Source organism: Cygnus atratus, chromosome 15 (genome assembly GCF_013377495.2).
Source record: "Cygnus atratus isolate AKBS03 ecotype Queensland, Australia chromosome 15, CAtr_DNAZoo_HiC_assembly, whole genome shotgun sequence".
NCBI classification, from domain to species: domain Eukaryota; kingdom Metazoa; phylum Chordata; class Aves; order Anseriformes; family Anatidae; genus Cygnus; species Cygnus atratus.
The window spans coordinates 4,032,848-4,290,423 of NC_066376.1; the positions used below are offsets into that span (position 1 = coordinate 4,032,848).

General features: G+C 50.5%; 8 protein-coding genes across 13 annotated transcripts; 4 read left to right on the forward strand and 4 right to left on the reverse strand.

Moving 5' to 3' along the window:
* Positions 1 to 14,636: 14,636 nt before the first annotated feature.
* On the forward strand, positions 14,637 to 52,518 carry TNRC18 (trinucleotide repeat containing 18). Its single transcript, XM_035548890.2, has 27 exons — positions 14,637 to 14,754; positions 15,177 to 16,985; positions 19,724 to 19,826; positions 19,973 to 20,178; positions 20,390 to 20,536; positions 21,068 to 21,252; positions 22,170 to 22,593; positions 23,100 to 24,047; positions 24,664 to 24,839; positions 25,554 to 25,690; positions 26,134 to 26,262; positions 28,089 to 28,263; positions 29,300 to 29,663; positions 32,264 to 32,539; positions 39,682 to 39,921; positions 41,544 to 41,986; positions 42,559 to 42,717; positions 43,572 to 43,713; positions 44,149 to 44,266; positions 44,551 to 44,626; positions 44,945 to 45,053; positions 45,982 to 46,098; positions 46,377 to 46,541; positions 47,103 to 48,397; positions 48,806 to 49,042; positions 49,481 to 49,555; positions 50,130 to 52,518. The coding sequence occupies exons 2-27, from the start codon at positions 15,623 to 15,625 to the stop codon at positions 50,334 to 50,336; spliced, it is 8,016 nt and encodes a 2,671-aa protein (XP_035404783.1). The 5' UTR covers positions 14,637 to 14,754; positions 15,177 to 15,622; the 3' UTR covers positions 50,337 to 52,518.
* Positions 52,519 to 54,308: 1,790 nt separating this feature from the next.
* SLC29A4 (solute carrier family 29 member 4) lies at positions 54,309 to 57,721 on the reverse strand. The gene is given in 11 exon segments (XM_050713896.1): positions 54,309 to 54,451; positions 54,532 to 54,772; positions 55,044 to 55,231; positions 55,447 to 55,579; positions 55,676 to 55,705; positions 55,707 to 55,933; positions 56,349 to 56,423; positions 56,531 to 56,659; positions 56,741 to 56,854; positions 56,946 to 57,077; positions 57,562 to 57,721. Coding segments are annotated over 11 exon segments (1,572 nt in total).
* A 15,056-nt stretch (positions 57,722 to 72,777) lies between these two features.
* On the reverse strand, positions 72,778 to 96,095 carry WIPI2 (WD repeat domain, phosphoinositide interacting 2). 2 transcript variants are annotated; one of them, XM_035548930.2, is made up of 12 exons: positions 95,786 to 96,095; positions 86,581 to 86,663; positions 82,203 to 82,372; positions 80,840 to 80,936; positions 80,119 to 80,216; positions 79,574 to 79,666; positions 78,721 to 78,791; positions 77,712 to 77,819; positions 76,762 to 76,926; positions 75,682 to 75,789; positions 74,321 to 74,451; positions 72,778 to 73,490 (listed from the first exon to the last, which is right to left on the reverse strand). In XM_035548930.2, the coding sequence occupies exons 1-12, from the start codon at positions 95,857 to 95,859 to the stop codon at positions 73,378 to 73,380; spliced, it is 1,311 nt and encodes a 436-aa protein (XP_035404823.1). In that variant the 5' UTR covers positions 95,860 to 96,095; the 3' UTR covers positions 72,778 to 73,377. The 2 variants fall into 2 exon arrangements, with proteins under 2 accessions (XP_035404823.1, XP_035404824.1); XM_035548931.2 differs by having other exon boundaries at positions 74,354 to 74,451; positions 95,786 to 96,094.
* Positions 96,096 to 99,528: 3,433 nt separating this feature from the next.
* Positions 99,529 to 111,438, forward strand: MMD2 (monocyte to macrophage differentiation associated 2). Of its 2 annotated transcripts, none has more exons than XM_035548893.1 (7): positions 99,529 to 99,575; positions 108,885 to 108,966; positions 109,403 to 109,563; positions 109,963 to 110,037; positions 110,264 to 110,381; positions 110,786 to 110,911; positions 111,235 to 111,438. In XM_035548893.1, exons 1-7 carry the CDS (start codon positions 99,529 to 99,531, stop codon positions 111,436 to 111,438), a joined length of 813 nt encoding a protein of 270 aa, XP_035404786.1. The 2 variants fall into 2 exon arrangements, with proteins under 2 accessions (XP_035404786.1, XP_035404787.1); XM_035548894.1 differs by having other exon boundaries at positions 110,264 to 110,365; positions 110,842 to 110,911.
* A 10,109-nt stretch (positions 111,439 to 121,547) lies between these two features.
* On the forward strand, positions 121,548 to 135,761 carry RADIL (Rap associating with DIL domain). Its single transcript, XM_035548877.1, has 14 exons — positions 121,548 to 122,094; positions 126,748 to 127,055; positions 128,089 to 128,754; positions 128,925 to 128,962; positions 129,711 to 129,871; positions 130,427 to 130,539; positions 131,093 to 131,330; positions 132,038 to 132,210; positions 132,295 to 132,445; positions 132,783 to 132,973; positions 133,553 to 133,931; positions 134,224 to 134,363; positions 134,980 to 135,119; positions 135,648 to 135,761. Exons 1-14 carry the CDS (start codon positions 121,563 to 121,565, stop codon positions 135,751 to 135,753), a joined length of 3,336 nt encoding a protein of 1,111 aa, XP_035404770.1. The 5' UTR covers positions 121,548 to 121,562; the 3' UTR covers positions 135,754 to 135,761.
* Positions 135,762 to 137,975: 2,214 nt separating this feature from the next.
* Positions 137,976 to 147,506, reverse strand: AP5Z1 (adaptor related protein complex 5 subunit zeta 1). 2 transcript variants are annotated; one of them, XM_035548879.2, is made up of 17 exons: positions 147,412 to 147,506; positions 147,170 to 147,307; positions 146,619 to 146,805; positions 144,958 to 145,102; positions 144,064 to 144,176; positions 143,725 to 143,893; positions 143,141 to 143,281; positions 142,738 to 142,775; positions 142,490 to 142,652; positions 142,000 to 142,178; positions 141,343 to 141,485; positions 140,419 to 140,562; positions 140,154 to 140,265; positions 139,667 to 139,764; positions 139,331 to 139,463; positions 138,938 to 139,152; positions 137,976 to 138,638 (listed from the first exon to the last, which is right to left on the reverse strand). In XM_035548879.2, the coding sequence occupies exons 1-17, from the start codon at positions 147,450 to 147,452 to the stop codon at positions 138,368 to 138,370; spliced, it is 2,430 nt and encodes an 809-aa protein (XP_035404772.1). In that variant the 5' UTR covers positions 147,453 to 147,506; the 3' UTR covers positions 137,976 to 138,367. The 2 variants fall into 2 exon arrangements, with proteins under 2 accessions (XP_035404772.1, XP_035404771.1); XM_035548878.2 differs by having other exon boundaries at positions 142,000 to 142,238; positions 147,412 to 147,499.
* Positions 147,507 to 149,274: 1,768 nt separating this feature from the next.
* Positions 149,275 to 204,919, reverse strand: FOXK1 (forkhead box K1). Of its 3 annotated transcripts, XM_050713870.1 has the most exons (10): positions 187,833 to 187,951; positions 187,521 to 187,678; positions 179,495 to 179,692; positions 169,086 to 169,242; positions 167,721 to 167,867; positions 165,776 to 165,969; positions 164,446 to 164,612; positions 163,454 to 163,735; positions 161,486 to 161,710; positions 149,275 to 159,212 (listed from the first exon to the last, which is right to left on the reverse strand). In XM_050713870.1, exons 2-10 carry the CDS (start codon positions 187,583 to 187,585, stop codon positions 158,980 to 158,982), a joined length of 1,668 nt encoding a protein of 555 aa, XP_050569827.1. In that variant the 5' UTR covers positions 187,586 to 187,678; positions 187,833 to 187,951; the 3' UTR covers positions 149,275 to 158,979. The 3 variants fall into 3 exon arrangements, with proteins under 3 accessions (XP_050569827.1, XP_035404748.1, XP_035404747.1); XM_035548855.2 differs by lacking the exons at positions 187,521 to 187,678; positions 187,833 to 187,951 and adding an exon at positions 204,437 to 204,919; XM_035548854.2 differs by lacking the exons at positions 187,521 to 187,678; positions 187,833 to 187,951 and adding an exon at positions 204,437 to 204,915 and having other exon boundaries at positions 161,486 to 161,713.
* A 24,477-nt stretch (positions 204,920 to 229,396) lies between these two features.
* On the forward strand, positions 229,397 to 241,254 carry LOC118249123 (cytochrome P450 3A9-like). Its single transcript, XM_035548799.1, has 13 exons — positions 229,397 to 229,525; positions 232,062 to 232,155; positions 232,585 to 232,637; positions 233,718 to 233,817; positions 234,341 to 234,454; positions 234,723 to 234,811; positions 235,840 to 235,988; positions 237,007 to 237,134; positions 237,845 to 237,929; positions 238,287 to 238,447; positions 238,878 to 239,104; positions 239,932 to 240,094; positions 240,635 to 241,254. Exons 1-13 carry the CDS (start codon positions 229,455 to 229,457, stop codon positions 240,731 to 240,733), a joined length of 1,533 nt encoding a protein of 510 aa, XP_035404692.1. The 5' UTR covers positions 229,397 to 229,454; the 3' UTR covers positions 240,734 to 241,254.
* Positions 241,255 to 257,576: the final 16,322 nt, after the last annotated feature.

Consider the following 257,576-nt stretch of genomic DNA (forward strand, 5'->3'; position numbering starts at 1 on the left):
ACTGGTGGAAGGCGGGGGCGATGATGGATGGCCGAGATTTCGGGCCCCCCCGCTCGGTGCACGGCCCCCCCCCGCTGCTCTCGGGCTGGCCATGGAGAGCCACCGCCTGGCCGCCGCCGGCCGCCTGCCCCCCGCCGCCGGCCCCATGGCCGCGGGGCTCCCCGCAGCCCTCCAGCCCGGCAAGTCCTCGCCTCGGGCATCAGCATCCACTCCCACCCCGGTAAGGCTCCGCGGGAACCCCCCCACCCCCATTCCCCTGCCTTCTTTTTTTCTTTGCCCACCCTTACAGCCGGCCCCGCCAACCCCCTCGGTTGTGGGGTTCGGGTTCCCCCCCCCACCCCCCAAAGGTTTGCCCGCCATTGCTTTGGGTTTAGTTTAGTTTTTTTTTTTTTTCCCCCAAAATTGGCCTGCGCGGTATGGATTTTTTCTTTTTTTTTTTTTTTTCCCGAAGGTTTCCTGCCTGGTTTGGATTTTAGAATTTTTCCCCCCCCCCCCCCAATTTTTCCCTATGCTTTGGGTTTTAGGGCTTTTTTTCCCCTAGGACTTGCTGCCGCGGTATGGGCTTTGGGTTTTTATCGCTAAGGTTTGTTGCATGCTTTGGGCTTCCCCCCCCACCCCCCCCCCCCAAGGATTTGCTGTGCGGTATGGGCTTCGGGCTTTTTCCCAAAGATTTACTGCACACTTTGGGTTTTAGTTTTATTTTTCTCCCAAGGATTTGTTGCGTGCCCTGGGCTTTTTTTCCCAAGGATTTGCTGCGTGGTTTGGGTTTGGGCTTTTCTTTCAAGGGTTTGCTGCGCGGTATGGGTTTTGGATCCTTTTTCCAAGGGTTTGCTGCGTGCTTTGGATTTTAGGTTTCTTTTTTTTCCCGAGGAATTGCTGCGCGGTATGGGTTTTGCGTTCCTTTTTCCCAAGGATTTGTTGCGTGATTTGGGTTTTAATTTTATTTTTCCAAGGGTTTACTGCGCGGTATGGGTTTGGATCCTTTTTTCCAAGGTTTGCTACATGGTTTGGGTTTTGGGTTCTTTTTTTCAAAGGATTTACTGTGCCGTATGGGCTTCGGATTTTTTTCCAAGGATTTGCTGCGCGGTTTGGGTTTCGTTTTCTTTTTTCCAAAGGTTTGCTGTGCCGTTTGGGTTTTGGGATTTTTTTTCCCAAGGGTTTGTTGCGTGGTTTGGATTTTTTTTTGGTTGTTTTTCTCGCGGCTTCGCTCTGCTTCGCCTGGTATGGATTGGGGGGGAAAAAAAAAAAGTACCCCGCCAAAAAAAAAAAAAGGCAAAATAATAATAGGGAATAGGGGGAGAAATTGCTCCTGGTTGCTTGAGCGCAGCCATCGCAGAATTTTCGTGCTCCGCGGAAAATCCCCGCCGCTCGGCACGGCCGCAGCCCGCCTCGGTCCCCCAGGAGAGGGGAATAAATGGAGCTTGGGGAAGGCTGGGAGGAAGGCACCTTGTCTTGGGTCTGGGAAGGGGCTCGGCTGCCTCGTGGTGGGACAAAAAGCCACCCTGGGATGGGAAAAAGAGGCAAAAACTGGAAGATTTTTGGGATTTCACTGGTGCGATTCCATGCCGGAGCGCGTTCGCCTGAGCCGCCGTAGTTCGTGCCAGCTCCGCGGCAGCTCTGCTGGGAGTGGGTGGCTTCTGTGTTTTCTTTCCCTTGGTAATTATTGTTTTTTAAACTTGCAGACAAAATTTCTATGCTTAGGCCATTCCTTCCCCATTTTATTTTATTTTTTTTCTCGGCGCGTTCCAACCTCGGGCAACCAACCACCCTCTCCGTCATCCCTTTTGAAAAAAAAACAAAGCTCAGTTGTTTTTAAGAAATACGCACTTTATTATTTTTTTTTTTTTCCTTGCTCAGCTTTTTATTTATTTGGTTCCACGGCTGGTTTTTTGGAGGGGTTTTCTTTTCATTCCCTTTCCGAGCGGCCGGCAGGGCCGGGGAGGAGCACGGCGTTCGGCCAGCCGCGGGCTCTTGGGGCCGTGGCCCCATTCCCTCACCGGCAGGACGCGGGAGATTTCTGCCTGGTTAATTTTCCTCGCTGGCTGATTTTTTTTTTTCTTTCTTTTCTCTCTCTTTTTTTTTTTTTCCTCCCTCCTTTCTTTCCCCTGGGTGTGGAGAGGTGACTCGGAGTTTACTTTAGGCGTTGGGAGGGTGACAGGTTTTGCAATAATAAACCTGCTTTTCTCCCAGCCGCCCGGAATGAATGACTTTGAAATTTGCAAACCTGATTGCCAACATCTGCAGAGAAGGAAGCAGCCCGAATCGAGAGAAAAGATTTATTAGTTTTAGACTAGGTGGCAGTGCCAATTTCCCAGGTGCGAAGAGAAGAGGTGTAAAACCAAAGAACTATGAAGCCAAGCACATGGGCAAACACCTTTTCCTTCTTCCCTTTTGTCTTTATTTTTTTTTACACCCCTTTTTTTTTTGTCTTCCATTTTTTCCTTTTTCCTCCCCCACCCCCTGCTTAAAGCAGAACACAATCTCTGCAGAAAAAAAATTCATCTGGACAATCTCAAGCCAAGCCCTAGTGCTTTTTTTTTTTTTTTTTAACTTTTAATTGGGTGGCTCTTTTTCTCTCTGCGTGTTTTTTTTTTTTTTTTTTTTCTTCTCCTCCAAAGTTTCCTTTTCAGGCGCTTCCCTGCAGCCTTACCGCCCCGGCAGGGAGGCAGGAGGCGAGTCCCAGCCTCACCCGCACCCGCCTTGGGACCGGCCCCGCGGGCGATGCTCCCTGGTCCGCTCACCCCGCAGCCCCTCGCCGGGGGAATGCGTCTGGTGATCCCCAATTCTTTTTTTTTTTAATTCATTGCTGTATTTTTTAAATTTTTAAAAATTTCCTTCCCTGGCTCTAAAGCCTTTCAAAAATCCCCCTCCCTCTGCTGTATGCGCTCCCTGGGGTGAATGCTTAATATTGAGTTCGACTTGGGCTCGGCGATTTGTGATCGGGGTAAATTGTTTGAAAAAGACGTGCGTGGTCGGTCCCCAGTGAAACTCCCGTTGTACCGTGACAGTTGGTAGGCAGGGATTTTTTTATTATTTTTTTTTATGGCTTTAACAATATCGTTTGAAACAATGATTGCTTCCTGCTATGGAGAGGCCTTTTGTAGGGTTGTGTTTGCAGCGTTGACGGCGGTGTGTTTTTTTTTAATTTATTTTTTTATCATTGCCTTTTTTTTTGGCGGCGTTTTTTCGGAGGGGTGGAAAGCAGCGGCTTGTGCAAGGGGTTAAGAAAAGTGGGCAGGAGGCGAAGCCTTTAAATAGAGCCAGCTCAAACCAACCTCTGCATACCACCGAGCTGAAGAAAGAGGCTGTTGAATCCGTCCCAGCGTCCTCCCAAAATAAATACTCCCTGGTAAAAATAGCACGATTGGCCATATTTGAGGATCCAGCTACCACCGGCACCGGCGTCTTTATTTTCCTCAGTGCAGGCCGGGCTCTGCCCTGGAGCCGAAGGCACGGCCGAGCCTCCTGGCCCCTTTCTCTGGGGATTTTCTGCGGGTCCTCGCCCTCGAGGCCACGTTTTGGAGGCTGGGAGCCCGTTGTTGGGAGCACCCCGGGGCTGCCCCGGGTTTGGGGGTGTGCGGTGGTGGAGCCGGGCAGCTCGGGGATCCTTCCCCGGGGAGGAAGGTGGCGGCTGGCGGTGGCATTTCAGCCCCGACCGCGGCCGGGAGGACGGAGGTTGTGTGGAAAGGAAGGCCGCGGTCGATGGAGGCAGGCGGCGGAGTCCATTAAGGCAGGAGCTCGCTCTTTGGAGCCCCTGGGGTGGGAAATAGGAGGGGTTTCTGCCTCGGTTCCTTCCCCACGCCACCTTCCTTGGGTACAAGTGAAGCGAGCATCCTGGTCTCGGCCTGATCCGGCACCGGCGTGCTGTTCTTGGCAGCTTTGGGGTTTGGGGGCGGTGGAGGCTCGCGAGGGGCTGTGGCCGTCCCGGCAGTCAGACACTGAGAGTTTAATAATAATAATAATCTGTTTTTCGCCACATACTGAGGTATCCTTTTCTTGGGTGGGTGTCTGGGGTGTGTGTGGGGGCCACCCCCCAGTCTGCCTTTGGCTCACACAGCCTCTTCCCCTAAATTGTGCTTCAGAAACACTTCCCAGAGCCCAGAAAAAGGGACGAGCGGAGCCGAATTTGCCTTAAATCCAGCTCGAGAGCAGCCCCTAAAAGCAAAGCAGCTGGGCAGAGGGGAGCGGTCAGTGTTAGCTTGTTTCCCTGCCTCCCCATCAGCATGTGCACTGAAACACAGGGATTATCGGGGGCCAGAAACCACCCCCCTGCTCCTCGGGTTTAGCTCAGGGAGAAGTTTTCCAGCACAGCAGCGTAGGGGGGGAAATATCCAGCGCCCAGGGTCACTTTGCTGTGCCAGCAAAATCCCCCTGCAGGCACCCTGCTCGCGGCGGCGCGGGGCTTCTGCAGAAACGTGCGGTCTCAGCAGGATCTCGGGGCGTGCAGCAGCACGGACCTCTTCTTTTTTTCTTTTTTGTGTTTTTTCTTTTTTTTTTTTTTTTTTTGGGAGCGGGGGATACTGCGAGGGAAATAGCGCCGTGCGTAATGGCCCTTGAAATGGCCGTGCCCCCTCCCTGCCCGCCCAGGGGGTGGTGCGTGGGGGGCTCGGGGGGGGGGGGGGGGGCATGGCCCTGTAATGCTGCCAGGCGTGAGGATTGGATGGGGAGGTGTCTGTGTGTCCTGTCCCCCCCCCCCAGTCACATAGGGCCCCGGTGAAATCAGATGCTCGCATGTACATCATCCATCAGGGCAGTGAGAGTGGGTGCGTGGGGCTAGGGGTGTTGAGCTGTCCCTTTATACCCCCTGTCCATGGGGACAGAGGAGATGCTCAGCCATTAAATGATGCCCCTGCTGCTCCCCTGGGCTTTCTTGCATGGGGGGGGGGGAATTCAGTGTTTTTGGGGGTGTCCCACAGCATGCCATGAGGGCAGGGGTGACTTTGTGCTGTGGGGAGCGCGTCCTGGTGCCGGCAGCCCCCTTATCCTGGTGGCTGGGTGGGCTTTGGGGTGGCACCTCTGTCCCTAGACCCCGTCAAGTTCCCATCCCCAGTGCCCCAAGCAGGGATGTGCTTGGTGCTGGTGGGCAGCGGTGGTGGAGAAGAGAGAGGAGGGTGTGCAGGGCTTTCTGACCCCTTCCTGGGCTGAATGGCAGCGCTAGTAGAGATGTGCTCCATCCGCAGGGCTCGCTGCATCCCCAGCACCGTTGCTACTTGGCAGGGCTGCCCCAAAGCCGCTGGCCCCAACTGGTGTGCTGGAGAAAACCTGACCCAGAGAGGATGCCGGTGTTGGAAATCCTATCCTGGGGCACGGGGGGAAGGTGCCCGGTGCTGCCTGCGCTGGGAGCAGCTCCGGCGCTTTCCCAGCAGCTGTTGGAGGAGGGGGAATTGCCGGGAATTGATCTCACTGCAGACAGGGTTAGCAGAGCAGGGCTTTCGTAAGGGCAATTTCACATCTCCTTCCTCGGATAACCCAGGCTGAAGCTGAAATTAGTGTCTAATTATATAGTAAATAACCCCAACCCTGCCGTTTCGCCATCTTTTGGCGAGTAGGGAACCGAGCGCTGTTTCAGGGCATTAACCTGGCGGGAGCCTGGTAGGTGAGCGCGCTGTGGCTGGGTACTGGTGGATGGAGCATGGGGTCAGCGAGCGGCAGCAGGGCCCCATGCACCCCAAAACCCGTCGGGTTGAAGCTCAGGGTGGGCACTGGTGCAGGGACATGGGGCCAGCCCGGTGGGTGTGAGCGCGGAGCTCGGTATCGCGATCCGGCATCACCCTCTGATGGTGCCGGAGACAAGAGCCCGCTTTGTTCTGCCCAAACCGATGGCACAGCAGGCACTAAACCGACCCAAAAACGTGGGTGGAGTGAGGTGGGGGGGCTGGGTTTGTGTTTGGGTGCTTTCACCCTTGAAAAAGGGCTCGCCACAAGCAGTGGGATGGTGCAGCTGGGTGCCTGCGGGCCCGGGCAGCCCGCGGTCTGTCTCCGCTTTTTGCTCGCTCCGCTTATCTCTTTCTTCCCCCCAGCCTTTAGAAGCCGAGGGGATGGCTGCCGGCATCCTCCTCTCCGTGTGCTGTAGCTGACGGCGCTGGGAAGCGAAAGGTTTAGAGCTGGGTGTCTGCTGCCTGCATCGGGGGCGATGGGCAGAAAGGAGGAGAGGCAAGGGAGGGCTCGGCAGTGCCGGCTTGGTGCAGCAGAGGCTGGTGGCGGTTTAAATCCGTGAAGACTTGAAATATCAGCAAAAGATGGAAGTGACCTTGGGAATAAACGGCGTTGCCAGCACAGCAGTGGCCAAAGAGCCATTTTGTGGGAGCTGGATGCAGGCAGGCTGAGCGTGGCGGGGTGGGAGCTGCGAGGAGCAACGCGGTATGGTCGGGAGAGATAACGTGCTTTTGTGGGGGAATAACGGGGGGAGATTTGAAGGCTCCCCGGCCCTTCTCTTGAGATCTGTATCCCCGGCAACTTCTGAAAAGGTGGCTCTTGCTCCTGCCACCATCCATCTTCCCCTGCCATGTTACCGAGAGCAGAGATCTGCTCTTGTGTTTCGCGGTTAGATATATTGCCTGCGCCTTCCTTTCTGCCCCCGCTCCGTTCCAGAGCGCCATTCATTTTCAGTACAGTTCCCTGTGGCTTGAATACGCTCTTAATACATTTGGTTTAATTGCTTTTAATAAAATAATTTAAAGGGCTGCCGTGCTTGGGAGGAAGGGGTTCGGAGGGATTCAGCTCTCGCCCGTGCTGCTTGCGGTCCGCAGGCAGCGGCGTTGGCCGCGTGCGAATGGAGCAGCGCCCGCCTTACCCCGCGTAGTCCCCGCGGCTCCCGTGGCCTCCTGCCCCTTCTGCGCCCCGATTCCCAGGGCGAGGAGGATGATTTTTTGCAGGGAAGGCTCCGGCCAGGCTCCTTCCTGGGGCTCCCAGCCGTGGCGAACCCCCCGAGCACTTTTCCCCCCCTCGTTGCGCTCGGCCGGGCGCGCACATCGCGCTCCGCTCCCTTTGTGCGCCGCGCGCTGGGGTTTCCCTTTGCAATCCCAGCGCTAGAGCGGGGCTGTCTGCGTAATGAGATTAGTGACACAAAGCGGCAATTCTTCTGCTGCTTTTCATGTATGTTCAGGGCTTGTGTGGGATCGGAAATTCCTACTTTCATCAGATGAGCCCTCTCTGTAACTATTCTGCGGACGGACCTTCCTTCCCTCGGCTCCAGCGATGACATTCGTGTTGGCACAAGCATTTCAGACTTTCCCCTCCCGCCTCCCTCTGCCTCCGCGTCTTCCCAGCCTGAGTCATTGTGAATTTTATCTCATTGTGAATTTTATCTTCCCTTCCCTGAATCTCGCAGTCAGTCCAAGCCGCTTCCATCTTGCGGAGGACTGGAGAGCTCGGTGCCCTTCCCTGGCCAGGCTAAAAGCTGTTGCAGGGGGAAGGCAAAAGGTGCTCTCGGATTGTGCAAATGCTCCTTGGTTCCCCTGTAAGTGTGCGTGTGCACGTACAGGAGACACGCGCAGGGCTTCACTTGATGGAGGTCTCGGCAGGGGCTGGCTGTCCCTGCCTTGTGTCAGCCCCGTGTCATCGGGGCCAGGTTGGAAATTTGTCAAGAGTCCAAAGGCTGTGCTTAATTTTGAATGCGGTTTTGCATAATTCATCAGGAATTAAATCACACCGCCATAATATTTGCCTCTGCGTTTATCTCCGTGCATCAGCGCGGTGCTCGGGTGCAGGTCCCCCTGTGCCGCGCGGCTCTGCGCCTTTCTGCTGCAGGAGCGGCGGCGTGGGCGATGCTCGGGAGGACGCAGGGCATGTGGGGAGGGCAGGAGCTGAAAAAGGGCTGAACAAGGGAGAGGGGGGCAGAGGCTGGGCTTTTGAGCTTGGTTTCCTAAGGAAAAGAGGCTTACAGGATTGTGGTCTGTCGGCGGGTGGTGTTCTTCCAGCCCAGATGCCCGCAGCCAGCTGCTGAATTTCTCCTGGGGTGGTTTTGGGGTGCTGTGGGGTCTGGGTTAGGGCAGTGTGTTGGCACTGACGGGTGCCTCGGGCTTCACCACGCGCTTGCCCTGTCCCAGCCACACCGCATCCAAGTCATGAAGCTGGAGTGGATCGGACCTCGTTAGCTCTTCACTGCTAAACGAGAAGCTGGCGAGGCGCGGGATGCGAGCGGTTGGTGCCGGAGCCCCGGAGCTCCCCTGGCCGTCTCCAGCCCCCACCGTGAGATCCTCTGGGAAGCCGCAGCTGTGGCACGGAGCTGGGAACGCCAAGTCTGGCGGCGTTGGACCAACGCTGGCTCTCCTTGGCGGCCGTTTGGGGAGATGGAAAGCCGAGGGGAGGAGAGGGCACGTGGCATTTACCTCCCCGGCTTCTGGCGGGCGCCCCGGCGCGCGGCCGCGGGGCTGGCTCCTGCCCATCACGCAGCGGTGTTTAATTTCTCAATGGGAGGGCAGGGAGATAATGCTGCACGGTCCCATTTAACCTGCTGGTGACCTGGTCTTAAGTCATTGTGGCTGAAAATAGACTGCGTTCCCTCCAGGGCATGGCTAATGGCTCTGGGAAAGCTGGGATCTCTCTTTGAAGGCTGACTTAATTGCTGCTGGCAGGCACTCGGTGCAGGTGATGTGGGGACCGGCACCCGTGCCATCCCACAATAACCTGCCCCCACCGAGCGCCTGTAGCTCTCCTGGCTCTGGCAGCGGGTAACGAGCTCCTTCCTAACGAGCGAGGGCACGGGACGCCTGGGCGTAGCTGGGTTAATTGCGCGGGCAGGGCTCGGCGAGCCGCGGGAGCGGGGGCCCGCTTGTTTGCTGCTGCTGCGCCCATTTTCAGTAATTAAAAAAAATCAAGAACGACGCAATAAAAGGAATTGGGTTACGTTTCTGTGCTTAGGAAGGATGGCGAGCACATGAAACTAATGCGTACGTGTCCTTGTCGGGAGCAGAGCCAGCCCTAGGACCCCCAGGGGACAGCTCGGTCCCCAAGGCTTCTTGGGCAGGTCACTGTAAGCCCTGCTAGAGCGGGCTTCCAGCAGCCAGGTCCTTCCTTCCTGGGGATTTTGGTGAGCAGTCTGGGAGTTAAATGAGTATTTTTTTAATTCCCTTACAGCATCTTGCAGGACACGGAGCCGGAGAGCACGCCGATCGCTCCTTGCAGTGTGAGGACTCTGCAGATGGGAGGGTTTGGTGGGCGCCCGCGGGGTGCCGGGTTTAATTACACCTCCGTCACAGGGGAGGTGTCGGATGTGGCTGGGGGCACAGAGGAGATGCTGCAGCACTCGGTGCTGGCCCGGGAGGGCTGACACTGTTTGGCTGTTCTCACGCTTTGGGGTTGATGTGGGGCGCGTGGGAGCAGCTCGGCTGTCCTCAGACCGGCCGCGGCGGTGCCAGGCACGCGTCCTGTGGTGATGCTGCGATCGCCCGACCCGGCAAGCGGAGAGAGACAGCCTCAAATCGAGCTGTGTGGGAGCCTGCTGGTGTCTCCAGACAGAGCTGTCCTTGTAAAACAGTTTGCCAGGAAATAACCCCGCCGGCAGCCCGGCTCGCTCTCCCTGCCCTCTCCATCCCCTGTGGGCTGAGAACACAGTGGGAGCTCGCAGAGCTGCTGGGGAACACAGGCTGAGCGGGGACGTGCCCATGGTCCCGGCGGGATGGTTTCCATCCTGGCACGAGGAAAAGCCACCGTCCTTCTGCTAGCGGGATGCGTGTTCCCAGCTGGGGACGGTCCTTTGGGGCATCCCATCCCTGAAGCTCTGACACCTTGCATTGTGTTTGCTTCTCACAGGGCACAAACCCAGGCAGGGGCTGAGTCCGCGGGAAGCCGGAGCGCACGAGCGCAGGTGCCTCGAGTGCTCGTGGCCGCTTCTTCCCCTTTTCCTCCTCCTCCTCCTCCTCCCTGGGGCCCCGTGAGCGCTCCCGGGTGAGCAGGAGGTGAGCTCTGGAGCTCGGCCGGCGGCAGGGAACCCCGCGTCCTGCCCCGCTGTGTACTTTGGCCGCGGGAGGCCGGGCAAGGCGGTGATTCACGGCGAGGGCAAGGACGGCTGGAGGAGCGTGGCACAGCCGCCCGCCCGGGGTTGCGCGGGCTGCCCGGGGAGCGCGTGGCGTACCCGTGCTGACGCAGCCGCCAGCAATAGTAAATATTGAGCAAGAGCCGCGTAAAAATAAAACAGCCTGGACGCGGAGTCCCACGTGGAATGAAATCAAATTAAAAGACAATAGAGGTCTGCGCTGGGCCGGTGGCGAGCTCGGCTCCTAAGGCAGTTGTTTTTGCAGCGTGGTCGTGGTCGGGCCGGCGAAGGCTCTGACTGCAGCCCCCCTCCGGAGGACCCCGTGTGTCTGCGGGGACCACCCCAGCTCTCCTGCAGAGATGAAAAGGAGTTAAATTGATCGGGCTGTTCTGGAGGAGACCGAAGCCCTTCAGGGGACACGACTCGAGGCTGTAAATTCAGCCCTTGGAGCAGCTGCCAGCCCCGTGGCACGGGGTGCCGGTGGGGCAGGGGCAGGTTTTGGGGCAGAGCAGCTGCAGGGGGCTGCAGGGACGGGGAGCGGCCGCTGCTGCGGTCCTGGTGCATCTGATCCGGGGGCTTTGGTTTCAGCCCGCCGTGTTCGGGGGCTCGTATCGCTGTCGTCTCGTGTATGGCACCGAGTCAAGGCGGCTCCGGTGCCTTGGGTGTCACTAGAGCCACCCTGGCAGGCAGGGGAGGAGGTGGCAAAGATTTACGCCGTCAGCACTCCTGGCTCGCAGCTGTTGGCGAGCCGTAGGCGCGTGCACGAGGAATAGCCGCCGCCGTGCTGCACGCCCCTGGGGCGTGGGGCAGAGGCGGGGAGCTGTGTGTCGGGGGGGGGGGGGGGGGTTCCCAAAAGGGTCTCCCCCAGGAAGCTGGCAGGAGGGGACGGGGGTGTATGGGCGACGGCGAGCATCGACAGCCTCCATCCGCGTCGTGGGGGCAGGCTGGCGGCTGGGTCCTTGCTGTTCCCCTCCCTCCCTGCTGGGCAAAGGGGACCGCTGAGGGTGTAAGCGGTTATCCAGCTGCTTGTGCCATGGGCCGCTGTCCCAGTTGGCTGCTGTGATGTGCTGTGGGCCGGACGGGGGGAGAGGTGACCGTGTTCCCGGTCAAGGGCTGCAGCTCCCAGTGGCCAGGAGAGATCCCAGCTGCGAGGGGCTGCGGTCTCCCTCGGGTGTCCAGCACTGGAAACACACGGTGAAAATAAACCCGTGCCGCTGCGCTTCCCTTCCCTGATCCCTTCCACTCTGGGTTCATGCTGGGGGGGCCGTGGGATGAGCGCTTTTCGGCTGGGGCCCCTCGGTGTCCGCAGCCCCTTGCATCACCCGAGCCCGCTCCCGCTGCCACATCTGTGCCTCGCGGGCTGGGGAGGAGAGGCGAGGTGCTGGCGGTTGGCAATATTTCATAAGTGGCAGAAACCCGTAACGGGCAGACGGGTGCAGGGGCGGGGGGGGGGGTTGCTTCACCTCTTCCAGAGTCTTCCGGTGCCGGGGCTGCGGTTTTTCGGGCAAAAAGGGCTCAGGCATGGGGCCCGGCTTTGGGGCGCTCTGCGGCCAGCTCCGCACGTGGCCACCTGGCCCGTGCAGGACATCGGGGCTGTCACACAGCTGCGTCCTGCTGCCCTGTTCCCTTTGAGGTGACAGCAAAGGACCGGAGAGCCGTCCCCAGGCATGAGCAGAGGCTTTGCAGATGCTGTTTCTCCCTGGCGCATCGGTGATGCTGATGCTGCCGGGCGGTTGGGAAGGTGGGGAGCGAATTTCCCATGGAGGTGCTGTCTCTGCGTTGTTCCCGCTTGCTGGCCGTGGCCCTTGGCAGGTGCCCGAGCGAGATGTCACCTCCGTGCTGGGCTGGCAGCGAGGGGACGCGGTGGAGGTGCTGGCCAGGCTGGGGTGGAGCAGCTTTCCCAGCGCCGGCACGCACACGTGCCGCACCAGGCATGCCGTCTGGCTCGTCCGCCGGAGCCCTGTCCGGGGGAAATGTCTGCTCAGCTCCAGCATACCCCCTCCTGCCCTGCTCTTTCACAACCCCGACTTGGCCGACTCGTCTGGCTGGGGCAGAATTTCAGGCCTGGGGACTGCCGTGAGCGGAGGGGCTGAGACGAGGGAGATCCCGCGGGCTAAAAGCTCGGGGCGATGGCTCCTGGATGCTCTCTTCTCCCGGGGAGCTTCGGGCAAACTCCAAGCGGGCTGAGCACGTGGGGCCCGTCCGCTTCCCCCAGCGCGACCTCCAGCCTCCAGACGTTTGGCGTGCGGTTTGTGCGGTCGCTGCTATCTCCTCTCCCCATCGGTCGCGTCCCCTCCCGGCGGTGACTCACCCGGCCGTACCTCTTCCCCGTGCCGCCTCGGAGAGCCGAGCGGCGCTGCAGTTGTGTCAGCCCAGCTGAAAACATCTGCGCCCGCCGAGTTCCTCTAATAACAGCCCTCCATTGATAGCTCCCGTGTGAAGCAGGTATGTTTTCACGGGTGACGGAGGCAGGGGAAGATGATGGGATGTGCCTGTTTTGGAGTCGGGAAGGAGAGCACGGGCGTGCGCCCCCGCTCCGTGCCCACCCACCACCAGAGGGGAGCTGAGCAAGGGTGTGGGTGTAGGGGCATCAGGAGCTGCAAGGAGGCTTTTTCCACCTCCCCTGGCTTTTTTCCTCATTTGGGTGAGGTTTTCCAGGAGCGAGAGGGCAGTCTCTGTGCTGGTGGATGTGTGTTTTTGGTGTGGTGGGGACAGGGGGCACGAGCAGCGGGCTGCAGGAGCGTGTCTCAGCCTGCCTGGCCTCGTCGGCACGTCCCTGGGCAGAAAGGATCCTGCGCTGGTTCAGCAACCGCCCTGGCCCCAGGCAGAGGGAGACGGTTGCGGTTTCCCCCTCTCCCCTCCCTTTCCCCTGGCAGCGGGCCGTGGTTGGGGTGAGCTGTGCGTTGCTCACTGCGGTAGAGTTTCTCCCCTTGGCATCGCTTTCTGGCGCGGAGATCCAAGGAGGAAGCAGCTTGCCTGCAGCCACCTCCTGCGAGCGCGGCTCCTCGGCGCCTGGAGGAACTGTATCGCCTCCAGGACCTGCCCGGGGCAGCAGGGTAGCAGGTTTTGGGCTGTGTGAGAGTTTTGGGGCAGCCTGGGAGCAGGAGGACTTCATGAAGGGGTGCCTTGGGGCTGCGTTTCCATCGGGTTCATCCCCTGAAAGGATCTGGCCCCGTTTTCTCCTCCCGGCCCCGGCTCTGGCTGCTGGTGAGGAATGGGACGAGGCTGTGGTTTGGGTGATGAAGCAAATCCTCGCACATTCCTGTGCCCTGTTTTCCCCACCTGCAGAGCTTTGAGATGGGCAGTGAGCCCCCGTGCTGGGATTAGTCTTCTCCCAGCAGCAGCGCTGCTGTCAGGGCTCGCAGGGGGTGCTGGAAGGGGTGCCCAGCGCGCGGGGCTTTGGGGCTCGGCTGCTGCAAACCTGCCCCGTGTTGCAGCAGGTGGGTCCTGGGCACGGGAGGTGACAGAGCTGGGATGCTCCCCAGCTGTCTCCAGACCTAAGAAGTGGAGCTGGAAATGCTCCTGTGTGAGGGTCTTGGGGTTAAAAAGGTGAGGAGTGAATGAGTGTGCGCTCACGGTGCCTTTACAGCATCCTGCACGAGATGAGTTGGCAAGTTTTGGCTGCTGGGAGCGGGCTCTGCGTTGAGCCTCGTGGGCACAGCAGCCAGGAGGGGTTGGTGTGAGGGTGTTAACACTGGAACAGGGTGAGCAGCAGGAATTGGAGCCTCCTGGAGCCCGGTGGGCTGTAGGTTCAGATGGGCACCGTGCGGAGCGCTGCGTCGGTGAGGCAAGCGTGCCGGGTTGCAGAGGTGCATGGAAGAGGTCGAGGCTGTCTAAATAATGTGAAATATTGGGTAGCTCTCAAGATGGTGCTTCACGTGCAGCTTCAGTCGGTTGAACCCGATATTCTCTTGGGTTTTGGTGTGGTTTTGTTTTGATCCAGTTGGATGGGGGACTATTGACAAAACTCATCGTTGCCTGCTTGCTTTCAGTGGGATTGTTGCATTCGGGGGGAATTTGTTGCTAATGGGATCTGAGAGGAAGGGTGGAAGCTTGCAGAGGGCTTCACCACCTCCTTCAGGCTCTCCTGATGGCTTTTATCCAGTCTTTAAATGGTGGCACAACCTGGGAACCTGCTTCAGCACGTTCATGGGGCAGAGCGCGGTGCTGGGGTGTGCAGTATCGGACGGGTGCCGTTTGGTGGCAGTGTTGCAGAAGAATTGCTGCCTGTAGCCAAGAGCTGCTTTAATTACTGCTATTACTGTGATTGCCTTCATCAACACAACGCTGCAGCTGGTTATTCGCATGAGGACGTTGCTGGGGGGCCCACTTGCAGCGGAGTCAGGCTGTGCCCAGAAAGCAGCACCCTGGATTCGCAGCGCACCGGCTGCCGGCTTGGGGTCCCTCAGAGGTGCTGCCGGGCGAGGGGCGAGCTGGGGGACCCCGAGGCGGGTGGCCGAAAGGGGGGGGGGACACGAGCAGTGCCCCCCATTACAGGCTGTGCCCTGCCTGCTGTGCCACGTGCCTCCTTGCAGCCCCCGCTGCTGGCGCGCGAGGGACCGCCAGCCCCAACAGTCTGTGCTCCTGCGGGGCTCGTTCCAACGCGGCGTGGCTGAAACATGTTTCCCTCTTCTGTTCCCGTCTTCCTGCAGGCTTCTCCCATCTGCCTAACGGGCTCTACCCGTCGTACATTCCCCTGAGCCACCTCGAGCCCCCCAGTGCCGGCAGTCCTCTGCTGGCCCAGCTGGGTCAGCACAGCCTCTTTGAGTCGCAGAAAGGTGAGTGGGGGTCCCGCCTGTCCTTCCCCTTGTCCGCCCCACAGCACTCAACACCTTTGGGATAGGGGACATCGAGGGGAGAGCTGCACCCCCTGGGGTTATCGCTAAGGGATATTTCTTGGGTTTTAGCAATTCTGAGGTCTTGAACGTGGCTGTGCTGTGGGGAACGTGGCTGGGTTGCGCCTTGCAGCTCCTGCATGCTGCTGCAGCAGAAGGCTCGGTGTGCAGCAGACGGGGTTGTCCCGTGTCCCACCTGGGTCTTTCAGAGGTTCCTACCCCATCTCCTCTGCCCTGGCCCTTCCTGGTCTCTTTGACTCACTGCTGAGACATCCTCAAAACCCGATCCCTCCCAGCTGGCCACCGCCCCCCTGTCCCTTCTAATCTTGTCTGCCCTGGTAATCTTGTCTGCCTTTGCTCCGCAGATGGCTTCTACCTGTCCAGCCACGCGGGCCAGTCGGCTTTGCACCCGCAGCCGCCCCTCTCGAGGACGGCGGGCAGCCACACGCCGAGCACCCTGCTCCGGGAGAAGGACCTCGGGCAGCTGCACAAGAGCTCGAAAGAAAGCCTGAAGGACCCCGGCGGGAAGGAGCGGGGATGCCGGAGCGATCTCTCCCTGCCCTTCGCCAAGAAGGAGGGCAAGCCGAAGGAGGAGCCGCGGCCCCGCAGCGTGGTAGACCTCACGCAGGACACCAAGCCCGACAGCGACCGCAAGGTGAGCGTGGTGGAGAAGGCGGTGAAGGTGGGCGAGCGCCTCTCGCCCTTCCTGGCCGAGCACTTGCCAAACCGGGGCGGCGGCGGCGGGGAACCCAAGTCCAAGAACCCGCTGCAGAGCTCGTCCCTCAGCAACTGCAACGGCGGCGGGGACCCCATGCTGAAGGTCCTGGGCGCCGAGCAGGACCGCTGTGCCAAGGACCCCGCTCGGCACGACGAGAACATGAGGCCTTCCGCGCACGCCCACGCCGAGCGGCTGAAGCGGGGCGAGCCCCTGCTGCCCTCGGTGGGCGCTTTGCACGTCTCCTGCAGCTGCCCGTCCCCGCACCCCTCGCAGCCGGGGAAGATGACGCCCGCCACGACATTCCCCCCGCAGCCCGTCCATTCCAGCATGTACACCATCTTCCCGCCGGCCAAGGAGCTGGGGAGGGAGCACAAAGTCATCGCCCCCACCTTCGTGCCTTCGGTCGAGGCCTACGACGAGAGGAGCGGGCCCATCCAGATCGCCTCGCAGGCCCGCGACAACAAGGCGAAGGACAAGGACCTCGGCAAGGTGGGGGTGCTGCAGTCGCCCACGGAGCGGTGCCTCGCGGACGCCTCCCGCACGCTCTTGTCCCAGGACTTCTCATGCCACAGCGATGCCAAAAGGATGGAGGCGCTGAGGGAGAAGGGCTCGGTGATCAGGGCCAACTCCATGGCGCTGAAGAGGCAGGTCGCTTCGGAGCCTTTCCTCAACCGGCCAGGGCTGGGCTCTCCGGAGAGCAGGGAGTTCCTGGCCTCCAAGGACTTGCTGAAGCCGAGTCCGGAGGCAGAGCATCGCCCCTGCGAGCGGGACCGCTTCCAGCGCTCCGGCTCCAAGGAGGCAGCAAAAGTCTACGGCACTTTGGACTCCTCTCGGCAGCACCTGGACCACGGCCAGCTGAAGCCGCCCGAGCAGAAGTGGAAGCCCTTTGAGATGGGCAACTTTGCCACCACGCAGATGGCCGTGCTGGCCGCCCAGCACAACCACGTCACCCGGGCCGAGGAGGAGGCCAAGAAGGTCTACCTGGACCCCAGCGGCTTGCCGCGCTCCTCGGTGGTGGGCTCGCGGGGCGCTGCCGACGTCCTCCACCCCACGTCCCACGGCGAAGGCTCGGCCATGCAGAGCCTCATCAAGTACAGCGGCAGCTTTGCCAAGGAGACCGCGTCCCGGCAGAGCTGCGGCAAGAAAAGCCCCTTCGGCGGCTTGGGCAACATGAAGTTGGACTCCTCGCAGCTCGGCACCTCCAAAGTGCAGCAGCTGCTAGCGCAGCAGCCGGCGAAGCAGCTCAAGAGGGATCCCGAGAGACCCGAGAGTGCCAAATCCTTCGGCCGTGAGAGCATCAGCTCCCAGGGCGAGGTGGAGGTGAGGCACTTGCCCGTCGGCATCGCCGTGGCCGTGGCCCGGCAGAAGGACAACAGCAGCAGCAGCAGCAGCAGCAGCAAGCTGGCGCCCAGCCTGGCGGACCGGGATCGCTCGCTGTCCCTCAGCAGCATCAAAGGTGGGTTCCCCAGACCCGTCCTGGGGCTCTTTGCACGGATCTGTTCGGTGGGTAGAGCAGCCCAACGCAGGCTGCATGGTGTGAGCTGAGTTGGGCATCGTCACCTCCCTTTGCTTCCTGTTCCCAGCCAAGTTTTTGTTGTAAACCACGGCAAAGTGGGCCTCCTCGTGCTGGTCCTGTCCCCATCCTTGGGCTGCAGTTGTGGCTGCACCGTCCCTGCTCCAGTGGCACTGGTACGAGTTTGCCGCGTGCAGTTTGGCTTCTCCAGGGACCATCAGCTACAGCGGCGCTGAACCGAAGCCCAGAGCTTCACGAGTCTGCGGCAAAGCCAAGCTGGGCCCTGTCACAGGCTGCTGGCTGGGCCTGGGACCTCAGCCACCCATGCAAGCGGGAAGGAGGAAGGGAAACTCCTTGCCAACACCCTTTTTCCAGCTCTGTCCACCTCCAGCAATCCCTGTCCGTGGGTTTGACTCCCGTTAGTGCATGGAGTGGTGCCAAAGCTGGCAGCCGGCGAGCTCCCCGCCGTGGGAGCTGACAGCCCGCGTCCCGCCCGCCGCGCGGTCCCTGCCTTTCCATTTTTCCCATTTTTCTCCCGTCACCCCCCTCTCCCAAACCTTCACCCCCTTTCCCGAGCCCCTCTCCGCGTTCCCATCGCCTCCTGTCGCCCTCGAGAGCCGCCCGAGGAGCTCGTGGGCAGCACAGGGAGCCGTTTGTTCAGCCCTTCCATCGCCCAGACCCTCCCGGCTTGCGTTAAATGTAATTTACTGAGCCGAACTAAAAGGCTGCAAACAAGGGCTGGATTCTGGCAGGCCCCCAGGCCTGTTGCTAAGGGATGCAGTTGGCTTTCAGACAGAACACAAGACTGCTTTTCTCCTCCTCTCGCCCCCCCCAAACGCTGCCCCCCCCACGTTGTGTGCCAGGAGATATTCATCTAATAACATTAGCTTGCTTGCGCAGGGTGGACGGTGCTTGAATGTTTAGACCTTTTAAGAAGGAGAAAGCAGGCTTTAGTTGGCTAATCTGTAGTATTTGGCAAGTGAAATGCAAGTATTTAGTGCCGGGCATCGGTCGTCAGGGAAACGGGCCTGAGCCTTTCCTCTGTGCATAACTGATTGCATTTTTCTATGCGGGCCGTGCGTCATGTTCGTGTATGCGGACAGAATGATCATTCACCGCCGGGACAATCGGCGGTCTGTACAGAAAAGGGACCGTCCCGCTAGCGGGGCAGGGGCTGGGGAGGAGCTGCACGAATAAGAAAGGGTGTGTGCGCATGGGGGGTGAGGACAGGGCGATAGAGCCGCCTGCAAACAGCAGATCACGAGTAATATGGATGGGAGAGAGAGGAGCAGCCACTGGCGGCTGGCTGGGGACCGCTGCTGACCCTGGGAAGTCCTTTGGGACGGAGAGGCGTGTGCCGGTGTTTAAAGCATCTTTGCTTTCTGCCTGAAGCCCGTGGCAGGAGCCTGGGGAGAGGAGCCGGGCGAGATGTTGCCTTGTTCCTGGATTCCTTCTGACAGTAAAAGCTGAGGGAATTGGAGGCTTGACAGCAAAAAACCGTGGGCTGTCCAGGTTTGTGGAAATACACAGCGGAGACCTCCTTTAAAAGGCTGCCTGTCAGCAGCGCGGACTTGATGTTACGGGAGGCTTTCTCCTGTGCCAAACCTTATCCAGACGCCAGAGCCGGGGGCCAGGGTGCAGCTGTGCGAGGCCACCGAGCCCCGCAGGGTGCAGAGCATCGTCCAGGCAGGAGATGTGCTGGCAGGGAGCACCCAGAGTTGGGGGGAAGCAAGCAGCTTCCTCCTGGACCCACTCGTGTCCCTTTAGACCATCTGGCAGCTCGCTGCAAGCAGGGCTGGGATTTAGGGGTCACCCAACCATAGCACGGACAGGGAAATGTGGAAGAAATGTGTGTACAAGAGAGTACTTAGGGAAAAGAAAGCCTAAAATCAGGCAGCTGGAGACCTTGGATAAAATGAGAGGGGCCACAATACCTGGTCCGAGCAGGGCCAGCAAGAAGCAGCTGAGGGTGTGCTCCTTCCTCCCTTCGCAGACGCAACTGCTGCCCTGCCAGGCTGTGTTTTAGGATTCTGGACGAGCCGTTTCTTCATCCAAACATCCAGCCCCCTCTTTGGACTCCTGCCCTCATCTGCCATCTGTGCCCCTGCCTCACCGGACCCTTTCCTGTTGCATGGCATGGGAGGGGGATGCAGATGCCCGCTAAGGGGTTGGATTGCAGAGTGCAGCTCGCTGTTTTTCTCAGCATCTGTCGCGTTGCTGCTGCCTGCTGCAGAGGGACAGGGCTTTGGAGCACACCCAGTCTGGTTTATGAGAAAGAAGGAGCCTCTTAGAGGCACAGCTAAAATCCCCCTCTGTGAGATGTGCTCAGCATGACCGTGTGGTTTGATGCAGGGATTTAGCCGGGCCTTGTCCCCTTCTGAGATGGGAAATCCACCACTGTCCTTCGGCAAAAACGGTCCTGTTGGTCCTGCTGCTCCCAGGCTGGAGGCTCTCCTGTCCTGGGAGAGTGGGCAGAGGTGTTGAGTCAGTCCCTGGATGGCTTGAAAATACGGACCTCGAGCCAGGTGTAACTGCATGCTCCCAGGAATCCCTTTTGTGAGAGCGTCTTGGTCACGTAGGCAGCCCTGCCATGTCCTCCAGGGCTTCAACCTGGTACTCTTGGGGAGGGAGAGCTTGTCCTGGGCTGCTGCTCGCCTCTGATGGCGCTGGGTGTCTCCTAGGGCACGGACGCTCGGAAGACGACTGCGGGGACGAGAGGAGCCGCCACCGGGACAGCCACCTCCTGGCAGGGCGGCTGGAGCGGGATCAGGAGAAGCTGCTCAGGTGAGGCTCGGAGGGCAATGGGGCCTCCTGCCGTGGCTGCCACGAGCCACGCTCAGGACCACGCTTGTTCTGCAAGCTGGCCCGTACCCCTGTGCCCTGTAGCACTCTGAGCCTTTCCTTCTCCCTCTTGCCTCCCCCGTGACCAGAGAGAGCAAGGAGCTGGCAGATTTCGCCCGGATACATCCCTCCGGCTGCGCCACCAACGGTTTGAACTCCAACCTGATGGTGACGGGAGGCCCGGCCCTGGCGGGCTCGGGGCGCTGGTCTGCAGACCCGGCTTCGCACCTGGCTGCGCACCCCTGGCTCCCCCGGACGGGGAGCCCCTCCATGTGGCTGGCCGGCCACCCCTACGGTGAGTGCCCTGGAGGCAGCGACGTGTCCACGGGGTGCCCACACCGCTATGATCCACTGCCAGGTATCGCTGAGCGCCCGGTGAGGCTGCTCGTTGATTGTAGGGGATAGGGCAGGGGGCGTTTCGGAGCTGTCAAATGGTGGGTGGCTTCTTGCATGGGTAGGAGCTGCCTGTGTCCCTTGAGTTGTGACTGTGCTGTTCCTTCTTCCAGGACTCGGCCACCCTTCCCTGCACCAGGGCATGACTCCAGGCTTCCCCCCGGCCATGGGGGGGGCCCTCCCTTCTGCCTACCAGTTTGCCAGAGACCCGCAGTCAGGGCAGCTTGTCGTGATCCCCAGCGAGCACTTACCGCACTTCGGTAAGTCCCGAGGAGGGGAGGTGGCTGTGGAGGTGGCTAGACGGGAGCGTACATACCCGTGGGGACCAGCAGCCGCAGCTCTCGGGTGGGTGTGAACCAGCTTCTTGGTAGGTGTGTTTTGGAGATGGAAATGTGTCGTCTCCTGCACTGGCTTCTCATTGTGTGGAGGAGCTCATGGAGTTTGGCTCTTCGGTTAGGAGAATCTGCTCTTGGGATCAGCCAGGGACGGGCAAGCCAAGGCTGCCTAGAATCATAGAAACAAATAGAGAGCAAAGCAAGAGAAAAATAGAGAACAAAGCAAGTCAGAGACCCCCAGGACCTACACATCAGTGGGAGTGGGGCTACAGAGAGCAAGACAGCACGCTTTCCCCTTTGCATTTCTGGTTGTGTTCTTGCATAGCTTGATGTTCGGCATCCCCACACCGCGAGACTGGGGTAGATCCCCTTCCCCTGAGCAACCCTGAATCCTCTAACCCTCTAGCCACCCCTGTCCTCGTGCCTCCTTGACTGTGCCTCTGCTCATTTCCCCAGCGGAGCTGATGGACCGGGCACCCCCGCTGTGGCCCGCCATGTACCCCCCGACCAGGAGCTCCCTGCAGCACGCTCACCAGCTCCAGCTGCTCTCCCACCAGCAGCTGCTGCGGCAGCACGAGCTGTACATCCTGCAGCAGCAAGCGGCCCACGCCATGGAGCTACAGAGGAGCGCCCAGCTCGTGGTACGTCCTCGGGAGCTTCCAGCTTGGAGGCGAAAGAGCCTCGAGTTGGGGGGTCTGGGGGGGGAGAGCACAGCCACGCAGGTGTGGCAGGGGTGTCTCGATGGCAGGGGTGCACTGAGAAATCCAGTCCTAGTCCCCAGGAGCTGCGGTATTTAGTGCAGCTTGCAGAGGTGGGGTGGTTTTAAAGGGGTTTGGCATCAAGCCCTTGAGCAGTGGTGTCAGGAGAGCTGCCCAGTGGCGCATGGCCTTTATTCCAACCTTGGGATCGTTTCTGACCTGGGTGGTTTCATCCCTGGTCCCCTCCAAACAAACCTCCTGTGGCAGCTCAGAGGAGCAGCTGCGATGCTGGCAGCGATCTGGGTCCTGGAGGCAGCTCCCATTCACAAGGCAGTTTTGGCAGTCGGGAGGTTTCATTTGGGTGTGTTTTGCACCCAGTTAATTTTTTTGTAGTGGTCATCTGGTTTTCGGCCTTCGTTTTACATGTGTGCTTGCCAGTCTGGAGGCTTAGAAATAGAAACCACTTCTTTCTGGTTGCGATTGAAAGCTGAGACACCCTTCACATGGCTCCTGGAGCTGGGGCTTCATAAAGAAAACTATTACAGACCTCACGATGAGGAATCTACATCTGTTCCTGCAGATGCATCCTAGCAGATTGTCGTTCAGGTGTTTCAGGAGACCTTCCCTAGCTCTGAACACCTGAACTCTTCTCGCCCTGGCACTTAGGAAGTGGTAGTTTGAGATCAGTGCCGCCCTCCATCAGATTGGCATAAAAATGGTGTCGCAGTCGGGAGCGTGTGTTTTATTGCAGTCCGCATTTGATACGATGAGGTTTTGGCCTCGTTTGGCGGTGGGCCTGTGCCGCTTTCCAGGAGCAGGCGGAGATGCCGTGCTGAGTTTTACTCTTGTTCTTGTCGCAGGAGAGGTTGAAGGCAACCGAGCAGCGAGCGGATATGGAAGAGAAGGTGACGAAGCGGAGCCTGGACAGTGCCAAATCAGGCCTTTCCTCCTCTGCCCCGGGACTGGTGCACCGAAAACCTCCTGTGCTGTCTCCCAGCGCCTCCACGTCCTACAGCAAGGCTGTGAGTCCACCTCCCCTCTCTCCCAGGGCCTCACCCGTGTCTGTGCTCAAAGCTGAGGTGATCCAAAAGATGGAGGAGCCACCTTCGCAGCCAGCCTACTCCTACCCCGCCACCCCCAGCTCCCATCCTTCCAGCCCGCCCCCCGCCTCTCCGCCCCCTGCCCCTGCCATCCCTCCAAAGGAAGAGGCGCCCGAGACGGTGGAGAAGAAAGACCTGGAGCTGGAAAAAGAGGCTGCCGGTCCGTTTCAGGCCTTGTTCCCAGGTAAGAGAGCCCTGCTTTGGCAGAGTCCCGGTGTGTTCGTGCCTGCCTCCCTTTTTCTCCTCGGCTCTTTCCTGCTTCCACCCCTTCCCCTAGAGAAAACCACGTCGCTCCTCTATGAAAGGCAGGGGAGAGGGATGGCCGGGGTGGTGTGGTGGGCTGGGATCGATGCTGGGGTTGTAGGGGCACCTGGTGCTGAGGGCTCTCCTCTTCCCTTGGGTCGAGCCCAGGTTGGTTCCTCCAGAGCTGAGGTCTCCGTGGGAGAAGGATGCGGGGTCCAGCTGCAGGAGAGTGCTGGGGAGGTGCAGAGGGGGCGTCTGGGGTGCTGCTGCCTGAGGCAGAGGGCGGCATCGTGGCCAGGAGAGAGGTGCCCAAGCAGCCACCATGTGAGAATAGGAAGAGTTGAGAGATGATGGAAGCAAAGGGAACCCCTCTGTATGCCTTAGTGAGAGAGGGGCTGCTTTGGAGACCCGGCCGTTACACAGCCTGTCCCTCCTGATGTCTTGTAGAGATCCCCCCGGGATATCCATTCCAGTCCCTGCCTCCCTCCTTCGGAAGACACTATCCCTACCTCCTCCAGCCCACCGCAGCGTCCGATGCGGACGGCCTGGCTCCTGACATCCCGCTGCCTGCCGAAGGCTCCGAGCACATGGAGCTTTCCCCAGAGGTCAAACCCATCCACCTGTCTCCGTCCAAAATGCTAGAACCCATCCAAGCGGCGGCAGAAGAGGAGTCCTTGGAAGAGCGGGTGAAATCGGAAGTGCAGATGGAGGAAAGCCAAGAAGGCATCTGCGAGCAGGACATGGGGGCCCTGAACATTGCCGCCTCCGCAGCCGTCCCGGTGCAGAACGTGGACAACTGCAACCTCCTCCTGCATCAAGGTGAAGCCCTGGGTGCTATGGAGCAGGACCAGGAGGACCTCCAGAGCTGCCCACCTCCTTACCAGGTCGTGGCCTGCCCCGCAGAAGCAGAGGCTCCGGCAGAGACGGGGAGCGGAGCAGAAGCCTGCTCCGTGCACATGGACTACGACGGCTCGCTCGTGCACGCGGAGACCGAGCCGCCCGAGATGGACTTGACGCCGCAGCGGGAGGAGGCCTCTGTAGCCATGGATCTGCAGAGCGCCGACGTGCCCTGCGGCAGGGAGTTCCCCAGCCTGCCCCCCGAGGAGGGGGAGCAGGGGCCGGAGATCCCCTCCTACACGGACGAGGCGATCTCTTGCCAAATGCCAGCTCTGGACATCAAGCCGGGCGACCCGCTGGCTGGGATGAACGCTCTGGTGGCCGCCACGGAAATGCCTCAGGCTTGTTCCTTGTTGACTACTGCCAGCGTCGCCCCATCCCAGGTGAAGATGGAGGTGTTACCTGAGCAGGCCTTGGAGCACTCCTTCCTGCAGGGGATCACTCTGCTGAGTGAAATCGCCGAGATGGAGCTGGAGAAACGGAAGCAAGAAATGCAAAGTAAGTCGTGAGGGTGCGGTCTGGCCTTGGGCTAGGTCGGGTCTCCCTGCGCTCTGTGTGCAAAGGCCCAGGTGGGGTCTCTCGCACCCTCAGCCATGCAGCGAGGAGCGATGCCCCGAAATTCAGGAGGAGCTGGCACTTTGGAAGGAGTTGGAGTAAGGATTTTGTTGCAGTAGGCCGAGGTGCAAGCGGCTTCTGGACTGCTCCCCCCTTCCAAAGGCCCTCTCCGTGTCTAGACAGCTTGTGGTATGCGTAGCGGAAACAGAGCCCCACTTGCTCGGAGCTGCCAGGGTAACACCCTTCTGGCAGGCACCGAGGCTGCAGTCTGTCGGGGTTTGGCACAGGAGGCCCCAGTAGCTCGAGATGATGCTTTCCAAGAGCTTGGCAGGTCCTGAAAAGATCTCACCTTCCAGTAACTTCCTGAGGCGAGTCGTGGTGGGAGCTGCCAGTTGCGCTATGGCTGGGTACAACGGGAGATCTCAAGTGGGGGTCGGGGGCATCAGGGAGGCTACGTGAGCTGCCATGGCCCAGAAAGGGGCATCAGCCTCTCCTTGGGGGGCTGCTATTGCAGGATGAACCTCTGTAGCTTTTATTTCCCCCCCCCTGTCCTTCCCAGCAGGTCCAGAGAGTTTCCCTGTCCGGCCAACGCTGGAGAGTTTGCTGGCTGCCAGCACCCACATGCTCATGGAAGTACTTTCCACCCCCTTTATGGAAAGTCTGAAAACCATCCGGCTGCCTCGAGAGCTGAATCCCAACAAAAAATACAGCTGGATGCAGAAGAAAGATGAGCCCGTAAGTAGCTCCTAGCGCGGCTCAGCCCGAAAAGCCGCAGTGCATCCATCCGCTGGCCGCAGCTCGCACCCGGCTCGCGTCGCCCGTGTGCGTCCAGCGAAATCTGCTGTCACTTCCCTCTGCGTTGGGAGCTGAGCGGGAGTCAGCGAGCTGCCATCCAGCTTCCTCCCTTGTTTCTGAACCACCACCATTGATCTCAGCAGGGCCCTCCGCAGCCCTAGAAGGGGTGTCTGTAATACAGAGCCAGCAGGAACTCGTATCTTAGCACTTTGGCGGGGGGGGGATAAGCAAAGATAGTGGCAGCAGGGTATTTTTCCTTTCTTTTTCTTTCCTGACTCTTCCCCAGGGGAGAGACTGACAAATTATTTTGTACCCAGCGAGTAAACGTTCCAAAACAGGGAATATTTTGATGTGCCTTTTTAAATAAGGGAGAAGAGACTCCGTGGGTGTATGTTATGCTGTAGGCTATTTCCCAGGGTTGCTGTCCCTCACAGCTCTTACCATCCCATGCGCAAGCCACAGAGCATCTTTGCTTGGCTGGTTTTGCTCTGGTACAGCTCTGGGGTGGGGGCGAGGGTGCTGTGCTCCACTGTAAGCACGGAGGGTGTCCCTGCCAGGCTACAGATCTTGGCTGCTGCAAGGTCACCCCAAGTGTGTGCCACCCCAGACTAGATGGGGCCTGGACGTGCCCTGACCTTCTCCTCCCCACCCCAGATGTACTCCATCAAATCAGCCATCGAGAACATGGACGCGATGGAGCTGGACTACAGGATGAGGCTGGCGGAGCTGCAGCGGCGGTACAAGGAGAAGCAGCGGGAGCTGGTGAAGCTGCAGCGGCGCCGGGACTCCGAGTAAGTCGCAGGCTGTTCACCCCGTCTTTTTTTTTCCAGCTGGGCACTTTCACTGCCTCTTGGTCCCGGAGAGAAAACAGCCCTCCATCCCTCCATTTCCTCTCCTCGCGGTATGGCTCGCCAGAGCTTTGCACAACACACTCCTAGGCTATGTGACACAGCAACCTGAGCACTGGTGAATGCAGCTGGGAGACCGTATTAGAGACAACCTTGGCTTCAGCAGCTCAGTTTAGCAGTTCGGTGACAGGCGAAGGTTCTGGGTTGGCTCCCGTTCTTGCTTGCTTTCAATTTTTTTTCCCTTTTTCTTTTTTTGGATTTATTTGCTTTATTTTTTCTCTTGTTTGTTTTGCTTTTTTTGGTTGCAAAATTCGATTTTTTTTTTCCTTTGCTTTTTTTTTTCGTTGTTGCCTTGGTTAACAGTGAAGCGTGTGGTTTTTTTAAAGGGAAAAGCATGACGAGAAAAGTAGAAGCTTGGCGAGAAGAGGCCCTGGAAGGCCCAGGAAGAGGAAACTTGGATCAAGCGCTCTGTCGCCCATTAAGGAGAGAGGGAAGAGTGACAGCAAGAGTGGAAAGTAAGGCTGGAAATTGGGGAAGCCGGGAAAATGGCAGGGTCGCTGCACAGGGTCGCACTTGGGGAGAGCATCTCGGACGCAGTGGGGGCGACGTGTTGGCAGGCTGGCTGCTGGCAGCAGCGGTGTTGTTTAACGCGAGGGTGTCTTTGCGGTGGGAGCACGGTGCTGGCCTCCTCCATCCCCGTGGGGAGAGCACGCGGCCGTGGTGCTGGGTGCAGGCAGGGCAGGCAGAGCAGAGCTGCGGTGAGATGGTAACGGAGCAGCCGGCTGGGCCTGGAGGTGAGCTCTTGGTGATGGGGAGCATCCTCGTGTGCTGTCGGGAAGGCGGACGGTGTGTGCAGGTGCTGCAGAGCTGATTGCAGAGATGCTGGTGTCAAAAAAAGGGAAGGACCAGGGCTAGGTTATCTGCTTTCTCGGGCCTTTCTGCTGCGTTTCTTCTGTCTTCATCTCCTGTGCCTTCCATCAGTGGGAGTTGGTTTGGCCTGACCTCTCTCTTTCGATTGTCTGGGTCATTCTCTCTCCTGCTTTTTTCTCTTTTGCAAGTCCAACTACTCTTGTTTGGATGTGTGGATCACAACACCACTGGCCATCCAACCACCCGTAGATGGCCAAGCCTCTCCAAAAGGAAGGCATCTCTGAGCTGCCTCCTTGGGTGCTACGTATTTTTGCAAACATCCTTTCAAGACTACAGATTAGACTCAGGTGCCCAGCTCCCACTGACCACGTGTCTTTGAAGATCTGTTCTCTCGGTGGCTCTGTGTTTTGCTCCTCTTGTTTGGATGGCTGGACAGGCTGGAGGCGCCCGGAGGTGGCTGGAGTTGTGCCTGTGTGCGTGCATGAGCGTGTTGTGTGTGCACGTCCCTATGCTGCAGGAATGCTAGAGAGACCTGCTGTGGGCGGTGAAAGTGCACCCTCAGCCAGGCCCAGGGCCTGAGGTGTTGGTTTTCGTGTTGGACAGAGGGGAGGGGAGATGCCTGGAAGCTGAGGAGGCTGTGTTGACGTGGGCAGCAGGCTTAGCGTGAAGGAGGTCGTGTGAGGGAGCTTTTAATGGAGGCTTGGTAGAGGTCTTGAGGTGTTGACGGATCTGTCCATCCATCAAATAGCTTCTGGAGACAGCTGGGGAGCAGTGAAAGATGTGCTTCTAGTCTCACCTACATAACTTTTTTATTTTTTTATTTTTATTATTTATTTATCCTCTCCTTCCCCCCCCCACCCCCCCCCAAATCCTGGAGAGACCAAAACCACACACTGTAAACGCCTCTCACACTGGGGCCAGGCTTGTAAAGTGGATTGCCTGTCCTCTGAGCAGGTTGGTCCTCACGGTGCCCTTGTCCCTCCATGCTTCCCTGCGTGGTGGTTCCTTCCCACCTCCTCGCTCATACCCGAGCAGCCTGGTGCCCAGGCGGTGCGGCACCTCCCCGGGCGTCTCTGCACCTACAGAGTCCATGAAAACAGAGGTGGGAAAAGACCTACGGGCCAGCTCAGTTGTCTAGCCTTCCCCCTGCTGATCTGTACCAAATTGGGCACTTTTCAGTGGCTGTTACTCCAGACACTTCCTTTCAGGGACCATCTTGCAGATCTCTGATTTCAGGCACCTCATCTGTGCTGGTGGCCAGGAGTGTGCAAGGAGGGCTCCTTGGCTCTGTTTGGTGGAAAACAAGAGGCAGGCCCTCACTTTGTCCAAACCGCTGTCACTGCAGAGTGGATTTGGCTCCCGTTGAGGGTCCCTGCTGTCCTAGGAGACATTTAACCTCACTTTTGAGCTTGGAGGGGATCACAGGGAAGAAAGCCCCCCCACCTTGACCCATCCTGTGCTTGGCTTGCAGACTGAGCAAGTCCTTGTTGCTCTCCGAAGACTCTGAGACTGGCGAGGGCATGAAGAAGAGGCACAAGGGGGCCCTCCCAGAGGAGGACGAGGATGTGGAGAGCAGCAGTGGCAAGATGAAAGGAAGGAATCAGAGCTGGGAAGAGCACGATGTGGCTCCCAGCTTTTCAAACGAGGTCAGTGCCCTCATGGGGAATGCAGAGCCACGGGTCAAAAGCAGCTCTTTCCCATTTTGCCATCGTTGGCTTGTGCTGAATAACTCCTCCTGATGTTACAGCATCTGCTCTCAATTCACCTGAGTTCAGATGCTCCTCAAGGGAGGGCTTTCTGCAGTGGAGGGGTGTTCACAAAAGCTAGCATTGGCATATGGAGGTTGGGCAGGTCTGGTAATGGGTAGAAGCGAGCACCTTTGAGCCAGCCAGAGCATTGCAGTGTTGCACTAGCTCTGAATTCAGAGGAGCGTTTGCCTTATTCCTCTGGCTGTGAAGGCAGCAGTGGGGGACTGACTTTCTGAGCAAAGGAGTGCGAGCTCGCTATTTTAAATGCAGGCTCTTCTTCTGCTCCTATTGAAGCAATGAGGTATTTACTGGAGCTTTAAGCTGCTGCTGAAATCAAAATGCATACAGGCAAAGTACTGAGTTACAGCTGCTGTTATCTAGCTGTAGCATGTGTAAAGTGAATTTACTTTTTTTCAAGGAGCAGAAAATAGGGAACGAGTATAACGGCCCTGGCTGTAATGCAGTGGTGCTGATACTCTTGCTAAGAGGTATTTGGGTCTTCTTGGCATCCCTGCCACTGTAGCTGGTTACTTACATGGAAATCTGTATTTGGCTGGAATTTGGGGTGAAGAAGATTTTTAATCCTTTAGAGAAAAGCTTATAAAACCAACCCAAATAAATCCGAAAAACCAGGAGGTGAGAAGAAGAGAACTCCAAATCATTTTGATTTGTGAATGTATTTGTTTTGGAAGAAAATGCAGTTTTTCTGAGTTAATCTTGAGATTCTTTGTACTCGATAATGGTGAAGCTGCACCGTTTGCTACTTCTCCCTAGTACCATGATGGATTAGGGCAACTGGTAGTTAAGATTTTCCTTTTGAGGCATTGTTAATTGGCAAGCATGAGAGACTGAAATGAGGGCTAGTTAAAAACCCTGTGGCCTGCCATGATATCTGCTCTGTATTAACCTGAGTCCCTTCCTTTCACCTCTACAGTTAAAGCTTAAGAAAAAGAAGGTACCATCAGATCAGGAGCAGCTAGCCAGCAAGCTTGACAAGGCCCTGTCGCTCACCAAACAAGACAAGCTCAAATCCCCCTTCAAGTTTGCTGACAGCTCTGGGGGGAAGCTGAAAAGTGGTGGAGGTGGCAGCAGGTACCTGCCGCCTCACGAGGCTCTGCCAAGTAAGGAGGAGAAGAAGAGCCTGGCCAAGAACCTGGGCCTGTCATTGAAAACGGCCAAGGAAGGTAAAAACAAAGTGGCTGCCAAAATGAAGAAGATGGAGGTGGGGTTAAAAGTCAAAAATCAGCTCAAGGTTTCCCATTCACCAGCAATATCTGAAGTTAGCAGCTACTCCTATAGTAAGTAATCCTCCGTTTGTCTCTTGTTACAGTGTAATATGTTGTGGGAGCTTATGGTGGGGGTTTGTGGCCTCTTGGAAGTGGTCTTGGAGATGGGTCTAGTCTTGCTCACAGGTGAACAGTGAATTACACCTTGGTTAATTAATGCTGCTTTATCTTTGGGGTGAGCAGGAGATGTCCACGCAACTTGCCATCCAAGAGGTAGCAGACATCACTGCATTTCTTCCTGGCTTGTGTTGTTCTGAATGTCAGTGGGGAAAAATGTCATAAACTCATGTCCTTGCTTTGAGTGGGAGTAGACACTCTCCATCTATCTGTCAGATGAGTACTCACAGCCTCTCCTCTCAGGAGGTGGTTAGCAGTTCACGTTAGAGGCCCTCAGTGACTTGGGTAGGATTATACTGTACGGGTAGCTAGAGAACTCAAAACCTGCTGGGGGCACTGGTGTTTGTAAGCATCCTGCTGCCTTTTCCCAGTGTCATGGCTCGGTTCCCGGCTGGCTGCGCACAAACTTCCCATTTGTCTCGTCAGGGTTCATCTCCACCCTGGCATCCTGTGTGCTGAGGCACCCAAAGTGCACCCAAGGCAAAGGTTCCTGGAAGTGAGCAGACTGTTACAGAAGGAAAAATCTGAATTTCAGGTAGCATTGGGAAGGTCATAGGACCGGGCATAGAAGAGTCTTTAATGGCTCAGGCAGACACTGGGGCAGAGAGCACATGAAGGACTTGGAGTTTATGGTCTGCGGCCTGGTTGTTTAATTGTCGTAGCTCGCTTACATATGTATCTTTTCCTTTGCTTGCAGCTATTTAAGTCCCATGTTAAAACTCTTATGGGGTATTCATATGCATAACAAATGTATGTGGCAGTGCAAGACCAGTTTAGTAATTTCACTAATGGGGAAGATGATGAGCTAGTGATTCTCCAACCGAACAAATGTTTGGCATGAAATCAACCATTTACATGGTAAAATAGGAGCCATTGTGTCCACTGGACTTGAACACAGCCTTTGGCTGGTTGTGCTGTACAAACCACCCAGCAGTGATGCTTTTGTGTGCTTTGCTCCCAGAAACCAACCCAAGGCTCCTCAACTGGGAGCTCTGGAGATAATGGGGAGGTAAGCAGGGCAGAGAGGAAGCACAGACCCTTGCTGGCAGAAGGAGCTTTCACGGTGTCCTTGCACTTGGTGCTGTGGTTTCAAGATCAAAAACTCCTTCCCAGACCTAAGGGGGCTGCAGTCTGAGTCCTCTTCTCTGCAGTGAGTCTCCTGGTGTAGGATTGTGCCCCTGTCGCCACATGAATCTCAGAGCAGAGGATTATTGTTACTGAGGAACCGACTCTGGAATGGCTCAGCTTTGATACGCGTTTTTTCAGCTGTGTGCAGGTTCAGGGAAAGGGCCTTAGGCTGTCATTTGGTCACTCAAGCATGATGGATTTGGGAAGGCAGGGCGAGCATATGGCAGCACCTCCCGTGTCTGGTGGGCTGCTCTTGTGGAGGAGGAGAATGGAACTGGTGCCAAATGCTTGTGTCTCCTCCTAACCTCATGATTTTCTAGCTGGAGTCCTGAAAACCTTGGGCATAGATCCGACAGGCGAGATGAGTATCCCCTTCCCACACGTTTTAATGGAAGTTGGACTCACAAAATCTTTTGTGTATTTGGGCTTTGGACCTTCTAAACTGCCACCCCTCATTCCTTCCTCTCCACATCCAACACGACAGGGTGGGAGTGATACGCAATCAGGGCTGATACTGGAGAACATCTGCTGCTGCTCACAGGCTGGAACAGTCTGTGTCCATAACACCGAGTCAATGGTGTGTTTGTGAGCTGGGATGTGACCGTTCCTACCTGCTTCTGTTGTATCCAGGGGCACCGTACGTTTTTGTTCCACTCATCAGATTCTGGAAAGGGACCGTTGGATAACGTCTCACTTCCTGCAGAGCTGGGCAGCTGAGTAAAGTTGGGGTTTGTGAACCAAGGAGTCTTGATCCCTGCTGTGTTTTGGTGTACTTTATACTGCATGTTGCTGAGTAGCTGAGGTGGCAGGTTTGGAGTTAGACCTGATGCCCCTTAGCAGCTGGGCTTGCTCTGGCTGCCTCTGTCAGAAACTCTCTGAGAGAGTCAGTTTATGTAGAAAACTGAATTAGGTCTGTTAGGATTTAGGTCAGAGGATGGAGTATAATGATGGTTGAGACTGATTAAGTTTGAGCCCACTTACTGACATCACCTTTGGTGCACATTTCATGATGGAAACATCTACCTTGGTTTTCTTCTGATTTGAAAACAGCCCTTGAATTCTGCCATAAGGGAGAAAGGGGGTCATTTGGCCTAGATGGAGAGTGTTTATTTGTAACTGAAAGAAGGAAATACATAATTATGTTTTGTTTTTTTTTTGGCTCCTGCTTGCTGCATGTGAGACTTGTGGTGATGGAGGGCCTGGCAGGGAGGACATGGCAGCACACAGTCCTTCATGCAGGCACTTTTCTCTCCTGGTATAAAGCCTCTTCACGCAGAAATGGACCAAAACATCCCTTTACCCTCCTCAAAAAAAACATACAACCCCATTCTCTGAGGTAACGTTCTTCCCGCCTGCTTTGACCGCAGATACAGACTCGGAGGAGGAGGGATCCCTGAGGGACGAGTGGCCGGCACAGCCCCCATCCGCCCCCAAACCCCGGCCACCCGGCCTCTACAGCACGGCGGCCAGGAAGGGTGGCCGGGCGGCCGGCGGCCCCAAGGCGGCCCCCCGCAGCACGGCGGCCGGGCGGCCGCTGAAGCCCAAGGTGGCGGTGGGTCGGAAGCAGCCCTTCTGCCTGCTGCTGCGGGAGGCCGAGGCAGGATCTTCCTTCAGCGACTCCTCGGAGGACTCGTTTGATCAAGGTTACTAGCATATAGCAAACGCAACCCCAAACACATCCCTCCGCCATGCCTGCGGGGGAGTGGGCGGGTGGGGGGTGAGTAGGGGCCTGGCGGGCTGGGGTCAGCCATTTTGATGGTCGGAGCCAGGGCGGCCATCTTTGTTCTTGGCAGCGTAGCCTGCTTTATCAGCCCGACATTTATTTTTTATCTTTTTGTACTTGTATCATTGTGATATTATTACTGGCTGGCTCTTTTAGAGCTTTTATATCAACTGGGTTTTAGTGTCCACCTCTCCCTGCTTTCCTGTTCCTTTCCTTCCCTTCAGTTTTTCCCTCACTTTCTTCCTTGCTGCCACCACCACCATTATATTATTATTATTATTATTATTATTATTATTATTATTATTACTGTTATTATTATTATTTTATTTCTTATTATTTTATTTTGGCATGGGCCTTGTAGCAGTTTGGAAGAAGCCTTTTTAATTTTTTTTTAGTTACTTTTCTTTTTCTTTTCTATTTTTTTTAATACCGGGATACTGTTGTGTGGCCGTGTGACTTGATGTTTGTACTGCAATTTGGTATACCAAGCTTTATTAAACATATCAAGTTCATTTTTAACTAAACCTGTGTACCTTGTCTCTCTTGCTGTGTCTCTTATCAGGCGATTAGGTTGCCGCTTCACTTCATCCTGCTCTGCATCCCCCTCCTGCTCCCACTCCCCATGAGTAGAACTGGAATTAACCTAGTCTGGGTACTCTCTATTATTCAAATATCCCTGCTAGCAATTGTCGCTCGCTGCCTTTGTCCAAATAAAGCCTAGGCCTCTCTCCCACCCCCCACTCCTTTAATTTCATTTTTATTTTGTTCATCTTAAGTGTTTTTTTTGTTGTTTGTTTTTTTTTTTTTCAACTTGTTTCCTCTTTTGATAGACTCTCTCAAGGCAGGCAGATAAACGTGAAGGAATTCAGTCTTTATTGCTGCTGCTGCAGGCTGCTGTGTGTAAGGTCCCCATTATTCGAGAGCCAGAGATTTTTTTTCTTCACTTTTCAAAATGTATATGGCAAGTTTTTATGCCCCTTTTGGGTGGTAAATTTTTTCAGATGCCTGGACGTAACCCATAGTGCTCAAGGATGTGGCAATTACTGCATTAAATTTGAGTCTGTGGTTTCCATCCCCTACCCTCACCCCAATATTTTTTTATTACAGCTTTTTTTTGTCAGCCTGTCATTAGTACTTCAGTGGGAAAGGAGATTACTTGAGACTTTTCCTCCAGAGACACAAGGGGTTTCTGTTTTAGAGCGCACTCATTAAATAATAATCATGGGGAAAGGTCATTTTAATGAGCCCTCGGCTCCCAAAAGAAAGTATCTTGTCTGGGCTGAATGCTAAGCAAGAGCATCCCCAGTTGTTATCATTAAGTTACATGGCAGATCTGAATGTAGCACAGCAGAAGCCTTTTAGTATTTCACACTGCTCAGACAGTTGTTAATTGAAAATGGGGCTGGATAGTTTTGCTTTGGTTTTGTTTTTCTTAGGTTTTGGTCTTAATCTCCTCCATGCACCTGTTTGTTTTTTCTTCCCTCCAAACCCATCCTCCAAAGAAAATTTAAGATAAAAAAATCAAACACAGCAGAAAGATACAGAATGCTGATTTGGTTTGATTTGATTCTGGGCTGGACCCACCGATGCATCTAAAAGAAAAACAAAATTATGTTTCAAAGAAATTAAATTTATTCCTTAGAGAACCCAAAATGTTCTGGGGATAGTGGATTTCATGTAATGGTGAGATTGCCGCATTTCCACAAAGAATGTGCGTTAACTTCCGTTCAGCTTGATATCCCTTCCTTGTTCCTTTCTACATCTTTTCTTTGTTTATTTTGCTACTGTTGGAAATTTTGAGGATATCAGTCCCTTTTAGGTGCTATGTTTTTGATTTTCTGGGGGGTTTGCTTTTTGGTTTTGCTCCAGGTAAGCAGATAGGTAACGTGTCCCTAATTGGCTTTGTCTATTTTTCAAATAACCTGTCTGCTTTTTTAAAAGAAAAAACACAAAAAACTATCCCAGTTTTATGGGATAAAGTCTTGGGAGGGGAGGGGATATGGGAGGAGGTTGGGGAATCTGGAACAAATGGGAAAATGCATTGTAAATCCTTCTGAGGTGTCATTTAATGGTGGGGAAACCAAAGATGCAAAACCTCCTGGGGTGGGAGGTGGGCATGGAGAGGGAGGCCGGGAGGGATTACTGATTACAGTTTTGTTTTTTCTGCAAATGATTTTTTATTTATTTATTTATTTTTGGTTTATAGTTCTTTCTCAGAAGCATTACTTGAAGGGATATTTGGGTAATAGGGTTTCTAATGGCTTTCCCTGATACTAAACCAATTAATAACCTCAGCTTTTCTAGAAGTGCTCGCTTTCTCCTTGCAGCTGCTTGACCAACCCTTTCACCCCTGCCCCTATCCATGATGCTTTGAATGTCTGTGTCGGTCTCTTGCATTTGCTCTCACGCTGCACTAAAGAAGCAAAGTGGTTGGCTGGTTGTAGGGCAGACACTTCTCAGCGAGGGTCACTAGCCATGAACCTGAACCTTGACCATTGTTATGTAGGTAGGCAAAATAACTTTTCTTTATGTCATCTGTCAGCCTCAGATGTTTCGATGTTACCTCCGTGAATAATGACACGTAGTTCTTTGCATTCTCTCGGTTATTTTAATTTTGAAGATGATTGCTGTCCACTTTTGACTTTTCTCTATCCATGAATAGTTTTGCATGGAAGATTTGCTTGAGTGTCTGTGTTTGAGGACTCCAGAACTGCTTTACTCTTTGCAGACTTTCTTTTGGGGAACCCCTTATCCCAGCAAAATGAAAGGTTTTACGGATGGATCCAAGATAGAGAAGCATTGCAAAGGTTATGCTCTTAAAGGTTTCTGGGCCACAAAGCAGACTGTTTGGGTATTAGGGTAGTGGGTGGCTGTGTCCCTACCACTGTCTGTGTCAGATAGAGGATTAGTAACTGCAGGAGAACTTGTTTTCGTCTGCTTTGAGATAGAAGAGGTAGGACATACTGCTTTCTTGCAGACCAAACACAGCATTGCTGTTCTGATAATGGACAGAGCTTGTGGTGTTTCATCCAGTGACCTTGAAGGGGAAACTGCCAGTGCAGGCTAAAGCTGCTTAGGACCTCTGAAGGCCATCAGAATAGGTAACGAATGCCATGAACTTCCCAGGACCAAAGACCTACATTTCGTCCTCGTCAATGTCTGTTTTCCTTAAGAAATTAGTGCCTTTTTCCTGCCCCCCTTTCCTTGACCTGGAGGACGATTTTACCCCAGTGGACAAAACAGTGGGGGATAACTTATTACGCCATACAGCCAATCCCATGCAATAGTTGTAATATTTTATGTTGTTTTTAAGTACTTCTGGAGTCAGCAGCACAGCACGTATGGGGGGAAAAAATCTTCAAATTATGAGAATTGGTTTGCTTGACAAAATACAGTCTTAAATTGGGAATTCAAAAATAAGCAATCTCCAGAATCTGGACAGACCATTACAAATCAGATGTCAAGGACCCAGTAGCTGTCTAAAGTCTGCCTGTACTTAGCCTGCTTTGTATGCTGTAGGCCTGCTTGGTGTTATAAAAAAATCATGCTATTTTTTTTACAATGTGAAATGACTCTTTTAAGTGTGTGTTTTTACTCCCCCCCCCTCCTTCCCAAACCTTCCCTCTTCATACCCTCCTCAATCCGCCTTGTTTACATCAGTCTTTAAAAACCAAATTGCTTAACCAGTTTCTGTTCATCTTCATTTATGCCTCTCCTACAACAAAATGCCACGGTGGCTTAGCTGTTAAAAGCAGTGAGAAAGTTTAGCATTTTTAATTTGGTTTTGGTTCTGAATTTAATGCAGGTAAAAATTTTGGAAAAAAAAAGTCATCTTTGACTCCAGTTCATCTGGTTCCAATAGCATTTAAATATGTCTTTTGTTTGTTTTGGCTGTGGAATTGTGTGTGTGTGTGTGGTTGCATGTGTGGGTATATACACGCATATACATGCTCTTAAAAATGTCAGAAAAGCGATCTTTAACCTCAAATATTTTTTCCTCACCCTTGCTCGGTGTTTACAGAATTACAGTTTAAAACAGTATTTTGGAATGTTTTTTGTCCCATTGTGTTTTTTTTTTTTTTTTTTTTTTTTTTTTTTTTTTTTTTTCAGGAGAAAGAATTGAGACTTAGGTTGTCTAAAGCATCTGTGTATGCTTCATTTTAAGCCTGCACATAGTTTAGGTGCAAGAAGAGTAAAACTCCAGCTTCAGATTACATACGGGCATCATGAGTCTTGCCAAGAAGCCATGCAGTTGGCCATAGAGAACCAGCAGCTTATTTGCCGCCAGGAAGATAAATCTGGGGACTTAGTTTAGAAGTGTACGGATTTGGAGAGAAGCCCCAAACGTGTGCTGGGTTTTTTTCATTCGGTGGTTTTTGTCTCTTGGGAAATCAGGAGGAAGAGGAGCCGGGCTGCGCTGTGCATGTAGAGCAGAGCTAACAAGAGCTGCCCTCGCTGCGAGAGGTGGAGGAGGAGAGAGCTGTGGGTGCAGGCTGGGAATGTGTTAAAATGTTCTTTTTTTTTTTTTTTTTCCCCCTCAGGCTGAAAATTGAATCTCATGCAGATAAAAATATAAGCGTTTTGGTAAAAATGCTGACGAGAGGCTATCTTCGGTTGTCTTTCCGTAGTGTGACACCGTGTGTTTGAAGGAGGTTAGAATAACCGCCGGGTGCATTATTGGATCGCGCGTTTTCCGTGGCATGAGTAATAGCCGCTTTCATCGTGGCTTTTAAATCTGTTTCACCTTGGTGCGTTTGAAATACGGTAGCAGCTTGATACCCCTGTGCCCTCGTGTCTGCAGAGCCCATGCTGGCTGCTGTGGAAGAGGAGTCCTCACGTGCTGAAGGAGAAGCGTGCTGCACGGCGGTCGTGTGGGACAGGTTGTGGAGGGATTTTCCTGCAAAATTCCCCCATTTTCTGCCTGTTTTTCTACCTACCTGCCCAGGCGAGATCCTCTCTGCTCAGCCAGCTCTGTTTAGTGTAACACAAAGGGCTGTATGAGTTGATTTTTAGTTTTTTTTAATTTTTTTTTTCATTTTTGCTGAGAATTACTGAATTTCAGAGCCCAACCGGATGCGAGGAGGGGGTCTCAAATACTTGGTGGCGGGAGTTGGGGCGTCCCACTTTTGAGTGGAATAAAGCTGGTTTAGGAACTCGGCTTTGCTGCTTTCAGACAGGTGGCTTCTGCGCCTCAGAATAGCCAAATTCATCTGAATGTGTTTTCTTTTTGGCAAAACACGGTAGAAAATCAGCAGTTGTGCCCCCTTCTGTGTTAGGGGAAGGAATCTGATCCTAATTTGCTCTGGATTGTTTTTTTTTTTTGCATGTGGTTTTTACGCAAGGAGTGAAGAGGGGTATGGATGTCTCGGTATTTACTGCAGGACTGTTGGTTTAGTAGCATTTTCATATCAAAAGGATCCAGTTTGAGTGACTGAGACAGGGAAGGGCTTTCTATGCAGTCAAGAATTAGTATTCTGTGACTATCTGATGTATGCTGTGCAGAAAAGCTCTCCTTGTGTGAAGGAAAAAAAAAGCTGGCCATTACTGCATTTGATAAAATGCAAAGACGAGCACTGTTTTCTGATGTTCCTGTTATTTCTAATGTCACGGAAAAAATAAGCCAGAGTGGAAAACTGACGCTTGTGTTATTGTATTTTTTTTTTTTAACAACCGAGTGTTGAGAACATTTTTATCTGTCCCAGAGGGCATAAGTGAAAAGAAAAGGATTTTCGTGTTCATTCCAGCTCATTTTGAAGGGATCTGGTTTCTCATTTGGCTGGCTTTCAGACGCGGGGCCAGCGGCTGGCAGGGAGCTCTCGGGCAGGGGAGGCTCAGGCGGGGAGAGCAGGGCTCCTGCTAGTGGTGGAAATCTTTCAGCAACCTCGGTGATCCTATTTAAGCCCTCAATTTCAAGAGAGATGAAATCTGTTTTACCGGAGCCACTTCTGACAGTTAAAAACCGAAATATATACGTGCATGTGTGCTCGTATATGCGTGTGTGTGTGTACGTGTGTGGCATATGTGCCTTTGTGTAGTGACTCGTGCTCGCCAGAGCTACCTGGAATGAGGCGGTGTTAAAATTAATTGCCTTTGGGCTGATGAAGGACTCTTGGGAGGTGCTGCGGGGAAGGGAGAGAGGCCCCTCTCAGAGCATCTGCCCCCGAGTTCCTGCTGCGCACACCCTGTAAAGGAAAATCCCAGCCCACTGCTCTGCGTGTGCCAGCAGAGGCAGGCTGCGAGGCTGGTTTCTTTGCCAGAATTACGCTCCGGGCTGTGGGCAGCTCATGCTGCCTTTCCTGAGCTGGGCTTCCCTAGCCTGAGCTGTAGAGAGGGAAGTGAAGGGCAGGGAGTTTTGAGGCAGAGCGCTTAAACACTCCTTGTTGCCATCTCCCAACACAACTGCTGAAGCCTGCTCCTAGCAAACGTCATTTTCGCCCTTTGTCTCTTCTCATCTGCGGATACAGTTTTCCTCCTCCTGCATTCCAAACCCATCGCTTTCAAATTATTACTTCCCTCCTCCCCCCACTTTGCATTTTTGCCTCCTGCCCCTTCTCCCCTCCATGTCCTCCTCGCCTGCTGCCCTGGCGCAGGCTGGTCCCTGGTATTCCCCTCCCGTGCTGATCCCTGATTCTGATTGTGCTGACGGATTTTGTGCTGGAGGAAGAGGTGGTGGGTGGGAGGGGAATCCCACAGCTCCCCGGTTGGGATTTTCAGAGGAGTTAAGCTTTTAATCCCTCCTGCAAGCTGCAGGGAAGGGGTGCGTGGCTTCCTTTTCAAATCCCTGCCAGCACCCTGCTCTTCCCTCCCTCGCCTCGGATGGGTCCTCTGGGCCATCCCCGCGTTGCTGTGTCCTTCAGGGGTGGTGGTAGGCAGGGTGATGATGCCAGCTGTATGGCCACAGAGACACGTGTGTGTCCATGGCCAGCGTCTTCTGGCTCGGCTCGTGGGTGGCTCAGTGCTGCTTTAGGCGAGCACGGAGCGGCAGGAGAGGTTGGGGTGGAAATGTGGCTGGTGCACAACTCCGTGAGGTTTGTAATGGGCTTTCTCTTTTCTGCGTGCTAGATTCCAGCTCCGAGGAGGAGGAAGAGGAGGATGAAGAGGAAGAGGAGGAAGCGGAGGACTATGGGACCGACGGCACCGACAGGCTGTCGTCGCCTGCCCTTGACGAGAGCGGCCTGGGCCTGCTAGCGAGGTTTGCTGCCAGCGCAATGCCCAGCCCCATCGTTCCCCCTCCGCTTTCCATCATCCAGCTGGAGGCCAAGCAGAAGGCGAAGAAGAAGGAGGAGCGGCAGAGCCTGATGGGTGAGCTGCGTGGTTAGGGTTGGTGCTGGGGGGGCAAGGTGGAAGGTTTGGGAGGTCCCAGCGGTGCTGCAGAAAAGCAGATTGTTACCCAGACACATCGTGCCCTGTCCTTGCCTTTGGCTGCCTGGTTCTGATGCTGCAGGCAGGGACAGAGAAGCAGAGATACCCAAGCAGAAGAAAAACCTCTTGTTAGCCCATTCCATCAGCTTCCCCATAGAAACCAGCCAGACAGACACAAAATGAGAGTTTCTTCCTCTGCTCACGTGTTTGCCGTGCCAGACCCTGTATCTCTGCCCGTGTCTCAGTTTCGGTGTTACAAGTAATAGGAGTTTCATTTCTCCTCCTCCCCATGCCTGGCTGCACAAGTGCCCCTGGGTGACATCGTTCCCAGTCAGACAGATCTATATGGGCTCCATTTATAAATTCTCTATTAATATTTATTAAGTGATAATGGAATTTATAGCATGCTTCGGAATGGAAAATGATGTCTTCCTTGGGAGCCCAGCTTGTTTTAGCACCATTTCCATGCTATATTAGGCTTTTGCCAACTTGTTCCAACAGCCTCCGTAAAGAATTTATCGCCTTGTAACCTGCCCTCCTTGAAACTGGAAACATCTAGAAATTGTCTCATGCGGCAGCGAGGGAGGAGCACGGGCGTTGCAATTTCCAGTGGGTTTTTCATCTCGAGCATTGCCAGCTTTGATTTTGACAGGCTTGCTCTTTCCCTGTTCGTGCCGGGGCTGTCTCAGGGGAAGAGGTTGGGGTGGAGGAGGAGAGCAGGTTCCTGCAGGTTGAATTTCTGAAAGAAGATGCTTTCTCTCCATGCTTGTGTCTCGTACATTTTCTTTTACCCACGAGTTGTTCGGTTGTGAATGTCGTTTCCCAAGGGTCTGCTGCAAGCACTGGTTATCATAGCGGGGGCCGTTCACTGTGGGGCTTGAGGAGAATTTCTGCCAACCTTCCTGGCGTGAAGCGAAGCCTGATTTCAGACCGTGTTGGTCTGAAGGCAAAGTCACACAGATGTGTGGGTGCTGCCTCAGTTTCCCTTCTGCCCTTGAAGGCCTGTGATTTTGCTCTCCTTTATCAGGTTCTGGAGAGGGGAAAAACACTGCAGGTGGTGAACACCTTGGTGTTATTATGGTAATTCAGGATGCTGGGCACTTCTGTGCCTGTAATGCAAAGCAGTGGCCAATACGAGGGGATTTCCATCTGCCACAGACAAAAGATCATTTATGTCTCCTGACTTTAAGATAATTACTTGAGCCAATAAATAGCTCGTTGGTGTCTCTTGGCCAATGGGAAAAAATAAGCTTGAAATCTGGGTTTATTCAATTCATTAAAGAGGTTGTTCTCCAGAAACAAATGTGAGGCTGGAGAGGACTGCACCCAGAAGGGTCGGAAAGCTCGGTCTGTGGGGTTTGTACTTCGCTTCAGCCAAGCAAGTGCTTTTTGTGGAGGGCTAGAGGATCTTTGCCTTAGGGATGTTGGGGTTTGAAAAGGGGACACCAGGGCTGTGTTGAACAGGCGTGACATCTCCCATGGAACCCAAAAGCTTCCGGCAGGACGTGGCCCCTCTTGGCTCAGCCAGGGCTTTGACTGATGATTGAATCCTTTGCATCTAGGGACGGAGTTTGAATACACCGACTCGGAGAGTGAGATCAAGATCAGGAAGAAGTCGCCCTCGGGGCTGCTGCGGGGGAAGAAGGGGCCGCTGGAGGCAAACAGCATCCCACCAAGCCAGGCTCCGAGCAGCCTCGACCCCGGATCTGGAAGCTCTGACAAGTCCAAGCTTGGGGCTGAGAAAGGCCGCAAGCTGAAGAAATTCAAGTCCCCCAAGGACCTGAGCTTTGAGTTTGGGCTGGAGGCCAGCGATGATGACCTGTGGAACCGGCGCCGGAGCGAGAGGATCTTCCTCCACGACGCCACCACGTCCTCGGCCATGCTGACCCCCACGGCACCTGCCAGCTCCACTCCTGTCTCCAAGCCCGGGCGCTGTGGGAAGGGAGCACCCATGAGCCCTAAAAAGGAGGGCAGCAAGGGGAAGGACAGGAAGGAGCTGAACAAGGTGAGGAACATGCTGACAGCATCGGTGTGGGAGCTGAGGGCAAAAGGAGAATGATTAACTCTGCTAGGCGAGAGCAGGGAGGGTTGAGTCCCATCTCAGTGGTTGCTCAAATGCTCTCTGACTGCCCCTTGTCCCCTGTGCCACCTTCATAGTGTCTTCTGAGGGCTGTCCCTGGCTGGTAGTGGCAGTCATCTCCTGTTTGCTAACTCTTCCTCTGAGCTGAAAGCTCGGCTGCCTCTGGCTCTGGTTCAGTTCATGGTGGAGTTACTGGGGAGCAGTGATAGCAGGAGGGGTTTGATGGGTTAGTCGTGGCATGAGGCCAGCTGGGATCTTCTTGGAGGGAAGGTTTGACAGGCAGAAATTGCTCTTTGGGGTAATGAAAAGCTCTCCCTGAAATGTGTGAAGCCTGAATGCAGGGCTGGGAGACGTAGGACAGCAGTGAACTGATTGCTGGCTGAATGTCAGTCTACCTGAGCACAGCCTGCTTTGCTCCCCCTTTCTTCTCTGGGCCTGGATCTTTACCAATGGGAGTGTTTACTTTTTTCTTCTTTTTTTTTTTTTTTTTTTTTTAGCAGCGGAAGAAAGGTAAAGAAGCACCCTGCTGCTCCTCGTCCATGTCTCCTCCTGGAATCCCTAGCTCCCCATCTGATGTTCGGGTCAGCCTGGCAAATGCCCTGGGCTCCACCAAGAAGAGCAAAGCCAAGGTGAAAGCCAAGGAGGTTAAAAAAGAGGTGAGTGGCTGGATCTAGACTGTATGAGCTGGAGAGCAATTGGCAGAGCCCTGCTCTTTTTCTGGAGTGTGAGGGAGGGAAAACACAGAAAGCAGCCTTGCTCAGTGTGTTACAGGCAAAATTTGAGAAGCCTAAATTCCCAGGAAGGCTAGCAGGTAGTACGTGCTGCTACCATGGGCTGTTCGTTTGAATTCGTACCTCAAATGAATGAGCAGGCAGGATTTCTCTCTAAGGCATGGAGGTGGGGGTGGAGGGAGAGCCTTCACAAACAGCAGAGACCAAGGAGATGATGATGGAGTTGGTCTGCTGAGCACTTGGAGAGCCAGGTCACCACTGTTTTCTGCTCGGTGTAGCCTGTCTTCTCTCATAATACACATTTCTGTGTCTTTTCACGTGATTTCTGAGTGTAATGCTTATGGTCTGTGTGTAGCAGCAAGAAACAGATCGTGGGGCTTTGAGAAGAAAAAGGAACAGTGTCTGCTGCCTGTTTAGTGAAGACAGGCTCTCAGGAGCACTGTGCAGAGGGGTGGTGAGTGCAGAGCAGTGCTAGAGCTGTCTGCTCTTCAGCATCTCTCCTAGCCTCCAGGATTGAGATGTGGCTAGGATGTGCAAAACAGCTTTTGCTCAGCTGTCAGTGATGCTCAGCAATGAGGCTGGTAAATAAAACAAGGATCTTTTTTTTTCAGCCGAAAAGCAATGTTGGTTACACCCACTTAACTCTGTGATTAACGTTGCTGAGGATGGAGACAAGTTTGTCCCAATATCCTCAGGTTGTTTGTTGCTGGAGGAAGGTGAGATGGGATCAGGCTGTTGCCTGTTGGCACCCAGCTGACGTGCTGCTTGCTCTCCTGCAGAACCGAGGGAAAGGAGGAGCTGTCAGCAAGCTCATGGAGAGCATGGCAGCGGAGGAGGATTTTGAACCCAACCAAGACAGCAGCTTCTCAGAGGATGAGAACATCCCACTGAGCATGCTGGTTGAGAGGCCACCCACACCAGGTGAGGACAGGAGGGGCTGGGAGGGCAAATTGTGTGAGTAGAGGAGCTGGATAAGTTTCCCAAGGCTGCTTTGGAGAGCTTTTCTGCTTTCACACATTCCTTGTCCAAAGCAACGAGTCCTTGTGGTGGAGATACCAGTTTTCCGGTCAATTTGGCTTGCCAAACACAAGCCTCATCAGAGTGGCCAACTCTGTTTGACATCCAGATGAAGCGCAGTCATTGAGCAGCCCTATTTTCATTTACTGATATATTATTACCGAGAAGGGTGCCTTTTTCTCTCCAAGTATCTGGCCAGAGAGAGCCCTTTCTGCAAAGTACTTGCTGGCCCTTTTCTAGGGAAGGTCATTCTGGGAGTATGAGATTTCTCTCTCCCCTTGCGGTCTCTTTTTCATGGATGGTGCTCTCTAATCCCCGCCTTGCTTCGATACCTCACAGCTCCCCGCTCCTGCATAATTGACAAGGATGAGCTGAAAGATGGCCTGCGTGTCCTCATCCCCATGGATGACAAGCTGCTCTATGCCGGCCATGTCAAGACTGTGCATTCACCTGACATGTGAGTTGTGGGGCTGCTGAATTTGCCCAGGCTCTGCTAGAGAATGGGGATGTAGCTGGTGCAGGAATGGATTTGGGGACTTCGCAGGGCTGTCTGGAGAGAGACTGACAGAATCTGGCACGGAGGGAAGGAGAGTTCGTTCTGCTTTATCAGTGCTGAGGGAAATCTAATTACCCCTCGTTGAATGCACTCAACTGAACTGGTGGTAGGGCTCAGAGGGAGGTGTTACCCCATCCAGGTGATCTGTTCCACGTGCAGTGTCTGACCAGGCCTTTGTGTTTCAGATACCGTGTGGTAGTGGAAGGTGAGAGGGGAAACCGACCCCACATCTACTGCCTGGAGCAGCTCTTGCAGGAAGCGGTATGTGAGGCTAGTGGGTGCCTGGGCCCTGTTTTGGAATGGAGTAGGCGAACAGGGAGTGTCCCTCCCTGTCTGGGGCTGCAGGGGTACCCCGTTCCTGTCCCCATGGGCAGAATGGGCAGAGCTCCCCGTGGTGTGGAGCTCCCCACTAGCAGGGGTAGTCCTTCATGCTGTCTTGTGAGCAGACAGGAGGCCATTTCCCAGCAGGGAAACTGTCCCTTGTCTTCTCCAGAGCTGCTTTGCTAATGCCAAATGTGGTAGGATGGTCTGTGCTGGTGTGAGGAGCATCAGTAATCGCCTCCCTTTTGCCCTGAGCAGATCATTGATGTGAAACCACCGTCAGTGCGATTCCTGCCCGAGGGCACGAGGATTGCAGCCTACTGGAGCCAGCAGTACCGCTGCCTCTACCCAGGGACAGTTGTCCGAGGTAAGGCCGCCCTGGCTGCACTGTGAGCCAGGAATGTTGTGGTCCTGCATGTCCTGAGGGATGTCAGGCTTGTCTGGGATGGCCCTGAGGTCTGCTGTGAGTGTCTGGAGGTCAGAGGCTCACCCGTTCCTCCAGGTCATGCCCAGCTCGACCAGGGTGCAGGTTTAGTAACGTCCTGTGGTCCAGGAGCCATGCTCTGGTAGGAAGAGGTCTGAGTGATTTAGGAGCTTAGAATACCAGGGAAATTTGACACGTTTCAAAAAGTAAGAATTCACTCCAGCCCAGGCACCAGTGATTTCTGAGGTTGTGGAGGTTTCTGTATCATCCACCCGCTCACAGCTCTGCCTCTGACACATCGCCTCTCGATGTCTCCCCCATCTGGCCTCATGAAAAAGTCAGTGAAGAGCCCTGGACAATTCTGCCATGACCGGCCTTGCTTTGGGCTCTCGGTCACACTGTATATAAAGAAAGAATTACTTAAAATGTATAGAGTGGTGATGCTGATGTAGGGAGAAGGAAGGTGAAAAACGGGAGCTCGTGATTGCTGAGAGAAGTTTAAAAAATGCAGGTCAAAAAGAAAAAAGATACTGCAGTGAAAAAGGAAAAGTGAATCTCTGCAGGAACACAGGGAAATAGTGACACGAGGTGGGAAGTCAAACTGGAATGGTTGTTACATGCTGTAGCAGAGCTGTTGACAGAAGAATTGAGGAATTCTGCACTGGGTGGGCTGGTTCAGGATTATCAGGGATTTTTCACTGTCGACTGAGCCTTCTGTGCTCTCCTGCATTAGCCATATAGGAAAGGTGGGGGTGAGATGTTTTGGAGTTTGCGCAGGATCCCTCTATTCCCCTGTGTTCCTGCTTCCCTGACAAGTGGTTTGTACTCTTAAGTTTGTCAGTAACACCTTCTGCTGCTGCCTAACCTCCAGGAACCCTGGATCTGGAGGAAGATGGTGATCTCATCACAGTAGAGTTTGATGATGGGGACACTGGACGCATCCCGCTGTCTCACATTCGGCTTCTCCCACCTGACTACAAGATCCAGTGTGAGTCTTACTGCTCAGTTTCTTGCACGATACTTCCCTCTACAAAAGGTAGGGAGTTTGGAGCCACGTTCCTCTTAGGTTTTGGGACTGATTCACAGACTTTCAATCACAAAGATTGTACCATCAATTATGGACATGCAAACCTGGGGTGGGGCACAAACCCTTGGGGAAAAAGGCCCAATCCCTGTTGGAGAATTGTTAGAGACAAGTTCCCTGTATCTCATCTCTGTTGTATGTGTTGTTTCACTGCTTTTGAACATCTCTTTGACCCGTTCCAGGTGCTGAGCCTTCCCCGGCCCTTTTGGTACCCAGCACCAAGCGCCGCAGCCGTAAATCCAGCAAAGATGCTGGAGAAGGAAAAGAGGGGGCTACACTGGGGTCAGAGGAACCCGTGTCAAAGGGCAAAGGGCGAGGGAGAAAGCCAAGCGTCAAGGCGAAAGCTGGTAGGTTGTCATCTCTGCCAGACCTGGAGCTGAGAGTCCTTGCACAGTTCCCCACCACTCTCCCCAAGTTAGGGCAGTTGCTTGGGGCAAGGTTTGGAGGGGGATGGATGTACTGCTTGAGTGCAGAGCATCTGTGCATCAGCCCTCTCTACTGCAACCGTAGTTCGCAGGAGGCAGGCTCAGAAGCTGGCCTGAGCTGTGAGAGCTTCCTTCTGTGAGTCGGGGCTGCAGAGCAACGTCCCTTTTTCAGCTGAGCAGCTCAGCAGCCATCAGCAGGGCCAGAGATACGGGAGATCTGCAGTTTGGTTCCTCTGCAGTCAAAGCAGCTTTCTTGGGAATTGCCCGTCAGATGCTTACAGCCACTGGCATCGGACCAGGCTGCTTAGTAAGCTTGTCCAGGGAGCAGTGAGCACCTTTGGGCCTCTTTAGGGAGCCCTTAGTAGTCAGGAACAAGCCACCCGTGGCCAGAGACCAGTCACAACTGGTGTCTGGCTGTGTCTGAGCTAATGGTGCCCGTCTGGGCGGATACCTTCATGCCTATGTGCTTCTTATCTTCTGCAGAGGAGGCTGTCTTGCCAGAAGAGAAGGATCAGGTTGAGCCTTCACCTGGTGCCTCTTCAGTCCCGGAGAAGCCGGCCTGCCTGGGCAAGCAAAGTGTGAAGGGGTCGCGAAAGTCCCAGCCGCTGCCTGCTGGAGGCTCTCCTGCCCCCACAGAGGAGAAGCGGTCAAAAGCCAGTAAAATGAAGATCTCCACGAAGCTGCATAGCCCCCCCCAACCCACTTACCAGCCTGCTGTGTTCGGCAGCATCCTCGGCACAGAGCCCTACGGCGACCTCCCAGGGACGCTGGCGGCCTTCAGCTCCAGCGATGCTTCAGCATCGAAAGCCAAGGCCAAGAAAGGGCGGCCCACAGAAGAGACGCAGGAATTTGGCACCATGGCCAAGGCTCAGAGGAAGCACGACAGTGAAATCCTCATCAAGCTGGACCATGAGGGTGTGATGTCTCCAAAGACAAAGAAGATGAAGGAGGCGATGAGGATGCTGGAGGACTCAAACCTGGCCAGTCGCAGAGATGGCAAGAGTCTCTTGGGGCTGGGCTATTCCCCTGCAGTGGGTGCAGAGGGCAAGCAGAAATCTTCCCGAACCAAAGCAGCTGATGGAGACCCTTCCCCTGCCAGCTTTGGGGGAAAGTTTGATGGCTCAGCAGAAAGCCTCGCTGCCTCCAAGGACCAGGAAGACAAGGCAGCAGCTCCGGCAGCTGTGGAGGAGTCTGAGAGCAACAGCAGCGACAGCAGCTCAGAGTCAGAGGGAGAAGAGGAGGCTGAGAAGAACAGAGGGGAAGCCCAGGACAGCAGCTCGGCCAGCTCCAGAGCATCCACCCCTCTCTCTTCCTCCAACTCCTCCTCTTCATCCTCTTCTAGCAGCAGCTCCTCTTCATCCTCCTCTTCCTCCTCCTCTTCTGCCTCATCGACCTCTTCTTCATCGAGCTCCAGCTCCTCTTCCTCCTCCACTACGGACGAAGACTCCTCCTGTAGCTCTGACGACGAAGTAGCTGAGGCCCAGCCAAGTTCCTCGGTGCAGCAAACCCTCCCTCCCAAGCAAACCAAGCAGGCAGGGAAATCCCGCGCGTCCTCCCACCCCCAGAGCCAGAAACAGCCGGCGCAGCAGCCGGCGCAACAGCCGGCGCCGCAGCAGAGCGGCAACAAGAGCAGGCCCAAGAAGCGCGAGGGCATCCACCTGCCCACCACCAAGGAGCTGGCCAAGCGCCAGCGGCTGCCGTCGGTGGAGAACAGGCCCAAGATCGCCGCGTTCCTCCCCGCGCGGCAGCTGTGGAAGTGGTTCGGGAAACCCACGCAGGTAAAGGCAGCGCCTCCCGTTTGTGTGGTGCCTCTCGCGGCGCCTCTTTCCCCCTGGGGGCTGCCCAAAGGAGGCTTGTCCTTCTGGGCTGGCAGAACTCTGACGGCGTGGTGTGTTCCCCAGCCTGGCCCTGGGGATCTCCCCGCCATTTGCGAGGAGAATCAGGGTGGGCCTTTGTGCCTGGGTCTCTCTGTGCTCTGTTTCTTGTGGGAATGCCTCTTGGTGCTATGACAGAAGGCAAACGCCAGCGCCGTGTCCTGATTCTCCGTTAGTGTGTAGTGCTGGGGCCGTGGAGAGGCGGTGGCTGTGGCCAGGCCTGGCTCTGCCCGCAGCAGAGGGCAGGATGGGGCCAGCCGTGCTGGCTGGGGGAAATCAGGGCTGCTCACCCGTGTGATCCTCTCTTGGCAGAGACGAGGAATGAAGGGGAAGGCCAGGAAGCTCTTCTACAAGGCCATCGTGCGCGGCAAGGAGATAATTCGCATTGGGGACTGTGCCGTCTTCCTCTCAGCTGGCCGCCCCAACCTGCCCTACATTGGCCGGATCCAGAGCATGTGGGAGTCGTGGGGCAACAACATGGTGGTCCGAGTCAAGTGGTTTTATCACCCGGAAGAAACCAACCCCGGGAAGAAACTGAATGAAGGCAAGGTAGGCTGGTCTCCCTTGCTGAGAGGGCTGCAAAGCGGCTTGTCCCTTTTTTGTTTCCCAAGGACAAGGAGAATCATGTCCCAGTTTGTTACTGGTAGCCCCGTGGTGTGGACCCATCATTTCCTGCTACTGGGGATGCCCGTGGTGTGGGCGGGCCTGGTGTTGACCCCGTGAGCAAGGGGTGTCTTTTATCGTGCTGGGAAATAAAGATGTTTGTGTCAGTACAGAAAGAATCTGTGCGGTGTAAAAACCAATGCCCTGCTGCTCAGAACCACTGAATTCTGCACACTTGCACGGTGTGGTTTGCAGCAGGCTCTCGGCGTGTGTTACCTGTGGGTGAGGCTGAGGTTATAAAGGCGCATGTGGTGGGCAGATGATAGCATGGAAGAAAATACTAAATCACTCTTCGTTTCTCTTTTCTTTTCCTCTTGGGCACAGCGCTGGGATCAGAAATCAGGCAGGAGCCTGTCCACAGCTCTGCAGGCATCCAACCAGAGGAAGGACTTCATGGAGGTCAGTGAGGTTGGAGGCGAGCTGGGGTGGCGTGCTGGGGACTGCATAACCCGTGCTGCTGGGAAAAAGGCCCTCGATTATTTGGCTTTTGCCTCAGCTGCTGACCCTGCAGCATTCACAACTTCTGATGGGGGATCTTGGGAGGGTGGAAATTGCTGCTGGTGCTGGGTGTGAGGAGGAACAGAGGGCTGGTAGCCAGCACCCGCCTTTGCGTTTGCATCCTTAAAAAAAAAAGGATGCAAAACCCCTGGCCTCTGTATTCCCCCGCTGGTGCACTCTGCAGCCCTGGAGTTCCCGTCGGTGGAAGCTGGCTGTAAGCAAGGGCTCAGGTTTATTGTGCCGGACCGATGGTGTCTGCACTGCCCGTGGGGGCGTCCCTGTGCGTGCTCCCCGTGTCCCTCCTGGGGCTGGCAGTGGGGATGGCTGAGGAGTTCTGCCTGAGTGTGAGCACAAGCCCTGGGTAGTCCTGGTGGATGGTTTTTTTTTCTTGCAAATTGAAGATGACGCTTTAAATGCCGTGAGATCTAATTGCTGCTTTTCGTTCTGTCTCCCTCCTTCCCTTCCGGTAACGCAGCGAGCCCTCTACCAGTCCTCTCACGTGGATGAAAACGATGTCCAGACCATCTCACACAAGTGTCTTGTTGTTGGTCTGGATCAGTACGAGCAGATGCTGAAGACGAAGAAATACCAAGACAGTGAGGACCTCTACTACCTTGCAGGGACCTACGAGCCCACTACGGGCATGATCTTCAACACCGACGGGGTCCCTGTCATCTGCTGACCGCCCAGGGGACGCGTGCCACCCCCTGGGAAGGGACGGGGCAAACATGAGGACGTGCCTGTTAAGACGACATGATTGTTTCTTTCAATGCTCATGACTTCTGTGTCACACTACAGACAGGAGAGCGCGAGAGACACGAGGAGGAAGGAGAGGGCTGAAGAAAGGGGTTGGGGAAGCAGTTACAGGACTTGGGGAAGATACCGGGGGTGGTGGTGGTGGTGCGTGAACCCCAGAGCTCCTCCCGAAGTGGCTTTAATTAAGGTGACACTTGACCAACTTCTCCCTTCCTCCTTTTGGTCCTGGAAAGCACATGGGTCTCATGATCATTTCACCAGCGGGACCCCCCAGCAGGAGGGATCCCTTTTGTGTCATTTGCCCGCATCAGTCACTCAGAAGCCGCCTGTACGTGGAAGGACACCGCTGGCCTTCTACGTATGCTCCTCTCCGTCCTTATATTCCCTTTCCTGCTTGTTTCGCATGACCCTTTAGGAGGGACAGGGTGGAAGAAAAAAAGGAGATGAGTCTCTCTCAGCGCCTCGTCTCGACCCTCTCAGCAACCTTTTTGCAGTTCCCTTGCCTGGCCGCGTGCAGCACGGAAGGGCAGAGCTGGTCCTGGCGTGGAGGTGGGCAGGAGAGGTTCTCCAGGCCGGGGGGAGCAGGGAGAAGGTGAGCTGCCCTCCAGGCTGGGATGCTGCCTTCCCGCTGCCTCGAACAAACGGTCTGAACCCACCTTCCCGCTCCCTCCTGCCCCAAAAAGGCCTTTGGGGAGCAAGTGCAGGGTGAGGTGGTGATGCTTGGCGAACAAAACTTGTTTTGGAGCGTGCAGGGAAGGGGGAAAGGGAATGGCTGGGAGAAGCTGCTGCTCGGTGCGTTGAGCAGAGGAACCTGCAGGCCCTTGGGGCAGAACAGATTTTCAAGAGCCTTGGGGCCCTTGGCAGAACGGATTTCAGCATCCCTCACCTGGCTTTACCCCTCCTGCCTGAACGGAGACGTGGAGCTGCCTGGAAGCCCTCAGTTGCAGGGAACAGGGACACAGAGCGCGAAGCCCAGCCGTGCCCGCCTGCTGCATTTCCACCGCCAGAGCCTTGCTGTCAGCTCGAGCAGGGGAAAGGAGCCCTTCAGCTTGCTCCATCCACCTGGCCAGCCTTGCCACGGTGTGCAGGGAGCCGCCACCATCACCTCCTGCCTCCGTCTGCAGCACCAACCCTCCGGCTCAATCCATGGGGCATCGCCGCCGCCGCCGCACCGGGGATCCACCCGGGAAGGCAGCGCCCAGCCAGGAGATGCTGGAGGAGACCACACCGCTGCACCATCCTTGCACTTAAACAAACAAACAAAAAAAACACACACACACACACAAAAAAAAAAACAAACTCCAAGAGACGCACTGATCTTCGCAACGACCGACTCGCACTACAGCTCGCTAGGACGCAGAGCCGCCCTGGCTCCTCCGGGGAGGAGATGCTCGCACGAGGACAGATCACAAACTATCCGCCCCAACACTGCTGGGGGCCGGGGCTGGGGCGCCCCTGCAGCCACCCCTCGTACTTCAGAAGAACCACACGCACGGTGCTGAGCTGGTACCACCTCTGCCCCAGGCCGCCGGCGCCTCGGATAGTGACGGTTCTAGCCTGTACAGTTTTAATGTACCAAAAGACTCTTTAGCCCTCCTGTATTATAAAGTCTTTAAATGGATTCAACTTTTTAATTATAAATATAAATATATATATATATATATAAATATAAACTTTTTAAAACTGTGAAAAAAAAAATTATGAAATTCTAAAAAAAAAAAAAAAGAAAAAAAAGACGGCAGAAATGAACACAGTCTGACGTTTAGAATATTATTTTTTATTTCCTGTTGGATTGTGATTGTAAATGATCTGGGAACAGGCACACCCCCCACGCTCAAAGTGTACTGTAATTCTAGAAGCAAATTGTGTGATCATATTTTAAAGAGCGAGAGAGAGCGCGCGAGAGAGATTTTATGCTAATGTTAAATAGAAAGCACTTAAAACCCACTGCCTTCTATGGAACACAAGGATATTTCAGACAATCGAGAGGAAAGGAGAGCCAGGTTTTTTGTCCTTTTTTTTTTTTTTTGTCGTCGTTTTGTTTATGTTTTGTTTAAAACAATTTTTTTTGGCATTCTGTTTGTTGGAGAACTCCGTGTGATCTTTTTTCATAAAAAAAAAAAAAATTAATTGAAAAAAAGCAACCCAACGACGCATCTTTCTTTGTCTCACTTTTCCTGACTGTGGGTGTTTTGTTTTTTTTTTTCCCCTCTCGGTGCCAGCGGTCTCTTTTTGGCTGTGCTTTGGCAGCACTGTGCAAGCTGGCGGGGGGCTCAGTGGGGTCCCAGGTGTGTGGCTGTGTCCCCGTCAATGTGGCTGCCCCTAGGGGACAGAGAGGACATGCGAGATGGGGAACAACACCAGGGGACCACACCAAGGGGTCTGCAGTGTCCCCTGATAAACCCGAGGCTGGCCCTACTGGGATGCGGCGTGATGAACCCACGGCCAGCCAGCAAATAGGGCGAGCGATGACCCCAAACAGCCGGGTCCCTTTCCACCCCAGCAGGAAAAGAACCAGAACATGCAAGCTGGTGCCTTTCAGAAAATAATAAAAACCTAAAACCCAAAAAGCATTTATTCATAAGGAAACCCCGAAACCCAGCAGTGTGTCTGGGACCGGCGCAACGCGGGGCTGAGGGCTGCGCTGCCCTGGGGGTGCTCACGGGTGCTCCAGCAGCGCCCCACGGTGCAGGCACCCTGCACCTCATCGCTCCTCGTGGGTTTTTTTGGACAATTTCCTTTTCCCTGTCTCCGCTGCCTGGCTGAGCGGGCACCTGCACGCCCCAAAGCTGGGGTAACGCCTGCCCAGCTGCTGTGGGCCACCAGCAGTGCTCTGTGGTCTCCCTCTGGAGCATCCCTGGTGCCAGCCTCGCACCGAACCCGGTTCTGGAGCATCCCGCAGGTGTGCGTGCAGCAGAAGCGCTGCAGGCTGCGTCCTCTCATCCCACTGCATGTGCAAAAGCATCACGCCCTGACCGCCTGCGGCACCTCATTTCCCCTCTAACACCCCTCCTCTCCCTGCTGCTGTCAGCACGGTGGGGCACGGGGTGGCTGCTCCTGCTGGGGGACTCTGCCCGGTCCCGTCTGTCCCCTCCATCCCCTCGCTCTGTGTTCTCCACGAAAGGCGTTGCAGGAGCTGAGCTGCTGGGCACAGCGGAGAGCAGGGATCATTGCGAAGTGAGACATTTAATCCGGTGTCAGCTTGATTTACAGCCCTTGTAACAGAATTGGAGGCTCAGCGGCAGCCCTGGGCAGCATCCACGGTGCCTTGTCCTGGAGACGCCCCCCCCCCCCAAGGCAGCAGAGCCCCCCTGGGGGCAGCCCCACAGCACGCAGCGGGGGGCAGGACCCCGCTTCTCTCATGGTTGGGGGGCAAAAAAGACAAAAGCAAAGCAAAGTGTGTTCTTTTTTTTTTTCCATCCAGCAGAAGTGATTCAGGTCTGTTACACAGCAATTGGAGTATTTTTTTTTTTTTGGGGGGGGGGGGGGGGGGGGGGGGGGGGGGGGCACGGTTTCAAGTGCTGCAGAGGAATCCTGCGGCGCTGTCAATAAAAGCCTCGCCTCCCCATCCCACAGCACCTTCCTCCCTCACTCCTCTTCCTCACCAGCCCTTCTTCTCAGCGCTGTCCCCATTCCTTTTGGGATGGTGCAGTATTTCCTTGGCAAGAGCTCAAAGAGAAGCCCCCCCCCCCCCCGCCCCCGGCCAATACCCCCAGAGCTCTGTACTTCACCCCAGGGAGTCCCCCAGGAGCAGTGGCACCACCCCTCAAATCTGGGGGGGCCACCGTCCCGAGAGGACACCTGGATGGGCACCGAGGGCCATTCGGGGAGGCCGCAGCCCCATGCCAACAGGACCCGGTCCCATCCTGACCTCCCCCCCCCAACCCGTCCCCAGGGCTCAGTACCCCCCCAGGAAGGAGCCGTTGGACGTTTCGGTGTAGAAACAGCTACTGTGGGACGTGCTGGTGAGGCTGTAGGCAAAATAAGCCACGGCCGAGCCCAGCGTCAAGCCCGTCATGTAGGACACGGTCATGGTGTTCCCTGCGGGAAGGGACACGGGGTGTCAGGGTGCCAGCCCAGGCCACCCCCTCATGGGGTCCCCGGGGATGGCGTGACCCTACCTGCCAGCTCCCGCTGCTCGGGGCTCACTTTGCCGGCGGCCAGGATCATGGGCACGCTGCCGAAGTAGCCGTTGGTGATGCCCATGAGGAGGGAGAAGACGCAGGGCCAGGCCGGGTGGCCGAAGGCAGGCTTCCCGTTGGGGTAGACGCACATGATGAAGAGGGGGATGAAGACCACGCGGAGGCAGGAGTAGATGAGGAGGTGGGTCCCCCTCCAGTCGTAGGGCAGGGCGGCCAGGATCTGCAGCGAGGGGCAGAGACCGCGCTGGGGGGTGGGAGCGAGGAGGTTTGGGAGGGCGAGGAGGCGGCGAGGCGGTGGGAAGCCCATCGTCCGCAGGTGCCCAACCTCGGCCACGCTGGGGAGCACCCTCACACCCGGTAGGTGCCCATGGGGCGGAGAAGACCCCAAGTGGCTTTGAAAGAGAACATCAAAAAGGGGGGGGGGGGCAGGGGTGGAGGTGGCTGAGCCCACCCCTCCCCCCCTTGGCCGTGGCGGCGTTGCCCTCGCCTACCTTGCCGACGAAGTCGGAGAGGTTGAAGATGGCCATGATGAGGATGGGGAGCCACTCGCCCAGCGTGCAGTTGTGGATCTCCGACTCCAGCCCGGGGAAGAGGCACAGCGTGATGAAGTAGGTCATGGCGATGGACAGCATGTAGGCCCAGATGAGCCGCGACACGACGTAGCGGTGGAGCAGCATGTCTGGGAGAGGCGGGCAGCACGGCTCAGCCAGATACCACATCCCCAAGGCTCACCAGCAGCAGCACGGTGAGATGTCCCCGTGTTTTTGGGCGCAGTGACAAATGGATGACCCTCCCCCCCCCCCAAAACCCCAGGCTGCAGATTGCTCCTCCTGCCCCACAAACCCACCCTGCTACTGCCACCCGCCACGGCTCGTCCCCGAGCCCGCCACCCACCTCTGAAGCTGGGCCAGCTCCTCTTGATTTTGGGCCGGGGCACGTCGAAGCGCATGTAGGTGCCGCTGCCCGCCAGCTCGGCTTCGGGGCCCAGGCTGCCCCGGGGGGAGCCGGGCTGTCCCCGCAGCCGGTCCTCCTGCACGGGGAGAGGTGACACCAGCGCTGAGCCCCGGGGACAGAGGGACCCTGGGGACCAGCGGGGGGCACTGCCTTGGCTTACAAATCGGACGTCCTCGGCGGTGACGTCGTGGTGGACGCGGGTACCCTGTCCCGTGGTCACCGGCCCCCCGGGACGCGGGGTGGCCCTTGCGGGAGCAGGAGGTGTAGTAGCGGACAAAGCGGGTGCGCTTCACCAGGAGGTGGAGGATGAAGCACGTCAGCTCCATGCCGATGGAGATGAAGAAGAAGATGACCGTGTTCTCCTTCTCGTCCGACAGCAGCAGCTTGGTGAAGATGCGGCTGAGCGAGATGATGACCCCGGCGGTGCCTGGTGGCACAGCAGAGCGGTCGGGGCTGGGTCCCACAGAGCCCTACAGCTTGGGGACCCCCCCCCCCCCAGCAGCCCCACATTGCTTGGGGTTGGATGCTCCAGGCATGGAGGAGCCACAAGTGGCATTTTTGGGGTGACGGAGCGAGCTCGTGGCAGACACCCCCAGCCCCCATGGCAGCACAGCTGATACTGCACGTGATTTGAACACCCCGTTTTGCCAGGGAGCCTTCAGGGATGTCCCCTAGCTGCTGGAAGCCCAAAAGCCACCAGGACGTGGTCCTGGGCAGCCTGTTCTAATCAGGGGGATGGAGGAGATGGCCTCAGGGGGGTCCCCTCCCACCTCGACCACTCTGGGACTCCGTCCCCAGCTGGGGACATCGTGGTGGCACGCGAGGCGGCTGCCGGTACTCACTCTCGCCCGTCATCACCCCCTGCGTGTAGCGCTTGGGCAGCAGCCCCGTGTAGCCGTAGAAGCTGGATTGCTGCACTTCAGGAGAGATGCGCACAGGGGAGAAGGAGGGGGATTATTGCCGCAGCCGAAACGCCCCCCTGAGAGGTTGGGACTGGTGAGGGTCCCAGGAGACCATGGCATACCTGTGCAGCCGAAAGCCACCACCCCGACGGCCACCAGGTTGATGGCGTAGGCTTGCCGGCGGGTGAAGAGCTCCAGCCAGACGTCGCAGATGCTGACAAAGAGCAGGGGGCCCAGGGCAAAGAGGTAACCTGTAGAGAGGGGAGATAGGGGTGGGTGGTGGGGCTGATGGGGGGCTGGCACTGCCTGGGGACACGGGGACCCCAGCTCACCCACGGAGATGCGCGTGTGCAAGCTCAGCAGCTCCACCAGCGCGTTGTTGAGGATGACGGCCACCAAGGCCACCAGGATGTAGGTGAGGCTCATGTCGAAGACGATGGAGGTCCCTGCGGAGAGGCAGGCAGTGGGGAGGCTGCCGGGGGCTCAGCTCAGGTTTGGCGGGGTGGGCAGGAAGAGATTTGGCTGCTGGAGACCTACCTGGGTATTTGTGGTGCAGGTAGTCCACGTCGGTGATGAAGCTGTTGTACGGCAGGAGAAACCCAACCCCGGCCAGCAGCATGGCGAAGTAGATCCCGTGGTATCGGTCCTGTGGCTCAGGGTCTTCAGAAACTGCCCCGAAAGGGAAGGAAAGAGAGGAGATGTGACAGTGGCACCGGAGCTTTCATGTCCCTTGTGGCACTGGGGACATGGGGGCTCAATGCGTCTCGCTCAGGGCAAGCCAGCCCCAGCCCTGCGGTGCTACAAATGCCCTCAGCCTGGAGAAACTCCTTCCAGAAACAAAGGCTGGAGGGCAGGAAAATACCAGGGCTTTGAGGGCTGATGGGTTTTTCTAGCGGGGGGAGAGCCAGGCAGGAGAGAGCGGCTCAGAACCCCCCTGCTAACCGCAGTGCCCACCCCTACAGGATGCTGTGGTGGCTAAAATGGGTACAAAGCGCTCTGAAGGAGACATCAGGCCATTTCGTGGCACTGCATGACTTCACGGCAGAGTAGCCATTTGTGGCTATTAACCCATCCCAGGAAGCTCCTCTAAATGGGTGGGAAAAGCCTCGGGGTGGGCGGCCCCCCCCTGCCCCATCCGTGTCCCCCTCCTCACCCGGCTCCATGAAGGTGAGGACGCCCTTGGCCTGGCTGCCCCGCTGCAGCTCGTCCTCCTCCAGCTGGTAGCTGTCGAAGCTGAAGCTCATCACCACGTTCCCCTCGGGCGTCCCCGCCGGGCTCAGCTCCTTGAAGCGCTCCGTTCCCACCGATCCCATCGCGGCCGACCTGGGGACAGAGAGCGGTGACCCCCCCCCCTCCCCCCCGGGGCACACAGGTGGGTGACAGTCCCTGTGTCCCCCTGGGGTCGTGTCCCCACCCCCTGGTGATGCTGTAGGGTCTGTGAAGCTCGCCCCGGCCCTGCTCAACACCTCGCTGGGATGCTCAGCACCAACGCTGTGATTTCCAAAAGTAATTAGAGAAATTAATGGGTGGAAACCAGGCGGCTGCCTGGGGGGGATCCCAGCTGCCTCGGGAAGCCCTTGCTCTCTGCGGGCTCTTTATGTTTTTATATAGCCCATAAACTCCGGTTTATACCCTTTTTCAGCATCTCTGCTGCCTGTGGCTGGGGACACCGCTCCTGCTGCCCTTTCGGGGTGAGGACAGGATGCGACCCGGCTGTTCAGGCAGCATTTTGGACCGAGGGACCACGGCACAGCGGGGAGATGCTCAGAGAGCTGCCAGGCACGGGGGCACAGACCCTCAGGAGCACAGCCACGAGTGACCACCCCAAATACATCCCTGAACGAGCTCCCACACCACTAGGCATCCTCCAGAGAGCCCCCCCAGGGCCCCCCAAAACCCTGTTGTCCCTCTGGGCCCATCCCAGCCCCGCTCTGTATTACCAGCACCAGTCGCTAGATGCCAGCCTGCCCCTTTGCCCGCTGCCCGCGGGCCACCCAGCCGCCCCGAGGAAAAAAAAAAAAAAAGAAAAAAAGAAAAAAAGAAAAAAAAACCTCCTCCGAGGCACCAGGCTGAGGCAGGCAAGGAAGGAAAAATCAATTAAAGTGATTTGTCTGGTCTCCCTGCGAGACGCGGCGCTCGCAGGAGCGCGGAGGTTTTCCAGCCTCTCCCCGCTGCCAGGACGCCTCGGATGGGGTGGGTGGCGAACGCGGTGCCCACCGACACTGTGAGCACGATCCCAAACGCTGAGCTGCATTTGGTTGTGGCACAGAGCAGCCCTGACATGGTCCTGAGGCCACAGAGCTGGTGGGGGCCTGGATGTGGCCAGGGCGGAACCTCAGCACCCACCCCGGAGCACCGCGGGCAGGGTTTTGGATGGGGACCCCGCTCCGTGTCATCACCCATGGGGAGCTGATGTCGCCCCACCCGCTGACAAAACCCCAGATTCATCACCCCAGGTGACGAAACCCCAATGGGAGGCATCAGCCAGGGAGCTGGCAGAGCCTGTTGCAGGGGTTTTCTCACCAAAAAGACCCCCCCCGGGGAGCAGCACCCCACGCCCGCTGTGACCCAAACTTCTCCACGACACGGGAGTGGGATGCGCCGCACATCCAGCCCCCCCCCAACCTGCCCCGAGGATCCTCGCACCAAAATCAATCCGATTTCCCCTCCCTTTTGGGTTCACACTGGGGAGCAGAGCCAGGCCCCGGCACCTCTGCGGGGTGGGTGCTCCGTCACTGCCAGGGCTGGAGGGGGGCACCAAGGGACACAGCGGGGATAAACCCATGGGGGTGAGATGGTGGTGATGAAGATGATGAAGAAGAAGAAGAAGATGATGAAGATGATGATGATGATTTGCATTGGCGGCAGGCTCCCCAGCCGTCAGCAGCAAAGTGCTGTAAACACGGACATTCAACCCAACCCCACCAGAGGAGATGCGTGCTGGGGGGGGGGGGATGCTCGGGGGGAGGCTGCTCGGGGGGAGGCCAGGACCAGGCAGGGGGGGGCTCTCACCTCCCCCAGCCCCCTTCCCATCCCTCCCCCCACCCACCACAACCCCCCCAGCCCCAGACAAAGCCGGTCCCATCCTCACCCAACAGGTCGGCAGCCTCTCTTACCTCCCCCCCCCGCGGCAGCTCTGCGGCACCGGCTCCTCTCCCGCTCCCTTTCAGCCCCGGCGGCAGCCCCCGGCCCCTCCCGGCCCCCCCATACCGGAGCCCGGTCCCCGGGGTGGGGGCACCGGGAGCGGCGAGCGCGGCGGCTGCGAGCGAGGAGCGGGGGCGGCTCCGTCGCCACCCCCCGCATCCTCCCCTTCCCCACCCCTCCGGCCGCCCCTCCCCGGCAGCGGTGGCCCCAAGGCGGGGAGGGGACGAGGGGGGGGGCTCAGAAATGTTTTTTCCGCCGAACAGAGCCCGTCCGTCCCCCTGGCTGTGTATACATCCTATAGGCAGCATCTATAGGCACTGCCTGTATGTGCTTTGGGGGGGGGGGGGGGCAGTGGCGTGGCGCTGATTGCAAAGAGATAATAATTAGGGTGAAAAAAATCTGCTAATTTCATTTATTTCATTTAGGACACAAGCTTTGCTCCCATTGCAGGGATAGGGATCTTTTCCCCCACACCCCAAACACCGCTGGCATTATGGGGTCAGCGTGGGCTGCCCTGGGGAAGGATGGGACAGACGGACAGACGGAGGGATGGACGTGCAGGTAGGATGCACGGGCGGGTGGAGGGCTAGATGGACAGGTGGATATATGCACAGGTAGGACAGATGGGTGGAGATATGGACAGACGGATGGATGGATGGAGGGATGGATGGATGGATGGGTGGATGGGCGGGCAGGTGGATGGATGGACGGACGGACAGATAGGACAACAGATGCATGGCCAGACAGCTGGCTGCATTGTAGCTCTGGCTAGCAGCATGCAGAAATCCCCTTGCTTTTGGGGGCTGTGTGTGTGTGGGGGGGGGGGCTCCGCTCCCCCACGTAACCAGGGTTGGAAGCAGCATGGGGTGGGGGGGACACCCGTCCAGGGAGAGGACACCCAGAGCGAGTGCTCCAGGTGGGGACACTGCGGGTGTCCCCAGCCCTCCCCAGCTGAGCAGGCTGAGGCCGCAGGGACGCGATGCTGTTGGGTTTTGCAGGAGGAGCACAGCACAGTGGGGGGGCAGCGGGTTCCCCCCCCCCCATCCAAGCTGGACAAGAGCCCCTCACTGGTGTTCCCCGTCCCTGGGTGGCAGGGGGGGTGCCTCGGAACAGCAACCTGCTGGCAGGTGACAAACACCAAAAAACAAGCACCGTGCTCGGCTCTGACCTTTTGCCCTACACCAACTCCCTCCCTTGAAAAATTGGTGCAAAGAGGGTGATTTTGGTGTGGGTGCGTCCTCACCCTCCACCCACCATGGAGAAGGGACCTCAAAGAAGCGACACGGTTATAAAGACGTCCCGGGGGCATCCCCACGGCTCTGCCAGCAGGGCAGCGATGGAGCAGCACAGCCCTACGAGACACCAGAGAATCCCCTGCTTGGCATCCAGGCGGTGTGCGAGCTCCACAAAAAGCGCAGGACGAGCTGGAGCATATGTGTGCTTGCCTTTTCCCAGCTCCCAGGCAGCGTTACTCACCCAGCTCGGCAGCGATTCTCCCGTCGGAGCCAGCCCTCCCGCCTCGGCGCCCCGGCTGCAGAGCCAGGGGGGATCCTATAAAAGCCCCCGAGGTCCCGCCGGCATCCCGGCTCCCTTCGAGTGCATTTGGAGCTCCTGGAGACGCTGCAAAAAAAAAAAAAAAAAAAAAAAAAACACCTGGAGGCAAAAACCCAAGCCCCTGACTTGTGCCATCCTGGCTGAAACCACACGACCTCCTAATCCCCATTTTGGGGCACGAGGGGTTTGACACCTTCCTTCGGCTCACGGCTGCCAGAGGCCCCACAACTCCAAAGGGACCCAGGGATGTGCATGTGGGGCTGCCAAAATATTGTTATCTGCAACGCTCTGCGCTCACCACAGACTGGGCTTGAGCCAGGCTCGGGGCCAGAGGTTTGCTCCTGACCCCAGCAGAGCTGGCACCAGATATAAGGAAACCTCTATGGCTTTTAGGGTCACACTAGGATGAATTCCTTCCAAGTGCTTTCTCTTGGCCTTCCCCTCCCAAAGGGCAGCATTGGACCCTGGTCCCATTCCCCATCCTCCTGAGGTGTCTGAGCTGGTGCTGGCGATGGTGCTGAGCCTCCTCCTCCCTGGGGGGACGTTTGGGGCCCCCGCGCCGTGCGCTCCCCCTGGGCTTTGCCGGGCTCTTGAATTTTTCAGCTGGACCTGAATAATTCAGCTTTGATGTAGCTGGCTCGAGGTCTGTGAGCTCGGCTGCTCTCGGAGTTTCTGCCTGACCCACTTTAACACCAGGGAAGCCTGCCAGGCACAGCGGAGCTGGCCCCGACCCCTCGGTCCCCGTGGCACAACGGGATGTCCCACACCCAGCCCCTTGCACCTCCACACCCAGCAGCACGCACCGCAAAGCACCCCAGGCCAAATCACAGCATTTTGGGGGAATTTTCCCTTCTCCCATCCCTCCCGCAGCAGTCACTGCTTGTGGGATTAGGAGGTGGTTTTAGGTCTGTGGCAGGAGGCAGCCTCCGCCCCGGCGGCCTCCTTGCCATGGAGGCCGTGGATTGATCCCGCCGGGCGGAATAAGGCTCCTCTGATTCATTTGGCTCGGAGATGCTGGATTAGGACGGCCTCCAGAAATCCCCCTTACTGCGTTTTTTTTCTCGCTCCTGAAGCAGAGTTGGGTTTTATTAATTACTGCTGCTGCAGAGGTGAGAGAGAGGAGGGACGGTTCAGGTGGAGCTCGCCACGCCGCCAAAAAACCCAATGCCACCTCTTTAAACCCTCACGGATCTTTTATGTCGCTCTCTTTGGGGTGATGCTGCTGCTGTGTGCCTGCCCTCCCTTGGGCACCGCTGTCCCCGTTCCCCCCCCCCCAGCACTCACTTCACAGGAACCCAGCGGCAAAACCCTGCTCCTTAACCAAGCCGTGCTCACCCAGCAGGGATGCCCCGTGCCTTATGTCCCTGTCCCCTGTGCACCTATGGGGTGGGCGATGGGGCATTGAGGTTTCTAGGCTGAGAGCCCCCTCTCCCACCCTGCATTCCCCATCTCAGTGCTCCCGGCAGCGCTGCTTTTCCATCTCTTCCACTTTATGGGACCGGGATGCTGCACGGCTCTTCCCGAGCATGCAATCTGCTCTTGGAAACCCTTCTTTAAATAACATCAAGGGCCTTCAAGTCCCTCCCCGAGGACGGCCTTCACATCCTTCCCTGCTCTGCTGGGCAGCTCCGAAAGCCGGCTGAGAGCTGTGCCAGCCCCGGGAGCATCCTCAGCAGCACCGGCTTCGCATGGAGATGTCGGGGATGGAACGAGGCCGGCGTGGTGCTGGGGGGATTATCGGGGCCACAAAAAAGGCGGTGTAGCCGGGGGATTCGTTAGCTGCAGCTTGCGGGGTTCGTCGCGAGCCGATTGCAGGGGGACCGAAATCCCCGGCGCTGGCAGGCGCTGGGCACCGGAGGCTGCGGGGATTAACGGGGTTTTCCCCAGGCTTTGCAGCAGGACACGGACGAGAGGAGTTGATTTGAGGCCAAAGCTCCGGATTTAAGCGCTCCTGGGAGATGCAGGGGCTGAACTGGAGCTGAGCCACGGCACCAGCACATCCTGAGGACCAACCCCACTCCCACGAACACCCCCATCTGGGGGCTTTTCCCTGCTCCTCTGCATCCCTCCCGCCTGCACCAGCTACACTGGACCGTGAGAGCTGGAAAAACCCAGAGAGGATGCCCAGAGACTTTCCTTTTTTCCCCCCCCTCCCTTCTTCTTGCTGGAACGGATTTGCATCCATCCCTAATTAATCCGAGATGAGCTGCTAATTCAGCTCCTTGATTGCAACTTTGCATAATTGCTGCACGCACACGCAGCGGCAGGACGGGCTAAAAAAAGGAGACAATCAGCAGCGCGCGCAGGGGAGGTGAGGGCCGGGCAGGGCTGTTCCAGCAATCTCCCACTCATCTGGGCTATTTAAAGACCAGGTGGAGAGAGAGAGAGAAGATTTTTCGCTGAAAGCAGAAAATGGCCACGTCCACCCTCGGGTGGTTTCGCTCTCCCGTGCTGGGCTCCCAGAGGACCTCACCGGCAGCCTCAGCACCTTTGGCGATGGGAAAACTGCAGTAAATGAGCACGGTGTTCTGGGCAGCACAGCACCTTTGGCTCGTCCCGCAGTGCTACCGAGCTCTGACATCCTCCTCCTCCTCCTCCTCTTCTGCTGCCCAAGCGGTTGTCAGTAGGTTTCAGAGTGAACGCTCTACCAAGAGGAGTGGGGCCATCTTCCCCACCCAGTCCAGGCTGCCCAGCCACCAGCGGGTGCATTCGGCCACGAAACCCCCCAACACAAGAGCCAGGGGGCTGCGGGCATGACCCTGCCACCTCCGAAATACCATGGAGCACAGGAGGCCGGGAAGCAGCGCCCAGTGCCGTGGCCATGGGCACAGCCACCAGTGGCAAAATTTGGGGGAAAAATCAGCTTTTCCCAGCAGCGACGCACAAAACCACCCCTGCAGCACGGGTGGGCGATGTGTGTGCCCGGTGATGTTGGCCCGTGGGTTATACCCCACTCCTCTGCCACCCAAAGCCCTCCCCCCCCCAGACACATCCCCCCCCCCAAGCAGACATTCTCCCCCCCACACTTTATCACCTCCATGCACCCCTCGGTTCCTCCCAGGGCTGAGTGACAGGGCAGCAAATAGCGTTGGACAGCTTGGCCCCAGAAAGACAAGAGCCACTTTCAGCCTTTTCCCCTATGAAAATGCAGCCCCTGGCCCCGGGGCCCCCTCCCCATGGCTTGGGCTAAATGGGGGGGGCTCGGGCTGCCCCCCCGCCCCTATTAATTAGCAGGGGCACGCATGGAGCCCAACACCACGGCGGAGATTTGGGCACCATTGACACACACGGAGCATTAAACCCCTTACGGGGGATTTGCGTAAGCTCGGGGAGGGAGGAAGAGCAGGGGGAAAAGTGTTGACAATGGGAAAGTAAAAGCATTAAAGTGCTTAGGAAAAAAAAAAATCTGATAAAGGAATAAACCAGTTAAGGGAATATATAATTCGGAGCCTGGTTATTCAAACCCTGCCTTATAGGAAATCCTCTTAAAGCGATCACCTGATTGCATGTTAAATTCCTAATTGAATAATAAAGGAATTATGTATTTATTCCATAAACGCACAAGGAGGGAGCGCACGGGGAGCTGGCAGCCCGGTGGGGGGGATGCTGGGGGGAATGCAGGGCTGGGGGGCAGCCCCAGTGCCCCCCCCCCCTTGGCCCCACACTTTTCCCACGGGGGGCTGTTGGCGATGCTGCGTGGCCGCTCGTGCCTGTCTCCGCACTATAAATAAGATGCAGGGAAAGGAAAAAAAAATTAAAATAAAAAGAGCCATCACCTGGCACCGGGGAGGCACGCAGCAAGCCCCCAGCCTGCGCCGGGGATCGAGTGGGGGGGGTGAAAGAAAGAGAGGAGCTAAAAATAGCCCCGGGAGCCGCTTTCTTCCCGGAGATCATTTTTCTACCCGCCCGTTTCACTTCATAAACAGGATTATTTATTTATTTATCCCCCTCTTCATGCCACTTTCTTTTTTTTTTTATTCCCTTCTCTGTTTTTACTGAGCTTTGCCCAGGCCCAGCTCTCTTTTAAAAGCAAGTTAAAACAAGAAAAAACCAAACAACCCCCACTCCCAACCCGCCCCAAAGCCAACCAACCCAGCCCCCTTGGTCGCTCCAGCAAAAGCTGGCAGGGCTGCAGCACTTTAGAGGTAATTGAATATCCCAGAGTGCATCTGCTAATGCAGCTCCAAGATAAATAAGCAGCAGCGGCGAGCACGGGGCCGTGGCCTCGGCAGCTCGGGGAGGGCAGAGGCAGCAGCTGAGAAAACAGCACGAGCACCCAGCAAAACCCAGCCCTGGGCAGTCCCCGGGCTGCCAGAGGCTTGGTTTGGGGAATATTCGATGCCAGCACCGAGCAGGGGGCTCAGGGAGGTGGTTATTGAATTTATTGAGTTTCTCTCTGCCAAGCCTGGTGCGTGGCAGCCACAGGGGTCAAGCCCTCCAATTTTTTGAGGGATGGAGCCGGGCTCGGGTCTTTGCGGCTCCAGCCAGGCCCGCGCTGCCTCCGCTCAGTGTCCTCCAGAGCAGCCTTCAGGGCTGGCAGCAGCAGTCAATCCAAGGCTGCGGAGGCCATCTTCCTATGCACGCGCTGTTTGGTTTCCAAAGAGGCTCCTAATAACTAATTTCAGACGGTGAAAATGCGTCCTGACCCCTTGAAATGCAAATTGCCGCGTGTCCTGGGAGACGGGAAAGGCTGGTCCGCAGCCGAGGGGGTAAAAAGGAGCCAGATAAGGTCTCCTGCTCCTGCCCCTCCTCTCCCTGCCTCTCCACTTTCATTTCCAAAATCACTTTTGGGTGAAGAGGGGAGCTGCTCTCTGCCCTTTCGTGGGGCTCGCTGCCCGTACATGGGGAAGGGGTGTGCAGGAAAGGGGCACAGCCCCCCTAGGGCCCCAGAAGCCAGACCTGCTGCAGCCCCGGGACGGCAGCGACACAGCAGAGCCCCCCTGGGTCCAGAGACACAGCCAAAGGGAGGTGCCTGGCCCCCCTCAGGGGTCCTGAGCGTGGTCCCCAAGGTGCTGCAGAGCCCCCAGGGGCAGGGATGGGCCGTGGGGAGGTGGGTGGGATGCTCCCGGGGAAGGTGCAGGGATGCTCGGGGAGGGACGGGAGAAAAGGAGCAGGGATGCTGCGGGAGGGAAGAGGGAGAAAGGAGCAGGGATGCTGCGGGAGGAAAGAGGTTAAGGAGCAGGGATGCTGCGGGAGGAAAGAGGAGAAAGGAGCAGGGATGCTCCGGGAGGGAAGAGGGAGAAAGGAGCAGGGATGCTGCGGGCAGCGCTGCGCACCACCACCTAGCGGCTGCGCGGCGGCAGAGCGCGGCCCCCCCGGCCCCCCCAGCAGCAGCCGCGCCGCGTTCACGACCCAAACCCTCGTGCTGCCGCCGGGCCGTTTCTGTGCCTGGCAGGGACAGATAAAACAAGTTATCAGCCCTGCTGCTGAGCTGCCAGGGAGCCCGCTGGTGAATGCGGGAGGAAGGCTGCGAGCAGCGGCCGGTGCCCACTGCCCAACCCAGTGCCAAGCCAAGTCTGTCACTCTCTCCCCCCAGGCCTCTTTTTGCCCCTGGAGCACAGGATTCAGGGTACCAAAACATTACCAGCATCCTCTAGCCTATTTAATGAGTTCACCTGGACTTCTCAGTCTCTGAACCCCTTATTGTAACCTCCCCGTGCAGCTCAGTAAAAACTCACTGCTAAGGAGAAACGTGACAAGGTGCTGGAAGAGCAGGCACCGGGTTTCCTCAGCTGCAGCAGGCTGGGCAGAAAGCTCTCATTAGCTCACATCACGCCGGTAATTAGCTGAAGAAGTGTCCGAGGGCCTGGCAGAGGTGTGTTCAAAACCTGTGCCGGGCTAGGGCAGAGGCAGAAGGTGAAAGGTACCCCAAAGTTACCTGCTCAGGGATGGATGGGCTGGCAGCAAGGCTCCCAAACACGGGCAGGAGCAGAGCAGTGATGGCGCTCGCCTCTGCCTGCTGCTCCCCCAGCACCTCCCAGCGTCTGGTTTCCACTTGCTTGCTCTAAAAAGCCACAATTCTGCATCCAAGGAAAACAGCACGGCTGAACGGCGAGCCTGCCGGAGCTACTCTGCCCGGTAGCTCTGCTCCTGGCAGCACGCTTGGCCCCGAGCCCAGGAGGCTGGGCTGCTCACGCCAGAACCGTGCCCTTGCTCTGATTTCTCCTGGGACTCAAGTCCCAGGTCACGAGGAAGTAACGGCAGCAAAGGCGTCAGTGCCTGGCCGGTTGGTGGGATGCCACAACAGGGCTAAACCCTACTCGCTACCAACAGAGAGCTCCAGGAAGGAAAGAGGCACAAGTCAGTGCTACCCTCACAAGGAGATAAATAACGGGAGGTGCGATTGATTATAACAGGAGGTGAGATTTCCCCGTCCCTTCCCTGGGAATTCCAGCTTAATGGGGCAGACCCAGTACCAGCAGACAGATGCAAGACTGCCACTGAACACAGCTGCAGCTGCTTGTTTCAGGGCTGTATTTAACCCATTACTTAGGATTTTCCCCATGCTTACTAGATAGTGCTCTGGCCAACAGATTCACCTTTTCTGATTCTTTTGCAGGGATTCACGCGCTGGGCAGGCCTACGGCAGGAGCAGTCAGAGCTGGACGGCCACATCCATCCTGGGCACAAGGTCGGAGCTGCTGCCTGCACCACCACCGCGGCTGGAAGCTCTGCCACTCACTGAAGCCACCCGCAAACAGCTCAGCTCTGATCCTCAGCTTGCTCCAGGCAGAAGAAGGGAAACAGCAGCAGCAGCAGCTGAACGAACAGTTTAGAATCACTCATCCGAGCTAACACGGCTGCTTCTGCCTGCAGCAAGGGACGGCACGAACGGCACCGGCAGGAAAGCATCGCCCTTCAGAGCAGGAGAGGAGATGCTTGCAGCTTCACAGCCGAGGTCGCTGTGAAACAGTCACAGAGGAGAGCAGGAGCTCTCAGCGTGTGCTCCTCCACTGCTAGCCAGAGCAACGTTCTCCTCTCATCCACCCTGATCAGAGGGTTTGTCACAGGAGAAGCCTCCTCACCCATCGGCGTGGGCTCACTCTCCCCTGGGCCTGAAGGTGAGAAGCAGCAAGCTGGGAGCGACAGCACAGCAAGCAGGGTACAGTACTTGAAAGCACTGCTACGGACGCAACCCATAAAATAAAGCATAAAGGAAGTTATTTAAACTCACCTGAGGAACAGGAGAAAAATACCCAAGCGTAAGTTCCTCAAGAAGTGCTTTAAGGTGGAACAAAGGGAAAAATTATGGTTTCAAGCAAAATATGCCAAAAGGAGCTCAGCTGGTCCTTTTCCTCGGCAAAACTCAAGCTGACAACATCTTCTGAGATCTGCTGCACAGCACAGCACGGACGGAAGGCTTACTACTGCTAGCAGTCGGGTTGGGGCCACAGCGTACAGGACACGCGTAGCGCCACCCGTGTGTTATCCAGCCCCATCCTCAAGCAGCAAACAGAAGGAAGAAGACACGGAGTACTTATCACAACACATTTAATTTCTTAGGCAGTTATAAAATTACAAAGAGCGACGGGCTAGCAGTGAGAACCAGACACTTGGTGAGGTGGAATGTTAGACAGATTTTTCCACTTATCAACAGAGATATCGAACAGAGTCAGACTGCAGGATGCAGTGGGTTTTTTTTTTTGTTTTTTTTTTCCTCCTCCACGTGCAGAAGCAAATGCGAAAGCAAACAGATCCAAGTAGAGAAAGGGTTGAGCAAATGCCCCAAAGAAACCCAGAACTACAGGTTTGGGAACAACTCACGGCTCCTGAGAAACGAGTCGGACACATGCAAAGGCAGCAGGGGAAGTCAGCGCACAGATCGCTGCAGCCACACGGCCAAAGCCACAGCACCAAGACACCTGTAATGAGCACAACTGTAGCTATTTGCAAGCCAGAATTAAAACTTCTCACCCGTTATTTTCAAGGCAGTGTAAGATGGGATTCGCCAATCTGAAGTAGGTTAAAACAAAGGCATGTTACAGTCGGAAAACTGGGAATTTACTGAATTCCTTTGGTTGTGCAGCTGGAATCTGGAAGGGTTTATTTACAGTCTGAGCCATGCTTTCTTCTTTGCAAGCCTCTCCTGGTGCAGCAGTTCCCAGAAAGACAATGCCTGCCCTGCACATGTGGAGATGACACCGTGCCTTGCACTCAGATGTTAACAGGTTAAATCAAGGCGACTGTTAGCCAGGACACCTGGAGCACAGAATAAAGCTTCCCAGATCTCCGCAGAGATTAATCCCCACCGACGCTTTGGACAAAGACTCCTGTTGCTCTGTGAACAACAGCAGAGCGTCTGCACGTACGAGTGGTATATTGAGCAGCTCAGCAACCTACGAGGAAAGAAATTCTACAGTCTTACTGCATGTTGCTTTGGTGCTAACGCCATTACTAGAGCCAAGAAGGCACAGCATGGGATGTAACAAAGCGTTCTGCTGATCAGCTTCTCGGGGCTGTGTGCTAACCTACTCACAGAGTAGGTTCATTCAGTTCATTCCTCCCTTTTTACTATTACACGTAGGTCAGACACACGTTTCCTTTGTGGAGACACCTGTCACCGTATTTAGAGCTTCCCCAGAAATGTATTTGCATCCAGGCAGACTTGAAAAATCACCTCCCCCCAACAATCTCTGTAGAAATAGGCAGAAGAAACTCACTCACACAGGACCTGAAGCAGGGAGGTGCGTGCACACACCTGATGTCAGAGGGAGTGCTCACACAAACCGTCCTGCTGAACAGGGCCTCAGAAGAAACAGTTTTTTACTAAGCTCTTTATGCTTTCAACTTCCTCCTCCTCTCCCAGGCCCGGCCTTTTAACTGCTAGATTTATATCTATCACTCATATTTTGGAAACTGTGACATAAGAAGAGCCCAGAGCAGATAAAAGCTTTCCACCTCTGAACTTGAAAGACGTAGGGTAAACACAGATGTTGAGACAGCAGCGGAGTACACACACTTGCTACATATTTGCACGTCAAGAGAAACAGCTCTTTCCCTACGGTGCTCGCTGGGAACAGATCCCACTGCAATTTAAGACCTGAGTTTCCGATTCCAAGATTAAGTGTCCCCCCCCTTCCCCAGCTTTGGTTATTTCTGTTGTCCATTTCTGTACCCAACGCTCTGAGCCAAAAAGGTTTTGAGAGGTGCAGTCAGAGAGAGAGAGAGAGACACTGATACAAAGCAAACGTTGTCCTTCCGAGGAAGGCCACTAAAACAAGAGGGGTTTGTAGAGGTGTTCCCGTATCGTGTGACTACAAGCCCGCAGCCACAGCACGAGGCTGCAGCCTCCTTGGCTCACCCTGGGGAGTCCAGGGCTGTTGGACCACCGGAACAGAAATGTTCAGCACCACCTGACCCACAGAGCATAAGAATTCAGTTGCATGCTCCATACTCAGGTGAAGAAACAGCTGCAAACAACAGTTCTGGTATGTTTAAGAAAAAAACATATATATATATATCTTTGTGTCACGGGGCAAAACCCCATCCTGAAAGGCTTCTAACTTTGGTAGCGTACCACAGCAGGGTGATTAGAGGGCCTACGGCCATCAGAGGGAAATGAGATTAATCATATTTTATCTGAGGAGAAAGCTTCATATCCTCATGCAATGAACTTAGACAACACAATCAACTGTCACCACCCTAAATACACTGTCAGCTGGGACCAGAAACCTCCTGTTCCATCCCAGCAGCTCCACGTTGGTCACTAACCCCCGAATATTTCTAATCTTGCTCTCTAAAAAGACTTTCCCAGCTAAAACAGGAAAAAAAACTTCCAGCTTTTAATTAAGCAGGGTGTAGCGATTGACCAGTCAGTGGCACAGGAGGGGCGTACTAGAGCACATGGAAGACAACAGCGAATATGGGATTTCCAACTCACCTACGGAAAATAAGCAGGCGTAAAAGTCAGGATACCGGTTTTAACCCTTTCTTAGTGTTCTCAGTTTTTAGCAGTAAAATTAGTAAACACGTTAAACGTGGTAGCAGTACCTTGCTATGCAATATGGCCTTTGTTACAACTCGAGTTGTAGAGCTTGTGCTTCGCAGACCTGCGTTGCTTACGTGTGTTTGCTGCTAACTCGACTCGTTGAGTCTCTGCCAAGCCTCCAAGTATCTTACCAGGAACGTTCCCAGCTTTAGCCTGGAATAAGCAGACATCTGACAGCTCCTGCGTGGTTCAGTTTGCCAGCAGAGCTCGCTGAGCTTATATTTACTTCAAGACTTGTATTTTACTCTGCAGTTACGAGCTCCACAGCAAAGCTGATAGCGCTTGTAGTAAAAAAAACAACAACAAAAATAATTCCAGACTACGGAATTTAGTTGTCAGCCAGAGCTTAAATTCAAGAGACTAAACGAGATTTCAGCATGGCTCAGCAGTTTGCTTTGAACGTGCTGGATTCTGGAGAGGATGCCACAAGCCAATCCAGCCAACTATTTAGGACGGTCAAAGGTTTCCAGTGAGTAAACAAGCCTGATCCCTTCTCTCCCACATGTTTGTCTAAGAACATCTGCGCACACTAACAGCAGCCTCACCGATACGGGCAGCTCTCTTTGGCAGGGGCTATCGTCACCTTCTGCTTTTTTCGATGAAGGGGAAAGCCTACCTTACCCACACAGGGCTCGGGGGACAACAGCCACTGCCCGCTATTGCTTGACAGAAGCCTTGTTAACAGTACCAAATCCCAAAAGCACCCTACCATCTAAGTTTGGTAAGGAGTTCACCAACAGCTGGAATACTCAGTTCAGTCCAGGCCCCATCCTGCTTTCAAGATCTGCAATTTCCTTGTCTATTTCTATCTGTATTTCTTTGTAAGTAGTCAGAGCAAAGGAAGCATCCCATATTACTACGCAAAAGGCAAAGCAGGCTCACTTTGGCAAGGTGAAGTAACACTCACCAAGTACTTTGCTAATCATTTACTCACTACCTGTTATCCAAGACTTAAGAGAAGGCACATTACAACCCTAAAAATAGACTGCAGCACTGCTCAGCCTTGGACAGCCCTAGCCACGGTCAAGGCAGCTAAGGATTTATTCCAAAGCTGCCAAAGAAAACCAGTCCTTGGAGACTATCACAAGAGGTACTCCAACAGAAGGAGAAATTAAAACAGGAGCATGATTATCCAACAAAACAGAACCTAGAAGAGAATTCTTTCAAAATCATTTATATTTACATCAGTATCTGGAAAAAAAGTCCAGAACCTTCACCATTGGAGCAGTATGCTCAGCCCCAGACTGAAGAGAAGCAAGAATTAACAGTTACACCCTCCAGCTGAAAACCTTAAGGCTGTTTTAAGTAACGGGGCTGCCATACTCTGCAGTGACTTCTATCCAGCCTGACAGAATCATTGCTTTGGATAATTAAGAAAAGTATAAAAAAGGTTATTGCTACTCTGCCAAGGAAACAGAACAACTGACAGGAGAGAAAGTGCATCTGAAGTCTTTTTCTAAAAGAAAAAACCAACAAAACCAAACAACAGCTACCATCGGCTACAGACACCCGAGTACTATAGGTGTGAAACAAGTCTCTAGCAATTCCTTCTTCATTCTAGCTTTCTTCCTACAGCAATTTTTTTTCTCTTCCCTGTAAAGGCACTTTCTGTATTCTACACCCTCATGCAGGGAAACGTTTCCAGTTTTCCATCCCAACAAACAGAACACTCCCACAAATACACAACATTCAGAAGGAATTTTAATTAACAAAATGGTCCAGGAAAGGGGAGGGAGAACCCAAAAACAGGCCGATGCATTTGAAAGATTGCATGTCAGTCACTAGGTATGCCTGCAAGCCCATGCACAGGAAACCATTTGGACCTTTGTCAGTGCAGAACTAATCTCAGCTTCCAGAACCACTTCTCTACTCCTTCCTTATATAAGCTAAATATTATATACATATATAAAAAAAAATACAAACTTGAGTTTGTTATAAAGTGGCTTCTCTCTCTCTCTCTCCCCCTCCTATGCTTGCTTGGCACATGAACGCATGCAAAGCTAGTAGGCTCCGAGGGCTGCACAAACAGCAGGTTTTGGCAACAAAAAAAAACAACAAAAAAACACAGCTAAAATAGATAAGCAAGATTAAAAGCCACTGAATTGAAAACCATATATTTTTCCAATGGTATAGAATTAGAACTACAGCTACGACTTAAAACTGTAAGAGTCTGTCATCCTCTCTCCCAACTCATGTCAAAGTTCATAGCAGCATAACACGAGATTCCTCAAGAAACATCAAGCCAGTGTTCTCTGCTTCAGGAGTGAGTTCACAGGTCAAAGTTCAGTCTGTCCGAAGGATCATGGGGGGATGCTCACTGTCTTCATCCAATCTGAGCGAGTTGGTTTCATCTTCCAGGCAAGCTCCACCCACAGCACCCAGGTCTTCCGTATAGGCTGCAGAGAAAGGGATTAGTTCAACGATCAGACCGGCAAACTAAGGCTTGGATCCAACAGAGTCAGGGATTCCAGCTGAAGTACCAGACGTTATTTGCAACAGTTTCACTGCCACCCTATGTTTGCCTTCATCATGACCATGTTTCTCCAAGCAAAGAGCGGTTTGTGATCAAACTTCGCAGCTACTCCGCCTGTGTGCAAGGCACACTGTTGCTTTAGGCAGACTGATGTTTCTGCACCCTCCACCCTTTCATTACAGCTGCAACTGCTGTATTGAGCCACTGTATGTGCAGTTGGAGCACCAACCTGAGTGCTATACTAAGATGGTAAGAGCTGTATGCACAGGCTCTACTCACTTGGAACTCCAGCATTAAATAAATACTGAACCTTTCAATTTCACAGAACAGCAAGGCAAGCTAAAAGGTCACAGTTCCCAAAACGGAACTGTAAGAGCACTTAACAACCAAAAAAACAACCTAAAAGAACCCCCATGATTGTAATTCAGATACTTTGTTCTGCACCCAGACCTCCTGCATGAAATAATTGCATTACAGCATCTGAAGAACCATTCAGCAAGTACTGCAACTATTACTGAAGTAATTGACCACAAATTGAGACAAGGCTCTACCCAGAAAGTAGTGAAGATGAGCAGTTTATCTATAGGAGGCTACTGAACATCACAAGTGCTCTTTTCCAGCCACTCACCAGTGCTTCACATCACGCTCATAGCTATGAAAAGCTCAGTGTTGAAGCAGATGAGCTCATGCAGCCATCTAGAATGATGCAATATGCAGAGGTGCTCCCTGCCCCATTTCCAGCCTTCTCCTTACCATGCCTTGTGGGTGAGGAAGGCACATATGTACCTTTAGTCACAGCAGCACTGTACGTCTGTGCTACCAACGGCCGGTCGTGGGATGCAGACTCCAGGATTTCGTTGGCTGGCTCCATGCTGCCATCAAGCCTACCAAGCAGAGAAAGGTTAGTTGGAGAGGTGATCTGCCTAGACATAACACAGCTTTACTTGACAGCTACGCAAGAATACACATACACATACAACAGGAGGGATACGATCCCTTCAGGGATGGCAGTTATCTTTTCCAATTGCCTGTGCTCTGTCATAATGCGAGAGAGATTCCAGAGGACTGTCAAGAGGCATCTCTGTGAATATACTTCATAGTTAAAACCGAATACACATCAGCAACATGTTTGCCTCTGAGATGGCATCATGACCTAAACCCTGGTAACTGATGCTAGGAAGAAAAAGACTCAAAAGAATAGTGCATATTTTAAAGAAAAAAATTAAAAAGTCATTCCTATCAGCACGGTTACAGATTATTTCTTGAATTCTGCCCACAGCAGAAGCTGTTGCTTCATATACATATCCTGGAAAACACTCTAGTGAAGGTGTTAGAGATTTTCAGCTATTACAAACTTGATAAAAGCTTCTCTTTACCAGACTTCACTTTGTTTACAAATGAAACTAGAGATCATGTCTTAAAGTGTTCAGATAAGGATATTATTTTTAACCAGTATTGTAGACTTGACCAAAGTTGCAAACCTGAATTGTCATCATAAATTTTTGGCTTTAAGTCTATGATTGATCGTGTAAGTAATCCAACTGTACTACCCTATCTGTTCCCTTCAAACCTCATAAAAAATAACAAGGCCTTGTCATATTTTCCTTAAGTCTTCTACAGTACTGCTACAAAACATTATTTCACTGGCCTATAGGCAAGGAAGTTTAGTAAGGACACCTGTAGAAAGAATACAGATAAAATTTCATAGGCCAGATTCCCCTGTGCGAAGCCAGAGTTACACATTCTCATCTCTGTAATCACTGCACTTATTGATGAAGAGGATGGTGTCAGACGTTTCAAGTTCTTGTCAAAGTAACTCAACTCAAACTGCCTAGTAAGAGGAAATAGGATCGTACAGCTAACAGCGATTGATTTTTCACTGCAGTCGGACAGTGTTAAGTTTCTGCTGGAAAAGCAGTGCTTAGTGTAGAAGATATTACGAAGGAAGGCCCGGGGGGATTCTGAAGTTACTCATTCATGTCAGAGGTTTGAAAAAAAATAGGTTAAAGAAATGAGCTCTAAGTTAGACTTCTGCAGCATGAAACTAAGTTTAAGAACAAAGCAGATTCTGTGAAGAAATAAAAGACATCAGTCCTCAGCTAGTGCAGACTTACTTGTGCTGCTTCATTAGTGTGCACTCTCCTCCTTCTTGGGGGTCTAGGTTGTACATGTAGAGATACCCATCAGCAGCTCCCACCAATAACCGAGGGATCTTCTGGATTCTAAAAAGATTTATGGGAGATTAGTAAAAGCTCGAGTTTCATATCAGCAAACTCTACTCCCCTCCTGAGGTTTTAAGCCACTATTTTCCACAGTTGCTTCTAGATAAGGAATATTGTTAACAGTTGCATAGACTGAGCACCTAGGAAACAACTGCATATATGAAAGCAAGGCATAATCACAATGTGGAGCTAATAGGATGCTATGGGAATCAAGCAACTTATACATAACTCAGGAAAGCAAATCAAGACGTTACCATCATTTTACCAGCTTTGTGCAACTCCAGAGACAAATATTCTAATGTGAAGTATTTACTTATTTCAGAACTGTTACAACGTTTAATTATTGCTTAAAGCGTGCTTTGAGATCAGAGGGGAGAACAAGAACGTGAAATCAATTTAGCATAGAATCTACAGAAACACACCAAAAAGTTCACTACTGCTTAGGTTATTGCTTTGGTAGCTGTGCCAAACAGGCCCTGCCCTTTGGTGAAGGCAGAATAAAGTTACGAACTAAATGTAATGAATGCTATACAGTTTTAGAGACAAGAACAACAGGAACATGCTTTCAAAGATTTCTTTAACCGTTACTCTGGACTGCCTTATTTTGCAACTAACACAAAATACAGCATTATTTCCCCTAGCGCTAATAGAAGCAAATGCCTTAAGCCTATGCATCTGTTCTCAACAGCCTTCTTTCAAAAAGAAAAGACATCTTTAAACAACACTTAGAAATTGTCTGTTGCTGTTCCAAATATTACGTCTTTCCCCTCTCCTCCTCAAAGGGCTGTGAGATGTTAGCTCCACCATACAGCTTTTAAACCAGCAGAGGCTTTGAAAGCACTACAGGTGACCCACTGCTCTGCGTACTACCCACTTTGCTGGAGATGAGGTGCGTCCCCCAGTGTCAGCCTCTGCATAGCTCAGCGTGGTGACCCAGTGGGTGGTGAATGCAAGCTCCGTTTCTTTACTCACGTGGCAAGTGCACAGATGTTTTTGTGCCCACAGAACGGCAGGCGGACTGTAGCAAAGGCTCTACCCTGGTTGAACATTTCTGTTACTTGTGAAGGCAGATAGCTTGTTGAGGCCATCAGCACTTTTCCAAAGTAACCTGTCCAGGTTGTAGGCTCTTCCTGAGGTCTACAGTATAGAAGAAGAAAAAAAAACAGAAAATCATGTCCAACTTTGACTTCACATTGGAGAGAAAGGTGCACAAACATTTTGAAACGTCTTTTCATTTTCAAAGATATTACTTGTTTTTCTTCAGAGATAAGGAACACCCTTGAGAACTCAATGTACTCCATTTACGCTACAGGGCACGGTGTGTTCTGTAATACTCTCAGCCTGTTGCTAAAACATGTTCTATTGTAAATTGATACTTCTGTTTTTACAACTGTATTTCATAACGGTTATTATACAAGAGTGAGATCTATTACAAGGTGCTAAACTTCAAGATTTTATTCAACTGCTTAATCAGTAACCAACCACTGTCTCTAATGACTTACACAAAAATATAAGACTCTTCTCAAACCATAAATAGGAACATTTTACAACATGGTGCCTTTTAAAGCCCTATAGGCAGCTGGAAGATATTGTTGAGATACATCTTCCCATATGGATGTCAGAAGAGATAAAAAACAAATGCAATTGAAAAACGTTAAACTGCCCCCACATTTCTCTGCCAAGGATGCCCAATTCCCCTTTGTCAGAAATACTTCTCCTATTCATTAGGAGAACAGCATGCACATCAGGGGCAGCTGCTGATTCATAACCGACAACGCCCTTTACATTATTAAAGTGTTCAAAGGAAGTCTGTCCACACTTTGACTATACTCAACAGCAAGAGTTTTCTCCAATTTGCAAGCCTTTTCCTTGGGGAAAAAAAAAAAAAAAAAAAAAAAATCTACGGCACCTCTGAAACCTACTTTTCTTTCACAGTCTCAAGTTTGAAGATATGCACTGTCTCCGTGTTACTGGATGCAGACAGAAACATGCCGTCCATGCTGAAAGCCAATGAACAGATGCTCACACACCTAGGTGTAAAAGAAACAAAGAAAAAACATTGAAGCATTATTTTTGACATTCTAATGATGCACTAACTGCTAAAAGCAAAAGCTACTGTTAAGTGACTCATGGGAACTGATTTAAATGAGAATATTATTCCTCTGTTTTGGTAGGTAGGAGTCCTTCTGCACATTCACCACTCAGGAGCTCTGTAGTGTTCACACCAGTTGTACTGCAAGAGCTAGGAGGGACTGTGGCTGCAGAGTAAAATCACCTGCAATTTCTCTCAGAAGAAGAGCATGTGACTTGTAATTAAGCCAAAGCATATGGCTTAATAATTAAGCAGATTCCTCAGTCACCAATGCTTTGTAAATAAAAAAAAGTAACTCCATAGTAAGCATTCTCTGATACCTTCTTAATGCACTTCAAGAGCAAGATTCCCCCTAATGACATTTAACTGACGTATACCAGACATTGGCGGTCATCTAGTAAAAATCTGAACTCACTCTTACCTCTGCATAAAGTATATTAGAGCTACAGAGCTACTGCTACCACAAGCTACAGTACCGTGTCACAACGACTTTCAACGGCCCCAGTGCTGGCAGGATTTAGAAGAGCAAGAAGATTATACACACTGATTCCACTTGCCATAAGAATACAGTATTGTACAAAAGGTGGCCCACTTTGAACAAGTTCCTTTACCAGTGAATTTTTAAAATGCAAGAGGAAGTACAATTCTGGCAGGACTGATTCACAGAACAGGCAAATCTAAAGTTGGAAGACGTTCAAACTGCAAGTGTTACAAGCGTACAGGCAGGGATAGAGGAAGATGACAACAGGCAAGAATTAGGATGATAGCTCAACTGCAGAGCATACCGGAGATCTACTGTAAAGAATGAGCTTCAGATAACTACCCTGGCTGAACTTTACCTCTTCACTCCTCTCCGGAATTCAAAGAGTTTCTGTCCTTCTGGAATGGAAAACACTCTTATCACTGTCCCCTGGAAGGGGAAGAAAAAATAAAATCTTTCATTATCATTTCAAGTTTGTGCACTGTGCATTAGCTCTGGTGAGCAGAGTACAGACCATTCTGCTGTTAACTTACCATAGTTGATGCACCCCACATACTAGCATTAAATATTTTTGGAGCTTGTTTGAAGGATGTGTTTGAAGAACAGAGAAACTATAAGGTGGGAGCTACTAATGTACAGTACAAAGCTTTGCATCAAGAACAGCTCCTCTTATTAATCTTTATCATGAAAATGATCACTTTACCCACAAGTATAGTTACCTGGATGTCTTTGTGTCTTTATCAGGTGAAATCACGTTACATCTGCGTAGTTTAAGCTTATTATCCAAGGAACAGAGGCTTCACACTTTGTAATTTACACGGTTCGGATAGACCATTTGTCATCATGTACCAAAAGTCAGGCAAAACAATTCTCTCTTTTGACTTTAACTGTCTTGTTTTCATTAGGAAGATAGCATCAAAGGAATGCAACTGATTTCTAGTATGCATCCCACACTAATGGGAAAAATACTTGGAGGACTGCCCTGATTACAGCCAGATTAAAATTTAAATAACCTTATTATCCAGCATTTCACAGCATGGAAGTTATGTCAAACATCATTAACAGTTTTTAAACTTAGATTTGTCGTTATAACTTTAAGACTTCTTTTTTGGCACTTGCACATGGTGCTGTGCATGCTTAAAAATGAAATTTGTTTAGACCATTTTAAGTAGGTTTATCATTGCTGGCAAGTCAATAAAAAGATGTCTTACCTTTTCTGATGCAGTGGCAAGTTTAGTACCACTTGCGTCAAAAGCCAAAGCAGCCAAGGGACTATCATGAGCTGGGATCATATTAGCAGCTCTCTGCAGGAGCAAAACGATAAAATAGAACCTTAGTAAAGCACAGGTTAAAAGCTACATGTTCACAGCTTAAGCCTGCATATGTAAGAGCTGTCAGGGCGAATATGAGCCTTATTTATGGACAACTGCTTCAATCTGTTTCAGTAACTACTAAGCAAAAGTACACGAAATTATTACTGAAGCATATGCATAGAGAGTTCAAGTAGCAGCAGGCTACTTAAAGACAATTCAAAAAAGAAGTGACTGTCCATCTATCTGCTCCACTCATTTGCTCAACTCTTCTCAAAGCTAAGTCTTATTTCCCTTTGTTGACATTCTGTGACGCCTAGGTGTAATGGATACTGCAAATTGTCGTGGATGGACCCAAGTGCCTAGTAATTCTTCTCTGAACAATTCAAACTATTTCCAAAAACTGCATCGTTAGAAAATGAAACAGCATGCACAAAGACCCTTACCAGATTGATGGTGTCAAAGACCTGTACTTCTCCAATAGTTGCACTCCCTGGATAGGCCAGGTAGCAGTTGTCATTATTTATTGATAAAGCACACAACCCTAGAGGGAATTTAGAACAACATAAAAAAAGCAAACAAACAATGGTTAGAATAAGGCAAATTCCAAAACTTATACAACAAAGCTTTCTATGTTCCAATATTGCAAAGATCAACTCAAATCATCCTTACAGTGTACCAACAGACATAGAACAAGGATGAACAAAATCTCAATAGTCAACCTGCAATGCATCTGTTCAACACAATTACTAACAAAGCCTAATAGAAAGTAAAATACTGTCAGAGCTACAGTAACCAATGAAGTAGAAGAAATGCCCAGGTTTGTCCTGACTCCTAAAGCATCAACCTGACACAGTTTTTAACTGTACCAAGTGCTGGCAACATGTAGCTTGTATGTATCTGTATTACTTCCTTCTGATCTAAGATTGCAACCATAAGCACTAGACCAGAATACCGGGAGAAAGCAGTTTAAGGCAGTCTGCTGTTTGTTCTTGGAAGCCTCGTGGGATCGAATGGGTAGGCTTTAAGCCAACGCTCACATATTTAATTATAATTTTCATTTGGAAACAGAACTAACAGTGCTACAGTTCCATGTTGGAAATGTCATGTGCAGACATAACACACTTTTCAGACTAACACTAACCTCTGAGAACAGGATTGCCTTACCTGCAGGATTGGGAGGTGTCTCCCGGATTGTATGCAACACCTTCATGTCTCGTATGTTGTGTATGTATAGAGACTCTTCCAGACATACTATCAGCCTCTAGATGTGGGGAAGATGAAATAGTGGCATGAAGAGAGGGTTTATATGGAGCTATCGACCCTATAAAAAAAACTGTATCCAAAATGCAGTAGGTACCTTCCAATACAGAAAAGGTTGTACCCACCTGATGGGAAGAAATAAGAGTCTGACAGAAGATGCACAAGATACATCTCTTGGCAAGGCTTCAACAGCGCAATACTACACTCGGTCACTTGAACTGACCAGTGCGCTCGACTTTTCTCAACCATGCTAGTATAAATTGATTTAAATGAAAATTATTTGTATTACTAGATCAAGTCAACAAGCCAGAAACCTTCACCTACACCTATTTCATTCTTATTCTTTACCTGCCCATATGTATTTCCCCGCCCCCAAGAGGCCAATTCACATGTGGGCCCAATTTCCTGCTTTGGCTAAACAAAAATATACAAGGCTTTTTAAAACCATTTATAGACCCTATTACTCACTCACACTCATTTGTAATTACTCACAGTCAATTGTGAGGACTTTTTTTGTTTTAAATTAAGTTCTTCAGCATCTCATTTACCCTTTGGTGACTACATCTGGATGACTGTCTCACAAGACATTGTTCATTTAGCACTACCTCACAATGCCAGAAGTCAAATCAGCCACTCTTTCCCTTACGATTTTAAACAGGAATCCCATTCTCTCACCCCTGATTTTGAGGGTGGGGATGGACACTAAGATGACTTCATCCTTCAGATGCCATTTTTTCTACTTTGAATGACCTAGTTAAAGACAGAAAACTCTATTTGCAGAAGAGCCTACCAATGACTTAGTACTACTTAGTACCCACCTAGCTCAAAGACTTCACCAGTTCAGTGATAACATTTTCTTAAAAAATCAAATTATATTTAAAAACATTACAAAAAAGTGAACAGAATTTGAAGTTTTGTCCCAAGCAGAAGCTGTTGGCTTCAGCTACTTTTACAATTCGGATCACAGGACGATTCTGGTTGAAAGGGACCGTGGCAGGTCTCCAGACAACCTCCTGCTCAAAACAGGATCAGCCATGAGGTCAGACCAGGTTACTCACGACGTTCTTTCTAACGAAACAGACACAGAACCAAAAATTCTTAATCAAATACGGTAACTCAGATGCCATAAAATTTTATGGAAGCTACAGTCGGAAAAGTAAGAATTAATTTCAAACAGCAATTCCGTCACCAAAGGAAAAAACACCAGAAAGTGCCAGAACAAGGCCCACAACCCCTCCCCTTTGTTTTCACTTAAATTATCACTCACCTGCCTATTGAGTTTGACAGCCAAGATGGTGTTGGAGTAACTGTAGTTGCAAATCTCTGTCCCCTTCTTAAAGTGACAAACTTTCAGCTTGCGTGGAGCCTTAAGGCTGACTATGGCCACCAGACTACTGGAGAACAGCCTCTCCACAATGCACACATCTTCTGTGTCAGCTGAGGAATTACAGTAAGGGAAAGGAAACAAAATGCAGGTGAGATTTCAGGGAAGGACAACGATGTGTGTGTATTAATAGGAAATACCATCTAAGAAAATACAGTTTAAGAACACAATCATTCTGGCACAACAGCTCAGAGTTACGGCAGGACACAGGACAGGTTTCTAAAGCAGAAAATCTACTCAGTGAATGCCAATTCACAAAGGCCATTTTTTTTCCCCTGGGAGTCACAGAAGTTTGTGACTGAGAAGTGTCTACTCCCTGGTGTGCCAAGATGCAACTGAAAAAAAACAAACATCAAGGAGACAAAAAATCAAGTTGTCAAGTTCCAGAATCTTATAATCTTCTATTATCTCTGCAGAAATCTAGGTAAGCATCGGTGTTCCCTTTTTTTCCCCCCTAAGGCAATGCTACTCACGGAAAGATTTCTGATGACAAAAAAAGTTTCTGCACGTCTCCATGAAGGAAAAAAAAGATTACTCAAAGAAGCTGGAAATCTCATTTGTTCCAAAGTCCCACCACCAGTTACCCCAGCACTTCTGTTTTCCCCTCTTGTGAAATTTTCCTCTGAACACCCCCCCACCCCCGACAGCCTTCACAGCTCTCCAGGCAATCAACAAACACACTTCAAACCATTATGGTGGCACTCTGAGCACTTGAAAAGTCAAAGAAAACAGAGAGCCTACTCCCTTGCTGGATAAATGCCAGCCTGACACAAAGCTAGCCGTACGTATGCTTTTGAGACTAAAGCAGAACGTGCAAAAAGCTATTGCATGTCATGAGAAAGCGGGAGAGCTTTCCCAGTCTCTGCAGCTCGCCCACAGCTGCTGGCTACATCTGCCCTTCCCTTACAGGAAGGAAGCAAGGTAAGCAACTGGAGCCTTTGGCATTGATCCGTGGAAACAACCGAACTTCTCAGAAATCAGTGTCTGGATCAGGTCAATGCCTAACAGGTCTCAAAACAGTAAAACTGCCAGAAAATAAATTCAAAAATAAATAAATAACCTTATTTCTGAAGGCTTCAATTGGCGCTGTTCTCATCACCTAAGACAGGAATTCCCTGAAAAAAGTTCTTACACTCTCAGCACATTGCAATGCCACCACCGTGTGACACATCTGTTTTGAAAGCGCCCAAAGAAAGCAGTTATTTCAAGAAAAAGAACTGAAAATATTTAATTCTGTACATGAGAGCAAGAGTGATTGAGCACAAGAAAGCAAGAGCCTTCTTGTGGCAAAGGAGCAGGTTTATACTACACATTTTCAGTCTTCCATGCAACATAATTGACTTTTATCCAAATCTAATATACAATATGGTATTTTTCTAAAGAAGACAAAACTGTTCACAGAGGCTTTGAAAATTCAATTTCCTCACTTTCGCAAGAGGCATAATGCATTTTAGAAACGACTTTGTTTTCAAGGAATTATTCTCCACTTTCCTGATGTCACATACAACACATGAAAAAGAGTAATAGAAAAATCCACTTCAATAACCACACGCATAGACTTCAAATGCAAAACTCCATGCTCCTTGAACCACACAAGTAACATGAAAGGTTCTCAAACATTTTACAGCATAGGTTATCAGCTTTCCATCTAGGCTTGGAGTCCTTCATACTAATGGTATCCTTTTACAAGAGTCAGAGAAGACTGGCACACAAAGACCCAAAACCAGAGCCTGATTGCTCCCCGCTCCTTGGGGGCTAGGTGGAATAGTCAGTTTCTTTTCCCATTCAGGGGCAACCATGTTTAGAGACAGCTGCTGGGACTTGTTGCACTCCCAGGAAGGCAGGAGAACTGGTATTTCAGAGTAGGAACAATAGCAGAGATCAAATGGAAGTGCTGTCCCACACTGCACTGATGCAGATTAGCCAGCAAGAAAGGCATGCAAGAGCACTGTCAAGAATTAAGCTGCTACAGGCAAGGCAAAAAAAAAAAACAGAACCAAATTTTCAACAAGGAAAACACCTAAAAAGTGGAGACATTCCTAGAGTCGCAGCATAAAGATACTTACTACACTATAATACGGTCACTTTTGAGAGAAAGGCTTTGTGATAGTCTTTTAATTAAATTCACTTTAAAAATACAGGATGCACCCCTGTTTCTTTGTCTTCCCCTAACAGGAAGAAGTGATTAAAAATCCCTTCACAACTGCCAAGTCATGTACACTTCCTAATGAGCAACCATTCGAGTGAAGTACCAGGCTGTACTGCACACCCTATGTCCAGCTGACCTAAATTAATCATATTTTTAATAGCACCAGTTAAGTTCTATCGCAATGCTGTTCATCAGGTTTTCTTTTTCACCCCATTTGTATTCTCTCCTTTACGCTATACAAGCGAGGATTACCAGCAACTCAGACCGAAAACACAGCAAGAACAAAGAGCAGAACTGCAAACTGATTTAAGCAGCAGCAGCGAGGGAAGAACAAGCAAATACGTAACAAGATTACAGTTTCATAAACACAAGCAGGCAGCATCACAGACAAGAGCTGGTTAGAACCAGCTAGATTACGATCAGCTGTGCTTTTATTCCATTTTTAATCCAGGAACATGAAGCAAATTATAAACATTCATTAAGCCTTACAGCACCCTCCGATATAATACTTTTTTCTACAGATGGATCAACTGAGCGGGGAGTTAGGTGATTTATAGTCACGGTAAAAGTCAGTGATGGGAGCAGACAAAGAGGCTTCCCATTCTTTCAGTTGTTTTTTCAGACACAGGACAGTCAGAGCATATTTTATAGTTTACTTCAGTCACCTACCCGAGAACTTGCAGACCAGCCACATGGGAAGAGAGGGGTCCTTAAAAATGCTCACCCAAAACGATGCTAACTCTTTAGAACCCCTTACAAAGTGAACTGAGGGGCCGTGCGTGATGGCGAGCCCTCAAAATACCTTTCCTTGCTGACAGGAGGTACCCAGAACACCCTCCAGCCCCAGGCCAAGGCTACAGCCTTAAACACGCATGGCTGGCAAGCCCAAGACTGAAAATTATTTAGCTGCATATAAGAAATGTCAAACACTTCGATGTGCTGCAGATGTTGTACGCCCTATGAGCAACCTTTATCCCATCTGTACTTTTTCTTTCCGTGACTACCGAGAAGAAGCAGTTCAGTAAAGTTCAGTTCAGCCTCCCTCAGTATGTTTATTCAGTGTCTCACGTAACAGGAGTCATCTTCGCCGAGCCTCTGGGGGTCATATCAGGCCAGATACTCCAAGTGCCTACCATACTACAGAAGTCAGGTACCTAAATTCAACAGCACAAAATGGAATTCAAGGCACCCATTAACCGGTACAACCAGACCATGACTCAAGCAGGCAGATGGAGCTGCAACCCAATTTAACCTGACCACGGGTACCTAATTTGAACTCCACAATTACTTCTCTCCATTAACTGTACACAGAAACAGGCTGTCAGAGATAATAGGTGATCTGAGTCACACACCATTTTCAAATTTAAGATGCCACAGAGTCAGGTCACTTCAGGAATGGAGTCTGAAGACCACTCTGTTGTGTGGCATGATCCAGTAAGATCCTAGCATAAACACTGACATCTCAGCTACGGGCACTGTTCGCATGGAGTTTATACCAAAGTATGGATACTCATGCATAACATTCCCAGTATTCTCACTATCACCTCAAAAAAAAAAAAAAAAGATGAGGACAAACAATTGGCAAAACAGGGGTATCCCCTTCTCAAGGCTTCCCTCCATGGCATCTCATATCCTACTTTACGGTAATCAGTTACTGGAATTCAGATAGTTCAACACTTTGGATGAGTAAAGTTGCAGCTATCACGTTCAAAGATTAGGATTTAAAAAAATAAGGCTTTGTATTTTTTGATAAAAGTATATTAGTGGTTGCCTGCCCCAACAGCCAGTATAAAGACCCAAAAGCCACCTGCACAAGCAGACTTTTTTATACCCAGATGCTATGTTACCTTGCTACTGGTCATCAAAATCAGAAAAGCAAAGAGCTGTTCTCTTGGCTATTACCAAATTTCACAGGATACCAGCTAAATTTAAATATGTAACGCTGACATGGTTTTACCCTGCCAGCAATCAATTGTTTTGTGTTTGTGTGTTATTTCATCATACACTTAAGGTTCCTCTCATGTGACTTCAAACAACCCGTGAAAAAATGAAACATGTCATCTCTTCCTGAAGTCAACCAAGGGAATAAAGAAGAAAAAAGAAGATACTCACTGCATTCATAGATCTGCTCTAATTTGTCCACAGAAGAAAGAGAGAAGAATTTGTAGCCTGATTTACTGCCAACCGCAAGGGATCTGAAAAAGAAACAAGTCAGTCAGGAACATAAACTACATCAGCTGTGAATTACCCCTGGACAGATTCTTACCCTATTCTACACCTCCAGCTAGGTTAGCTCAGTAAGGAGCGTGATTAAAAAACATCAGACAGATAATTGCCTGAACTCTGAAAAGGCCAAATAGCTTCAGAATTACCCCAGGTGTGGAATCCTACTTCACATACGATGACATTACAGCTCATACAGGTGATTTCTCTACACAATTCCCCACAAACTGAAAGCTTCGGTGTGGAGGAAAGAGGACCTGAATAATGTAACGCAAACCAATTACATCATTGCCTCACCACGAGAGGTGACCTGCAAGACCTTTTCAAGTGAGATTGTCTGGGGATTTTTTGCACTTTATACTGTAACCTTCATCAACCACCCCAAGAGAGTTTTCATATAAAAAAAAGGAATTAAATACTGCCAACTCTAATTTTCTCCGTTTTTACTTGATGATATTCTAGCATCTCCGAAGAACATTGTTACGTCTCAGTCGTACAAATACTCATGCTGAATCTTTAATCAGAGGCGCTCTCAGAAATGCTAGTCGCTGATGTTAAACAGATTTTAACAATAGAACATTAAAAAAAATGACTACAAGCCCTTCTTTCCACCATTACTCAATTTTCACACTTAGCTCATAGACCAATTGCTTTTCCAGTCAAAGACAGGTCTTAAATTTTTAGCTAAAAAAACCTTTAGGCTCATCTTGCAGCTCTTTAAACACCAAAGCAGCAGTCAATGGCACTTTATTTTCTCCTCCCCACGTGAAGGATGATTTTATGACATAGAAAAAGAAAATTAGCAGTAAATACAGTTGTACAGAAGTGCGTCACTATGTTTATAGTTCATATATATATATATATATTTTTTTTTTTTTACTGTCAGGACATATGGAAACAAACTGATTAATTTCTAGTAAGATGCATTTCAATATGCCAAACTGCGGCAAGTCATTCAATAAAAGGCTTAGACCCAGCCCTGCCCATCACTGTGCCAAATTGCCCTTCTGAGCCCGTCAAGATGCTTCTCTCCATTTCAGATGCACTGACAATTAGTCCTGCATTTACAACATAGATCCCTGGATTTCTTGCTCTTCCTGTATTTTCTCTCATGGCTCCTAAGTGAGCCCTTTTTAGACTTCAAGGTCCCTAGAAGATTAAAAATTGTTCCTAAAAAGTGTTATCCTCCAAAATTAAGATCCCGAGTTATAAAATCAACTTCTGCATGATGGTATAACGTTCTCTGCCAGCAAAATAAAAACCAAAACAAACAAAAAACACAAACTGGAACAGTCTGGTTAAGAAATTATACTTAAGAAGATTTAAGCCCTCAAATTAAAACATGCACCATCTAGGCAAGAGAAATAAGCTTCTCCAGATGCAATAATCACAACAGGGGAAAAAACGATATTAGGCTTAGAGACAGAGCAGCTACAATAAAACCAAATTTTGTTGCTACTCCTCTAAGTCACCCTTGTAATACATTCAGTATTACATGTAGTAAAATACAAATATTACAAAAATACAAAATACAAATACAATTCAGGCAAAATTGGTATGTTCTGCAGGCTGTATCTGATTAGTTGCTGAAGACTCTGCATTGTTTTTCTCAGCTACTTTTGTACGACTCGATGAAAATCCAAACTGTAAAAACATGAAAATGCAATTCAAAAAAAAAAAGTTATGCATTTGCTTTTCTTAGCTCATCTATTGTTTCCCTCAGAAGAGGGTTTAATGCAGAATGACATTAAAACTGTCACTTCAGAGGTAAACAAGCACTCATCCGAGTTAAAAATAAATGGAGTCACAAGACTCCTTGCAATATAAACGTTCTACAAAAGACATAGGATGGATTCCTTGTGCAGAATTCCAGATTGCCCGAGAATATACTAAAACAGCTACCAAGTTGATTCCTGCATTGTATTTATAGCTTTAAATACCAAATAATGCTGCATCACTGTGTTAGTGACAGTATCACTGGAACCAAAAAGCCCATTTTCCTCATCCTACTGACTACCTACACTCCATTTACATCATTAGACTGAGTAAAAGCCAGAAGAACGAAGAAGGCACAGAACCCATCTTCCCATCTATGACAACTGCTTTTTATCATTTCTTTCTGGATCAAGGTGATGGTGAAGTCACAAAACATCTGTTTACACAGCAAAGTTTCAGTTTGTGTCAGCATAATTAAACCTGTTTCAATATACAAGCATAACTACAAGACCAACCATTTTCCTTCTAGGCTAGCATTCTTGGTTTTGAAAGGCTTTTTTGTTTTCCTTCCTTTCTTTAAGGCACTCTCAAATTACTTCTTATTAAACTATTGGGAAAAAAGGCTTTTTATACGTAGGAAGAGAATCCACTAGGCTAAGTTATACTGGTGTAATCATAATGATTTAAATCCCCCATCTTCCCTCACACGAATATTACACTTAAGCCCTTAAGACACTCGATAGCTATCTAAATGACCAAATCCCACAAAACAAGTATCTAGGCAAAATTACCTCACCTCCTAAAAATGTGCAGCCATATGGGAAGAAAAATGATCAATAAGCCATTCAGCTAGTGCTCAAATGGACAGTGGCCAACAAGAAGATACTGTAGTTTATCAGAATCTCCTTTTACAGTGTGGGCGTTCTGCTTTATTATCACCAATTTTCAGAAGCTGATGAGAGACTGAAATTGAAAATAAAATCAATATCCAAAGAAAAAAAAAATGGCTTTTTTCTTCTAACATTATGCCACACAGGTATTTTTTAGCCTATTATGTGTAGCCTCTATTACAAGCCTGATTTGTAGACTTTGAGCCATTTCGTCATCAAGGTTTTCTACTCAGTACAAAATTACCAATATAGCTGTGATTTATGAAACCGTGTTTACTCGCTTTTTTCAAAGATAATACTGTTGTCTGATCCACGATCACATAAATCTTAAAAGCATTTTCAAGAGCGGCTGTCATAAATAATTAAAACTAACCTCATCAGGCAAACAGTGCTTTGAGATGTTTCACACATTCATTTCAAGGAGCTGACATTCGCTCTAAGTGCACTCACCTAGAGTGGGAAATCAGCTGGTTCAATCTCTCTGGCTATTTTAAAACAAGTTTTTTCAGATGGGTTAGAAAGCGGTACAGGTTTTCTTTCGCTTCTTTAATATACATACAGAAGAAAGAAAACCAGTTTTCCCCTTTCCATATCATAGAGGACTTTAATAATTAATCAGGAAGATTCTACGTTAATCAGAATGATTCTACTAAGGGCAAGTCTCTCAAAGATTAAAATCAATTGCAGCTGCAGTACAAACATGACTCCAGAAGTTATTGCTATTTTAAATAACCGGTTAATTAAACCTACTTTCATTATGATACAGTCTCATTATACTAATGTTCCGACTCATTTCGAATCCAATGTAAATTTCTAAGGAAGGAGCCTTTGGTGAACAAAGGCTTAGGATAGAGAGGGGGAAAAGAATAATAAAACAATAAACAATGAAATGACGTAAGGACAGAATTACTGGAGGAACCTACTTAACTTTACTTTTGCCTCCCAAATGGCTGCTGGAATCAAAGCTGTAACATCTTATAGACACATCTCAACAGAAAGGTCACGAATGTCAGTATTTGGGATAGGAGGTAAATACAGAAACCCATACATTCCAAGAGATTTATCAGTAACACTGAAAGCCTACAGATTTTCCCATTGCTCTTATATTATAAAAAAAAAAACAACACAAATTTGCTGCTACAGCTCAAGGAGACCTCACTAGCCCATTACTTAACATGCAGCAATAGGCTGGGACCACAGAAAATTCATACTCCAAGCAAACATCACTACTTTCAGAACACTTTTGTCCACACGCACACTGCACAACAGTCCCTCTCACCCAGCGCCATCAGGCAAGCCCACCTCAGCTGATATTTCCACTGCAACAACAGCAAGCAACGTGACAAGCGACTGCTTCTCTCAGCTATCTTTCCTGAACACAAGAGCTATGCGATCTTTCTCTCTCTCTCTTTCCTTCTCTGTTTAGCTTTAAAGCCTCCTTAGAATAAAGCTCTCTGCTGTCCTCAAGGACCACAAATGAATGACACCTGAACCCAGGAGAAACAAAAGCAGAGAAGTGAATGCTGAGCGTCCAACCCTTGGTCCTCTAACCACTTGTGGTTCAACAACAAAGATAAAAATGAAGACATTTTTAACACAAACTTCGCATGGTACGGGACTTATAATAAAAATTCTGCAACAAGAAGCATATCATACAACTTTAGAACTACAAATGTTTGCTTACAATATGAAATCAAATAGATTTAGTCACGCAAAAAAAAAGGGTAGGATTTAATCAGCAGGAACAGCCATATGGACTGATACCTGTCCCATGTAACTCCATAAATAAATGGAAGCAGAGATTAATGACGACCTTGGAAATGAGGATTATCGATGTTTTCATTAGAAACCCAAACACAAGGATTTGTTTTGTCCTTTTGTGAGTAGTCTGTTTTCAAAACTATAGTGACTATTTTGTTTCTGACTGCTGTCTCTTGGTTACTTTCTTTTAAAAAGGTGATTAAAGCCTCTCTGAAGTTTGTTGATTTGCATTATTTCACTTTTTTTTTTTGTAAATAGAACCTGAAAACCATTTAAGTTAATATTTGTGTGGTTTTTTTTCCAAAAGCATTTCTCTGGGAATATACGTGTAACAACACAAATACAGTTTTACCTATTTTAAAGATGACAGTAAACTTTGAAATCTTCAAGTTACGTTTCGGTTAAAAAGCTTGCTATTTCCCATAAAACTGGACACGGATATATTTATGAAAACTTAAGCTCACCTCACAGACTCACGCAAGCTTTAAAGTGCATAAAGGAGATGTGTAACATAATAGTTCTCCCAGAAGTAACATGAAGAGCACTCAAATTGAAGCGGCACTCTTACCGAATATCTATCATTAAAGATTTGCAACTGCTGAAACATACCTAGCACCAAGGTCACCGACAACCTCCTACCGCCCGGTTCCGTTAGGATTCCTGACTTCAAACCAGTCGCTTCATTTTTATCTGCGAGCTGCAGCTTCTGCCTCTCCGTCAGAGTGCCCGTCGTGCCAAGTTGTGCAATGATTGATTCACAGGGAGAAGCGTTAAGGTCCAAAACGAGCACGCTAACACCGGCTGAAAGCGACCTTCTCCACGTTTTTACTGAATGAAAACATGTTATATCAAAGAGAACCCACAAACCGTCCGCTTCTGCTGCTTTAGAGGTGGAGTGTTTTCAGGCAGAGTTCCAGTCCCAGCCAATAACTCAAAACCCTCAAGTAAATAAAGCTGAAGGCAACGCGGAGTAAAGAGGCAGGACAACCCTTGTAGTAACAGATACTACGCCGCGAGACAATGTCACTACATAGAGCACCTATGAATGAACATGAAAAAAAAAACTTAAGTAGGAAAAAAGAAAGCTAAAAGCAAGATAAAGAAAACATTTCAGTCACCAGGAATTCCGACAACTGGGAAAAGTTACAGCAAATTTTATGTTGGCAATATTCTTTTAAGTACCAGCAAGCCAATTTCCGGAGTAAAACCCATCCCTAAGCTCGCCTCCTTCCTACAGGAGGCAGTAATTAATTATTAAACCCCCCTTAAAGCCAAAAAAAAGGTTAGGCTGACACCTATTCTTACCGGCAAGAACTACCATCTTTTTCTGATGCACAGCAACTGGCTCTGCTGTCTAGGTAAGCCGGGCGGATCTGAGCAGGCGTGGAGCTGGCACCTTGCTGAAGGTAAAAGCTTGAATGCGATAACACTGCACCAGTGTCATTTTTGTCCAGTTTTGTCCGTCAGCAAGTTTTCTAATTACTGAAACACACCTTAAAACGTGATGTGAGCCCTGCTGGCGGGTGAGATGTAAACAAAGCTTGCCCTGCACACGCTGGCTGAAACAGCGTGCGTTTGCTCACCTTGCCCGGCTCAAAAAGGACTTCTTTTACTTGGAACACAAGTTTAAAGTCAGCTTTCTGAGGCCCGGCATGGGGAAGCGTAGTTAATCCCCAGTTAGTTCTCTTCAGCTCTTCTCACCCAGTAAAGAGTGATCTTCTAGATACTCATAATAGCATGACAATAAACCCAGACAGCTGACCTCTTGTTTCTCTATTCAAACAAGAAGTTAAGAGATATCATAGGTGGAAAAAATATAAATAAATCAAAAACTTGCGTTTAAGACACTTGGACAACCACTAAATTCTACTCAGTTTAAGAACTGCAACACAGCTTGGTTATTTGGGTCGTACAGCAAATCAAACAAGTGTTTTGGTAAGAAACTGCTCCCAAGGATGTGTAAGGCTTACAGTTTTACACTTCCTTTTTTCTTGACTAGATTTCTTCTGAGACGCTATCAGAAAGAAAGGATGCCTATTCCACATCATCCATCTGCCTCCTTTGAAACAAAGTGGCCTTTTAAATTGTTCCTCATGATTTCGAGACAAAAATATGAACAGGAGCCTTTTTCTAGTTATACGGTCTCTAAAATGGATATCTGAAACCCCCAAAGATGCTAAGATGACAAGAAAGACTTCACATTTCAAGACTTTCAATTACAGAGACATACAGGGCAGATTGGGATCGTGTAAGATAATTGTATCACCACCAAAATTCTCCGCAGGTCATCTCAGGGTGTTCTACGTATATTATATATACACACACACATACATACAGACACACGCAGAGTGTATTCTACCTACACAATGGACACTTGAATGCCGAATACCAAAACCAGATTGGCTATAGCACAGGCACTAATACTTTCAGATATTTATGAAAATGAACAGGGGAAAGTAACGAAGTTACACAGCTGAGGATTAGAAAAGAAGGAAATCATGACTCCCTTGTCCTTCCCCATCTCCCTAACTCAAAACTAAAAATAAATCACACAAAGAAATGTTTCAAGGTGTACAAGTTAAGGAAGGCCTAGATAGTTTATATTACATTTGCTTTCGTTTTACTTCAATCTCAGTTCTGGTCTCAAGGCAAGCCTGGAACTGTTTTGTTCAGAAGATAGATATATTTTCTGTCACAACTCAGCGATCTGTAAATACATACAGCTCTCGCCAAAGGTAAGGTGCAACCAAAACCAGGCAGTTGCTTTAAGGAAGAAGTGGTAAAGCTTTCAGAACACCAAGCTGGACAGCACAGGGAACCTCAAGAACTTCTATAATGACCTTTATAAATCACAACAGGAACAGGTGACAGATTTGCCAGTTGCGATGACTTGGTTTTATCTGGTAATAGGTAAAAAATGGATGGTGTCCGAGCACAGCACGGGCGTGCTTCACATGCAGAATGGCAGCGAGCTGTGCATGGTACTTGATGAAAAACATGCAAGAAAGACTTGCAGAAGTCTTTGAATCAACACACTAAACTGGTAACGAGTTACTTACAAATGCACAGAAGACTCTCTCCCTCCACCCTGTCACTTATACGTTAAAGTCTCCTGCCTCGGGTCTATCCAGCTCCATTTGCTCATCTCCACCCCAGAATCTCCAAAATAACCCACAAAAGCAGGGCATTTCCTTCTTTGACGGGACCCTTCTCCAATCTTCTTGCCTTCAACATTCCCACACGCTACGATCCACGATGAGGAGAGTCAAAGCTTTTACAAGGGCAAGATATCGCTTGTACGACTAACAAACAAGTTGTTTAAAAGTCACCACGACACATGTGGATTACATCCAGTGATGCCAACTTGAGATCATTTCCTCTTACTCACTTCCTAAAATAAAACTCCTCCTTTCAGAGGTTCTTTTGGTTCCTTCCCACCGGTTTCATCTCACTGACATTTAAAACAGCCAAATCCTTCTTCAGTGCGCCACTTCCAACCACCAGCACTTCTTGAACTGAAAAACATTGCTCTTCAATACCCCACGTACAAATTATTATGCTCTGATCCAAACGTACTGCAACTGTCAAATAACAGCAGGATGTGTAGCATCATAAATCTGACCCTTTGTAGATTGAAACCAACTACAGAAGCTAAGTGCAAGCTCAACGACCATATGAGGAAGGCCTCTTCCAAAATCAAAGCCCAAAAGAAGAATGGAGTTATAAAAATACCTTTACACCTAAGGCATGCTGCTTCACCAGAGAAAGCAGGTGAAAAGAAAAGGGCTGTATGAAAAGACAGCACCAGCGAGCTTCGGGACTATGTCTGGTACCTCCTAGGAGACTTGGGTCTCTCCTACAGGCTGGGCATCATCAGTAAGCAGCAGACAGCACCCTCCCTATCACTCCCGAGGTGGCAGAGAGCAAGGCTGAGCTCCCCTGGGCAACAACCAGGGAGGGAGAGAAGGCGCTGTGCGGCAAGCCCAGCTCAAGCAGTGCCTTTGCTCTCGGCTGCGTGTCCCTGCGAGCGTAGCCTCACACCCTGCAGCTCCACACACAACCCTGGGGGCAAAGAGGTGGGGACATGTGAGATCCTTCCTACCCCCTCCTGCAGTGACTAAGCAAGCCCCGGCCCCACAGCGGGGCAGCTCGGGGAGAAGTTGCGATGGGAGCGTTTGCAGTGGGATGGGGTGGAAGCAGCAGGGGGTGGCGGTGTGTGTGAGAAATGTCCAGCTCCTCAGCGCCTCTCCTGTCCTAGAGACCCCCCTCATCAGGGCCTTCCCTGCCCTAAAGATCCAGCACCCTAAAGACCCCCAGCTCAGGCCTCCCCCACCCTAAAGACCGCCTTCCCAGGGCCTGCCCCACCCGCTAAAGACCTGCCCCCTCAGACCTCCTTCACCCCCTAAAGAATTCCTGTCAGGACCTCCCCCTCCAGGGCCTTTCCCCCTCCTCAGAGTCTCCCCCCACCCTAAAGACCCCCTTCCCAGGGCCTATCTCTCCCCCTAAAAACCTGCCCCCTCAGACCTCGCTCACCCCCTAAAAAATCCCTGTCAGGACCTTCCCCTCCACGGCCTTTCCCCCTCCCTCAGGGCCTCCCCCACCCCAAGGACCCCCCTCCTCAGGGCCCCCTCCACCCTAAAGCCCCCCCCCCAGGGCCTGCTCCGCCCCCCGGGCCTCCCCTCCTCAGGACCTCCCCCACCCCCCCCCCGCATCCCGCCGCCCCGTACGTGTTGTCCTGGTTGAAGTTGGCGAACAGCAGGTGCCCGCTGCCGGCCTCGCCGCTCTGACCGGCCAAGTTCATGACGGGACGGGCCTCGCCGCCCCCGGCCGGCGGGGGCGAGAGGGAGGACGGTGGGCTGTGGGCCGGGCCGGGCCGGGAGGAGCCCCCCCCTGCACCGAGGACCGGTCCGGACCTGGCTCGGCCTCTCCTCGCCTCAGCCCCGTCGGCCCCGGCCCCCGCCGCGCACCCGCGGCCTCCCCATGGCCGCCAGCGCCTTGTTTACGCTGCGGGCGGCGCAGCGGCCCCGCGCATGCGCCCTCCCGCCCCGCCGGCCACCGTCCCGCCTCTGCGCATGCGCCCGCCCCCCCGGGGGGGAGGAGCGGCGCAGGCGGCGGGGTGGTGGCGCCGAACTTGGTTGGGGGGGTTGCTGCGAAGCTAAGCAGGGCCCAGCAGGGTCGGTGGGTGGATGGGAGACGGACGGGGGAGGCGCGCAGTGGAGCCGCCTCCGCACTGAGAGGATGGGGGAAGAGGCTTTGTGAAGCTAAGCAGGGCCCGCTAGGGTCAGCAGCTGGATGGGAGACACATGAGGAGCGCAGCGTTCCCGCTGTGAGGATGGGAGGGGTGGAGGAGCTTTTTTGTAAAGCTAAGCAGGGCCCAGCGGGGTCGGCGGCTGGATGGGTGACAGCGAGGAGGCTCGGCGTCCCCGTTGTTCCCGCTGTCCCCAGGCAGCGGCCGCTCGTTGTCGCCGTACGGGCGGTGGGAGCGGCCAGCCCTGCACGGAGCCGCCCCCCCGGTGCCTGTGCAGTTCCTCCTCGTACCACCGGAGGTCCTCCAGGCTCAGCGGATGTGACAGCAGGGGACAGCGGGCTGGGTTCGGGGCTGCTGGCATCGGAATGGCACTGCCCTGAGGGGCCCGGCTGGCAGGAGGGGACAGCCAGGGGCCCTGGGGTGCGGGGAGAGGCTCCTCAGGAGATAAAATACAACCGTCAAGGACAAGGGAACCTGGAAAATCTGGAAACTTGGATCAAAATCAAAGGCTTGTTCCTGTAGGGAACTAATCCGGGAAACGAGTGCAGGGTGCTGGTGTCTGTGGTGCTTGGTCTGGCAAAACTGGGGGGGCTCCAGCATCCCCTCTCACACATGTGCCACACACGAGCCATCCCACACAAGCTGCCGGTGGTCCCCCAAGACATAAGGGACTCCCTGGGCTCCCCACCATCGCCCACCCTCACCCCCAGCTGCTGCCTGTGGCCCTCAGCTCCTGCTGCCATACAAAGCCGCTTCTCCTACAGGGAGGTTTCTCCTGCTATAAGATGACAGATTTCGTCTCCAGCTCCTTTCTTACTTGCTGGCTCCATCAGCTGAATCCCGGGGAAAACCTTGTGGGGAGCCACGGTTGCAATGAGCACTGCCGAGGCAGCCCAGTGCCACCACCATGATGCCCAAAATCACGGTTATTTGCACCCATTAATGGCCAGGATCCTGCTGGGACCTGGCCCAGAGGTGTCTCCAGCTGTGGGACGCCTGCACAATTTGGGACCTTGCATGTTTTGGGGGAGGCTTCATGACCTGTTCCTCTGATTACACAAGAACCCCCATTTGGTGACATTACCAAAATGCCATTCAGAGCACCCCATCATTAGGAAACTGGCAGTACCATAATCAGCAATTATCAGATCTTTGCGAGGAAGTGGGGAGAGAGCCAGGGATGGGGGAGGAAGGACAAGCAGGCATGGTGGCCAGACAATGCTCGAGGAAGCCTCCAGGTGGGGAGGGGATGCATCCAGGCTGGTGTGGGGCTAGTACGGGACCAGTACGGGTCCGGTACTGGTCCCAGCACCCAGCAGCTCCCAGCCGTCCGCTCTGGAGGCAGCGCTGGTGCTGGAGCCCTTCCGCAGCAGGATTCATGAGGCTTTCGTTGCCATAACAACTGGAGCCAGGCTTCAAAAATAGTAACTTATTTTTCATTCAATTTGCCTTTTGCCCTCTGAGACGGATCTATTTTGGGACTGACGGTTCGCTTCAGGTGCCCTCCGTCAGCACCCCCGGCTGGGGGTTCAGGGGCTGGGGTTATTTTGTTCAACGTGGTTCCTTGCTGCTTTCCCTTCCTCCCCCATCCAGGCCCGGAGAAAGGTAAAGCAGGGAACAGGCATCATTAAATAACCTTTGCCAAAGCCTCGTCATCTTGAAGGAAGGAATTTGAAAAAAAAAACAACCTTCCCAGCTCGGTGGCAGAGCGTGGGAGAGGTTTGGGAATGATCTCACTCCGCATCGTGCCTTGGACCTGCCACCCTCAGCGGGGTTTGGCTGTCCCAGATCCCGCTGTCCCCAGCCTGGCCCCCCGGGGTGGCTTGGATCCATAATGAGAACTGTGCAGGGAGGCTGGATCCGCCGGATCCCAGATCCTATTGCACCACACGGAGGCACGCAGAGCATCCCCCCTGTGTGGGGACGGGGCTGCATTTGGAAGGGGTTGCAGGGGATTTATTCATGCCTTGAATTAAGGGGCACACGTGTGCCTCTCTCTCTAGGGATTTAGGGTTCATCTGTACACAAAAAATATCTTAAAAACATGATTTGGAACTGATGGGAAGTGGTGTGCTCTAGGAAATTTTTAATTGTTTCAGTTTTGGGGAGAGGTGTGCGATTGATTTCCCATGGAAGTGGCCATATGAGCCTGACCCTTCAGGTGGAGATGTCCGTGCCTCTTCCACCTTCCTTCCACAAACATTATTACAACCTCAGCAAGGACGGGTCATGCTGGGGAGATGAGCTCCTTTCCCAGGTGCTGCTGGCCTCCTGTCACATTTCTTGTCCCTTACCTGCTGTCCTGAAGGCACCCACGGTCCCTGGTACGAGGTGGGCACAATGGCGGCTGCAGACAAATCTCCAAAACCCCTTTACATCCCCGCTCTGAGCATCCCAACCTCAGAAATAAGTCAGCATCTCACCTCCCCCCAGCACGGCCATGCAGTCCTCTGGGGGCCGTGGGATGATGGAGAGGACGGGAAGGGGACGAAGGCTTTGGATGGAGACAAGCATGAATTCCCCAGGCTGGGACAAAACCACCCAGCCCTGCCTGAGGCCCTGGAAAATAATGAACAAAATCCTTCAGATCTAATAAATAAAAGCAAAGCCAAACCCAGCAACTCCCCGGGGATGTCGGGGTGGGCTGGCCCTGCCCCGGGGCTGGCGGGGATGCCTCGGACCTGGGACCCACAGTTGGCTGCTTGCCGCTCCCTCCATCCCCCCGCCGTGCTTTAATTACGTTTTCAATCCCAAACTGCTGCTATTTGATCCGCCGGGGGTGGCAGGAGGGGGTATTTTTAGCCGTGCTTAGAGCTGTCTGGGTGGATAAGGGAGAGCGTGCAGGTTGCTGCGGCCAGGCGGAGCGGGACAGGATTTGTGTCCCCCCCCCTTCTTCTCCTCCTCATCTTTGCCCATTTGCTGGCTGCGAGCAGGGCTGGCTCCCTCGCCGGCTGCCTCCCTTAGGTCGCCTTTGTTTTTTTCCCCTTGTATTCTTCTCTTGTGCAACAGGGGGGGGGCGAGGCTGGCCTCCGCTTCTCCTCCTCAGCATTTCAGCCCCGCCAACGAACACCCCAGCCCTGACGGGAGCCCATGAAGTTGCCGTGGGTCCCCAGGGCATCGCTGCCCTCGGGGGGCTCGGGGACCCTCGGGAGCCTCGCTCCGCGTTGAGCCGCCCGTGGCTGCATCCCTCCGCCGGCCCGGGACGCCCATGGCAGCGCCGAGATGTTCGTGTCCCGAGTCCTGGACTTCCAGAAGACGCGTTACGCCAGGTAAAGCCCTCGGCGCGGTGTTTTCCTTCCCTCCGCTCTGCGCTGGCAGCTCCCCGGGACGGCACCCAGCCCCTGCCCCGCTGCAGGGCTCCGGCCAAATCCCAAACCGAGCCCTAAGGGACCTCCAAAAGATGCTGAGTGCCTCAAAGCCCGGGGCAGGCGCGGGCTGCTCCCTTCACCTGCGGGCACACTGTGTCTTTCGGGATGAGGATACCTGCCTTTTTGCCTCCCTCAGGGATTCAGAGCATCCCCGGGACCCCTCGCTCCCTGGAGGGGCTGAGCAGGGTTGGGGTTTGCGGGTCATTGGGGTGCTGTTTGGCTGTGTTAACCCCAAAATCCACCAGCCAGGACAAAGGGATCCTGACCAAGTTGGTGCTCGGGGTGGTGCTGGGTTTAAGGATCAGTCCTGGACTTCCCCTGGTCCACGCTGGCTTTAGCTTCACATCTGTCCTCCCCCTGCTGGGGCACCGGGAGCCCAGCTCTCAGCAGGGACAGACCCCACCGCTGGGCGCCAGCTCCCCATGGGGGTCCCAACGTCACCCCGGGGTCCCACTGCGCCCAGCTGGCCCCCCCAGCCTATACCCGGGGATTTCAGGCTCCCAGGGGGCTGGCATGGGGTGCACCATGATGGATCCTTCCCCAGGGCTGTTAGGAAACCTTGAGGCGTTATCTGCTTGGGGGGGACCCAAAGGCTACTCGATGCCTGGCCAGGGTGCTGGGGGGGGGCTTCCAGGGGTCTGGCACCAAGGACAGGCTTTGTCCCCAACCCCTGTGACCACAGCGGGGACATTTTTGTCACTTCAGAGAAACCACTGGGGTGGGGCGGTCCCTGGGGGCACTCAGCTCTGATTTCACCCCTACCAACCTCCCAGTGGTGCTGTTAGAGGCAGATAAAAGAGATCTGGAGAGGAGTGGTGCTGGTCACTCCACACAGAAGCACCCTGAGGCATGTTTCCCTGTGCTGGAGACCTCCCGTCCTCCCCAAGCCACCAGCTCCTCTTTTTCCAGCCGTCCCACAGGGAAAAATCTGTGCTTGCACCTCCAAAAGCTGCCTGAGCACCGCGTGCCCCTGCTCAAGGACCAGTCTGATGCTGTGGCTGCCTCCGGGTTACCTTCAGCTGGGGGAGATGCAGAGGCAGCCAACAGGTCTGCACAACGCACCTGGCCCAAAAATCCTTGGGGAAAAAAAACAGAATTCAAGCTTCCCCCCCCCCCCCCCCGCCCCAGCTGGCACGCAAAGGACAGGGCTGGTGGGGACGGAGCCGAGCCAAGCTCGGTGCCCCCACAGCAGGAGGCAAACCGCACGTTTGCTCTGTGGAGGCTGGGCTTTGGGGGCTGGCAAGCAGAGCAGGAGCTGCCCCCCAGCACAAGCCATCTGCCAGCCTAGAGCCTTGATTTTCTCCCAAACCAGCATCCTCAAGCCTCACCGTGGTCCTTTACGGAGACAACTTACTAAAGAGAGGCATCAGGTGTTAGAGAGGGCATCGCAGGAGCCCACGCACAGGACCAGGTGCGGATGGGGATGGGGCATTCCTTGACTTTCACCCCAAGACTTGCTGATGTGGTCACCAGCGCGTGATATTTGCCTGGAGATTCCTACATCACCGCAGAGATCCTCTTAGCCTGGTGCTTAAAAATAACCGGTGGCTAATCCCCGTCCCTCCAGGCTCCTCGCACCCACCCTCCTCACTGCACAGATGCTCTGCTGTGCCACGTCCCAAGAAATACCCCAAATATCCTCCTTCCTTTGTGCCAGGGATGCACTCTCAGCTCCCCTACACATACTGGGGACCAGGCTCTGGGATGGGGACTGGTGTGAGCAGGAGCCACAGGCTCACAGAAGCACAAGACACGAAGGAGGTATGTGCCCTTCAAGGCATCAAAGCATCTTGCTTATCTTTTCAGAGGATGAGAAACTCTTATCTCCTCAGCCCTTTGAAAAAAAAAATATACACCCAAAAGTTTTCCTTGTGATGGAAAAGCCTGGAACAGATTCATTTTTAATGTCTTTTTATCTAATTTTGAGAGAGGACCAAGAAAGGAGGAACTTGGCCATCAATACACCTGCCAACGGGGATAAATAAAATACGGCATCACGATGAAAGACCTGTTGTGTGAGAGCTGCAGCAAAGGCACCGGGCTTTGAACGAGGAGATGAAAGGCAGTGGGATCAATGCAGGAGTGATTGGAGAACCACGGGGAGAAAATTCAGGGCTGGAGGGCACTGGGGTGTTTCCAGATCTCCATCCCCTGCCTGATGTGACTTCAGCCACGGCACCAGCACGCAGTTACAGCGTGCACGCAGCTGCAATTCCTCCTGTTTTACCAGCCACCTGACGGTTATTCCCCCATATTTCTCCTCCTTTCTCCCAGCTAACAGTGCTGGTTTCCCCGCAGAGCAACAGATGGGTGCCAGTCACATCATCCCTGAAACTCCCCGGCCGGGTCACCCCGGGCCAGTAACCGATACCTCCTGCACATCACCGCCGGCGCTGCTTGGCTCGCTTTTCACCCTGGATTCAGTCGTGGCCAGGTGCCTGCCTGCCAGCCATGCAGGCAGGAAGCGTAGCTGAGCCAGTCTGCCCACAGACACACGAAATGCTTCCCAGGCTCGGGCCAGCGAGAGCCATAATTGAAAGGAAACGCAATTACGGAGGGAGCTGCTGCATCTGACCAGCTCCTGCAGCTCTGGAGCAGCTGGGGCAAGGGCTCTGTGGGGAGCTGCAGGCTGCACAGGGCACTGAATCATTGTAATTAACTGACAGCAGTTCAGGATTTGATTTGCCCACGTAGAAGGCTCCAAGTCTTCTTGCATTTGCTTGTCTTGCCCTGCAAGCCAAGGAAATTCCACATGGATTCAGAGCCCAGAAGCAGCAGGAGCCCCTGCAGGTGGCTCCAGGCTCATCCTCACCTGCCTGGTGCCTGCAGTGAGGACACTGCCACCTCCTCACCAGCACGAGGGGATGGAGATCTGAGCTCTGTATTTGCCCAAAAAGTCCACTGGGTCTGATGGGAGGCAGCTGGGAAGAGCTTCCTTGTGTACCGAGCCAGATGATGATCACTGACCCCATCCTCCAGCACCTCGGGAGAAGAAAGGGAGGGGAAAACCAGCAGGAGTAGGAAGGAGAGGGGACATCGGGGTGCTCCGTCCTCAAACATGCAAAGAAAACACTGACAGCCTGGGCAGAGCTACTGCACTGGGAGGGTTTGATCCCATTTTCCTTCGCAAAGAAAGCACAAACAGCCCTCGCCTGCTCCCACACGCACAGAGATGCTTTCCAAGAGCTCTGCTTCCCCCACAGCCCACGTGGGATCGAGCAGGGAGAGGGGAAACGCTTCCAGCATCCATGTGGCAGCTCTGAGCTGCTCGGGGTCTGCACCGTGCCCAGCAGCACCTCCAACGCCACCCTCAGCTACCGAGGTGCTGACCCAGGAGATGGGGAGGCCCCTAGAAATACCTAATGAAAAACAGGATCACCCCATCTCACCAGAAATCGGCTATTAGCCACCCTTCGGAGGCAGTTTGACTCAGATACCCTCTTAAGACAGCACCGGTAGGATTCCTTACTGGCAGTTCTCAGTGTGCTAAGGGCAGCTCTTATTGCATCCAGGTGTTTGGAAGGCAACAAGTGCTCTGAGCATCACCTGCACAGCTGGCAGGAGGTGGGGACCATCCCCCAAGCCCCTCATTCCTCTCCCCTGGGAGGGTCAGGGCCTAGGCAGGAATCGCTGCACAGAGACGGGCAGCAGCGGCTGAGCTGAGCCCCCGAGCCTCGTGCCCCTGGGAAGGACAGGTTTTCCATCCTTCAGCGGGTGTTGGGTGTCAGCCTGGTGTGATTCCTTGGCACGGCTCGCCCCGGCCTGTTTCAGGAGATAGCAGTCAGCGAGGCACGTGGAAAACACAAGCCGCTGCCCCACGCGGCGGAGCGATGTGCACGGGATGTGGGGCTCTGCCAGACCTCCCCTTGGAGCTTTCCAGGGGAAATCAAACCTCAGCATTTATTTCCATAGTGCTCATATTATTTCCATATAGCTGTCATAGTCCATGGTCAGGGGGACTTGATGTGATACACAGCACTTTCTGATGGTGAGACCAAGTACTACGAGCATCACAGTCCTGCTGCTTGCTTCAGACACCAATTAGTTGAGCTTTAGGGAAGTTTGGGTCCAAGGCTGCTCTCCTGCTGAAGTTTGGAGTCCAGGCTTGCTGCTGGTGAGGGGAGGATTTGATATTTATGCAGAGGGAGCTCAGTAATGGGGCAGTGCTTCCCTCCGCGCTCAGCAGCACCAGCTGGTACCCGTACATCAGGGCCCTGCTCTTTGATGCAAATAATCCTGACTGAAACCACAGTACCTGCCTCCCTGGCTGCTGAAATGCATGATCCCCCAGAGACATTTACTGAATTATTTACAGATATCTGCTCAGTAGCACCCTGGAGTCCCCGGTGAGACCAAGGCCACATTTCCCTGGGGATGCTACGGGGACACCTTACAGACCTGAGGAACAGCAACCCGCACACTAATCCCATGGCATGGTAGAGGCTGGGTCTCCAGAGAGCCAGGGATGAAGGCTGGAGCCTGCCCCATGCCTCTGCACCACAGGGCCACCATGCTCGCTCCTGGCTGCTGTGGGGCTCAGCCAAGCTGAGCCTACTCAGGATCTGTCCCCCTGTCCTCTGTGCTTGAGGTATTGCAGGCGAGGATCATGCACAACGGCTTCCCAAACAAGCAAACAGGGAATAATAGGTTTCAGCTCTGGAAGCAGCCCTCCTAACATTCACCGAGCACCTGGGACGTCATTTTGTGACTAATCAGCTGTTGTCTGAGGTCTCCCGAGCACCAAATGAAACAAGAAGTCCCAGCTCGGGAAGTAATTTGGGAAACACTCCCCGATCCCATCTGTCGCGAATAAACAAGCGGCTCTGCTGGAGTTGCAGGGTTGTGAATTGCCTTGGAAGAGTTAGAGGCTGTCTATCTAGAGAGCAGAAAGTCTGCCAGAGAGAAAAATAAATATCTATATATAGAGGATGGGAAGGTGGACAGTTGGGGCCATCAGGGGGCATCTCTAAGGCAGCAGGGGGCTCGCTCAGCATCTCTCAGCCTGCAGCATGAGGACTGCTTAGTGCCAGCCCAGCACACTCCCATGTGTCAGAGCACTGGAAATGAGAAAAATTGAGATGGGACAGTCAGAGGTGGTAAGCGAGCATTTGACCTGCAGCCTAATCCACCTTGCTTTGGGGAAACAGGGCTTGCGCCGGGGGCTGGTTGCTGCAGGAACCTGGTCATCTGCTGGTGGCCTACCCAAATGCTGCTCTAGCTGGGATGCTCAATGCTCCCTGTGCAAATTGTCAGCTTTTCGCATGCTGCCAGGAAGCAGAAAATAAAATGCACACAAGAAAATGCTGTGCCAGCTTGTGCCATCAGCCCTCCTGCCCCTGCTCACACGGGACAGGCTGGGGTCAAAGCAGAAGCCCACGGACAGGCTCGTCCTGCCTGACCCCTCTCCATCAGCCTGGGAGCCAGCCTGAGAGCTCACAGCACGCACAGCTCAGCTTCCCAAACCAGGAGCACCATATGTTCATGTGGGAGCAGGCAGGCATCAAGAAACAGGCTCAGGAACAGAGGCTCCAGCTTGGTATCAGGGCACCACACAGCACCCATGTGGGTGGCTCCGCAGACGGCCGGGCAGCGTCAGCCTCTGCGCTTCCCCATGGAAAGCATCAGTAGTGTGCAGGGCCCTGCTCTGCACCTTCAGGAGCTAATTATGAGCTGCAGAGGAGCTTGAGGGATGAAGCCTCTTACAGGGACCACAGCTGGAGCATTACCAGATTACAGGGCAGAAGCAGAGCACACACCAAGCCCCAGCTTACGGGGATGCCACAGGAGCTCACGCATGGGCACAACCCTGAGGATCAAGCCCCGGCTTTTGCACCAGGCGTGCTGCCTCCAGGCTCATTAGGGCAAATCCAGACCAAGAAATGAGAGGGTCCAGGGGCTGCTGTGCCCTGCAGGACCACATCTGTTCCATCACTGTCACCGCAGGCATCGCAACACATGTGGTCCTGAGCCTCACTCTACCAAGGGACAACCAGAAGGACCAAAGCAGGACTTACCCCCACCACCAGCATCTCCTTTTGCTTCCTCCATCCTTCCTGGCAGGATGCCACCATCAGGATACAATCCCTCAGCAGCCCCTCTGCTATTTCAAAAGCAGCCGTGACAGCCACAAGAAGGGGAAGAAAGCCTTCTGGTTCACTCAGCCTGGAGACACCCCAGCTCCTTGGGCAAGAGGGTGCAGATGCACAACAAGCCAGCCCCCACCTCTGAGGACATTAAACCAAAACCTGAGCCAACCTGGCCCTTTTCTAGGCCATCCACAGGTGAAACCTATTGCCATGAGCTGCTTGGGGAGATTCCCATCACCTGTGAGCTCCTGGCCAGCATCACCTGCTTCATGGGGCCCTTGTCACAGCCATGGCCTCGATGCACAGGATGTGGCACACGTATAGCTGGACGTATAGCAGCTCCGTTCCTCCCCTGTGGGTCATCTTTTCTGCATGGTGTCCCCCAGCTCTGCCTCTCAGTGTGTCAGGGTCCCCAGGTGCCCCCGGGAGAGCTCATGCACTCCAGTGCTCCCACACGAGCCGTCCTGAGGAATAATTTAATTTAATCCCATTTTTACCTTCTTCTCCCCCAAGCCTGGCAAAGCAAGAGCCGGGCGGATCTGCGTGATTTTTTGAGGTCAGAACTTTGTTCTTGGAGAGAAGTCTTTAAAAAACCAAAACCAACCCAAACCCACAGAAAAACAGAGTGGGAGAAAGAGAAGGAGAAAAGGACAAGCCTGGGAAGCCGGCTCTGCACTTTGCCCTGGCTGCCTGGGACAAGGGGCTCTTTGTTCCTCCGGCTGGAGCCGGGTGCATTGGCCCTTTTCAGTGTCTTTCCTCGGGCAAGGGGCCAGGGGAAAGCAGGCACAAGGAGGGCAGGCAAAAACCCCGGGGCAGCGATGAACAACCCGTACTCGTCGCCCCCAGCACTGGGAGAAAAAAGTTCTGGGAGCCTTGGAGCCGTGCTGAGCCCCTGGGGCTGCTTCTCATGCACGTCCCTGGGAAGTGGGCAGGCTCCTGCTGTGCAGGTTTTAAACTTTTCTGTGCCATTTGGACTTTGCAGCCATAAAGAGCTTGCTGAAATGCACAGAAACTGTGACAGTCCATATGCAACCTCCTGCCTGTGGCTTCCTGCACCCTGGAGCAAACCCGGCCTCACTGCATCCCCATGCGGGTGGTGGGATGCAGAGCCCGCATCCATTTCCAGTCCTTTGCAGGATGATGCTCATTAGGAAGCAGGACAGGAAAACAGGGGCAATCTCCTCAGAGACCCCAAAACCCCAAGCTCTTTGAGGCCATTTCACCTTCCAGGAAAAGCAGGCTGCCCATGGGGGCAGCGGGGTGCCCCGTGCGGTGCGTGCGAGGGAGGGAATTCAGCCCCTACCCTGCCCAAGGGTCCTGGGGGGGGGCTATGGGAACCAGCTCCCCCCCCCCCCCAGCTCCCCATTACTGCCCCTAACAGCAACCACCGTGGGTCTGGGATGGAGGGGCAGATGGCACAGGGCTTTGTTAAAACAAATACATTCAAGGAAAAGGCCTTGCGCGTGTTTCCCCAGCAACTGCGACGTCACGCGGGATGTCTGGGCCTTTGTCCTCCTCCCCCCCCCCCCCCCCCCCTTCTTCTTATTAAAAGGGAAAAGAAAGAGAAGCAGAGAGTGAAGGGGAGCTGGGGACAGTCTCCAGGCAACGTGGGGACAGCAGTGGCCTCCTGCAGGGGGAACGTGGCTGGGGCACGGGGACTCCAGCCAGGGGGTGGCTGGATTGGGAGGGGTCCCTTGTGTCCCCTGGGATGGAGGTGGCAGCCCCAGGGTGGAGGTGGCAGCCCCAGGACAGAGCTGACAGCCCCAGGACAGAGGTAGCAGTCCCAGGATGGAGGTGGCAGCCCCAGGGTGGAGGTGGCAGCCCCAGGGTGGAGGTGGCAGCCCCGGGGATGCTCGGCTGCTTCCCAGCCACAGACGCCCTCGGTTTAGCCCAGGGTCTAATCCTGTTCGTGCCTTGCGAGCGCCGTCCCCTCTATTTTCAGCACACGGGTAGCTGAGCCCCTGTTTGTCCATCTTAACTGGAGGTATTCGGGGGGGGGGGGGGGGGGGGGGGACACACGACACATGGCCAGACTCCTGCGTGCGTTGTTCCTGGGTCCTGCTGTGAGCGCAGGGCTGGGGACAGGGTCCCCTCGCGGGCTGTCACCGCCGCCTGCTGGGCACCACCTCGCACACCCGGGCGTGCTGCAGCCAAACCCACGTGCACGCTCAAGCCTCGCTGTCCGAGTCCTTTAACACAAGCTGGATTTCTTTGCATGGACACCAGTGAAATGCTCGGAGGAGATGCCCATGGGTGGTGGCTCAGGGATGGGTTTTCGGGGGCTTCCAGCACCTTCCCACCACCCCAGGGTCACCCCAACCCCGCAGCAAGGTCCTGTCTCCCCCCGAGCTGCCGGCTGGGTGCAGAAATGCGCTGCAGATGGTGCTGGAACTGGGAGCAAATGGGGTCAGGAAGCAATTGGACCAGCTCCTGCAGGGCAGCCCCCGAACCCGGCTGTCCTGAGCCTCCCGCTGGCACTGCTTTTATTGCTCTGCGTGTGTCCATTGATCCGACGGCAGCAATCGATACGTTCCTCCACGCGCCGAGAGCAATCTGATTTCTCTGAATCTGAGAGAAACAGGAAAAAAAAAAGATAAAAGTTTCTGAGGGAGCACGGCAGGGCTTCCCCCGGCAGCAATCAGTGCTGGGTCACGTGCGGGGGGCTTTGGGGGGGTGCAGGTGGGACCCAGCAGCCAAAGCATTGCTGGGGATGCCCTGGTGGGACTCAGGCTGCTGTGACGTGGGGTGGCATCGCTGGGTGGTCACAGCCCCACAGCAGGTCCCCCCCCAGCCCCATGTGCCCTGTTCTCCGCTGTGGGGCTGTGCCGTGCTCTGCCCAGCAGCTCCGGGCTGTTTCCAGCAGGGTAACCAGATCGGGTTGCTGCACGCTGCTTGTTTTTCCACTTGTGAAATGGAGATGGGGAGAGGTGCCAGTGTTACAGGAGCTGGTTGTCACCCACACCCTGCCCTGGGCGATGCTCCACACCTCATCCATCCACCCTTGCAGCTTTCTCCTGCCTCCTGCCCACTGCTGCCATGGGGTCACTTTGCTCAGAGCCTTCCAAAAACCTTTCCCCCGTGTGCCGTCCCCTGACTGTGTTTCTCTCCCCGCTCCTCGCTGCAGGTTCATGAATCACCGTGTCCCCTCCAACTGCAGGTACCAGCCGACGGAGTACGAGCACGCAGCCAACTGTGCTACCCATGCGGTTAGTCCCTGTCCCTGTCCCTGTCCCTGTCCCTGTCCCTGTCCCCATGTGAAGGACAGTGCTCAGCCCTGGGGGACCACCTGGGACACCCCAAGGGCCACCTAAAAACACCTCCTGAGGGTCCAGGGGGTGGGATGAGCACCTGGTGCTCCAGGGATGCTCTTCTTACTCCTCCAGCTGCCATGGGAGGCTGGTGTGTGATGGCCCTGTGGGATGGCCCTAGTGGAGCAGGCACACATTCTCCTTGTGCCTTCCTCCACTTGGAGAAGCTCTTTTGGAGCTGCCCCACATGGGGAGAAACCCAGCCTGCCCCTTACGGGTGGTGGCTTCGGCCAGAAGCTAAAATAAAGACACCTGAAAGGAAAAGCAGGGACCGCACTGTATCTGCTTGGTGGAAATGCAGACTGTGAGCAACCGGCTTGCTTCTCCCTTCCAGTTCTGGATCCTGCCCAGCATCCTCGGCAGCTCCATCCTCTACATCCTCTCCGACGACCAGTGGGAGACCATCTCGGCCTGGATCTATGGCTTTGGCTTGTCCAGCCTCTTCATCGTCTCCACCATCTTTCACACCATCTCCTGGAAGAAGAGGCACCTCAGGTACCAGCCCTGCCTGCTCATGGCTCTGGGGGGGGGGACAACAGTTCCAGAGCCCTGGCAGCGCCTTGGTCAAAGGCTTTTCTGAGCTATGTCAATAGAAAACAGCATTTCAATGCATCATTTATTTTATGATTTATATCATTTATTTTATTTTATATAATTTATTTTATTATTTATATAATTTATTTCATTTTACATAATTTATTTTATTATTTATATCGTTTTATTTTATTTTATATCATTTATTTTATTATTAATATAATATATTTTATTATTTATGTCATTTATTTTCAAGCGCATCATTTATTTTTTATTATTTTTTTAAAGTATCTGGTTTTACAGCACACCTTGCATGCGCGGTGCCGCAGGCTCTGACCTGTCTGTCTGTCTGTCCCACAGGACCGTGGAGCACTGCTTGCACATGTTCGACAGGATGGTGATCTACTTCTTCATCGCCGCCTCGTACGCTCCCTGGTGAGTGCCCTGGCTTGGCTCTGCCAGAGGGGAGAAAAGCATCCCAGCAATAAAGGCTTCCCACTTTCCTTCCTATTCTCCGTATTCCAACCCCTGTCTGTTGATGTTATGGGTCAGGAGGGCTGTTCTGGGACACATATGGGGTGAGGGCCGCAGTTCCCCGCGCCCCCGTCCCGCAGCCCACCTCGGGGTGCCGCCGAGCTCACCGCAGCCCTGGGTCTTGCAGGCTGAACCTGCGGGAGCTGGGGCCCTGGGCCTCCCACATGCGCTGGATCATCTGGATCATGGCATCGGTCGGCACCGTCTACGTCTTCTTCTTCCATGAGCGGTCAGTACCTGCACTGGCCCCGCAGAGCCCAGCCCTGCTCTTCCTTCCCCCCCTTAGTGCCCTGACGGAAGAGCAGGAAGGATGGACACAGACGGACAGACAGATTTGGGGGTCCTGGGCAGCCCCCCAGGCCAGCAGGCAGTGGAGGGCTCCCTTGAACCGTGTCCTTTCCCACCCACATCTTATTTTTGGGAGGCCACAGCCCTGCTGGCAGGGACGTGGGAGCAAGGACGTTGTGCCATGAGTGGGTTCTTCCACGGGGTGGCACCAAATAGAAAGGAAACGGCCCCCAAAGCCTTCCTGGAGCCCTGCCTTCAAGCTGTTCAGCTCCAGAGCCAGTTCTGTGCAGGGCCACCCGCTGTGGGCTCCCACGGCGACATGGGACCCGCCGTGGTGGCACCGCCACCCCTTTCCCTATAGCAGCGTCTGGGTACGATAAGCATAAAATTCAGCCCTGCCTCCTCCGTCGGTCGCAGGTACAAGCTGGTGGAGCTGGTGTGCTACGTTATCATGGGCTTCTTCCCCGCCGTGGTCATCCTCTCCATGGTAAGCCGCCACTGGGGAGCTCGCGGGCCCAGTGGGGCTGGGTTGTCCCCAGGGGGTTGGCGTGGTGCGGCCCGGAGGCAGCCCTGTGGTGGGCGAGGGGATCTCCAGACGTGTGATTTGGGTGCCCAGCACACCCAGATGCATGCAGTGGGCACCTCCAGAGGACGTCCTATGGGGGCTGTGTCATGTTGAGAGCATTGCAGCAAAGTCCAGGGCTTCCTTGCGGGATGGGAGGATGAGGAGAAGGCAGAGCCGGGCTCCTCGCAGCCAGGGGGAAGTTTCGGGTTGTGACCGCACTGCCTCCATGCTTTTATTTTTCGCAGCCCAACAGGGATGGCCTCCCGGAGCTGGTGGCCGGCGGGCTTTCCTACTGCCTGGGCATGGTTTTCTTCAAAAGCGACGGCCGCATCCCCTTTGCCCACGCCATCTGGCACCTCTTCGTGGCCATTGGAGCCGGCATCCATTACTACGCCATCTGGAGGTACCTCTACCGGCCCAGCGCGCTGGAGGCCAAAAGGCCCCGATAGGTGCCTTAAGGACACTGCTCACCTCAGAGGGGACATGGGGACGAAAGGGGGACAGGGAGGGGAGCCCAGGCTGTGGGCTTGCCCCGAAGCCACCTGCTGTCCTTGTGGGTACAGACAGAAGAGCCTTCCCACACAGACAGAAGAGCCTGAAGGTTGATTTTAAACAGATTTTTCTTCTTTTTTTTTAACCTTGTGAACGGTTTATTTTTTGTTTTTAGGCAAAGTTTTTGTAACACAGTGACCAACCGAGGGGGCAACAGGGGAACAACCTACTTGCGGGGTTTTAGGGGAGGCTTTGCGCACCCCGCTGACCCCGAGCATCCTATGGGAGCAGGGGCCCTGACCCCACACCCTGCACTTGGCCGGTGACAACCTGGGTTTGGCTACTGGAGCCCTTGGTGTGGGTCACCCGCTGCCATCCCCATAACCCACAGTGGCGGGGCAGAGCCGGCAGCACCCAGCGATGCTCCAGGTCCCTGTGGCCTTCTCAACGGGAAGGTCCAGAGTCATCAAAGCCTTACACGTGATTAAAACTTGAACCTCTTCTAGGGCCCCCCAGCCTCCCAGGGCACTGCAGAACCCTTTCTCCGAGCCAGTGTTAAGCGCACAACCTGGTGCACTGCTCCTAGGCGGGCCCTCGGAGCCCCCCACCCCCTGACATTTTCTCCCTGGGGCTCTTGGTTTTCCTCACTGGTCTCAGTACTGGTGGCACCCCAAGGCATGGCCCCGCTCAGCCTCTGCCACATGTGGGCCTCTGCCCGTCGGAGAGGAGGCTCCCAAGGTCTGTCAGGATGCATTCAGTTTGTCTCTGTAAGGGTATTTTCTTTCTTCTTGAGGAAGGAAGGGAAACTCCTTGAATTAGGACCACAGGCCTGGCTGCCTGCCACCTCTGGTCCTGTTTTATGGTTTCCAGGCTTGTGGCAGCCTCTTGCTCATCATCAGATTTAAATCCACTTTGGGAGGGTTTCTGGCATTCCCAGGAACACTGCAGGGAAGGGATGCACCTGGGTGATGCTCAGAGGTGAGCTGTGATGGGGAGATCCTAGCGATGCTCAGTTTTTAAACACCCAAACATGGCTCCACGGTGCTCTCCAAGGCAGGACAACGAGGACACAGGACTACTTGTTCCCCCGTGGCAGTGGGGAGGGCAGTGCCTGGTGCTTCCTGGCACATGGGATGGGTTGTGCACACACGGACCTGACAGCCAGGTCCTCCTGGATAGGAACATCACGTGGAAGGGAACATCACCTGGAGGGGAACACCACCTCCTTTTCCTCCATTGGCCACTGAGGACTGAAATCCACCACCCAGCGATGTGAAAAGCCAAGCTAGACTCGATGGAAAACGAAGTGCTGCATACTGCCAAGCCTCCAGCAATTCTTCAGGCTCCTCGGGCAATTTGTCACTGCTTCTGTCTGGGCTGAGCGTCGACTCTGCAGTCCAAACTGCCCAGGCTCAGCCTTGTTTTACTTACACCAGAAGAAATATTAGGGTCTGCTGTGTGCCGGGGTCCCATGCAGCCCCACAACCTTGGTGCTGCCCTCAGCCCCACCTGCACCTTCCTCGGGAGCGCCCAGAGCATCGATGTCCCACCGGCTCTGCTCACCCCATGATTGATGGCAGCTGCAGCAGCCTCAGGCGGTGCTGCCAGCAGAGGAGCTTTGCAGCTGCCCTTCTGCATCTCCTGTCCCTCCAGCAGCCTCGTCCCAAGCCGAGCTCCTGGACCCGGCCCCAGGACCGGCTCTGCACAGCCATGCTGTTTTGCAGCAAATTACCAAAGAGAAGGCATCTCGGTACGCTTCCCCTCCTGGCGTGGTGGCTGTGGTCACCAGGTAGGCAAGAAAACCCATAGGGAGAAGTGTTCCTACAAGGGGCTGTGCCCCACGTCCCTGGCTTGGGGCTCTCTGTGGTGCCCCAAAGCAGCCTTCGGGATGGGATGGCTCTTGGGGTGACTGGTGGTTTTGGCGGCAGGAGGTGATGGAACTGGTGGGGGTCTCTGCTGCTGCGTCCCCCAGACAGCTGTGCATTGAGCAAAGGGCAGTTTGTGGGGTGATTTGGGGTCAGAATAGAGGGAAACGTGGTCTCAGAGCATAAGCTGCCATTTTTGCCCTCTGGCAAGTCACTACCCTTCTCCATGCCTCAGTTTCCCCATCTGTAAAATGGGGGCCAAGACAGCGACCAACCTCAGGGGGCTCCTGTGCGGGCTCAGTAGGCACGGGGAGGATGAGCGGGGCTTCACGAGCACTGTCACCTATTTTATCCTAATTTTCAACATCTCGTAACATTCGGGACATCTGTGGAGGTGCGACCTTTTTAGCATCTCATACTTTTTCACCGTCCGTCCTCATTCAGTCGGTATTTTCTATTTAACACGGTACTGGAACAAATTAAAAACAAACCGAAGGAAGCTAACGCTAGTGAATGTCGTTTTCCTGTGGAGTAGGACTGAAATAAAAACCCAAGATACCTCACTATTGCCTGCCTGCTAAATCAGAATGAGTTTCCCCAAAGTGCAAGGAAATAAACCCATTTTCTGTCTGACTTGCCCCGGGGTCCCAGGAGGGGGAATTTCATGCTGTGGTGGCAGAGGAGGCAGAGGGAAAGCCCCTCCCCATCCCCTCCTGCTCCTCTTTTACCTGGAGGGGGAATTTGGCCCCATCCGGGGAGCCTGGCAGCCTCCCCTGGCCCTGCACGTCCCCAGGCTGCCCTCTCGCTCGCACCTCGGGGGATTTCGGTCCCTGGGCAGGCCGTGAGGCTTGGCAGCTTGTCCTGACACCCAGGGAGGGGGCAGCCGCGAGCTTCTCCCCCCAGCTGGCCCAGGACCTCCACCTCGCCTCGCAGGGCAGGGGGCGGCTGGACCCCTCCTGGCTGCTCTCTGGTAGGAATTCCCACCCAAAGCATGACCCTCGCACCATCAGCTTAAAATTTATTTTTAAAATAAATTAAATAAATTTAATTAAACTTAATTTTTAAATAAATCACTCAGCACCATCCCTCCCTGCTCCCCGCCCCAACCTGTTCAGCCAAAGGCACCCCACAAAGCCAGCACCCCACAGACACCGGTGCCCACGGGCCTGTCTTTCTTGCTCGCTGGGATTTTGAGCGCGCTGCCAACCCCACGCACCGGCGGCGTGGCCATTTCTGAGCCCCGATGCATGGGCAGGGAGGTGCAGCTACAAATCCTGCCTGCCAGCTGCTGCCCGCCCTTCCCCGGGGCTCGGTGAGTCGGTTTTGAGCTGGGAGCTTTGCTTTTTGGCTATTTTATTTTACTTTGTTTTACTTTATTTTAGTTTACTTTGTTTTATTTTATTTTACTTTGTTTTATTTTACTTTGTTTTATTTTACTTTGTTTTATTTTGTTTATTGTACTTTGTTTTATTTTGTTTTACCTTTTTTTTTACTTTATTTTGTTCTATTATTTTATTTTGTTCTATTATTTATTTTGTTTTGGTTTACTTTGCTTTGTTTTATATAACATTATTTTACTTTTAATTTATTTATTTATTCAATTTTATTTTTTATTACTTTATTTTCTTTTGCTGCGTTTTTCTCTCTTCTCTTCTCTTCTCTTCTCTTCTCTTCTCTTCTCTTCTCTTCTCTTCTCTTCTCTTCTCTTCTCTTCTCTTCTCTTCTCTTCTCTTCTCTTCTCTTCTCTTCTCTTCTCCCGAGCCCCCCTCCCATAACGAGCACCCCCTCCCCCCCCCCCACAACGAACCACTTCGGGCCCCCCCAAACGCCGCTACCCCCCCGCCGCACCGGGGGATGCTGCGGGGCGCTCGGCGCTGCGCGGAGGCCGCGGGGTGGCGCAGCGGGGCCGCTCCGCACCCTCCGCTCCGCTCCGCACCCTCCGCTCCGCCCCAGCGGCCGCACAGCCCCGCACAGCCCCGGCGGCTCCGGGCGCTGCAGCCGCCGGGGCCGCGCCGAGCTCCGGGTGAGTACCTGCCGGGGGGGCGCGGGGGGGACAGGCGGTGTCCCTCGGGTTTGGGTTGTTATTTCCCCCTCTAAAAAAAAATAAAAAATATTAAATTAAAAAATCCCCCTTTTCCCATTTTTCATTTATTTCCCTCTTTTTTCATTTTCATTTCTGCCCTTTTTAATTTTTTTTATTTCCCTTTTTCATTTATTTTCCTTTTTTCATTTTTTATTTACCCCCCTTTTCATTTTTTTATTCTAATTTTTATTCTTTTCCCCGTTTTTCATTTATTTCCCCCTTTTTCCTTTCTTTCTTTTTTTTTTTTTTTAAATTTCCCTTTTTAAATTTGTTATCCCTTTTATTTTTTAACTCTCTTTTCCTCCCCCCATTTTTATTCCTCCCCCCCCCCCCCCCCCTTTATTTAGTAATCTTTAGTTTGGGGGTAGCACCTCCTGGCACGCTCGCTGCGCACAGGCGCAGAGCCCCTCGCTTCACACCGTGGGATGCGCCTGGTGGGGCCCCCCCAAACCTCCCCAGCCCCTCCCTGCCTGCTCGGAGGGGGCTGTTTGGGTTTGTCGCCTGTGGAAGTGGAGGCAGGAGGAACACAGCGAGAGTTGAGGCTTGTCTGGTTGCCACTGGAGACCAGAGCTGCCCTGCGCACCTCTCCGGCCTCGGGGAAGGCACTGCCAGGAGACGCCGTGCCTGGCCCTTGTCCTAACACCCCCCCTTGGCACCCTCATCCCCACACCTGCCCCACGGGAACCCTGCCCCATTGCACCCCCATGGGATCTGCCTCCCCTCGCCGTGCCCTTTGGGTCCTTCCCCCATTGCATGCGCCTCGGGGGCTCGCTGCTTGGTGTCCCACCTCTGTTGCCCCCATGCATGCACCTACGGGTGCCATTTCACCCGCCTTTGGCTGCTCAGTGCTGCCGTGGCATCCTTGGCAGAGAGGTTTTGGGGTCAGCCACGTCCCCGCGAGGCTGGAACAGTTTCTTGCTCAGTTGTAACTTTAGCGGAGGAAAACTCCGGGGAGTTTGCTACTTGCTTGGGAAGTGCTTATTTTCGGCTCTCTCCAGGATCAGTTAATTATCACTGGGAAAAAAAAAATAAATTATTGCTAAGATCTCATAATTAGGCAGCCTACCGAGGCTCGGCTGCTCAGGAGGCAGCAGAAAGCAAATGTATTTTGTAAAATGTTTCTTGTGCGTGCGTGTGAATAGAGCTGCACAGGCAGAGGGCTGGCATCTGTACTTGCGCTCGACTGGAGAGCTGGTGCACGCTGGCAGCTCAAAAGACCTGCAAAATAATGATTAGGAAAAAAAAAAAAGGCAAGAAAGAAATAAACCCTGCTAAAAGGCCTCCTGTTGTCCTAGCAGAGTTAGGTCTCAACTCATTATGATCTGTTTGTGAAACCGTTGCTGCCTTTGGGGAAAAAAACTGTTGGTTAATCTTTGCAGAGCCAGGTCTGCCTTGATATCCTGTTGGAGCAGCCTCTGGGCCGGGGGTCCAGGGCACAACCGTGGTGCTGCTGCTGCTAATAATAACACAATAAGGAGTTTACCCGCTCTGATCCGGCTAAAGACAGCAGCGAGGCTGGCACTGACACGATCAGCCCCCGGCCTGTCCCCACATTAGGCAGATAAAGCTCACACAACAAAGGGCCGGGCAGCGGAGCAGAGATGTGGTCCAGTTTTTTGGGGGAGCGGGTGCACAGGTTGCTTCGGGGAGGGCTACAGAGGGATGGGGCTGTAGGGAAGGGATCTGCAGAGGGCAGGTTTTGCAGCCGAGCAGCGCACGCCAACGCAGCTGAGGCCAGGGTGTTCTCATTTCCTTTGCTCTCCGAGTTATAATTTGTTCCACATTGCAGTGCCGGGGCGGCCTCTCCCTCCGCTGGCAGCATCCGAGCTGCGGTCGTTTCCATTATACCAAGGCTGCGAATCCGAGCGGCTTCCGTTAAAAAAAAAAAAAAAAAAAAGGAAAATTTTCAAATAGGGATCTGAGCAAATAGCTTTTCTGGTTGCTGCTCTGGGATGGTCACAGCTGAAATCTCGCTGCCCATCCACGCTGTGCACATGCAGGCACAGCCTTGCGGAGCTGCCTCTGCCTCGGGACGAGCCCTGGGGAAATTCCAGGAGATTAAAAAGTGCTTTAATGGTGCTGCTGCTCTTCCCAGGAGGCAGTAAGATGACCTGGTAGCTACAGGTTGATTGGCTTGATATCATCCCCCCGAGGAGGAGGAGGAGGAGAAGAAACCTAGCTTGGGCTTTGATTGATTAAAGACTTGAGCACCAGGAAGAAATTCCTGCCACCCAACGTGGCCGCATGGAAAATAACTCCTGGCGAGTAGAAACGATTTCATTCTCTGACAAGAGAAGTGACTCTCTGGATGTACCACACTTTCGTGAAGCGTTTGAGTTATGTGATGTGATATTCTTGCAGAAATCTGCACTCTGCAGTACTAAAAAAAAAAATCAGTCCAGTATTTAGAGCTGGCATTACACAGCATCAAAAAAGCCCGTATTAAATAAACCTGATCCATTTCAAAGGCAGTTATCAGGGGAGATTATCACTGCTGGGCACTGCTAGCTGGTAGCACGCCCTCGGTGTTTCAGTGCCTTTATCGCTAATCGGGAAGGAGATGGAACTGATTTCTGGAAAAGCCTGCGGCTCGCACAGAGCAGCGCAGTGTTAATGGTTTGGACAAATAGGGGCTGCGAACTGGGCAAACGGGCAAACGAAAAGCATCCCTAATTAAAGGCAGGCAGAAAATGGAAATCTTTTTTGTGCCCAAAACCAATAACTGGAGTTTTGCATGTTTTTCTGTCCCTAATCTGGGCAATGAATTGAGCACTCACCATTTCAATACTGGGAGAGGCTGAGCAGGGGCTCCCTGTCTCCCCCCCATCCAGCAGGAGCTGCTAGGGGGGGTGTGCCTCTATCTGGATTTCTGTACTGGAAAAATGAAAAAAAATCAGATTAATAGAAATTTTACTCTGAAAATAAACAAACAACAAACACCAAAACCAGCCATTTACGGTACAAGTATGTTCTGTCCTGGCACTACCAGATCTGCATTTGGGCTTGTGGCAGCCAAAACCATCTCCTACTTCTCAGTGGGGAGATGCCAGACCTCTCAGGGAGGGATGGAGGGGCTGCAGAGCGCGCCTTGCAGCAGGAGATGAGAACAGCACCCCTTCGGTCCACTTATCAATAAAATCAAGGGGGCAGGGGGCTCGATCAAAGCATCTAAACGCTCTCACGGAGGAGAAAACACACGATAGCCGAAAGCTTGTTAATTGAGCAGCGCAAAGCACGACGAGAATCAATGTCTGGCAGCCGAACTGGACGTCAGGCATAAATATTTAAGCAGCGGGAGCGATTAATCACAGAAGCAGCCGCGAGAGGCGGCGGCGGGGGGCTCAGCACCTCTCTGCCTGGCAGAAAGTTCCTTCCATAGCCCCAACGTGGGGCTGGCTGCAGGGGCTGGGCTGAGCCCGCTCCCAGGCCTTCGTTAGGTGAGTTAATTAGGCAGTGCTTTGGTCTTTAATCACACAGAGAAGAGCCTGTCTCGTGCCCTGCTGCCTCTTTCCAAGAAACGCCTGTGAAATCGGCACAGGCCCTTGGCAGGTGCTGCTTCTGCCGTCCAGTTTTTGTTACCCCTGGTCCCCTTCCTGCAGATTCATGATAAGGAGGGTGAGGGGACGGTGCTTGGTGCTCAGCAAAGCATCCAGGAAGAATAAATCCTGGTGAGCATCCATCCCAGCAGCTGGGGGAAGGAGCTGGTGCAGGATGCGATGTCCTCCCGTGAACTGCGGGGGTCCCCAGCCTGTTGTCCCCACCTGGGCATGGGAGGGGGAGCTGGGGGTCGTGGGCTTGGTGCTGGTCCCGTCTCCTCTTTCCGATGATGTCTCTTTTCCCTCTTTTTCTCTCTCCCTTTCCTCCCGGGACCGCTCCTCCTCTTCCTCTCGCAGGACGCCCACAGGACGATGCCCGCCGGGGGAAAGACCACGCTGAGGAGGGGGACAGATGGAAGGACAGGCAGGGTGTGAGAAGGATGGCAAGGTAAGGGGGGGGGGGGGGGGGGGCTTTGCTTGGGGTGGGGGCTCTGGAAAGGAGGCGTGGATGAAACAGGACCCTTGGGATACACAGGGAAAAGCAGTGGTTTGATGACAAAGTTCTTGCTTTAGCATCTTTCATGGCAGGGCCTTGTTGGGATGCCGGGGTACATTTCCTCTGCCCGAGCTGTGCTAACAGCCTGGGGAAGCGGCTCCCAAGTGCAATGGTTGGGGTGTGTGAGGGCACGCTGCCCTGCTCCCCAGGTCAGGGCCACCCCAGGAGGTGTCATATGGGCACATGTGTAGGGACAGCCTGGGCAGGAGCAGCTCCTGGGTTAAGGGGAGCTGCAGCTTCAATCCCATCCCTGCCTCAGTTTCCTCACTGGGAGGGCAGGAGCAGCCTTCCCAAACCCAGCAAGTCCCAGTGAGGCTGTTGGGGCCAATACTCAGCCCTGAGGGCAGGGTGCAAGCATAAATATCATGTCGCAGCCCTACCTGCTAGGTAGAGTTCTCACCCCAGCTTCCATGACCCAGGCAGCAGCAGAGTACCAGGGACACGGCCACCATCTCCTCCCCCTCTCTGGAGCTCCAGCACCTCTCGTTCAGAGACACAGGGCTGTAAAAAGCACAAACCCGAGCGTTTTCACAGTCCTCACAGCACTGGGATATCCCTGGGTGGGAGAGGGGTGACAGCGGCTCATCCTGGGGTTGTGGCGCTTGCCAGTGCCTCAGTTTCCCCATCCATGGCATTCAAAGCACCCCTGACCCTGGAACACAAAAGGTTTACACCCTGCAGAAATCATCCGTGCACAGCAGCAAGGCTGCTTCTGGGTGAGAAGGTGACCTCTTTCATTAGCAGCAGGGATGCTTTCTCTTCCCGAATTAGATGGCGGCTTGGAGGCTGTCCAGGGCCAGCAGCACTCTGCCTGACAGCGCTGGGGCTCGTGCGTGGCCAGATCCTGCTCGGGCAAGATTGTGCTGCAGATGCAGAGCTGCACCCCACACCTCCGTGGCCACGAGTGGCCAAATCATGCTGAACACAGCATCAGTGGCACATTTTGGAGGTCCGAATCAAATCCCTGCCCGTGCATGGGAGCCGACAGCAGCTGTGCACATCTCAGGCACAAACACCTCCCAGCGGGGCAGCCCGTTATCAGGCTGGAGGTGAGGGAAATTCCTGTCCTGTCCGAGGCAGAGAGGCATAAATTCCTCCTGGAACGCTCCCAGCAGCAGTTTGGGATGCAGCATGTTGCATTATCAGCGCCGTGCAAGCACCGGGTGGTTTTGCATCCAGGATGCGATTTCAGAGCTGGCCCCAGATGTTGGCGGGGACATCAAGCAAGAAAAAATCCAGCTGGCTGCTCCACCGCGGGCTTGCTCCAGGGAACCGGCTGTTGTTTTCAGGTGGAGGGTTTTTATGGTGTGCATGGGCTTTTTTTTCTTTCCCCTCCAGTGGAAGCAGACGACAAATTCACATTTCAGGCACCGCGGTTGGCAATGTCGCCGTGTGCTTTAACGTCCTCTGCAAACCAGCAGCGGCAAAAAGATTTGCTGGAGTACGGATGTTTTTAGAAAGGCTAATTAAAGCCCATTTTCACACAGGTGCCTCTCGGCAAGCGAAAGCATTTAGCAGTGACCTCAGACTAATTCAATTTGCACTTGAGCTTTCTGTTTCACCTCTAAAAAAGAAAAAAAATGGGATTGCTCCATAAACTCGTTAGAGAAAGTGACTCCTGAAGCGTTGGCTCCTAACCAGGCTGGGCTCTGCCGAGCCCTGGCTGCAACAAAACCGCTGGGCTCTGCTGAGTCCCGCTGCAGATAAGCACGTCCTGGCTTAGCAAGAGGGACTTTTTAATATGCATGATGGAAATTAACTTTTCAGGGGCAAAGCCATCCTGCGGTAACCGTGGGGATGCTGAGGAGCCTGGCTGAGCTTGGTTGCTGGTGTTCTGGGCTGCATAGGGGAAATCGACCTCGCTCCCTGCTGGCCTTTTCCACCTCGAAGGGGGCTCCAGCACAGGAGGTGGCTGCTCACTCCTACCTGCCACACATCAGCCCTCCAGATACCTAATTTCTCCCTTTTTCCAGACCCCTGATTTCTTTTTCCCCTTTTTCCCATCCCCACCCAGCCGCGTCCCATGACGGCCTCCCGCACCATGTTTTACGGATCCTCCTCCACCATGGCTCCGCCGTCCAAGAACCGGCTGAAGCGCCAGAGCCGCCTCCTGTCCCAGGTCCTGCAGCGCACGCTGAGCTACAAGGACCGGAGCCCCACCTCGGCTTCCCCCGCAGGCAGCGGGGACGACCCGGCCGAGCTCTCCACCCAGCTCTCCGCCCCGGGCGTCCTGAAGATTTTCGGGGGCAACATCTGCGCGGGCACCAACTACAAGAGCGTGTTGGCCACGGGCAGCTCGGGCGCACGGGAGCTGGTGAAGGAGGCCCTGGAGCGCTACGGGCTGAGCCAGCTGGGCGCCGGGCACTACGCGCTGTGCGATGTCATCGGCAGGTTCGAGGGCCCCGAGAAGCGGTGGCACACCGAGGGGCTCAGGGTCCTCGGGGACCACGAGAAGCCGCTGCTCATCCAGGACCTCTGGAAGCCCAGGGAGGGCTTCTCGCGGCGGCTGGAGCTGCGCAGGCGGGCGGAGGTGGAGGAGATGGCGGCCAGGGATGTGGACACCACCACGGCAGGTCAGCGGGCGCACCGGGGGCTTCCCAGGGGGTTTTGAGGTGCAGGGGGTGGTGCTGGCACTGGGTGGGGCAGGAGATGTGTTTTGGCTGCAGTGCTCTCGGTAGCATTGGTACTTGGCAGTCTGCGGGGAAATTCGGGACCTGCGACCTGAAGTATTCACCCCTGCTGGTGTAGGAGGAATTAAGCTAAATGAGAAGATAATGAAGAGAGAGTGATATAGGACAGAAGAGCCCCCCCCAGAGATGCCTCATCTCCCCTGCCACCCCTCACCATGATAGTTATCACAAGAAACTGACAGGTTTGTCTGTGGCCTGAGCACAAAGGAACCAAGTTTTCCTCCCCCTGCCCTCAGCTACAAGCCCACGAGGATGAGGATGGGAAGGTTTACATCAGGTTTTTAATTGCATGGGGCCCTCCATGGGCCTGACCTGGAGGCAACGGGCTCTGGTCAGGCTCAGGAGATGCTGGCCAGGTGGCTTTGCCGGGCAGGATGCCACAGGGATGGACACGAGCAGTTCCTCACGCCTGTAGGAATCGAGCGATGCTGCAGGATTACCCCTGGTGCTTGGGAAGGGGGAACCGAACCTCTCCCCACCTGCAGATGGGAGAAGAGCCTGGTTTGTCCCACCCCCCCCAGGGCTCCTTTTCCATCTGCTGTAAGGAGCCCACGCACACAGCGTGAAGGAAACCGCCAGCAGCAAATTTAGGGAGAGAGCTCGGCTCCTGGGCTCCCCTCGGATTTAAAGAAACCCAGTTCCCCCATGCAGCAGGAACCAGCTTCCCCTGCACGGACAGGGGCAGCTTTAAGGATCGTCTTTCACATTTTTTGGCAGTCCTCAAGCAAGTCCCAATACATTTTAACTCCCCCTTTTAAAAGCAAGCAGGACAGCCGAACCACGAGCCTGGGCAGGCTGAATGCAGACCCTGCTGGGGCCCCGTTGCTGTAACTCACTTGCTTTTCAGTCCAGGTTCCCTCATGCCCCATTGAGAAGGTACATATGATGGGGAGGAAGGAATAGCAGCCCCCAGCCTTCATTGTAATGCACGTGCCCGCTGGCCAGAGCCCCCCTCCTCACCCCTCCATCACTCACTGCGTCCACCTGGGGCAGGGAAGGGATGCTGGAGAACTGCTCCTGGCTTGCATGACGCACAGAGAGAAAGGGGCAGCTGCCACTCACCTTGGGGGCCTAAGGATCAAGCTGCAGAGGTGGATGCGCTTCTCTTCTCCAGCTGGGGTTGGAGATGTTAAGTGCTTCAGAAAAGCGGTGACAAAAAAAAAAAAAAAGAAAGAAGTTTTTTAAATAGAAAAAGAGGGCAAGATCTAAGTGCAAGAGCTACAGTCAGATGTAGCTGCAAGTGGTGGGAGAGCTGTGCTGCAGCTCTTCAGAGGGTCCCTGACTGAGCCCGAGGTGCCACCAAGCCTTGGTGTCCAGTTCCCCAGCTGGGACATGGGACAGCAGCGCTCACACCTCGAGCTGGGCACCATAGGGGGGTTGTGGCCCCTGCTCGGCCACGGAAGAGGCTCTGTGCTGCCCAGGCTCCCCATGCATGGAGGAGTGGTGCCCAACCTCATTACATGCCCTGCATCTGGGAATACGAGGTTATATTTCTGGTGTACAGAAATACATCTTTTGTCTCGGCAGGGTGGTGGGTTTCAAACCCCGAGGCATTTTCCACAGCTGAAAAAAAAAAAAAAAACCCTACCAAAAAACAAACCAACCACCTAACGCCCACAGTTATGCAGGCAGTTGCTGTACGGACTTACCTGTTAAAATCCCACTGCTGCAGCCATTTCTTTCAGCATCACTGGGGCTCTGCCGCCACTCCCATCCCACGCTGGTGGCACTGCCCCAAGGGACATTACACAGGGACACTTCTCCACCCCATCCATGGGCTGCTGGGGTAAGGGGGAACAAACCATCTGCTTCCAGCAGTGCCTCAAAAAGAAATAAAAGTCCTGCTGTGATTGGGGACCATGAGTGCCACCCACCAGGGTCACCCCCACCAGCCTCAAGGTCCCCTTGCCACAAGCTGAGCGCCAGCTGCCTGCCTAGGGCAGCAGGGCGCTGGGGTGGAAAACGCAGCTTCTGTGCAAAAATAAGGGGGGGGGGTTTGGGCTTGGGGTGGCCTAGGAGAAAAGCACAGGGGTGCTGCAAAGCGAGACCCCCAGGGAAATACCCAGAGAGCCCTTCCCCACGCAGGACACTGTTGATGTCACGGAGGGATGGCGCATTGCGGCCTGCCCTGCTGCTGAGCCAGGGGCCTGGGGAAAGGCCCTGCACCCATCTGTGACCTGTCAGCACCTGGCTTAAGAGTTTTATCTGCTCAGTTATCCATTATCCTAATTGGTTTATTAGCTGCTTCCCGGTGGGGAGGAAGGTGCTCGCTCCTCACGCCACTAATTAGCAGTGCAGGTGGAGCACCTCTGTGCTAAACGAGGCTGACGGCCTCCCCCTCCCGAGATCCCCGGCCCCTCAACTTTTGGGGAGCAACGAGGCAGCAAATAGGGAGTACGTGGGGTGCTTGGGGGAGCACCCACAAACCGGGGTGCAGCGCTCAGCTTCACCAAAACTGCCCCCGTTTTGCTCCGTGTCCCGAGCTCGTGGGGGCTTCCCCGGGAACAAATCATGCCTGGGTCCCGCAAAGTTATTTATTTATTGACTGATTTACGTAGCCAGGAACAGGGACCCCTCTTTCCCAGGCTGAAAAAGAGGCAGGTCCCAGCCAGGCTCTCGAGCACCAAAACCCGCAGGTTTTCCCCCAGGATGCAGGAGGGGTTTGGAGGCAGCAGCTTGGCGACGCTTCCACGACTTTTTGGGCGGGATCACCTGCAAATGCTGGCGAGGAGAAAACAGCACTAGAGGACCGAAAATAAAACCAAATAACCTGGTTTGTAGACGGAGTTTGTTACGCTCAGGAAAAGAGACGTGTTTATCTTTCCAGTGCAGCTCCGGGGTTAGCGGGGAGCCGGTGCCGGGGGCTCTGCCGGCACTGCAAAAGCAGCTTTTTCCTCCGTGGTTTTCCTACACAAAGTAAATACAGAAGCTTCCTTCCCCCCAGATAAGGGAGCGGCGATGGCGTGCCCCTGTGGGCGGGGGGACCCCAGGCCCCGCAGCTCCCGGTGCCTCCTGGTGCAAGGAGCCGGAGTTGGTGCTGCCCGGCAGGATCCGGCCCCTCTTGGGCTCGGGCAGAGGCTGTGGGGTGAGCCATGGCCTCCTGCAGACCCCTGGGGATGACAACGGGTGTCCTCAGCGCCTTGGCTCTGCTGGAACCCGGGCACGCTTGTTGCACCCCCAAATTTCACATCTGGGGGGTGCAGGTGGGGCAGAGGCGCTGCTGCGGCCCCGTAATGGGTGATGGGACCCATAACGCAGGATGGGACCCATAAGGGGTGATGGGACCCATAACGCAGGATGGGACCCTGCCCGAATCCCAAGGCATGTAAGCAGCAGGGGCTATTTTCTCCCTCTCCCACCCCCCTTTCCCCATCCCCATCATTTTCCCAGCAAAGGAGCGCTCGACTTAAAACAAACAAACAAAAAAATGTATTTCGGTACCGGCAGCCCGTTCCTCACCAAATAAGGCAGATGATGGTTTTTTTGGGGGCCGAACCTTGTCAGCGTCCCTTTAAGCAGCCCCAGGAGCCCGGCTATCCACTCGGCCGTCCCCAAATCCCTCTGTCTGTCCCCAAATCCCACCGTCCGTCCCCAAAAGCCGCCTCTCTGTGCATGGCCGGAGCAGCGGAGCTGCAGGCAGGGCTCTGGCTCGGTGCTGCACCGACGCTGCCGCAGCACAGCTCCCGCAGGCAGAGCCTTCAGGCTTTTCCCTCTTCATCCTCCTCCTCGGCCAGCCCCGAATGCCAGCGCCCTGCTCCCGGGAGGCTGCCCACCAGAGGTACGAGCCGGCCGCCGACCCCACAACTTCTTCTTATTGCTGCTGGAGCCCAGCTGGCAGCCTGGGGGGTGGGGGTGGGGGTCCCAAGGGAGCCCCCACGCTGGGGACGCCGCTGCTTCGGTGGCTGGGCCAGGCCTGGCTTATTCATTCGTCCTGCAGACAGCGCTGCCCGAATTGATGCCTGGGAGAAGTTAATTACAGCTCGCTCCTGCGGCAGGCGAGCGGGCAGGCTCCGCTGCAGCTCCCTGCCTGCCTGGGGGGGCTCCCTGCAGCCCCCACTCTCTGCTGCCCAGTGACTGCTACAAGCCAGAAGGCAGCATCCAGGCTCTATTTTTTTTCCCCTCTTTTTTTTTTTTTTTAAAAAAAGAAGATTGAGATTTTAGAGATTCCCTTTTAGCACAGTCTTCCCCCCCCCCCCCCCCCTCCAACCCTGGCAGCATGAGGGATGCTGAACCCCTCCCTGGCTGCCCCAAGGTCAGCAGGGGTTTTGGGATGGGCTGGGGTCCCTCTTTTTGGTGATGGGGAGGGAAGGGGGGGGGCGGGGGGGCACAAAACTCCCCACACTGGCGCCCTGCAGTTGGGGTTGGACACAGGGTGGGCAGGGGGACGCCAGCCCTGGGGAGGGGGGGGGCGGGGGGGGGGGGTCGCCCTCCAGCTGCGCTCCCCAGGGCTCCCAGCAGTTCCACCGCATCCCTCCGGCACCGTGCTGCGGCACCCGGGATGCTGCTGGGACAGCGTTAGGGCTTCTCCTCCCGCAGGCATCAACGCCCAAGCGCGGAAACTGCAGCGGCACCGGGCCAGGGGGGCCATGCGGGTGCTGGCGGGGGCTAAGCGGCTCAGCACCCCCCCGGCCCTGCGACGCAGCCTCAGCGAGAGCAGCCTGGGCCGCCCGGCGTCGCGGGACGAGGAGCAGCTCCGCAGGCACTGCTCCACCTTGCCCGACAGCCTGCGGGGTCCGGCCAGCCCGCGGGGGCCCGCGGCGGAGGAGCGGAGCGGGAGCAGCATGCGGTACTCCCTCTACCAGTCCCCGCACCTCCTGCTCCTGCAGGGCTACAGCCAGCAGCATGTAAGCACCGCGCAAGCCTTCCCGCTCACCGCCCCGGCATTTTTTTCTTCCCCCCCCCCCGCCCCCCCTTTGCTTTTATGGCGCCCATCCACGCTCCTAAATCTGCGGGGATGGGGAGCTGCTTGCACGGCTGGAGCTGCTGGGGGGGGGGGTGGGTTATGGGGTGGGTGGAAAGGGCAGCCGTAAGGAAATGAGCTGTGTAAGTCTGGGGTGTGCGATCTGTCCTGCACACCTCAAAGCACGCAGATGGGTTGAGATTTTTTGGGGGGATCTGGCTGTGGAGGCATGGGGAAAGCCCTGAAGCTGCATCCCTGCCCCGGCGTGAGGCAGACCCAGTTCTGCAGGACGAGGGCTGGGAGCTGCCCCGGCCCCGTCTGGCTGCCTCGTTACTGGCAAACGTAATGAGAGGCAGCGATGAGACAGCACGTCTGGGTGCCTCTGCTCCCCAGCCCGGGAGGCGCTGGGAGAACTGGAAAGGACTGGGGCAACTCTTTTGGTTAATGGCTACTTTGTCCGGGCTGAATATCTGGCTAGTCTGAGATTTCCAGCTCTGCCTCGGCGCTGCAGCTCTCTTCTGTCTGCTGCAAGCCCATTAAACACCCGGGGAAACTGAGGCACGCGGTGGTTCTGTGCGCTGCCGCGGGCAGGGCAGGGGCTGGGAGGGCGCAGCTGCCCCAGGGGCACGCAGGTGGGATGTGGATGGAGGGCTCCTCCTGCCCTGAACAGCCCCAGAGCTGCCCCATTTATCGCATGCGCCAAGCTCCTGCACCCACGTAGCAGCGTGCCCAAAGCAGCCCCGCTCGCTGGGCTCAGTGCTGAGCGCTCGTTTGTCTTTGGTGCTGCCAAAGAAATGCACGTCGGGGTGCAGGAGTTAAGGGGTGCGTGCACGTCCTGGCTGCACCACCCACGCTTCTCATGGGGCAAGGAAAATAAAGAGAAAAGTGGTTCTGCTGCCGCGAGGTGCGGGCAGCCGGGGGGTTGCAGCACACCGTGCACAGCCCCCCCGCTCACGCCGCGTGTCCCCGCTCGGCAGGACAGCCTGGTGTACCTGCTGAACCGCGAGCAGCACACGGTGGGCCAGAGGACGCAGGCGAGCAAGCCCAGCATCAGCCTGTCGGCCCCGGACATCCTGCCCCTGCACTGCACCATCAGGAAGCTCCGAGCATCCCGGCACCGCTCCGAGGAGCAGCTGGTGCTGGAGCCCAGCGCCGGCGCCGGCGTCTCCATCAACTTCTGCCAGGTGGCCCGGACGGCCGTGCTGCGGCACGGGGACCTGCTGTCCCTCGGCCTCTACTACCTGCTCCTCTACAAGGACCCCATGAAGGCTCAGCCTCTGCCGGCGCAGACCCTGCTGCGGCTGCGGGCGCTGCACCCCGAGGGCCCCCCCATCTGCGGGGCGTGCGGCAGCCTGCTGAAGGAACGGGGTTTTTCGGGGGCTCCTTCCAAAAAACGGGGCCCTTCGCCCACCGGCGGCCCCAGGGCTCCCCGCAGAAAGCTGCTGCTGGAGTTCGAGCCGGCGGCCGAGGACGTGCTGCTGCGGCGCATCGTGACCCTGATTGAGCCGGGGGGGGACGACCACAAGCTGACCCCCGCCTTCCTGATCTGCCTCTGCATCCAGCACTCGGCCTCCAGCTTCGAGCCCGGAGACTTCGGGCAGCTGCTGCTCAAAGCGGCCAAAATGATCCAGAGGACGGTGTGGGTCAGTCGCCAGGGGGGTGGAGGGGTGGGGGCAGTGGGGAACCCCCCCTGGGCTTCCCCACCCTGGTCCCCACGTGCGGCCGATGCCCCTGACGCGGTCAGGGGGATGCTCCCCCCGCCGACCCCATCCCCAGGTCATCACTCGTGCTTTCTCCTTCTCTCCCTGCCCAGGAGCGGACGCGGGAGCTGGCTGAGAAGCAGTCCCAGCAGTAAGTGCCACCCACCTCCCCTCCTGGCTCTGCCCCAAAACAGGGGGAATTCAGCCCAGTTCTCCCTCCGCAGCCGGGTGTAACCACCCCGGTGCCCGCCCAGCCTGCCAGCACTGCTGCACACTGCGTTTTCTTGCTAGATCCCACATATTTGGCTCTCTGGTCCTTTTGCCACGGTGCCTGCAAAGCCCCTGCTTGGGAATGTGGGGCTGGGAAAGCTTGGGGGGGGGGGGGGGGGGACAGGACCCACAGCAGCCCTGGGACTTCTCCCGCTCAGGACCTCACCCAAACGGGACCCAAATTCCCTGGGGACACAGCTGGGATGGCCTTTACTATAGCAGGAAAAAGTGGTTCAGCCGTTGAGAAACTTCCCAGATGCTTTTTATTTGTTTTATTTTTGAACGGCCCAGCATGGGCAGGCCGGGTTTAACCGTCCAGAGCTGGCAGGCGCAGCGCATATTTCTCGGGGAAAGAGAACCTTCCTCAGCCACGGGCGCTTCCTGCAGTTGAGCTGGGCCAATGTTGGGGGGGGTGCCCCAAAAACACCAGGGGTGCCCCAAAAAACACCTTTGCCATCCCACAGAGCCACCAGATTGGTGTGTGCAAAGGGTTTTCCTAAGCAGGGTGCTGGGCTCAGCGAGGTCTCCAGGCTCATCCCGAGGGCTGCTTTTTTGGCTGCTTTCACCCCAAGAAGCCCCCAGCCACGAGCTGGGGGGCAGCAGCTGTAACGCCCGTTGTCTCCCCCCAGCCAGGACCCCGCCGCCCTGTCCCGCTTGGGCATCGCAGACCTGCTGCCGGACCTGCAGCACATCCTCTTCTGGATGTCCAACGCCATCGAGGTCCTCTACTTCGTCCAGCAGAAGTCGCCCACCTACATCCAGAGCATGGAGGAGGAGCTGGACGTCAAAGGTGGGGGGCTCGGGGCTGCTGCTCACCCCACATAGCCGCTTCCGCCGGCTGGGAGCGACTTTATCCCTCTGACCCCTGGCTGTAAGCAGCTCTTGGTGCTCCATGAGGCTCCTTTAGCCTCCTGCAAGCCTCACCCGCAAGCACACGAGGGTGATCTGCATCCTTGCACCGTGCCCAGGAGCATGAATAACCCCCACGCTGGGGGAATTCGGGGAGCTGTGAATGGGGGGGCTGCCCTGCTCAGCTGCTTGGTTCTCCGGGTTCTGCTGATCAGGGAAGGGCTGAGCCGATGGAAAGAAACAGCCCCAAAGCGAGCCAGGAAGAGGGCAGCATCTTGATTTCCACCCTCAAAATAGCTGCCAGAACAATTTCAGGTGTGCAAGCATCAGGCAGCCCTGGGGTTGGGATGCCCCTGCAAGGGGAGCTGGGTGTTTCTGCACCCGCTTGGAGCTGGCGGCGGTGATCTCGTGCCGGGGACCAGCTCCATAGACAGCCCAGCCAGCTTTGTTTCCAAATTTTCCCCTTTGCTCCCACATTTTCCCCTCCGTCCCCCAGGCTCCAAGGAGTCTCTGTTCTCCTCGACCATCACAGCCAGCGAGGAGGCGATGACGGTGCTGGAGGAGGTGATCATGTACACCTTCCAGCAGTGCGTCTACTACATCTCCAAGGTAGGCACCCCCCAGGAGGGCAGCAGCTCCCCGCGGCCATCGTGAGCATCCGCAGCAGTGCTCGCAGGAGCCTTTAGGCTCGTGTAGCACCGAGGTGCTTTCCTTCGGGCTGCAGTGCCCCGATTTTTGGTTGCAGCCCAGGAAAAGTGTGGAATTACCGCGGCTTGTTTCCCTGCTGGGGAGGAGGTGTTTGGGGAGAGCTCGCTTGGCTCCGGCCGCTGCCCGGCGCGGCGGCCAGCCCCGGCATAATGGTGCGATTCAGGGCAGGAGGGAAAGGGGCCCCTGGGCTGTCACCGTTGGACCGGGCGGCACCGCAGGGGAGCAGGGAACAGAGCGGGCAGTGTGAGGCAGGAGAAAGGCGGCTGTGTGCGGGACACGGCCCGCGGGGACCCAGGGGATGCTCCTGCGCTGCTCCGTCCTCGCCTCGCTCTCAGCCCCAGCACAGACGGGTGTTGGATGCTGCTCGCCCGGCCGGGCTCCTGCTAAAACAAACAAGGAAACAAAGGAGCGTGGTCCTGCTGTCAGCTCTCAGCTCCTTCTGCCTCCCGTGCAGTGTCTGTACGTGTCGCTGCCGGCCCTGCTGGAGTGCAACCCCTTCCAGAACGAGGGCCGGGAGGGCTGGCGGGCGTCCCCGCCGCTGCCCGAGGAGCTGCGCAGGGTGGTGCTGACCTACCAGGCTGTGCTGGACCTGCTCCGCCAGTACGAAGTGCACCCCGAGATCACCTCCCAGATGTTCGCCTACCTCTTCTTCTTCTCCAACACGCTGCTCTTCAACCAGCTCCTGGACAAGGGTCAGTCCTCCTCCTCCTCCTCCTCCCAGTCCTCCCTCACCCAGCCTTCACCCCAGTCCATCCCAGTTCCTCCTGGGGGAGGTCCAGGAGAGAGGGGGCTGGAGATGGGCAGGTTCCAGCGTGGTTATGGGGACACCAAGCACAAATCCAGCAGCTGAGCACCTGCGCCTTTGCTTCCTCAGGCTCTCCATCCTCAGCATCCCCCTTAAGTCATTTCTCACATGGGGTTGGCTTTTGCGGTGCCCATCCACTACCAGGCTCACGCTGAGCTGTCCCCAGGCAAAGCTCCCTGTCCCCCTTGCACACACACAGCTGCCCCCCCCAGCTCCCCATTCCCAGGAGGGGTTTAACCCTAGTCTCGTCCCTTTTGAGTCCGGACAGAGGTGGCTGGAAGCAGTTTGCTCCACGGAGGGCTGCTTACTAAAGAACCACCGCAGCCTGCTTTGTAATTGAGGAGCAAGACGGTGCTCGTTAGCCCTAATTATCGCAGCAGCGCTGCCGGATGGCAGAGCTGGCTCCTTGCCCCAACCCTATTAGTGCCACCGTGAGTCATAGCCATGGGACACGGGGGACGTCAACCTGGGGGCGTTAATTGGGCGCATTAATCGAGTTTTGCCCCTCGGCAAGGGGCTGGGGGCTCCGGCTGAAGGAGGGGGGGGGTCTGTTCCCCCAAAACCACGCTGACGGGGCACTGCTCTGCCTCGCAGGCTCCTCTCTTGGCTGCTTCCACTGGTCGCAGGGGGTGAAGCTGCGAGCCAGCGTGCGGCTGCTCCTCGAGTGGCTGCGCGGCGCCGGCTTCGAGCAGCTGGCCCAGCAGTTCTTCGCCAAGCTGGCCAGCGTGGCCAACCTGCTGGCCATGCCCGGCTCCCAGCTGCTGCAGGTGGGTGAGGGGGGCTCTGACCGCGATGGGTTGGGCACGGGGCGATGCGATGCCACTTGCCCCGTGTGCTGTCTCCTCGCCCAGATGAGCTGGCCGGCCCTGCGAGCCGAGTTCCCGGCGCTGAGCCCCGCGCAGCTCCACTGGGTGCTGAGCCAGTGCCAGGCGGTGATGGACGTGGGCTTCGTCGCGGCGTGGCAGCCCGGCGAGGAGGACAGCACGACCGCCTTCCAGCACGGTGAGCCCCTGGTTTTGTGCTCGGTGCTGCTGCGGTCACCGGGGTCCTGGTGCCCGCAGGATCCCTGCGAGGTTTTTACTAACAAACCGAGCAGGAGGTGCCCTTCCCCTCCCTGGGGCTCCTGCAGGTAGCAGCAGTGATCAGGAATAACCTCGGTCCCGTGACGCTGGGGTATGACAAAGGATGCTGAGTGCACTTAGAGGGGTGTGGGGCCACTTCTGCGCTCCCAAACGAGGGACGCTGCTGCTGCCCCACGGCCCCAATCCTGGCTGGGGAGACCCAACGGGGCGAGCAGGAGCAGCCTGCCGATGCTCGCCTCCCTCCTGCTGCCTTTCAGAGGGGATGCTGGAGTCCTTCGACAACCACCCGCCCATCGTCCTGCCCAGCGGGGGCTTCAAGGTGGACCTGGAGGTGGAGACGCTGGACGATAACATCTACCGGCACCTCCTCTACATCCGCCACTTCCTCTGGAGCCTGCAGAGCAAGAGCCCCCAGGGCGGGGAAGGGCCAGGCGCAGCACCCCCAAAGGTAGCCTTGGCCCCCACACCCCATGGAGGGGCTGTTTTCAGGGGGGGGGTGGGTGGAGGGGTGCTGAGCCCCCTCTGAGCCCGGACCTGAACTCTCAGCCTGCATCCCAGAGCTGCTGGGGAGGGAGGCGATGCCCTGGTGGTGGGAGCTCAGCGTGCAGAGCTGCTGGGAGGATTAGTGCTGCTAATCCCCCCCTGCGGGGTGCGGGGAGGGGACAGCAGAGGACAGGACAGCAGAGGACAGGCTCCTTCCAGTGGTCTCATTAGCAGGGAGAGTGGAGGACGGGGGTATTTGCAGGCAGCGCTCCCCTTCTCCCCAGACGTGACCCCGTCTGTCCCCACGTAGGCACGCAGCCTTTCACAAAAAAAAAACCCGCTAAGGGTAAGTTGTGGCCACAAAGCTGCAGGGTGAGAGTTGTGAGAAGCCAGGGCAGGCACCAGCAGCAGCCAAATCGCTGAGGTTTCGGACGGGGCCGACAGCCGCGATGCGCACAAAGCCCAGGGGATGGCGGGGGTACAGCACCCACCCGCCCATGATCCCATAGAGTGTGTTTTGGGTATTTTTTTTCTCCTTTTAAAGAAAGAGCCACGCGCAACACCAGAAGTCCTGGAGGAGAACACGAGCCTGGTGGCAGCCCCGGGGAGCAGCACGGTCACCCCGGGGGGCTGCTGCTCCCCAGGGGGCTGCACCGAGCCGGATGGGAGCCCCCTGCCCGCCCTAGCTGCCAACGGCTGCCCCCGGCAGCACCCCGCCGGCGAGCCGCAGCTCCAGGAGAAGCTCCAGCAGCTGCAGCTGGGCAGGGGCCCGCCCCCCCCGGCCCCCTCCTGCCTGCTGACGCCCCCCACCACCCCTCTGAACTTCGACTCCGCCAGCCCGGAGTCCCCACAGGGCACTGGCAAGACTCTGCAGGACCCGCGGAGGAACGGGATGAACGGCACCAAAGGCAGCACCCCTGAAGGTACCAAAGGCTGGTGCTGCCCTTGGGGGGGTGCAGGAAGGGGGACAGAGCCCATGAGGCCACCTTTGCTGCCCTTTTCCTGCACACACACGGTTTTTAGGGGGATTTTTGGTGCTTGGTCAGGGCAGGGGAGCACATTGAGCATCTCGGCCTGCACCTGCCCCAGCAGGGAGCCAGCCCTGGGGCTACCCCAGGTCGGCTTTGATGGGGTTTTGGGGGGGGGGGGGGGGAAGTTGTAAGGCTGAGTCTGGGGGATGGCAGAGTGATAATAACCCGGTGTCCCCGCTGCCAGGCTGCTCGCCGACCCCCTACGACTACCCCACGCCGGAATCCTCCAGCCGCAGCTCTGCCACCGATGACTTCTGCTACGTCTTCGTGGTGGAGCTGGAGAGAGGGCCCCTGGGGCTGGGGATGGGGCTGATCGACGGCTTGGTGAGTTCCTGCCGGCCGCAGGACGGTGCCACAGCTCTGCAGAGAGCCGCCCTGGGACACGTGGGAGGGAATGGTTCACACCTCGAGGAAGGTGACGGCTTTGCACGGAGCCAAGGAGCTTTTATCGGGGAAAATGAGGCACGGAGCAACCTCCAGTGGATCCCCGCTGCTGCGTTGCTGCGTGCCAGGTCCGTCACGGCTGTTCTGCAGCTGGCGAGAGTGAACAGCTCAGTGCTGCTGTGGAAGGAAAATGACTCAGGCGAGGTTTTTCCTATGCCCTTCGGTGCGTGGCGAAGCAAGCACGGGGGGGACCCGCCCTGCCTATGCCGGCGGGGTCCAGGGGCTCACGGGGTGCCAAGCAGCGCTCCGTCAGCCACTGTGCTTGCTGCTCCCCCCCCCTCTGGCACACAATCTGGCTTAGCGCAGCGGAGCATCTTACTAAGGTGGCCTTTCACGGCCGTGTGTTTGTTAGTCAGTAGGAAACAGGGCGTCACCGAGCCCTGGGATAGCCGGGAGAGAACGGCTCCCAGCCCAGCTCCAGGTTAACGATGCTTCACGCTAATTGAGCCAGAAAAGATCGCCCAGCCAGACGCTCGCTGCCTTTCCCCCCCAACAGCACACGCCTCTCACCTCTCCCGGCATCTACATCCGCACCCTGATCGAGGACAGCCCCGCGGCTGCCGACGGCAGGCTCTCCATCGGGGACCGCATCCTGGCTGTCAACGGCACCAGCCTCATCGGGGCGGACTACCAGAGGTGAGGTTACCTGCGCAGGACGTGGCGAAATAGGGGGAAGTTTGGGAGAGGGAGCAGGCAGAAAATGCCTGGGGCATGTTCTGGAAATAAAGCCGACCCCAGAGGTGGGTCTCGGCAATCCTCAGCTGCTCCAGCTGCAGCCCACCCTGGGCATCCTTTCCCAGGCTGCAGGGTAGGCAGCTCGCACCCACCTTGCTGTTAGTGCCTCGGGGCAGAGCTGCTCTGGGATCATTTTTCCTTGTCCTGGCAGTGCTTGCGTGAAGGCCAGGCTCTCCGTAAAGCGAACTGCAGGAGGGAAACAGGCCCTGCTTGTAACACCGAGCAGGCACAGAGCAGAAGCTGGGGGTGTTTGGCACGGGGAGAAGAGCCGCCCGGTGTGGCTGCTGCTGTCATCGAGGTGGACGAAGGGGATGGAGCCCTGCTGGTTCAGCACACAGCCCGTGAACCCGCAGGCTCTGGGGGCTGTCGGCCTGTGGCTGGGCCCCCAGGGAACCAGCGTTCACCTCTCCTCCTTGCCGCTCTCTGCAGTGCAGTGGACCTCATCCGCTCCGGAGGGAAGAAGCTGCGGTTTCTGGTCGCCAAGTCAGACATGGAAATAGCAAAGAAAATCATCTCCAGCTCCTCTTCCTCTTAGTTCTGGTGGTACAAGGGGCTCTCTGCAGCAACTGGAGCTGCACCCGCGAGCTAAGGCTGACCTTGTGGAGCCCGGAGTGCACGAGGGAGGACTAGGACTCCACAACTGTCCTCGATTTGCTTTTCAACACCTTGCCCTGCGCTGCAGTGGATGGAAGGACACACGAAGGTGCTGCACGCTTCTCCCCACTGCACCAGCTGGGAGCACCATTCCTGATCCATCGTCCAAATCTCACCTTACAGCCTGTGTCATCCTTCTCAGGAGCTTTCCTGCTCCTCCATCCCCCTGGAAGAGAGCAGGAAGGGGTGCTCGCCCCACGGAGGCTGGAAGCAGGCTCCTCTGTTCCTCCAGGCTGACAGCCCTGCATGGTTCTCCTCACTCTGGCACAAACATTCAGGAACGCATTTCAGTTCTCCTGTTACTCTTTCACAGTGGAAGGGCAGGCTTGAAACAGCTCTGGGATTTAAAGGTTACGTAGCCAGGCCTGGGTTTCACTGCGACAGCAGCAGGTCAGGCTGGAAAATGGGCAGAGCCAGGGCAGGCACCCAGCTCTGGGGTGGTAAACGCAGCACAACAAGCAGGAGCGGGATCCCAAGCAGGATGCCTTGCTGGGAGTCCCCGGGGCCGTGCCCGAAGCCAGGTGCCTTTTGCTGCTGGGCTACAGTCACGCTGCCCCCAGCCCTGCAGAGGGATGGGATGCAGTTTCAGCAAAGGGCTGACACCACCAGCAGTTCCCCGAGTCCCGGGGGCAGGCCCGTTGAGAACAGGGTGCTCTCATCCTGCCCCACGCAGCAGATTTACTGCCCGGCTCTGCCACCGTTTCCTACCCAGCTCAGAGCATCTCAGAAGTGCGTGCTGCGGCCAGGCCGACGGGCTCCCTTTGGGAGGTCGGGCTCCCCTCGGGAGGTCAGGATCCCCTCGGGAGGTCGGGATCCCCTCCAAGTCCCAGCAGCAGTTCTGCAAACGCGGCCTCAGCAGAGCCGAGCTGGCAGCTCCACCGTGCGGCTGCCCGGTCCCCTGCACACGCAGCCTCCTGCCCGCCAAGTCCTGTGCGTGCTTTTAGCGACATTAGCGGGATAAACCCGACCTGATTTCCACACATAGACAGATAGCGAGACCTAGTTTAGCTGAACCCTATTAAAACAGCCTGCCATGAAGCCCTACATCACACCCTGCACTTAAACCTGCGTGGTCTAGGCTCTGGCAGCAAGTCAGATGTTAACGTGGCATCTCACAATGGCTCTCCGAGGATTGTGATGCTAAAAAGGGGATGCTTAGAGCGGATGCCCTTAATTAAACCTCAGATATTTCACTGCTAGAGTTCGGTTTCTGTGCTTAGCCTCGCACTTTGCAGGAGAGAGATGTCAAAATAATCCATGCAGGGAAAAAACCTCCACATGCCGGAGTCGAACAGAGCCTGGCCTGCCTTTTCTAGGGCGAGATGGACGAAGCACCTTCGCAGAGATACTCGTGCCTTGCTTCCCTGCTAGGCTGTGCTCGTGCCACCCGGCCTGGCTCCAGCAGGCACCGGGAACACCGCACCACTTGGCCACTGACTCAGCTGCACCAGGCGGGCGAGCAAAGGCTCAGGGCTCCTGGTAATTCACTCGCCTTTGAATCAAGTAGGCTGGCCTGGATACCCTCTGCAGAGCTCGGCAGGAGCCCTCCTGAGGCCCGTGGAGCAGGAAATGCGCTGCCTAGAGCCCCAGGGGAAGCTGCAGGCACTCCTTACCACCCTCTGCCCAGGAGCGAGGGCGCAGGGGGCGCCTGATTTGCACTAGACAGCATCAGGGCTGCACCCTGACCAGTTCTGGAAGTACCAGAGCGAAATCCTCAGCTCCCCATGGAGCCTGACTCCCCGGGCACACCTGGAGGCTGGAAACAGCCCCAGAGCTGGATGTTGCTCACAGTGCAGTCAGGTACTGACACAGACCGTAAATAAACCCTGCTATTTACTGTTGTGCATGAGAGCTTGCTTCTCCTGGGAGGAGCAATGGGACACATCTACTTCCCCGTTTGTTAATACTGTACAGCTGTACCGTGTATAAACTCCTTGTGCAGATACAGAACACAGCATGGCACCTGTTCGACATGGGGCTGATGTACACTACAAAATGCTCTTGGTGTCAGCAATAAACGGGATCAATAAATCTCTCTAAGCTCCTTGTCTGGTCCCTCGGATCTGTACATGTTCACTGTGACGGTAAGACAAGAAGACCAGTGAGGGCTCACAACAGATTTAATGGAGTCACTTCTGCTTCCCCCACCTCACACAGGAAACACGTCCCCAAAGGGATGTGATGTGCTAGCAGGGAATTAATGCAGGCACTCACTCACTTGCCCCATTCACACAAATCCACTGGTATTTTCAATCCATACTGGCCAAGGAGAGGTAGGACAAACATACGAGGTAGAAAAACAAGAAGTGCTGGAAGAGAGATGAACAAACAGGCTCAGACCAAAAGAACGGCCTCAGCTCTACTTATTCCCGGTTTCTGTTTCACTCACAATCCTTGTTCCTCATTCCCAGTTCAGAGCAGGGCCTCAGCCTTGAGCGTTGGCTGTCTCAGATTAGTCACAGTCGAGGTTGGAGCTTCCCAGAAACCCCAAGCCCTCACCCCGGCACAAAGCCAGGAGCTGGCTCTAGGAGTCGGGTCACTATTCTCAGGGCAGAAGGGAGGGTGTCATTCACCTCCTTCTGAAACCGGCTGCGGGCCGCATCCACAGATGGCGTGAACACGAACTGAGCCACGCTTGGCATTTTCAGCAGGTTCATGAGTTCAGTTGCCCGGGTAAGGATCTCCTCACGGTCCTCCTCACAGTACACAGAGGTGACAGCAGGGCTCTGCAGAAACGTCCTCATCTTGGACAGGAACAAGGACACTCTGCAGAAGAGAAGGACACGAACTTCAGCTGGCAGGATCTTCGCACCCAGCAAGGTCACTGCTTTAGCCTGCGTACCCCAAAAGACTGTTGAAGGCAAACACCAGAAGCCAACCACCCCTCCTGCTGATGCACAGAGCGTTAAGTCACCAGATGAATCCCACTTCCCCAAACTTTGCTCCTCTACAACTTTTTTCCTCAGTCCTCCTTCAGTTTCAGGTTCCGTCGTATAACACTGGCAAACATCTACGCTCGGACTCATCAGATCCGCATGTTTCAGCCCTTTGCCCTCTGTCCTTACCTGGGGATCAAGTCCTGGCTGCGAGCTGCCAGCTTGGTCAAGGCAGTCATAAGGACAGTGATGGCGCGGGGCGCGTAGCTGGGGATGCTGGCCAGCGGTCGGACCTGGGTGACTTCGAACAGCACGGCCTCAAGAGTCTCAAAGAACCTGTTGATCTGCTCCACAGTGCAGCGCTTGTCGTAGGACACAGACATGTACTCTCCGATAGCCCAGACCTGAAACAAAGGTGAATGTGCTCAGGGCAAGCAGAAAGAAAGGGGATCTTATCATTTTTTAGGGAACGGCAAATCAAAGTATCTAATGCTAGGACAGAGTAGGAGGAAAGGGAAGGCAACCAACAGACCGTACCGCAGCTGGAGCGCCCTGTGGCAGAAGCAGGCAGGCCCCACTTACCATGTGGGTGAAGACAGCCTCCTTGTTCTGGATGTTGCTGACAGTTCCCGAGAACTCCAGAAGCTCCTTGGACAGTTCCACAATGAGTGCAGGGTGTAGTCTGCACAGCATCACCAGCTGCGAGCTCAGCACCCTGGAAGAGAAGAGACGGAGAGATCTCAGACCATGAGATCCAGCAGGGCTCACGGTCTCCAGCAGGGCTGAGGGGGTCCCACTTTGCACCCTCCCAAGATGAGTCGCAGCAGCGACTGAAACAACTCCTGCGCTGTCCTTGGAAGCCAGGCCGCAGCCAGTGGGAGGGCTGAGAACTTGTTCGGGCCTCCTGGTTTGTCTCACCTGTGCACGTCATCTTTAAATGCTGGGATCTCGTAGAGCTGGTCGCTCCTCTGCAGCAGCAGCACCACCAGCTGGTTTATCAGCGGACCATCTGCAAACTGAGAAACAGCCCTCGCTTCAGCAACACCAGTGACTCCCAGCAGCCGAAAAACAAACTAACCAGCCAGAGAAGACTAAGTTAGCATAGAAACAGCCTGATTTAGCACGAAGGGAGCAGTGCACAAAGGCAGCTAGGCACTCACTCTGCACGTGCACCTCCTTTACACCTGGCTGAGAACAGTGGGAACACTGCACCGTGGAGCTTTTCTGCTTTCTGGATGAAGTGAGCAGCTCGGTGTGGGCCTAAGCCAGAATTAGACCATCCCATCACCCCCTCATACACCTCTCTCTTGAAGTTGCAGTGTCTTAATACTTTTGTGTCTGTGACTGTTCTTCATGTAACAAGAAGTCCCCACAGCACACCTGGGATTTCCCCAAAAGGGCCTACCTCTGCCACCACACTGAAAAAGAGCTCCAGTAAGACAGGGACGGTATCTGCACACTGCACAACCCTTGGGCTGCTGGCCAGAGATCCCAGCAGCTGCCGAAGTGGAATCAGCCTGTGGGCAACAAAAAAGGCCTGTTCCCAAGTATTCTCCAGGCCTCCCTTCCCTACACCTCCGTAAAGCCTTTCCCAGCAGTCCCAGAGCTGCCTCCTAGACCTGGATAGCTGACCCAAACCCTTGTGGCAGTCCCCCACAGCAGCCTCCTACCTCTCTGGAGGGTCTTCAGGAGCAGACTCGATGCGGAGAAGGTACTGGAAGGTGCTCTTGTAGAGGGGATGGCGAAAGGCCTCCAGGCAGGTGGCTGGCTTCACAGCCGGGTCGCAGGAAGCCTTCTCGGAGGCAGAGGTCGACCTAGCAGGAGGCAAACGCAGAACGTGATGAATTGTGAGAATGATCCAGGCCTTAACACTGAAAGAGGGACAGCAGGTTGGTCTAATCCAGGCACCCTGGAAGCCAGAGAACCAGAATGTCTGAAGTGATGAGAAAAAGTCCCCGCACTGAGCTCAGAGCCCTGGACTCAGGCAATAGTTCCAGAACTGCTTCTGTATCACTCCCGGGAAATGGGAAAATGACACTCTGCACCCTCAGGTACCAAAGCCCACCAACTTCTTGCTTCTAGGATGACTCCCTTTTCTAAGCACTCCAGAAGGAGCTGCTAATGACAGGGAAGCAAATGAAGAGCAGAGATACAGACCCCTCCACTCCCTAATGACTTTAGAATGAACTTCTGTCTGCCTCCAGGAAAACAGAGCCAGTAAAAAGGGGTAAGAGCAAGGAGGGAAGACTAGCTAGTCCACACCTCTGTGTCAAGGCAGTGGCGCATGGCAGACACTCCAAGCAGCACAAGGCAACAGTTTGGAGCTGGATACGGAGAGGGGACTGCCAACAACTCCCTAACAACCAGAGGCAGTCCAGCATTAAAGTGTAAGAGCTGGTTAACCTCCCTCCCCATGCACACCACATTACTGGGAAAACTGGGCTGATGCCTGTGCAGCTTTGTGTTAACCTGACCGCAGTAAATGCCTCTCGCTCTCTGACAGCAGCAGCCAGAGGGCAGCTGAGGCTCAGAGAAGAGTGTGGTCAATGTCAAGGCTCTGATTAGCAAGCGAGCGGAAGAGAAGGTAGCGTTACCTCATCTGGACATCCAGAGCTGCTGTCAGACAGGGCAGGTCAAGCAGCAAATGGAAGATCTCAACGGCTGTACCTGCGTCCAGCAGAAATGGGAGAAGGTCCACAAACTCTGAGATAAGAGGTGGGCTGTTCCACGCCAGGAACTGCAAGAAACAAGCAAAAAGTGCTGTAATGTCCCCAGTACTCCACTACGCAGCCCAGACAGTTCTCATACTGTGACTATAAGGGATGGGAAAGGGAAAGTCACTTCTGAAGAGCAGAAACAGAGAAGACTAGGGGTTCAGTGAAGAGCTGCGGATGTTGCTGGTGGCTCAACACATGCACCGAGCAGCTGATTCAGTGGCTGTCTATCTGCAAGTTTTTGAAGTCTTCCAAAACCGAACTGCTGTGTACCAACTGTGCTCCCTGCTAATAATACTAAACCAGACTCTCCTCTCCCGGCAGTGCTAATCAATATCACAACCCTCTTTCCACCTCAGACTCACACTTGCTTTTTAACAACCATTCTCACCCATCCCTCTTGCCCACGCCCTCCCCAGCACTGTCACAGAGGCACACGGCAGGCTCTGGGGTGTGCTGAAGGGCAAACAGAAAGTTCTAGGGGCACAGAAGGGAAGCGCAGCAGGCTGTCTCCTGTGCTGTTCCTGCAAACTGTACCTTAAAGAGGTTTGGGAAGCTCTGCCTGAATATGCTGGAGGTCTCAGCGAAGAGCTGGCTGTTTTCTTTGCAGAACAGGACAAATTCAAAGGCCAGTGATGCGTTGTGGAAGAGCTGAGCCGGGATATCAGTGAATAAGTGTTTGTAGATCGCATCCGAGTCCACAGCTGCCATCTCGCCTGGGAGGATACAGCACATTCCTGAGCACAGCTCACCCAGCAGCCCTGCCAACAGGGGCTCTAGTGGATATGGAAAAGCTAAGTCTGGAGCATGTTTTTGTTAAAAAGCAACAACAACAACAAAATAAAGAAAAAGAGCCACACACACACAGAGGACAGCCCAGCTCCTGGGTCTCCACGAGTGAGATCACCATCCTACAGTACAGCCACGGCTCAATTATGACCTCTGGCAGCCAGCAAACTGCCAGGACAAAAGGCTGTGCTGTTAGAATGCTACATCTTGGAAGAGAGGGCAAGGGCTGATGGCTTACCGTGATTCAGGAAGAACTGGGCAATGGGCAGCAGCGCCCTGGCATAAGTGGCATCGCCGCTGATCCTGCTGTGCAGGACCTTCAGGAAGGCAGCCGCGCGGTACACGTAGGAGGAGTCCTGTTTGCAGATGATGTCCATGATTGTCACCGCCTCAATGAGACACTGCAGGAGAGCAGAGAGCCAGATCAGAGTGGCGAAAGCCATGGCACAGCTTCCCAGAGCTTCAGCCCCAGCTCTGCGTACTTACAGCTTTCTGCAGGTCTCCATCAGCCTTCTTCAGGGCCTCTGCCAGAGACGGAAGTCAAAGTTAAACTCTGGGTCCAAGCAGCAATATGAGGCTGTCAGTTCGAGCACTAATCCACATTTCAAGACAGGTGGGAACACATACTGATCCCAGCTCAAGGCTAATAAGAACCAGGCTCTACAGCCCCCCCGCAAATTAAGGGTAGGAGGCAGAACGAGGGCATTGCCTCCAAATCCTTCCAACATCCCAGCCCGGGGACGGTCAATGACCTGCACCAGCAGCTGCAGCCAGTCCCGTGTCTCCAGCCTGACTGTGGACTCCAGGGAGTGAGATCCCAGCCCACAGAAGCAGCAAAGCAGAAGCATTTTCAACAACACCACCAAGAAAGCTCCAAGGCAAAACTCACGCCTGTTGCTCTGCTCAATAAGCCGCTGACAGTACTCGAAGGCCTTCTCCCGCAGGCGCTTCTTTGGGGGAAGCAGGTGACTAGATGTGGATGTAGTTGAGACCATGGACATAACAGACTCATCCATTTCTGACCTGTTACCTACAGAATAAACGTTACCACATCAGGTCACATCACGGGCACTGTAGTTCACTAGCTGCTGAGCAACAGAGAGGGAGCTGTCTGTCCCCAGGTGCACTGAGAAGTAAGGGAGGCGAGGGACGAAGGCATTCTCACAGGAACATCACGAGATGTTGTCTTCCACCCCCTGGGCCTTTTTTCTCAGTGACCCACGGCATTTTGCCTGAAACTGGGGAACCCACTGGGTTAGTAATCCCTTGCGAAAGGGTCAGTAAGGATCAATCAGGGGAGTTTGTGACGTTCCTTCACAAAGTTTCCCCCGCTTTTAAGACCAAGAGATCTGAACACTCGCCCGCATTCCTGCCGCTTGCTGGGATTCTGGTGCAGCCAGCTCACCGCCTCAGAACACACACACGCCTCTTGGGGGTGCAACCCACGCTGGCCTGCAGTCCTTCAGCTCGTACCTGAATTAGGTGCGTTCGACCCCTTGCCCCCGTAGCACAGCAGCCATTTCCGCAGCATGGAGAAGGCCTGCATGTTGAGCCACTGGTCCTCCGTGTAGTACTGACCCAGCGAGAGCACCGTGAAGAAGTCTGTGGCGATGGCACCATCCACCTCTGTGACAGGGCCAGGCTGCGAGAAAAGATGCAGCAGGTTAGACCCACAGGGAGAGACTACGAGAAGGCAAAGAAAACTCCTCTGAGCCCTTCTTTATCAAAAGAAGTTGATTCGGGGAACTTGTAACAGCAGGCTGCTGACTAGCAAATGCCCCTGTGAGATAACAACAGCAATTCAGCACTCACCTGCCTGGTTCTGGGATTGGAGAAGAAGCCTCCAGAAGGCTGAGCGACTCCTTGCTGAATACTTGCGTACCTCAGCCAATCGGCCATCTTTTTGCTGACTACATTGGTCTGCTCTGTACAAAGAAAGTCACAAGGTCATTGCTAGACCAAGCAGAGAAGCAGCCTCTGCAACACTCCCCCACTCCCCCGCTGCCCTTCAGTTGCTGCGCTTTTCCTCCAGCTTAGACCTGTCTCTGATCGAGCAGTCAGCAAAGAAACCCACCCCAAGGTGGGTGCCCTACCCTCCTCACACCGCGTTAGAGTCCTGGTGTCCTTCTCTCCCTCCTAGCCACGTTCTTGTTTTGTCTGTTTCCTCAGAGAAAAAGTCAGGGAGTGAGTGCTAGAACCAAGGACTTCTGGTACCAAATCACTCCAGAGATGGTTTTTCCTTTGTCTCCACTCACAGCTGTTATCAGGACAAAGGTGCATAAACACTGTCAGACCCATTCAGACAGTGGCTGCCTTCACCTCTGCAGACAAAGGCAGAAATTCCTCACACAGGACACACAGAAGCTAAGGCAGGTAATCCTGCCTGCTCAGCCAGCTCTTCAGGACAGCTACAATTTCACACACCTGCAGTATCTGAAGACCTTGGCTAGGGCACAGCTTAATTTGACACAAATCTGAACAGAGCAGAGATTCTGGCCCCTGGAAGGAATCCAAGCAGTTGAAGGCCCAGCCCAGTTTTTAAGGGGTGGAATGTACCCCACCCAAGAAGTTCACTTGCCCCGTGGCAGAGGTGTCACTTTTAACGGCCGTTTCCAAGTCCTACTCACATCCAAAGCCCTCAGAGACCCTTCTGATCACTTGACAGATCACTGCCAGACGGTAGTCCCAGGTCGCCTATGTATTTACCTTCAGTTAGAGCTTCTGGTGAAAGACTGATGACATTGGACAAGACAGGAAGAAGGTACCGAGAACTCTGACCCTCAGGCAGCCTTCCTTCAAGGACTTTTACGATACGCTGCCCCACAGCAGCCACTTCAGCCTTCTTGTCTCCCTTAAAAGTAAAGGAGAGGTAAAGTTAGGCAGGTAACCTCCTAACAGTGCTAGAGACGAACACCACACAAAACTCTTCGATCAAGTACCAATACCAGTGTCAAAGACAGAAGGAACTCACAGGCTATTTTACCATATATTAGAGAGTTCTTCTGCAATGTGAATCCACAGATCCCAGGGCAGGAGAGTACTTTGATGGAGCAACACGTCTGTGGACAATCATCACCTCGAGTGGAAATTAAAAACTGCAGTGGATGTCTTCACCTTAAACGCTGCTCTGAGCCATCGTTTTGAGAGCAGAGAGCATTAACTGCTCCCCATGTGGTCTGTTTGCTAGCTCAATTGTTAAATCAGAAATTTATGAACAGAAAACGGACTGCTGCAACACATTAGAGGACTCTCTGCTCAGGCTGTATCCTCACAATGAGGAAAATAAAGCTGTTACAGCTGTGGTTCTGAGACGCCATCAAAACCCTTCTGTCCAAGACGACTTTGTTAGCAATGACAGGTGGACTCAGCCTTCCCAGAGATTTTCCTTCCCTGCGAATGTCATCATGCCAACAAAAAGTAAACCTTCGCTGCTGCTCAGGGTCTTAGACAGCTGGTTGCTGCAGGCAGCGAACAAACACCAAACTCTGACCCTCCCCATCTAATAGTCAGATTTGTACCTGATCACTAGAAGCAATCAGGAAATTACAGGCAAGCTTCCAGCGAGAAACTTCATGTCAGAACCTCATCTACGACTGGGGCTACTTTCTGTGCTTCTCGAGCAAATAGGTGTGGATAAATTTATGAAAGGAACATACAGACAAGGAATTTTAAGGTCTGGGGATCTGTTCAGTGAAGGAAAAAGGAAGAGGCAACCTCTCCCCACCCTACAGATATATTGCTGCTGCCTACTGCAAATGATAGCGCTGCTTATTTGTGTTGCTGACACATCTCTTGCTACTCGAGAGGAAAATCTGACTGAACTAAAATCTGCGGCAGGTTTCCAGCTCCTACTGCAACACCAGAGGCTGTGAATTATGGTAAGCAAAAAGCTTTATAAAAGAACGTCAGCTCTGCAGAACCAAGGTGGGTGGGCAGGCAGGCAGAGAGAAGGAAGATGATTTCCACCCAAAGCAGCAACAAATATAGAAGACATTTTTAAAGGCTCTGCTGAAGTAGGGGTGCATTCCTGAGGGCTGCTGCTCATTGCACCACGTCCGGTCATGTGTTAAAGAAGTGATTCCAAAGTGGCTAAAATATATATAATATATATAAGGCCGCACCCCTTCCTTATACAGTGTAATTTTATGAAGCCTTTGTTATCAAATACTAGAAGAAAAAAAAAAAGCACCCCTTTTTTCCTACACAAAGCAGAACAATTAAGTTCCTCAAATGAGCACAGAAATAATTCTGTCTTCTCCTGGATATTTTCAACGAGTTTTCATTCTACTTAAGCTCAGCAAACAAGGAAGAATCAGAACACAAATCCATATAAACGAGGGAACACTTCTGACTTGCATGTCATTTACCTGAGCCAAAAGGACGGAGGATACCAGACTCAGGAGCTTTGTATCTTGGATGTTATCACAAGAGAGGCTCAGATCATTGCAAGGCGACATCTCTCTCAGGATGGCAGCACATAACAACTGAATCTGCTCAGGACACTTGGAGGAACACAGCACCTTCTGCAACAGTCCCACAATCTCACCATCTAGCCTGCAACATCACAGTAAAGCATCAATGCAAGGCAACAACAGATTCACGCGTTTATTTCCTCAGTATTCATAGCCTTGGGATGATCTCCCTTGACTGAAATCCTGGTTAATGTGTTAATTATTATCTTATTTTGTCCCTTCACACAGCTTGAAAGAGCACAGGGATACAAACGCTCGCTTCACACACCGAAAAAGAAGGTTGCTGCTTTCTAGTTTGGAATGGGAAAAGGCAAGCAAGCAGGCTTTATTTTTACACCAAACCCAGTGTTTTAAAAACAGGGCGGGTGGTTTTCGAAGCACCAGCCCCCCGCTCTGTCCCAAACGGTAACGTTGGGCCTCCAGAGAGCCGCCGGGCCCGCACCGACCTGCGGGGGTACTTGCTGGCGGCGACGACGAGGTGCAGCCTCTGCAGGCAGGCGGCGGCCTCGGGGCCCGGCTCGGGGCCCTGCAGCTGGGCGGCGACGCGGGCGGCGAACCTCTGCAGCTCCTCCGGCTGGGCCTCCCTGCGGGGGGAGAGCGGACAGGGGTTAGGGCCGAGCTCCGGCCCTCGCAAGTCCCGGGGACCGGCCCGGCCCGTGCCCTCCCCCCAGCCCCGTGCCCCCGGTACCGGGCCTGCCTCAGGAAGCTCTCGGCCGCCGCCGAGAACATGGCGGACGCCTCGGTCCGCGGCCAAAGCGGCCCCCCAGAGGCGGGCGGTCCGCTGCGGACGGCTCCGGGGGGACGCGGTGCTGCTACGCCAAGGTTCCGCCCGGAGGGAAGGTTCCGGGAGGGGGGGCATTGGGACAAATACTCTGCACGCCAGCAGAAGGGGTGATGGCAAAATGCACTGCGTACATTTACTTTGAGATTATATTGGCATTACTCCCCACGTGGGAGAGGGGCAGCTCTGGGCTCTTCACGTGGCGGGGAGCACAGCCCTCGCCATGGCCAGGAGTCCTACAGAAGAAGGGCCGACGGGCCTCCAGCCAGCCTGAACGTCAGGCACCACGCTCAGGAGCTTGAAGCAAAGCTTGGCTCCGATGCCATCCTGCACAACATTAAGGAGAGGAGCTCTCAGGATTCAAACTTACAAGAAAGCACGGCAGAGACATGGCAAAAAGCGTGACAGCAGAAGATGCCATCAGCCTTTTCTGTGACCCGTTCCAAAACGATGCTTTCCAAAAAGGGCAAGAGATGATAAAAATAGCTGCTCAGCAGGTGGTCTTCACAGCTTCCAAAAGGTTAAAAGGCATTAACATTTCCCCATTAGACACGTCTTTCCTCCTGACTGCTAATAAGCCTGAAGCTCTTACTGCAGCGCTCTGCATCAGCCTGTGGGGAGGAGAGGACGCTGCGCCAGGCAGCTTGGCGCTTTGCCCTTCGGTACTTCTCTGCCCTACGGTTCCCCCAGCATAAAAGTTCATTAACAGTGTGCCTTGGCAATTAGCCACCAAAGCATCAGCTCCCATTTGCCCTCAGAAGCAGCAGCAGCAGCATCCATCATCCCAGCTGTTAACAGTCAAAGCTATTAGAGGCAGCAGGCTGATGCACAGAGGGGAGCAAGCAGAAGATTCAGATTTTCCCCAACGCCTTCTCCTCTGGCTGCATTACGAAACACGCCTGATGTGCACAGGGAGCCAGAGATGAAAGGACAATGTTAAGATGCCAAAAAAAGGCTCTGGGTGAATATCTTTGCTACACAGCAAAGATTTCTGTTTTAAGCATTGGAAATGTTAAGTCATACGCAGCTACTTTATGTCAACTGTGGTCTTAAAAAAATCCTATTCAATGTTGGAACTCAGAATGACTTTCATTAGTCAAATAAACCAAGAACTTAAATTCCACCTCCTTTAAGAAGACAAGGGAAGACAAAGGTAACTATTTAACCTGGGTAGAGTGGGTACAGAAATATTTTGTCTTCACATACTTGAACAAAACAATTATTATCAATTCCTGGCAAATACACCAAAGTAGTTTACCTTTCAAAATATCACTATGTTTCGGTTCCTGAAGAAATTAAACCTAGAGCTTGAGGAATGGTTTATAACCCCCCAAGGGGAGGATTATGCATCTTGAACACTTGTACAGATATCTGTAAACTCTGAAATGCAGCTACTTATCTGAACACACACTTCCCTCCTACACGATTCAATGAAGGTAATGAAGGGGAAAACATGCAGAAATACTCTCTCCTAATAAAATCTGCTATAGGAAAAAATACCTGCTTGCTCAGTTAGAGCGGAACAGCGAGCTGCCAAAATCATTGGCTTTGCATTATTATGAAGGTTTGCATCTCATTTGAAGCCAACCACAATTCGTTAAGACAGTGCTGTGTCCACAAGGATCAACTGCACGAGGTTCATTGTGAGAAGGTGACAGGCTTGACCACCGACTGCTGCAGGAATCTTAACCCCCCTACAGTACTACGCTGGAAGCATGCAAGTCTGTCACTCAAAAGCAGCAAGCTATTTCAGGGTATCTTCTCTTTCATATATAATTTTATTTCTGGTTATAGAAACAAATGCTAAGAGGAGAAGCAACACTCCCCAACCACATACATCAAAATTAAGGTAACAGAACAGAACAGTTAAAATAAATGAAAAAAAATAGTAGAAATTTAAAACTTTGTTATAGCTTTAAAATATTAACGTTCTTGATACATTAGAAATCACATTCAGATCTCCAATTACTTTAAAAAAAAGTATGGCTCCATATTAAAAAAAAAAACAAACAAAAACATAACCACTGTATCCCATTTGATGCGAAAATGCAGGTCCTGCTCCTTGGATGCTTGTATTCGCCGTCTCAGCACCACCGGGATGGATGCAGCCGACCCCCTCACGTGAGCCACAGTCTGCCCGCGCAGCTCAGCATCTCGCAGGAGCAGTGCTGCAACGTGGCTGGTAAAGATGAACTTCACATCCACTGCCCCAGCTGGAGCTTTCCCCTTTGGGATACGCACCTGCTTTGCGAAAAGCACTGATAATGAAAACAAGTCACAAAAAATACTTTTGATATCGGCTGTAAAAAAAAAAAAAAAAGGCAAAAAAAAAACAACTGTTGGAGGTGTCTTGTACAGGCAAAACCATGAACTAAAATGCAAGCATGGCTTTGGCCCGCCCCATCACACGATTCCTTAAATTAAGTGCCAAATCTAGGAGAGAGAGGTAAGGTTTGCCTCTCCATCTCCGTAGCAAAACCAGTCACACGTCCGTCAAACCATTGAGGTATTCCAGGTCCTCGTCTCACTGCAGCCTTCCCTGGAGGACTCGGTGGGAATGCATTCGCACAGAACAGGTGAAGACTCCAATTCTTGGTTGTTTTGCCTTTTTTTTTTCTTTAAAGCAAACATTGCAGAATCTGACCAGGACTTCCAGCTTTACCATCCGTTGCTCACATATCTTTTGATTCATCTTAAAACAGCTGTTAATAGTCCTTTGGATAACAGTTCTTTGGATAGCTACAGACTCTTGAACGCACTTCTCAGCTACACAGAGGTTGGCAGGCTGGACAAGGCCAGTCTCATCGTGGTACAAACAGCACGTCCAGAAACCAAGACAACCTACTGTCTTCTAAGATTTTTGTATTTTAAAACCATTCCATATTGGTACATTTGAATACTTTTTTTTTTTTTAAATCCATTAAAAAGATCTTACAAACAACAATACTCTGGTTCCCCTCACTTTAAGACCACCAGGGAGGGGAGGAATAAAGTGAGTTTAGGCTTACAGCAAGCCATTTGCTACAGAACCAACCTGCCTACTTAGCAGCCTGTCCACATTCGAGGAGCAGCACATAGATCAGCAGAACATCAGGATCTTCTGCACCAGACTTTTAGCAGCAAGGCAGTGAAACAGAAGGAAATGTCACTTTTTCTGCTCCATTTAAATCTAATTTTTCTTCAGCTAACAGACGTTTCTCCTCAACATTGCCCTTAGCTTTAGGGAAGGCTCTCTTTTGGACTGCTTTAAATGAAACCGAGTGGGGTAGAAGTGAGACTGAAGGGTCTCGATCATGGCAAGGGTGCCAAGGTCTGGGGTACTGGGTGCGTTGCTTAATCCAGTGGCAGACAAAGAATCCAATACTAGGGGAAATCTATTTGTTGCAAGGGCATTTGTTTTTCTGCTGAGGAGGAAAGCCATTTCCTTTCGATGCCCTTATTCTGGTTACTCTATCACCTTAATATCCTATTCTCCCTTAAATATCAAAGCCCAACCACCAGAAAGTAAGGAGAAACCGAGGCAAAGCATTCACTCAGGTCCTTACAAAGGAACTGCTACTTCTGTAAGAGCCTTAAGGGTCAGGAAACCAAGTATGATCTGTATTTAAGAATAGCTCTCAAAAGGCCCAAGTAGGTCAAAACGCATGGAGTTAAACCAGGACTGAAATTTGACCGGTAAGGCAAAAATTACTCTGTGAATGTGAACATCAGAAAAACCTTACACATTTGCTTTTAAGGGTATACACACACCTCATGCACCATAAAGAGAGAAAAGTATTGCAAAAGGAGAATAATCTCACCATGGAGGAAAAGAAACTCTTTCTCAGTGCGCCAGTGCTAGCTTATCCACCTGACAGACGGACGGACAGGGAGGAATTCCTCAACCTCACAGCATCCTCACGGACCCTCAATCAATTTCCTCTGTTGCAATAAGGTCCCATTACTTACAGAGCAGAATCTGTAAAGAGCTCCCTGATACTGCATCTAGAGATAATATGAGACTAGAAAGGCTTCCAGCTTTCATTAGTGCCGTTTTGGGGATTTTCTTGCCAGAAAAGCAGCACAGACCGGGGTTGCTGAAAGCACGACGAAGCCAGAAGCAGGGCTCCTGCACGAGGAAGATGCAAGTACCAAATCACCTCTTCTGCTCTGTGAGAGGAATGAAAGCAACCGCTGAAGTAAAGCTGCTTCTACAGGCTGCCCACATCTGTTATAAAAATAGGAACATCATTCTTTCAGAATCAGTGCCTGGTGCGGGAATTTATCAACATATTGTATAAAAAGTCTGTGTAAAGTACCATTTAAGAGAAAGAAATAGTCATGGACCATTTATATATCTATATTTACACACTCACACACACTAATAAATATAAATTTTATGTTTACACAGATCTAATTTAATATTCTCTGAAAAAAATATTTAAAGGGTTTCTACCTTAGCTGCCACCCATGATTTGCCAATGGTTTTTCTACCTTGAGAGTGAAGGGGTAGACGTGGCACAACTACCCTCTGCAGCTTAAAGTGACACATAAGGAGAGGACCAGCCATGCATTCTGGAGGATTTAATTCAGTGTTCGTGAACTTAAAAGGTATCAAATGGTTAAATATCAAGTTGATTAAAAATTTGGAATCTAACCAATAGTGCTCCAAGAAAACCTAGTATTTTTTCCAAATGTCTTGCTCAGTCCAAAGCGAAATGCTCACTGCTCTATTACTGCCCCGTGAAAAACAATCTAACAAAGTCCACCATCACAGCTAGCTATTTTCCACTATATCATATTACTATATATGCATATATCCACGTGTGTGCACAAACACATGCACTGTCCTGCAAATAACCCACCCAGCAGAGAGAGCGTTTGCTGAGCTAACTAATCACAGCCCAACAGCTGCTAGGCAGCCGCAGCGACGGGATGCTCCAGCACAAAGCCACAGCTACATTTTGATCAGGTCCCGGCCAAACTGCAAGAAAGCATCACTTCCCAGCCTCATCAGTTCCAGAAACCCCAATGACATTGTAGTATGACTGTTTTCCGCAGCACAGCTGGCTCCACGGTAAGCTACACTTTATGCCAGTAGTGTATGCTACAGTAATAGCAGCTTTGGCATAATTTTTACCCAGAAGGAAACAAGAAGTTACATGACTGAACAATCTGTTGTGTAACTGCAACCTAACGCACAGATTCTCGCCAGATGCAGACCTTCAAGCAATTGCATTAACTTTAAAGGACTCCAGAGTTGATAGAAACAACTACAAGTACAGGGGGAAAACTGTGATAGGGAGCAGAAGCTGGAGCTTGCCCAAGAGACTGACTGACAAGGGAAGACAGATCATTTGCTGCAGGATGGCATTTGCAACCTCAAAAGCTCAGTGTGAGGCAAGGACAAAGTTATGGAACCAAGTCATGTTCCTTTAGAAATTCCTTCTTAATGCCCAAGTACAACTTACTAGCAGCAGGACTAGCAAACCTGTGAAATTTTGCATCAGTGTAGAAGCTCAAGGTAAGATTCACATTGGAATAAAACTATCACTTGTAAGGGTGAAGCACAGGTATTCTGAAAAGTGATCAGGATCCCTCAGCACCGCCTCCTGTTCAAAAAGCTACAAGAACTCTTGGCACTGTTGCTTGGACAAGATGGTTAAATGTGTAAAAATGCAATCCAGAGTGTTTCTTGTTCACTCTTGTTTCTTGTATGAGCTAGCAGTGTGTTTTACAGCAAAGGAGGCCATGCAGGCATTGGGCTGTACTTGCACAAGTGCAGCCAGCAGGCCCTGGAAAGAGATTTTTCTTCCACTCCGTTCAGCACGTGAGACTGCACCTGGAGACCTGCGTCCAGCTTTGGTCTTGCCAGTACACGACAGACAGGGATTTCCTGGTGCAATTCCACCTGATGCCTTGGAGGCTTGAGCATCCGATGCACAAGAAGAGACTGAGACAACCAGATTGGTTCAGCCTTAAGAGGAGAAAGCAAGAAAGAAGGAAACCTTACTGGTGTCAATTACCTATTTGGAAGATGCCAAGAAGGCAGAGCTAAGCTCTTCTCAGAGGTGTGCAGTGATACAGAGGCAGTGAACACGCAGGGATGCAACGAACATCATTCATACATCGCAGTATGAAAGCTCAGGTCAGCCAACCTCACTTGCTTACACATAGTTCCCTAGCTTTTAGTGCTTCCAGTTTTATTTTACTGCTGGCATTTCCCTACTAAAAAAAGGGGGGGGGGAAATGTAGAAGTCAACTCTGACTGACAGTTCTAAGTACACAAGACAGATGCCTGAGACACGTGCAAAACCAAATTTACTCCCCCCAAAAAACCTGGAGCCAGACCATGGCATTGACTGCAGAAACACTGTAAAGGCATCAGGTGCTATTTAACTATTTCTCCTCACTTACAAAGCTTTAACACAGTTCCAAAAACACTCTCCTGAACAGTGGAGAGTGCCCAACACTCCTCTCCTTGGCTGTTTCCGACAGTAACATTTCTAAAATACAACATGAAAATTAAGTTAGGGTGACCTTACTCAATTCAAGCCCTACGCATCCCCACAGGTATTTTCATCCACAAGCCCTTGGGCAGAATTTAATGCAAGGTGCTGCTCCTGCTAGTGGATAAAAATGACTGTGTATGCTACAGGTGACAGCATTAATTGTATGGGGGAAGCAGGGACATGGGAAGAAGGAGGAGTAGAAAAGAATATATGAGCTAATCATGAACTTCATTTCTGTGTTCAGCACTGTGTTGTGTTATCACTGTAAAAACTCATTTCTGGGTCCAGCACTGTGTTATCACTGTAGAAAACTTCCTGTATCACAAGAGACAAAGACAAGACAAAATAAGAACTAAGGAATTCAGTCGAATAAAACCAAGAACAACTGCGTTCAGCTTTTGCTAACTGAGGCAATAAAAGTTGCTATAAACTGACTGCAATCAAAGTAAAATTCTCTGTCATTGCCTAGGACAAAAAAAAAAAAGTCCATGAACAGAGAATTCACATTTTATGAACCCAATTTTAAAGTCTTCCCATGTCCAAGTTACGGCAGGTTAAATATTCAACATGCCTTGACCTTTGTTACACAGATATCAGAAGATGCACTGAAACCTCCTACTCCTCTCCCCATCAAACCTCCCTCAGTCAATTAATTGAGGACATGAGATGCAACGCTTTAGACAAAAAAGTTGGAGGATTGATTTAATCCAATCCCTCTACTGCATATAACCATTAAGGTAGCATTTACTCTGTAGCTGAAAGCCGAACTCTACCATCACATTAATTTTCATTCCTCTGCAGTGCTCAGAGTTGAAAGCCTGGGGAATCAGGATATATGAGGAAGAACAGTGCCACTAAAAAGAAGCAAAATGGAAACACAAGTTTCAAACCAGAGATTCTGTTTAGGATTTTCACCTCAGCACAGCACTTGATGGTACCAATAATCAGTTAGAAACAGAAGATGAAAAATTTTCAATTCAGCTTTTCTTAAGAAGATTCTAATGGTTTCCCTGGGGAAACAACACTGTCTTTCTTGCAAGGAAAACCCATCCCCACAGCATCACAGTTCTGTGAACAGAGCGCTGATGAAGAAGAAAATCAGGCGACAGCACACTGGAATGGAGCTGCATGCAAACACAGCAGTGCAGAAAAAGTCACTTGTTTTTCAAGACGACCTTCAAATTGCACTGGATTTAATCAGAGAAGAACCAAGTCAAGTAAAAGCGAAGCAGGAACAACCGCCAGCTGAAGAGAGATGGCCTGAAGAAGTGAAGGGAGTAGCCCAAAACCTCCTGCTTGAATCCTAGACACTGACAGCAATTCCACCCCCATGCCCCCACCCTGTTAAGGAGGACTAATCTAGTCTTTTGGTCATGATACTGAATGCAATCCTCAGGGCAAGGGGGGATTATTTAAATGGCAGCTGCTTCTGGAATGGCAACAAACTTCTGGGAACTTCTGTCACCTCATACTTCCATCCACAAACTGCTAAGATTAGCTGATGCAGTGAATTTCGATGTCTGTCTGTTCCAGCTAACATTTTTTTTATTTTCAACTATGAGCTCAAAAAGTTTTAAAAAATATCAACATGTGTTTAATTGGTGTATACATATATTATCCTGTATTTTAAAGGACTGCAAAGGCATTTTAAAAGAAGCCGAAAAGTTATCTACTCAAAATGATCTCCAGAAATCCTAAACTATTCTGTGATTCAAAAACAAGCCAAAAGATTCAAACTCATTTTTATGATTTGCCACTTTCTGAGGCTCTTCTTCTCTGGTCTGTTTTTCTAAGCACGCTGCTTTCCAGACTGAGCAGTGTGCTGAAACAATTCATCTGGAAGCCTGAAATATGATGTGCCATCCCTCGTCTGCTGCAGATGAGAACAACATTTTTCCCACAGCTCTCAGCAGGATTTTGTAAGAACTGATATTCTACCTAGTATCAGGCAATGATATAAGACAACGTATAGGCAAGCCTACAAAAAAAAAGAAAAAATAATCAAGTGGCAGGGCTGCTTTCTACAGTAGCGGTGGAATGCACCAGACTGATAAAGCAAAAATCCTGATAGGATGAACTGATGGGTTCCAGGCACCTCAAGAAGAATGGGCGAGCAGATCAGAGCTATTTGCTTATCACAAACCTGCATTTCAACCACTAGGCACTAAGCCACAGAAGGAAGACTGAGGAAGTATTATTCCGTTCTGAAATACTGAGGAGGCAAACCTATACAGTCAACCTGAGGATGGACTTGAGAGGTATCTATAAAGTAGCAGCTGGTTTATGAAAACACCATGATTCAGCTGACGCATTTCTCTGGTGCTAGACTAGTTTAGGTCCTAATTACTTAGACTTTCCAAAAGAAGAGAAGCAGTAAAGATATCCCCCCAAAACTCTGGCAGCTTCACACCCTGAACAGCATTCTGCTGGTTGCTCATCCTGTGCTGACTCACCTAACGTCCTGGAAAACCAAAGACTGCTGCAGGAAAGCTCCCTAGCCTCGGGGCGGTTTCAGAGGCGTGCCTGGATCTAAAACAGCATTCATCCAAAAGTAATGATTAATCACAGATAAGCTATGCTGCACTCTCACTTGTGCGTTCTTCCTTGAAGTCTGTTTTATTGAATTCTGGCTTTGAGAAAGCTACAGAAAACACAGGACTCACCCACGTGCTTTTTCCACTGTGCCGCACCTCGTCTTCCTAGCGGGAAATGTGACAGCTGGAAACCGGCCTGCTTCAATTACTTTGTGGTCTGTAACAATCCTCCTTCACAGAAATGATTTCAAAGTACTAAAATCCAATCTAATAACTTGTCACTAAAGGCACACGCCTAAATTATGAAGGCCTAGCTGTAGATGAATGAACTGTCCTGAATGCTTTGTGTGCCTGTAACCATAGACTGTAACCGCAAATCACAAGACCAAGAAATTCTTTCCTTCTTTCGGAAATATTTCCCACAAAACAATTGGCTTGAGAATAAAACACACTTGGGTTTTATTCGAGTGCTAGGACTTAACTATTGAGTAAGATTTGGCAAATAGAAAGGAAACCTCAAAGTGATGCCAGCTGTTACCTCGTGGATTTTCTCCCCCTCCCCAAATTTTAGAAGACATTAACTTGTTGTGCTTTACCCCCTAGCCCCCATGGACATACTGGAAGTATAATTTACTGCACATTGGGGAAATCTTGAAAAATGTTTATACAGAGGGCTTGTCTCTCTGCTCTGTGACAGTATTGTCCGATCCTACAAGACAGGAACCCGACAATGTATCAGCACAGGTAGAGCGATAACCTACCGAAGACATACATACCCCATCCCTGTTAAGTCACTTTTGCCATTAACAAAGCTGGAACATTTTCTAAGATCTCTGTTCTGTCGCCGAAGACAAGCCAGCCAAGGGAATCGCACGCAGGTGTAAACCCACAGGGATTAGCTGGAGCTACGCAGAAGTTGATTTCTTTGCCAGTCCCAAGGTGTTACACGCACCCACTCCTCCACGTGGTGAAAGTGACCCGAGTCTGCTTTACTCATAAGATGTTCTTGTACTACATGAAGAGCTTGAACACAGTTTAAGTAAAAGCCTCCTTCTACTGGCCAACCCAAACAGTCCTCAGGGTAGGAGAGACAGGAGAGGGAGCTGAGGAATGAAAGGAAACCTCTGAATTCCTTTTGGAAAACCTGTTTAAGACCTCCAATGACTTTTGCCACACGGAAAATAAAAGGTCTTTTTGCCTTCGTCTCCACACACTCACAGAATTTGTACTAAATACCGTATGAACTCCGCTGCCTCTCATGATAGCCCTTAACCTCCCTCTCAGAGTAACACGGGAGCCTTGCATTTAGCCTCTTCTAGCCACGGGAGAGGGTCAGGGACAGACTTCTAACCCACCTCTGACCTCCTGGACATCATCCACCTAGTTGAGGACCACACTACCAACAGAGGGTGAAAGCAGACCACGTTAATGCAGTTAACCAACCGACATTTTCTCAGGTTTACTGAGACGGTGGGAATGCCTCTGATCTGCAGTGCTATTCGGAACAAACCCTGGTGCTCCAGCACAGTATGTGATTACAGAAAAAAAAAAATACACGCAACCTTTGGGAGACACCCTTCCCCACGCAATCCTCAGTCATCGAGATACTTCAGCTGTTGTCCAGAACAAGTGATGAATCATTGTAAGAAATCACTGAAGGTACAAAACCCTTTAATATCTTTACAGGAACCAAATTAACACAGTTCCTCTGTCATCTTATTCTCCCTCAGAGGGAATGGAGAGAAATTGCATCTGGAAATCCAGGTGGTTGAGCCCTTTAACTCTTCCTCCTGAATCCCCACATAAATAAACATTCATTCATACTCAGAATTTTTCTGTTTTAGAAAAAAAGGATCATTTGCCTTTTTCTTTAAGCTTGGTACCATGTTTCTTTAATGCTGTTATTGTGAGATACTGCACCCATCTTTCAGTATTTGATTGCCTTAGCTGGCCTTTTTAAAATGGTCCTATGTTTCAAAGCTCTGAGAAGCGCAGTATTAAGGCATAGAAAATGAGGAGTTTTCTTTCCAGGGAGCAGACTGTATTTGTGTTACATTCCTCTAGATGCTGAACTGCAAATACCATCCCCTTGGAGCCAAAAGGGGAAAAGACAGTTTAAAAAAATCCCAGCAGTCATACAATCAGTTGTCTGTATTTTTTTGAATCTTTTAAAAAAAAGAAGAAAAAAGGAAAAGTATCCCATATGTAAAGACAGAACAGAGTTCCAGGTATGGGTTCTTGGGAGGGGTTTTCCATTCTTTTCTTTTTGGCACCTTGTGATTCTAACAACTGTTGGCCTCCCATTTATAAAAATCTGACTTTAAAAAGAGCTCTTTATTTGCTATGTTTAGAGCTGTTACAGTTGTGGTTTGTTTTCTTTGAAAGCTGCTTTAGGGGCTGCTGCCATCCCATGCCCACCCCGCACCACTCCAGCTCCTCCCACCGGTTCTTCATTCACTGGTTGCCTGTCCTTGTGGCACTGTAGATGTGATGACTCCAGTTTGGGCTGGGACTGCTCCGCTGGACTCTTCTATCCGGGGTCTTTTGACTTCAGGTTCACTGCTGTCTTGACTGCGGGAGGCTGCTGCTGTCTCTTCGGTCCCTGTCTCACATACCCGGCTGACTACAACAGGAGTGGACGAGCTGGCCTGGGCTGCAAGAAGCTGCAATGGATTTGTAAGAGCTGGCAAGAAGGACAAAAGAAAGAAAAGAGAATTAATGTGACACGTAACACACGTGTTCGCCATTCCAGAAAACAAGAAAACACCACAGTCAAATGCAACACCTGGGCACGGACTCAACTGTAGTGTTCAAATCCATTTTGTAAGGCCCACAGCAATCTTAGCTTTGTCCAAATTTACCAAACTGGCAAATTGTTCTCTTTCAAAGGAGAACTCCATTCTTTCTACCCACTGTCAAACAAGGCACTGCCAGCTGAGCATTCATCTCCAGATAAGGAGAACCAATCCTCTGCTAAAACTACACCATGCCTCTTGGAGAGGTAGTCCTCTCACCACCTACAATTAGCTTTTTGCAAGCTACAGCTTTGTGCTGCACCTTTGTTTTAGAGGGCCCTCTTTAGCCCCCCCCCCCCGCCCCAAAACTGCCAAAAAAGAAAAAGGCAACCTGGGGAAGAGCTTGCACAGTAGGAACAGCCAGTCTGTTGGGACACTAGATTACAATCCAAATATTGACTGTATTGACATCTCACTTGTAAAAGGGGCAGACAATCAAACAGGTTTCCATCAGAACTGGAATCCAAATTTAAGAATTTCTGGCTCCCAATCTTGTATTTTAGTACTGACAAAAACCTCTCACCCTCCCATTAACAGAAGTGGTGAGAAAATAAAGAAGGTTTAAGTAGCAACCCTGAGTAAAAATGTCTACAATTCCTAGTTCCAGACAAAGAATGTGCTTACACACTGGCTTTGGCACACAACACCGCTTGAAAAACAAAACACATGCAGTTTTTGGACTCTGCATCAATAGGAGAAGCAGCCAAAGGGGACTCAGGAGACAGCACATCCTCTGCCCTCCAGACTGATTTGCAGAGGATGGAATGACAAAACATTAATGGTGTGCTCGCTGCTAACTGCATCAAAAAAGAAGTCCTAAGATAAACAAACAGTGGAAACAGAACAAAGGCCCTCAAAGCCCAGCAGCTTCTACCAAGGCATGGGAAGGAGGCTATACAGTATCAAGGGGATGAAGGAAAGAAACAGAGTAAGGATGAGGGCAGTCACCAATTACTATTTAATGACCGATAAAGAACCTAAGCCTTGCAGTTGAATAGAAGTTAACTTCATACAGAAGAGTCAAGAGACTCAGGCTCCATTTTGTCAACTAGAAAATTCACTACCTATCACAAAGAAAAGACAAAAAGAAAACCACCCAACTTGGATGCACCTGGAATACTTTCAATGTTAAGAGAGAGCTACAAAAAACTTGGTAAGATTAGAGTGTCTTAACATAAATGTAAAAAAACAGATTCTATATTAGACAAACACTACTGTAGGGTAATAGCAACTGCACCTATTTGATTTATTAAATATCTTTGATGCATAAAAACCTTATCACTATCAATTTTTCATTGCTCCAGTAAGATTCTTGCAATTTAAAGTGTAAGCCAGGTGATAATGCAAATACAAATATCAGAAAATTCTGTAGAAAGGCTCCTACTTTGCTTTAAGAATGCCATCAAAACCTCAATGTCCTTCACTTCAAGCACCCTGTAAGCACCAGCCTGGGACAGCAGAGGTACTTAGCATCTCATTGAGAAGGGCAGTAAGAAGCTGGGATATTACCACCCCCAGTCATCATCCTTAACTGCACAAACCTGAGGTGCTGAGGAAGCATAAGAAGAGGCTGCCAAGACATAGCTAGTATGAGATTTTAAAAATCAGGGTTGACAAATGACTACAACACATCCTGTATATAAACAATCCTACATTCATTCACCTGATGAAATAGATCTTATTTCTCTCAGGCTCTAAGACCTTAAGATGGGAAAGTATGTTATTTTCTTAATACTCTATGGAGTCATATTTCACAAGAACTAAAGAGCACCACTGGAATTTCATTATTTAGCATGCTGAAAGCAAATGCTGTTTGTCAGAGGAAAACAAATGATAAAGCAGACTCAACGCAAGAATCAAGAATGCTTTCAACAAGTCACCCCCAAAGGTATAAGCAGTAATACATGCAGAGCCAAGGACAAGGAGAGAGACCAGACTTTTCAGCAACAATGGTAGATAGCAAAACTTTCCCATCAAGGAGAACTGAGCAAACTGGTAGGCAGAGGGGTATCTACCACCGACATTTACAGCCACAGAAATTGCACAATTTATAACCACTGGAATTGAACACGCAGAATAACTTGCACAGCTAAGAAGAGAAAGACCTCACAACTTTACAACTGAACTGCAAAGCTCAGAGAGCAATCAAAACAAAGCCTACCGTAAGCACTGCCCGTGATGCTGTTGGTGGGGACAGCATGTTTCCCATTCTGGGTGACTGCCCGCACGGGGAGTTGATGCTGTCCGATGGCCACTGGAGCTGCCTGCTGAAGGATCGTGACTGTCTGTCCTGGAACACCCTGTGCCATTTGACTGGCAACTGTCTGAATAACACGGCTGGCTGTGGGTATCGTGGCAAACGCGATTGTTGGCTTTTCATCCATGCCTGCTTGGAGAGAAGAACAGACAACCACCATTACCACCCTGCTGGTTTGGGAGCAGGCTTTCTTCTCATTAATGTTTTAGCAGTAATACCTACCCCAGGCTTACAGATGTGTGAATACCTCAGCACCACAAAGTCACTTGCCTTTGATGTGTCTTACAAGGTTTACAGAGTGGGAGTGGAAAGCATTGCTTCTCAGGCTAAGACAGCTTAGTCACAAAAGTAACATATTTGGGCTCCAAGGAACTCAGAGGATTCCTAGAGCCCTGTGAAAACTGCCCAGAACACTTTAGGCAGGATCAGGCTCTAAACACACACTTTCTGTGGGCTGATTCATACAGTGTAGTCAGCTCTGAGAAGGTAACAATTCACTCACCCTGCTCATTAGAGGAAGAACACTGCAACCAGGGACATTAGAGAATATCAGTCCCTCTGAAATGCTTATTCTGAAGCATATCAGAAGCCTAGGGATGAATTTCTGAATTCTGTACATACACTCTATGCATATTAAGAACATTTTTTATTACAACATAAGCCACCCAGCTGAAAACAAAGACCATAAATTTGACCCTTCATCCTAAACGGACACCAGCTCCCTTATTTGTACATTACAGCTGTGATATGGACAGCAGCCACTACAAAAGTAAGCTATGAGACATTCACAATTGCAAGCCAATTGGCCTGACTCTGACACCACACAGCAGCAGAAGCCATTTAAGATCTCAAACAAAGCCCCAGGCATTCTCTGCAACAGCTTGCTGTCAGGCCTGCACGTAGGTTGATTTACAAGGTCTCTGCACAGTCACAAGCTTTTGCCAGCTATGGAGGTATGGGAAGAAACCAGAAGGGAATAAATAATAAAGGACAAACTAACTAAAAAATAATGAATAAATAAATAGGGCTGAAATCCTGCAGAGAAATAACTTAGAGCATTCTGCTGCCTATCTCACTTCCCAGGACAAGCAAAAAGGTTCAATTCAGCAGGTACGGAACAGCTGCAGGACAGTCTCCCGCTGGGCATGCGTGAGCAGAGAGCCACTCTCATCTTCCAGGGGCTCTGTGGTCTCAAGGCAGAAAAGGCAGGCAGGAAGCACAAACTCATTAATCCTGTAGGAAGAGGAGACTTCTTCCATGTTAACATCAGAAGAGAATGGGAGTGGAGTTGGATGGAACACAAGCATTGAGCTGAGACTTGCAGGCAGGATGATTGGAGGCAAGAGGAAAAGAAGCAGGGAAAGCTTGGAGAGTAGGAAGGAAAAACAGAGGGAAATAAAAGCGGAAATAAAATGGACAAGTAGGGAAAGAACAAATGACAGACAGCAAGAACTGGTGAGTGAGAGAAAGGAGCAGGTGACAGGCAGCTGCAACTGTTAGTGCTTCAACAACATGAATGGGATCCAGACAGGAATTTCTAGAGAATGCGAATGAAATTCAAGCAGGACAACCAGCGATGAACTAAAAATGCCAATGGTCCTGATACTGCCGTAGGGGAAGGTCTTTATCATTTCTTCTTTCCCTTAGAGGAAGAACCTTTGCACCACTGCCCATATATCATCACTCAAAGTAACCAGTTTTGCTGCTGGTGCCACACAACTGGATGAACTCTTATTTGTTTTTAAGTTTTATCAAGGGAAGCATCTTTTATCAAGGCTAAGCACCCAATGAGTGAAACAGCTGTTTGACTCCCCCCCACTCCAAGCGAGCTCAAGACTTATCAGTGAAGCAGCAAGGGAGGTGAAAAGCTACCTCGGTGGTCACCAGCTAAGTCCAACACCGCTCCTGCAGCTTCATGAGCTCCTCCTGCTGTGCCCTGATTTGTGAGGATGTATCCATTTGCAGAGTTTGCAGAGGAGGTCACAACTCGGACCATTGTAACAGTGGGAGCTTGCTGAACTACATGAATTGCATGACACGAAGGCTGCTGAGAAGTCACTATTGATGCGGGCATGTACGCAACTGGTTTTGCCACCAGAGTAGATGGCCGGGGAGGAACAGCCATAATCACCGGCTGGGCACTGACTGGAGATCCTAAACAGAAAAGAGAAGCACACATTAATAGGAGAGGCAAAAAAGGCCTCCACTCATTTTGGTTATGCACTGCTAAATCTTCAGTACTCAGTCCTTCAACATCAGCAAGGTGTGGGGGTAGGTTAAAAAACAAAGTAAGGCTTCAAAAATGCCACCTTCAATCTTCTATGTACTAACATAAAAAAAGTACTTGCCATCCCAGCACATTTTTGTGAACAAACACCACGATATGCCCCAAAACATGAGGCTTTACATTACGAGCTTTGCCTTCCCACTTCATGAGGAACACCCTATACATCGGGCCAGTTACAGCACAACTGACAAGCAGGTACTTACCAAGGTTTAACAAATTACCAGGACCAAAGAACCATGGAGCTCTGCATAGACAAAACGATCTTATCAAAAAGCCTGGCAAATTAATGAGCGAGCTACACACTATCAAGGCTACTCCACTGTCAGTTCCTTAGAGACACCTAGTTTAAGGTTAGCTCGTGTGTGTCCACACATTCCTTTATCTCCTGCCCTTTAATACAAAGACTAGTTAGAAAAATGATCTGAAGTTGCACATGCATCATCAGTCCCTAACAACTAAGCCAAAAAAGAGACCTAGATCCTCCTGTAGCAGACTGGTAGGAGCATCCCTGCAGTGTCCCCAGCACTGCGCTCAGTGCAATGGCACAGTCACTTGCTGTGAAACAAGAGCTACTCACCAGGTGCACTCTGTGAATACCGATACTCTGGAACTGAAGCTAACTTTGACCCAAAGTCGTGATCATGTGGAATGGGCGAGCCCTCCCGTGACAGGCACTCCGGAGTCTGTAGGCCACTAGAGTGAGGGGACAGCAGGCCAGGGTGAGTAGGGGAGGCAGGAGCGCTCCTGAAACACCAGAACATAGAATGGGCAGGTGTAGATGTATTTCAACCACAAGACAGCAGCAGAGACCGAGCATTATCTTCAGCAGAGGATCCTCTAGGGAGGAGCAGAGCCATTCTTCCACGTTACCCACTGTAGTCTTGCTGGGAAGAGTACACGGTGATCCCCAAAACCCTCTAGCACCACATACGGTCACATTATTCCCTGCTGAAGGAAACTGGACCCTTCAGAGCATGGTTAGCATTTCATTTTAAGACTCACACGGCTGATGGAGATGCTAAAAGTGCCTCATGCTCAGATCAGTTTTTATAATTTCAGGGCATTCTCAAAGGATGTTTGTCAGTGTTTGAGGAAGAAAGACACAGTGTAGATGCAAGTGTCTGCCCTCACATATGCTTGCAAAGCAGTTGCTACCCCTTCTCCCTGTTGCCTCCCTCACCCAACCACTTGGTTACCACCTCTGGTCCCACATGGCCACTGAATGCATAAGGAATCCAACAGTTCTTTAATGACAAACATAGAGAAGCTGATCAGCCAAAAAAAAATCTCTCCTACTGCTTTTCCCCCATTTTAAAAGACAGAAAGGAAGTGAGGTGTGGGAGGAATGCTACATGAAACCGCTCCAGCTAGGGTTATATGGCAAGTCCTGGTCCCACAGCTACAGGGCTCAGAAGGCTGTCACTGCATGCAGCTCCTCTTTGCAGATGCACTGCTGACTGCAGCAGTTAATACAGAACGCCACCCCTCACTGTTTCGCTGCTCGTGCTGATGATCAATGTGATGTTCCCTATAGGAGGGTGCTTTAAATAACACAAAAAGTATTCCCACTGTGATCTAATCCACATATAAACACAGCTTTCCTGAAATGAAAGGCTGGCATCTGAAAACATTTACTTCACTGATAAACGTTTTGAATTTCTTTGAAATGATGCCAAAACAGATATGGTATTTGATGCATTTTTAGTTTGGCTCTGGCTTTTTTTTTTTTTTTTTTTGTAAACACTTAAGAAGTCAGAACAATTTTCCGATTATGCCTTGGGACTACCTAACCTATATAACCACTCAAAAACTATAAACAGAAGCATGCTCACTGTACTTCAGATGAAGTTTTTGTTTGTTTTCTTTGTAAGGAGTTTGGCACAAAGATTAGAGAAAGGTGAAGTTACCTGGAGGAGAGAGGCCCAAAAGGTGTTCGGAAGCAGGACACTCCTCTTTGCCTTCGTTTTCTAAATGCTTGCTCTACTAGCTTGGCTTCAGAGGCAGGGTCAATTCGCCAAAAGGAGCCCTTTCCAGGCTCCTCCTGGGAGCGTGGGACTTTAATAAAGTAACGGTTCAAGGAGAGGTTGTGCCGAATGGAATTCTGCAGGAAGCAGAGGAACAAGATGATTATTTTGCCATGAGGAAACTTGTAACAAAGACGGACGGGTTTCGCTGCACAGCTTGGAAAAATAAAATCCATACTGCCAGAATCGGTGTTGAAGACAGAAACAAGTCACTCAGCTCACAGAGCTCCAAAGTCACAGGAGAAGTGCATGAGAAAATCTGGTGAAATTAGTGAGACAGAGCTTCTACTAACCATGCAGAAAGATGTGTTTGCTTGGTACTGTACAATCACTTAAATACACCTGGAGTCCTGGAATACGGTAGCTTTTCTATGGAAAAGAATGAAAGCAGAGCTTTTTCTGAGGCAGGGGAAAAGCAATGCAAACCACATCAGAACTCTCTCAAGACAGGCTTTGTTCTAGGCAAGCGGAAAAAGCTGTCTGAGCCTGTGCTAACTGCTTACCTGCAAACGATCACTGGGGTGCCCAAACATGCCCTAAAGGACACTGCATCTCGTGGTAATCATAATGCAAGCCAGCCAACATGCCCTCAAACATCTAGCTCCGAGAAGAATCCATTATTTATGTGGCACTAGTCTAGCACCGTAAGGCTCTCCAGATGTTGACAAGACTAATTAGCTTCTCCACTGAAAAAGCCCACCTCTGACTGGGCGCAGCACTGTCTGCTGGGCCAGGGGAAAGGCTCAGCAAGCCCAGGTATGCACCAACTCATTCCTCTTCCACTTTCAAAACAAAAGAAGAGCTTTTGTAGCAGCCTTAAACAAGCTCTTCAGAAGTAAAGCCTATATACTGTGTTAGGGAAAATAAAAAAGGCAACTTCACCCTCCACTGAAACGCAGCTATCTTTGAAGCAGGATGCAGCAACTGGTTCACAAAGCACAACTCTGCTGAGCAGGTTAAGGCAGGAAATGAATTCCACAGTTAATTAGAACTGCAGGGAAAAGCCAGGGAGGCAGAATGTATTTATTCCAATTGTACTCAAAGTGCACCAAGCCATACTGCTCCTACCAGTTGTACACAATGAAATCAGCAGTTGCAAGGAACTCTTCAGCTGCATTGGTGTATTATATTCAAATGACAACACCCATTTCAGAGGTGTGATGCCAAGAAAAAGTCTGAAAGCAGGTGGAGCTGAAATTTCTGAGACTTTGAAAACAGCCCTCAAGTGATCACTTTAGTCTGATTTAGCATGTGTTAGCTACATCCAAACCCTCCAGTGAAGCTGGTCAGATTTCCTTTAATACCACATGGAAGGCACAGATTCAAGTTTCCTCAAGTTCCCATTCTGAGATTCAAAACTTGGAAACTGACTTAGACAATGCAGTAGATAAACTGGGAAAAGAATACACCTGTGATGATTAAAGGCAATATTAGGATTTCAAAATACAATTTCAGTTTTAGGTTCGACATCTGCTTGGACAGACTACTCCAAAGAAAGACAATGTGCAGGATTATGCAAAATTCAGGCAAGTATCTGGGAAGGGGAGTTATCCATAGGAAGGATGTGGAAAAATAAAAAATAAACAAATATGAAAGACAGATGACTATGGAATTAGAAGAGTTTCAGAAAACTGCCCAACACTACATTGCCCTATAAAGTATTTCAAAAAACTAATCACCCACAAACAAACTAGTTAGCTTAAACAAATTAATTCTGGGAATAGTCAAAGCAGCTCTATTCTCAGTGCTCCAAATTTTTAATAAATGTATTATAAAGTAGATAAGACCTGTCAAAGTAGTTTAAAAGCTTGTCATATCAAAAACTTACCTGCCAGCCTTTGTCAGCAGTTCTATAATATGGATAATGCTTGGTAATGTGGGCATAGATCCCACTTAGTGTTAATTGCCTGTCCTGTGCTGAAGAGATAGCCTGCACAATTAGCTGAGCATAAGAGTAGGGTGGCTTGGACTCATCCTAAGGAAAAAAAAAAAACAAAACAACACAAAAGTTTAGTTACTTCCTACGCTAAAGTTCACCAACAACTCAAGTTAAAAAAGCCCTCCTCTTCCCTTTCACTCCTGCTTTGCACTGCCACCTCCCAGTTTAGCACAAGCATTTGTGCACAAACAGAATTTAAAACAGATTAAATTATCTTCTCCCCCCTAACATCCCCACCATCAAACACAGACAAAAATGCTAACTTTAATCTGCTTCCATTCTCCACTGAATTTGCCACATGTGCTTATATCAGCACAAGGGATAGAACAAGGACAAGCAATTGGAAGCAAAGAGTTACAGGGTATAGAGCACATTCAGTGCTTTCAGGGTTCATGAAACTAAAACCTTGAATTCTGCCCAATTACAACTAAAACTTGTTAGAAAGTTTCATGCAAGCATGCTACCAGCTCTCTTCCAGCCACAAGCCCAACATGAAACTTGATCCTGTCCCTTCAGTCTCCAGCAAGACTCGTTTCATTCTAGGAACTTCAATTTGTTTTACAGATCTCATATTCCCAGCCCTTCATACTATTCCATCAAGAACAGCGCTTCTTGTCTCAAGGGAGAATTCAACCCACAAAAAGAAGTCGTCTAGTGTTGTGCTTCTCCACCCAATCTCAAATCAGGTGGTTTTGAATCTAGACCTTTAACTTTCATCTGAAGATCAGCTCACCAAAATTAAGTTTTATCATAGTAACTCAGTTATTTTTTAATCTAAATTTCATTGCAACTCTCCTCATTTAACGCTTGCTTGACAGGTGTTTGTGTTTGTTTTAAAGTCTGACTACAGATTTCTCATGACAAGGATCTAGTTTCTTCCTGTTTCCCTTTTCCTCAACTGCGTTTTGCAAAATACCATTAATTAAAAGGAGAAAACAAGACTAAATTCTAATGCTCTGTTTCTTTATGGGTTCTTGATTTATCAAACAAGCAAGACAAATTATTCTCGCTTAACCCTGTTAGTGAATGACTTGAATACATTTTGGGCAGCTAAGCAAGCAGATTCATCATCTACCACAAACAAGACGCTGGTTTGAAGGCATGGTCTTAAAACCCTGGAGGATATTGCACACAGCGCCCTTATGGCCAGGGTATTCTTAGACTCATTTAACTGCATTCAGCACTGGCAATAAACTGCCAGGTCTTAATAAGCCTCCCAATGAGCACTGTTGGGTAAGTAATGTTTCTCTGAACCTTTGGGCTGTCCCCGCCAGATGCATCTGCCTGCTGTTCTGATGCTGCTTTTGCAGCATACTCTGCTGCCAGCTGCAGATCCGAGGTAATGTTGTGAACAAAACGATATCCTGAGGATCCAGCACCACGTGGACTGGCTGGGCAAGAGTTGGGAACACTGGAAAGGCAAAAAGGAAAAAAAAAATATTACCTTATTTATTAACAAGACACATGGTTCTTACTTCCTAAGGTACAGGAAAGCTCCCAAGTTGCTGAGAAGTGTATATGCCCTGAATTTATTTTTGCCTTTGTGGCTTATCCAAAGCATGGAAAGATGGGAAATAAATACAAATAATCAGAAACAATCAGAGCATACAAATCCTGACACCACCTCCCCCTTCCCATGACCACAAGAAAACAGTCTCAAAGCATTGAGCAGCTTCTCTATACATGGGACTTAGACAAATACACACTGAAATTGGGATGAATAACTAACTACATAGCTAGAGACAGGTATCGTCTTGTTTCACCAAGCACACAAATGCAGCTAACAAAAGGGAGCTGCAATCACTGCTACAGAAGGCAGCTCATTTCATCAGCTTTGGCTAGCATGGGGAAGAGACATTTGAGTCCTGGGACGACCACGAGATGGCATTACAGGAACAACTACGGCACAGGAAAACCACGCTAAAGCTGATGAAAACCTACAAACAAATAAAAGGTCGTTGTAATTTGCAGCACCACTTAGGCACACAGAAGTGAGTGCTACAAGATGAGAACTAATCAGAAAGACTTGTCTAGGGATCACACATCCTTGATTGGCAGGGTACAAAGGACAGGAGGAGAAGGATGAGGCTGGGAAATTTAAGACCTGAAGTTCCCCTCTTCCATCTCTCCTCCATTCTGCAGGGAGGGGTGCAAAGCCAGAGTGGCACGACATATAGCCAAATCCCGGGATTACATACGTCTTCTGCATAAGAGCTGAGAAACAACGAGCAAGAAAGCAAAACAACACACAGAAGATTAACGTAGCAAAACAAGCGGTTCAAATTGTATGACAAGATGCAAAATGAAGCCCACAGCTGGAACCGGCATTCAGTAGAACTGGCATAAACAATCCTCTTACCAGAAAAATGCCCAACAGCAGTGCTAACGCTGACACAAATAAAGGCAGTGATACCCACACTGTGCTAAGTGCTGCACGGGAAACACAAAACATGGTCCCTTCCTCACTAAGGTGGCTGGCCAAACAGCCTTCCCCACACACAGACATGCAGACAGAGAGGAAACGGTGAGACAACCCTTGTTTGCTCAGTGGGTAACACCTCCTGTGCACAAGCAATGTGACAGGGTAAAGAATGACCGTTTCCTAGCAGTCCACCCCGTAAACTGAGAAGTGCAGCATCTCCTGCCACTGTGACACCTCTGCAAATGGCTGCGGTGCTGAGCCCACACCAACCAAGACTGTCTTCTTTTAAAAGGGAATTACAGGATCGAAGGGGGAGGCTGGGTGACAAATAAGGCAACAAAAATAATCCAGCCACAACAAACCCCTGCAATAGGAAACCCGAGCTCACCCGTCTGGCATATGGGGTGAGCCATACAAACCACTGCACAGGGCTTGGTAACGTTTCCAGCACCCGCTGATGGTCCTTTGTGTTAGTGGGTGCTGCTGTTCAGAAGCATGGCAGGAGGTGAAGCTTTCAGGAGGTGTAAGGTAAATAGTGTCAGTGAGCCCATACATAAATCCGTCTTTGCAAGAGAAAAAGGCGTTTCTTACCTAGTCTTTCAAAAAGACCTGTTTGTGCAGAAAAATTAATCCAAGTTTGTTATTCCACGCTTTGAGCCCACTTTGGAAGCGGTAACACCACACCACAGAAGACACTCTTGATGTCTTAGTATTCACATGCAGAGCTGGTGTGAATTTGATTATTTTGCTGTCATTTTTCAACAGCTTTTCCCTATACACACTTCTTCTAACGTGTAGATAATTACAAATTAATTTTCATACATGAAACAATGACAAATCAAAAACATGGCAATTCTTTTCATCTTAGAATTTGGCACGTAAGCAATTATTGTAACACACAGACTAGGAATGGAATAGCATGAAACAGTTTGCTGATTCTTCATTTACAGAAATACATGAAAAACAATCTATATAAACAGCACCCAAAACTTAGGTCACGGATATTGAAAACAGCAGTTTTCCAGTAAAAAAAAAAAAAAACACACTTCAGAGCTATATTTCTATCCTCCTCACCTCCACTCTTTTATTTTAAACTATTATGGCTTCAAAAATCGTCCCATGCAGTTCAGACACAGGAATTGATTTAATTCTTCAAGAAGGAAGATGAAGTAGCCCCATTTTTACTGTTCACATTTGAACTGTTGGAGCTGATCATGAGCTTTAAGTATAACTTCTTGCTTTGAATAAATAAATACATAAACAAACAACCAAAACCCCTCCCCTTGCAGGGCTGTGATTCTATTAAGAGTGCTGACAAAGCCCCTCCAACCTAAAGAGCTGTTAACTCTTTGAAAAGCCCATCTCTCCCAGCAGATAGCTGGCTGAAGAGCCTGATAGTCCCCTAAGGAAGCAGCTGTCCCTTGGGACAGCCAGAGCCGTATCTGAAGATTTGGGAGAAGTACTGGACTTTCACCAGAATGCTGCACTTCCATTCAGGTGGACCTGCCTCCTTTCAGCCTGGATCAATCATCAGGTCAAGAGACACGGGTACAGAACAAACAACACGATCTTTTAGCCACTCCAAGCAAAAAGACAGGGTAACACGCTGCTGAGTGTTCAAGCTCTCCGTCAATCATCGGAGAGCTCTTAAGAGGAAGGGAGAGAGAGCTGACTAGGGGAAAAAACAAGGTGACACAATCTGTTCCCCCCCAAACGCAGGACAGAAGGAGTGAAGAAACGGTTTTACTAAAAATACCCTCCCGAGGGTTAAGTTAAAATTAAACATTAGTGGAGTTTAAAGAAAACAAGCAAACACAATGCAGTGACATCAGTTTCCTGGAGTTCCTGGAATTCTCCTCACCACCCAGAGCAGGGGCTGGCCAGGGACGGTGCATGCACTCCCCCCCTTATTAAGAAATATTAAGAAACAAAGACTTTTTCCTCCAAACACCTGTTTGTGCTATAATACACAATCAAATGTGGGGATAGTGACTACAACTTGCTGGATATTGACATCCCCTCAATGCTTGAAGAGATAATGTGATCCATTTTAAGGCTATAAACATTTACTGAGCAAAGCTACGGCTAGGTATGCAATTTCACCCAGCCCTCAGCCACCTGAACGAACTGCTGTGATCCATGCTTACCGTCCATGAGAACACTCCTTAGCTTACAAGCAATCTAAGCTAATTTGCATTAAACTTGTCTGTTTGGAAGAGGGCACTCTGTGGAGAGGAAGCATGCATTTTATGCCATTGAACGACACACAGCACGTAACCAAACCAGCTGCAGTTGCCCACAGCCTTAACCCCTTGACACCACGGTTAACGCCTCATGTTCCAGAGATTTTCAATATCCACTGAGGATTCAGCATCTCGACTTGAAACACTTACTGCAGGCAGCCACTGAGACACAGTTCCTCAAACATCACGCCGAGACCCAGCTTTAGAACCAGACTGTGACCACGTGCTGAATCACAACAGCCCTTTGCAGCGTGTTTTCCATTTAATACTTAACCCTTCTTTGGTTGTAAGGCCAAGAAGATGAGGGCTGAAAGCACTATCTGCAACACACTCGCCCGTGTAACAGGCAGAATGGCATAAACACAGGGCTTACTTCTGGCTATTAAGAACGTAACAGATCTTGTAGCATCATGATTCACTTTTGACTCCTGCCAACAAGAATCCAGCCTTGTAAGTTCACAGCACTCTTTAACAACTAAAAAGACTTTAAATACCAACTATTGGTGAAGATGTGCAACTTACTGCATTTCTGCTGGAATGCTCCAAATCAGTTTGTTTTAACTAAAGAATCAGAGTGCAAAAATAGGATGTACCACTGTGCGCATGGTGCATCCACACACAGGATGCTGGATGTTGTTCTGTCTCATCTCATTAAAAAACAAAACAAAACAAAAACATCACACCACAGCAGGATCAGAGAAGGTACTGACTGGGGTAACTGGGATGATCAGAGACAGGGAATGGATTCCATACAGAAGACAAATAGTTGAAGACAGAAAGCTGAGGTGCAAGAAGACAGTTTACAAAAACAGAGCCAACAGAAGGCGTACAACTCCCAGCTTCTTCTAAGTGAAGTGCTGGTGAACATGAAATGAAACTAACAGCGGGTCCAAACGAAGAGGAAGTCCTTCTATGTTTGTAGTCAAACCGTGGAACAACATGCTGTAAGACAGGGCTGACGTTAAGTTTATGTGAACACAAAAGACCATTATAAAAGTTTGTGGGAAAAGGAGGAAGACAGGGAATCATCAGGGGCTTTATGAGACACAAAGTCAAGAAGTCACTGCTCCAAGGCAGTCCTTGAACCATGAAAATGGTGGAGGCAGACTGAACACCAGTTAGCATTACTGTGTAATATTTTCTGTGTTCTTAAATTACCCTAAAGATACTTGTCTGAGGCAGAATACCAGGCTAGATGGATCCGTTGCCTGAACACACGCAGTGGTTCTTATGTAAAGATCTCCAGACTCTCTCAATCTAACCACATTTTACAGACTTAGGGCGGGGGAGCAACAAGTGCTTAAATGATTTATTTATGGTTATATTATAAGTCTGTGAGCAAGCTGGGAACAGAAACACTCCCAAATTCCAGTGCCAATTTCCCCAGAAGGACAGGCAGTAGGGGAATGCAGGAAAACTGCTGTTACTTAATTCCATTCTTTTCTGCAAGAAAGATATCTGTAGGGCTCAAGCTATGGAAGCTTAATTTAAGCCAGGTGTATGGATAAAGCACTTTCCCTCCCTAATGGCAAAGAGGAAAGATTACCCGGGACTCCACATAAAATTGTCCACCTGACTTGGAACCCGCATCGCTAAAGAGCATTAAAAAAAAACCTCTTGTGGTTTGGGATATGGTACTCACATGAGCAGTGCCTTTGAAAAATGCCTAAACGCACATTTCTGAGGCAGGTACAAAGACAGAGCAGTGATAAGAAACCACCTTGGCAACACTGCCAATACAAAGATTCCTGTCTGAGCAGGCTTTTTTTTTTTTTTTTTTTTTTTTTTTTTAAGCCCCAACTCAGTACAAAGGGAGAATCCTCATTTCTTAACAGGATCTTTTCTAATTGGAGGTGTGTTTCCCTGCACACAAGGACTATGCTAGAGAAATGCCACAAATCTCAGACTACTCCTATACTCCGTTTCAAGTGCCTACACATGGGATACCAAAAGATATAGGGACTTTTTTTTCTCTCTCCGTGTGCAATAATAAGCAAGAACCAGGTCAAAGTACAGCACTTCAGCTTGCGAAACAAGCATTTCCACGATACACCAATCAGAAGTAATGGGTGCGAATCCTCCGCCACTGTCTCCTTCCCCAGCCTAGCCCCAAAAACATAACTCAAAGAAAGGCAAGCCCTTGCACGTTGCACGTTTCAGACAGGTTTCAGAAACAATCACAAGTGGTGAGATTGCCAAACCACGCTGGATTTTGATGTGAAAAGGGAAATATGAGAGCTACTCTGCCTGCTTAATGCTGAAAAAAAACACAAAGCTGTTGAACAAGCCACAGCGAGAGAAAGTTAGCTATCCACAAAAGTTCAAATTGTTTTTACTTGTCTCCGCTCCAGCGGTTCCCCTCTTAGAAAGGAAGTGAGCTCACTCTGACTGTGGATTCAGTGAGCGTTTTACACCAGCGCTGATCAGGGGAAGTGAAGGGAAGAGGAAGTGCTCGTGTAGCTGGTGACATCTGCAACCTTTCCTCCAGCACATGGCTTGGCGCATCTCCACTAGCACATGGCCCATTATCTGACATAAACAAGCGTAGGAACCCCCGAGCCTGGTGTAGATCGCTGCATTTCTTATGTGATGTATATGCATCACACTGCTTGGCTTGGGGTTTGGAGACAAGGGCGATTAAGAACAATCACCATTCTGTCCAATTGTGGGAGTTACCAGGGCTATATATTCTGCCCGAATGCAGGAAGTAATGGATAACCGAGACAATGCAAAAGAGCCTGCAAAAATCCTGCCTTCGAGCTCTTCACTGGCTTTTCAGTTAAGTGGCTAATCATGCTATAGGAAGAAGGAAAGCCTGAATGAATTGGAACATGCAATATTTATGCATCCTGTCCCACTGAGTGCATGCAACCACTGAAGTCAGGGTTCACTCAACCTCCCACTGCATACCTTTAGAAACATGCAAGTTCATATTAAGACCCAAGAGTTCTGAAACGGTGTTGTATGGCTGTCCTAGATCCTAGAAAAAAGCACTCCCTCGTTAGCAAGCCAAATCTGAAGCAAAGCATATCCAGCACTTACACATCTAATATACCATGGCTCGTAAGAATATATACATACACACCACCCCCTGCCAACTTACACTTCCATGATTCTTTACAGAATAAAAGCCCAATCCATAATTTATCTACTACACAGTCTTGGAAAGTAGTTATTATGCTCTACATGCATAAAAAACAGCCAATGAATTTAAATGACCTGTTAAAGGCCACAAAACCCATTGGTGACTTAACCAACATAACTGCAGTTCCTGAAATGCAGGCCTCTGAATAACCCACAATCAGGGCATGCAGCATGTTACTGAGCTCATTTTGCCTTGTGAAAATAAAGGGAGTGTGTGTGTAGGGGGGCAGGGAAGCAAATAAGGTTGAAAAATTTATAGCTTCTGGAACTATAACAGTTCAGCTCACGTCTTCTGTTTTGCTAATCAAAACTATAAAACAAGAGTGAAGAAGGATGTCAGCTGATCTTTCATTTATTCATCTCATTAATTTCACTGCAAACTAGGTATTGACTATTCTAGCAATGACTGAACATGGGCAGGCACATTGAGTGCTAAAAATTCTCTAAAATGTAAGTTTAGGCCCCCACACAAATGTGGACCAGTTTAACTATTAGCACTGAACCTCACCAGATGCTTCCCAAGAAGTTCTCACAGGGCTCTAAGGGCTCTTCCTCCTACATGTCAAAGATTTTTTATTTTTATTTACTGATAAAGACCGCATCTGTGAGCTACATTCCCATCCCCTTTCAGCGAAAAAGTCCAAGACAGTGCTCAAGCCCACAGTCATTCTGGGGCAGAGATAAGCCAGAAGTAACTGCTGGAAAACGCGAATACTGATACTGACCTCCACACTGCAGCATTCTGAATTTCTTTATTGTAGCGTTTATTTATTTTTAGTGTGAACATTACTACTATTTAGAATAGGGAAGCACATACAGAGAAATTAGTTTTCAGAAATACCCCCAAAAACCAAACCAATAACCCTGAAGGGCAGTACTTCAGAGAGATGCTGCTGCTTCAGAGTGTAAGCTCAGCTTCAGAGTTAAGCTGCCACTACAGGGTCACTAACACCAACTGGAAGATTAAAAAAAAAAGGCAACTAAACACTGTAAATCTGAACTTAAACTCAGCATTACTTCAAGACCAGGAAAAAGCTCCAGCATCATACCTTGTCTCTGTGGATCTGTTCGTAATCCAAGCACAAGCCACTCTGAAGACTGGATTACAACACACATGGAGACACATCCATGTAGGTATTATGGATTTACAGCAAAACCTGGCAAAGTTAAGGGGGTTTGTAACACAGGTGAGGAACTTAAGTCATCAGTAAGAGTGTCACCAAACGAGGATGCTCCAGATGCAACTGCAGAACCTTAAAGCCACATACTGAAAGCCAGTCCCGTAACTCCTGAAATCGATTGTGAACATCAGATGTCTCCCAATGGGCAGAGCTGAATTTAGCCAAACTACATGTGGCTTTCAGACAGCTTTTCCGTGCCTTGAGTCTACTGAAAAGAGATTTGTGCTTGAATCCAGGTGCTACTCTGCCCTTTCTTATGACGTGCAATATGGACAGGCAGCTTTTACTAGTTTCTTGCAACCACAGTGGCCTTTTCGTTTCAGAATGTGGAAGTCTGATTTTTTTTTAAAGGATTTTTGAACTCAAAGCAGGAAGAAATAAGTTATTGCCTGTGTGTAAGCCTCACAAAGCATGCTGCTGGCCAACATTTTCCCTTAAAGCTGTACAACAGCATTGAAAACATCTGCAAAACAGCCCCTCCTGGAGATAAAACACCTAACTAAGAAAACAGTGGAAACACTGCTCCCTGGGAGTAAGCAGGGATCTTGCTTTGCAAAGCTGCTGAGGGTGGCAGGTTTGCTTTTGTTTAACTAAAGCTCATTCCTTCTCTAGGCGGTGCACTTCGTGGAGGGAAAATAAATAGGCTGGAAAGAAACCCAGCAGCTTGCGGGGGGGGGGGGAACCTGCAGGGAAGCAAGCTGCAATGTGAACGGGGAGGCAGAGCAGGGCTGGGGGCAGGAGGGCAGGGCTGGTTCTGGGACCAAGGGGTGTCCGGGTGCAGGGAGCGCAGGTAAGGCCCCGGCCTGCGGCCTGCTGCGGGGTGGAGGCAGGAAGAGGAGGCCGGGAGCCGCTTTCCAAAAAGGAAATTTCACCCGGCCAAGGATTTCCAAAGTGCACTAATTTTCCATGGGCCAATCAGGGAGGAGCGAGGCAAACGAACCAAATTAGGAAAGTAAATACTGGAAAGGGGGAGAGGGAGGAGGAGGAGGACGACGAGAGCAGAGCCTGCGAAAATGCCTCCTGAGACAGCCGGGGAACGGGGTGAGGGTCCCAGCCCCAGCCCCCTGCAGCTCTGCCCTGGGGAAGTGGCTGAGGACACCGTGCCAGCCTCGTGTGCTGATAGAAAGACACCGAGACAGAGAGCCAGAGTGCACATCGACACGCTCCCGAAGAGCAACAATCCCCTTCTCAGAAGGAAAACACCCAGACCGTGTCACGGCCCCGCAGGATGCGAGAGCTGCAAGACCCCGCAGAGGCAGAGAGGGAGGTTGAAGGGGCTGAGCAGGGATGTTTACAAACGTGTCAGCCCCTCCTCTGGAAGAGGAACTCAGAAACGAAAGGGATTTGGCAAGTGAAACCTCAGATGTCTTTTGAGGTTTTCTGAAGACTCTGCTGGGTTCGCTTCTGCTCGAGACAAACGGATGCACTCATTAATCATCTTTAGTAAACACCCCGTTAGGGGCCGAGCACAATTCAACACCACTATTTCCACTTTCTCCTTATGCAAAAGAAACATTCTTGGGGAGTCAAATATCAGTTGCAGGCATATGCCAGAGTCAAAAGATACAGCCTCCGTTAGTAACATAAACCACACTGCGCTGCTCTGCGCAGGATGACTGAATGGAAACTAAATACCATATGTTGGCAAAGAAACCATCCCCCTCCCCTCCCAGCAACAAGCTTCATCTAAAAAGAGAAGGTTAAATATAAACTAAAAGCAGTGCCTGAACAGAGGGCTGAAACCACAGCTACCTCCAGCCCCCTCTTTCTAGCATATCTGCACTGCACATCTGTGCAGCTCTGCAAGAGGGGGGAAAAACCCAAACAAGCAAGGGCCTCCAGCCCTATGCAAAACCAAACGGGCTTCATTGTGACCCTGAAGTCATTCTCAGCCATGTCGATTTGAATACTACTCACCGAATTAGCACTAACTGACAGAATATGTTTATTACAACGTTTTACAAATCTATGTCAACTTTAATGTTAAAAGAGATCACTACAAAGCTGTAACATCAACCCTTTGCTGAGAAAGAAGGAGGGAAAGCAGTCAAGACAGTAACTTGATGTTCAGCTTATGTCTACTGCACATTCTTGAATCGGATAGCTTACAAAACAGGATACTCGCACAGACGTCCATTCAAATCGCTACAGCCCCTCGGTACACGGTCAGCATCCTCCCCGTTTCCTTCTATTCCCAGGAAACCACATGCCAATGGCCACCCTCGTCCCTAGCTCCAGATAACACCGGCACCACCCAGCAACAACAGAATGTTATTGAGATAAAAATAAAATAGGCAGTCCTAACAATATTTGCCTGCTTTCTTTTCTCCGCGTATATAGGTGGTTCTTGATAGATCTCTCTAATTCCTCTGCCAAAGATAAACAGCTCCACGCTGTGAAACTACACTTGAGGCCAGCCCCTGCCCTTTGAGCTCTTAAACAAAACCCCTGAGCCCTGCATTTAGGCAACAAAATTTTAACCGTCTTCCATCATTCTGAACATCAGATATTTAATAAGTTATTTTTAATAGGACATTTCACGCATCAAGTATAGCAGATAAAGAACACAAGGCTGATAAAGGCCAGTGTCAGAACAGAGATGGAGTTTCCAGAACGCGCACAGAAAGATGAGAAGAACTTCAGGAGGATGACTGGGGATGGGTAACATCTTACCTGATAGTGCCTGTGGGGGACGGGAGGGGACTGACCACGCTCCGGAGATCCGGCTCCGGGATGTGGATCTTCAGAGGCGATATTTGAGGGTAAAGTGGCCGAAGGGGAGGCGATGAGGCTTCTTCTTTTACTTCCTCTTTATGGTATAAAGATGTGAACTGGATCTTTATAACCGTGCTAGGGAATCGAAAAGTACACCTGTACGGGAAAGAAAGGGAAAGTCACTGTCACACATGATGCTAAATAGTTTAAACGTTTTTATACGCCACTACTGAATCATTAACACATTCATAGCACAAAAATCCACCACGCGCTATAGCGTCCTTCTGCCCAGAGTCCTGGGCAGGAATTGTTCATCATTCACAAATCACTGCATATACATCACAGGGATTTCAGATGCAAGCTGAAGGCTTGGGTAGGCTAAATGATTTCCCCAAGGCCATGTATTCCATCAATGACTAAGCATGACGTAGAACTACAAAGACAAACTGTTGGGTTCCTGCTTTATCAAGGTCTAGAATTTATCTTTTATTAGCTCCTTGCACATAACTCAGGAAGGTACGAGTTACTAGAAAGTATCAGACCACGAGTAACACTGCACAAAAAAGCCATGAAGACCAGACAGCCCAAACAGCCTCCAGGTAAGACCAGACAGCACCATTCAGAGACCGGCCTCTACACGCTGTAAAACTAATACCCATTTATATCTCTGCACATGATGCTAAAAGATCATCTAGCAGGTTTCCTATTAAAAAAAAACACATTTATTTACAAGTGCCTCTTTTAGACAGCGTAGATTATAGCTAAGAGGGTCAGAACAGGGCCCCTACAAGTCTACAGGGTTTCATTTCTTTTATAAAAACATTTCTTTCCAATTGTTACTTAGAAAAAGAAAACAATCACACATCTACATGTGTAGCCTTCAAGAGATGCTGTGAAATTCAAAAGGAAATAAGCACTGACATTTTCCGTATTTGAACAGAAAGCTTTCTAATTTATAGTGTCTACAGTAGGCACGGGGCTGTAAAAGCGAGTGTTCTGCAGTTCTACTTATTGCACTTTAATTAGACAATAATGTGCAATCAATACAAGCTTTCCAGGGATCATTTCACTGATACTAAGGTTAAAGAAGCAGGAAATAAAAACCAGGTTTCACCGTGGGAAAGGCCAGCAGAGCGCAGCGATTGTGCTGGCTTCCAGCACCTCGCCTATAGAAGGAAATGAAGGGACGTGGGCGGTGTTGTTCTAGCACCACGAGCACGGCTGAACACAATCCCTTTAACCAGGGCATTATTGAATCCTGCAGGTAACAGAGCCAGGTGGCAGGCAAGTAAGTCAGTGTTTGTGACTGCCTCATCTCACCTCTGCTATCGAGAGAAATACAGGGAAACATTTTATTGCTGCTCTAAAAACATACTTTCCTGCTCTTGGTGCCTCACAATCTAGTTCTGCTGTAAGGTAACGTTCAGAAACCTGCTGTGAAAAGAGCAAAATTATCATTCTGGCACGGGAAGCTCCTCCTCATCTCCCATCTCATCTCGAGGGAGCTGGCTCAGCATCCGGCAGCATGGAATCGCAGTGGCGCTGCTACGTACAGCAGGAGCTTGCCCTGCATTTCATTCCCTTCAGAGGTCCCGTGCTCATTAATGCATTAAATAAGAACACCACTTGCTGGCCATGCAGCCTGGCCATGTTTACCTAGCCCTTCTAACCGAGCCCGGGACAGTCCAGCCCTCGTTTAACAGCACTCAGTGCAATCCCAACAGGGCCGGCTGCCCTGCGGCAGCTCCGCAGCACGGCCGAGGCCAGCGCCGCACCGCGGTGCACAGCAGCAAGGAGCCCTGTCCCACCGCCACCACGTTTTGCTCTTCAGAGGAGCCGAGTAACACGAGGCCAGCATCTCCTCCCGTCACTGCCTCCAGGTCATGCATCCAGCTCCTCAACTCTATTTTACTTCCTGATGCTGTAACGTTAGATAACTGCACCCAGGCCAGTGCCACCAGCCCAGGAGCACGGGCAATCTTCACAAAGCTAACTTTTGGTTTTCCGAAATCCTAAATCAAGCTAACTATGAAGTCTAAGCCGACCCAGCAGACGTGTGCCGAAGAGGCCCGTCTCGCACAGCGTCTCCTTGGGAGCCCTCCCCGGAGCTATCGGGTTCAGCCACGTGATTTACCCGCACTGGAACGAGGGAGAGAAACCAGGAGGCTGGGCTGGGCTGGCTCCGCAGGCAAACAATTTGTTGGCTGCTGGGATTTCGTTTTTAGAAAGACAGCCCTCCCGGCCCACTGGAGCAGAACCCAGGCTGCGCAGCTAGCTTTAACATCTTGCTAGCCAGCACGTACGTGGCCCTTTTGTAAGAACCAGTCCCACAAAAAGCAGAGAGTGGATATATGTGAGGGTGGGCATGGTTTCAGGCGGCTTCTGCAGCCTGGGCTGTGCTAGCTCCTGCTGCCAGCACAGCCAGTGTGGGGGCAGCTGGTCCGAAGTGCCTGCATGCTTTCAGTGCTGTAAAAACCTGGGACGCAAGAAATGGAAATGCGATGTGAAACGCAGAGCACAGATTCCTGCACAACTCCTCCCCTCCCTCAGGGGAAAGAAGGTGCCTGGGATTAGCGTTATTGTTCGAGTCCCTGTTACAACAACCGCAGAAATACCAGCAGGGACAGCCTCGGTGCAGCCCGAGACACTGCCCCAGGTCAGCCTACACGCACCGACACCGGGGAGCCGTGTCAACGGGAACTCGGGACAGCCTCACTTCTGAACCATGTCACAGAGAGCTGCTTTTCATTACTCTAAAGCTGGATGCAGTTTTAATTAGCTTTTCTAATTGTTCCCTTAATTAACCTCTTTCCTACCAAGGAGGATAAATGCAAACTGTATCAGGTAGTCCTATTTAGAAACCGGGGCACATTAGTGCAGGATTTAAGCCTATGAGAACTACAGTTCTCCAGAAGATAAGCAGGACAAGACAGGCAGCCCAAGTAGAACCGAGCACGCATTCACTAAGATTACTGTATATATTTGAAGTTATTTAAGCTGAATTAGACTACTTGATCCATGTCGCATGATTCCTATCAAAGATGCACAGCAATTACTACCACGGCTTAACATTTCCATCATGAGAAAAAGATCAATCTGAAAGCACCGGTTAGACTCAACATACAAAGCATAATGAAGACAACTGCTATTTCCAAAGGTGTCTAAGATGCAACACTTTTAATCACCTTGGAAATTCCCAGCTGATTGCAGAGCAATGAATTAACGGTCCACAAAAAGCTCTCGGTCACCTGCAGGCAGGAGGCAGCCGGCTTTGACTGCAGAAGTGCAGAGCTGTCCTCGATAACCTGCTCCAGACAGGTCCAACCTGCAGTCCCAGGCCATATAAACCTCACCTATTGTATAAAACATGATGTAACTGTGTATGAGTACATCTGAATTCCTTGTGGGAAAAGGATTCCCATTTCTCCAGGATCCTTGCAAGGCAGGGAGAATATCTCTCTTAAAACCAAGAACACACGCATGCACCAAGCTCCAGAAATTGCATGGAAACAATTCTTGCCTTGTGAGATTGCAGGCAGGAGAAAGTCAAAGCAAATGGATTGCTGGCTCCCTGCTGCATGCCTGAGCTCACTGAACGCACGCTATATATACATTGGAGACCAAGGGCAGGAGGAGGAGTGCACATGCCACACATTGCTACAGCAACGTAATAAAAAAGAAAATGTTGCTAGAAATGTTTGTTTGCTTTAAGTACGACAGAATTTCAAAAGTTTCCTGGACAAGCTCCTCACGCTGACAACACAGCACCCATGCTATTAGGCTTCCTTCATGTGGTGAACCAGTGACAGTGACCACAAGCATTTCATCTACGTAAGGCCTGAAAATAAAACGCTAGGGAACACTAGACTTTACATAAACATTCACCCCTAATGCAGGCTTCGGGGAAAATGGTTAGGGAAAAAAAAGGCAACGTGACAACTCCATACCCTGCACGACACCATAAAAACCAGAAATGTTCCCCCCCTTCCTCCAAGTGCTTTTTACTCACAGATGCAAAGGGAATCGAGGTGCGTTTGCCAAAAGGTAGTGCCAGACTCGGTAGAAATGGAGGCTATTCACTGATTTCTTTGTTAGAGCACCCTGCGTGCTGCTCCACACCAAATGGCTCCTGCTAAAATCTGTTTCACAAGGGCAAGAAAAGGCTGCTTGAAGAGACTTAGAAAGGAGACAGGAAATGGAGCTGGATTCAGGGCTGTGCATTTATGCTGCAGAAAAGCACGGTGTCAAAACGGAGAAGACAAAGATCATGAAAAGGCCAAGTAAAATAAAGAAGCTTATACACGTACATGTGTACTTATATATATATTAAACATCATTCTGGTTTATTATGCAAAGGGGAGTAACCAGAAGAGCTGTCACTTGAGTTGCCACCAGCGAGCTAGCACCACGTCTGCCTCCTCCATCATGCTGCAGTTTCTGGAAGCCGCTGCTCCTGCGATCACGCCCCAAGCACCCCTGCTAGGAGCAGTGCCATGGCGCAGGCTGAGCAAGAAACGTTTCATGAGGTGCTTCATTGAGAGTAACGCTTTTCGCCATCTGAATCAGAACTGAAACACGGGGCTGTGGTTCCATTCAGAAAAATTAGTTAAGCATGATGGTCTCCCTCTGCTGCAACTACCACCTTTTCTTTTTAAGCTCACGGCTACCGTTAGCACCCCCTGACCCTGACACCCTTCCCTCTGCCACACCACGCAAGTGGACAGCAGCCACACCATACCCTACGAGGTGGCGGTCACCTCCCCAATCAGTGCCCTGCTCAGATCCAGCAAACGCTGACAGGCAGAGCTCTCACTACAGCACCAAGTGCCATGGTGAAACAGAACCGCTACTAGCTAAAATTTGACTGAGGAGCCCCACAAAAGCCTTCCTAAGAGGTATTAAAATCCCCAACCAAACCGCACACACCAGCCTTTATTCGGTCCCCTCTAACTTCTCTGATACCAACTCCTCACCAGTTCCGTGCCACTCACCCAGAAGAACATCATATTATTCCCATGCACAAAGCTCCAAAAGCACGCTGGGTTTCTCAGCTCAAGTGAGAATTTGCCTTCAGTCACCTTTGTTAAGCCATTACCATTTCCTGTTATTTCAAGGTACCCGACTCGATTTCACCAGAGGGCAAGACAGATCCTTCTCACCCTTTAATGCAAGATGTAGGGTACACACCAAAATTGCAGCGTGCAGGTAGTGCACGCAGCTGCCTTCACAGAGAAGTGCCCCGATCACCTCCTGCAGCTAATTTTCCTGGTATTCTGTAATCAGCTAAGGGAAGAACAACGTGCTAGCATCTATGAAAATCACATTCCCATTAAGTCATAAATCCACTCCCTGTTCCTGCGATACTTTGAAGCAGTCTGAAAGGGGGTGCCTTGGCCAACATGAAAGACTCACTGGGAAAGTTTACCCAAGATCAAACTAAATTTGGTTAGAAGGAGATAAGAGTTTGCTTCGCTTAACCTAAACACGTATCTAAGCCCTGAAGGTCTGCCCGTGGACAGATGAGCAAACTACCTGACACAAGAGCAACTACCTCAGATTCACATTTCTTCCAAAACAAGGTGCAAATCATTGCTGCGACCATTGCACAAGATTTGTTGCTTTGTGATGCTTCGATCTGACCATGGGGAGCCTGACCACAGGCATATGACCGTGTTTCAAAACAACAAAAAAACACTAAACACAAAAAATTCAACTGCATAATGTTTAGAAGGGTTCCTCGTCCACCCAACCCCTTTCAGTAAGGGAAACAGCCAAATCAATTTTCTCCGTCTTCTCCAAAGGGAAGGTAGCCCCTTGTTCCCCGATGGCAATAATCATCAGCAGCATTGTGCTCACAATGATTATTTTGCTGGAACTGCAGCTGTCTGAAGCAGCAAGGTAAGCAAAAGCATGAGTAACAAAACCACCTTTCAATCGCAAGTGAATTATAGTGAATATTATTTTGAAGGGATGTCATGAAACCATACAACAAGCTCTGTACAGCTGTCTTAGCTGTCACAGGAGATTATGTACTACTCACCCCTCCTTTATAATAAACTAATAATATCATCAGCCAACATTTCCTGCTCCCCTCCCCACGGCAGGGATTTATTTTTTTAAAATAACATTTTGGAGCCAACACCAGTAAGAAACCTGCTTTATTGTCTACTTGGCTGGTGCTATCTGGATCCCAAATGAAAAAGTTAATTGCACCAAGACTACAGAAGGAGTTCTGGAGGAGGGAAGACAAATAGGTTTTATTCTCCTAAGTCTAAATACACATTACAAAACAGGCATGCACCTATCACCATGGCAATCTAAAAGTCGTTCTGTCTGTTTTCTTCACTTCTCTTTAGGCTAGGGGACACGGGCAGCATAACTGCCAGGTTTTTAAGACTGCCTCGTCCATTTTGGAGGTTACCACAGTCTTAAACCAATGAGGTTTTCAGTGTTTGCTATTTCCCTTTCAACTGCACTACTGGTCTGACCAGATTTAACACAGAAATCCTACTGAAGGCTAACCCACAGAGTCCAGAGAAGTATCTGTAACGTGACTGTCAGTAAAATAACCTGTTGCTTTTACAAAGAGAGAACCGAGGGGCCTGGTGAAGCCCCAAATCCACTGCTCCCTGATAAAGGCCACGGGGACGCTTCGGTACATTTGTTCTTCCCAGAATGAACCAACTCAAGCCAAGGACGAGGCAAGATGAGCACGAGGCCAGACAGCACCAGGACAAGGAAATAAACTGCAGCGCTCCCTGCAAAAACACCTCTGCTGTTATCCACTGCTGTTTAGTTAGAAGAAAAGCTATAGAAGTCACCGTGAGTGTTTTTAACATAACTGCTGGAAAACCGGGATCAGAAAGCATGGAGCTTATCTGCAGATAAAGGAGTACAGCGATCTCTGTAACCACCACAAAGACTGAGCAACCCATTGAAACGTTTGGTCATGGTTATTCTGTAAGGCACGATAGGAGTTTAGATCCAGGAAGACTGGTTTCTAACTTTAAAGTTACCACAAGTTTACAAATCGCTTGCCTTGGATGCTTTGTAACACAGTCACTGTATGTTGTCCATACTGTCCTGCTTAACATCACAGATACACAAAGGAGGTGTGCCAGCTGGGACGGATCTGTAATTGCGAGCCCAAGAGTGAGGTCAGGCGTGAAATAAGGAGCTGAATTCAAGAGGGAGCGATCTTAATTCTATTTCAAGAACGTCAGTTTTCTTCTGTTGGGAGCTTTTCCCAGAAAAATGCCAGCAACCACTTCCATTGCCCTGTGACAGCAGATGTCTAACTCAAACCTCACTGTCCCGGTCCTGGCATTAACTGCCTCCTAGCTGTCATGTCTGCACCAGAGCTAGCACCAAACTGCTTTTAGTAAAGGCAAACTCACTGGGAAGCTGTGAGCATTCCTCATACCCAGTCCAGTGGCGTTAGCAGCAACTAGCCTATAGCTCTGCATTACTGGAAGGATTTTCTGTCCTTCCCCACAAGGCAGCTGAGGTGGCTGGAAATGCTCCTCTGGCCACCCTGGGCTCACCGGGATGAGGCCAGCTGGGTCAAATTGTGGCTCATGTGGACGGCTCACTGGTTCCTTCTTCCCTGAAAACAACCTCCCAAAATGACACCAATTAAGCCGCTCAATCTCATGCAGATCAACTTTAACGACGCCTAACTCTGTTCCTCTGCTGCAAGAGGCTTTTCCCTTCCCCCCTCTGCCATTCCTTCCCCTTGGCCAGTTCCTCCTAACGTCACCCCCGTGCCAGCAGCACCATCCAAATACCTGTGGAGGTGATACTAATTCTCTTTTTTGCTGGAGGGAACTGCCAGGCAGAGCAGCCCCCTGGCCTTGCCCTCCACGTGGCAGCACCGACACGAAGGAGGCGGAGGGGACGAGAACTGAGGGGAGGAAGGAGGTACCAGCAGCAGTGCTGCAGATTTCTGGCAGATAATTAAAAAACAGAGTACGTAACCACAGACTCAGATTTGAGCATCACATGATCCAAACAGCGCCTTCTCCTCTCAGAGGACGAAATGCAGCTCATTCATTTTGAGAGAAGCTCTGCTCTGTGTCAGGTACGTCCCATCAGCTACCACGCCAATGCTTTACGGCTGGAAATTTTCAAAAGTTCCTGAAACTGAAAAGTCAGTTTTATTTTAAATTCAGCTTAATTATCCCAAACCCAAAGTCAACCAGCTGAGGCAAGACACCAGTGGCATGAACAGAGCCGGAAAGCGTTTTCTGCATCCCGACAAGCGCTTCCCATGTCCCACACCCATGACAATTCTCACATGGCAGCAGCAGGTCAGGGCTCCAGGAGCGGGTTTTGTCACCTCGAAGGGGCTTCGCACACTGCACGACACGTGCTTTTCGGCACCCTCATGCTTCCAGAGTTTATTCACCCATTGTCCTTGAGGGAAGCAAGCACATTAAATGGCTGAACAAGGACAGCGCATCAGAAAAAATAAAATAAAACTGCCACTTTGTCACAGACACGACCTTTTCCTTGGGCTTCACGCTACCGCTTGCTTGGCACCGTACACAGGGTAAGGGATTTTTTCCTTAATGAGAAGGCACCACAGGTTACACTGAGATTTGCCTAACACTGCATATTACCGTGTCTAAAATGAGGTTTCCAACACAGCCAGACAAGATTTCAAATGGGCAAAGAGCGTGTGCGGGCAAGCGTATCTATTTAAAACAAATACTACCAGCAGCATCAGGCAAAACCACAACTTATGAATAGCTATGCCTCTTAAAAGCACAAAGTAAATTAGCTATAATGACTATTTCTATTGAGCTCAGTTGCACAGGGCTTCCCTTTATGCCATTTCAGGGCTCACAAACGCACCGAGAAACGCTTCCCCACGCAAGCACATTTTGAAACCTTCAGCAAGCCCCTCTGAAGAAAGCCACGTTCGCAGGAAAGTTTGGGCAAACTCTGGGATTCCCCTCCTGGCCAGCACCACGCACGCAGACGGACATGAACAGATTTTTCTTCTACCTTCAGCCCTCTCCGGCCGCTGCAGACATCCCAGGTGCCTGCTGCCCATCCCAGGGAAACGGAGCCAGGCAGGTGGCGGAGGGGGAGAGGGTAAACACCCCCAGGCGGATCAGGAAGGCTAAAAAGGAAAAGAGATACCAGAAGCCCAACCCCATGAACATCAAAATGCTGTTCTGGTTCCCATGTATCTTCCTTAAAAGCACGCAGAAAATAGGCTTTTTTTTTTTTTTTTTTTTGCGGCTCTGACAACTAGATGTTGAAAGCAAAACCTTCAGGAGGGTTTGCACTGAAACACCATGCTGGGCAACTTAAAAAACAATCGTTTTGTTCTACACAGCTTCCCTACAATTTCTGATAGGCTCTCTAGCAAACCTTTTAATTGCTGTCAGAGAGCAAACTGATAAAACGAGCAACAACACCGCCAGGAACAATGGCAGTTAATTTTTCAAGTGAGAACGTGCTAGGTTCTTCCACACTGGAGAATTAACAGCGAAGAACCAAGGGCTGTATTTTTATTTGTACATCCCTTACATCTCTTTAATGATGTTCTGATTTTATTCTTTGAAAATTATTTGAGATGTCAGGCACAGCTTTACTTCAACATTCTCCCCTTTCAAGAATAAAGCACAGTACAGGAAAGGGAAAAAAAACACAACACAAAACACAAGATATTGCAGTTGCTTTTTTTTCCTCTCTGTGTAATGAAATACCACAGCAAGGTCAGGGAATAAATTCAGTGAGTATGAAAACAGAATCTCGTAGAAGAGCAGGGAAGAATATCACGGAAACTGCTGAAAAGGGTGTTTCAATCAGGTGATGGAGAGCCAGCAGGAGTGGTAGGAGGTTCCCCCTGGAGTCGCCACCTTGCCCACGTTATGGATGGGTCTTGTCCAGATCCTACATCCCCAGCATCGTGGGACAGGTCTTACAGTAAAGCTGCTCAATCCAGTACCGAAAAAAAAACCTACCAGAAGCTCCTCCAATCTCCTCCAGAAAGTTATCAGAGCGCAAAGGGACAAGAATCTGCAGTTTTTGAAAAATAACCTTCCTGAAACTTCTCCAGCAGAAGCCACTCTAAGCCAGCTCGTTGTGTCTCTTCACGCCTGCAAAAAAGCTGAAAGATGTCCTTGGAAAAACCATCATTACCACTTGTTTCTGAACTCAGTGGAGCATCTGACTGGATCAATCCACACCTGACTGGATCTGAATTCATCTATACATATAAAAAATTATAATAATTAAAAAAAAAATCTATGAACACTTACTTTAAAATTAATCCAGACGTGGGTCTGACAAATATTTCCAGACTGATAATAAATATGCAGGATGATATCAGAAATCAAGAATAAAGCCTTGCTATAGTCAAAAGAATATCCTCCTTAGCAGGCTTTTTGAACAAATACCATTAATCAGATTATTTTTGGTGCTTGGGTCAGTGACTCTGTTAAAGCCCACCACCAAGACAACCTTGTTAAATACGCACGTCAATAAAAGATGGAAGTTACTTGATGCCTACCCACGAGGAACGGAGAAACAAAGAGGTGATGCTATAATTGTACCTCAGTCAGTTTCGCATTTCAAAACATTGGAGTCAGCTTCAAAATATGCCATTCACTCCAAACGAGGAGCGCCGGGCACGGGACTCGCTATCGGAAGACGAATTCCTCTTCCCCTCCCAAGCACTCCCATTCCTTTAGAAACCAGCAAGCTGCAGCTCGGTGGCATGCAGGGAGGATGGCGTGGAGCACGGCCAGCCTGCAGCATCTAAAGGTCCAGCCTGGCTGTGATTTTACATCAATTTCAATTAATCTGCAGCATCAACAGTCACAGCGATTGGAGGGTTTTATCTGTATTATTTGTAAGGTCTCTGACGGTGAGCTCTGGCCCCACTTCTAGCAGCTACAGAGGCTGCTCTGTTCCCCTCGGTACTCCTTACTGTAAACAACTTGGTGTTTCTGAGCAAACTGCTAAGATACAGTGCACTTTTTTCCTGTGCGTGTCAGATGGGAAGCCACGTCTCAACCCACCACCGCCCCGCGTGTCAATTAGAGCCTCTCTCCTCTACCGGGCCTCTCGGTACAAAGGCAGCGGAGAAAACAACCCTTGCATTCGTGTGCAAACAGTTACCTGCGGAAAGCATCTAGGTAACTGTCCTTCAGGTCTAAAATTAACCGTAAAGCTGCTGTTTATTTTGAAGCCTGGCAATAAGGAGCTGTTTTAAGTGTCAGAAAGAACGGCCTGATGAAACCTCAGAACCTGGTGCGAAAGCTTGCCACCGAAGAAGTGGGCTGGCACGAGGTGCAGGCGATGCCTCTGTTTAAACAAGGCTGGCTGCCGGCCCCAGAAAGTTTCTATCAGCGCTGCAGATGGCTGATACGATCTGCAACACACAGCACACCCATTATGCTGTTTTGTTGTGTGTGTGGTTGTATACATGAAAATAACGACAGTTAAGAAACTCCGTGCAACACGCACGAGCCTCTGTGTGCCCACTGCTGCTGTAATCAGGTATTTTAGCCTGCAGAGGTCTAGATTGTATCTCAGCAATTTCTTTACCAAACACTAAATATCTGATCTTCAGAGAAAATGTAAATTATGTACAATATTGGGGGGGCACCTCTCTCTTTCATCATCCAGTCTCATAACTGCAAAAGTCCCTTTCCACGCTGGGCTGATCAGTAAATTAAATTTCTTATCGTATTACCAGTATTTAAAAAAAAAAAAAAAAGTTTAAAGCCTGAAAGTTATCAATATCTGTGATTTTTAAAACAAAGAAACTCTGATGTGCTACATATAGCGTTCCTCAAAAGCTAAACAGCCATTTAACCCCACTGCTTGCACGTAACAAAGAGGCTAGGAAATGCTGGTTTAGCTCAGAAACGATGAATGGCTTCTTACGAACCTACCTCTTTCTAGCTCTGATGCTTCTCTATTTTCCTTTGAATTTATTTTCCTAAAAAGAGCGCTCGCCTACCAGCCTTCCGTTTTCAACCTCCTTGCCACCCGTACACCAGCACTGCCTCTTAAAGGGTTCGTGCCCAGCTTGGCCGTCGCCCCATTGGCATGTTTTAAAGCCGGATCTCTCTCGTCACCTCGAGAAAGCTCGTGGCCCCCTGCTCGAGAGCAGCGGGGTGATTTCCGCGCCCCGAGCTCAAGAGGAAGGAGCGTCAGCAGCGCACACGGCCTTAGTTGAGCTCTCAGCACGCCGTGCTGTGCCGGCAGGGATCAGTCCCTCGCCACCGTGCCTTTGAACAGAAGCCTGTCTGATACGCCACGGCCTCAGACACGTGTGCAATTCCAATAACATCACCCGCGGCTGGAAATAGACGCAGATGTCCAGCCAGCCGCTCCCTCCTCCCAGCCTCCTTTATGTCAATAAATCTTAACCTGGCTGTTTGAGCAATGTTTAATCATAAACAGCTCTGAACGGGCTCCAGAACATAAACAAAGGTGAGCAGGAGCAAAGCGGGGAGCCCAATCCCGAGACGCTGCTGAGGAGCCAGGCAGCAGGGCGCAGGGACTGGGAACTGCAGAGGAATGGGACACGCACCTGGTGTTATCTCAGCCAGCCTTGTGCAACAACGCTAAGCGTGCAGGACTGCTACCACAGGAGCATTTCAAGGATTAAATGCGTTAACAGTCTTGGTTCCCTTAAAAAAAATCATTAACTTGCTTAGAACACCCACTTAGATGTATGAAAATAAACTCCCCTCGTTGATCTCATCCCACTGCCATCTCCAGCACAGTCATCTCGGTTCCCTTCTGTGTTGCCAATCAAGCTAAAATTAACTCCTCTCCTCCTGCTTACCGCACGTGCTAGCGCCGGCGACAGCAGCGCGGGGCAGAAATTGCACCTTGGTTTAGGGAGCAAGGCGTGCTCGGGATTTGCAGGACCTCTCCTGGGATTTTAACCACACCACTCTGAGGGGCTGGACAGCTCTATTCAAATATTTCTGAATACCTTCCGGTCAATATTGGCCTCTTCTGATGGCCATGTGGAAGCGGTTGCTCCCATCCTGCTAAGCCAGGGTCCAGCTCAGAAGAATCAACAGCACGCTTGTCGCTCCTGCTTTGACTTTGAAGAGTGGACATCTGCCTTAAGACAGGATTTCCGCAAAGCCTCGGAGGTCTTTTCATTGGCATGGCTCTTAGTGAAGTTTGGGGCATCTTTTCAGTACACAGAAATTCACTTTATAGAGGTTTCTCTCCGACAGCATCAGCAATAAATATCTTGTCCTAGCGTTCAGTTTTAGAGCTGATCCATTTTAGAGCCTAATGTGATTTTTCAAACGGGGAAAAAAAAAAAGGCCAAATCAAAAATAAAATCCCAACCCTATCAGATAACCACTAAACAAAACTAAAGTACAGATCAAATTGGCAGAAAAATGGAACAGAAGTAAAAAAAACACAACACACATTGCAAAAATAAATATTCTTCAACTGTGTGCCTGACAGCAGCCAAGGCTTTATGCAACAAAAACAAAATAGAAAAAACAATACACACCACGATGGTAAACGAGGTTATTCCACCCTTCCCCATTGTCGCCCTACGAAGTAAATTTGAGCACACGAATGGCTCTGTCTGTGTTCTGCTACCACCACCCTTGTCCTCCACGAGCCAGTGGCAAACCCTGCGCCTTCAGACTTAATGGCAGACGCTGCAACAAGCCTTGGATTCTGAGCGAGTTTGGCTCAGCATTCACTGAGGTCTCAGAGCCATTCCCGCAGGAATTTGCAGGTCCTACGACCGCCCCGGACCTGGGGGTGTACGGGCAAACCACAGCTCCCAGGCTGAGGAGCACCAACAAGCTGCACCCGGCTGCTTCGGCACCCCCGTGCATGAAATTGGGGCAGCACCGGGCAGCGAGCACCCGGACTGCCAGCTGGTTTGTTTTCGGAGGTGTTGCAGCAATGGCAAGCACCAGTTCCCCAACACACACACACGCCTGCCTGCAGGGAGTTTCTGCACAGAAAGGACCGCCTGTTCCCCATTCATTCATCACGGGCTGAGTTTTTTCCCCCCTCCAAGACAGCCCTCGAGATAAGAGCAGGAGCCTGGCTTCAATTGCACCGCAGCGCAGACCACAAGGGGTGACTCAGCACAGCCCGGCCACGACCAGTACCTCTCATTTCTTCCCTGCTTCTGCGAAACTTGAGAGCCGTTCTGAGCAGCTTTCCAAGCCTCTGCCGCTCACAGCGATCTCGGTTAAAATTAAAAAGGTCAATATTAACTATTTTCCTTCTTTGCTCATCTTGGCAGAAACGTTCGGCTAAGTACATTTCTCCCTCAATCATAAACCACAATTAACACCTACCTCAGTGCCAAAAAAAGCCCCACCTGCACCCACGCTTTGGGGAACTTCCCCGTAACAGCTTCTACAAAGAGTTCTGTTTTCAATAAGAAATTAAGCAGTGCACCGAGAATCAAATATGTAGTGACAGCATGGAACGAGTGGCAGTGCCAGCGCTGGCCTCGACAAGTCGTGCTGGTTATTCATTTCCATACCTAACTCAACACCAAGATTTTTCAAACTTTGCTCAACTGCCGGGGAATTTCCAGCTTGCCGCAGCTCCTGCCCCTTCCACCACAGAAATTTGGCCAAGCACAGCATGCAGCTCGTGTCCTATCCCCCTTTTCATGCCCCTTCCCAGCTTCCTGGGAAGACCCTTCCTTTATTACTACAGGTTTTTGAGTATTTTTATATCCTGGAGAAGGAGGAGAAACTCCCCATTTTAAAAGATCAGTTCATAAAAAATCTCTCAATAACCGTTCCGGCGAGGGGCGCTTGTTTCAGCATCTCTGCCGGACACACTAGAGCAGTTTGATTCTCATGTAAATCTCATTTGCAATGCCATCAACTTTCTTCTAATGGGCCATTCATCATCGCAGGGCTTGCTTTCAAGGAGCCAGCTGGTCTCCTTGAAAGGTCTCAGCAGCCACCTAGGAGACTTATTTCCAAAGCTAAGACCTACCTATAAACACATTAACGAAGGCTGTGCAAAACAAAGTAACCTCAGTAAAGCTCAGGAAAAGATCTTAATTCCCACATACATATGCCAGAAAAAACTTGTGTGTGGGATGTTGCTAACCTTTGAATGCAGTCAGGCTCTCTAAGAGGGCTCTCACACACAGAGCATGACTATGATGTATTTTCCTTTGAGGCTGGTTCAGTTCATTTAGAAAGTGATTTGGAAGGAGCTAATGTACTATTTATGTACATTACAAAAAACGATCCATATGGACTCAGACTTCGCAAAACGTTCACTCAAGTCCGTTCCGCTCCCTCCGAAGACATTTCACAACCCATTCAATGCCCAGTAGAGGAAGCCAGGATTAGTGTTAAAGGCTGCTCCGAGGGTAATTTAGATGTTTTAAAAGCTGGCATCTTTTGGACTCGGAGCCAAATAAGCATTTGGGGCATCGCAGAGTATCCCTCACACATATGTCTACAAAGTGACACCCGCCTGCAGCCTCTGAAATACTGACATTGGAAATGAAGGTTAGAAGAGGATCCCAGGCACAGCTTGGTAAGACAAAGCCTTCCTACTAAAGAAACAGAAAAGAAATTTATCCTACTGTGGTTTGTTTTAAGGCAAAGGTATACTGGACTGGCTTGGGAAAGACCACCTAGCAGGACTCGGCTAAGATGGCAAACAGCAAAAAATAATCCCAAGGCTGTTCAAGCACCTTAAATCCTGACAGCAAATCTGACCGTACTGAGGATTTTCTTCCTTGAAAAGAGTTTACTACAGTGAAAGACTCGTGCAAAATCACAGGACATATGTAAGCTGTCACCACAATGGTTTCATTACCTTAAAGCAGGACGTTTTAAAGAGTTAACTTGTCCTATTACCGGCATACTCTACTATACCCCTCCATCCCCCTGCTTCCCTATAGTACATATAACTAGGGAAACATTTTACTTTGGTGCACGTACCTTACCTGGAAGCTTCACACAAACTTCACGGTTTGTAATACCAGCTTTTTGAGGAAGAGGACTCTATGCCGTTTCTGCTATAGATTATTTTGTCAATTCTCACACTTGCAATGCTTTCTGGTGAAGCGCAAAGCAAGATGAAAGCGAGAAGAAACCGAATCACGTGGAAAAGAGGATGCAACCATGTGTCACCCAGAGACCTCAGATTTAGTATCGCCGTTCATCAAAAAAAATTGTCTCCCGAGTTCATTTGAGGCTCAGTTTGCAGCAGAGCGCTGATCTGGGCCACTTGGTTGTAAACAGACCACGTGTAAGTCTGAACTACGTGACTGCACCGATTCCTAACAGCCAGTTGGTATATGTCTTGTTTACACAAAACACACACACAAAAAAATAACCGAGCTAGCAACACATTTATTGAACCAGTGCACACCAGGAATATTCTCCTAAGACCTCCTGTGCCTGAAGAACACATCAGCACTTGCCTTAATACTCCATAAAGAAAGGCAGCAGCAGCAAAGCATGTGCCAGCCCTTGACTTCCTTCACAGGTCTTACCAGGGCACAAAACAGTTTCATTACGGCTTGTCTCATTAGCCAGTGTCTAAGGGAGACGTGGTAGAAGAACAGAGATAATGATTATACAGCCAAACGGCCAAGACAGAAGGAGGCAAAGCCACCCAATTGCCAGGCTTGTTGACAGTCAACACCCCTTTACACATGATGGGCTGGCAGCCAAGCCAAGATACACCACCTTACGCAAGCCGTGAAACAATTAAAAAAAAAAAAAAAAAAAGATCAATAAGTAAATAGCAGTTGGCACATCTCCGACACCGAGAGCTTGCCCTCGCTGGTTTGGACTGCGCTCAAATTGAGTACGAAAAGCAAAACCATTTCTGGTCTACCCATCAGGTGGAAACAGCATTTGCTTTCTGTGTCTGGTTCTTTTCTCCTCCCACACCACCAGGATTTTGAGTGTTTAAAGAGTTCGGAGTTCTTGTGCCCTGGAGAGAGGAAAGGCCTTCAGTTGCTCAAGAACAAATCCTTTAGCAAGTGCACAAACTGGCTCTGCAGGGAGTCCGGTCTTGCTTAGTCAAAACGCTGGTGGCTTCCGTCCGTGGCCTTAAGGGAGACAGAAGATTAAAACAGTTTGTGTGGGAAGCCTTCCCAAGGCTCTCTTTAAAGTGCCATGAAGCAGAAAAAAGGGGCATAGCTGTAACATTGCGTTTCAGAGAAGGAAAGGGATGCCTCTTCCACTCTGCTTAGGCCACAGGTTTTTTGTCTCCCCGATCTGCCCCAGAAGATGGAGTGCATCGTAGGTGCACGTGGAGAGATGCAGGCTCTTCTGCGAGACAGCTCTTAATGCAGGATAAGTGATAATAACATGCTTTAAGTTTCCTTCCACTTATCCTCCTCTACGAATCACGCAGCATGTATTAACAGAACCGAAGACTGTTCAGCTTTGCTCCCTCAGCTAAGGTGGAAATCCCAATTCACTTCTGCATTATTTCTCGGTAACTGTCAAGGTGTCATCAAACAACAGGAAAATCACCTATCTGCTGCGTTGAAAGGCGGGAGAAAAACACCGAAACAAATTGGAGCGCGCACGCATACACAACAAATGACAACCCGAGAAATTAAACTCCTTTTTGAATAACTAAAAATAGAGTGGGCAAGGGAGGGAAGGGACTATCAATCAAATCTTGCTGAGAGTTGCTGAATATTCAAAGAACAGGCTTCTGACAGAGTGCTCTCCAAAGACTGCTTGAAATTTTTATGATAAGAAATGTACAAGGATGAGAAAAAAGGCGCAGCAGTCTAATGAAGAGCAAAACACACAAGACAGAAGTGGATACAGAGTATTAATTAGGCCATTAAGACCCTTAAATGTCCAATAAAATATGTATTTCATAAAAATTAAGTGCCATGCAAAAGTAATGCACACATGCATTTTATTGAGCTGTTCTGAAGGAACTAGACATAAATCACTTGCAAAAAACATTTATGGACAAGAGTGAACAGATGTTAGTAAAACTGCATCTGTATTATGAAAACAGAGAATACACTGCTGCAAAGAAATTTTCACTCATTTACCTAAGCAAGAGATCAGCGCTATGTCTAATTACAGGCAGCCTGAAGTCAGCTGAAAGGGGGAAACTTATAAATACTCGAAAAAAGCTATTCAGTGATTAATATGGAACAAGTCACTGAAGTGAACAAATGCATCAAGACCATAAAATCATTTGTAGCCACAATTAGTCAATTAATCAAATAACCTGGAAGTACGTTAAGGTGTCTTGTCATTCAGGAGACAAAAGAACTCCTTGAACCTCTTCACCTTACCGATTCCTTCGGATCACAGCCACAAAATGAACCTGTAATTCCTCACACCTCCAGCTCCCTGTATTTCTCAGTCTGCTACATCGGGGCCCACCAGCCGCTTCTGTTATAAATGTTTTAAACCGACGTGTAAAAGCTACCGGCCAGAAAGCACTGAACCAGCTCTTACAGCATTTATTGCCTGTCCCAGCTGCGTAAAATTGTCAGATGACAAAGACCTTAACCACCTAACCCACTCTGGGAAGCATATTCAGCTTTCTTTTTTGTTTGTTTCGTGTTGCTCCCCCTTTAAGCAGGAATCCAGAAGCAGATATCGCAGCCGTAATTCTGCAGCCTTGGGAAACCCTTCAGGGGTTGATGCACGGAGCAAAGCCAGCTGGAGGTAACTGTCAGATCGCAGACAGGCACCAAACCCCTTACCAGCACCAAGCAGCCTGCGTCCTCCTTGTTCCCCCAGCGCCAGAGCACGGCTGCCCCTAAGCACACTGCAACCCGCCCAGCTCCAGCCTCCAGGAGCTGCAGAAACTCGGGTCGACAGCAGACACCAAGTACTACACGTGGGCCAGGAAGAAGAGTTTATTTGTATGTCATGAGTAGTAAATTCAAGTAGTTTCCTGTTCTTTACCAACATCCTGTTGCCACATCTACTCCTCCAGGAAGCTGCAACACCGTGCAAGAGAATTTGGCGTCGCACACAACAGCTCGGACGCCAAATGGCTATCGGAGCGCAGTTACTGGGAGCTTGCTTACAAAGCAAACAACCACGTCAGGCTGGTCCTCATCTATACTTTCAGTTCGTCGGTGGAAGGCTGCGTCCCATTTTCTGAAATTAAAAAAGATGTAAAAAAAGAAAAAAAGGTTCTTCTGATCTGTTGCCTGAAGTCAAAACAGGAACTCTGCAGTGGGGATGCTCGCGCAACTGGCACCAAAATAACTAAGATGTGAATTACTAAAGATCTCATGATTTTTATTCCAGTGTTTGTAAGAGCAAAACCTCTTACACTCATTCATCCCCTAGACTTCTGTACACAGACAGCAACTGGAAGCATCCCCCAGTCAGCTGAGCACAGATGTCATGCTTGAGAGTTTGCGAACACAGAAGTTACACCAGCACAACTCGAATCCACATTATGGCCTCAGCCTTTACAGCTGAGATCTGCACAAGAATGCACAAGACAAGCGCGGCGTGTTCTGGTTAGATTAATCTTTTCATCATCAACACATCAGCTAAACTGAACCGAGCTTGGTTTAAAGGAATCCCTAAGAGAGCAGACACCGAGTTTTGCATGGCATTAGTTTACATTCGCAGCCTGACTTCCAGCACAGCTATTTTTGAATCAACAAATCGAGCACCAGCCTCACTTAATGAGAAACTTTCCTTAAACATTTAATATAACCCATGACAAATTGAGGTGCGTAGCTAGGAATTATTACTCGACATAAATTCCGTAATTAAAATAAAGCAGCCCTTTATCACAGCCTTGCTGCGCAACAAAAAAAACCTGTTCGGTCTTTGAAATCAGAGCATGAGAAATGTCAGATAAAGAACTAAGACAGCAAACCTTTTAAGAATTTCTAGCAAGAGCAAAACCACCATCCACTAGCTGCAGCAAAGCTTTTCAAACAAAGGAAAGAAATCGTTGTAAATGCAGATTACGCAATCTTTAAGAAGCAAAACTGCACGAGGAGCTAACAGAGTCAACAGACACGCAGCATTTCAGAAACGAGCAGCTCTGCAGTCGTGGTTATGTGGTCAAAGCACTTCCTTAGCACGCGTACGCAGGGCTCGCAGTTCCCTCCGAGCTGTAAGGATACCCACACTCGCACCCACCGTGATGGCATCGTCCTAACCACAAGAATAGAGGCCGAGTGGTTAGTGAGGTCATCAAAACACTGACACGCCGTGCACATCTCCATTTTTCTAGATCGGGTCAATTTTTATTTGAACCAGAGCCTCGGGTTCCTGGCTAACAGCCTGCCCCGTCTCCCTAAGGAAGGGGAATGGGAAGACTGCTGGATCCAGCTCTCATTTTTGGGTTCCCGGACCCCAACCACAGCGACACCGCCACTGCCCACAGCATTTGGTGGGCTCAGCACCTCGATATCTGCTCAGAGCATTGCACTATTTATTTTTGTCAAGTTTATTAAGTGCCTAGCAAAATGCCATTATAAATAGAGCAGCATGCTCTTCGCACGCAGAGTAAGTTTTCACTTTATAATGGGGCTCGTACACATAATAGATTTTATTTTTAACTCCACGGTTTAATTTTATACATCCACATATTTACTCCCCTCGTATTTTACTCTCCAACTAAAAAATAAAATAAAAAAATACTCCATTCACCCTTTCCTAAATGCTAAAAGAACTTCAGGTTTTAAAACTTTTTTACGCTTCTAAATCTCACGCTGAAAATATCAGCTTACACTGAAAAACACCAACTTTCAGCTCCATTAACAGCTCTACTGCAAAGCTACAGAACGGGCACAAAAGCAATAAGCAAATATCCCATGAAACGCTTGCAGACAAGCACCATTTTCCAATCTATTGAGCTCCCAGTTCAGAAAGCTCAAGTGCTATTATCGGGCTACGCTCGATCAACATTTGCAGTTTTTAGTCAATAGGACTTTTGTACTTCAGAGCATTTGAAAACCTGACCCATAGCTGCTTAAAATTCAGGTTAGCAAGCTTAAACTTTCAACTTCTGTTTCAGTTCCTTCGCTTCTAGGGGTGGAGAAACGCTTATTTTAGTTATTGGAAGTCTCTAACTTGTTACTGTCACTTCTTTTAAAAATTGAGTCATTTCTGAAGATTACAAAGAAAAATTTAATAATCCAATGTTGACCTGATCCTGCAAACACCCGATTACACGGTAAATTTGAAGCTGTACCAAACAGGACTGTAGTGTTACCATTAAATAATGTTCAGAGAAAAACTACAGTTTGAATTGTAAAGTCTGTGCACTAAGATCTATCTTTATTTTTTCCCCTCCTATTTTTTGACAATATTATTGTCCTCAGCAGGAAAAATTACTCCAGCCAGTGATTCCAGCTGTATCTCAAGTTTTTGCTTGTATCAGTAGTTTAAAAATCTAGCGCTTACCATTAATTATAGTATGAGCTATTATATTAGCTTAGTATTAGCTATTATATTAGCTATTATATTATAGTATTAGCTATTATATTAGCTTATAGCTAAGCAATAGTCTTGATTTTTTTTTTTAAATATAAAAACCACCAACATTTCTCTAGAGATTTCCAGCCTCCACTAGTATAGCTAAAAGGAGTTTCTAGCGATCCTTAATTTTACTTAAAGCACTTATTCTCAGTGTAAGTACTTCCATGATTTCATCTTGATTTATTTGTAATGCCTGCAGTAGTGCGACACTCGTGTTAATTAAACAGATTAAGGGGGCTTTGGCTGGACTGCGGGCCCTCCACTCTTCTACCCACTTTGTTTCTAACTGTCGTTAACCTCTAGGAAATGCCCTTCTTGTTGGTCGTTACTGTTTAATTACACTTCACAGTTATGTCATCACATCTGTGAAATATAATCTTCCATAACAACACAGCTGTGCAACACGACACTCCTGCCCGGCAGTGAAATTCTGCTCACAGATTATTACACGTACACACCGAGGGGATGGAGGAAGCGATACGAAACCTTTCCAAGGCCCTTGATTTTGAACGGGTCTATTGTTTTAGGAGGTACAGAGAGTCTTCAGAAAGAAACATCTCAGAACTCTTCCTCTTTCTTCCCTTCCCCACTCCTCCCTGCAAAATCTTCTGTAAATTTTAGGAATAATTACTTCTAGACTCAGGAGAGGGCTGACAACACAGAAATGTTTATACAGAGTGAGTAAAATGGGAAGAAACCTCAGAAACAGAATTTGCGAGTCCAGGATTTATTTTTTACAGTATGAATTACATCTGAAAGACGTTTTTTCCGTGGAATCCTCTGCTTCCATTCGTGATCTCGTGATCCACGATCATCTCCTTTGCTTGTAATATCAAAGCAATGACTGTACTCACAGAAAAGAAATTGGACTTGGTATATTTTTTGCTATCCTTTACTAGAAGGTGAAAAAAAAGGGGACAACTATTCAAACAAGCATTCCTTCAAAGTTTTAGTTCTTCAAGCATTCCCCACATCACAAGGGGCTCCCATCTAAATCCCTGCGTGGCGCAGCCATTAATTTCTAAGATTTAATATAAACTGTACATTCTACGGGCAGACGGAGATATGTGGCTGTACCAAACAGGACTGTAATGTTACCAGAAAACGATACTCAGGAAAAAAAGTGTAGTTTGAATTGTAAAGTCAGTGTACTGAGACCTATCTTTATTTTTATTCCTCCTATCCTTGACAATATTAGTAGGCTAGCAACAGGCATACAGGCTTCTCTGTAGAAAAGAAATGGCAGCGACCAGTGCTTTGTTTTGCTTGTGTGGTGGGTGTGTGTTTGTGGGGGGAGCGAGGGTGTGACTGGGAGGGCGTTGTCCGATTTTTCAAACATGGGGATAATAGTGGACAGGAGAATAGGTTTAAGCCTCAATAGAAGCTGTGTATTACAAGATTTGATAGGATTTTTTTTTTTTTTTACCCTGGTCTTGATTACAAACCCTTGCCCGGCCAGGAAAAGAAAAGGAGTTGTTTACCTGCTAGAAGCAAGGGGGCAAATTCCTTTAGATTGATGCAAAACATTTTCCTACTCCAGAACTCAGAAAGGGAGGAGCATGGAGTTTATTTATGTAGCTCAAACAGTGACCAAGCAAAGAGGATGGCTTACTGAGCAGTGTTCCTAACTGCACGTTGAACTCCTCCCTTTGAAGTGATGAAGAAGGAAAATTGCCATTCCCACACCAGAAGTCGTGAGCAAATGGAAGTGGGGGGAATAAGCAACCCGTTTGCTGCCTGAGAGAGTTTTCGAGCACAATGCTTATGATTAACCAAACGAAGAAACAGAACGACAGGGATAAGAGAGCTTGCACAAATAAACCCAGGACCAGAGGGAACAAAACAACAGAACTGCCCTGGGCTTTGGGTGGTCTTGTTTTACAAAGCAAGATTAATTAAACAGACACTAAAGGACATCTCTTTTAGAAAATGAAACACGTTACAAACCAAAACGCCTCAGAGACCGAGCAGCTAGGGAGTTATAACTAAATTACTAAGTACAAAATGAAGCAGCCTGCAGAGGAAATGAGTAATTAAAAAACCCTCCCCTAAGCAACAGGCTGGCGAGAGAGGGATAACTCCAGGACCCTTGCGCTGGAGGTGAGCAGTACCAAAGCCAAACGCTGCCAGCTGAAAACAGATGTTTTATACAAGCAACAAAAGGCACAGAAATATCGCTCCCCGCCTTTAAGGGGGGTTCACTCGGGGATCACAGCAGACACAGCCTGCCCAGCGGGACCTGAAGAGATGCACGCAGGAATTACATCACCCACCGCCGCCACGCTGCCACCTCCGGGGTGAAGCGCTGCAGTAGTTGGACAGTGCTCAGCAACCGTAAACAGGATTTTCGGAGGAAGAAATAGATCGGCGTCGACCTCATCCTTCTTTCTGCGCTTTCCCCAAACAAGAAAGCTTATCTAAAACGTAACGCAGACAACAACAACCTCGCTGCTAACACCAAAGCCACTCCTGCAGCCTTCTCTGTAACCGAAGCAAAGGTACCCGAGGTAGCTGCTCTCCAGGGGTCCCGGTGGGCAGCACCACCCTTGGCCACCATCCCTGCGGGACGGGACACTCCCTGTTTCTCTGTTGCCCCATAGACACACGGAGAACAACACATGACTTGCCAACCCTAAAATAAGCACTCAGGCGAAGTGGTTTTCCAACTTTTTCCACTAGAACTTTTCCAGGGAAGACAAACCCTGGGCGTAGCAAGTTTTAGCCCGCTGGTGAGAGCCTTCTCTCGTTTATCTTCTGAGAGGCCCGTAAGTGCCACCGGTTGAATGTGAGCCTGGTGGAAGGCAGAACCACCATGGGGACAGCCGGCGGAGAGGCACCCTGCGACAACGGGGTCATGCTTCATCCCCAGACGTGGTTCCCTCCGAGCGATGTGGCCCTGATGAACGTCCCCCTTTACACTTGCAGATGCCCAGGAAGGCGAGGACAACCCTTGCAGAGCTGGAGCAGGACCTGCTGCCCTGTCACCTGGCTCTTCGGTGCGTGGACATCCCTCACCACCTCCTCATGCCCCCCATCGGGTGGGGACAGCCACCCTTAGCATGTCCCTCACCCACCGAAGCCTTATTGACACGAGGGGTCTCTCACCACCCCCTCACACCCCCTGCAAGCTGCGGACGGCCTCAAGACCACCTCCGTCAGCAGCAGCCCCTCAGCGGGCAGGGAGACCCCCACCTTAGACACAGGCCACCCCTCTCAACACCACCGCAACTCCCCTTCCCCAGCAGACCCCCAGAGGGGCAGAGACCCCTCCCCACCCTCCCTCCCCTCCTCCACGTGGGCGGGGACCCCCTCAGGACCCTCCCAAGGGGGCTCACCCCACAGAGGCCGACCCCTCTCCCTCTTCCCCTTTCTCCCCGGCCCCTCGGGCTTCCCGGAGGGGGCCGCGGGGGGGCGCCGCCCCCGGCCCAGCCCCACTCACTGCGGCGGGAGCAGCAGGGCCGGGCCGCCGCGGCGCTGGAAGGCTCCGTCCACGAAGACGCCGTTCTTGCCGAGGCAGCGCAGGTAGAAGTGCGGCTCCTGGAAGCTGAGCTGCAGGTGCCGCCGGGAGATGAAGCTGGAGTGCCCCATGTTGACGTCCACCGAGCCCTGCGACGAGTTGCGGCCTATGGTGACGGCCGGCTGCCGCATGAGGAACTCGAACTCGCGGCCCTGCAGCCGAGCCAGCACCGGCCCGGAGGAGGAGGAGGAGGTGGAGGAGGAGGAGGAGGAGGAGGAGGAGGAGGAGGAGGCGGCGGAGGCAGCAGCAGCAGCAGCGGGCGGCCCGGCCGGGGGCGGCGGCGGCCCGGGAGGGGGCGCCGCGGCGGGGCTGCAGGGCGCCGAGCGCAGCGCCAGCAGAGCCCGCGCCCCGCTGCTGTCCTCCCCGACTTCGGCCATGTTCCCAGGCACGGAGCGAGCCAGCGTGCCGGCCTCCGGGGCGGAGCCGGCGGGGCGGACGGGAGGAGGGGAAGCGGGGCGGAGCGGGAGCCGAGCCGAGCCGTGCCCCGCTGCCTGCCTGCCTGCCTTCCCCAGCCTCCCCGCCAGCTCCGCCGGCCGGCCGGGCCGGGCCCCGGCACCGCAGCGCTTTCTGGAGGCCGGGAGGGGGCTCGCAGCGCCGCCTGCAGGGCCCCGGCGCGATCGCCGCCGGGCCTCGGTTGGTGCTTCCCGAGGAGAGGGCCCCGAAGCGCCGTTATTCGGGGCAGGTGGCCCGGGGTCCGCTTTAGGGCCCGGGGGGCGGAGGGTGCGGGGCCGCAGACCCCCCCCCTCAGGTGGCTTAGACACCCTCCAAGGGGGCTCAGTCCCCCTCCAAGGTGCCCCAGGCAGCCCTAAAGGGGCTCAGTCCCCCCCTCAGGTGGCTCAGACACCCCCCAAGGGGGCTCAGTCCCCCCCCTCAGGTGGCTCAGATCCCCCTTCAGGTGGCTCAGACACCCCCCAAGGGGGCTCAGTCCCCCCCCTCAGGTGGCTCAGATCCCCCTTCAGGTGGCTCAGACACCCCCCAAGGGGGCTCAGTCCCCCCCTCAGGTGGCTCAGATCCCCCCTCAGGTTAACTCCCGTCCCCTCTCGTCCCCCTGTTTCTTCCTCCTGGAGAGGGTGACAGGGAAAAACCCACAACAGTGGGCTCCGTGCGTTGAAACAGTACCCGGAGGGGCTGCCCAAGTCCATTTTGGAGCCCTGTTTCCTAGTGAGGTCCCCCCCGGCCTTCCCTGCCTGGTGTGGCCCTGGGCCCCCAGAGAAGCAGGGCTGCCACGCTTCAGGCTGGCTTACACCTGGTGAGACCGCCCGGCATCACCCATAACCATTATACAACTACACGGGGATTTAATTCCAACACAATCGTAATCCCCTGGACTGTCTGCCAAGGGGAAAACATCCCTGGTACACTGAGGTGGGAGTTTAAAAACTAGGCTTTGTACACACACAGTTCTTTAGTATAAGGGAGTGTGTGTGTATGAGGGTTGTTTAGCTTGCATTACACTATTTCTTACTTAAAATTACCTTTTATTTTTTATTTTTCCAGAAGTTATTTATATTACCTACTTAATAAAGGTCATGTTCTTTGCAACAACACCACATCTGTGGATCATGTATACTCTACTGGTTAGGATATCCAGATTGAAAAGGTAAAACTTTTCTGCATAGGCAAGCCGGTGACACAATGCAGAATCCCAAATTGTTAAGTCACCAGAAAATACAATAAATTTGAAAATCTTGAGAGAGGGAACAGCCATAATTGCTTATTACTTCAGCTCACGTGGGGAGTGTGGCAGCTCTTAGCAAGGCTGCTCAACAGTTTAGAGGAGATGGGAAAAAAATAATCCCATAACCGGTCAAAAGTGCAGAGCAAATTTCAGATATGAAGACTGTAATTAAACGAGCTGGAATTGGTCCAGGACCACAAGGTTAACATCCCCTCTCCTGGAACATCTTCCCTGAGATGTTTAATGACTGCTGAGCAGTCGGGACCTGAGTTAGACATCTCACCCGAGACGTCGTCTTCAGTTAGAGTGCTCTTTGCCACTACAGTTCAATACCAGTGGAAAGGAAGAAAGACCAGTGCCACCTAACAAAACACCAATATCGCTTCCTATGCAGCAGTGTTTGCTCTCAGTGGGACTCAGCTGAGCCTGGCACAGCACAGGGTCACAGTCTTCAGGGCAGGATATGAAGGAAAGGCATCCCCGGAGGGGACAGGACAGAAGTGGCCTCCCTGGAGGCCTGGAATTAAATTACTGCTAAAATAGCACTCTCAGACATCGAGGAACAAATAAATGGGGGCATGGCTCACAGCAGTGGCATGCGCTGCGTAACCTGGGCTCCAGCAGGCAGCTGCTTCTCTCAGGCATGCAAACTCCTGTCCTGCCCCAGATTGCTCAGCATCAGCAAATGCTCGTGGCCACCAAGTAACGTAGCCATCTGGTAGGTGAGAGCCAGTGTCACACGCTGCCTGACATCAGAGCTGGCTCATGCCTTTTGTCTGTTCGCACCGGGGTGAGAGTACTGCTAAGTGTGCTTAAAAATGGCCCCAAGCTGGTAGGCGTGCATGTGCAAACAGGCAAAGTGAAACCAGGCGCTATATTGGAGCAACCGTTGAGCTGCCCAAAGAAAGAGAAAGCAGCACTGGAGGGCTGTGGATTTTAGTTCATGTCTAAGGCTCTTCTAGAACCCAGCACTGTGCCATTCATCTGGCAGGGCGCCGAAAAAATCAGAACTAGGGTGAGACAGTTACCAGACAGTGTCAGTAAAAATTCCAAAGCTGCATAGGAAAATGGGCTGTGGTTGCACACACAGAAGGTACCAGCAACCCAGGGGACCCACGTGGACAACTGATGTACAGCCAAGAGACGTGTCGCTGAAAGGGCTGCATCCCATTACCTGTCCCACACTGGGTATAGACTACAGATTCCTGCAGCTCCAGTCGGAGAATAACTCGCACACAGCATCTGTGCACCAGGAGAGCGGAGCTGGGAATGCCGACGAGCTCGTTCACACGTGTCACAGTCACCCCCCACCACCGAGACACTCTTGCTGCATGAATCAGCCAGCGTGCATCTGTGTTTCTTCCGACAAATCTTTTTCTTTCTGCCTGAAAATTTCTTCCGAGTGGAATTTGCTGCTTACGCTGGAAGCGCCGCTGAGATAAATCCCAGCTTCACGCAAAATGCGATCAGGTGGCATAAAGAAACGGGATTCCTCCTGGCTGCCTGGCGGGTTATGCTTCGCATTGTGTCTCACCAGCCCGTTTGCCTGCGGCATCCATTCACTGAGCTCATTGCGCGGCGAGCAGCAGCACGCTGTGCTCGGCAGCCTCTGAGGCTCTGCTCAGCTCTAATCCACCCCACAACAGCATCAAACCGAGGGCCCTTCAGACAAGCAAACGCTTTGCGCTCCTCCAATTGCCTAATCCTGCTTAAAGTCAAGCTGGCTATCCCAGTGTAAATACCTGATGTAAATGCACTCAGAATTGTTTGAATTAACCTTATTCCGTATGGCTGGATTGACTTTAAAGCGGTTCATTTTCCTCGGCAGGTTTTGGACAGATGTGTCTGCAGGTGTGGCCAAACTTCCTGACTCTACAAGTTGCATACCAAATTATTCAGGTGGCCGGGAGCCACCAGAAGGATACCACAAAATGGGGGGAACAGCCACGGCCCCTGGGGATGGGACAGGGTGGGGGGGACGACAGCATGGTCCCTGTGCCACCCCTGTGATGTGCCTAGGAACCGGTGCTGGGCTAGAAGGTGCCATCTCCAGCTATTTCTCTGTGCTCCAGACTGGCCAGATGTGGGATGCCTACATCCTGCCTACACAGCCTGTGCACAGGCAGAAATAACCTGCTGCAGGTGAAACCCTTTGCAGTGACACCCTGCGCCGTTTTGAGGCATTGCCCTGTGCTACCACCCCTGTGCAATAGGCCAGCCTGAACCGGGAGGGGAAATTAAATGCTCAAAGCAGCTGGGAAAGGGACAAGAACAGCAAGCAGTGAGGATAGACCCAGCATCATGCAGAGGAAGGCGCAGAACCCAATTTCCCTTTGTCAAACATTTGCTTGGCAGCGTGTCATTGCTGACTGTCTTCGTGCAGCGACATACAGCAGGAATCTGTTCTGTGCTATCAGTCGTGGGCAAATGAATGTAATGGGTTGTTCTGGTCACCCAGATACCACTGCACTGGGCAAACAGAAATCTCATAAAAACAGTGATAAAAGCGTATGTTTCTAGATCTATCTTCTGGGTGGCATCTGCTTAAAAACACTTAATTTCTGTAAGTTAAATGCTGCGTTTCTCAAGCAGTTCGTGTGGCTGTTTCTCGCCACCCTGATGCACGAGACAGGATACATATTTATCAAGCCCCAATTCAGCAAAGAACCTGCCCAGCTTCAACACCGCAGGAAATCTGTTCTACCCCCAGACCAAAGCGTAATTGAAAAGCAGCCTCGGCAGAGAGGAAAGATGTGAACTGCATGCTGGGCATGAGCCGCTTGATGTATTTACCCAGCAGCTAGACAACACATTGATGCTAACAATGAAAGCCAGCCTAATGCACGCAGCTCTGACCCAGGGAAGGAGGAGGAGAGGAGCGAAGGAAAGCAATTACTCCAAGTAAAAGAGGCTCTGCTGTCTCCGCGCAAGCCTAGTCCAGCATTTCTCCACCTGATTGGGTTAAGGGCGATGTAAAGCGCGCATCGTTAGCAAGCAAGCAGATGCTTCGGGACCATCACACATACCTAGATGAAATAAAGAAAAGGGCAGCGTTCCCTCCAATTCGACTGCTCCTGCACAGCTCCCCACAACCTTTTTCCCTTTCCCTTCTCTCAGCCATCAAGAAGGGTTTTAAACACTTTTATGGCTTCTGTCCAAGCTGATTAGAAGCAGATGCGAGTGATGAGCACCATGCCCTGTAAGTGGGGAGCTGCTTTCCCTTACACACCTGTGTGTGGGAGCAGCCTCACTTCTTTCTCCACTTGGATGGGTTTTAATTCCCTTTTCTGTCTCTGAAATCACAACACTGTGACATGGGAGTGAAAGGGGGTTTGCTCTCATGCTCCTTTGTTAGGATTTTCTTCTTAACCAAGCTGTTGCAAGAAGTCAAATCAAATTTGGGCTGCCAGTTTTGTTTTGAAACACACGAGGGTATCTGTCCCACACACAGGCACGGTGCCTGCCCCAGCCTCTCACGGGATTTGTACCTGTTTTCTCAATCCTGTTGAATGGTCTGTGCTTTTAACCCTGATCCGTGTGCCTCCCCAGTGATGTCCCTCGGCCCTGACCTGGGACAGCCCTCATACATCTACAAAAACTTCAGCCACGATGCGGATGCCTGACCTGTGAAGTCTGCAGCAGCGAGGATACAACCTGCTGCTGAGGGTCTGGGGACAGCAGCAGAGCCCTGATTGCCTCAGGGACAGCCTCAGATACCCCTCCTCAACCAGAACAGCTTTACAAATCTTTCACAGCGGATATGAGCTGGGGTTTGATCCAGATGGGCTGATAAGAAAGGGCCCGCCTGTGGAGGAGGTGATACACTGATACAGGGGCTCTTTCTTTTCCTGCACAGCTTTTAATCAGCAGAAGGCTGAAGAAAACAACACTGGTGATTCAGCGATGTGCTGGGAACACTCACGGTCCCAAAAGCTCACAAGGGGTGCCAAACACCATTTCTCCTGATGCCAGCAGGCTGCTATGCTGAAGGGAGCAGCATCAGAGACAGAAAAAGGTGGGCAGACCGTGGGACCTGCCCCTCGAACAGCACAGACCCCCCCGGCCAGGGCTGCCCCCTGCGAGGGGCTGGGGGCTGAGCAGCAGCTCAGCACCTGCGAGATGGGGCTCGATGAGATGCTGCATCCTGCAGCTCCCTCCTGGAGCAGCACCACCCAGGGAGGCTGTTCTTTCTATCGTAATCAATTTTTTTTCTTTTCTAAATCAGCTGCGATCCTGTTTACTGTAAGCTCCATGATGCTGAAAATGTTTCTCTCACAGCTTATTTAGGTTTCAGAGAGGGACTTTTTTTCAAATCACACTTATCAGAAATGTATTTTCACAGCAAGTTCTCCAAAACACAATAAAGACCCAGGAACATCTGATGCCCAGACTCTGCCGTTGCCTAAAATATTATATGATCTGCTCATTCCCAATGCAGATATGCTGTCGCTGTTCTAGAATCCATGCCAGGGACTGCCTGATGTACGATCACCCATTTTGGAAAGCCTTGAACGAGACCATTTGTTGTCGAGATAATTTTACAAAAGCAATCCCATTTCACAGGTTGCAGTTAAAATAATTCATAAACTTTACACTGTCATGTGTGTTTTGAGCTTTAAACCCACTCTGCTAACTTTCTTTCAGTTTGGCTTGAAACTCAGGCCTCGGTGAAATATATGACACAAGCCAGCTCTGAATTATTTGCTTTGGTCCGTTTTTGAGTGATCTCATTTTCTCGCTTTTCATCAATGCGAACAGAGAAAGAAAAATAAAACACAAACTTCTCAACAGCTAAAAACAACTGAACCAATAAATATAAAATCTGATATCAAACATGAAACATTTCAGCCTGAAAGGAATATGTTTTTGGACTTTTATGAGCAACTATAGCATATACTGCCTGTCTGCTGCTGAAAACAAGCTCTGTGCAGTGTCTGGAGGGCTGGAAGCAGCTGATCTGAAGTATCTTGCTTTACAACCTGCCCAAGAAGCTGGAGAAGCCAGTAAAGCTACAGAATTTACCCTGTATTATTACAAAACATTTAAACAGAAAAGCCAGGGCCTGCATGTTTGCTGTCCCAACATCCCTCGTGATTCACAGCTCCGTAAAGCGGGTGCCACGCGCTGCCCAAACCACAGCAGCCACACCTGATCCCAGCTTCCTTCCTGCATTTTTACAGGCACGGAGCCCACATGGAAAGCCTAGGTGATCTGGAATTAGATCCATGACCCACGGCATGAGCACAGAAGACGTTCATGATCTCTGTGCTGTGAACGACCCGGCAGCAGCCTCCACCTCGTGTTATCCCAGGCATTGGGACCGGTTGCATTCAAGTGCTTCTTTAGCAGATCCCCCTTCCAACAATGGAAAACCTCCTTTTTAATCAGCTCCCTCTTTTTAATTTAATTTAATCAGCCATCAGCCTGCTGGTGAAGAGCTGGACACCAAAAGATTCCCTTCAAAAGGAAAAATAAAAATAAACTAAAACCAACACTGGGCAAAGCCATGCCAAGAAAAAAGGAGATGGTCCGGATTCAGCCTTTCTCACCCAGGCCGCTGGCTTCAAGCATCCTTAAAACAAAACCAAAACAGCTGGGTTGGACCTAGAGGAAGGACGTGGTGATCATTCTTCATGTGGCTTTGCTTCCTCTCCAATAACGTCCAGGGAACCGAAGGCAGAGGTGAAGGGTGCAGTGTCCTGACACCAACCTGCTGAGGTGACCAGGGGCCTGCATGGGAACTGCCCTGGTCTCCAGCCACTGCACTGCATCCTGCAGAGGAGATTTGAAGTCACTGGGACCTGTTTGCAGGTCTGGCTCTCTCTGGGTTATTAAGCAGGGGCCAGCAAAAGCACCTGTAAAATATATCCACTTTCCGTGGGCTCCAAGCATCCTTTGGGATTGCTGGAGCAGACACTGGGGAGAGTCCCCTGTAAACATCCTGCTCCCTTGCAGGGCCCTCCAAAGCACTGAGCAAACCTAACCTTCAATTATATTTCCAGCACTAACCCTGCTTCCCAGTAAAATCCTGGATGAAGTGTGAAACTCCCTCCTATTTCCCATTCTGCTCTGCCCCTTGCAGCTGGTTGCACCAGCTAGATGTGTTAGCGTGATAAGGGCGTTTGCTTTAAGTGCTGGAAAACGCTATATTTACAATCACTGCGTGTCACTCTAAGGGCACACTGTCAACTTCAGAAAAACATCTGCTATAAACAGTTTTACTTACTCACATTACTAATAATACCATACAGTATTAAAAGTGAAAGGATTTTAAAAATCCAATTTACTTGTCCTTCAGCTTGGCCACTGAAAAAAATCAATGAAATAGGTTTCACTTTTGTTTAGAGTAATTTTCACTTACCAGTACCCTCATGCTAATGTGCTTGCTTTACAAGCAGGAGGGGACATGTTTATTTGCTTGGAAAAAAAAAAAGTGTACCCTGGAATTTGAAAAAAAAAAAAAAAAACCTCCAAAAATAGGGTGAAAGAAATAAGAAGGCATGAAAACATTTCTATTGATTTTTTTTTATAAATACATGTTTTGCAGAAATGAAACAGTTGCAGAACGTAACCGAAGGTCATTCTTCATCAACAAAATAATAATTATGTAAGAGTTTAATGGCTGAACCTAATTCAGTTTATGTTAGCAAGAGATTACTATTATGGAGTAATCTTTGCTAAAATTAAGGGTGCTGTTTTTCTTTTTTAAAGGCAGGCTTAAAACAAAAACAACACCAAACATTAAGAGTAACCATTATAGCAAGTTTGGGTCTTGGACAAAGTTTGTGCTAGCCAAAATAAAACATAAAAATAGGAACTCTGTAGCCTTTGGAAAACATGAACCTAACCCCAAGGGATTAATTAATGGTATAGAATATAACCCCAGGTTATATGTTTGATTGGGGATAGGAAGGGAGAAACCAAGGGAATGTGCTTTGAAACAGATTTATGCATTTTGGTGCTTTCGTTCTCATTGTGCCCAGGGTGGAAGGAGATTTGGTGGCCCCTGACCAGCATCCGGTGCGTCTCATCCCCTCCAGCCTCCTTTCACATGCCTGCGGGCATCGTCCTCCCCAGAGCTACCGCTAGAAAACCCTGGCCCAGCATCCCCAAATTTGCAGAGGAGCAATCCAGATACCCAGCTACCCAGCTACCCAGAAGGGATAATTTCACCACAGGTTTCTTGCTCAGGCAGCACCGGTACAACGCATCACCCCCAAAATGCTGCTCCCAGCAGCTCTTCAGCCCTCACCACTAAATCCCCGTCATCGCCACTTGGCATTTTCTTTTTCTCCCCCTAGCCTGCCGGTAATAAATCGATGTGATGTTATCTCAGGCCTCCTCTTTGCTTCTCCTGGAGCGCCTCGCTAAAATTCGGCATTAATACGCTGTGCCCCTGGAATAAAGCCTCATAAAATATTGTTAGGATTGCTAGGCAACCGGGAGGCACGGTGGGAGCTGAAAGCAGCCGAAGTGGGCGTAGAGAGGCTGCGCCGGAGTGCCAGATGAAAAAGGGAGGCTATTCTTTGTCTCTTCATGCCAGCAACACTTCGCCTTTGGTTGCCTTTTGGAGGGAGGCTGAGGTACGCCGCTGCTGGTGCACAGAGGTGCACATCTGCGCTAACCTCAGGTTAATCAGCCGGATGAGAGATGCACCTATCCAGAGCTTTTCGATAGCAATAAAAGGAAAATGAAGTTTTTACGGTCATGAAATTACCCATATTCCAGCTGTTTGCATCCTCCAAATGCTCCTCTTGCAAGAAGAGAGGCCATGCTCAATGATGACTTGTTTTATGTGCCCTCCACCCCTTCCACACACTGCAGCAGTGCTTAATGCTGACGGGCTCTGGAAGGAAGGGGAACAAATAAAAAGCAAGCAATTTATTGGCAGGGACCAACGCTAGTAATTGGCTATTTACCGATACATACGCAAGGATAAAAAGAAAATTGAATTGGGCTTGCAAGAACAAGAAGAGGAATTACGGGAGGCATAAACAGGTGAAGTTTACGGCTAGTTTCATTAGCTAAAATGATAAAAATCTGTCTCTGCTTTACCCCTCCTGTCTCCTTCCCTGTGCTTTGCTCACCCACAGCCCAGGCTCAGTGTGAGGTTTGCTTCCCAGGGCTTCATTTAGCATCTTGCTTTCTGCTCAAGCAGCCAGTGCCCGAGCTGACCATCACATTGGTCTGTGTGGAGCCTGTCCAGACTGTTAGCGTCACGGGCTGCTCTCACCAAATCCTTTTTGGATGCTATGAACAGCTTTCCCTCGGTCTCCAAGCTCTTGGGGTGTCTGAAATCCATCACTCAGGCACCTGCAGAGCCTCCCCTGCTTTACTCCCATACCAACACCAGGGTTCATCTGCTCTGTATTCAGGCTGGGTGTACTTACTCATGCAAGACATTTCATCAGCACGGATGGGGTTTGCTGAAAATCAATGACGAGAGCAGGACCTGATGGTTTTGGTCCATCTCTTGCCAATGAAGATGTTTTCTGAGAGTTCCTACATATTCCTATACAGTACCAAAAGGGACTGCAGTCAGCTACATACACATCTCTCGAGACCAGTATGAGTGCTAGGGTGAGGCTGTTGTTGGGATCAGGCATCCCACAAGACCATTTTGTTGGAAGCTGTTTAGGGCTCCCCAGCTACTGCCACCCTGCTCTCTGTCCCCAGCAGCACGGGTCAGTTTTGGAGGCAGAAGAAATGAGGCCAGACCTGGGCTTTCTCTCATCCATCTCAGAAAGCTCCCTCTTTGGTTGGCATCAGGGAGGAGCCGGTCCTCATCGTAGTCGTGGCAGTTATTTTAATAAAAAATGTGGCAGCTGGAAGTGTAAGAGGGATGGGAACCAGGGACCTTAAGAAAGGATAATTGCAGACTTGGAAGCAGTGCTAGAGTTAACAAAGGGACGTTTAATCCAATTCTCAGCTTCTATTTTAGGATCCTTTTAACTTTCCAAATCAAAAAAGGACAAGGGGAGGAATAAAAGAATCTCCATCGCGCTGCGATTTCTTAAGCTTGTTCGCAGCCCAAAGGTGAATTTTTGTGCGTGTGAGGAGTTTGAAGAAAATCCATTCAGCTGTTTCAGAGGTTTCAGAGCATGAAAGCAACATCTGGTTTAAAAATCAAAAATAAAAGAAATTCCCTTTGCTCATCAGAGTCAAAATGGGTTTTGGTTTCACGCCTCTGATTTGGTGTATCTGGAGCTGCCCTCTGGAGAAAGCTGGACATTTCTGTATCGATTTGGAGGGGATGAAAATGTTTTGCAAACAAAAAGAGAGGACGAGTGGCAGGCAGAGAGGAGGGCAGATGGGCTTACACCCCGAGCATGCTGCTCACGTCCTGTCCAACACGGCACTGGTCACGGTGGCAGAGGTGCCCTCCTGCTCCCTACATCCCCACTTAAATTAATTGCACAGAGGATCTGGGGGCATTCTGGTCTGCTTTGTGCCATTTGCTGTGCTCAGCGCCACGCTATAGATGGCAGTGCAGGATGGAGCTTGCACACCCACTCGCTGTGATCACCACCCCGCGATGCAACCACGCCTGCAGCTTGTCCCAGGGCAGGGAATGTGGCTTTTTGCAGATCTATCTGAAATCTGCCGGGTTTTTACCTAGTTATTTAATGACAGCACAACTATCACCCCCAGAATTTACCACAACTCTGTTGTCTCATCACAGACAAAAGCGAAGAGGAAGCTCTGCAAAGCAACTGCTGCTTCTAAGAGAGCACGAGGTGCTCAAAATCCGCTAGCAAATTTGGCCACGATGTTGCAACATGGGAATAGTTTGCATTTCAAAGGGACAGAGCAGCTGATTTTTCTCTATGTTTCTCGGTCCAAGATCACATCTATGAAAATGCCCTGCTTGTACTGGAGTTTGCTGCTGTAGATGAAAGCACGCACCTTGTCAGCATGCTGTTGGTATTTATAAGGACACCAAAATCTCCACAGATACAACCATCCGCAGCAATTCTTGCCCATTTTGTTCTCTCTTTGTACAGCTTCCTGGAATTCTGGGACTAGGAGGAAGAAAAGAAGCAAAATTCAGCTCAGTTCTGCAATAGAAAATGCGATGCTGGCAGGAATAGTGATGCTACCGAAGAGATCATGACAGGAGTGCAGAATATCATAAACAATTACAGCAAGATGCTTTTGAAAAATCCCTCCAGGTACCCAGATGCATCTGTTGATGCTTAAACACCTTTAGACATCTGGCCGCTGGCCCACTGCTCAAGATGTTAAAGAAAAAGGCAGAGAACAGCAACAGGCTCAAGAAAAGCAAATCCCTTTTGCCACCAGCAAAAGGAAAAACCCCAACTTTTTACATGAACAGGGTGAAGAAAACTGAAAAAAAATAAAATGCCATGACAGTTTGTTCCTATGTTCATGGCAGCTGAGAATTGTCTTTCCCTTTGTTCGGAAGATGGAGCCGGACTGGCACTAAGTACCGGCAGGCTTTTTTTTGTTTTACCTTCATGCCCAAGGAAGAGCTGCCTTCTGCCTGCACTGGCCCAGGCTGGCGGGACGCGCCAGCACAGCCTGCTCTGACAAGGAGAGCTGCAGCACTTCTCTCTTACAGGATTTTAATGTCATCTTACACATCAAGAGGATTCAAATGACAAGAATGAATGGCAGTAGCCAACCTCATGGCTTGATATTCTGATGAAATGATGCCCTGGCACATCCATCATGCTGTTTTGCTGTCAAGAGAGCTCCCATCTCTGCAAGATGAGTGTGTTTTTCTTTTACAGTGTTGTTTCTTTCTTTTTTTTTTTTTTTTAAAAAGGAGCAGAAAAAAAGAGGCAAGCATCTGTCCTCAAGCCTACTTACTACGTAAATGTAACTTTGATACCAGGCACAGCCAGATATGTAGGATTCAGCTCTGAACAGAAGACACGACTGCACCCAGCTCCATCTGAAGGTGCACAAGGGTGCAGCCTGCAGCGCGTGTAAGTGTGGGGCTCAGCCTCTGCAAAACGCAGCAGCTTAGGCGAGCTGAAAGACTGGAGGAAGATTCATTTCTTGCCAGCAGCATACATAGGCTCCTTGTGCCAGACCCTGCCCGTTTCCCCAGCCGGCAGCTCAGCGAAGCAGAGGCGGACACAAGCGGGAGCAAAGCTCAAGGCGTGAGCGTGCAGCAAAGCAGCACGGCGAGGACGTTTGCAGGGGCTGCAGGGCTGCAGATGCTGTGCTAGTTGCCCAGGCAACACACACCCTTGCAAGGTGCCCCTTTGTCTTTCCCGATTTTTAAGTAAGGTGCCTCACTCTAAAATGCAGATTTTTCCAAGCTGTAAATAAGACTTGTCTCCTAATGCTCTTCCCCTCATCCTTTCCATGCTTGCTACCAGCAGCACTGCTGGTGGCTAAATAAGACGTGAAATTAAGAGCAGCTCCATGAGTGAGGCTTGCTCAGGGTGGGAGAGGAGGTCTCCAGCAATCTCCCACAGATCTCTCATAACCAGGGCTCATCCCCTCTCCGCTGCCTTAAAATCTCAGGGTTAATGCCTCGCAGGAAGGGGGGCACAGTCAGCACTTTACAGCGTGTCCCAGTTTTCCAGGATGCAACCCTGTGGCTCACGCTCATTACGAGACACTGATCCCATTGTTATGGAGCAAAATCACCAAGTGCTGAATGGAGCGTGATAAAAACCAGCAGAGGAGTAAAACTTGAAATGAGCTGGAAATAATGTCTGCTGCGTCCACGAGGCCCGGATTTGCTAATTCAACATTTGTGAGGTCGGTACGCTGGGGCGAGGAAAGGAAGGCACTGCGCGTGGGAACGAGGTCTGTCTGAAATTATCCTTCCTAATGAAGGGTCAAGCAGGAGACAACCAGGACCAGTGTGTCTGTGCATCCCCAGCTAGAGAAGGGGACTGAAATGCAGGGAGAGGAGGCGGCGAGGAGACGCTGCTCACAGTGAGGAGGTGGCAGAGGAGGGAGCGAGAGCATGGAGCAGCAGGTTTGCACGTGAAGAGATGGGGAAGGAGGAATGTGGAATCAAATCATGCACTACATGCCCTGTGTAAGGCCCTGAGATATCCCCTGCACCCCAGCCAGGTGCCTGCCAGTGTCCTCACGAGGCCAGAAGCCCTCGCTGGCAGGGTGACATCCCCGTGCACGGTAAGGACTGGGGAGCAGCGAGCTCGTTCCCACTCCTACGTAGCGCTCGGTCGCCCTATTTTGCTGCCTTCCCTTTGATGCAAGGAGCCTGTGGGGAATAAAGCACAGTGGGAGACTGCTTACGCGGGTTCTAACCCATTAGTTTCTTTTATTGGCTGTTGCCTCAATAAAATAAAAAAAAATTAAAAAAAATAAAAAAAGAAGAAGAAGAAAGAAAAGACGACGAAGAAGAAAATCAAGGAAAAGTAGTTCAAGGTGTGAAGAATTCATATGACAGGAAAATGCACAAAATGTTATTGGCTCTGTCCCCCTTGGCTCCAACCTTAATCGTCTCACCATGCTGTGCATTTATCCTTCTACTATTACATGTAATGACAGGGAAATTTTAGAGAGTCCTATGCAAAAAGCCAGCCTGCCCCCTCCCCCGCCAAGCAAGGCCCATGCTGGCTCGAGCCCACATCACTTGGCATCTGATTTCAGCCTAGCAGGGTGTTTCAATACCAATAAACATCTTGTTTTCACGTGAAGAGCTGTTGCAGCTACATCCTTTCCCCTCTTTTGTGAGCATCCAAGGTTCTGTGTAAAACTTTTCATCGATCACATAAACAGCAGCTTGGCTTCCCTACAGGCCCCGGCTCCACAAAGCGTTTCGACATCGGAAGGATGCGAGGTTCGATAGAAAACTCATCCCCTCGGCTTCCCGGGGCCATGCCCTTGGACAGGGTGTGATGGGGAGGAGAGCAGGGAGATGAATTTTGCCTTGTCCCAGGTGACTTTGAAGCTGTGTGTACGGAGGCACGCAGCTAGCCTGCCGCCACACCAGGAGCTGAGAGGTGATCATTAAGGATTTAATTGGTCTGAAAGCTTCCTGAAGTGCTGAAGAGAGACCTGAACCACGCAGCATGGAGTGGAAAGCCTCCCAAGCTGAAAAGGGTGAGAGAAGCGGCCTGAAACCCAGGTGAGTTCCTTCCCGTCCCTGTCCCCTCTGTCAGACCTGTGGCACTGTCACCTCTCATGCGGACGAGTGAAGGAGAACACAAAACCTCTGCAACAGCAGCCACGCACTGCTCAGGGGGAATAAGATTAATGGGAGCTACTGGGAGCCTCATCAGTCCTCGTTCAGGAGTCAGAAATCCCGATCGAAACCTGCCATGACTCATGGCTGTATGCTGGCACCAATTCGACCTCGTTTGGATAACGAAGGGCAGATCCCGTTCCGAGCAGTGTTGTAAAACTGCCGTGATGGGGTGTTTATCACAGCGGGTGAAAAGGGCACGGTCAAATTTGCTGAGTCTGCTGCTTGCAGGTGGCAGTGCGTGACAGTGCCCAGCTGGCACGCTGGCATCCTCCGTGCACTGATGCCGCCTTCCTCCACCCAAAGGTCTGGCCGGTGGTGGCAGCAAGGGAGCCGAACTGCGATGAGTTCTCTGTGGGATGGATGGGAGAGAGCATCCTCTGGAGGTGTCCGTTCTGCCTTTACGCTGACACTTGAGGAGAGTGATTCAAGCAGCAGCAACTGCTTGATATCCACGTGTCCTGGGAGAAGAGATGTCTAGAGCTATCTTTATTTCATCTCCGGGGACCAAAGGAGGGGCTTGCCTCTTTCTCAGGGTCCTGCCAAGTGTGCACCTACTCTTAAACAGCTCTTGTCCATGGAGATAATGGTACAGAAGCACCCAGGTGGAGTTTGGTGGCCAAGCCAAAATCCAACACCTCTTTCACTCAAGAATGCTCAGACAACTGCTTTTTTATGCCTCAGCTAGAGGAGGTGACAGCACTGGGTTACAGGGTTGTTGTTGTTTTGTTTTTATCATTTTCCTTCAGTAATTTTTGAGATTTTTCCATAGCTTTTCTTATAGGTAAATCCACTCATAAACGTAAAGGTGAAGCCTGTTTCCATACCAATGTATTTCTCCCTCTGCTTCTAATACAGCTTTATTTGTAGGCTGGTGATAATAAGAACTCTGCTACTATTGATTTTTTTTTTTAAAAGCATATATAACTCTGAAGCACTGTAGATATTGCATGGACTTTGGAAGAAGATAAGAAAAAAAGGTAATCACACATGCAACCTTTCCAGCTCTCTAATTAATCTGGACAGCAAACTCGAGCTGTGGTTTCAGGTCCTAGAACAAACTGACTACCTCCTCTGCATGTTCTCATTTTCTACAGAAATTTATAATTACTCAGCGTAAATCTTTCAGACCCCACAGGGATCCCACTTCTGACACAATATTTTTTTAACAGATAGGAGAACTGACATGGTCCTGTCCCTCTGAGACTGACTGCCGCACAGGTCAAAAACAGAAATATTTGCTTGAATTCTTCTAAAATAATAATTTCCCTTTCTCAGGATGACCTGAAGATGGAGTGAAACAGTTAAAACAAGCCGCTAGAACGTACTGCAGGGGAAGAAGGATAGAAATCAGAAAGTAATAGGTCCAGCTTCCCAGTGACCCGATTTAGGAACAAATCTTTCCTTCTGGAAGAGTTTGTCTCCACGTGCTCGTCCTGTCCCCCTGCTCTGCTGCACTCCTCACCCAGGCTCTGCGGAGATCAATGGGATTAAATGAGCACAAATGAGATGGGAGCCAGGCTCCCTCGCTGCTGGGGGAAGTCAGCGTGGAAGCTGGCCTCGATACATCTATCTAAAGCTCTGTATCGAATCTCGTCTGACAGCTCCAATAATGATAATAGATATGGCCAAAGCTGCTCCGTGTTTTCTTTGGAGGAGGCCAGGTTCCTCCTCCTCCCTCACAGACAGGCTCGCCGCTCTGCCAGCATGCATCTCTGATGTATTTTGACTGTTTGATAAGCCAACTGTGCTCCTCACACTGCCAGAGCCCAAAGGGACAAAGAAGTACGACCTGCTACCCAGCACACTTAGCCCAAGCCCTTACTGGGCTAGCTAGCCCTTCTGCATGATCACACACCTGGGACTCCCTCTGGCTCAGAGGTTTGCTAGCACCCAGGAGCATCCCAGGCTTCACATTTAATTTAACCTGAAACCTTTCTTGTTTGGCACAACAAAACAACTGATACCACTGGGATGCCACAAATGCATTCTGCAAACTTCTTCTCCAGGCAGAGGCTGCTGCTGCAGAGCAGCCAGCTCCCAGAGCCAGAAACACACGGTGTGGTGTGGGCACAAGGATGGGGTGGTACAAGGATGGGACGCTACAAGGATGCGGCGCTATGTCTGATCACCCAAAGCCAGGCTAAGCTACCCTGCAGCTCAGCAACAGAAAGTCAAGCCCCATCAAATCCCAACGTGAAAGACCTCAAGAGAAGCAATAAATCATGCAGGAAAGTTAAAGCAGCCAGACTTCATTATGCCGTTATACATATGCACGTGTCGAAAATCCCTTCCGACGCTTGGCCCTCATGGCAGAGCCGCGCCAAGCCACCGGTGGAGGAGCCCCGTGGCTCAGGGGTGCTCAACTTCCAATCCATCTCACAGCCCCAAATGAGCTAGGGTCTGCGGGGCTGTGCCACTAAACAAGGCGGGTCAGGCAGCGACAGAGCAGCTCAGGGACGCTGATAAAATCAGGGGAGATGAACCTGAAAGCAGAGGCCACCCCATGCATTTGGGCAGCTAAGCAAGGAGGGAATAAATCCGCTGCTCGCACCATGAGGCACGGAAGGCAGGCGGGTCAGCACCTCTGTGAGCTCTTGGCACGCTCTGTCTTCCCCGTGTTTGTGCTGGTGATGGGGTGCTCTCCGGAGCATCGTCAGGTTTTATGGCTGGTACGCATTATTAGTGCTTCACGAGTAAATAATGTCATATTTCATTGTTTATTGCTGAAAATGCACGGTAAAAGGCTAAAGCCTGAAAAGTGCAGAAAATAATTTATGTAGGAGGAATGAATTTCCCATCATGTCAAACCGCTGCTGGAATTTATCACAGTGCCCTTCAGTTTGGGTCTCTGTCCAACATTTTTAAAGGTCTGTCTTTGTCATGTATTTAGGCTCAGGGAAGCTGAAGGTTATTGGGAAGAGAGGGAATTGCTGCTGGAGTAAGGGAGGGAGGAGCGTGTTCAGGGCTCCAAGGAGCCCTTCCTGCAGCATTCACAGGAAAACTGCCTGCACAGCAGCACCAGGAGCATCCTGGTGACGGGATACAATGGCAGGAGGTTCAGTAGCAGCTCTGAGAGAAGCTGAGCTTTGCAGTATTTCTGCAGTTCTTCTTGAAATGCAGAAATCAGTACAGGGGTGAACGAGGTCCCCTGGCCAACCTTGTGGCCCATGCTCAAATCTGCCCTAAGAGCCAAGCTCAGCATCTCATTCTCATTCCTCACTTAGGTACTCAGCCCTGGTAACTGGGCTGGATTGCAGGTGTAAAGGTTTCTTGGGTGCAGTAGCATTGCAGGATGAGGCCAGGAAACTTCAGAAACAGGTTTTGAAACTGCTGTCCCTACTGCTGCTTTTTCCTTGAGAATCTGACACGCTGCTGGGCACACGGGCAGGAGTGTCAACCTAAGGGAATAATTGTGCTTTAAAGCTGCTATTTTTGTCCGTGCCATTTATATTAATATACATTTATACGTGTCTTGTCAGATTAGCACCTGAACTCCCCTCCCAGGCACTGCCACCAGCTCCTTTCCAAGATACACTTCTCTGTAAATTAAAAGAACAGCCGACAAAGCCAGGGGCAGCACAAGCATCCTTATTTCAGAGGTAAGCTCTCCACTCCTCAAAGTGCCCAGAAGATGTGGGGCTGGACACTCCACCCTTGGTGGAACCCAGCATTTCTCATCTCTGCATATGGCCAGGATGCCTCCTTCCAAACAGGTGGGGCTGGTGTTGGTAAGTCAAAACCTAGAGGGACACCTAATGGTGTAAAAGCACAGGAGGCTCAAATAAAAGCCCCCTGATTTGGAGGAACCTCATCTCCAGTTTTCTGGCACTGGTGGAAAGGTTTCAGCTGGGACCTGTCCTCTTCCATGCCTCCCATTCCATGTTTCCAAGCCTAGTGTTTTGAAATGCTGTCACACAGAGCTGTAACTGGTTAAATATTCAACAAAATAAACTGCAGGAGCAAATCAGGCAGTGAGAGATGCTTTTACACACAGACCTGTGATCAGAACCTGTGACATTCCAGGGGACTCGTACATATGAGCACTCAAGCTCAGATAAGCCAGTTCCAGGGACAATCTGACCCGGATCCATGCTGCTGGGTACTTAAATCTCAGCCTAGCTATCTTAACACAAGTCCTAAAAACTTATTACAGAGTAATCCAAACCCCACCCCTTGTAGCTGAGATGACCCGAATGCCCATATTTGCCTTACATAAGATAATTCTAAGTATGGCTTCTTGAAACAATCCCATTTACATTTAACAAAAAAAGAAGACGTGACTTAGAGCTGAAATTTTAGAAACTGAAGAAATGCTATCTAGACAACAGAAGAGGAAGAGAATATATCAGGATGCACTGGCATGTGATGTGTCAATAACCTCGAGACGATCCTTTTCTAACATTACAGGTAGCTGGAATATCAGATGGATGACCTTAAGGAGTGGGGACGACAAAGCAGCACTTGTGGAAACACTTATATTTAGAAGAAAAGCATTAAAAAAAATAGTAACCTTTGTTATTGTGTACAGCCCTTTCCATGACCTCCATGCACGGCAGCACTGACATCCACCTCTTTTACACATCTTTACCGTGAGAGGCTGCCTCACCTATCCTGGTCCATCAAGGAGCAGCAAAGAAGCAAACCTGGGTAGTCAGATGGTCAAGAGGCAAGTGACCTGTGGTCTAGAAGCACGAGAAGGAACGATTCCTGTTTCTTTTATGGCAAAGACTTCAGTCTCATGATCCTTGCTAACTAGGATAACCACAGCGGTGGTGGAGCTGAGCCTGCTGAGTTACGGCCAGCACAGGTCACCCCGTGGGAGGCTGCAGCAGTGGCAGGGGATGTGCAGGAAGCCGTTATGTTATCCCTGCTCTAGGCACAATCTTATGCAGTGCTTTACATAACACAGTCCTAAGACTCTGGATGAACAATTTGTTTTGTCACCCTTTAAAAAAATCCATCACTTTGAATGAGTCATGTGCAGTGACTTCACCGGGCTCTGACATACCAACGCTTGTGCAATGACTTGCACGGACACTTCTTGTGATGCCCTTGCCAAAATTATGGCATAACAAAGCAGTGCTCATATGCAACCGCCCCATTGAGATACCCTCTCTATGCCTTCCAGGAAAGAACATGGTCTTACATCCTGTGCTGGAAATACAGCTCTTTTACTTTGTATTTGCCCAGGAACATTGTTGTTGCTTGCTTCTGGGACACAGCTTTGTCTTTCGTTACATCACAGATAAATCGTTGCACATACAGCTCGTAGAATATTTTTTTTAAAAAAAACTCATTTTACAAGGTTCAACTGAGAGAACCTGAAATATACATTTTTATTGGATTGGTCAAAAAAATGCAGTGCTCAGAGTTAATTAGCTATTCAGATACAATATAGCTTTTATAGGCATCATTTCTTAGAATGAAAAGGTACATAATGATATATTGTAAAGATTATGGAGGAAGATTGGTATGTATCAGGGATATTACTTTAACTGAGAAACATCAGAAAAATGTCCTAGTTTCTATGTAGTTCCAAAGTTCAGTATATGGAACAAAACATCCAGGGGAATTAATTACTTTTTTGTTGAGTTTACTTGTGAGCTTTTTAAATCCCAAGGAAATCTATGTACAGGAGGGTATCAGTCATCCATACACAGAACTACATAAAGTATCATTAGAGACCCCTCCGAATACATTGATTTTTTATCCAGCAGTAGTGTATCAATATTTTAACCACTGACAACAAGATGTAGCCTTCATTATGAAGTATTTTCCTTTGGGTAACTAAACCACTATGTATCAGGGAAAATAAATAGGTTGCCTCCCTACAGCTTCTGCCTATGCAGAAAGTGAACTCACACTGCTCTGGCAGAGGAGTGTTGATAAGAAATTTAATATATTGCTCCCTCCTCCCACCAGCAGCTGTCTTATCTACTCCCACTTTACATTATCTGAGCTTTTTTTTTTTCACCCCAAAACCATGATGGGAGGACTCTTGAGCTTTCCAGGCCTAGACTGTGCTCATTTTCAGCCCAGTATTTATTCATGGCCGGACTATATCCATTTGTCTCTATGCCAACATCATAATGTGATGAAATCGCTCTTCTACCTGGCATTTATCTCCCACCAACCACCTTCCAGCTCAGCTATTATTTAGCCAGACTAAACAAACAGAATTTTATGAAGCACATCTCCAAGGGGGCAAGGAATGCCACTGATGGGCTCAATCCCACTAATTGGACCCCAATGAGCCAGTACGTTCAAGCACAGGGCTGCTCTGAGTTGGACACAGAAATGACTTCCTAACCCTGCAGATCTTACGGGCAGAACATGCAATGGTGTACGTCCAACATTTTTGTTCTCCCCCTCCTATTGGGGTGGCTTGTTCCTAGCACCATTATTAATGCAGCTGTTCATCCAGCTGGGTGTAGAGTCCATATGTTCAGGCTCTCACACTATTAGCTGATAATATTAGCACCTCTGACTTCTGGAGGAGTCTAGGCATAGTCCACATTAAAGGCCCAGACCTTCTGCTGGATCATTTCATCAATTTTCCTCTTAGCTTATGTTTCCACTTACGGTAAACTAAATGAATGCATTTTGCTCAGCCCAAGGAGATTTTGCTCCTAACTGTTCTCCTGTAACATCTTAAATTACTTGCCAACACCAAAGACGAACCAGTTCCACTGCTTGCCAGTTTTGGTGCTTCTTCAGTGCAGAGATCTGCCATCTCCCACACAGAGACTATCTGAGCTCTGCCACGATCAGTAGCAGTTTTCTGATCTACATCTAGAGAGTCTGAAGTACTCCATAATGAGATGACTCCCCAGCAATATTTATATCCCAAGTAGCAACGCAGAGTCCCTACTGCAACTGGTTCAGCCCTGGGAATCTAAAACAAATTCCCTAAGGTATCTCAGGAGATACTTTCATGATCTGTCAATGATTGCACTGAAAAGTGAATTAAACCTAAAGATTCAGGCTCATCCAGCCTGGCCCTCCTTATTCCCGTGCAGTCCTTTTCATCATCAACACAAAATTCTACCCACTGTGGTTTTTCTTCTTTTTCTTTTTTTTTTTGGCCAACAGTTCTTTCCTTTCTCAGCAGTTCTTTCTTCTCCACACCTGTGCCCCAGTCATAATTGCTATTCCACAGTGTTTTTCTTCCCCTACATCATTTGGTTTCACAGCCTGTGAAAGAAATACATGTTCTTCCATTTTACAACCCAGCCCCCTATCATTATTATACAAGAAATCCCTACTGCTCTTCACACCTTGTTCACAACCTGGATTAGGAGTACTCCTTTCATTACACTGCAAATAACAATGTGGTGTTATTTTGCTTTCCTGAAAGCCATTAATCCATTAATCTGAGCTACTTAGCAGCATTAGAAATGGAAAAGCAGCTCAGTTCTCTTTGGAATTTGCTGCAAAGTTTGCCTTTTTAAACCTCTTGCTCCCAGGGTGCAGGAGCCTACATGGCAAGGGCGAGCACTGCACAGGCACCCTGCACTGCACACCGTGCCACTATGTCACCCAGGAAGGAGGCTGGCTGTGTCACCAGGAGGCTGTTCCCACAGGTACCATTGCACCTCCATTTGGGGGAGCACCTTTTCACAGCCCCCAGCAGTATGTCGCTGCAGCAGATGCCTGGGGTGCTGCATTCACCCAAGGCCATGACGGGATGCAGTGCACTTCAAAACCTCTGGGACGCCCAAAAGCTCATGGTGGTAAGGAAGAAGACACACCTAAAGGACTTGGATAGGGTGAAGGGACAGTTTGTGGGAAGAAGGAAACATCTCTGGAGGAATAAGCTCATTCTGTTCTCTTGTTCCCGTAAAATTCTTCACGTGGAGAAACCGCAGTGATGGCAAAACCCCATGTGTGTCATTGGCTCAAACCACTGTCAGACACGCAGCCAATGCTCAGGGCACGACGTGCCTTTTGGAGCCTCACGTGGTTCTCCTCCTTCCCACCATTTCTGTGAGGTGGGTTTCAGCCTTGGCTGCAGATGATGCCAAGTAGCTGATGTTTCTCCTCCCTGCCAGAGATGGAGGGCAGGAGCAGACTTCCCAGGGCTGCCCTCTGAAGGTGCCCATCCACCTCCAAAACATGACCTCCTCCAAGCATTGCCCACGAGGCCGGCTGGCTCGCTGTGTCCCAGCAGCTTTGGGGGCACTGCAGGCTGGAGGCAGAGGGTCACAGGCTCAGTACAGGGCAAGTTAGGATATAAGCCAAGCTCTGAGATGGACTTAACATATGACGTGAAAAATCAGCCATTCATTGCTAGGTCATTGACTTCCCTCTGCCATGGACTAGCAACAGGATTTCTTTTTTTTTTTCCCTATCAAGTTTTTGGCTTTTTTTTCTTTTTTTTTTTTCCTGAAGGAACCAGGTACAGTCCACTTGGCAGTGGTCATAAGACCCCAATGCAAAATCAGAGAGACTATTTAGAGACTATTGTTATCCCTAAAAATAACCTACACAGGGCAAGGACTGATGCTTATTTTTAGTGAGAATGGAGAGCCCTACATAAACCTTATTTTTTGGCTAAACCATATTAACAGGTTTCCTAACACAGAGAGTTAGGAATATTTGGTGCCCACCAAATTCAGACATCAAGGAAATGCCACAACAAAAACAATCACTGCTGTGACAAATGTCTGAATGGGAAAGCACCCATTTAATCACACACGCTTTCAACATCTCTGAGTCAAGAGAGGTAGGACCCAACACAGGCTTACGTAACTGTGTCACGAACTTGTCTGTTCACGCCAAGCTGGAGCTGGCATCAAGTGTTTATTACAAAACAACCCCTCTCTGAAGGTCAGACCAAGGGCCAGGCAAAGGTGAAGTGAGATACAAATAGTCTTGAGATAAGTCAGATGGTAACTCCTGGAAAGTCTCATGTCACCACCTGGACTGAGATGCACCCATTCGTCAACCCAGCATCAATCTGAGCATCTGGTGCTCCTAATATATACAACACCAACCTGTGCATCCAGTCAACTTCCTTTAGAAGATGACAGCTCTGTCAACAGGAAGGGAATTGCTCATTTTAAAGTCCTGAATGAAGACCTGAAGATGCCATAGTACACATCTTTGCAAAGCACATAACCTCATGCCATGGTGCTATGATCACATACATCAAACACCACCCAAATAGCAAAACTTTCTCCACTGTCATAACCTTCTCATACCACACCTGTACCTCTAGGATGCTGGTATTTTTCTGTGCCTTTCTTACGAGGCAACCATTATAAAATTAGTGTCTTCCCTTTCCTCATGCCTTTCTTCCAACTACTGCAAAAAGATTTTTCATGAGCCCTGAGCTGCTCTTTGGAACCAATGGTGCTTTAGTCAAGATCTGCTCATAGTTGTGAAACAACAACATTTCTCTTACAAAATGCCCAGCGAGCAAAGTTGACTTGTAAAGTCTTCATGGCCTATCGGGGCAAATAGGGCAATTCCTGCATTTGTTAGAAGCTGTTCCTGACCCACCCCAGAAGGAAGCAGGCAGCTTCCTCTTCACAACACATACAGAAATAAAGATATTTTAAACAAAATCTTAAGTTCTGCCAAAGTTAATTCAGCTGCCAGAAAAGATCCTGTCATACAATATTCCAATAACCTTTTCACTTTTCTTTCCCTTAGCCTTTTGTAAACCAACTCTGACACCTGCGTTATGATTTACCTTTTCACTGTAACTTGGTTTTATTTATTTTGGTATAGGAGCCCAGGAGCATTACTCAGGAAGTTTTTACTTACTATTGCAACAGAGAAGCTAGCTGAAATTCTGAAAAAGTATATTTTAAATAATTTGAACCTTAGTTGTTTCAGCCAGATGTTTATCTATCACATTAACTATGTTTTTCAGATTAGCATACTGTGCTACCTTTGCCTTTCACTCCTCCTCTTTCATGAGTGGAGGCCAACCCCTAAATCATGATTGGACACCAAAGAATACACATTGTGAAACTCTCCTTTTTCCTGCAGACCCAGGACAGAGGGTCACACGCGTCAAGACAGAACTCAAAGCCAACCAGACAAGAGCCAAGATGAACCTTCTTCCTTCCCTCTCTTCTGAAACCTGGGCCCTTTTGCTTATTTTTGTAGCCCTCGTGATAGCGTGAGTAAATTATTCTTTACTGGCTCTTTGCTCTTCCTGTTCTTGTTGTTGTTCATTCTCATGCAACCAGCCTGTTGAAGAGCAAACACGTAGGTGTGAAAGGCTCTGGGAAATAGCAGAGGAGTCTAAATGTTGTATGGACGAGGGATCTTACTAGGGTCTGGAATAATCCCATGGACTGGTACAATGTTTTTACTAAGTGCCAAGGCAATAATTAAATTATAATGGTGTCAAGTGTTCGTTACCACAGGTTGCATTTGTTAGCATAGGTTACTGTCTGCAGAAACAGCCTGAGGAAGGCTGTGCCTCTCTGAGCAGCCATAGGATCAGCTCTTGCTCCTGACCCCTTCCATAGTGCCCAGGTAAGATGCTCCATGCACAGGCACCAGCAACAGGCATGGCATGCTGCAGAAATTCAACATCCTGTGTTTCTACAGGAACATCACCTACATGTACTGCCCCCAGCCCACCCTTGCAGGGAGAGGAAAGGAAGCCCAGAGAGCAAGGTCAGCTCTGGCCCCTGGCTTTCCAGGCAAATTCCATCAGGCAGGAGTTGTACCCTGCTGCTATAGAGGCAGCCATGCCAATGAGAAATGCTTTTGTCCGCTTAGCTGCCATTCATCACTTCAGCATTGTAGGGCCAGCCAAAAAACCCTTCTGCTGGGATGTGCAGCACCTCCACTGGAAGTCCCTGCCTACAAGGCTGGACTGACAAACTTTGTGGTGTTGACAAGCCCTTAGGCAGAGACAGCATGTTGGTAGCCATAAACCTTAATGATTAATGTGGTGCACATGGGCACAATCCATTTATCTACCCTGGGCAATGCGCCAAACGCAGTGGTTCAGTAAGCTCTGAAACTTTTGGCCATGTTTTTTGAACCCTTTCCTATGATTTGGATCACTCAAAAATTCATTTGGGGCAGGCTCTTCCAAAAAGAAAAACCTTATTTTTGACCCAGACCTTCCTATTTCAATAACTGTGGTGATGTAGGACTGCTGGCTACCAGTCTCCCACTCCCTCTGCAGCCACTTGTAATTTCACTGGGGCAAAAATGACAAAGCCCAGATGCCTGTGCTCTGATATCTGAACTAAAATAGATATTTCAGTGCCATCAGCACCAGGAGGCTGCTCAAATGCCTTGTGCCTGTCTGGGGCAGTGCGGTCCCAGTTCACACATGAACAACCATCAGGCAGTTCTGGTTCATTTCCATGGTAAGAAGATCTAATGATTATTCTCTGGCTTTACACTGAATGGCCCTTCTCAGCCTGCTGAAAACCGTGTCATGTTTTAGCCATAAGAGCATTGGATTTTGTTCTCCTGGCCGTGTTTCAAGCAGATTAAGCCTCACCTATGTTTCTGTAGCATTGCTGGGCTTTGCAACTGGCTGAATTTGGTATTTCCTGGTACTCCTGCTCCTCAGCTGCCTGTGAACTTTACAAGTGAGAATCCACAAATGTTTTATACTTTGCACTGAAAGAATATTTGACAGAAAAGGTTAAAAATTGACCAGCTGAGCCCTGTGAAACATTTCTGCACCCGCAAACACCCTGTTCCCTGGTTTCTGCCCGCTTTTTTGGACCACAGGATGAGGTCCATTTCTGTGCTCCAGCAGAACCTGTGCTGGGGACCCTGATCCTATTCAGGCCCCTCCAGGTTTGGAACAGTAAGCGTTCATGATCTCAGGGGAAACCCCTCTGTTTCCCCAGCTTTAAAGCAAGGTTTCTCCAAGACATGGGCTGAGCAGCCACCAGCTCGTGGCCCAAACACGGTCTCTGATAACAACCCTTTGCCAAACCTTTGCAGTTTTACATCCCTTCCGCAATGAACCGCTCACTTGGGAAGCTGCAGCTGCTTACCAAAACCAAATATTTTGAAGAGCTCTTTCAACACAGACAAAGAAGAGCTTCAAAGGGCTGCAGCCCAGGCCCTTGTTGAGAAACAGAAGGCCCCGAGGTAGAAGTAATAACTTTACAGCTGCCAAAAAGGGGTGCTTCAGAGGAGAGAAATCTGCAAGGCTGTCAATAAAATCTGAAGAGAACACCATCAAGACAAGACTTCCTAATGCATGACTGAGCTAACGCAGGCTAAGGGGAGGGAGAACGATAAATGAAAGTGCAGCTTGACAAAAGCCCTGTTTGGGACATCACTTCTGGCATGACTTTGATTTCCTTTCAATGAAAACATGTAAGCTTGGTGTTCCTTCCTCCAGCTTTCTTTTCTGCCTCTCCTTCAGTTGGCAATGAGCTCCTCTTTTGCATTTTGCTTAAGGCTTTAAGGTCCTGTTTCCACCAGAGCACCTATGCTTTTACAAGGCAACAGCTTTTACCCCGAAGCCCTCCCTCTGAATGTGCATGGCAGCAGTGAGCCTTGCCGCGTTTATTTTGCAGGACAATTTTCTTTTGGGCCACTTTTTCCCACCTCCTGGCTCAGCCTCCCTCACACAGAGTCAAGGGGACATTGCTGCAGTCCCAGGGCTTCGGGAAGCTCGCAGCCCCACGGTGACACAGCGCTCAGTTGTGTTTTCTGCCCCACAGGTACGGAACCTGGCCGTTTGGTTTGTTCAAGAAACTGGGTATTCCTGGGCCAAGACCTCTGCCTTTCTTTGGGACGTGCCTGGAATATCGTAAAGTAAGTCATTGAAGCCCTCCTAGCTCCAGAAATATCTGCGTTTGCTCATACAGCTGTAGCTGAGCAGATACATGGCAATGATAGGTTATCTCCAAATGCCAAGCTCCGCTCTAACACGCAGGTTGTGCAAAGGCCAGCGCAGGATAATGGCTCAGGAGCACAGACCACAGGGCCTTTCCTCTCCTGTGTCTCCAAATGAGCACTTGCAGGTGGCTGATTTACAGCTGCCCTTTGCTGGGGGCCTGGCAAGCAGCTCATCCACAGCCTCCTTCACACAAGTGTGATACAAGCACTGTCCTGCAGTGCTTTCAGGGAGGGGAACAGCGGGGGCAGCTCTGAACATCAGCTTGAAGATATTCCTCCCAACCACCTCTCCAACATCATCCCCTCCGCTGCGTCCCGAGTTCATTTTTAAATTACTTTCCACAGGGTTTCTTGGAGTTTGACAATGAATGCTTCCGGAAATATGGGAAAGTGTGGGGGTGAGTACTTGTATAAACCAATGATCTCTTCTGAAGCTAAAACCAGAACCAATACAAAGGGGAGAAAAAAAAATCTGTAGGAAATCTCCCTCCCCCTGCAGCCCTGATGGTGCAGCATGCAATAGGGTGCAAGTGGGGGCTCACCTTAAAGCCTGTGAACTGCAGGGCTGTGCTGCTGCCACACTGTACAGAAATTGCTTTAATCTATACTATGAAAGCTGTTTCAAAGCCAATAACAAGAGGTCCTCACCCATTCCTAACAAAATCAATAGCAACACTACCGTTTACAGGGGAACATGGAGCTAGGAAGTCAAGTTCTGGTTTCAAACAGCAGAGGAGGGTGAGTGAATTCCCAGTGCTGAGCAAAGCCGCAGGTCCAGATCCTGCCCTTCTGTGGTGGGAGCTTTGGCAGCTATCATTGCTCTGCTCTGGACATCTCCTATGGCTTTTGTAGCTGCTGTTATATCTTGGGCTGCAAACATACAAATTCTCTGTAATGCATCTATTGGCCCCTACAGCAACTTAAAAATTTGAGCCTAGGAAAGATATCTTTGCATGAAAGGGGAAGACATGTAAACCTGCTTAAATCTATATCTGTTCCAGGAAAACATTCAGAACTGGCAGCTTAAATTGACAAAAACAAGGATCAAGTTTTATCTCCGAGGATATTTCAGAGCTGCCAGCCCAAGTCTCCAGACACCCAATTCATGAGGCTGGAAGGGGTCGAACAAGTTTCCTTCTAATCCTGTAATGTGTTTAAGTGCCTGAAAAAAACACAGAGTCTAGGGAGAAAGAGAAGACACTTGCTTCATTTAGTATCTGCTCCTTTGAGGGTCTGAGCCCAGCTCATTTCCCAGAGAATTTGGAAGGTGCTTAGCCCCCTTTATCATTTACAAAAACAGATGGGAGATGGCCTGGGAGTCCTCTTCCATCCCTTATTTCTAAATTCTTGTACTTCAGTATTTGTAGAACAGCAAGGCTGGTGATGGAGGAGCATTTGACATGTTTTGTTTCCCAGGCATCAGCCTGCAGCTCAACTATCTGGGGTTGTTCATTTGTCTCCCCTTCTCCCCCCGCCAGGATTTACGACGGCAGGCAACCCGTGTTAGCTGTCATGGACCCCAAAATCATCAAATCCGTGCTGGTTAAAGAGTGTTACTCCACCTTTACCAACCGCAGGGTAAGAGCAGCAGCACTGTGATGTACAGGAGACTCCAGAAAACAAAGTACAGGAGGAAACAAGCGTGCAGCAGGGTTTCCCATAGGGTCTGAGTGACTGCACTATGGGGATTACTGTAAGTGGCCACTGTATGTCACTGTTCCCCTGCCTTACAACAGCCTGGGGACTGCACACCCGGGCTATATGCCTGCACTTCAAATTCTGCTCATCCCTCTGTCTATATACACAAAAACAGGATGAATTTGAGCCTGTGTGAGCATGCAGGAACCTGCCGGGGTCCCACTAGTACCTGTGCCACCCTGCTGCTCCCAGCTGGGGTGCGCTGGGTGTCATGGCCAGGTGTGGGCACACGTGCCCAGGCACTGGGTGCGTTTGGTTACTTGTTCTGGATACGAAAATAGCCTCTCACATGGCTTACTGCAGGAAAAAGCATTATGTATTTGCATGTATGATGTGTATACATTCCCATTCTTGCAAGGAAGCTGCAAACTTCTGAGGTTAACACCTTGCCTTTTCCCTCCAGCACATGGATCTAGCGGGGGTGCTGAACAACGCCGTCTCATTAGCTGAAGACGAGCAGTGGAAACGGATTCGTACAGTGCTCTCTCCAACCTTCACCAGTGGGAAGCTAAAGGAGGTAAAACACAGAGGATCGAGTACAAGCTAAATCAGAAAGTCAGTAGACTTTTCAGGCTGAGATAGTCACAGGGGTCTGATTTCTGTAGTCAGAGCCTGGCAGCTGAGCTGTCCTGTTTAATTTATGCCTAATGTAAAAACGAAGAAAAAAACTTAACGGAAAGATCTTATTTGTAAATATTCATGAAAACCCCTGTAGTCTTTGTAAGCCTGTCTTAAAGGAATTAAATGTGCTGTACTTTAGTGACCATCTTTGTTTTGTGTTACAGATGTTTCCTATAATGAAGCACTACGGGGAAATACTGGTGAAAAATGTTCAAAAAAGAGTGGAAAAGGACAATTCTATACCGGTGAAGGAGTAAGTAGCTGCTAGGAGCAGCAGGCTAAGCAACAAGCCTTGTTAGCAAGTGCTGTGGTTTGTTCATTACTGGCAGCACAGATCACTTGCTAGGCAAACCAGACCTCTGAAACAAAGAACAGGGCTGGCTGTGAGCCTGGCTGGAAATTCATAAGGGGAAATTTAAACTGGGATGTTAGAGAAACTTCCTAGAAGCAGAGACCCACAAAGAAGCCTTCTAAAGAGAATTAGATGGGAGAAAAAAAATGCATGAGCCCAGCCTTGTATATCCACAGAGCCACGACAACTAAATTCCACAGGAAAACCCACTTTCCCCCACATTTGCTTGGGGTCTATGAACTGCCTCCTCACCCTGCGGCAAGCTGGGGATGCCCGTAGGGCCACGGGCCTCCCAGCCCTACACAGCACCGTGGGACCCTCTTCTACCACCTGCCCCCACTGCTGGGGTGGGACTGGACAGGGAGGCAGTTACGTGACCCCAGGTCTGTTGTCCTTGTCCATGTCCTTTAAATGGGCTCTGGAACAAAAGCAACATGCTTCACAACCTGTTTCACCCCTGCTACAGCAGCTAAGATGCAGGAGGAGCAGCAGCACGCCAGCAGACACCATAGCCCCATAAGGAGAAGCAGCCTGAAGGACAGTTTGTACCATCACAGGGCTTCACGGGGTCAAACAAGGCTGTTTTCATGGCATGTTTGAAGCAGGGTGTGTAACCACCCTGAGAAGACAGGGCTAAGATGCTCGAGAGCCACATGCTGTCCTTGCACTAACATGCTCATGCAGCCACATGCTGTTTAACATCCCCAGCAAGGCTGTCTGATTTCTAAACACGCGCAGGCACCAAACCTTTCTAAAACTCATCCCTTTCACTCTAAGTGCCTCCCAGTTGCCATACATCCAACTTCCTTTTCAACAACCAGGCAGGAGGTCTTACAAGAATTTATATTTGAATGTGACTTAGACATTAGGAAAAATATATTCACATCACGCAAGTATTTAATCACAGTACCTTTTCCATCTTTTCTCAGCATCTTTGGAAGCTACAGCATGGATGTAATTACCAGCACTTCATTTGGTGTGAACATTGACTCCATGAACAACCCCAAAGACCCCTTTGTCAGAGAGATGAAGAAACTGGTCAAGTTTGACTTTTTTGATCCAGTCTTCATCGTATCATGTAAATCACTTTTTGTTGAAAGCTTTATTCAGGTGTCAGAGTACTATTGATGTATGAGTTTAGCAAGCATATCAGACACTTGTGAATCGTATACATTGGCCAACCAACTGTTGCTTAGATAACCTCACTAGCCAGGATGGAAGTCCTAATGGCTCTTGTCTCGTTTTTTCCTCACTTTTAGCTTCATACTAGAACTCTGGGAAGGAGATGAGTAAAAGCTTCATTGACTTTTGGCATCCACAGTGCAACAAACAACATCCCAGCCAATATCCAATCACAGGCTGGAAAATGATCCTTGAATTGAAAAGCAAGTTCAGGTGTGAGGCTTGAGGAGAGTGGTGCTATCTGAAATGCATTTTCTGGAAGAGTTCTGAGTGGGGATTGTAATTAGATGCAATTTCCTAGCAGTAATGATGATGGACCTTAAATCACTTGCAACCTTAAGTCAAGGTTAGACACCTTGCTAATACACAGGGAAGGTTGTGATCTGTGTGTAGAGGAGATTCTGGTGCTATAGATTTTTATGAACCTGTAAAACAAGCTCAGGATGGAGATTTCCTATGATAAAGGCAGTGGTCTGAAGGGGACTTGAAAATGTTTGTATGAGCACAGCACAGCACTGAATAGCTCAGCCTGAAAAAAAAAAATCAGAATTTGAAATATTTCTCTTCTAAGCTACCTTTCTGTTGTAGTGCTGCACAAAGCACAGAAGTAGCCTGTCCTTAGAAAACAGTGGTAAAAGGTGGCATATCCTTCGGTCATCTCTTAAAGCTAAGATCATACCCAGTTTGGTTATGCCCAGTTAACAGGAAGATGGGAGAGGGTTGTGTGAAGACAAGCAATCCCAAGGGAAAGAGAAAGAGGGGAAAAAAGCCAAAGCCTAGGCAAAAAAAAGAAAAGAAAACAAAGGAAATAATTTGTGATTACCATGATTACTTCCTCAGTAACATCCATAGCTATCTTATATGAGGTGGAGTTTGTTTACATTATTCAATTTCATTTTCAATTTGTTTTTCAGTTGTATTTCCATTTTTTTGTCCTCTTTTGGCCAAGATGAATGTAAGCGTTTTCCCCAGTGATGCTGTAGATTTCTTCATGAGATCCATCTCCAAAATTAAGCAGGATCGTGAAAAGGAGACTCAAAAGGTAAACAAGCATGAATTTGCTAGCAGTTGTGACAGCAAATTCCCTCTTCTCAATACACACAAGTGAAATGATATCATCATTCAAGTGTGATGATATCAAAGATGAAGCCAAAGTCCAATGACTCAGTAAAACCCCAAAGTTACTAAACTGTAAAAACTTGATTTTAATGCCTTTGGAAAAGTTTGATTTGACCAGTTCTGGCAGGGAAGCATGGTGGACTTTGTACGTCCATGATCTGAAGTGGAGTACAGATAAAGGCTTGGCAGAATGGCTTTAAGCTTGGGCTTGCAAAATTTCTGATAAGTCAGCAAACGAAGCCACTCATCTTCCTTGAAGATTAGTAAGAGGATGAGGGAAAGCAGAGTAAGCTGTGCAAGAGCACCGGACAGCAGTGCTGCCTTTCAGATCTGTGCCTTCCCCTCTCACTTTTCAGACACGGAAGGTGTTTCCCAACAAAACTCTCCCTCTTAGAATTTAAATTCCTTTCCTAAAATTCACTTGAGACACTGCTGTCCCACCCAATGCTTTCACAAAAAGGACAGGTTGGTTTCTGAGATAAAAAGTAGGTGTCACATTTTACAACAAGGGAGTCAATGTGCATCGTGGTGACACTTTCAGTTTAGAAGCAGTGCTTGGGCTCTGGAAGCAGTTTGTGTGAGCCCTCCCTGCAGAACCTGTCACTAAAGAAACTCTCCCGCTTTTCTCCTCAGGGCAGGGTGGATTTCCTGCAGATGATGATTGAATCCCAGAAATCAACCAGTAATGGGAACAGTGAAGTGAATCACACATATAAAGGTAACAAGGTCCAAATACTCATCAGGGGAACAGGGACTGTGGGAGCAAGGAGAACATAGGGAGCCATTTTGCAGAGAAAGACTCAGCAGCTCCCCACCGACCAGCTCCAGGCAGACGTTTGTTCCCTGCTGCCAGCACCAGAATCCCCAAGGTCCCTTGGCAGGGAATCAATCATTTACACCCAGACAATTTCCTGGATCCTCTAATCAAATACTCTTTCCACACAGATTGAGTAGCTATGCATTACCAGAAATACACCACAGCAAACCAACCCTAGTCCCACCCTTTGCTCTTTGTTCCTTGCTGAGGCTGTCTACACCAGTTTTGCTTATCTCCCCATGTCCTCTCTCCTCATAGCCCTGACCGACATAGAGGTCCTGTCTCAAGCATTCATCTTTATTTTTGCTGGGTATGAGCCCACCAGCAACACGCTTTGTTACCTGGCTTACGAACTGGCCTTGCACCCCGATGTGCAGCAGAAATTGGTGGATGAAATCGATACCATTTTACCCAATAAGGTAAGGGGATGCTGAACGATAGCAAACACACCTCTGACCCTGCTGTCCTCCTAGCTCAGTCCAGACAATGACTCTTTAGCTCCTAAGCATCATCCCGAGATCTTTCAAGAGCTCCAAGACACTCACTGACAACTCAGTCCTGTAGCGATTTTCTTTTGGCAGCTACAGCCTTACAGGCCAATCCCTGCACAAACCCATTTGCCATACCCTGCACCCACGTGCAAATTGATGTGAATTTATTCACATTCTCCATCACTCGAGGATAGAAAATTTAACCAACTATGCAATTTCTACCTTGTGTTTTGTTCTCCAGCAAGTCAGACACAGTTGGGGCAGAAGGGGTTGGGGGCAGTCTGGTTTCAGCAGTCATTTTAGGAAAATCCCGTCCTCACACCAACATACCTGATCACCACTCTCTTGTTATCCGAAGGCTCCTCTCACATACGAAACAGTGATGCAATTGGAATATCTTGACATGACCATGAATGAAACCCTTCGTCTCTATCCCCTCGGGGGACGGCTTGAGAGAGTCTGCAAGAAAGATGTGGAAATAAATGGGGTGACCATTCCAAAGGGAACCGTTGTTATGATCCCACCTTACATCCTGCACCGCAACCCCGAGCACTGGCCAAACGCAGAAGAGTTCAGACCAGAAAGGTACAAAATTGCAAAATACGTAATGAAAGTGAAGAAATATCCTGCTGCTTTTTCTTCACATAGTAATTAAGTATTAATCTGATTAGCTTCCTAATGGTGTTCTTCCTATCTTTCCACAAACAATACCAAAGAGAAATTACAGGCTCATGGGAATGTCATTTTAAGATGAAAATGAGCTTTGCAGCTAAAGCAGGGTTTCAAACAACATAATCTAATTAGGAGAATAATATTGATACTTTACAACAGCTTATATACAGTTTTTAGGTTTGCTGAAGAAGCACGTGTAGATAATATTTTGTAACTCCTAGTCCATCTTTCTGTATCACCTTAATTGCCAACCCTTCTGCCCCCCCCCCAAGCTTTGCTTCAAAGTATATCAGAGCTGATCTTCCAAGAGTTGCCTTCTCCTTGTTTTCAGGGAAGTTACTTATCACTAGTTGGTTATTTTCATAAACGGCCTCTACCTCTCGTTCCCAAACAAGACTGAAGGCCTAGGCTACTCCTACCAAAGGTGACTCCTGGTTTCCCTCTCACAAAAAGCAACAGAAAGGAAACATCAGTCATTTTGGGACAGCACATTGCCTGGATTTCCACATGGTTTCTCCTAGTCTGGATGGCCAGAATTAAACTCAAACACTGGAGGGGGATCCCACCTCCTGCCCTGGACTAGGGCCCCAACACAGCACTCAATTGCTCAGACACCTTTGCATAAAAATGAGCAAGTTTCTGTAGGGCCTCAGCAAGAGATCTCTGAATAAGCAAACAGACAGATTTTGGATTTCTTGTTGTCTTAATTTTTTTTTCCCCCAACACATGTCGTTATCCAGGTTCAGTAAGGAAAACAAAGATGCCATAGACCCATACATGTACCTGCCCTTCGGAGCTGGTCCCAGGAACTGCATTGGGATGAGGTTTGCTCTCCTGAGCCTGAAAGTTGCCATTGTTGCCCTGTTACAACATTTCACCTTCCAAACCTGCAAAGAAACTCCGGTGAGGAACTTGCATTACGTTTGAAAACTTGTACATGAGCCAGGAGCCTGGTTACCCTGGGTGCTGACAGCAGATACTTTGCACTTTTGGGGACTGGGTCCCTCTCCTGAGCACGAAGGGAGGCCAGAGGTGGGTGACAGGGGACCTGGGAGAAGGGCCTGGGTTACCAGAGCTCCCTTCGCTACTCTGAGATTGCCTGGTCCCTTAAGAGGCTGCAATGAGCAAGTGCAGGGAAAATCTTCCATGAGGAAGAACAGCAAAAAACCTAGAAGAGGCAGGTCTGTATTTCCACTGGAGCTCAGCAACTCCCAGAAATAGGTGTTTTTTCCAATGTGTATTTTCTGAAATGCAGCTCCAGGCTGGGAGGGAGTTCGACCAGATTTGTGCTCTGAAGGAAAATTAAGAGACCATCTCAAGCCCCTAAAAAATCATTCCTATGGACCAAGTTATGCCCAAATCACAGCCAAGCTTCCTTCCTTTAATCTCTCCTTATTTCATTTGTCTATCTTCAAGTGTGCTTTTTCCCTCTCACCATTGCAGATCCCTCTCAAGCTGAGCTCACAGGGACTCCTAACACCAGAGAAGCCGATTATTCTGAAGTTAGTCCCTCGGACCAACGCCGCACCCGCAGAGGCGTAAAACCCAGCTGCGCCTGCAGCAGCTCTCCGGTGTCTAATGAGCACTGCGCTAACAAAGGGATCGCACATAACAGGAAATCTCACACAGACACAGAAGAGCAACTCTAGTTAATTCTGGAAGCAATTACTACATATTTACCGAATAACATAGCTGTCAAAAACGTAACATGGATCACTGGGCAGTGACAATATACAGCCCCCTTAATTTTGATTGCAGAAATCAAGAAATAAATCCAAATGAGAAGCTGATCATCCACTCACTTCTAAGGGGACTTCTCCATCTGGAGAGAAGGAATTATTGTAGCATCCAAGAGAAACTAGGTGTGATGGAAATTCAAATTGCTAGACCTTGCTGGGCAGGGACGGGTAACTTTCTTCTTGGTGTACTGATGCTTGAAATTTTGTGTTATAATTGAGCCGATTGGTGTGAGACTATATCCTAGTTACCAATCCTCTCTTGTGCCATGTGTTAATTAAACTAAAGAGTGTACAAATACTGTCATTAATGTTTGAGAGCTGTTCTGTGTTGTGTATAGCAGCTGATCACTTCCTATTTAAAAAAACGTATTCAGCCTAAGCCCTTGAAATTACCCATGTACATTGCTTTCCACTTAATTTAATGAATCTGATCCTTCATTTAATGCGATCAAGCCCTCCCATTTGTACAGTATTTTACAAACACTAGCTCCCACCTCTTCGTCTGATTAAGAGGTTGCCTTGGGTTCAGCACTGGCCAGCCCTCAGTCACACCTGAGCTGCAGAGGACAGACTGCAGAGCGTGTGCTCCAGGAGCAGGGACAGGAGGACAATTGCTCCTGGACATGGCTCGTAGCGGCTGCCTTGCCTCCTCCCAGAGCCTTGCATTGCCATCGTGGGAGGTCAGCCTGGTGCGAGCAGATTTAGGCCATCCCTGACCATATAGACAGGGCTTAAATATCAAAATACTTGTGGGAGGTTCTCCTGGATCTGAATTTCACATGCTGGTTAGCCTCACTATCTTGTGCTGGTCCCAAGACCTACAAACCAAGGAGAAGTTAATAAAATGGAAAAGGTCTATGGAAGATCTGCAAATGGTTCAAGTTACCCTTTAGCTGTCTTCTGGCATCCTTTGCTCCAAGGCATGTTTTCCAATCCACTTACCATGGTCTATAGTTTCCTCTCATGGCAGTGTGCTTTTCTCTTTAGTCTAGCAGACTAAACAGCGAGACAATCCAAATGCTACAACCCAACATAGCACAAATTTATTCAAGAATAAATATCCCTTTGGTTATGACAGCAATTAACAGTTTGGGAGAGGTCAGAAGGTTTGTGTAGGCTCCTTATCACTGGAAATCCTTTAACCAAATCTATCCCTTCCTCAGGAAGATAGAGTAACAATCCCCAGGCTTTAATTCAAGAGTTAGCAGCTTGTGCTGTCCCAAAAGGCAGATAAAACAATTATAGTGCTCCCTTCTGATTCATCATCTGTGAAAAATTGTTTGGGTTTTGCTATGTACACAGAAAGGCACGGTTGGAAGTGCTGCCAATAATCCCCCTGCTCGGTTTAAACTTGCTCATCTCTTAACAGTGGTTAACAACCCCCAGTGAAAGAGCTGGACCTGCCGTAATGCTGCAGCAGCCGGCTCTGATGGGAGAGAACAATGCCCCTGCACGGACAGACTAGTTAAAAAATGCATTTTTAAAATATAGAAAAATAGTTGTAGTTTAAGTTCCAGACTCAAGGAAGGGGAAGGAAAGGAGAAACCATCACAAAAGCAGTAAGTCGCTTACAGACCAAACAGCCTCTTCAAAGTATAGGAAAGCCTATAGATATCTCGTGAACAAAGTAGAGCTCGCATGCGCAGTGCTCAGAGCAAGATAGGGTTAACGCAGCCGTACCCTGATGCAGGCAGTCCCTGCCCAGCACATGGCATCTCCGGGAATGAAGTCATTAGTGTAACTGTACAGATCATTCTTCCAAATGTGAAAAATGTGACTAATTCTCCAGCTTCAGCCAATTATGACCTGCCAGGACTATCATAACAGCCCATAAATAATGTGTAACAAAATCATGGTAATGAGCCTTTGAGAAGAAAATTAGATCCTCTGTGTCTTAACTCCATAAAATTACTTTGCCTATATGGGCTGCCTCCATCATTCCCAGCACTTCTCCTTGCCTCGCTGCCCGTCATCACTTGTGGCCATGTGTCTACTTGTCCTGGTAGCTGTGTGGTATTCAGGTTGGTTTTCTCCATTTTGGCTGTTTCCTCTGAAGAAAACCAGAGGCCCCACTGTTGGAGTTAAAAATCCCAGTGCACTCTACTTTGAGTGTTTTCATTGACAAATGAAATAAGTATTTATCCAGATCTCACTGATCTTCTCAGCACATCATTGGCAGCCGTAGGACATGGTGTTGTCCCAAGAAATCAGTGTCTTTCTGTCAGAGGGAAGAGCTTTCTAACACCATACAACATAGAAGTTATTTTGGAGACACTTCTGTTTCCTTCCCATCCCTAAATCCTCCCAGATTCCAAATAAGAAAGAAAATGAAAAAAGAACGAAAGAGCAATGCAGCAGCATATTAAACAATAAGATTCTCTTATGTTTTCAGGCATGCCTCATTGTTGCCAAAGGGCTAATCTTTATCGTTGTGCAAGAGTAAGGGGATGGCACCCTGAAAAATCACGGAGCATTAGCTCATCACTCAGGAAGACTTCCTGAAGCATGCAGAAATATATTCCCCAGCCTACTGAAAGATCTGCTGGGAACTCTCCAAAGCAGATGCATACCCCATGACGTGAGAACTGTTCTTGCATCATTTCTGAGCAAAGATAAAAATATAAGTGGGGAAATTTGTTTCCTCTTAGTTAGCTACGACAGAGTAACCACTAATGTTATAGTAACTTGCCTAAATGATGTAAGATTTCCAGTTGGTTGCAGTGATCAAATGGATTTTATGAAAAAACAAGCTTCCTGATGCTTACAGCAGAGAAATATTTCATGTGCCTCACCCAAGCAGTTATTAGGTGTTTCAAAATCAGGCTGAGCCCTGACAGACAGAAAAATGGCCTATTACCAATCTAAGTGTCCCTAAAGTATTGAAGTCTTTTGCAACTCCATCTTGCCTTTAAAGTGAAAAATGAAACATTTTCAGACATATTTCACCCAAAAGGAGGAATAGGCAGCGTTGGTCCTTTTTCTTTCCCCTCTGCTTATGATTCCATAGATTCTCTATTGATACCCTGCCACTGGACGCCTACACGCAAGAAGGTGCACAAAGAAAGAAGCTGGCAAGCAGAACATGCTTGTCACAGCCCTTCCTTCCTCCATCTCCCTATTAGAAATAACAAACCAGTGCAGGGAATTACCGGGGCATGACAGATAGCTTGGAAATGTGGAAAACCTGTAGCTGGATTTATGCTCTGACATAACCTTTATCTGTTGTAATGGAGAATTAGGCATATTGAATTCCTCACCATACAGATACAGAATTTTGAAAACCCTTACTATTGCACAAATGTTGACAGCATATTTTATTTACTGCATCATTAAAGGTTAAAGAGACTCATTCTCCGGAGGATTCATTTTTTCAGTGCTTAATATCAATTAAAGCTAATTTCAGCTCTACCCTAATGATTAACATAAAATATGGAAAAAGCTCTAACTGAGCATTTCTGTTCATTACTTCAATTCTCCTGTACTGCTGGGGCACTGAAGCAGCTTTACATCACCCGTGACACACTTTTACCCCCAGAGTTCTTGGTTACTGAACAGATGATGTTGCAAAGATGCACAAAATAGCTTTGATTTTATTGATCAAAGTTTCCATTTAACCAGTTCATAGCTGTTGATCAGGAAATATTGTAGGCTTTCCTACATAGCTTCTGCAAGTAGCTAGGTTCAAGTCTGTTACACAGCCTACAGCCTCCATATTGCATGTATGTGTATACTGATATATTTGTGCAGTCAGAAGCTTGCAAATGGAGTGTTAAAGACAGTATAACTGTCCAAGGGAAAAATGAAAAACCCTCACCTGCCACTCACAAACTAAAGCCAGTCCAGCTGGATGCATTTATCCATCTTTGCTTGGCAGACCGCTAGTTCTATCAACACACCAGGGAGTGCCAAGAAAAATAAGTTATAGCCCATCCCCTAGACTGTAACAGGGCTTTGTGCAACCCAGCTTAGACAACACAGGTGCCAGACTCCACCATCCTAGGGCTGTCCAGCTGTTTGTGCTCTGCAATCAAAGGTAATAGGACTGGAAGACACTTTTGGAAAATAGATCACACAGACCAACCTCCAGCACGGAGAGCAGGGTCTTGCACTAACTTGCCCCAAGCTTATCTAACCTTTTCAGAACTTGTCTGCTTGGATCCTAATTTTAAAGTATTTATTGTTAACGGACACTAATCTGGGATCGATCTGTATCCAAAGGTCACAGCAAAAGCCAGAGGGAAGGTGAGCAGCGATACAGATGCTCCAAAGAAGGTCAGCTGCTGCCACTCAGGCTGCTCTCTGGTGGTAACCACACATCAGTCAGCCACCAGTAGCCTTAGCAACATCCATGGAAGTGAGCAGATGTCTGATGCTCCCAGTAATTATAACAGACTTCAGTGGAAATCAGCAGGATATAAAAGTGTGGGGGGGGTGTACATTTGCAGATGCCCCCCCGCCAGGAAATGAAGTGCCTTGCCCAGGCTGGCTCTTGTTTTTGTGTCCCCCATCACATCCAGCTCTGGCCCAGGACTCCGCACTGATCTGCAAGCATCTTCCCAGGCAGGTCACCGAGCTCCCCACACTGCTGGTCTCCATCATTTCAAGATTGCAGGTGGCTTTCTGCTTCCCCCTCCTCCCTCCTCTTGAATCCTCATGTTTAGCTTTCAATCACCAGGATTCATTTGGCTGGGAGTAAGCGAAACAGCTCTCTTAAGTGGAAGAGCTACCTAATAAAGTTTTAATGGAAGATATTATTTCTGTTCTTTACATTCCATTAAAAGCCAGCCAGGAAATGAAAGCCCAGGAGGGTTAGCCATGCTGGAAACACTCAGCAAGAGGCTTTTCTTCAGGGACTTCAGTCTAAATGTTGCTCTGAGAAACAGAATGTGCCACAAACACAGACAGCTTGTGCTAGTACTGACTTAGCAAGCATGTGCGTATTTATACACACACGTGTCTGTATGTGTGTGAGCATATAGAAACACCTACATGCACACTCCAGATAATAGCAGGAGCCCAAAGGAAAAACCTCCATGCAGCCAGCGAGAAGGGCAGAGGGCATTTATTTGGCCTCTGAAGAGGTTCTCCAAAGCCAGGTTTGATATCCACCTGGGGAAGGTACGAGCACAGCCCCCGGCATGGTCAAAGCTGAGCATGAGGCAATGCAGGGCTGGGGGGGTGTTTGCCTGGGGAAGCAGCAGGTTGTCTGTGCCTGGCTGCCCTGGGGCTCGCAGGCAGCTTGGTGCATCTGTGGCCAAAATCTGTCCTGGGAGAGAAACTTCCTGGAGACTCAAAAATCTGGGAAGTTGCCTGAGGATCTTGGTATTAGGAGAGCATCTGCTGCTCCTGTCACAAGCAGGAGGAGAGCTGCAGCAGTCACAAGGTTGGGGTGAGGAGCTCAGTGCCTGAACCATGGCATAGCCTAGTTTCTGCTTCCCTGTGTCCTTACCTATACACCAAGGTATACAACTGCTTCCCACCAGCAACATTTAAATACCAAAAATACTGCTTATATTTTGTTTTAAACTGAAGCAGTCAACCTGGGCTCCTCACTAACCCACAGCCTGAATTAAAAACAACAACAACAAAAAAAAAAAACAACTTTTAACCCCCACTTCCTACCTATCATTTTCTTGCTGCACTAAAATTCTGCACAACAGCAGGAGCAGTTATAGGAATCTGTTTTCTGGAGGAATAGCAGAACTGAACGGTTCTCAGCCTCCCCAGGGAGGGGAGCTGACATTCAGGCACATATCAGGGAAGACAGCTGAAAGAGGCCAAAAGAGCGCTATACATTTTTGAAATATTAAACTGAGTTTAAAAAGTCTACCTTTCAGGTTTGTGCTGGCTGAGGGGCACCTTCTGCATCAGACAAATCTGCAGTGATGCCAACAGCGTCCGACAAGGAGCCATCAGAGGGAAGCAGCCTGACCCACTGCTGAGCTAACCCAGGGCTAAGGACAAGAACAATAAAACATTAAAATGCACAGTCATAAAACCCCAGCGCACAGCAACTCCTGGCACTGCTTTGGTTCATTACAAAGCCACGTTGGCTTTGTGCTGGTTTTCCTGCCTTCTCTCTGCTGGCTGGCAGCAGCTCCAGAGAAGATCTTTGGCACTTCGCTGAAAGTTTCAGATATTGGTTTCCTTTGGAGCACCTGCTCCTTTGTGAGATGATAGAAGCTACCTCCAGGCTCCCTCCCTGGATGTATGCTGCAGTAGCACAGCTTATTATTTGCTAGATTTACTTAAATTCCCCCCAAATTCTTGGATTTTAACCTTTCTTGCCCCTGCTTGTCTCTGTATTTGCTCCCAGGTAGACTTGGAGACCCAGCAGGGGACCCAGCAGAGCCCTGCTGGGGTGTTCAGGCCCCCAGGGTACAATCCCCTTCTCAAATTCACCCTTGAAGCCACAAGCATGGAAAATAAACCCATCAATCAGCCTCACCTTTCCTCACATTCATAGCTGGAAGAGCAATGCAGGAAAGATCAGGCCACCCATGCACAGCTGCACGTGCCTACATCCCAGGGCAGCAACCTCCAGGCAGGGAAAGCTCCCAGGTCCCGGACTGCTTCTGACAAATAGCTGCTGAAATTGTTGTCTATTTGAGTATTTGTCTTTCATTCGTAATTTCATTTGAAAATCATTTTTGCAGGGTTTGCTGGACTTCAACCAAAATTGCTTTCAGAAATATGGGAAATCTGAGGGCGACTTTTTCCCAGGAACTCTTTATCAGTGCAGCCTCTAAAGCATAGCCACCTCGATCGGAGGGTGCAGGAAGGATCCATCAGAAGCAGCAATCCTAAAAGCATATCACATACTTGTTAACCTGTCCTGCCAGGTGAGAGCACTGGCTAGTTCATATCTGACTGCTTCTGCTGGAAATCGGTAATAAAAAAAAATGCTTGTTTTTGAGATAAGTGGGAACTGAAAGAGTTCTTAATCCAGGCAGTTTCTCAGTTAAAGTTCTGTGGAAGAGGACATGCACAGGCATCGCTGAGCCAAAACACAGGGGAGGACAGCAAGGCAGGGAGCAGCAGCAGAGCTGGCTGGGAAGGATCTGCAGCTTCAATCGCGCTGCAAACAATAGGTGGGCTTTTTGAATGAGGAGAAAATTCATTAACTTGATGTCAAAGATTGCATAGAATTTAACTAAATCCTTAAGTAAAAGATGCAAAACATTTCTTAGGACTCCTGGATCTTTCCTTGAAGATTTGCAAAGAAATGTGAAGGAACTGCTCCACTTTTAGTGCCATGCTGTGAGATTAGATGCCATCCCGCTATACATTCTTTTTTATAGCCCACTTCTATTTTTATTCCTGTTACACTGTGGTAGTGTTTGCTAATAATGTATGATAGGATGCTTTGTCATGAAAAAGCCTTGTATCATTTATCTGTTTCTGAAAAGAAATTCTCAGTACAAATCTAATAAGGAAAAAAATCCTATTCTAACTCCTGTTGGAGGAAGGGGATTGATTTATGGAGAGAGATGAAAAGCACTAAGTATGTATTGCTTGGCAAAATGAGGAATTGTAGAGAACTGTCTTTATGCATTTGAAGGGTGTAAACATCAAAGAGGCAGAAGAGCTATTTAGAGCATTAGGAGGAGGCACATCGAGGAGACAAGAGTTGAAATTAAATGAACATCGTTAACTTAAAAATCATACTTCTGCCTGTGAATCTATTTCCTGATATTACTACTTGTAGCACTCTGATGAGTAAAAATGAAGCGTATATGAAAAATAGTTTAGATATTTTTTCCTATCTGATCAAACAGACCTTCCCGGAAAGTTTATAAAGCCCAGACCCTGGAGCTATTCCTGAAAACTTGGGAGAAAAGCTTCCTTTAAATTCCCCCCACTTCTCTTCTCCAGCGGTGGTTGTTGATCAGAATAATGGGCTGTTTTCCCCCCCGTGCTTTCTGACTGCAGGCAGCCCACTTTGGTTATCTGGGACATGACTCACTGACACTGTGTGGGTGTAAGAGCTTTTACCCCAGCAGAGGGGCAAGTTTGCCATCACTAATAACCCATCTGGAGAAACAATAGCATCCTTGTTCACACCCCCCAGGAAACCCGCACGTGGTCCTGCAGGATGCCCAAACTCCTCTGCCTGGGACTGCACTAATTGCCCAGGGTCCTGAAATAAAGCATCAGGCAGAGGAACAGCTCCATGGGAAACAAGCATCTTTGCTCTCAGATGAGGCTTTTGACTGCACTTCAAAAGGCTGCTGAATGCCACACGTGTGGGGATCTCAAGGACAAAGTTCTGCTCCCATTAAGCCAGGCTGCGCGAGCTGCCTGTGCCCATCTGCGGGAGCAGGGCTGGGTCCTCTGCCCACACACCAGCGAGGCAGGGGTCTGCACATGCATATGGATGTGCTTGGATAATTGGAAGTGTACAGCTGGGGGCTGGCATCCAAAAAACAGCATTTGGCTACGTGCCTCCCTTCTGATTGCTAGCAGCAGCCTGCAGTACCCAGAGCCACCCCTCTCCATGCCTTCACTCCTCAAGCAGCTGAGCAGCATTCATGGTGGCGGGTGAAGAGAGCAGGGCTCACTGCTCTCAGCCTCTCCAGAGAAATCCTCAAATCCCTCCAGAATTATAGATGCCTTCTTTTTGTCTTTCATCCCCAGACTTTTAGTCTAAGGGGGATACTGGACTCTGTTCTCACATTAGCAGTGAAGAAGAGGCACAGAAGGGGCTTTCTGGGCTCCCTCACCACCTTCACCAGTGGGGAAAAAAACAAAACCCAGGGGACCAGATGCAACTAAATTGCCAAGTCAGAGCACAGAGGACATGCAGGCTGAGATTTCTTGTAACAGACTGATTTCTCCAGTCAGAAACCAATCATTAAGCATACTATTTCATGTGTGTGAAGAAAAATAAAGAAAATTGTTAGAATAACAAGCATCTGGTAATAGACAAGATTCAGAAGTAAATGTGTAATATCTGAACAATAAAAGTATATGCATGTATAATAAATGTGATGTCTGCCAATGGCAAGCTCTGATTTATATTCCTGGTGTTTCCAGCCCTAGAGCATCACAAGAACATCATAATGAAAAACGTTCAGAAGTAAATAGGAAAGGATGAACCTGCTTGTACAAGCAGGGAATTACACTGCTTGCTGTGCCCCTGCCTGCAGGCACTGGGGCCCCGCACTTGTTCATGGCCAAAAACATCAGATCCTACAGGAACTGGGTTTCTGACGCAGTCACAGCTCTCTGCAAAGACTGGGTTGAATTCATGCAATGCAGCAGGCCAAGGAAACACCATATAAACTGCAGACTGGCAGCTGCAGGGCCAGGAGGGCCTGTTGGGCAGCGGAGGTAGGGCTGTCCCCATTTAGTTTACACCACCTTGAGCACACATCTTGTTCATCCTCTGCAACCCCTGCAGCAAACTCACTCTTTTGCAGTGCAAAGAGGAGAACATGTGTCACCAAACCCCCAATTTAAATCTGAAGTGAGAGCCTTACTGTGGTAGCAGTAGGTAGAAAACCCCCCTTCTTCAGATGGATCTTCAGGGTCCAAGGCCAAGTAGCATAGCTATGCCTAAGCTAGAGACCTGCACTCCTCCAACACAACTCAAAAAAGAACAAGGCCCCCAAGCTGAGCTTAAATGGTCCCCAGGGCCCTGGGTGTGGGTGCAAGACCCAGGTGAGGCTGGTCAGGGCTGTTAACACCAATCAGTGCCTTGGGGCCTAGTCAGGCTCATGCTTTGCACCAGGCTCTGAAAATTTCCCTCTTCCAGCCTCAGCTGCAGAAAATCTTTGTTAAGCCTTGACAGTTTAGGGCCTGTCTAGATGGGTTCGAGTGTCAGTAAGTTTGGTGCCTGGGTTTTAAAGCTGAAGTTTATAAAGGCCCATTACAGGGCATAAATACTGAATCTGTGTGATCCGTTCTACCTTTAGTCACCAGGTGTTTGGATCTGACAGCCTGGGTATGGCACTAGTAATTCAGAATGAGCCCTGAGACTGTGAGCAGCCCCAGAAACCCAGCTGTCAGAGTAGGAAGCAACTAGTTAATTTGGAAATTATTTTGTCCTTTTTCCCCTTAGCAGCAAGAGGAAAAAATATTTTTTAAAGTAACACTTCAGCTTTCAGGTGACTGGGATGGACTTTTGATGCTCAAGTTCTGTGATCATCCGTCCCCTCTTGCTGCTTGCATCTAGCTACAGAAGAGAGCAGCTTCAGCAGTTAGCAGAGAGGAATCAGTACAAGATCAGATCGGGTCTGTAATAGGTGGCAGGCAGGAAAGGCTGGAACAGAGCAGCATTTTGGCAGCTGCTCCAGCAGTGTGGGACACGAGAGACTGAGGAAAATTCAAGACGGTCAAACAACACTTTGTCTTTTCACCCCCCCTCAACATGAATGTGACATTTTCACTGCAGACTTTCATAAACTGCAGTTATAAGTGGAGCAGAAAGGCAGTAACCCATACAAGGGCCAGTGTGGAGCTCCATTGCCTGCAGTGAAGTCGAAGAAATCAGCCTGCCACACATTTCCCGATGCCATAGGCTGCTACAGAAGATGCACCGTGCCAGAGTATCCGGCCTGAGAGAAGAGTCCATTTATTTCAGGACTGAATTTGGCCTGGGGCTGGTGCTATTCTGAATAAAGTTGGAAATCAGGGACCTGTGGAAAACACTTGTTCAGCACCTGGTTCAGTTAAGAGCCCAATCTGCAAACAGTAAAGTCTGGATGCTCTACCAACCAGAACGAGTCCTAAAGCTCTCAGAGTTTACTGTTGAAGTTTTATTTTCCCATCTCTTAATGAAACAGACTTTTGTTCTGGGGGCATTGTGTCCATTTCACAATGCATTTCATTGTCTTCCAGAAGTACGTCCCCTCCTTGATCCTTCCTTTGAAAGGATGAATGAAGAAAGGAAAGGAAAGGAAGGGAAAGGGAAAGGGCACATATGACACCTTCTGGGATACATTAATCAGAGCAGAGCAGAGCAGCAAAAGATAACAGGCTGCATAAACTCTTCTTAGGAGCCACCTACTATTTATCTAAATTGCATTTCTCAGCACTGTTGAGAAGCACTCTTCCTCCTTTTAAGGGAGGGATGAAAGCAGGAGTGCTGCGATGTCTCTGCCCCTCATCCCTTCTCACACCTCCCACCCACATGGGAACTGCTCTGTGCTCCAGCAGCTGCCTGATCACTAACCCCTGTAATACAAATCAGACTAGACTAAATTTACTGGTTTGGCAATATTCTGGCTGCTGCTTTGGCAGTGATGGGCAAATCTGAGATCCAAACACACCTGTTCACCATTTTAACCCCATTAACTGGATTTATAATGCTTTGGGTGTAGGAAGATATGGGAAATGAGTTCTCTGCATCAGCCTCTTTTGTTGGGTGACAGAGCTGTGCTGCATTCATCTGTCCCTTAGACCAAGAATGTTTCACCAGCTGATTTAATTACATGAAGCTTATGCAGGAGTTACAGAAGGATTATCTGGGTTTTATCATGGTTATTATAGAAAATGATTATATTGTTACTATTACGGAGTTACAAAACGTAAAGAGGAATCACAGCAAACTTGGCAAGAGCTCATTAGGAGTGTGGTACAGTCTGCAGGAGCTAATTAAAAATGCCTATATCTCATAATAACCATTTATCTCATCACATCCTCCATTCCCTGACTTTCTTTCTGTGGATGGAGTGAGAGCGAATGGTCTCTTCTCACTGGTGTATGTGCACATTGTAAAACACACTGAATATGCTGCAGTACACATGGTTTTGTTCCAGGGTATGAAGCCCCCAGTTCCATCCTTGCCTGCCTGGGCTGTGGGCTGACTGCCCTCCCCTACCACATGAGGCCACATTAGATGCTCTGGGGCTGCCTGGAGATGCTTTAGGAAATAACTTACTCAACTATTCCAGAAAAAGCTTCTTGACATTTTAAATTGTTGGCCCTGTGAAGCGTTATGATGATGAAGGTGACTCACGGCTGCTCTTCTGCTCATGAGGTCACTCCAAGAAACTCCAGCTCTGTCCAGGCTCTCCAGAGGTGAGCAGATCGCTTGCCTCCAAAAGCATCCACTTTAGTTTTATTAAATGCTGCTTATCTGCAGGATCCACCTTAATTTCCCTGGGTCTTCTCGCTACAACTGTCACACAAGTCCCTGACTGCACTATCACTGTCTCCTCATGGCAATAAGGGTAAGTGTGGAGCTGCTGTCTCCCAGCGGGAAGGATTGCCGTGGCTCATCTAATTCTCTCTTTCCCTTTTCCTTGTATTACGCCCTTGAAACAACAGAGGAAATCTTCACTAATACATAAACCTGTGTGCTCCTCCAGGAGTTGTTCTTCTCTCCTGCATCTGTCACACCAGAATTGCAAGGGGAAGGCAAGGCAGACGACACGAGGCAGTTTGGCGGCGGCTGTCTGACCCTGCTCTTCCTCCCGCGTGGCATACGGGATGACAGCTGCAGCAGAGGAGGAGGAAGGCTGAATGCAAGAAGAAGGGGACCGTAACCCTGCAGGAGATGCTGGTTGGAAGACATGAAAACAGTATTAAAACGGCATAGTAACATGGGCATTTGCATTTATTGTGCTCAAAGTCTTACAGAAGTGGCTGGTACCTCTGGTATCTCTGTTTCCAGCAATATGTTGGTCTGAACTGCTTACCACAACTGCAAGCTTTGCTCAGACATCTGCATCTCTTCTGTAGGATTGCTCCTTCTGTACGCTTTCACAACAACCAAAAAGACACAGCTTCCAGTTAATCTGTGTTATCTGGAAAGATGAAATCAAAGCGAAATTCATTTTGTCAACAGGGGTGTGAGCGCTGACAGGAGATGGATAGGAACAGGTGAAAACTAGCTGTAGTGGCGCCCAACAAATCATTTCTCACACTCACGGTGCCTGGATGCAGTGGGATATTCTCAAGATGACATTTGATGAACCTGTTTTCTTTCGGAGTTTGAATTAAAAGGCTCTGTAGGAAAAGAAGAGAAATAACTTGCAAAGGCACACGGCTGTGACACCATTTTCTGTGCAGCCCCACGACACTGGGCAGCCTGGAGGGGACCAGAGCAGGGATGCACAGCCTGCCTTGCTCTCCAGGGAAAGAAGGGTGTACTTACACTTCTTAATCCATCCCAAAATATCAGTATCTTGGAAACAAATTCCTTGTCATGTTTAATCTTTGCACACATTTTCAATACAGCAGATGGAGAGGCTGCTGAATAATGAAATCCTTGAGCCTGTTGCGGCTGAAGTCAGATGTAAAATCAACGTCAGCAGCACGGAGATTGTGCTCCTCGTGACAGCAGGAACCAAGTCTGAGGTCTGTTGGTCTTCAGTGCAACCCGGCAGATCCTCAGTCCTCCAAGACATTGCTCTTCTGCTTGTGATTTCTTGGTCAAATAAAGACAACAAAGTAACTGAGGAGCATAAAAACGTCAGTGTGAGCAGCTCAGCTTGTTCCCAACAGTGCCGATAGCAGATGCTCATGGAAAAGCCTGGGAGCAGGGTGAGAGTTAGAGGTACTTCTCAGAAACACTCTCTCAGCTTCCTGGGCTTTGTGGTTCAAGGAGTCCATAGATATGCACAGGAAGGGAAATACCTCTCTGTGCTTGCACTGAAAACCTTCCAGTTTCAATTGATGTCTTTAGTTCTGCTGGGAGGGACGGTACAAGTCATTCCCTCTTTGCCCTCTCCGTGCCACTCACAAGCGACATCAGGCAGCAGGAGATGGTGACACTGTTAACTGACTGCTGGAGTCCTGGCAATAGCTGAGCTAACATAGACAACACTTAATTTGAAGTTTTTTTTCCCAAAGAATTCCTACTGATTTTCAGCAAGACCTTGCTGTGCCCATAGGGAAACTTTCTGCACCCTCTGCTCTGGGAGCTGTCTGCTGACCATTGCATTGGCTCCTCCCTTTCCCAGCCATTATCTTGACACCAGCTGGCCATGGTTTTACTGGGTTTCTTTGACAAAATAGACCTCATGTCCATAACTTTAGGCAGACATCAGAACTATTTTGCCCCAAATCATACATTTTTTAATTGTTTCATCCTAAGAAGAATTTCTGTTTGTTCTCCTATTATTATTATTTATCTACACGCGTGACAAAGACGATCAGACAAGTAGTGCCTACTCTTCACTTGTCTGTATAGCCTGGTGTCTCTGGTGACTAGGAACACTTTATCAAAACCAATCAATTAAACCTAAACAATCAATTAAACCAATCAATTAAATCTAACCACTCAATTAAACATATCCACTGTTCCCATTGGGCTGGCATGTCCAATATTCAGAAAAAGAAAATGCATATTTAAAATCCTGGCATTTTCCCAAAAGTTGTCACTCCCCTTCTGAAAACAATGCTGGAGAAATCAGGATTTTGCTCCTGTAACTTCTGCACATTTCTCCCTTTTAAGCTTTCTTTGCCAAACTTCATTTTCAGATGTATTCCTGCCTAAAATTGTGTTGTATCAGCCCTTCTCCCAGACATCCTCTGCTTTCAGAGGCAGTTTTGACTGCACACAACAACCCAGCTGCTGCCTGAGATGAGGAAATCTCTTTTTGCAAGGACAGCAGACAGGGAAGCTCTTGGCAGATGAAGCAACCTGTGAGTCACTTCCGTGGCTTTTCCAGGAGATGTTGCAGACAGAGGCAGGACATTGAACTTAGCTGAGATTTCCCAACTGTCATGTTATTTGGGTGGCCAAACTTGAGTCATTTCTAAACCTAGATCACACTGGTTTTGTTGTTGTTGTTTTGTTGTTTTTTGTTTGTTTGTTTGTTTGTTTGTTTGTTTTCCCTGAAAACAGATTATCTACTAAGCTAAAACAAAACACAACAAATATTCCTGGTGAAATCAATCTAAGTCAGCTTTCCTGAAATCAGCACATGTATAATGAGCATGAATTTCTCTCCTCTAAATTATCTGTCCCTGTGCCTGGGACCAGATTAAGGAAAGAGGCTGGAGAGGCCGTATGTCACACCAGTAGCTGTCCTCTGAAAGCAGCCGTGTGAGCTGAACAGGGATGCGATTCTGCAGTCTCATCTTTGGATGCTGAAAAAAAAATCTGATGAGAAAATGACTTTCATATGGTCAATGACTAAAACAGTAATTAAATGAACTATATAAAATGTTTTGGAATGAGTAGAGAAAAACACAGCTTTATAAAGTGTAATACAGGTTAAGAAAAGCAGCAGTGTGACCCCCAAGATTTTGATGTATTCAGCGCATGTAGCATGAGGTGTCCTGGTGTACATGTACAATGGCACTTGTCTGAAAGGAATGAAGAGCACCAAGGAGCGAGAAATTAGAAGACAGAAAAGAGGGAGGGGGATTAATCAGCATTAGTGCTGCTTTCAATCACTGTGTTCCCTATAGAAATTAAATTGCTCGGCTCATATCAAGTTACCCATTACCAATACACGCCGTTGCTTTCGTTCCTCACTTTGCTGGGCAGACTGCAGTGATGCCCTTGTGCTTCAGCCTTGTCTGCAGAGTAAAGGGGTTAATTTGATCTCCCTCTCTGTCTCTTTAAATATGACTCCTAAATTTGATGGTTTGCCTTTTTTTTTTTTTTTTTAACTATTACTACAATAGCTGTAGCTTTTCTGGAGGAAATACATCTCCAACCAATATGCTGCAGTTTTCCAAAGCAAAGTTTGAACCACCTTCATCAAACATAATGGTCACAGCTTTTAAACCTTTCAATGAGGGTAACAAGCTATTATTGGCCACAGCATAAAAGCAAAATACAAGCTCTCCCAGTCCAGTTTCTGCAGCTCCAAAACCAGATATAACATGATGAGCACATCATATACACATATGTAATCCTGTGAATATCTGTCATATGTATATATGGTACACGCTTTTGGTTTTTGCATAGATATCCCTGTACTTGGAGTAGCCACAAATGCTAGCTGAGAAAAACAAGTCTCTGTTTTTCATTACCACCTGTAATTCCACCTGGGGTCATTACTTCCTCTGCTAAAGTGATAAATAAAGTAATAATTCTCCCTAAAAGCTGTGCAGCATATCGCACTGCTTGAGCACCCTCCTGGTACATTAACAGGGTGCTGGGACAGGCATTAGGGATGTTTAGATCCAAGTATGTGAGCTAAGTATTCCTCCCCACCTCAAATTAAGAAGAAACCCAGCATTTTGAGGAGATTTACATTGATTTTCCTGCTGTAAGCCAAACCAAGCTGGAGCACCTGGAGTTCTTCACAAAGCGTCTCTCCGTGCTCGGCACGTGCTGGAAACTTGGCCTTGTGGCCCTGAAAACGCCAGAAATAGCCTGCCCCCAGGGATTAACTGACCTCCATGCTGCCTTTCCAGGTCTGTAAATTTTATCTGATGGGCTTCAAGGGATTTCCTCTGATTAGTGCGGGTGCCTCTGGAGATAGATTTGGAAGGATCCTGAATGCCTGTGAGACCTCTCCCTCTGAAGCCAACCCATGGAGAAACCTGGCGGAGGAGCTGTAAATCTTGGGAGGTTTTACAGCAGCTCCCCAGATGTCTGTATTGCCTGTATCAGCAAACGCTCCACGCATCGCTATGGGAGTGGGATGTGGTGAGGGGAGAGCTTAATTTAGAAAGCAACTATTTAATACCTACAGTTCTACATGACAGCCAAAAATGTAACCCCAGACAAATAGCTT

Bases quoted from the DNA above. Each gene is read 5' to 3' on its own strand.
- TNRC18 (XM_035548890.2), top strand. From the start codon at position 15,623: ATGCTGAAGGTCCTGGGCGCCGAGCAGGACCGCTGTGCCAAGGACCCC. The intron at 20,537-21,067 runs GTAAGTCCCGAG...TCATTTCCCCAG, and splicing joins CGAGCACTTACCGCACTTCG to CGGAGCTGATGGACCGGGCA. The intron at 42,718-43,571 runs GTGAGTGGCTGG...GCTCTCCTGCAG, and splicing joins CCAAGGAGGTTAAAAAAGAG to AACCGAGGGAAAGGAGGAGC.
- WIPI2 (XM_035548930.2), bottom strand. From the start codon at position 95,859: ATGAACTTGGCCGGTCAGAGCGGCGAGGCCGGCAGCGGGCACCTGCTG. The intron at 82,373-86,580 runs GTGAGTATCTTC...GTAATTCCTCAG, and splicing joins AGAGCAGATCTATGAATGCA to CTGACACAGAAGATGTGTGC. The intron at 77,820-78,720 runs GTAAAGTTCAGC...TTTTACACCTAG, and splicing joins TTCCGGAGAGGAGTGAAGAG to GTGTGTGAGCATCTGTTCAT.
- MMD2 (XM_035548893.1), top strand. From the start codon at position 99,529: ATGTTCGTGTCCCGAGTCCTGGACTTCCAGAAGACGCGTTACGCCAG. The intron at 110,038-110,263 runs GTGAGTGCCCTG...TGGGTCTTGCAG, and splicing joins GCCGCCTCGTACGCTCCCTG to GCTGAACCTGCGGGAGCTGG. The intron at 110,382-110,785 runs GCCCCGCAGAGC...CTTTCCCTATAG, and splicing joins AGCGGTCAGTACCTGCACTG to CAGCGTCTGGGTACGATAAG.
- RADIL (XM_035548877.1), top strand. From the start codon at position 121,563: ATGTTTTACGGATCCTCCTCCACCATGGCTCCGCCGTCCAAGAACCGG. The intron at 129,872-130,426 runs GTGGGGGGCTCG...TCCGTCCCCCAG, and splicing joins GGAGGAGCTGGACGTCAAAG to GCTCCAAGGAGTCTCTGTTC. The intron at 132,211-132,294 runs GTGGGTGAGGGG...CTCCTCGCCCAG, and splicing joins CCGGCTCCCAGCTGCTGCAG to ATGAGCTGGCCGGCCCTGCG.
- AP5Z1 (XM_035548878.2), bottom strand. From the start codon at position 147,452: ATGTTCTCGGCGGCGGCCGAGAGCTTCCTGAGGCAGGCCCG. The intron at 143,282-143,724 runs GTACGAGCTGAA...TTTATTCTGTAG, and splicing joins GTCGAACGCACCTAATTCAG to GTAACAGGTCAGAAATGGAT. The intron at 140,563-141,342 runs GTAACGCTACCT...GCCTCCTGCTAG, and splicing joins GCTCTGGATGTCCAGATGAG to GTCGACCTCTGCCTCCGAGA.
- FOXK1 (XM_035548854.2), bottom strand. From the start codon at position 204,891: ATGGCCGAAGTCGGGGAGGACAGCAGCGGGGCGCGGGCTCTGCTGGCG. The intron at 165,970-167,720 runs GTAAGTTTTTGA...TGCTTCCTGCAG, and splicing joins CTGCTGACAAAGGCTGGCAG to AATTCCATTCGGCACAACCT. The intron at 164,613-165,775 runs GTAACTTCACCT...CTGGTGTTTCAG, and splicing joins TTTGGGCCTCTCTCCTCCAG to GAGCGCTCCTGCCTCCCCTA.
- LOC118249123 (XM_035548799.1), top strand. From the start codon at position 229,455: ATGAACCTTCTTCCTTCCCTCTCTTCTGAAACCTGGGCCCTTTTGCTT. The intron at 229,526-232,061 runs GTGAGTAAATTA...TCTGCCCCACAG, and splicing joins TTTGTAGCCCTCGTGATAGC to GTACGGAACCTGGCCGTTTG. The intron at 232,156-232,584 runs GTAAGTCATTGA...TACTTTCCACAG, and splicing joins CGTGCCTGGAATATCGTAAA to GGTTTCTTGGAGTTTGACAA.